Genomic DNA, 282,560 nt, shown 5'->3' with positions numbered 1-282,560 from the left:
AAACCACAATCTCTATGTAGTTCCAAAACATTTCACTTCTCAAAACAAAACAAAACCCTGTACCCATTTTTCCCTTCCTGCAACCCCTGGCAACCACCTACTTGGATTCTGTTTCTGTGGATTTACCTATTCTGAACATTGCATGAAATGAAAACAAATAGTAAGTATTTTTTTTTTTTTTAAGATTTTATTTATTTACTTGAGAGAGTGAGAGAAAGCACAAGCTAGGAGAGGGACAGATGGGGAGGGAGAAGCAGGGAGCCAGATGTAGGGCTCCATCCCAGGAGCCCGAGATCATGACCTGAGTGGAAGACAGACAGTTAACTGACTGAGCCACCCAGGGGCCCAACGCGTGTTCTTTTACTTAACATGTTTTCAAAAAGTTTGTCCATGTTTTAGCAGTTGTCAATATTTCATTCCTTTCGAGGCGCCCGGCTGGCTCAGTCAATGGAGCGCAGGGCTCCTAATCTCAGAATCGAGAGCTCGAGCCTCACACCTGGAGGTAGAATTTACTTTAAAAAAATTAAAAACATATTTAATTCCTTTTCCTGACTCAATAATACCTTATCACTTATATATGCCACAAGTTAGTAATCCGTTCATCCACTGATGGGTACTTGGTTTGTTTCCATCTTTTGACTGTTATGAGTAGTGCTGCTATGAACACAGTACGTATGTACAAATATTTATTTGAGTGCTTGTTTTAAATTCTCTTGTGTAAATAGCTAGTAATAGAACTGCTGGGTCATGTGGTAATTCTGTTTAACTTTCTGAAGAACTGATAAATTGTTTTTCCACAGTGGTTGCACCATTTTACATTTGTACCAGAAAAGTATAAGAATTCTGATTTCTCCACATTCTCACCAACACTTGTTACTTTCTGTTTTTTTTTCTAAGATTTTATTTATTTATTTGACAGAGAGAGAAAAATCACACGTAGGCAGAGAGGCAGGCAGAGAGAGAGAAGAGGACACAGGCTCCCCGCTGAACAGAGAGCCTAATGTGGGGCTCGATCCGAGGACCCTGAGATCATGACCTGAGCCAAAGGCAGCGGCTTAACCCACTGAGCCACCCAGGCGCCCCTACTTCCTGTTTTTTAAATTATCTTCATCCTAATGGGTGTGTAGTGCTATCTCATTACGCTTTGGATTTGCATTTTCCTAATGACTAATGATGTTGAACATCTTTTCACGTCATTATTGGCAATTTGTCTTCTTGTCTTTTTTGGAGAAATAGCTATTCACATCCCTTGATGCATACATATTTTTAATGTCTCTAGAATCATATTTGACTTAATTTTTTTTTAAAGATTTTATTTATTTATTTGTCAGAGAGAGAGGGAGAGAGAGCAAGCACAGGCAGACAGAATGGCAGGCAGAGGCAGAGGGAGAAGCAGGCTCCCTGATGAGCAAGGAGCCCGATGTGGGACTGGATCCCAGGACGCTGGGACCATGACCTGAGCTGAAGGCAGCTGCTCAACCAACTGAGCCACCCAGGCGTCCCTTGACTTAATTTTTTAAAGTAAGGCACAAAGAGGGTGCCTGGCTAGATCAGTCAGTGAAGATGCTACTCCTGATCTCTCAGGCTTGTGAGTTCTAGCCCCAGTCTGGGTGTAGGGGTTACTTAAAAGATAAAATCTTTAAAATAAAATGAAATAAATAAGACATGCCCTAGGTGTGTGAAGGTGGGTGTCTTTATCATAATCACCTGTGACCAAGAAAGAATAACCAGCCCCTATGAAGGAAGTAAGCCACTGAAGGTGTTATCAATAGAGATATTAAAAGGATTTAAGTTCCCTGGTTAGCTTTCTGTAAAAAGACCATCCCTAAAGGCCCTTATTGGCAACCCTGTCAGGACCCCTCTCACTTCTGACAGCTTTTTTAATATCCTTGCTTAATAAACTTTTACCACTTCACTCAAAAAAATAAAAAAATCTTTAAAATAAAATAAAATAAGGCATGAAGTTTAAGCCAAAGTGAGGTTTTTTGGTATATGGATATAGAATTGTTCCAATATTATTGGTTGAAAAGATTATCCTTCCTCCATTGCACCAATGTCAAAAATCAAACCTCCAGGGCGCCTGGGTGGCTCAGTGGGTTAAGCCGCTGCCTTCGGCTCAGGTCATGATCTCAGGGTCCTGGGATCGAGGCCTGCATCAGGCTCTCTGCTCAGCAGGGAGCCTGCTTCCCTCTCTCTCTCTGCCTGCCTCTCCATCTACTTGTGATCTCTCTCTGTCAAATAAATAAATAAAAATCTTTAAAAAAAAAATCAAACCTCCATATTTCATTGGTCTGCATATCTAAACATTCACAAATAGCACATTGTCTGGATTACTTTAGCTTTAAAATGGGTTGGGTTCTGTTTCATTCCTTCTTTTCAAGATTGTGTTAGGTATTTGCCTTTTCTTATCAACTTCATTTATTTTACTATTTTTTTAAAGATTGTATTTTTAAGTAATCTCCACACCCAGTGTGGGGCTGAAACTCAAGATCAACAAGAGTCTTGTGCTCTGTCAGTTGAGTTAGTCAAGCACCCCTCTCCATTTATTTAGATCTTCCTTTATGACTTTCATCTGAGTACCATAGTTTTCTTATGTGTATGTTATTAGGTTTATAACTAAGAATTTCATCTTTTGGTATCATAAATGATACTAATTTTTTTTTTGATACTAATTTTTTTTTAAATTTTGGTTTCCACTTGTATATTGTTAGCATATAAAAAGAAATATGTTTTGTTTTTGTGTGTTGGCCTTGTATCCTGTGACCCTGCTAAATTCACCTGTTGGTTTAAGGAGTGTTTTTTGTGGAGACCTTGGGATTTTCTATGCAGACAATTATGTTATCTGATACTAGGAACAGTTTTTATCTCTTCCTTTCCGATATCTGTGCCCTTTATTTCTTTTCCCTTGCTACCAAGATTAGATTATGAGCCATTTTTACTCACAACATTTCTGACACCAAATGTGTGAGTTTTTTCCACACCTGCAATTGCTCTGACCAACTGGGTATCCTACAATTTAATTCAATTTTTTAAAAGGTTTTATTTATTTATTTATTTATTTATTTAAGAGAGCTAGCACACACAAGGGGGGCAGCAGTTCACAGAGGGAAGGGGGAGGGAGAGGGAGAGAATCCCAAGCACATTCCCCTCTGAGCACGGAACACAGAGCCAGATGTGGGCCTTGATCTCAATACCCCAAGATCATGACCTGAGCCAAAACCTAGAGCCAGACGGCTGACTAAGCCACCAGGTGCCTCTAATTCCATTCTGACACTAAGTACCCAGAGTTAGCACAGATTACACAGATTAAGGGCTCAGTCCCACAAAATTCACCCTCCCCCTGATCCTAGATTCCAGTCCCAAGTCCAAGTTGTCACCTGCCCTTCTGATAAACCAGCTTGTCAGTTTGGATAATTTAGGAGAATGGCTCACAAGATTCACGAAAACACTTTACTCACTATTGTCAAATTATTATTAAGGATACAACTCAGGCATGCCTGGGTGGCTTAGCTCATTGGGCATCTGCCTTTGGCTCAGGTCTTCATCCCGGAGTCCTGAGATTGTTGAGCCCCATGTCAGACTCCCTGCTCAGTGGGGAGTCTGCTTCTCCCTCTGCCCCTCAACCTGCTCTCATGCTTGCTCTCACTCTCTGCCTCTCAAATAAATAAATAAAATATTTTAAAAACAAAACAACAACAACAAAGGATACAACTCAGAAACAGCCAACAGAAGAGATGCCTGAGGCAAGGTGTGGTGGAAGGTTCTCAGAGCTTCCATGCCTTCTCTGGCATGCCACCTTCCTGGCACCTCAATGTTTTCAGCAACCTAGAAGCTCTCTGAATTCTGTCATTTTGGAGGTTAATGGGGGTTTCATCATGTAGGCATGGTTGATTAGATCATTGGCAGTTTGTGATTGACTTAACCCCTAGCCCCTTTCCCTTACCCAAAGGTTGGGGGGTGGGGACGGGGGTAGGGCCAAAAGTTCCAATCCCCTAATCACTCCTTTGTCTTTCTGGTGAACAGCACCCATCCTGAAGCTAACTAGGGGCCTGCTAAGAATCACCTCATTAGAGGGGCTCCTGGGCGGCTTAGTTGGTTAAGCATCTGACTTTGATCTCAGATCTGATCTTGATCTCAGGGTTGTGAATTCAAGCCCCACACTGGTCTCCATTTTAGGTGTGGAACTTATTTATTCATTTATTCATTTCTTTATTTTTAAAGATTTTATTTGCTTATTTGACAGAGAGAGAGTGTGTATGTGGGCACAAACAGGTGGAGCAGCAGAGGGAGAAGGAGAAGCAGGCTCTCCACTATGCAGAGAGCCCCATGTGGGGTAGGGCTTGATCCCAGGACCCTGGGATCATGACCTGAGCTGAAGGCAGTTTCCTAACGACTGAGCCACACAGGCGTCCCTGTGTGGAGCCAATTAAAAAAAAAAAAAAAAGCCTCCTTAGAACAAAGATACTCTCATTTCTCCCACCAGGAAATTTCCTGAGATTTAGGAGTTCTGTGATTTAAGAGCTCTGTCTCTGAATGGGGGTCAAAGACCAAATATGTATCACAGGTTACAGAACAGCTCTGACTTCCATCCTGGGGCTCCCTCTGGTATTTTCACTTGCTTCCTCTAGGGAAAGCCAGTTGCCATATTATGAGCTGCCCTGTGGAAAGGTCCACATGGCAAAGAGCTATGGTACGTCGCTAGCCAACAGCCAGTGAAGAACTGAGACCCTCAGAACAACAGCCCGGATACAGCCACTTGCGAGAGGTCAGAAGCAGACCCTTCAGCTGCAGTCAAGTCCTGTGAGTCCTCAAGTCTTTCTGTCCCAAGAGAAGCAGAGGCATGAGGGGGATGGGTGGGGTGGGCAGGGCAGAGGGGGCTTGCTGAGAAATGGTGATGTCAGAGGTGGGCCCCCAAGAAGGAGCTGAAGCTTTCACCAGCAGGGAGGGGTGGCCTTCAAACTCAGCAAGGCAAGAAGGCTGGGACTGGGTCCTAGACTGTCGTGCCCCATGATGAGTGGTCAGCATCTCTGGGCTAAAGGACTGGCGTGGTGCTGTCGGAGGATCAGGTGGTTCCAGTGAGGCTTCAGGGGCAGAACAGTCCTGCAGCCCTGCGGGGACAGGGAGAGATTCACCGACACTGGGAAATCAGGGAGCCAGGTGTAGCTGGCCAATCCACAGGCCCTGATGATCGTCAGGGCAGAATTCACAGGCAGAGGTGGACAAAGGTGCACAGGACCTGCGGGGCCAAGGGACTGGCAGCGTCCTGGACCAATAGCTTGGAGTAGGATCTATAGAACTAGCATAAACTCTGAAATCTAGACCCGGGGGAGAAGGAGCCAGAAGTGGATAGGGAGAGTCAGGAGCAGTGGCTGAGATGGGAGCCGTCGAACCCATAACTAACCTACCTTTCATGGGCAGTTGAGATGAATTTCCTTTCCTTTCCTTCCCTTCCCTTCCCTTCCCTTCCCTTTCCTTTCTTCTTCTTCCTTCCTTCCTCCCTCCCTCCTTCCTTTCCTCCTCCCTTCTTTCCTTCCTCCCTCCCTCTCTTTCTCTTTCTTTCTTTCTTTTTCTTCCTTCCTTCCTTTCTTTCTTTCTTTCAAGATTTCATTTTAAGTAATTTTTCCACCCAACATGGGGCTTGACCTTACAACCCTGAGATCAAGAATTGCATATTCTACTAGCTAAGCCAGCCAGGTGCCCCATGAATTTTCCATTTTTATTTAACAATTATTTTTTTAGGACTTTTTATGTATCAATAAGCACTTTCTACTCATTTCTACTCACCTCTTCACTCATTTGATCTTTAAACAACCCTGAGGGAGGAGAGGTCATTAATCCCATTTTACATGTGAAGATTCTAAAGCTCAGAGAGATTAAGTATCTTGGCCAAGGTTCCCCAAGACAGGGATCCAAATTCTGTCTGTCGGCCTCTGGGGTACTTGCCTTGATCATCAGGAGAGAAAATAATGATCTTCCAAATTGGAAATAGCTATTGTTTTCCGTGATTTTGAAAGTAACTAAAGAGACATAAAAGTATCTGAGCAGCTTAAAAGGCTATAAACAGAAATGGAAAATTAACCCATGTTAAGAATAGAGATATAGGGGCGTCTGGGTGGCTCAGTCATTAAATATCTGCCTTTGGCTCAGGTCCTGATCCCAGAGTCCTGGGATTGAGCCCCGCATCAGACTCCTTGCTCAGCAAGAAGCCTGCTTCTCCCTCTCCCACTCCCCGTGCTTGTGTTCCCTCTCTCGATGTGTCTCTCTTTGTCAAATAAATAAATAAAATCTGAAAAAAAAATAGAGATATAGACATAGAGTCTACATCTAGTATTTTTTAAAGATTTTAAATATTTATTTTATTTTATATTTATTTTAGAGAGAGATAGAGAATATGAGTAGGGGAAGAGGTAGAGGGAGAAGGAGAAAGAGAATCTCAAGCAGACTCTCCGCTGAATGTAGCGCCTATTGGAGGGCTTGATCTCACAGCCCTGAGATCATGGCCTGAGCTGAAACCAAGAGTTGGATGCTTAACCGACTGAGCCACCCAGCTGCCCCTACATCTAGTTTTTAACACTACAGATCATAACCAGCTCTTTGTAGATTAAATTCGCAAATCATAATGCTGAGAGCCAGGCCCACTGTGTCACAAGCCCAGGAAGTAGGGGGAAAAGAGGGTTTGGACCAGGAGGAGAAAGAGTTCACAGGGGTTCTGAGTAGCTTGTGGGGCTCCAGAAGGGAAGGCAGTGACGGGCATATGCCGGGCTCTGAGGAGCCCCACAGGAAGAGGCATTGGCACTTCTGAATATTCCAGTCCAGCTGCTGGGCCCTTAGGAGTGGAGCCTCTCCTTTGGCCATAGGCAACAACTGGCCCTAAGCTGGCAGGAAGCAGAGGACATCCAGCCCAGGGGGAATCTGACTGCCTGTCCTCCCTGCTCCCAGCCTACTGCCTGGGTCTGGGGTTGGCAGGGAACAACTTACTTGCCTGGATCCCCACCCAGCTTCCCTTAATGAGCCCCATAGGAGCTCCAGCTGTCAATCACCCTGCTCCCAGCAGGACTTTGTATTAGGACAAGGTTATGGACAAAGATGCCAGGGACAGCAGCAGCAGGTCTGGCCGGGAGGGCGATGACTTTGGGGATGAGGATCCTGGGCTTTAACGAGAGCTAGGGCCCTGGGAAATCAGAATTTTTTTTCCCTGACACTTCCAAGATGGCCAAGACTGCTTTCCTCCTCAGGGTCCCTACAGAGTGTGAGGTTTCTGGGGGGAGAGCACCCAGCTTGCTGCTGAAGGAGGTAGTGTTCTCGCGGGATGAGCAGAGAGAACCTACAGGAGGCATGAAGCTGCAGATGGAGAAGCTGGGGGAAAGCCAGAACAGAGCTGGGTCTCAGGAGCCACCGGAGACCTCACAGCCCGCCCTCCATCAGCCCTTCTCAGGGAACCTGCTGCCACAGGTCTGGAGGGCCTTTTGAATGCTCTTGGTTTCAGGAAGGGAATTAAGGTCTGCAATCCGTTCAGTGGGGGAGACATGAATACTTGTAGAGCCTTTTTATTTTATTTTTTTTTAAAGATTTTATTTATTTATTTGACAGAGAGAAATCACAAGTAGGCAGAGAGGCAGGCAGCGGAGAGAGAGGAGGAAGCAGGCTCCCTGCTGAGCAGAAAGCCCGATGTGGGGCTCGAACCCAGGACCTGGGATCATGACCTGAGCCGAAGGCAGCGGCCCAACCCACTGAGCCACCCAGGCGCCCCTTGTAGGGCCTTTTTAGAAGCTGCGGACCACAGTCCATGTTTGGACCCCCCAAATTCCTGTCCCTATCCCATGCAAAATACATTTGCTCTTTCCTGAGGTCCCCCAGAGTCTCCTTCCATCACAGCTCAAAGTCCAGAATTTCCTCACCAAAGTCAGGTCCAGGTGCGGATGAAGCTTGTCAGGTGTAGTTCCGGTTCTCAAATGTGGTTCTGCTCTGTGAATTTGTGAAATGAAAGAGAAAAGACATTTGCCCCCCACCTCCCCCACATGCACAGGTGGACAGACCGGATAAGTGCTATAGACATCCCTGTTCAAAAACCAAAAAAAAAAAAAAAAAAAAGAGAGAGAGAGAGAAAGAGGCAATGGGAATCATTGGTCCACAGAAGTCCTGAAATCCAGCTTGCTTGACATGCAAGTTTCTTGATTAGGTTTCAAGGCCTGGAAATAATTCTGCATGACTTTTGGCTTTGCCTTTTGGGCTCCTGGTTCTGCTTCTGAGCCCATCCTCCCTTAACCAGGAGAGGTAATCCATATTTGCACCTGAATAGTTTTCTCAGCCTGCTTCCCCCAATAAAATTTTAGAGATCTGATAGCCTTTCTTCATTCTGTACATCTCTCTTTTTCAGTCCGAGCTGGCAGTGTTTCTCCTTATATAGTTTTGTCAAGAACTTTGTGGGTCTTCCGAGAATCTCACTCGGAATCACTCCATTCCACCAAAGTCATTTCCACAGATCTCCAAGATAAGGCTTTCTCTACCTTGGGCTCCTGCTGGGGGCAGCGCTCTTAAACGTTCTAGAGCCCATGGTTTGGTTGGAGAGGGTCTATGAGGGACATCCTTAATCTACTGAAAGGTCTTTTCATGTGACTGAAAACTACTCTGATTGCTTGATTTTTCTGAGGTCTTAACAAACCGTTGTATTATCATACCCTTGCCTTTAATGGCCAGGCTGTGTTTCTTTGTTTCCATAGTGCTCAGAAATAATTTCTTTTTTTTTTAACCATTATTTATTTATTTATATTTATTTTACATGTATATATATATTTTTAATTTAACATATAATGAATTATTTGTTTCAGGGGTACAAGTCTATGAGTCGTCAGCCTTACACAATTCACAGGACTCACCATAGCACATACCTTCCCCAATGTCCATCACCCAGCCACCCCATCCCTCCCACCCCTCCTCCCTTCCGGCAACCCTCAGTTTGTTCCTGACATTTAGAGTCTCTTATAGTTTGTCTCCCACTCTGCTTTCATCATTTCATTTTCTCCTCTCTTCCCCTATGATCCTCTGTCTCTTTTCTCAAATTCCTCATATCAGTGAGGTCATATGATACTTGTCTTTCTCTGATTGACTTATTTTGCTTAGCATAATATCCTCTAGTTCCATCCATGTCATTGCAAATGGCAAGATTTGGGGGGTTTTGATGGGTGCATAATATTCCATTGCATATACACACCACATCTTCTTTATCCATTCATCTGTTGATGGACATCTAGGCTGTTTCCATAGTGTGGCTATTGTGGACATTGCTGCTATAAACATTGAGTGCACGTGTCCCTTCGGATCACTACATTTGTATTGTTAGAGTAAATACCCAGTAGTATGATTGATGGGTCATAAGGTAGCTCTATTTTCAACTTTTTGAGGAACCTCCATACTGTTTTCCAGAGTGGCTGCACCAGCTTTTATTCCCACCAACAGTGTAGGATGGTTCCCCTTTCTCCTCATCCTTGCCAACATCTGTCATTTCCTGACTGGTTATTAGCCATTCTGACTGGTGTGAGGTGGTATCTCACTGTGGTTTGACTTGTATTTCCCTGATGCTGAGTGATGTTGAGCACTTTTCATCTGCCTGTTGGCCATTTGGATGTCTTCTTCACAGAAATGTCTGTTCATGTCTTTTGCCCATTTCTTGATTGGATTATTTGTTCTTTAGGTATTGCGTTTGAGAAGTTCTTTATAGATTTTGGATACTAGCCCTTTATCTGATACGTCATTTGCAAATATCTTTTCCCATTCTCTCGATTGTCTTTTGGTTTTGTTGACTGTTTCCTTTGCTGTACAAAAGCTTTTGATCTTGATGAAGTCCCAATAGTTCATGTTTGCCCTGGCTTCCCTTGCCTTTGGCGGCATTTCTAGGAAGAAGTTGCTGCAGATGAGGTCAAAGAGGCTGTTGCCTGTGTTCTCCTCAAGGATTTTGTTGGATTCCTGTCTCACATTGAGATATTTTCATCCATTTTCAGTCTATTTTTGTGTGTGGTGTAAGGAAATGGTTCAGTTTCATTCTTCTACATGTGGCTATCCAATTTTCCCAACACCATTTGTTGAAGACACTGTCTTTATTCCATTGGACATTTTTTTCCTGCTTTCAGAAGTCATTTCTTAACATTAGCATGGTTTGCCATCTACAGAGACTGAAAACTTTCAAAACCATCAACTCCTGGCTCCTCTGTTTTTAACAGTCTTTCCTTCAAGTAATCTCTCTCCTCTTGGGTTTTACTGTAAGCAGCAAGAAACTAGGAGGCACTGTCAATGCTTTGCTTAGAAATTCTCCTCGTCTAGACCTCCAAGTTCATCAGGTACATATTTTGCCTTCCCTGTAGTTGCAGAAGATAGTGTCATGAAGCTTTCTGTCATTACGTAACAACTCTACCCCACTTCCTCTAGTTCTTCTTTTTTTTTTTTAAAGATTTTATTTATTTATTTGACAGAGAGAGATCACAGGTAGACGGAGAGGCAGAGAGAGAGAGAGAGAGAGGGAAGCAGGTTCCCCGCTGAGCAGAGAGCCCAATGCGGGACTCGATCCCAGGACCCTGAGATCATGACCTGAGCCGAAGGCAGCGGCTTAACCCACTGAGCCACCCAGGCGCCCCTCTAGTTCTTCTTATTTAAAAAAGATTTTACTTATTCATCTGAAAGAAGGAGAGAGAGCATGATTGGGGTCAAGGGCAGAGGGAAAGGGACAAGCAGACTCCCTGCTGATCACAGAGCTCAAGTCAGCAGTCAACGCGGGGCTTGATCCCAGGACCCCAAGACTATGACCTAAGCTGAAGTAAGACACTTTTTTTTTTAAAAGATTTTATTTATTTGACAGAGAGACACAGCAAAAGAGGGAACACATTCAGGGGGAGTAGAAGAGGGAGAAGCAGGCTTTCTGCCAAGCAGGAAGCCCGATGTGGCCCGATCTCAGGAACCTGGGATCATGACCTTAGCATATGGCAGATGCTTAACAACTGAGCCACCCAGGTGCCCCACTTCCTCCAGTTTCTAATAATATTTTCCTCTTTTCCTTTTGAAACTTCACTGGCAGTCTCTTCAAAGTCCAGATTTCTCCTAACAGCCTGCTCAAAGCAAGTTAGGCTTTTTCTAACGTGCTCCTCAAAACCTTTCCAGACTTTGCTCACCACTGATTCCAAAGCCTCCCCATACCTTTAAGTATTAATTATGGCCCCCCATTTCCAGATACCCAGAATCTGTATTAATTATTTATTGCTGCATAACAAATTACCTCAAAACATAGTGGCTTAAAACAAGATTTATTACTTTCTGTTTTGGTGGGTCAGGAACTCAGGCATAGTTTTGTTGATCCCCTGGCTCAGGGCCTATTGCATGGGGCTATGGTCTCATCTGAAGGTTTGACAAAGGAAAGATCCACTTCCGAGTTTATTCAAGTAGCTGTCAGTGGGATTCAGTTCCTCATTGGTTGTTGGACTGAGAACCTCGGTTCATCTCCAGCTGTTGGCTGGCAGTCACCCCCAGTTCCTTGTCACGTGGGTCTCTCCATAAGAGAACTCACAACATAACACCTCACATCATCAGAGCAGGCCAAGATGGGCAAGAGAGAGAGTGAATTCGAGCAAGACGGAAGTTACATTCTTTTGTAACCTAAGCTGGGAAGTGACATTCTATCACTTTTGCTGTATTCTATTTATTTTTTGTTTTGTTTTTTTTTTTAGGAGGGGAGGGGAGAGAGAGAGAGAATCCCAAGCAGGCTCCATGCTGAGGTGAGTCTCGATCTCTCAACCCTGAGATTATGACCTGAGCCAAAATCAAGAGTCAGATGCTTAACCAACTGAGCCACCCAGGTGCCCCACTGTAGTCTAATTGTTAGAATCAAGTGATGGGTTTAGCCCATGGTCAGTGGGAGGTTAACACACAGGACATGAATACCAGGAGATGGGGATCATTGGGAGCCATGTCAGAAACTGCCGACTACACATTCTTGAAATTCTCTTCTGTGGATTTGTTAAGCACCATACCTGCTAAGTTCTCCATGTTTCAGCCTTCAGAGATGTTGCTGGACCTCAGCAAAACTTTTCTCTGACTGGGCTTAATCTCATTTCTACTGGGACTCTGGGATTCACTCCATTAGAAGTATTTAAGGGGTAGCAATCTGGCTAGATGACGATGCAAGACTTATGAAAAGATACAAGAATAATATAGTGAATAACCATATACTCATTGCCCAGCTTACGAAATAAAACAATATCTAAAAAAAAAAAAAAAAAAGAAAGGGGAACTTGGGTGGTTCAGTCATTAAGCATCCTCCTTCGGCTCAGGTCATGATCCCAGAGTCCTGGGTTTGAGCCCCACATCAGGATCCCTGCTCAGTGGGGAGTCTGCTTCTCCCTCTCCCACTGCCCCTGCTTGTGTTCCCTCTCTTGCTGTCTCTCTCTCTCTCTCTCTATCTTTGTCAAATAAATAAATAAAATATTAAAAAAAAAGAAAGAAAATAATATTAATTGTGTTGAAGCCCCTGGGTCCACCTTAGGCCCACTTATATCCCTATTCTACTCTTTAGAGGCAACTGCTGTTCTGGGTTTGGTGTTGATTGCTATTATGCATTTCTTAAACATATGTATATATGATATTTAAAAATAAAAATCCTTAACTGATATCCACTTACTAAGTCATATTTACTATTATTTTGCATGTTTCAATCACTATGCAAACATAATCATGTTATATGTATTTTTCGGCAACTTGCTTTTTTGGCTCACAATATGTTTGAGAGATTTATCTATATTAATACATGAGGCTCTGGTTGATTCCTTTCCATTGCTGCATGGTATTCCATTGCATAATTGTACCACGATGTATGCTTTGAAAGAACAGTTAGCCTGTTTCCAATGAGTTCTCTCATAAACAATGCATGATGAATATTCTTGTATGTGACTATCAGGACTTCTGTGGCAGAGTTTCTCTAGAATATGTACCAGGAACAGAATGAAGAAGATGTGCGTCTTCAATATTCCTGGATAATAACAACTAGCTCCTCAAAGTGGTTTGTCCCAGTGTATGTTCCAGCCAACCATGCGTAAGGGTTTAATCTGCTCGTGCCCTCAATGTTTGAGGTGTTGGGCATTGAAGGGTTTGCCATTCTGTGAAATGGCATGTGATGTGAAATGAAATCTCATTCTGTTGCCAGAATGCATCATGAACTAGAGAGTCTTAAAGGACCTCCCACAAAAACCATTATATGTGTTGTTTTGCTGAGTTTGCCAGAAATAAGAATATCTTCAAAGGGGAAGAGTCCTATGAAGTAGAGTTGCTTGGACAGTAAATGCTTACAGAAGCCCCGACATTGGGAGATTGAGTCTTGGTCCAGCAGCAAAGGGTGGGGATAGGGAGCTAAGCCTGAGACTCTGGTGGGGAGGGGTGCAAAGGGGGCTGAGGTAGCCACAAGCGACTGGCTCAGTAGCAGCCAGCAGAAAGAAATGCAAATCTCTTTGGAGGAAACCATATCCAATATAAAGTCTTGGGATTTCCCCAGATTAAGATAAACCAAACGCGGGCTAATGATCTGTTATCACCATAAAAACACAAATATGAGAAAGTGACAAGGATCTGTCAATAACAAGGCAGTTTTTCAAGTAAACTAAGTAGAATGTTTAGAAATTAAAAATACAATTGTTGAAACAAAACATCAACAGACAGACCAAGCTCTCTCATGAACGGAGACATAAAAATCCTTAACAAATATTAGCAAATAGAATTTAGCAATATATAAAATTATATCCCATGAGCAAGTAGAGTTGCAGGGATGCAAGGCTGGTTCAATATTCAAAAATCAAACACTGGTATCCACCATATCCACAGACTAAAGAAGAAACATCATGTGGGCATATCAATTGAGGCAGGAAATGTATTTAACAAAATTCAATGCCTGTTCAGAAAACTAGAATAAGGAGGAGATGAATCTCTAGAGAACTATGCTAGTGAAAAAACATTGATTCAAAAAGATTACATGCTGTGTGATGTTATTTATATGATCTTAAAATGACACAGTTATAGACATGGGGGACAGTGATTAGGGATTAGTTGATTGCCAGGGGCTAAGGAGGGGGTAGAGTTGAGAGGGGAGTGGGTAGGAGTTTAATAGGGCCACCAAGGGATCCTTGTGTGATGGAAATGTTCTATATCTTGACTGTATGGATGCCAATATCCTGGTTATGATACTGAAATCCAGGTGTTTTTATTTAATTTTTTTATTTTTTCAAGATGTTATTTATTTATTTGACAGACAGGGATTACAAGTAGGCAGAGAGGCAGGCAGAGAGAGAGAGGAGGAAACAGCCTCCCCACTTGAGCAGAGAGCCTGATGCGGGGCTCCATCCCAGGACCCTGAGATTGTGACCTGAGCCGAAGGCAGAGGCTTTAACCCACTGAGCCACCCAGGCGCCCCCAGGTTTTTTTTTAATTAAAGTATAATTGATACACAGTGTTACATTAGTTTCAAGTGTACAACATAATAACCGAACAACTCCAGAGAAGTTTATACCTTATGCAACGTTCACCACACGTGTGACTACCGTCTGACACCATGCAATGCTATTACAACACCAATGACTACATTCTCTGTGCTCCACCTTTCATCCTCATGACTTAATTCATTCCTGTACTCTTGACACCCCTTCCCCCATTTTGCCCATCCCCCGTCCCTTTCCCCTCTGGCAACCAGCAGTTTGTTTTCTTATTTTTTTTTTTTTAAGATTTTTATTTATTTATTTATTTGACACAGAGAGAGCACAAGTAGGCAGAGAGGCAGGCAGAGAGAGAGGAAGGGAAGCAGGCTCCCTGCTGAGCAGAGAGCCTGATGCGGGTCTCCATCCCAGGACCCCGGGATCATGACCTGAGCCGAAGGCAGAGGCTTAACCCACTGAGCCACCCAGGCACCCCAGTTTGTTCTCTTATTAATGGTCATGTTTCAGGGGGTGCCTGGGTGGCTCAGTGGATTAAAGCCTCTGCCTTCGGCTCAGGTCATGACCCCAGGGTCCTGGGATCGAGCCCTTCATCAGGCTCTCTGCTCCGCGCCTGCTCCCCGCACCCCACTGCCTGCCTCTCTGCCTACTTGTGGTCTCTGTCAAGTAAATAAATAAAGTCTTTTTTTAAAAAACGGTCATGTTTCTGGGGGCCCTGGGGTGGCTCAGTTAGTTAGGCATCCTACTCTTGATTTTGGCTCAGGTCATGATCTCAGGGTTGTGAAATGAAGCCTCGTATAAGTGCTGTGCTGGGAGTGGAACCTGCTTAAGATTCTCTCTCTCCCTCTCCCTCTGCCCTGCCCCCTAAAACAATGGTGTTTCTGGATTTGTTTGTTCACTTTGTTTGTTTCAGATTCCACATATAAGTGAAATCATGGTATTTTTCTTTGACTTATTTCACTTAGCATAATTACCCTCTAGGTACATTCATGTTGTTGATACTATACTGTAGTTTTGCAAGACATTATCATTGGGGGAACTGGGTAAAGAGGACATGGGACCATTTCTTAAAACTGCATGGGAGTCTGCAATTGTCTCAAAATAAAAAGTGAAAAGAAAAATAAACTTAACCCTTAACAAAAGGGTTAAACAGGTTACACAAAAATGAAGAGAAAAATGATCCAGGACGAAAAGAGAGAGAGACACAGGAGGTGGAAAATACAGACAGTTACAAAACGAGAAAGATGGAATGGGAAGGTCCAGCATACGCCTGTCAGAACTCCAGGAGGAGAGACTAGAGAGTTAGGAAGGGAGGTATCTCTGAAGAATGGTTGAGAAAGTTCTGGCACTGAGGACAGACCAGAGACACAGCTGCAGGAAATAAGACAAAAAGAAGGCAACACCTAGACACAGTGCAGGGAGACTGCAGAAATCCTAAGATAGAGCTTATCTAAGACGATCTTTTTTTTTTTTTTTTAAAGATTTTATTTATTTACTTGACAGACAGAGACCACAAGTAGGCAGAGAGGCAGGCAGAGAGAGAGAGGAGGGAGCAGTCTCCCTGCTGAGCAGAGAGACCGATGCGGGGGTCGATCCCAGGACCCTGGGATCATGACCTGAGCCAAAGGCAGAGGCTTAACCCACTGAGCCACCCAGGTGCCCCTAAGACGATCTTTTTAAAGACCACAGAAAATAGTTTGCCTACAAAGAAACTACAATTAGACAGGCAGTAGATTTCTCAAAGCAATTTTGGAACCCAGAAGATGATCTAATATCTTTTCCTTAACAATATAAGTGTTTGCCACTTTCTTTTCTTTTTTTAAAATAGGGGTTTTTTTGTTTTGTTTTCTGTTTTGTTTTGTTTTACTTTTTTTTTTTTAAAGATTTTATTTATTTGACAGAGAGATCACAAGTAGGCAGAGAGGCCCGTAGAGAGAGAGGGGGAAGCAGGCTCCCCACTGAGCAGAGAGTCTGATGCGGGGCTTAATCCCAGGACCCTGGGACCATAACCTGAGCCAAAGGCAGAGGCTTTAACCCACTGAGCCACACAGGCATCCCCTAAAATAGGTTTTAATTTTAGAACAGTTTGAGGTTCACAGCAAAGTCGAACAGAAAGTACAGAGTTTCCAGATACCCCCACATGCCCCTGAGTGGTCCGTTTATTATAAGTAATGAGCCTACATTGATTGACACATCATTATTACCCAAAGTTCATAGTGTACATTAGGGGGTCACTCTTTTTTTTTTTTTAAGATTTTATTTATTTATTTGACAGAGAGAGATAGACAGTGAGAGAGGGAACACAAGCAGGGGGAAATGGGAGAGGGAGAAGCAGGCTTCCCACAGAGCAGGGAGCACCACGCGGGGCTCGACGATCCCAGGACCCTGAGATCATGATCTGAGCTGAAGGCAGATGCTTAATGACTGAGCCACCCAGGCATCCCAGGGTTCACTCTTGATGGTGAACATTCTATTCGTTTTGACAAATGTACAATGACATGTATCCATCATTGTAGTGTACAGAGTAGTTTCACTGCCCTGAAAATCCTCTGCTCTACTGTTCATCTCTCCCTCCCCCAACCCCCAGCAACCACTGATTTCTTTGTTGTCTTGATAGCTTTGCCTTTTTCAGAATGTCAGATAGCTGGAATCACACAGTATACGGCCTTTTCAGATTGGCTTCTTTCACTTAGGAATAAACGTTTCAGTTTCCACTATGTCTTTTCATGGGTTGATAACTCATTTCTTTTTAGCGCTGAATAATATTCTACTGTCCAGACGGACCACGGTTTGTTTATCCATTCACTTACTGAAGGGCATCATTTTTGTTTCCCAGTTTGGACAATTATGAATAAAGCTGTTATATACATCCTTATCCAGGTTCTTGTGGGGACACAAGTTTTGAATTCATTTGGGTAAATGCCAAGGAATTCAATTGCTGGATTGATATCTTTCTGTAAGCAGCTTTATTGAAATATAATTCACATGCCGTATGAGTCACCCATTTAAAGTACACAATTCAACGTTGCTAATACAGTTATGGAGTTGTGCAACTATCAGAACAATTTTAGAACATTTTTGTTCCCCCCAAAAGGAACCCCATATCCAGTAGCTGTCACTCCCCATTCTCCCCTTTCCTCCCTCAGTCCCGAGTAATTACAAATCTGCTTCCTGTCTCTGTGGCTTTTCCTCTTCTGATTATTTCATATAAATGGAATCATACTAGAATGTGGTCCTCGAGTCTGACTTCTTCCAGTTAGACTGTTTTCAGGGTTTATCCGTGTTGCAGTAGGGATCAATACTTCACTCCTCACTTTCTTTGCTTCTGCTTTCTTTTCTGCTGAATGACATTCCATTGTATGGCTATACCACATTTTGTTTATCTGTTCAAAGTTTGATGAACATTTACGTTGTTTCCACTTTTTGGCTGTTTCTAATAATGGTACTATGAACATTCACATACAAGTTTTCATATGGACATGTTTTATTTTCTCCTGAATATATATCTAGGAGTGGAATTGCTGGCCCGTATAACTCTATGTTGAAATTTTTAAAATTTATTTTTTATTTTATTTATTTATTTGATAGAGTGAGAGCACAGCAGGAGGGAGAGGGAGAAACAGGCTCCTCACTGAGCAGGGAACCTGATCTCGGGACCTTGGGATCATGACCTGAGCCAAAGGCAGATGCTTAACCAACTGAGTCACCCAGGTGTCCTGGTATTTTGTTTTTATTAATGGTATTTTATTTTATTTTATTTGTGTTTCTGATTTCTAGTGAGAAACTTTTCATAGATTTGTGAGTTATTCAGGACTCCTGTTTATATATTTTGCAAATATTCCTTTTGGATTCGTCATCCTCCTTCCCCTTATTGATGATTAAGAAAGAGTTCCTTACAGAGTCTCCCTATAATCTTTTATTAGCATATGTGCTGTAAATATCTCCTTCCTTTCTGATATTCAACCAAAGATGCTATTGGGTCAAACGTTTTTTAAAAAAATTTTTGTTTATTGGGGCGCCTGGATAGCTCAGTGGGTTAAGCCACTGTCTTCAGTTCAGGTCATGATCTCAGGGTCCTGGGATCAAGTCCCGCATCAGGCTTTCTGCTCAGCAGGGAGCCTGCTTCCTCCTCTCTCTCTCTGCCTGACTCCCTGCCTACTTGTGATCTCTCTCTGTCAAATAAATGGATTTTTTTTAAAAAAATTTATTTATTTATTTGATAGAGAGACAGCGAGAGAGGGAACACAAGCAGGGGGAGTGGGAGAGGGAGAAGGAGGCTTCCCACAGGGCAGAGAGGCTGATGAGGGGCTCAATTCCAAGACCCTGGGATCATGACCTGAGCCGAAGGCAGATGCTCAACAGCTGAGCCACCCAGGTACCCAAACATTTTTCTTTTTTAAGTCATCTCTGCACCCAACCTGGGGCTCAAACTCACAACCCGAAGATCAAGAGTCACATGTTCTACTGAGTCAATCAGGTGACCCAAGTCAGACATTTTTGGAATTACCTTTGGAGGTTATGGATTTTTTTTAAGTTTTTATTTATTTATTAGAGAGAGAGAGCGAGTACCAGCACAAGCAGGGGAAGCAGCGGACAGAGGGAGAAGCAGTGTCCCTGCTGAGCAAGGAACCAAAGGTGGGACTCAATCTCAGGACCTTGAGATCATGACCTGAGCTGAAGGCAGATGCTTTCCCAGCTGAGCCACCCAGGCGTCCCTAACATGCATTACCCTGCTATCTAACATTACTTTTTGTGTTTGTCTCATTCTTTCTCTCTTTTTAAATTTATTTTTTAAGTTTTTTTTTTTTAATTTATTGATTTGACAGAGAGATCACAAGTAGACAGAGAGGCAGGCAGAGAGAGAGAGAGGGAAGCAGGCTCCCCGCCGAGCAGAGAGCCCGATGCGGGACTCGATCCCAGGACCCTGAGATCATGACCTGAGCCGAAGGCAGCGACTTAACCCACTGAGCCACCCAGGCGCCCCTGGTTGTTTTTTTTTTAAGTGATCTTTACACCGGATGTGGGGCTCGAACTCAGGACCCTGAAGTCAAGAGTCACATGCTTCTCCAACTGAGCCAGCCAGGAAACCCTGCTCATTCCTCCTCATTTGTTTTATTTTCTCTGACTCTCTGGCCAAGGTTTCCCCTACAGCTCCCTACAATGCCTCTTAATAAGATTTTCCATAGGTTCACAAGCATCCTGTTCATTGTTTTTCCGGAGACCTCCATCCTACATTCCTCTGGCCTTTGTCCCTTTGCTCCGGTCTTAACTGGTTGGTTTCTAGGTGTGATGCACGGTAGCTTTCTGGGAAAGGACACATTTCTTTGTGTGTTTATTTGCAGGTCAATTTTTTTTTACTTTGAAAGTCTGAAAATGTCTTTATGTATATTTAATAGCTAGTGTACTAGGCTAGGCCAAGATTTTGGGTTAAAAAGCACGGTCACTGAGAATTTTATTTTTCAATGTTATCATTTCTTTAAAATTAAATACCATCTTATTCTAGTTTAATAAACATAGTATCCTATCTCTCTGAGAGTATTACAATTTTTTTGAGGTTTTCTCTTGTTCAGCCGTCTTGAATGGAAGTCTGCCCCTCCCCATTAAGATTAAATTTTAAATAGGCATATTCTGTTGGCTATTTAGCCTCAGGTCACCACAGTGGACACACTGAAATGATGCTCATACTTTAGTCCCCTGCGGAGTTTCTGGAAACTGCACATAGTCTCTCACACCCAGCACATCTGGGTCTGGAATGCAGCCCTCCAAGGTGTTCTCACCTGAGTGTCTCGCTCTGGAAGGAGTCCTGCCTCGGGGTGTCTCAGGCATTGTCAGACTATAATTCGGACACCATCTCGGACTTGGAAGTCACGCATCTGGGCCTCGGTTTCCTAGTCTTCAAAGCATCGGCCTTCTCTACCCCATGTTCCGTGCACTCACAGAGATGGTGTCTGAGGAAATCTCTGTGAACCACTCAAGCCTCTCACGACATGGGGAGGACGACGAGGACGATCTGTCTGTGTTACCAGGCTGAGGTCTGTGTGATAGCCCACCGTGGACCACGTGATGCTACTTGGCTTCCAGCCTCCGCTTCCCCGACATTGAAATGCAGAGTCTGCCCATCAGAATCACCCAGCCGAGGGCAGTGTCCACCGCTGGGGACTCTAATAGTCTCGAGTGGGGCTCAGGCATCCGTTTGTTTCAAGACGCTTCCTGAATGAGTCTCCCGTGGAGCCCAGGCGGAACCACAGGCTAGGTGATCTGGAAGGCCTCTGTCAAGTCTAAAAATAATCCCAGGCCCACTGGCGATTGCCAGGCCAGAAACACAGATGGTGGTACGGATGGGCTGGGGCTAACCCAGCCGTTTTTGGCTCCCTCATCCCTGCTCAGCTCCGGCAGGACCCTCTCTCGGGCCAGCCAGACCCTCGATCTGCCGTGGCTGGAGCAGCTCAAGCTGCAAGGGGTCACAGCTGTGCCCCTGGCAGACGGCCCCGAGACGCTGATCCCCGAAGCCTGCGGAGACTTGGGACAGGCAGCTGCGGGGGGGCGGGGGTCCGCTGTCTGGGGGGGCCGGCGCAGCACTGAAACAGTTTGCAAACCTTGGGGAGTGAGGCCTTGCAGCTGGGAGGAGCTGCATTTTTTAAAAAAGAGGTTTTGAAAAAGTTTTTTGAATGCATTAAAGGAACATGTGATCAATATAAAAAAACTTGAAAAATACAGGCAAGGGGGGCACCTGGGTGGCTCAGTGCGTTAAGCCTCTGCCATCAGTTCAGGTTGTGATCCCAGGGTCCTGGGATCGAGCCCCGCGTCGGGCTCTCTGCCCCACAGGGAGCCTGCCTCCACCTCTCTCTCTCTGCCTGCCTCTCTGCCTACTTGTGATCTCTGTCAAGTAAATGGATAAAACCTTGAAAAAAAAATACAGGCAAGGGAAGAAAAAGAAATCACACAAAATACTACCACCCAGCTATAAACTCTGTTAACATTTTGGAATACCTCCAAATGTCCGTACTTGCCGTGACCCTGACAGGGATGTGCTGAGTGTTTACTCCAGGGCAGGCAAAAGCTGAGCCATGGGTGGGTTGCCTCAGGAGATCTCCACAGGACACTAGGGAGGGAATGCTCCCGTGACTCCATTCCTCCAGAGGCAGAAACAGACAAGAAACCTGCCCAGGGTCACTTCTGGAAGATTCTAGACTTCAAGCCCAAATCTGTCTATCCCCAACACTCTACCATTCACTTCTACCAACTGCCAAAGTTGATATGACACACATATCTCCTTCAAAAGAGAGAGCTCAGTGTCCTTTTTCCCTTTCATATCTCCTGAGCTTTCCCCAACATCATTAAAATGCTTCTTTATATTCAGTAATAATCAAAGACGAGCAAATCAAAGCAAGACACCATTTTTCACATAGCATATTGACAACATTTAAAAATGTTACACACATGCGTGTGAGGAGTTCTTAAATGTTCAAATGCCTTGATCCAGTAATCCCATTCCTGGAAACATATCCTACGGTAATAAAGAGGTAGGGAAGGTTTATTTACAAAATCATCCATTGTAGCATTACTTAGAGCTGTGGAAAATGCTATGGAAGGGACACCTGGGTGGCTGTTGTTTAAGCATCTGCCTTCGGCTCCGGTCATGATCTCAGAGTTGCAGGATGGAGTCCCATATCCAGGTCCTTGCTCAGCAGGGAGCCCACTTCTCCCTCTGCCTGCCACCCCCTCTGCTTGCGCCTCTCTTTGTCTGATAAATGAATAAATAAAACCTTTTTTATAACACATAGGCTTCAGAAAATGATGCCAGCACTAAAAATCATAGTATAAAGTATACTTCATGGCACATGAACAAAGCAGGGTATGATCCTGATTTGACAAGTTTGCAAAATAAATCCGTATAAATTAAAAAATTTCAGTCTTCTTGTTACCCAGTAATATATAAAGGGGGGACAGAGTGTCTCCAAATGTGTAAGGTATGTTTAGGATGGACTGAATTTGAATATGGCTATAGGGGGCGTCTGGCTAGCTTAGTCGGTAGATCTTGGGGTTGTGAGTTCAAGCCCATGTTTGGCATGAGCTTACATTAAACTATATTGATGTGTGTGTGTGTGTGTGTGTGTGTGTGTGTGTGTGTTTATGGCATACTCACAATTCCCTTTGTGGGTGTGTGGCCTGAGAGACTGTGCAGAGATCAGCAGGTAAGCAAGTTCAAGGAGACACCCGTGTGAGGGCCAGAAGGGACCTGCCCCAGTAAGATCCTGAGTCGGGGCAAAAAAACTGGTTTCAGGTGCGCCTGGGTGGCTCAGTGGGTTAAAGCCCTTATCTTCGGCTCAGGTCATGGTCTCAGGGTCCTGGGATCAAGCCCCACATCGGGCTCTCTGCTCAGCGGGGAGCCGGCTTCCCTTCCTCTCTCTGCCTGCCTCTCTGCCTATTTGTGATCTCTGTTTGTCAAATTAAAACAAAAACAAAAACAAAACAAAACAGGGGCGCCTGGGTGGCTCAGTAGTTAAAGCCTCTGCCTTCAGCTCAGGTCGTGATCTCAGGGTCCTGGGATCGAGTCCCGCATCGGGCTCTCTGCTCAGCGGGGAGCCTGCCTCCTCCTCCTCGCTCTCTCTGCCTGCCTCTCTGCCTACTCGTGATTGTCTGTCAAATTAAAAAAAAAAAAACTAGTTTCAGAAATGTGCCCAAAACCACAGTGCCAGGGGCGCCTGGGTGGCTCAGTGGGTTAAGCCGCTGCCTTCAGCTCAGGTCAGGATCTCAGGGTCCTGGGATCGAGCCCCGCATCGGGCTCTCTGCTTGGCGGGGAGCCTGCTTCCTCCTCTCTCTCTGCCTGCCTCTCTGCCTGCTTGTGATCTCTGTCTGTCAAATCAATAAATACATAAAATCTTAAAAAAAAAAAAAAAAAAAACCACAGTGCCAAGGACAGAGCGTCCAAGCTGCTGGAGCCAATTTGCTTCTCCCACAGGTAGTGGAAGCCTGTGTTTGTTTGTTTGTTTTAAAAGATTTTATTTATTTATTTGACAGAGATCACAAGTAGGCAGAGAGGCAGTGGAGGGGGGCGGCCCAAGCCTGTGTTTTTTGGATGATGGTTAAGGACACTCCTGAGCAATGGTGGAGAGGCCAGGACTTGCAAATATGAACAGGAACAGCCTAGAAGAACAGTCCAGTGTTACCAGTCATATTTCTGAGTGGTGGGATTAACCAACAATTTTTATACTCTTTGTATTTCTGTATTTCTTAAATTTTAAAAAAGACTCTATTTGTTTGAGAAAGAGAGAGTGAGAGAGAGAGAGAGAAAGCACATGGAGGGGGAGAAAAGCGGCAAAAGGAAAGGAAGAAGCAGACTCCCCGCTGAGCAGGGAGCCCGATTTAGGGGCTCAATCCCAGAACCCCGGGATCATGACCCAAGCTGAAGGCAGATGTTTAACCGACTGAGCCACCCAGGCACCCCTATATTTCCTAAAATTTTTTAGACTGAATATATTACTTTAAAATTTTTGTATTAAGGAAAACTCAAATATAGCAAACGTAAGAGTCTAGTAAAATGAACCTTTATGTATCCACCACTCAGTTCCAACTTTTCTCAACATTCTTCCAATCTTATTTCATCTATCCATACTCCAGCTTTGTTTTTTTTTTTCTGGAGTGTCTTAAAGGAAATTCCAGTTGTCCCACCTTAGGCCAGTGGAAGCCTCTTCGGGTTGTTCCTTGTGTCCTTTTCATATGACTCCATTTGTCTTCTACAGCTTTTGTGTTTTTTGACACAATATGACGTCCCTGCTTATGATAGATTTTTGCCCTCCTGTGGTCATCAATTCCTTTCATTGCTGTATGATTGCCCCTTTGCAATGTGACTGCATCTTCTCCCATCAAGCTGGGACTTCTTTTTTGGATGATGAAAATGTTCTAAAATCGACTATGGTGGTAATCGCCCTTGTTTGTGAATGTGCTAAGGGCCACTGAGTTGAACACATGCAATGGGTGAACTGTGTGGTATGTAAATTTCATCTCAATAAAGCTGTTTAAAATTTTTGTGTAGGGGGGCGCCTGGGTGGCTCAGTGGGTTAAAACCTCTGCCTTCTGCTCGGGTCATGATCTCAGGGTCCTGGGATCGAGCCCCGCATCGGGCTCTCTGCTCGGCAGGGAGCTTGCTTCCTCCTCTCTCTCTGCCTGCCTCTCTGCCTCCTTGTGACCTCTGTCTGTCAAATAAATAAATAAATATTTAAAAAAAAATTTTTATGTAGGGACCCCCGGCTGGCTCAGTTGGTAGTGTATGGGACTCTTGATCTCTTAGTTATAAGTTTGAGCCTCAGGCTGGGTGTCTGTAGAGATTCCTTAAAAACATGTGTGTGCTCTTGGGGCACCTGGGTGCCTCACTTGGTTAAGCATCTGACCATTGATTTTGGCTCAAGTCACAATCTCAGGGGATCTCAGGGTTGTGGGATAGAGCCCCTTATCCAGCTCCCCACTCGGCAGGGAGTCTCCTTCTCCCTCTGCATGTGTACTTTCTCTTTCAAATAAATAAATACATCTTTTTAAAAAAACCAAATTATGTAAAAAAATAAAATCTTTTAAAAAGTAAAAATAAAAATTTTGTATAAAGAAATCAGATAAATATTAAGCTAACTACTTTTTTTTTTTTTACTTTTTTCAAGGAAGTTTGTCAAAAAATTTTCAATGGGGAAAAGACACACATACCATTTATCACACTTCACTAACATCTTCTATAGTAGAAATTTGTGATAAGACTTTAGATCTTCTAGGATAATGTATTCAAGTAAGAATCTCTTTTAAAGGAAAGAATAAGTTGTCTTTACTTACAGTAGTGACTTGCATTGGAATTAACATCCTTTGTGGATTGGAGGAACCACATACAAAAAAGTGTGTTAATCAGTTAGGCAAAATGCATACTTCACCGGAAAAAAATATTCTTTACTCAAAAGAACATCGATGATTATTATTGGATTATTATGTCTACATTTTCCTAATCATGCTAATGTACAATGAGTTGTATGTACAATTTTTTATGTGGGGATTCCCTAAGACTTTAAAATCATTCCAAGAGGTGCCTGGCTGGCTCAGTCAGTAGAGCATGTGACTCTCGGTCTCAGGGTTGTGAGTTCAAGCTCCATATTGTGCACAGAGCTTCCTTAAAAAAAAAAAAAAAATTCCAAGAGTTCCTCTGGAGCAAAAAGATTGGAAAAGACTGCACTGTAGGTGACCATTTATGCTTTCATATTTTTCCTTATGAAAATATCAGCAAATATATTTGTATATTCATATTTCTATACTTTCTTACCCAAAGGATAGCATATTAGGCACTATTCTATATCTTGCTTTTTTTCCATTTAGCAGTATATCTTGGAATCACTCCACAGAGGTAGACAGTATCTGACGCATCTTTTGTTTCCATACAAAATACCACAGACTGGATAGCTTATGCAACAAAACTTAATTTTCTTCCAGTTCTGGAGGCTGGAAGTCCAAGATTAAGATGCCAGCATGGTTAATTTCTGGTGAGAGCTCTCTCTCTCTAGCAGGCAGGTGATCTCCTGCTCGCTGTGTCCTTACATGGCAGGGAAAGAGAATTAGCTCTCTGGTGTCTCTTCTTATAAGGACACTAGTGCTGGGGCACCTAGGTGGCTCAGTCAGTTAAGCGTCTGCTTTCAGCTCAGGTAAGGATCCCAGAGTCCTGGGATCAAGCCCCACATCAGGCTCTCTGCTCTGCGGGGAGCATGCTTCTCCCTTTCCCTCTGACACTTCCCCTGCTTGTGCTCTCTCTCTCAAATAAATAAATAAGGACACTAGTACTATTATAAGGGTCCTACCCTCATGATCTCATTTAAACCTACCTGCCAAAGGTCCCATCTCCAAAAATGATTACACTGGGAGTTAAGGCTTCAAGAGGTGAATTTTTTTTTTAAAGATTTTATTTATTTATTTGTTAGAGAGAGAGAGAGAGAGCATGAGCACAGGCAGACAGAGTGGTAGGCAGAGGCAGAGGGAGAAGCAGGCCCCCCGCTGAGCAAGGAGCCCAATGTGGGACTCGATCCTAGGACGCCGGGATCATGACCCGAGCCGAAGGTAGCTGCTCAACCAACTGAGCCACCCAGGCGTCCCAAGAGGTGAATTTTGAAGGGACACAATTCAGTCCACAGAAATGCAGAATCTCATTGCTTTTTATATCTATACAGTACTTGATTGCATGAATATAACACTCAACCAGTTCCCTACTGATAGACTTTTGCATTGTTTGCAGTTTTTTTTATTAAATAGGGTTAGAAAATGCTCCTTGTCTGCATGTTGGATCATAGTTTTACCTGTGAATCTTCGGTATGGATTCCTAGAAGTAGGATTGCTAAATCGAAGGGTAAATGCATATTTAATTTTGCTAGATTTTGCCAAATTGCCTTCCATAAAGATTGTATCATTTTGCATTCCATGAGAAACATATAAGAGAGCCCAGCTCCCCACATCTCACCATCAGAGTATGTTGTCAAACTTTTGGATTTTTGCCAATCTGATAGGGAAGAAACGTTATCTCAGGGTAATTTTAATATGCAGTTCCTTTATTATAAAAAAGATTGAGCATCTTTGCCATTTGCATTTCTTTTTCTATGTTCATATATTTATCTCATTTTAAAAATCAGGAGCACTTCATATCATATATTAGAAGCATTAGCCCTTTGTGATATAAATTGTAAATACTATTCTCAGTTTGTCAATTTCTCTTTTTGAAAATTTATGTTCTCTCCCTCTCTCTCCTGCAAAATCATATTTATATCTATGTAGTAAAGTTTCTCATCTTTTTTGTGTTCCTTCTGATTTGTAAAATTATTAACGTTTCCTCACTCCCAGGTTATAAAGGAATGCATTCTGGTTTCTTTCTAGTATTTATACATTTTCGTTTTTCACATTTCGGTCTCCTACTCATGTATCGTTTATTTTCCAGTACATGAGAAGAATGAATCTCATGTTATCTTTTTCCATATGGGTACACAGTTGTCTCAACACCACTTATTTAAAAGTTTGTCTTTTCCCCCACTGATTTGAGATATATCCTTTCTTGTATGCCAAATTTCCTTTTACACTTAGGTCTATTTCTGGATTTTCTATTCAATTCCATTGGTCGGTCTGTCTGTTCATGTGTCACTTCTATACTGTTTTAATTATAGAGACTTTAATGTTCTAATGTCTTGGAGGCTAGCCTCTCCATGTTTCTCTTCCTTAAAGAAGTGTACTAGCTTTATAATATAAATACATTATATAATAAACTTGTTCAACTCTATAAAACAAGCAAAACCCAATGGTAATTACCACTGAAGTCATGATTAATGTATTACAGAAGTTAGGGAGAACTGACATCTTTATGATAATAACTCTTTCTATTCAAGAGGATGGTACATCTTTCCATTTGTTTAAGCCCACTTTTGTGGCTTTAATGTGTTTTTTGTAGTTTACACTAATACAGCTTTGCACATTTCCTTTAAGTCTACACCAGATCATTTAGTTTCTTTTTGCTTTTTTTTTTTTAAGATTTTATTTATTTATTTGACAGACAGAGATCACAATTAGACAGAGAGGCAGGCAGAGAGAGAGGAAGGGAAGCAGGCTCCCTGCTGAGCAGAGAGCCTGATGCAGAGCTTGATCCCAGGACCCTGGGATCATGACCAGAGCCAAAGGCAGAGACTAATCCACTGAGCCACCCAGGTGCCCCATGCTTTTTTTTTTTTTTTTTAATATTTTTTATTTATTTGTTTGAGAGAGGGAGAGAAGAGCATTTGAGAACACAAGTTGGAGGGGAGGGGCAGAAGGAGAGAGAGAAGCAGACTCCCTGCTGAGCAGAATTGGGATGGGATGCTGGCTGGATCCCAGGACCCTGACAACATGACCTGAGCAAAAGGCAGACGCTTAACCGACTGAGCCACGCTATCACCCCTTTCTGCTTTTATTTTTAAAGATTTTTTTATAAAAAGTGGCACCTGGGTGGCTCGGTGGGCTAAGTGTCTGACTTCAGCTCAGGTGATGAGCTCACTGTCCAGGGACCCCCACGCTAGGCTTGGTGCTGGGCAGAGAGGTCTGTCCCTTTCTCTCTCCCTCTGTCCCTCCCCTGGCTTATGCTCTCTCTCTCAAACAGATAAATAAATTTAAAAATAAAGATTAAAAAAATTTTTAAAGTAAACTCTCTGTCCAGTGTGGGGCTCAAACTTACCACCCAGAGATCAAGAGTCTCATGTTCTGGGGCACCTGGGTGGCTCAGTGGGTTAAAGCCTCTACCTTCGGCTCAGGTCGTGATCCCAGGGTCCTGGGATCGAGCCCCACATCGGGCTCTCTGCTCGGCGGGGAGCCTGCTTCCTCCTCTCTCTCTCTCTGCCTGCCTCTCTGCCTACTTGTGATCTCTGTAAAATAAGTAAATAAAATCTTAAAAAAAAAAAAGAGTCTCTTGTTCTACTGACTGAGCCAGCCAGATGCCCCTTTGCTATTTTTAAAAGGATCTTCTCTTTCATTATATTTTTAGTTGCTTACTGTTTATATATATAAAGGTTATTGATTTCTACACGTTAATTTTATATCATGTTACTTTACTAAATTTTCCTATCCTTGTGATTATTATCCTTTCAACCCCTTTGGATGTTCCAGCTGAATAATTATATTATCTAAAAACAGAGATAAATTTTTCTTTGTTCTTTGTGTGTATGTGTGCTGGTGTTTTCTGCAAAACGCGTTATTGTTTCCATTTGGTCCATGGCTTGGGCAGGATGACAGGGGGTTGAAAAGCCACCTGGTAGCTGCAGGGAGAGGCTCAGGCAGAAGCTGGGACACGAAAGGGTTACCAGAGGGGCCCCTCAAAGGCTGCTGGGCTCTGCAGACTCTTAGTCTTACTTGAGAGATGAGACTTTTAAAGAGATCCTCGCCCAGCCTAGCGTCTGGCCGACCTGTGGAGGTGAGAGAGGTGGTCGCCATCTTCCTGATGAGTTTCACCTCCTCATCTAGGAAGTTGTTCTCCAGGAAGTGAAGCTCTGAGTGGGCAGAAGCCGGGGCTGGCAGACGCCAAAGGGCCTGGTTCAGCTTTCCCTCCCAGGGTATGGTGTTTTCTGTGTGTCCAGGGCTTTGCCTCACTCGTCTTGAGTTGGCTTCTGCATGTCTGAAAGAGGGCCACCCCCTCCAGACACACGTAAAGCTCAAAAGAGGAGCCCAGGAGAGACAGGTGGAGGCCAGCTGATGAAGATGAACCTAGTGGTTGACAGCAGCCTCCATGTTGGTGGAATAATTCTGAATTATGCGAATTATTCTGATTAACTCATATTTGGGAGCTCAGGTGTTGGCAGTAAGTGTAGCTACACACACAAAAAAATGGTGTTAGCTGGTCTGGAAGGAAGGGGATGGATGAAGAAATGGTCCTGCCGCTAGGAAAGGAAAAGATATTGAAGTGTTCCAAGGCAGGAAGAAGGGGATTCCCGGAATATGTTCCATCCAAACAGTGTTGGAGCAAAAGACAGATGTGCCGACTGCCAGGTAAGACTGCTAAATAGAGAACCTTTTCTCTCTTCTTTTTCCATTATTATATTTCTTGTCTAAAATGCTTTTTCTTATGTATGTGTTGGCTAATACTTCAAAATCCTGTTAAATCATAGGTGAAGTAATAGCACTATTCCTAACCTCAGTTTTTTGTTTTGTTTTGTTTTGTTTTGTTTTGTTTTTGGGACACAGAGAGAGGGTGATAGCGAGAGAGAGAACACAAGCAGGGGGAGTGGGAGAGGGAGAAGCAGGCTTCCCACTGGGCAGGGAGCCCGATACAGGGCTCAATCCCAGGACCCCAGGATCATGACCTGAGCAGGAGGCAGGCACTTGACGACTGAGCCACGCAGGTGCCCCAATATTTCTATATTAAGTAAGATAAGGTGCCAACTGTTGGGCAGCTAAATAGGTAAAATTAGGTTTGAATTATGCCAAGTGCCTTTTTTATATTATATTGTGGGTCTTCCTAAAAGCAGACAAAAGATTGTGTGCAGATAATTTTGGGGGGAAGGCAATCCCAGGGAGCAAGAGTGAGGAATAAGAAAGAGAAACAGGGGAGTGCTCGAGTGGCTCAGTCGTTAAGGATCTGCCTTCTGCTCAGGTCATGATTCCAGCATCGAGGGATGGAGTCCTCAATCGGGCTCCCTGCTCAGTGTGGAGTCTGCTTCTCCCTCTCCTTCTGCAGCTCCTCCTCCTATCTCCTCCCCTCAAATAAATAAATAAAATCTTAAAAAGAAAGAAAGAAAGAAAGAAAGAAAGAAAGAAAGAAAGAAAGAAGAAATAGGGAGGGGGACCTGGCTGACTCAGTCAGTAGAGCATGCAACTCTTGATCTCAGAGGTGTAGTTCAAGTCCCACACGGGGTAAAGAGCTTACAGAAAGGAAGGTGGGGAAGGAAGGAAGGAAAAGAAAGAAAAGAAAGAGGGAAAGCCAATACAAGGATGTATTGATGAACTGACCATCAATGATAGGTAACTAGTCCTTCCCTCCGTGGGACCATCTGAGAAGTCTTATGAACTGTGCCCCAGAACCATTTGCCAGGTAAGGAAAGAGAGAAGCTTTTAATCGTGGGCTATTAGCCCTCACTGATGAAGGTATCTTCCTTCCACTTAAGGGCTGCCCATGTTTAAATGTTGAGAAGCTGGGGTGCCTGGGTGGTTCAGTCAGTTAAGCTTCCCACTATTTTTTTTTTTTAATTTTACTTATTTGAGAGAGAGAGCATGAGTAGGGCAGAGAGGAGCAGAGAGAGAGTAGAAGCAGGCTCCCCACTAAGCAGGGAGCCTGATGCAGGACTGGATCCCGGGTCCCTGGGATGGATGCAGAAGGATGGAGAAGGATCCCAGGTCCCTGGGATCATGACTTGAGCCCAAGCCAGACACTCAGCCAACTGTGTCACCCAGGTGTCCGAGGCTCTGACTCTTTTTTTTTTTTTTTAAGATTTTATTTATTTGACAGACAGAGATCACGGGTAGGCAGAGAGGCAGGCAGAGAGAGTGGAGGAAGCAGGCTCCCCGCTGAGCAGAGAGCCTGATGTGGGGCTTGATCCCAGGACCCTGAGATCATGACCTGAGCTGAAGTCAGAGGCTTTAACCCACTGAGCCACCCAGGCGCCCCGAGCCTCTGACTCTTGATTTCGGCTCCAGTCATGGTCTCCAGGTCATGGGATGGAGTCCCGAGTCAGGCTCTGTGCTCAGCTGGGAGCCTGCTTAAGATTTTTTTCTCTCCCTCTGCCCCTCCCCCTGCTCTCTCTCTCTATCTAAGATAAATAAGTCTTTTTTTAAAACCAATATAAATGTGGAGAAGCATATCATGGCACCAAGTCACAGAAGCCCTGGAGCAAACAATAATATTTATTATCTCACAATTTCTCTGGGTCAGGAGTGCAGGAGTAAACAGCCAAGTGGTCGTGGTTCAGTATCCCTCTCGTGGTTGTAATCAAGGTGTCTATAGGTTCTACAGTCATTTGAAGGCTTAATTGGGGCTGGAAGATTCACTTTCAAGATGACTCATTCACAGTGCTATTGGCTGGAAGCCCCAGTTCCTCATCAAATGGGCCTCTCCATTGGTTGCTTGAGTGTTCTCACAACATGGCCGCTAACTTCCCTGAGAACAGGTGACCTATAAGGGGAGACACATTAGGCTCTACCTCCTGAAGCAAGGAATATGAAGGACAAATTTTATTTTATTTATTTATTTTTTAAGATTTTGTTTTTTAAGGGGCACCTGGGTGGCTCAGTAGGTTAAAGCCTCTGCCTTCAGCTCAGGTCATGATCCCAGGGTCCTGGGATTGAGCCCCGCATCAGGCTCTCTGCTCAGTGGGGAGCCTGCTTCCTCCTCTCTCTCTTCGTGCTTCTCTGCCTACTTGTGATCTCTGTCTGTCAAATAAATAAATAAATAAAATATTTTTTAAAAAAAAGATTTTGTTTTTTAAGAAGGCACCTGTGTGGCTCAGTCCATTAAGAGTCTGTTGTCTTTGGCTCAGGTCATGATCCCACAGTCCTGGGATGGAGTCCCACATCGGGCTCCTTATTCAGTAGGGAGCCTGCTTCTTCCTCTCTCTCTGCCTGCTGCTCCCCCTGCTTGTGGGCTCACTGTCAAATAAGTAAATAAAATAAAAAAGAAAAGATTTGATTTTTGAGTAATCTCTACACCTAATGTGGAGCTCAAACTTACAACCTCGAGATCAAGAGTTGCATACTCTGCTGAATTTGTGGACATCTTTTAAATTCAGCACACCATCATAACATAGTCCCAATAGATCTGGATTATCTAAACAGCTGGAAAAAGATCACCTTGTCCACTGTGACAACATATCATGTTAATTGGACCATGAGAGGAAGAAATGGCAAGTCTATTGACCAGGCTTTCCAAAGACAGGGGATTAAATCATTGGGAGATCCTGGGGCCTCCCACATTAGTATGATGTTTAGGGATTCCCTGCTAAGGAAGCACAAAACTTTGGTGGCCTCTCTGCGTTTTGAAGACAGAATGTGTCATACTGGGGAGAACTGCTCTGACCTATTTATTGGATCCCATGGAAGACTGACATCAAGTAGGGCTCAGGGCAAGAAAAGTCTCTCTACCTGATTCACATGACATCACAAGCAGCCCTGCCCCTTGGATCATATAATCCAGGAGACTGTGTGACAGTAGAGGTTTCTATGGTGAAAAAAGACCTGTGAGGAGTGTATGGAGAGTCCAAGTCCTGGAATGCTCCCCGGCTACAATAGAGATGGAGCACATGACGATGAGACATCAAGGGACCACGTGGCCAGAAGTGCCTATCAGGAGCTGGTCTCTGTCAGACCTACTAAGTCATAAGGTTGAGTGAGCCCAGCAACAATCCATTAATAATTGTAAATAGTATATATCACATGGGGCCAGAGGCCAAAGTCAGCTACCCCAGCAAGCAGACCACAGTGTCATCCTTCACTGATGACTGACAACTGTTCCTGAGATTATAAGCTGACAGAAGCACAAGGTTAAGGTTAATTCTTGGGTGAATTGCCTTGATATGTGGGTGTAAGCCAAAGTGGACTGCTGATAGGGTGCTGTCTCACTCAGGAGTGACCCTGAAAAATATCTGGGGGAGACCCTTCCCATGGTGAGAACTTTGGGTGACACATCTAGTCATCAATTCATGTGCAAAGAGAAGTGACCGAAGGTAAAAATGTACACAGAGTCGAGGGCAGGATCAAATGGCTTGCCTTGATCATGGTCCTGAAAAGAAATTGGGGACAAGGTCTTGGAAAGAAGTGAGTAGCTCAGTAGTCTGCAAACTTTTTTTTTTTTTTTAAAGATCTTATTTATTTACTTGACAGACAGAGATCACAAGTAGGCAGAGAGACAGGCAGAGAGAGAGGGGAAGCAGGCTCCCCACCGAGCAAGAGAGCCTGATGCGGGGCTCGATCCCAGGACCCCGAGATCATGACCCAAGCAGAAGGCAGAGGCTTTAATCCACTGAGCCACCCAGGCGCCCCAGTCTGCAAACTTTTTTGTCAAGAATCAGAGCAACTGTTTTAGACTTGCAGGCCATATCATTGCTGTTGTGAATAGTCAGCTCAGCTGCTGTGCAAAAACAGCCATCAACAACTATACGTAATAAATGACCATGACTTTGTTCTCGTAAAACTTAATTTGCAAACAGACACTGTGGGGATTTGGTCTGTGGGCTTTAAGTTTGCCAGCGCCTCCTATGGATGGACCCAAGAAAGTGGGTAAAAGTGTGAATATTTTTGCATTGCATTTCATAGACCACAAAAGAGCATCTACCCACAGAAGAGCCACCAGACAACCAAACTGACAAGTGACTCAGGCAGGTTGATATCAGCCAACCTGTGTCATCATCCCCCCCAGTGCTGACACCGTGGGCTCAGGAACGGAATGGCCATTGTGGCACGTTTGGAGACTAGGAATGGGCGCCAGGGCAGGAGTGCCCGCCCATCAGGTCTGCTCTAGCTGCTACTGCTGTGCAGTACCCAGCCCACCAGCGACAGAGGCCCATGCTGGGGCCCGGATAGAGGGCCATTCCTCAAGGAAGCCAGACAACCACTTGGTGCCAAGCTGAGTACTGAGCCTCTCTGAAAGGACTCTTGCTTGCTCTTGGCTGGAAGTAATACACGTTGTAGATATAGTCTTGCTGGCTTTTCTGCCTGCGGCACCTTGGGGGTCAGGACTTATGCAATGATCTATGGGTAGGGAATTAATTCTGCATAACAAGAAACCCGATTTACCGAAAGGAAGATGTGGCAGTGACCACCTGATAAGGAGACCTACTGATCCTATCACATACCAGTTCACTCAAAAGCTTCTGGACTAATAAAGTGATGGAAGAGTCTTTTGAAGGTTTAGCTGAGGAACTAATTTAGAGATGATAGTAAGAATGCGACGCCGTCCTCCCACCATCCTCCCAGATGCAATATACACCTTAAGTCAATGACCATTATATGGTATAGTGTCCAAAGAGAGAGACTACATGAGTTAGGAAGCCAAGGAATAGAAGTAGGAGTGGCTCCACTTCCATCATTTCCACTGACCAACCTGGGAAATTTGAGCCTCCTATCCCCACAATTTTAAGTTCTGGAGCTCCTGGTTCCCAGAGTAGAAGGCTTCCTCTACAGTTCAGAGTAAGTTCCCTAAAGCTACTGCCCAGGCACTTTGGGTTTCTTGTGACAAGAGACTAGCAAGAAAGGAAAGAAAGAACCCTATTGTCATGGGTAATTAATTGACTGTGATCATCAGGAGATAGGATTGCTGTTACTCAATCCAGGTAGGAAAGAATGCATTTTGCACCCAAGTGATTCACTGAAAAATCTCTTGCTACACCCTGCTCAATATTTAGGGTAAAATGACAAAGGGAGCAGCTGCAGTGTAAGAAAAGTGTGGTGACTGTGGGCTCAGACTGCTCCAGTGCTGAGGGTCTGGGCCATCCATCAGAGAAGCCGCCTAGATGGAAGGTGAGAGAAATCTGGAACTCTCCACCAGAATGTGTGTCGGGGCGGGACACTGCAACGTGAACTAAGCTGAAGTAGTGAGTGCTGAGTTTATCCTGCTAGCCTTTCTCACAAAAGTTTTCCCAGGAAATGAGATCATTCAGAACCCTCAAGCTGTTCCCAGATGAAGTGAACAGACTATAGAAAGGAAGCAGATCCAAATGGTGCAAGGGACAGACTGTCGTGGCTGTTGTGGTGTGCCACAGAGAATTCCCCTTTAGGACTGAGATCCTTATTTCCTCAGCCACCAGGACTGTTGGCGGCCAATGGCTCACCGCTGAATCTTTCCCTAGAAACTGTTCTGGGCAGAGGAGAGTTGGCTTGCCCAAGAGTATGCCCCCCCCAACCCCCGCCTCTGGTGGCAGCCCATATTCAAGGACTAGTCAGTCTGGCCCCTTGCCTCCATTTGGGGCAAATCCAAAGGACCATTCCAGCTCTAGAGCTCTCTGTGGGATTGACTGAGTCCTTCGTTGCAACTGCTTTGCAGTTCAACTCTTCCATCGAACTTAACCTTGCCTCGCTCCCTCATTTGCAGGTGTTGGTCCTGAGATGATTCCCCAATAAACCTGCACACAAATCTCATCAGATTCTGTGTCTGCTCTTCTAGCTCTCATTTTCCCACTCTTCCCTTACAGCTGTGATACAGGGCATATGACCTAGACTTTGACAAACAGACACATTCACCTTGGACTTTGAATCAGGGGTTAATAATGCTAAGAAGTGGGCCCCTGGGCAGCTCAGTCAATTCAACGTCAGCCTTTGGCTCAGGTCATGATCCCAGGGTCCTGGGATGGAGCCCTGCATTGGGCTCCCTGCTCAGTGGAGAGCCTGCTTCTCCCTCTCCCTCTGGTGCTCCCCCTGCTTGTGCTCTCTCTCTCTCTCTCTGCCTAATAAATACATAAATAAAATATTAAAGAATAATAATAATAATGCAAAGAAGCAGAGTCATGGCACGTACTTTTTGGTGCATTGGTAGCTGTGACTTGGCGGCGCACCCAGGGGGAACAGGGAAGGAGGGCAGCAGCACCAATCAGTGCATGAGACCGGCAATGTGCGAGCTGGAAACTGGTGTACAGTGCCAGACATGGCAAGTGGGTCTTGCCCACATCAATTCTGCAACATGCGTTTGCGTCCTTTTATATTTCACTGTGTTTTCAGCATTTTATGAATTGTCTGTTTTCTATAACAAGGCACAAATTTTTTCAATATATATATTTTATGAACCTAATACACGTATACACACACGTGCACATACACACATGCAAAATGTAGCAGGTAAAAAGTTCCCTATTAGCTTATCTCCAGAAAATAGCACTGTTTACTGCTTGGTAGGTATTGCTTCAGATTTTTTATGGGACCAATATTCTTTCCATGATTTGGAAAACTGATAATAAATACTATTTAAGGGGCGCCTGGGTGGCTCAGTGGGTTAAGCCGCTGCCTTCGGCTCAGGTCATGATCTCAGGGTCCTGGGATCGAGTCCCGCGTCAGGCTCTCTGCTCAGCAAGAAGCCTGCTTCCCTCTCTCTCTCTCTCTCTCTGCCTGCCTCTCCATCTACTTGTGATCTCTCTCTGTCAAATAAATAAATAAAATCTTAAAAAAAAATAAAAAAAAAAATAAATACTATTTAAAAACCCAAAAGTTGGGGCACCTGGCTGGCTTAGTCAGTAGAGCATGTGGTCCTTGATCTCAGGGTCATGAGTTCAAGCCCCATGTTGGGTATGGAGCCCTCTTTAAAAATATAAATAAAAGAAAAACCCAAAAGATGACAAGAATTGGAACTGGAAAGTTTGTGCCAGAATTTGGCTAATCATAGGGCTCTGGCAGGAAAAATTAACTCTCTTTACCAAAACCAGATATGCCCCACTTCAAGATACTGGAATACTTTTTCCTTTTTTTAAACGATTTTATTTTGGGGGTGCCTGGGTGGCACAGTCAATTAACCATCTGACTCTTGATTTCAGTTCAGATTGTGATCTTGGGGTGGTGATATCAAGTCCCACATTGGGTTCCATGCTCAGCATGGAGTCTGCTTGAGACACTCTCTCCTTTCCCTCTGCCCCTTCCTGCTGCTCTCTCTCAAAAATAAATAAATCTTAAAAAAAGAGAGAGAGAGAAAGAAAGAGAAAAAAAGAGAAAAAGAGAAAAAAGAAAGAAAGAGAAAGAAAGAAAGAAAGAAGGAAAGAAAGGGAAAGATCTTAAGTAATCTCTACACCAGGAAGGGACTGAAACTCACAACCCTGAGATCAAGTGTAGCTTGCTCTGCCCACAGCCAGGTGCCCCAATACTGGAATACTTTTGAAGCTATATTAGAGTAATGTACTAGAGTGCTACCTCCTCTTTCAAAACCAAAGAGAAAAAGAGAACAAAGCATATGTAATTTTGCTGGGAACAGTAACACAAAATGATCAGAAGTTGGAAAGTCTGTAGTAAACTGAGAAAGGAAAGTGAACTTGTTAGAGGAAAACACAGAAACATAAAATTTATGCTGGTAAATTGTCATCTCCCCCATCCCTCATCTTTCATATTTCCCCAATTGGAAATGAGGCCCAAAGTGTCCTTGACAGCTGATTTGGCTGTATAATGAGGAGGAGATAGAACAACCCATGGCTCTGTTTCCCTGTTTCATAGATGAGGAAACCAAAGCTTCAGGATGTGAACTTGACCTTTCCAGAGTCCCATTGTAATGATCAGAACCCTAATGCAAACCAAAATACTCACGACTTTGGCTTTTGCATGTTTCTTCATCTTGGGAACAGCAGAGAAGATGGGTTTCTTGCACAACTTTATTTATTACATCCAAAGAATGCTTAATAATCATTTATTGGGATGATTCAGTGGGATTTTTACACATGGGAAAATTCTTAGAACTCATGGAATGAGTAGGCTGTGTCCTCTTGCTCAAATCGTAACTCTCCCATAAAATGATTTAATTCCATATTTACAAAAGACTAAATGACAGAGCTGAGAAAATTCATTATAAACCACAGCAGATCCATCATGAACACCCTATAGCAACGTGAACAACGCTTCAAACACATACTTTTTTTTTTTTTAAGATTTTATTTATTTATTAGAGAGAGAGAGAGCACACACAAGCAGGCAGAGTGGGAGAGAGAAGCAGGCTCCCTGCCGAGCAAGGAGCTTGATGTGGGACTTGACCCCAGGACCCTGGGATCATGACCTGAGCAGAAGGCCATGGCTTAACCGACTGAGCCACACAGGCATCCCTCAAACACATACTTCTGTATTAAGCTGGTGCTACATGCCAGGCAACTTTTGGACCACCTGCAAGGAAAAATCATTCCTTCAAAAATAGTAAACCAAAAAATACAATCCGGGGAAAAGTGTCTTCAGGTAATGAATGGTTTGTAAAAAGAATCCAAAAACAGAAAGTAAATATTTTCTGCCAAGTACTTGCTGGTCAATAATGTAATGAGTACTACAGGCTATAACCACCTCGTTCTTTCCACAAGCTTTGTGAATTTGTCTGAGTGATATACATGGCACTTGAAACACTTCATCTCTGCTTTGTACAGTAGAGAGTAGTGGTGTGAAGCCATGAGAACACCACGTATGATGTTTGCCACGAGTACTAAATTCTGACACTGTAGCTTAAAGCAGCCATAGGCAATACGGGACTTAGCATGACTATGCTCCATTAAAACTTTATTTATCAACACTGAGATTTGAATTTGGTATAATTTTCATGTCACAAACTGTTACCCTTCTTTGATTTATTTGGGGAACCATTTAAAAAAATGTAAGAAATATTGTTAGTTCACAGGCCCTATGGGAACAGGGAAGAGGCTCAAGTTTGCCTACTCTAGACAGTCGCTTCTTGTTTGCCCTCTTTGCCCAATGTTGCCAATCATCAAATGCTCTGAGGGGATCACCTAGGAGTCAGTATAAACCTCAGTGAACTTCCCTTCTCTTTGGTATCTTGACTTCTTAAGTCTGGGCCGATTTGATGCACTCTGATGCCTTCAAATCAGCTGGGTTTTGTTGTCATTTTATTTTAGTATTTTACCCAGCATTTATAGTGGTTCTTGATGGAAAAGTCAATCTGACATTAATATTCCATTAGAATGGGGAGCAGAAGTCTATATACATTTTATTTATTTATTTATTTATTTATTTATTTATTTATTTATTTATTTATTATTTTTTAATAGGCTCCATGCTCAGCATGGAGTCCAACTCCGGGCTTGAACTCAGGACCCTGAGATCAAGATTTGGGACACTTAACCCACTGAGCCACCCAGGCCCCCCGGAAGTCTAGATACATTAATTTTAATCTGCTACTTTCACTATCATGGGCCTCTTTCCACACGGACAAACATATTTTTACAATGTCATAGCGGTCCATCCAATGAATGCATCATGATTTTATTTAACAATTCCCTATCTGGAGACAATGAGATTGTTTCCAGCTTTTCACTGTGATGAACACACTTGTACAGGTTTACTTGTATGCCTGGATACTTTCTTGGTATAAAATCCTAAAAGTGTATAGGTGAGTCAAAGGTGTATACATTTCGAGGTTTTTCATAGCTATTGCCAAATTTTCTTTCAGAAATGTTACACATAGCCATGCCCAGCAGCTCTATGTTTCCCAACAGGGGGACCAGTGCTGGGTGTAATTGTTTCTGCCTTTGCCAATCTGATAGGTGAAAAATGGCACCTCTGTGCTGTTTTCAGTTTGCATTTCTTCCAGGGCAGTAGGTGTGGCTGGCAGATAATGGCTTCCTCCCAAAGATATGTCCCTGTACTAATCCCTGGAACCTGTGGATGTTACCTTATAAGGAAAAGGGGTCTTTGCAGATATGATTAAGTTAAGGAAGTTGAGTGGGGGAAATTATCCAAGATTATCTTGGTGGGCCCTAAATGACATCACAAGTGTCCTTCCTTCTAAGAAGGAAGCAGAGAGAGAGATGGGACAGGCAGAGAAGGAGGCCGTGTGACCACAGAGGCAGAAATCAGAGTGACTAGATCTCATAGAAGGCAGGCAGCCGCCAGAAGCTAGAAAAGGCAAGGAATATATTCTCCCTACAGCCTCAGGAGGGAATTTGCCCTGCCAACACATTGATTTTGATTTCGTGAAACTCATTTTGGACTTCCGGTCTCCTCATCAGTGAGCAAATGCCTTTCCAGTGTTTTAAGCCACCAAGTTTGGGATAATTTGTTACAGTAACCATGGGAAACTAACACAACAGGATTTTCATATGTCTATGGGCCACATGAAAACATCTCTTTTAGAAACTTATAAAAATGAAGTATCACCCAATAATATGAACAGTATAATTCTGTTTATGTGGAGGTAAATCTGAACTTTGTATATGTGTTTACACATGCCTGGGAAAATGTGTGGAAGGATACACCCAACCACTAACAGTGTCTCACTGGAGTGAGGTGTGCCAAGTGGGAAGGACTTTTACCTTTTACCCAAGATGCTATTCCAGGGACGCCTGGGTGGCTCAGTCCATTAAGTGGCTGCCTTTGGCTCAGGTCATGATCTCAGGGTCCTGGGATGGAGCCTTGCATCGGGCTCCCTGCTCAGCAGAGAGCCTGCTTCTCCCTCTCCCTCTGCCTGCTGCTCTGCCTGCTTGTGCTCTCTTTCTACAACTCTGTCAGATAAATAAATAAAATCTTTATATATATAAAGATGCTATTCCAGATCCATGGATATTGTTTGAAAAAGGTTTGAGGCTGTATTCATGTATTAATTGTGTGAAAAAGAGATAAGGCATCTTTGGTTGTGATAAACAGTAAAATATGTAGAAAGCATAACAAAACGGGCTCTCTCCTCTCACCTCTCCCCTTTCTCAGATGTATTTATTGATAACTTGGTGTGTATCTTCACAGACTCTTCTATGCAGAAACAAATATATATATTTAATTTTTGGGGGGGAGGGGAGGGAGAAGCAGGCTTCCTGCTGAGCAGAGAGCCCAGATGGGAGGCTTGATCCCAGGACCCTGGAATCATAACCCGCGCCAAAGGCAGACGCTAAACGACTGAGCCACCCAGGCACCCCTATGTATTTAATTTTTAAGAAACAAAATGAAAATGAAAGACTGAGGGCCGTGTATACTTTCATTTAATGTTTCTCTAAAGTCATTCTAGGATCGATATGTGCCAGGGCCTTATTCTGTTGAGCTGGTTGCTGCACAGACCCTCACTGTGACACCCAGAACCCTTCTTCCCAACCTCCCTGCAGCTTTGAACTTCCTCGCATCTGCGACTTTGTTCGTGTGTGGGGGAATCGCTGTAGAAAACTCCCTGCCACTTGCGATGAAAATAGTTTTTAGGTATTCCCATTCTGCCTTTCAGTCGCTTTTAAGATGGATGCTCTCGCCAACACTTCCCCAGTGTGGATGGCACGAGATTCACTTTTTTAAACTTTCCCGAACTGGCTGGAGAGGGATGCTATCTTAAAGTAATTCTAAGAGGCATTTCTTTCAGCACGAGGATGTTGGGTTATTTTTTATAGGCTCTTTGGCTTCCGAGGCAGCCCTGTGGACGGCTTCAGAGGTCACAGGCACACAATTTTCCTTCGCAACGAACCCAATCCGAATCCTTTCTGAAACGAGGACGGTGCATTATTCGTTGACGGACCTGGTCTGGAACTCTGCGGCTAAGGCGATCTTTGGGATTTCAGCGGCGGCTGACTTTGGGCACCTAAATGAGGTAAAAAGCCTGGGCTAGGGAGGGGGCGCGTTGGAACCCCGCAGGAAGGAGGAGCGGAAGGGCGCCCGCGATATTCCAGGGTGCCATAAATTTGCACGATCCTCTGTCCTACGCATCCGGCGAGGGCAAGCCGACTGGCGGGATCCGTGCTCCGAACTCCAGGCTGCGAGTGTCCGCGGCCGGTCTGTGTGTCCGAAGCTTGCCCGCAGGGGGCAGTGCCGCCCGCCAGCGCGCCGCTGCGGTGGGAGGGGGTGTGGAAGCGGTGCGGAGTTCTGGGGGTTCTTTGGAAGAAAGTTAGGGGATGCCTAGTGGTGGGGGCGGTGGGCTGGAGGGTGCAGGCGGGCCGCCGGGCGAGGCACAGGGGAGGAGGCCAGGGCGGGGAAGGGGAAGGAGGGCGAGGACGGTACGCGCGGCGGGGAGGCGCAGCCCCCGGAAGGTGTGAGTGAGCGGTGTGCGAGTGTGAATGCAAGTGAGTGTGTGCGCGCCGGAGCTCTCCGGGTTTCGCGAGGCGCGCGGGTGTCAGCTTGCAGCCGGGGCTCCTCCCTCCGGCCCCCCTGCCCAGGCCGGCGATCCCTCCTTCCTCCGCCGCTCGCCCCTCCCCGGCGGGCCAGGCGCTGGGACGCCCCGGCGGAGCAGGCGGCGGCGGCGGCGGCGAGGAGTTGGGGAGCGCTGGGCTGGGCGCTGCCTGAGGGGCCCGAGCCGAGCCGCCCCCGCCCCGGCCCCGCCGCGCCGGCCCGCTTCCCGCGGGGCCACGCCCTGTCAAACTTTGTTGCTGCGGCCGCCGCGGCGGCGAGCCGAGCGGGCCGGCGAGCGGGAGGGAGAGGGAGGGGCGGGCGCCGGGCCGGGCCGGGCCGGGCGCGGGCGGCGAGGGGCTCGGAGAGCGGCGGCCCCGGCCCGCGCGGCCCCACCATGCCCCAGCTCGGCGGCGGCGGGGGCGGCGGGGGCGGCGGCGGCGGCGGCGGCGGCGGCTCGGGCGCCGGGGCGGCCGGCGGAGGGGACGACCTCGGGGCGAACGACGAGCTGATCCCCTTCCAAGACGAGGGGGGCGAGGAGCAGGAGCCGAGCAGCGACAGTGCCTCTGCGCAGCGGGACTTGGACGAGGTCAAGTCGTCCCTGGTCAACGAGTCGGAAAACCAGAGCAGCAGCTCGGACTCGGAGGTAAGGAGGCTCCCGCGGCCGACCCCGGGGGACCCCGGCCCCGCTCCCGCTCACCCGCCCTCGCCTTTGTGTCTCCTCCTCAGGCGGAGAGGCGCCCGCAGCCCGCCCGGGACGCCTTCCAGAAGCCGCGGGACTATTTCGCCGAAGGTACGTGTGGGTCGCCGCAGCCCCCAGTCCCGGGCCCCGTTGCGCCCAGCGCCGCAGCTCAGGCCGCCCACGGTTCCTCCGGCCCCGCGGCCGTGCCCCTTCTTTCCGCCCCCAGCGGCCACAGCCGTCCTGGAGCGCGGTCCCCGCCCCGGGTCCCCTGCCGCCTCACCGTCCCGGAGTCCAGGGCCTCACCCCCGCCTCGGTCTTGTCCACAGTGAGGAGGCCCCAGGACGGCGCGTTCTTTAAGGGCCCCCCGTACCCTGGGTACCCGTTCCTGATGATCCCGGACTTGAGCAGTCCGTACCTCTCCAATGGACCCTTGTCTCCCGGAGGAGCGCGCACGGTGAGTGCCTGTCCGGCCGCGCCGGGGCGGGTGGGAGGCCGGGACCGCGGGATGCGCCCCGCGGCTCGGCGATGGGGTGGGGGATGGGGCCGGCCCGGGAGGATCCCAGGCAGAACATGTTTGCGGAGTTGAACTATTCTGTGGCGGCCGAGCGGTAGGCTGCGCTGGGCAGTGTCTGGATGAAAGTAAAGTTCCAATACATTTTCCCCTTCTGTTGGGGAGAGGCTTTGGGGTCCACTCCAGGGGGTCTTCCCTGGCCTCCAAAATTTCGTTGCTGGCGGTAAAGGAAAACTTGGATTTGTGCCGGCTTTTTTTAGCGCAGGGGGCGGGGGGGCCTCGCTTTCCTTCCTGGAAATCCGTCAGCTTTCCCTGGCGGTTGGGCAGTGGGCCGGGGGAGCTGGGTTGGCGACGTTGCCCCCGACTTCAGTTTCACTGAGCGGCTGCGAGTTGGTTCCTAAGAAACCCAGGATTCGCGGCGGATTATTCACACCCCAGCCCCCCACCCCCAGCCGTGGAGCAGGGGCCTCAACTGTTCTGTGGAGCTTGGGATTTTAAACTCGCCTAGATGATTTGGAGGGTGACCCGAGGCATTCTTCAAGTTGAGGAACTTGGCTTTTTCCCTCTTTGTTGCCGGCTTTTCTCATTTAAAGCGAGCGCTGCGACACTTTAAACCTGTTAATGGGCGCGCATTGTGTGCTGCGCGCTGGCATTTAGAGCCGTGATTAAGCAAATTGACCGGGCCCCAGACGACGTGCAAATGAGGGAGGATTCCATCGCCCCCTCACTGGCCCTAAACTCGCGCCCCCCGCGTCGCGAGGGGCTCAGCGCTGGGCTGGCAAGGCCTTTGTGTCCCCTGAGCCGCCAACTCACCCCACCCCGGGGCCGACTGCCCAGGTGCTAGGTCCGATGGCGGATATTCGGTGAGCGCCTACCTCCTGTGACTGTGTGCCAGGCTCCTGCGCGCTGTCCCTTGGGCGCCACGCGCGCCATGGTGGTTCTCTTTGCTTACCAGTGCCCGCCAGTTACTTCTTGATTCGGGGGCGGGAGGTGTTGGCGCCTCAGGAGCAGGTCCGACAAACTCACTTTTCGTTTAAGCTGTCCTTAAATAGTGATCACAACTAAAGGGCCGTTTGAGAAATGCCTGGTGGGAAATGGGCGCTGCTTGCTGGCGTGGTACAGAGTCGGTAGAGAGCGGAGGCACCGTGGTGGGCTCGGTGGAGGCGCTCTCCTGGCCGGAAGGTTGTGGGAGTGGTGGTGGGGGGCTCTGACCTGGGGAGAGGGGCGTGGGACCACACACCTTCACCTTTCAAGCCGGGAAGCCCCCGCAGCTTTGTCCCTGCTTTGGAGCACCCCAGGAAGTCCTGAATCTAAGCTGGATATGGGCATCTGACTGGTGCCTTTTCTCATTCATATTGAAAGTGGGTAAAGTAAAAGTTGAGCAAAACAAGCTGCATTGACTTTGTAGGTTTCCATTGATTCCTTTCTCTGTGAGCAGGTGTAGCTCGTTTCTGCAAGCTTTGAAAGCTCACTTTCGCTCGGGTCCCTGTCACTTTGTGAGAGATGCTCGCAAAGTCCCATTTTTACATTTACCATTAGATGTCTGGAAAGTAGAGTCTGGGAGGCATTAAGGTCCATGAGTCAGCACTGATCCAGGTCCTGGTGCAGATAAAGTCACAAGAAATGTCCCAAATATGACCAATCATTTCCCTGGAGCAGGCTATTCCCTTCCACCCACCTGATTCTCTTTAGGGTGTTTTCATTCTTCCTCTTTGAACGGTGGCCCTGACAACTCCGTCTTCCTCTGTTGCTCCCCACCCCCACCCCGAGAGCCCCAGGGGGATGGTTTTTCTGTTTGTGTCCATTCCCTTCTTTCTGTCAGCATCTTCTACTGTCCTTTCTTCCTTCTTCCACCTTACATGTTCTTTTGCCTAAGAACTTTCACAGACTGATTCTCGCTGGTACCGGGGATTCCTGATGACTAAATTCAAGCCTGCTGGGGAATTTTGGAGCCCTCCTTGGAGAAGCCAGCCTTTCTCTGCCTGTCTCTGACTGTCCCTGCTCTTTCCTGCAGCTGTTCCCTGCCCAGGCCCATGTCACTGTCTTCCTTTTAAGCCTCCAGGGACGCTCACATCTCTTGCTGTCAACCTTTCCTAAGGAACTTAGGGTGCGCTGTCCCATTCCCATACATAGATCTGTCCCCCTGATGAACTGTCCCGACAGAACTAAGTTCAGTTTCTCTGTAGTTCCTGTGCCCCTTCTGTGCCCATAATTGTGTTAGGCCCGTCTGGTTATGAAGTTCGTTGGGAATGTTTCCTGCCATTAGATGAGCTCCAGAACCTGCTCCTTTTGACCCTCTCCTTGAACATCATGGGCTTTTAGGAAAGCAAGTGAGGAAACACTTAAGTACTTGATTGTCTGGATGGTAAGGTTGTGATGATGCTTTTCCTGTGGGTGATTATATTATAATTAAAGGGATTCTCGAAGTGGGCAAACTGTAGGTGCAGACAAAGTGACCCTCGGTTGGGGTCCAGACCTGGTAAAATGAATGCAGATAGAGAGGGGATAGGGGAGGGGTGGGGCAGGGCAGGGGTGCCTGGAATATATGATCTGCTCTCTCTTGGCATCCCAGGTCTTTTTGTTGTTGTTGTTTTACTACTACATTTCACGACCTTGGGCGTTGGCCTTCTAAAGCCTATGAGTAGTATAAAATTAGGTGACTTCAGTTCTCTGCTGCTCTCCCACTTTCTGGAAAAATCAAGCCACAAGCAAAAGTTGGGATTGGCTGGGATGTTCTCAGGGTGTTAATTGACCCTAGGAATTGCAAGCAGCAGGGCTGCAACACCCTCATCCCCTGGCGTAATTCCTGCCGGGCTGACTGGGGGGCGGGGGTGGGGGGGGAGGCAGCTGGCCTGTCCTGCAATTTGGGCATCTCTTCCCCATGCCTTACCTTTGCCCTGCACTCTGGCTTGCCTGGGAGGCTGGGAAGTGGCCTCTTCCTGAGGCTCTTTAGAGAAGAGGTCCCCTTAGTCTGGGGTGTGTGCCAAGCCTCCCGCCCACGATTCATTCTCCTCTGGAGCCCTGGGGACCCCGTGGCCTGTGAAGAGATGGAATAAGAGCCACAAACCGCCTTTCGCTCCTTCTGAGCGAAAAGGCTTCACGAGTTTACTAAACCACGTTGGTGTCGTTGACGGGTTTTTCGTTAGGAAAACGTAAGCCAACACGGGAGAAAGTGGATGTCGAAAATAGTGTTAGGACTAGTAAGGGCCCAGACGAAAATGCTGAATGTGGTTCGGTGACTTAGCTTGGAGCTGGTAGAGAGGCGGTGGACTGCGGCGTGAGTGCTGATTACAGTTTGGAAAAGAACAGTTGCCAAGGGAGTCTCTAGTTTTGGGGTCCAGTTTCTACATTTAAGAGCTACTATCATGTAGCTCAAGTGTCGTCCGTGGGCACCTTCCTCACTAGCTCCACTCAGGTTTCTGTAGGAAACAGTTCTGTTCTCCAGATGTGTGCCTGCTTTCAGTCCTTCATATCCCACCGCTGCCCATGGCCAGCATCCTGGATGTGCCACCAACGAACCCCAGCAGACATCTTTGTGTATAGAGGGAGAAGTGGTCTGTCTTTAGGAATTGTATGTAGGAGTGAATAAGTAAATCCTTTTCTTTTGGAAGATCAGTATATAAACATGCTGCTTTTGGTAAAATTCTTTAAAGTCATCTCATCTAAATATAACTTCTGTCTCCTTCCCCCTCCCCCAAATATAACTCAGTGTTTAATGAGAGTTTTTTACATGGAATGAGCTTTTGCAGGGGCCCTGCCTGGGTTGCTGCAGTTTTGGCCTTGAATTTCTAGGGTGATGGGATGACAACGGGTAACAGTCTGTGGAGGGAGCTTGAACGCTGTCTTTTTCCTTTGGGTAGGTGGGTGGATCTGGTGGGGAATGCCTGACTTGCTTTACTTTTGGGAAGTTATAGGTTGGACTATACTCATTGATCTCACTTATTGGGATTCTGGAGGAGAAAGTAGGCTAGGATACAAACAGAAATCTAACCTTGAACAGAGTGTTCCTGCCTTTACAGTGATGTGCAGTTTTACCCCAAAAATTGTGACCTGAAAAATAATTTAAATGGTTAAGTCATTGGAAGCTGCAATTAATCCAGATCTGTACGGTACAGCTTCCTACTTGCGTTCCAGTTTAAAGTCAACTTTACATGCCAAATGGGGAACTTTAGATCGGCACCTTCAAGATTAACTCGGAACTCCTCAAGTTCATCTGATATTTACTGAGGACCTGTCATGGACAGCAGGAAATAGGATAAGTAGGCCCAGCTTTGCCCTACAGGGCTTAAAAATTGAGCAGTATGAACATAGACCACTCTATGGTGTTGAGAGTCCACAAAATCCAGAGAAGAATTTTCAGAGGAAAGAGAATAGAAAAGTTGTTTTGGGCTAGCATGATCAAGGAACACAGGGAGAGGAAGTTGTTTTGAACTAGTCCCTGAGGTGCCTGGCTGTCGCGGTTGGTGGAGCATGTGACTCTTGATCCCAAGGTTGTGAGTTCAAGTCCCACACTGGGTGTAGAGATTACTTAAAAGTAAAATCTAGGGGCTGCCTGGGTGGCTCAGTGGGTTAAGCCTCTGCCTTCGGCTCAGGTCATGATCTCAGGGTCCTGGGATTGAGTCCCGCATCGGGCTCTCTGCTAGGCAGGGAGCCTGCTTCCTTCTCCCTCTCTCTCTCTATCTCTGCTTGCCTCTCTGCCTACTTGTGATCTCTCTCTGTCAAATAAATAAAATCTTTAAAAAAATAAAATAAAATCTAGAAACAACAAACAAACCACCCCTCCCCCACCAAAACCTAGACTAGTCCTTGAAACTCAGTCATTCTTTAAGTCAAAGTGATACTTGTTAATTATAAAAAATTGAAACAAACAGTACACTCGTCTTCCACCCCAATTAGGAGGTAGAAGCCAGCACTGGGAGAGGAAAGGCCAAAAGTTCAGGGCTGTTTGGGGTAATACAAGTTATTCCATTTGCCTGGAAAGAATGAGGGGCAGGGGAAGCCTTGAATGTCAGTGAAAGAATCGGTCTTAGTCGAAAGCAGCAGGGAGCCATTTAAAAAGTTCCGCTGGGAAGTGATGTGACTGGTTTGTGTGCTTAGATCATAGTGATTGGAGGGAGAGGACCCGGAAGGAGTATGAGGGTTAGGAGACTCCTAGGAATCGGGGCAGAGGTGAAAAGTGTCCAAGAGTATCTGAATGGAGAGGAATGGATAGGAAGGGAGAGACTGGAATGGTTGCTTGAATTTCTGCAGAAAGGGGTAGGAAGTGGAGGCAGAAGGTGGCTGATGTCACAGTTAACTCTCTAAGCCTCCGTGACCTGGAGGAATGCCTTCTTCTCAGTGGGGCCCTGATGTGCCATCTTTGCCTGCCGCATGCTGGACAGATGCTCACACTGGCCATTTTGGCAGTAACAGAGCTCACACAGGCTGTAAGGGGCTTTCGTCTGGAGGAAGTGCTGAGTTTCATCGGACATGCATGGGGTCTGAGGGGATGATGAGTGGATAGTTGATATCGCAGCAACTAGGTGACGCAAGAAGGGACAGGATGCTCAGAGCAGAGAACGAAGTCGCTGAGGCAGCATGGAAAGGAGTCTCACCAAGGTAAGAGGCATACCTAGATCCTGTGACATCCTAGAAGCTGGTGCTCCATGTCAGATGCCATGAAGAAAAGACGAGAAGATGGCGGCGTGAAGAGGAGCTTTGGGAATGTAGCAATTAGGAAGTTATTGGTGCCCAGTGAGAGAAGTAATCCAGGCAAGTGGGGGTGATAAAGATAGGGAGAGATATTGGCTCAGCACTTCCCAGCTGCGTGCCTGGGTGCTATGCTGTGGATTGGTCCCAGGGAGTGTCCCATCCCTCCTGTAGCCAGAACCACAGCCCAGATCGGCAGGCAGCCTCCCCTCCTGCCCCCTGTGTACCTTACACGTTTTCTGTCTACCGTAACTCGGAAGATGTTGAAAACCAGAGTCCGGACAACCTGTTGAAGTTTGGAAAGAGGAGCCGGGGCTGTGGAGAAGAGTCTGTCTGGGACGCTGGAGCGGGAGCTTGTTTGTAGGGCCGTAGCGTGGGATGGAAGATGAATAGGGGAGAAGACGGGAGGAAGAAGGGATGGGACTAGAAATGGGAAGAAGTCCGTCTTGTTTCAGTGATAGATGTTCTCCTGATTGTGCAGATGAAGGTGTGGAAGGAAGCGGGGTGGGGGTGTTGGCAGAAGGTGAGGGGCAGTGTATCGGGTGGCTGGATAGTTTTGGTATTCTCAAACCAAGGGCCAGTCGGCTAGGGTGAGGGTCCTGGATGTTTTGGCAGTACAAGCCCTTCCTCTGCATCCCATGAGAAAACCCAAACCCTTTGGGAACCTTTTCGCTCCGTGTTAAATAATGAAAGGTTGTTGATTGAGAGCTAGGACACACCTGGGACATGTTTCCTCGTTTTAATGTCTGCAGCTGGCTGATTTTGAAGGAGGGTAAAGATGGGAATCAAAACACAACTCATTTGCTGTCAGAGGCAGTTACTGGGATGTGATAAATAATTGGGATGGAAAAGGACTGTCCTGCTTAAAAGCATGTAGAAAACTGTCCAAATGAGCTAATCTGATAATGTATTTTTGGAGGTTTTTATATGTCCCATGCTTTATTATCTTCTCTCAGACTGGATTGGATTTCAGGGACAATGAAATAAATTGCAGTTTCCAAAACCTTGGCATTTCGGGAATAAAGGGAACACAAGGGAAATAAAGGGGGCTCGCCCATTCCTCTCTACCTTATGGGCGGCTCAGTGAGCAACGCTGGGGTGCTGGAGATTTTCTTTATTAGACTCATAAGGTTTTAGAGACATTCTGAGTTACCTCCATTGACAGATACCTTTAAGGTTCTAAAATAAATTTTGGAATCCTAAATATTTTTGTTATGTATATAGCCTGCAGATCTTCATGGGAAAATGAACAATTAGTTTAGAAATACATTTCAGAGTTTGAGAGTAAACCATAAGAATGTTTTCCTAAACATGGCCCTTTTCAGAAGCTTTTGTGGAAGTGGTAAGGGGTGATAACTAGTTACCTGGAGTCCTCAGGACGGGAAATAAATTCACACTCATACTCCCAGACTGTGCTATAGCATTTTAGAAATCTCAGTGGGGAGTTGGCTTCCAGAATCTCTGCCTCTGCCCCTCCCCCCATGCACATGCTCTCTCTCGTGTGCTCTCTCTCTCAAATAAACAAATCTTTTTTTTGTTTGTTTTTTATTTTTAAAAGATTTTTATTTATTTATTTGACAGAGATCACAAGAAGGCAGAGAGGCAGGCATAGAGAGGGAGAGGGAAGCAGGCTCTCCGCTGAGCAGAGAGCCCGATGTGGGGCTCTATCCCAGGACCCCGGGATCATGACCTGAGCTGAAGGCAGAGGCTTTAACCCACTGAGCCACCCAGGCACCCCTCAAATAAACAAATCTTAAAAAAAAAAGAAGAAAAGATACCTGTTTCATTCAAGAGGAACAAGGCCCCAAGTTTTCACCATAGTTGTAGAAAGTAACCATAAAATAAATAGAAACAAAAAATTCCCGAAAGAAGAAACTACAAATAACAACCACATATGTGAAACTAATGTTTAGCCTCCTAGGTAGTCAAAACATGCTAATAAAGAAAAAAAAATGCTAATAAAGAAAAGGATCTATTTTTTCCCCCTACCAAATTACCAGAGATTTTGCCTTAATATGACTTTTAACTGCTGGCACATGTATGGTAAAGTGGGTACTCTCGTTTGCTGTTCCTGAAGGGTGTTAATAACCCCCCAAGGGCGCCTGGGTGGCTCAGTCTTTGGGTGTCTGCCTTTGGCTCAGGTCATGATCCCAGGGTCCTGGGATCGAGCCCCGCATCGGACTCCCTGCTTGGCGGGAAGCCTGCTTTTCCCACTCCTCCTGCTTCTGTTCCTTCTCTTGTGTGTCTCTCAGTCAAATAAATAAATAAGATCTTAAAAAAACAAACAAACAAAAAAACTCCACCCCATTTGGAAAGCACCTGGCAGTAGCTCTTAAAACCTTAATATTTCTTATAGCTTCTAATCTGCTAGGAAGTAGGTACTTGTTATTCCCATTTTGCTGCTGTGGAGGCAGACTAGTAGGGGTCAAGTATCTTGTTCAGGGTCACACCAGTGGTAATTGATGGTGCAAAGATTTCAACTTGGTTGTGAGTTTAAAGTCTAGGTCTTCCCAGTCTACCCTTGTGACTGCTCATGTGCCTGATGTAACTAAGTCCTCCTCCCATGGTGAGGACAGCTGACCTTTGTTTCTCAGTTCAGAAATCCTGATGGGAGTTATCAGTTGTGGTGGGGGGTGCGTAGATTTGTCCTGACTTAACAAATTGGACCTGGGAACACACCTTCCCAAATAAACAGCTGTCGAAGTGAGCGGCTGGGGTTTAAGTTGTTCTAGGAGGACTGTACTCTGGAGGACTTAAATAACCTCTTGTGGGTGGCCCCCAGAAGTTCACCACCGCATGTTACCCTCTTTGGAGAAAAAAGTGGTTGTCTACTAACATTAGAACTTTTTTGAACTTGGGGACAGTTTTTCCTTGTTGAAATGGGTGAGGCCTGGGGGGAATACACAAGTGCGACTCCGGTGTAGAAGAAGGTGGGAGGAGTCAACTTGCTTGCTACCCTTGCAATTTGTATTACAACATCGTTTGGTTAATAAACCAAGCTCTGGTGAACCAGGCATGCAAATATTATTCCCTTATTGTTTATTTTATAAAATATCGGATAAATTCGTTGCCTTTTTAAAGGTCTCTATGTTAAAAACCAGCTGCGGTCATTTATAACTATTTCAGTAAATTGACTATTAAATAAATACCAAACATTTACACAGAGAAATATTTTAAGAATTGCAGAGATTTGGGGCGCCTGGGTGGCTCAGTGGGTTAAAGCCTCTGCCTTCAGCTTGGGTCATGATCCCAGGTTCCTGGGATTGAGCCCCACATCCACCTCTCTGCTCAGCAGGAAGCCTGCTTCCCTCCCTCTCTCTCTCGGCTTGCCTCTGCCTACTTGTGATCTCTGTCAAATAAATAAATAAAATCTTAAAAAAAAAAAAAGAATTGCAGAGAATGTATTAGTCTCCTCTCTACTCCCCTTTCTGTGTGTGTGGGGGGACAGTGTGGGTGTAAGATGATTTGAAATTAGGATTCAGGTCATTTGGTGCTTTTTCTTTCACTTCCCAGATTATCCTTCAAGTGGTCTCTTTCTGAAAACAATAACATGGTGGAAAGATTAACAGGAGGGCCTTCTGAGTATGGTTGATAGAAGCTGGGGAGACACTTGGGGGTCCTAGCTAAGCCCTTCTGGAGATCTGGGTATTACAAGACACTAAATCTTAGATAAATGTCTTATACCTCATACAGTGAATGGGGCCATTATTTGTAGGAACATCTGTCAAAAAACATGCAGAAAACAAAAAAAAAAAAATAAGTGAGAGATAGTAAAACTATGATTAAAAGGATAGCTGGACCTAGGGACATCTGGCTGGCTCAGTTAGTGGAGCATTTGACTCAGGGTCTTGAGTTCAAGTCCCATGTTGGGCTTAGAGCTTTATTTATTTATTTGTTTAAGAGGCAGACAGAGCACAAGCAGGGGAGGGGCAGAGGGAGAAGGAGAAGCAGACTCTCCACTGAGCAGGGAACCTGTTGTGGGGCTTGATCCCAGGACCCCAGGATCATGACCTGAACTGAAGGCAGAGGCTTAACCAGCTGAGCCAGCCAGGCATCCCTGGAGCTTACTTTAAAAAAAAAAAAAAAAAAAAAAGATCTAACAATGAGGAAGAAAAACAAAAGAAGTAGGAATAAGTGGTATGAAAAGCTGATCAGTTTACAAGTCCAGATTTGTTGGCAGTAGTGATTTCTGGTGTTTGGGACTATATTTTTCTCCATAGATTTCAAAAAGGCTAAATTGGGGTTGCTAAGGTCAGATGGATGTAGGTCACCTACCTGCTAGGGGTGGTCCTCCCTGAGATTCTTCTGCAAGAACCTTGCCTGGGTACTCTTGGAGCCCTCCTAGATAGAAGGGAACATTCAGCCCACCCCACCCGTGAGCAGCAGAAGCTCAGGGAGATTGTGAGCTTGCCTGGGAGCCAGCAGTTACGAAGGATGGAAACAGGACTAGGGCTCGGTTCCATCATCGGGCTTTATTACTCTCTCCACTACTTGGGGGTTTACAGTGAGCCTCGTAGTGCCACAAAGGAAGTATGCCTCAAAATACTTCTTTATTTTATTAAACCGTAACCCCTGATGCATGATAAGTGACTCCCAGACATTTGTCGAATGTTGACAGCATGAATATTTAAACATCAGCATTTTAAAAAATAGCCTGTAGGCACCTGCAGTGTTCTTGGGGGACTGTGTGGTACTGTTTACAACTCTTACCACATTGAATGCCTGCACGTCTGGTCTCATAATCTGTCTTATCCCGGAGGAAGCTGAGACAGAGCGTAAGTGAGGGGCCCTCTGTTCCCTTTCTGGAAAGTGTTGGAGCCATCATTCCAGCTACAGTGCTAGCCTGCCCCTCTACTGAGCATTGACCACCAAATTAATGTGAAAATGCCCTTTGGAACAAGGGACAAAGAAATGATGTGTACAAGTTAAAGAGGAGTGAGGAGTAACATGTCTGTATTTATTCATTTTGGTGGCATTTCCAGCCCTTTCCCTCAGAGGCACTTTTAATCCTTGCTTCTGCCTGGGACAGTCACAGCTTCGGTGGCTGGTCTCTTTATAGTTTCAGAGATAGTGTTCATTGTTGTCTCTTTCTTTGCTTTTCTCTGCTCTGTGGCTCCATATACTCTGTTCCCTCCAATTTCCCTTGTGTTTTTCTTCTCACATCTTGAGGTGGTGAACTTGTTTCTTTAGATACCACGATATAAAATATTGTCAGGTGCATCTGTTGACTCGGTCTGTTGCCTGCTTCCTACTCCCGGCCAAGTCCGACTTGCTTGTGTACGTGTGAATATTCTTCTCTTTTCTTTGTTTTGAGATTTTATTTTCAAGCAGTCTCTACATCCAACCTGGGGCTTGAACCCAGAAAGGAGTCACGTGCTCCACCAACTGAGTCAGCCAGGTCCCCCAGAATATTACTTACTTTCTTTTTTTAAGATTTTATTTGTTTATTTATTGAGGGGGAGAGAGCACAAGTGGGCGGAAGGGCAGAGTGAGAAACAGACTCCCCAATGAGCAGGGAGCTGCGGAGGTGGGGCTGGATCCCAGGACCATCTGAGCCGAAGGCAGATGCTTAACCAGATGCTTAACCGACTGAGCCACCCAGGAGCCCTGAATATTATTTTCTGTGTAAATTGGATATAGTATTTGCTTATCAATTATATTATCTATTTACCTATTTTCTAGGAGGGTCCCAGAGTAGGTAGGTAGAATATTAGAGTAGGAGTGTTAAAGATATGTGACATGAAAACACTTTTACAACATAATCTTTTCTGTGATAAAATGCTTGTCAGGGAGGGAGACTCTGGTGTTGAATTCTGGAGTGGGAAATGGGTCATGATGGCAAGGCTCTCACAAGGAGAGTTAACACAGGGAGGGGCTAGGATGGTGAGAACAACTGGAGTTTGGGAGAGCCCCCCTTAAAAGTGGTTGTGTTTGCTTGGTATTGAAGGAGGAGAGAGGAGTTGGGCATGGTGAGAGTATCCCAAGGCCTGAGGGATAGAGGAGCAGACCCTGCCATCGGGCCACTCCTTTCCCTTGGGGAGGGAGTATGGCTAAAGGGGTCTGGGACTTGAGTTTGGCCACAGTTGACGTACCCTGGTCTGGCTCTGTGCTCCCGTATCCTAGGGTGCTCTTTGGCAAAATGGGGATAATGGTGTATTTGAAGGTTACTGAATTAACATTTTGGCTGTGAATAGATTGCATTTCAAAACCAGGATTTGGGACGCCTGGGTGGCTCATTTGGTTGGGCAACTGTCTTTGGCTCAGGTCATGATCCCAGGGTCCTGGGATGGAGTCCCGCATTGGGCTCTGCTCAGCAGGCAGCCTGCTTCTCCCTCTGCCTTTGTCTGCCACTCCCCTGCTTGTGCTCTCTCTCTCTCTGACAAATAAAGAAATAAAACTTAGAAAAATAAGCCAGGATTTGCGCAAGACTAAAACTAAATGCATCATAGAATGAATCTCTGGGATATAAGAAGAAATGAGTAATGTCATACAGATAATTTGTAGTATTATTACAACTTTATTAAGATGTTTGGTGACCAAAAATTTTAACCAATATCTTTTTTTTTAAGATTTTATTTATTTATTTGACAGATCACAAGTAGGCAGAGAGGCAGGCAGAGAGAGAGGAGGGGATGCAGGTTCCCCGCTGAGCAGAGAGCCTAATGTGGAGCTCGATTCCAGGACCCTGAGATCATGATCCAAGCCAAAGGCAGAGGCTTAACCCACTGAGCCACCCAGATGCCCCTTAACCAATATCTTAATAAGTGGATGTTTTCCTACAGTATTTTAAAATATCTTTGTAAGAAATAATTAAATGGTATAGTCACAGGGGGACCAGAAATGCTTCAACAAAAGTAATTAGCACATCATTTTTCAGTTCTTAGTGCAGATTATGAATTTATATGGTTATCAATTAACCTTTGGAAAGAGTTACATATCACTATAACAGAATTGCCAGTTTGTGTGAATTCTTAAATAGCTCTCAACAGAATGACATATATACTGTTAGTTCATGTTAGTTTTAACTTTTTAAGATAATTTCAGATATAGAGAAAGTACAAAATAGTACAAAGAATTCCCACATGTTTTCCTCTAGATTTCCCCAAATGTTATTATTTCCTATATTCTTTTTATCTTTCTGTTTTTCTGTAACTTTATTTCTGAGCCATTTGAAATATGTGCTCCCTTACATACAGTGCTCCCTTACTCCTAGATAGTTTCACAGGTATGTTCTAACATCAGAGACAATCACCTCAATGTGGTTATCAAATCAGGACATTAACATAGGCCTATTGTCTCATCTGAAGACCTTATCAGATGTTGCTACTTCTCTTTAAACTGTCTTTTGTAGCAGAAGAAAACATTTAAAAGAATTTGGGGGGCACCTGGCTGGCTTAATCCAAGGAGCATTTGACTCTTGATCTCAGGGTTGTGAATTCAAGCCCTACATGGGTTGTAGATATTACTTAAAAATAAAATCTTAAAAAAAAAAAAAAAAACATGGGGGGAGGTGTCCAGGATGAGCCAAGTCATGTGTTACACTTGGTTGTGTCTGTTTAGCCTCCTTCAGTCTAGAACAGCTCTTTTGTCTTGTGTCTCTTGAATTCCTCACTTTTGAAGACTCCAACTCATTTATTTTGTAGAGGAACTTTGAATTCTGCTTTTTTCCCCAGATGTTTCGTCATGAATAGATTCAGGTTCTATGTTGCTACCGGGTTCTCTGCTTCTCACCAGGCACCATCTATCCCCCCCCCCCCCCCCCCCCCCCCCCCCCCGCCGCTACAGTTGATGTTAATCTTGATCACTTGGTAAAAATGGTGTCTGCCAGGTTCCTCCGAACCTATTTTTCCTCTTTGTAATTAGTAAGTGTCTTGTGGGAAGATACTTTGTGACTACATAAATAACCTGTTTCTCATCAAACTTTCATCCATTGTTTAGTATCCACTGACGTTTCTTACCAGAAACAGTTATTACTCTGCAGTGGCCAAATTGATGGTCACATTTTGAAGAGTTTGACATTGTAGTGCAAGGATTATAATTTCACAGTTTTGTAAGTGCCTAGATGGTTTCTGCGATGCTCAACCACATCTTTGTGAATACTAAGTAAGAAGAAGAACAAGATCTTTTTGGTCCGTGGGGGATGAAAAAAATGAGTATTGGGTTGTTGTTGTTGTTGTTGTTTATGACAGTTTCCTCTTTTCATGGTTTTCTTCATCTTTATTATGCTTGGATCATAGGTGATTTATCAAGAAAGTGTGGTACGTGATTTTGAAATCTTATGAAATATTGAGGTAGCAAACTTGGCATTCTGCTCTGCACTCTTCAAAGAATGTAAAGAACTTCCTACTTAAGTTTTTAGGTTTTTATCTGATGACTCCTGTGGAGTTTTTCACAGTCTGGATTTTGTTAAATGTAACCCTATGATGTCCTGTAACATGTTTTTCTGTCCCTTGTAGTTCCTGACAATTGTTAGCTGGATTTAGATTTCTTTTCTTTTTCTTTCTTTCTTTCTTTCTTTCTTTCTTTCTTTCTTTCTTTCTTTCTTTCTTTTTAATTTGAAAATCTATTTGGCTTTATTTATTTATTTATTTTTAAGATTTTATTTATTTGAGAGAGAACATTAGCAGGGGGAACAGCAGGGAGAGAGAGAAGCAGACTCCCTGCTGAGCAGGGACCCTGATGTGGGACTTGATCCCGGGGACTCTGAGATCATGACCTGAGCCCAAGGCAGATGCTTAACTGACTGAGCCAGGGGCCCCTCTGTTTGGCTTTATTAAGTGACTTAAGATTCAGGCAACATCCCATCTAGCAGGTTGGGGGAGATCCCTGAATTTAGATTCATGATCAAGCTTCAGGGTTCTCTCTCTCTCTTTCTCTCTCCTTTTTAATTTATTTTTCAAAGTCTCTTTCATAGATGGTGTCCTTATTTTATGAAACACTTAAGGTCTGGTTGTCTGTGAAATTCATAGCTACTGATGGCCATCACTTCATTAGCAGTTTCAAAATGGTGGTAGTCTATCTGTGTCATTCCTGCTTCATCTATCAGCTACATTTTTTTAAAAGATTCATTGATTTATTTTAGAAAGAGCATGAGTGTACAAGAGTGGAGAGAGGGGCGGAGGGGGAGGGAGACAATCCTCAAGCAGATTCCGCACTGAGTGCAGAGCCCAATGTGGGGCTGAGTGCTAGAGCTTGAGGCCCTGAGATGATGACCTGAGCTGAAATTCAGAGTCAGATGCTTAACTGACAGAGCTACCCAGATGGCCCTCATCTATGCTACTTTAAAAAGAAAAAAAAAATATATATATATATTATATATTAATATATATATAAATATATATATATATATTATATATATATATATATATATTTGACAGAGTGAGAGATCACAAGCAGTGGGGAGGGGTAGAGGGAGAAGCAGATTCCCCCCAACCCCCTGCTCCCCAGCAGGGAGCCCGATGTGGGACCCGATCTTAGGACCCTGGGATCATGACCTGAGCATAAGGCAGGCACCCAAGGGACTGAGCCACCCAGGTGTCCTAGTATTTTCTAATTGATACTCCCAGTTGTTCCATCTTTAGCTAGTGGAAGCCTCTTCCCATTGGCTCCTGAGTCCTTTGGACACGATCCCAGTGGTCTTTGATGGTTCCCTGCTTCCTGTTATGGGAGGACATTCCAGGCTCATCTTGTACTTTCCCCCTTCCCAGATCAGCTATTTCTAGAAGGAGCTCTGATTCCTTTTAGTGAAAAATGTTAGAGACCATAGTCTGAATGCTGAGGATACATATATAGTTTCTAAGGGTTACTCTATTTAATGTTATGAGCACACCACGCATTTCTATAGAGTTTAGAAGTAGAATATAGTATGCCTATTGTAATTTAAAAACATTGATAAACACTTGCTCAAAAAATATGTACTGTTCTTTTTAATGTACTCTTAATATTAGTAATGCAGGTAATTAGTCCTATTTAAGAATTGTGTTTGTACATTGTAATTGTTTTCTGTATGAGATTAATGTTTCATGCTTATATTGTATTCTTCCAATAAAAAATAACATACTTCTGCCAACTGATAACATTTCAAGAAGTAAAGCTCGTAAGGAGATTTCCCCTAAACTTTACATGCAGAATGGTTCCCTGGGGACATCTGGGTGGCTCAGTTGCTTAAGCGTCTACCTTTGGCTCAGGTCATGATCCCAGGGTTTTGGGATCGAGCCCCTCATCAGGTTCCTTGCTCAGTGGGGAACTCCCTGCCTGCTGCTCCCCCTGCTTGTGCTCACTCGCGCTTTCGCTCTCTGTCTCTGACAAATAAATCTTTAAAGAAAAAGAATCCTTCCCTATTTTTGAAGGGGCATGTTCAGATAATGATGATGAATTCAAACAAACTTCATTTCCTTATTTCTCACATTGTTACATTAATTAAACATGTTGGTCATCCCTGTGGCTACATGATCATTAACCAAGCAGAAATTCAGGCCTTCTGAAGGTTGAAGCTGAAGCCGAAGAACAGATTTCCATTGGCTGTTGAGACCAAGGCCGTATTTTGTTATATTCCTAGGACCTACCTCATAGTTGCAAAGATGAAATAAGGTTGTATGCAAGCATGGAGAACATTGTCTAGGACCTACAGTAAGGGCTTTGTTAAGGCAAACTCATTATCAGCATTAGCAGTCCTGGGTTTTCAGGACCTCCCAGCCTTTGTAAAATTTAGTCTTTATACTGAACCATTCTCTGGGCACTTACTGATAATCAGTTTTGGATTGCAAGGACCCTGGCTGTCATCTGTCCCTTTTGATCACTGTCACCCCTAGCACAGTATTTTATACACAAAATCTGCACATGTGTTTTTGTTATTTATTTACATTTCCTTCTTTATGCATCTTATATAATAGACAGCAAAATCTGTCTTCCTTCTGGGCATTGTAGGCTAACAAGGGGAGTCATTGTTCACTTCTGGTATCTTTTAGGGTTTAATCTTTGATAACTTGATCATTGGTGGTTGATCTTTTTTTTAACTTTTTTTTTTTTTTTTACAGGTTTTTCTTTCTCTCTTTTTTTGAAGAATTTATTTGGGAGAGAGTTCATGAGAGAGAGAGTGCGAGCACACAAGCAGGGGGCAGGGGGAGAGGGAGATGGAGACACCTTGCTGAGCAGGGAGCCTGATGTGGGGCTCGATCCCAGGACCCTAATATCATGACTGAGCCAGAGGCAGATATTTAACCGACTAAGCCACCAGGTGCCCCTTTGGATGGTTTTCTCAGTTCATCCCAGTATTGAGGCTGTGCAGACATCTTTTTTTGGTGGGGGAGGGGCAAAGGGAGAGGGAAGAGAGAAAAGTCTTAAGCAGGTTCCACGCCTAGCTCCAAGGCTAATACTGGCCTCTATTTCACAATCCTGATCTCATGACCTGAGTTGAGATCGAGTCAGACACTTAACCAAGTGAGCCACCCAGGCGCCCCTAGTCTGTACATACATCTTTCCCAAAATGAAGCAGATGTCTGTGCTGGAGGTAGACCTTTGATTCTGGCCCACTGGTTTGTAGTTGTGGGTTTTCCCTCATCTGTGATACTGGGAGTATGTCAGCAGTAGTGGAAGCCATATGTTTTTATAGGTCTGTGCCAAGGAAAATACTTGAGGATTACATTAGCAACCCCAAGGTATTTTGGCTGTTCTGAGAAGACGCATAGTTTTCCAGTAATACGAACAAGAGCTTTTGTTTCATACGGAAGGTTCTTGTAAGCTACAAGAACAATAATGCCTCTCTCAGCATTTCCCAGAGTAACATCCTTGGGATGTTATTGGGTGGGACAGGACTTCAGGGGCCGATAACACGCCAGTGTGTACCAGGAATCTCTTACAGGGGAGGGCGTTTTGCAGGATTCCTCCGGCCCTGTGTTTGGAATACTACCCCCCCCACCCCAAAACCTGCCCCCCCCCCCGCCCCCCACCCCCACGCCCAGCTTACCTCTCTCTTCCCACTCTCCGCCTCCCAGCCTCAGATGTGGTTCCTCGTTCCCTGTATGTGAACTCCCTTTACTGTTGGGAAAGAGGTGGCCTGGTCTCTGGATACCTGTCCCTGGAGCCTCAACTTACTGAAGTCAGGGAGTGGGGCACTTTTGCTCTCTATTGTCTTTATAGCACCGGGCATCCAAAAGGCCCTCAATAAGTATTTGTTGGAAGAATGAAGGAACCACAGAATGTTTTCTTTCTAAGTGGCATCTCATAGCCCTGGTGTTCCCCAAAACTCTTTGGGAACAGTGGTTGGGTCTGGGCTACCATTCTACTACTTGTCAGAGTGACTAGGACTCTGTAGCTCTTCCTAGTTCTACGTAATTTCCTCCATGCTTCCAGCTAGCAGGGAACTGTCCGTGTAGTTAATAACTTGTCTCCGTGGCACATAAGTAATTGCTCAGGATTAGAGCCTTGGTTTCCTGAGGCCTGTCTTAAGGCCCGTTCCCCCAGTGCTAGGGACTTACATAGGGACTAGTGTTGCAGAATATTAGGGGAGGGAGAAATCAGATGCCCCTTACACTAATTCATGCAAGGTCCAGCTTGGTTTTCAAGTTCACGTTGGCTTATACGTGGTCCTGGGTGGAGATTATGATCTTGGGCAAATTAAAAAACAAATGTTAAATAAGTCATAATAAGGTAGAAAGGGAGTTCAGGATTCTCGTTTTTAAGCGCTTTGGGGGTAAACAGACCTCTCCTTAAGGCAGACATTCACTCCCCTCCTCCACTTAACCTCTGTCTTCCGTCTTTATGACTGCTGTTCATTTTTACATAGATTAGCAAGTGGGTATGTGTGTACACATGGTCTTGTGTCCATGGATACACAAGCCTTGGCTACCAAGCCCCTAGCTCTTCTGAATGGGGAAAATAGAAGTTTCCTCAAATTCGCTAACACATTAAGTCCAAGGCAAGCTACCCTCTTCCTTAAGAATAACCCACAGCTGCCCGCTACCCCGAGGCGGCCTCCGTTTCCTCAGGGATCTCTCAAGGTGAGTGTGCAGAGATGCAGCACACAGAACCCCCTGTGTTCTTCTCCCGCAGGCCAAGTTGTTGAGCACACTCTTGACTAGGCCTGGGGAGCTTGGCCTGGCAAGTTTTCGCACTAAATGGGACCCTGTATGTGCAGGCCAAAGTAAGTCTGCAGGCGGTTTTTATGAGCACAGTAACTGTTTCATAGACGGAAAGACGCTTCAGAATACTGCGTGTGTTTGTGGTCTCCGTCCCTGCAAAGTTGCCTCGAGCCCATGGCAAGGACTGTACCTGGAGTGGTGGTTTTCCTCTGTTCTCACCCTGCTTACCTCTTCCCTCTCAAAGTGGGCAGCCTGTTATTCCGTGTGCATGTGTGTGCACGTGCGTGTACGTGTAGGTGACTCGTTCTCAGCTGGTGCCATTTTGCCCCCCAGGGGACATTTGGCAAGGTCTGGAGACATTTTCCGTTGTTCCAACTGGGGGGAGAACTATTACCGTCTAGCAGGTAGAGGCTGGAGATGCTGCTAAACACGGCAAAACGTAGAGGAAGGATGGTTCCTCACAACAGAAGATTCAGTTGCTCCAATGTCTGTTGTGCGGCAGTGGAGAAACCCCGGTGTGCAGACACATGTTGTGTACACCCGTGAAATAAACTGTGTGGGTGTGTCGGTGTGTGTGTTTTAAGAAGGGACCTTGGAGAGGCAGTTTGAATTTTTTTTTTTAAAGATTTTATTTATTTATTTGACAGATCACAAGTAGGCAGAGAGGCAGGCAGAGAGAGAGGGAAGCAGGCTCCCTGCTGAGCAGAGAGCCCAATGCGGGACTCGATTCCAGGACCCTGAGATCATGACCTGAGCTGAAGGCAGAGGCTTAACCCACTGAGCCACCCAGGTGCCCCGCAGTTTGGATTTTAGTGATGGTAGAAAGACACCGAGCCCAGAGGGGTGGAGAGAGCTGCTCCTTTCATGGAGCTAGCGAGAAACAGCAGGACTGGTCCTGAGTCCCTCGTCTGTCTGAATAGCGCTTTGTGCAGTGATGACCATCTTATTCTTTGAGTGTTCTCTGTGTCCCAGAGAAGTATCGCATACATTCACTCATTCAGTCCTCCAAAGGACCCGGTGGGTACTGTGGTTTTTTCCGGCTTCATTCTAGAGGGAACCAGACTTGTCTGAGGCCACCTAGGCATTCCAGGGGCAGGGACTGGCAGAGAACCTAGATTTGTCCCTCTGCTGTGAAGTGGCACCACCTCCCTCCCGCTGGGCCACATGGAGAGCTTGCGTGAGCTTGAGGGATGTGGCCTGAGCCGTGAAGACTGGGTGACCCGGGGAGTTCCTTCTAGGAGTTGCATTTTAAAGCTGCTGTTCGGGAAGGGTTGGCGGTGCCAGAGCTTTGTCTCTAAGAAAGCCTGAGCTATAGAACCCACAGGCCGAGGAGGCCTCTGGCTGGAGAGCAGGAATGCCGCCCGGAGTGGGGCGGGGGAGGGCAGGATGGGAGAGATCCTGACCGGTTTTCCCACCTTCCCCTCCTTTCTCCCTGCGTCCCTGCTCAGGGGAGGTCCTGGGGTTAGTGGGCCGCGAGGGGCAGTTAGTGGTGATTCCTCATCATTTGTGTAGACAAGGAGCCTGGCTTTGGAAATGTCTCTTAGGATGAGAGGGACTGGGGGACTCTTGTCAGAGTGCTGCATGGAAGACCAAGAGGAAAGCAGACATTTTGTGGGGAGGAAGGAAGGTACGGAGCCAGACTCCTAGGGAGGTCAGCGTCAGCTACTCCCCAGTATCCGTGAGGTACCAGCTGTGGCTGCGCAGCCATGTAACGCACTCGGACAGAAGATGGGGAGGGAGATGGGGCAGCGGCTGGGAGCAGCCACCCAGGAACTGACCAGCGGACAGACTTCCTTCTCCTTTGTCCCTTCTGCCATGGGTGCTCTAGACCTAGGCCACTGCTCCCTTCTGTGCTCTGGGTTTGGTGTCCGGAAGACCATCCAAGCGGAAACCTGGCCAGAGCTCCAAGATCCAAACTTGCCCATGGGCTGTTTTCGCACTTCATAGAGGTATTTTGTTGTGAGGAGGTGCGAGCCTGTTTAAAAATAATTTCCGACCAAATCTTTTGCTGAGAGAGGTTTGGGGGCGGAGAGAAAACCCACCTTGGAGGCCTTAAGAAAATCACTGTGTTTTAAGTTGCCAAAAGTATTGTTGCTGGGGCCAGAATAGTTCTCAGGGGACCATAGTTTTCCTATCTCCTTTTAGGGGGAAAAAAAAATTCCAGGGCTTTCTCTTACTGCTGTATCTTTCCTCTGCATGTGGTGCTTTAATAAAATGTTGCTGTGCCTCTCTCTGTAAGTGGATAATTGAGCAGAATCGCATGCTAATTTATCTCTCAGCCAGCCCTGCGGTGAGGCCTGGTTCTTTGGAGGTGGTCCAAAACCAGACAGCCGCAGCTCACCTGCTGAAGGGCCCCCGGCACCAAGGTAGGCCCAAACCCCCGGCCCGCCGCACTGTCAGGAGGGTGTGCTCCGTCCCAACAAAGCTCTCTGTTGCTGGAGAACCGCGCCTTTAAATCTGACTGCATTTCCATCCCTGCTACAGACCGTCTTCCCTCAGGCCAGTTTCTGTCTCGGCCTTGGCTCTGAGGATGTAGGAGCACAATCGGGCTTTGTGGCAGGAGGCTTCACGGAGCTGGGGAAAGTGGGATTCGGCCTTGTATAAATAAAGAACAGCAAGGAGCTTCAGGAAGAGGGGATTCCTGGAATGAGAGAGACTGGCGCTCAAGACAGGAAACTCTTCCTGGGGTTTCTGCAGCCTCTGCAGCTTCTCCGAGACTTGTCCTGCCTGTGGCTTCTGGGCAGCCCAGGAGCCTGGTGTCTTCCTCCTGGAGCTGCCCGGACTCCCTAAGTCCCTTGGACCACCCGCTGACCTCCAGGAACCTGGCTTGTGCCCCTTTTGTCGTCCAAAGATGTGCTTGGGCCTCTGTGAGGCTCAGCTGTGTGCTTGGTGTCGGGTTGGCCGTCGGCTGGCCCGTCTTTCTCAGGAACCAGCTGGGCAGACAGATGCCTGCCCTGCTTGGCTTTTCTTCACTCTTTGCATTTTGGTCAGTGATGTCCTCTCCAGAAGGAGCCCTGGAGACAAGGAGGGCATACCTGGCTGCCTGTGCTCTGGGACACCTGGTACCATAGGAAGGGAGGCTTAAGCATTCCTTCTGTTTGCCATAGCACTGCGTGAATTCTACCTGGTTTCTTTTTTTTCCTTTTAGTTAAAGAGAGAAGAATTTTTTTCTTTTTTTTTTTTTAGTAGTTGCTACACCCAATGTGGGGCTGGAACCCACAAACCCAAGATCAAGAGTTTCACATTCTTCTGACTGAGGCAGCCAGGAACCCCTGTCTGGCTGGTTTGAGTGTAGGCCTTTTGACATCAGAGATGGGAGGAGCCCGGAAGAAATTAAAGCTCATATTTAGGCCTTCTTGGCCCAAGGCCTTGATAAAGGGGATGCTTAAGGAGAAGGGTGACATCTGGTCTCCCCTGTTGAGGCGGGTCTGGTCTTAGAGCGTCCTGCTGGCCGTGTGGCCTCAACAGCCTCCTGCCATGCCCCACCAGTGTCCTTCTGCCCCTCACCAGGTCCTTCCTGGCTCAGTTTCTCCATCTGCTGCTTAGGGGCCCAGTTTCCTCCCAAAGTGTCTCTCCTCCCTGGTAGGCTCAGCTCGCTCCTCTTCCCATGTGCTTGGACTGACGGTCACTTGGTTCTTCGAGTATCAGAGCCCACTGCCCGCAGAGAGTTTTCCGGAACGTGTACACATGCCCAGCTGGAGCCTTGGGACACTGTCACATGAGGGACGAAGGGCGTCAGCTGTGTGTCCTATCTTCCGCCAACTCTTTCCTACCTCTGCCGAAACTTTGTGTTTTGTTTTCTTTTCAAATGGAAAAAAAATAATATACAGGAAGAGTGACTCTCTGGTATATAGTTGTATGAATTTTGTTTAAAGATTTTATTTATGTGTTTGAGAGGGAGGGAGAGAGCGCGTGCGCACACAGGATGTGTGGGCGCAGGGAGGGGCAGAGGGAGAGGAAGAGAGAATCCCAAGCAGAGTTCCCAGTGAGCATGGGCACGGAGCCCAGCTCACTTGATCTCCTGACTCTGAGATCATGACTGGAGCCGAGATCGAGAGTCAGACACTTACAGACTGAGCCACCCAGGTGCCCACCGTCTTATGCATTGTAACATACATAGACTAATGCAGCCGCCACTACAGCTGCAAACCACTGAAAACTACTCATCCCTTTGGCCCTGGCAACCCCTGTCTGTCTCTACCATTCTTCTCCAGGATGCGTTCGCCATGTTATGGGCATCTTACCAGGAATTTCACTGGTTCCTGCTGGTGTAAGAAAAACATGAAAATCAAGTCCACTCTGGAAAGCCTCTCATCTTTCTCTGCCCTTTATTCTGAACTCTGCCACCTGCCAGCGCTCCTTCAGTGGGGACAAGCCAGCGTTAACCCAGCCTTCCTCCTTCTTACCTGCCTCAGCCGTGTCTACCACATGACATTTTTTATCTGTTCCATCCCTGTTTTCTGGCTTATGGTGAAAACACTTCTCTTAGTCCGGGGCTTCAAAACTATGTGTGATAAGAAGACAGAGATGAATTCTAAGTGTAAAGGAATGCTGTCAATAATAATAACCCTAAGCTAGAGACTGCCCAAGAAAGAAAGAGGAGTTTGGAAAAACATGCACAGGAAACTCTAAACAGTGGATTTGAGCCCGCTTTTTATTTTTGAAGTCTTGGTACATGTTAAGAAAGTTAAGAGTTAATTTTGTTCCGGAAGGTCATTTGCAAACATCAAGAACCCACAGCTCATTGCTGTTGAATCAGTGTAGGACAGGGGTGGTTGTCGAGGACTGTCTGGCCTCTCCTTGCTGGTGTGGGAGAATTAGGATGACATGTGATCCATCAGCACCCAGACAAGAGTGCCCCTGCTGGGCGTGCTTTGGGGAATGTGCCCTTGTCCTTCTAGCAAAGGCTTTTACCATCCACTTTGCTCAGAAAAAATCTGCTTCCCCAGCCTGCCTGTCCCCCTGAGCACTGTAACAGCTTCACCCCATGAGAGACTTTTCCCGTTAAATCAAGTGTTGACTTCAGACTGTCCGGGATACGTTGTAGATGCCCAACATCCTGGTAAATTTTCAGATTCTTAGATAGTTGGGAGGCTTCCATGAACTCTGGGTATTTTTTAGCATACATAAAGTCTGTGGAATGGGATTTGGGTGTTTGGTTTCTGGTGCCAGAACTTAAAGTGATTGGCCCTTGTGGGAGGGGCACAGATGTGGGTCTCCTGGTGGGAAGAAGCTGAGCTGTTAGCTAGGGGAGGTGCCCCTCGGTGGGGAGGGGGCTCTCCCCTGAGCTCCAGGCCCTGAGGCTGGGGGTCTCACCCTTCCTGCCTCCTGACAGCAGATGGTTCCCATCAGAGGAAGGGATTGACATCTGTGTGCAGAGGATGGCCACCTGTGGTGGTGGTCTTAGGTCTGGGGAGCCAGGTTAGCAAGTGAAGCATGTGGGTCATAATAGGAAGTCCCTGTTTGTGCTTTTGAGCATATTGTGTCCCTGTGCAAGGGTGAGAACTATTTTCCCCACCGTGGGCTGAGGGTTGTCGGCTCTTCAGCCAGGTTGGTGTCAAGGCCCTGGCCTGAGAGTAGGAGTCGGAGCTGGAAGGGAGCTGGGCCTGGCTGTATCCTTATAGAAACTCAAGCTCCAGATGGCTGGGCTGAGCCTGGGTTGGGACCCAGGGGCTGAGGGTCTCAGGAGGCAGGCCCTACGAGGCAAGCCAGTGGTGGGCCACAGGCCTGGCGGACTGCCCTCAGAAACAGAAGTTTGAAGATCACAGCTATGAGATGCCCCTGAAGGTTGAGAATTCCTGGCCCATCAGAATTCCCTGGAGGCCACCTCCCCACCAATTTTTTTTTTTTTTTTTTGAAATGCCTGACCCCTGTGCCCAGAATCTCTCAGTCATGGGACCCCGGCACTTATATGTACTACCTTTAAATGTTGGTGGGTGGCTGGGTTGAGACCCTCCTGCCTTGGGCAGTGGTGGCATCTGCAGGCTGCTCTGTGGCTACAGATGGAACCCAGTCCCAAGAGGAAGGTGGGAGAGGTTGGAGGAAAGTCAGGCACTGCCGTACCTCAACCGGGCCACCCCTTGTTACATACCAGATCCCCAAACCAGTGCTTGTCATGTGTGCTTGGTCTCTGCCGAGGTATGGTCTCCTCTGTTTCTAGCCAGACAAAATCATTTCAGTCCATGGATCAAGCCATCCCGTGCCCTTTTGTTCTCACAGAAGACATTTCTGGTTTCTTCTTTAACATGATCTCTGAGGGCACTTTCTGTTGCCATGGGGGTGGCTTGTCCCCCCACTCCACCCCTGTATGTCCCTCAGTTGTGGTACTCTTCACTTTAATAGCTGTCAGCTTGTTTCTGGATCATTTTCTGAGTTCCTGGCACGTAGGAACTTACTAACCAAATCTTATTAAATTGATGTTTTAATGAAAGGCATTTTTAACTCCCTTCCCTCTCTGTCACCATCCCCCCTGTTTATCAGGATTACTCCTCCGCTCAGACCCCAATAAAGGCCGCCACAGACCGGACCTGTAAGAAACCAGACCCGAGGCCAGCCCCAGCACGCTCCTGAGAACCACTAAGATAAACACAAAATGCACTCTCGCCGAATTCTGAGAAGGAAAGGCCCTCAAAGGTCACAGGGTCCAGTGGCTCTCAACCCTGGCTGCACATTAGAATCATCTGGGGAGCTTTTAAAAAATGTTCCTGCCCAGCCCCCGCCCCTGAGATTTTGATTCAGTTGGTCTGGGGTGGGGCTCAAGCTTGCGTGGAATTTTCTTAAAGCTCCCCAGGGGCTTCTAATATGCAGCCAAGTTTGTAAACCACTGCCCTAGGCCAAAACTCCTCACAGAATATTTCAATGAAAGGATTACAAAGATCCCTGCCTGCTGAGGGGATGGCCTCCCAGTAAGTCTGGGGCGTGTGGGAGAGTCCCCATCAGTGCGTTCCTGGGTTCCCCAAGCCCCTTCCGTCCTCCAGTCTTACCCTCCGAAAGACTTGGCCTTGGACCATCCCTCTTGCCCAGGGACCAGAAGCAGACTCTGAACAGAATCTAATTTTACACCGATGAGTGGCACCAGAAGGAGACGGGCTCCGAATTAAGATCTCTTTTCCCGGTCCGTACATTTGACTTCATATATTTCACATGTTGTATTAATTTGTGAGGGCTGCCGTGACAAAACTCCACACACTGGGTGACTGGCTCAGCAGAAACATACTCCCTCCCAGTTCTGGAGCCTTGGGAGTCTGAAATCAAGGTGTCTGCAGGGTCGTTTCCCTCCGGGGGCCATGAGGGGAGGTTGTGCTCCGGCCTCTCTCCTTGGCTCTCAGAGGGCCGTCTCCTCTCTGTGTCCCTTCACGTTGTCTTCCCTGTGGGTGTGTCTGTCCAGATTTCTCCCTTTTATGAGGACCTATTTATAAGTCCTATTGGATTGGGGCCTACCCTACTGACTTCATTTTAACTTGATTCCCTCAATGAAGACCCATCTAAGGTTACATTCTGAGGTAACCGTGGGGGGTGGAGGGGGGAGTGAGGACTTCGGCATAGCCCTTTGGACTCCTATGCAATTCAGCCCTATTAATCATCCAAGTTTTCTCCCTTAACTACAGCTTTTAACGGGCAGAGCTGCGCACTTTCTTTCTACCGTCATGCTCAGAGCGCAGAGCCCGGGGGTCAGCATTCAGCCCTAACTTGCTGACAGACTGACGTCTGTTTTCCTGGTTCTGGGTACACTTGGAGGGTGATGGCTTACGGTCAGGCTTCCCGCAGGTGGGTAGGATTCCTCTAATTTCCTCACTGCAGCAGGAGCGGCTGAGGGCCTGAAAGGAGAGGTGACCGTGAGGGGTGGGCCTCGCCTGCCCCAGATAAAGGCCGCAGTCAGGTGCTGGTGGTCCCCCACAGCTCGAATGGATGCATTTGGACTCTGGAGGAGAGGCCCCTGTGGGGCGATGGTGGTTCTTTGGAAGGTATAGACATTAATCACTGGTAACCACGTTAGGGAGTAGCGACCAGGGTGCTTCCCATGGAAGTTATACATCAGCTACTTACTCTAGAGGTTGTTCTTCGCACGATTCTACCCTGGACAGAGTTTAGGGAGGCTCCAAACACTTGGCTGGAGAAAAAGCGCACACTTCTTTCTCACATATTGAAAACTTGCATTTCCTTCAATTATGAATGGAGACAATCAACCATAGTGACATTAGCAGCATCTGTGACTACCACCAGTAGGAACTGTAGAGATTTTTTTTTTTCCCAATCTGTTAGAGTCCTTGTCGTCATCTCTAAGTATCATTAGCCTTATCACTACTTCAGAATTAAGATGGTTAGGAGACTCACGGCTAGGTCATATTTAATATGGTAATTAAATATTACCATACAGAAATTTTAAAATATTTTGATAACTGCAATTTGCTCTAATTGGCTGCCTTTGGAATGCTATGTATTTAATTGGTGCATTTAATGCCGTTCTGGGGAAGGTTTGCAGGCTTCCTCAGGCTGCCAAGGGCGCGGGGTGGGTTGGGGTTTGTATCTGTGGCATTAAAGAGGTTAAGAAGCCTTGGTTTGTGTTTGTAATAACCCCTTCATGTCCCCAGTGGGTGGGTAAATCCTATCAGTGAAGATAATTCTAGATTGCAGTCTTAACAATCAGTGGTTTAGTTGATATTTGTATCCTTTATTTTTGGCTCCTTGGGGCTAAGCCTGTGTGTGTGTGTGTGTGTGTGTACGTGTGCATGTGCGCATGTATGTGTGTGCCTGTGCACTGACGTGGACTTGGATATTTCTTCTTTTCAGAGACGACAGCGTTAGGGAAACATTTTAGAACCAACCCAGCTTTAAATATGGCCTCCAGTGCTGTTGGGTCCTGCTTGGGAAGGCTGTTCTGTCTCTGCCAGTCTCCTTTGGGGCTGAAAGGGACTTTTGGCAAAATAACATACTCCTTGCAGAGCCCAGTGCACTGGGACGTGTTCTTCTTGGTCACTGTGGAACTGTGCAAGCCTCACACCAGTGCCTGAGCTGCCCGTGCTGGACATGAAAGCTGGGCTCAGTTCCAGGTGGCCTGGGAAAATGTTGAGGGTGCCAGCTCCCAGGTCCTGGTGAGTGTGAAAATGAGTTGATTGTAGATGACTAGATTTAGGGTTTTTTTGGGCGGGGTTTTGTTTTTTACTTTCCTTTTGAAATAATTAGAATCATGGATAGTTGTAAAAATAATACATAAGAGTTGTGGGATCCCTCCCCCCAAGGTTCCGCCAGTGGAGGCATCGCCTGTAGCTCAAGCTCAAGATCCAAACCAGGTCATGGACAATGGTATGTTACTGTTACCGCTAACTGGTTCACAGGCTGTAATCAGTTCTCGCTGTTTTTCTCACGCCTTCACTTACGTGTGTGTTTGTACAGTTCCGTGCTGTTTTATCCCATGCATGGGTTTGTGTAAACACCACCACAATCACATTACAAAACCCATAGTATAGTGAGTTATTACCAGTTTTGTTAATCAAAGTACTGTCCACCCGCCTTGAGGCTGGAGATAGTGATTTCATGCGTCCACGGGCCTGGGTAGCATTTGGACCCTGTGCCAGGTGTGTCTGCCATCTCCAAGGTCTGATCTAGACCTGGACCCCACACAGCAGGAGTCTTGGGTGGCGGTGGTGCTCGTGATCCGTAGGCATGGCATTCTGGGCCCAGGTTTGGGATCAGGGTGTTTCTCTGAGATGGAGAGTGGGTGTAAAGCAAGAGAGTGCCAGGGAGCGAGGGCAATGTCCGACTCTTGGGGATCCAGAGCCTCACAGGGATGAGAGGACAGTTAGGGAATAAGGAGGTGCCCTGGCCAGGCCTGGGCAGACATGGTGGGGGATGTAAGGAAAGGTCATACTCTGGTAGGCCTGGAGGTGCCTGGTGGCCCTGCTCGTCCTTCCCTGCATCCCTGAGTGGATTGCACTGCTGGGCCGGCTTCCAGATGCAAGATAGGCCTCATGACTTCTGTGTTTTTGTCTATATGTGACACGTGAACAAGACAAAGCCTGTGGTGGTATTCTCCGTTCGTCTGTGTGCTGAGGTGCTCTCTCTGACTGGGGGAGGGCAGGGCCCTGTGTGATAGTTTTGGTCCACCCCGGGCCCCCATCGTCACGCGCCAGATGGCTTATGGCTGGGTCCTTGGGCTCTTCCGCAGTGGACTGGGGTCTGTAACTTCAGGCTCTCTGATGGGTAGTTGTTAGGGTGGAATGCAGTCAGGATGTTTTAGGGAATGGCTTGGTTTTACTGGAACCTGAGATAATTAAACTGACTTTGAGATAATTGTGCAAGATGAGAATAGAGAAAAAGGAACAATATTTTCTTGTAATTAAAAGTTGAGGTAGGAGGGGCGCCTGGGTGGCTCAGTGGGTTAAGCCACTGCCTTCGGCTCAGGTCATGATCCCAGGTCCTGGGTTCAAGCCCCGCATCGGGCTTTCTGCTCGGCAGGGAGCCTGCTTCCTCCTCTCTCTCTGCCTGCCTCTCTGCCTACTTGTGATTTCTCTCTGTCAAATAAATAAATAAAATTTTCAAAAAAAAAAAAAAAGTTGAGGTAGGGGCACCTGGATGGCTCAGTCGGTGAAGCGTCTGCGTTCGGCTCAAGTCGTTATCCCAGGGTCCTGAGATCGAGCCCCGCATCCCACATTGGGCTCCTTGCTCAGTGGGGAGCCCACTTCTCCCGCTCCCTCTGCCTGCTGCTCCCCATGCCTGTGCACTCTCCCTGAGCTCGCCCTCTTTCTCTCTGACAGATAAATAAATAAAATCTTAAAAAAAAAACCAAACCCAAAACCAAGTTGAGGTAGCTGAAACCTTTCTGCACACTTGAGTCTAGAGCATGGCAAGGTCGATTTGAAAGGTAAGCATCTTGGAGGGAGGAAGATGAGATCTCAAGGACCAACTGTTGGCTAACTCTTGCAGAGGGTTCCCGCAGCCCGGCTTGCGGAGATGCTCCGACCGCCTTCCCTGCAGTGTGGAGACAGAGCTGCCTCTCCCCTCTCCCGTGCCATCTTAGGGTTGGGGTGGGGACTCTGAGTTTCCTAGGTAGGCCTCATTTTCAGAAGCATCAAGCCTGGCTTTTTCAACGAAGAGAGCAGTCTCTGCCTGGAGGGTTATGCCAGCTTGGGCAGGAGGGGGCATGTCCTATATTTTCATTGGAAGACAGTTGAGCAGTACAGAAAACAGATACAGAATTTGAAGGAGCAAATGACCCTGCTCATGATGCAGAGTACCACATCACGGGGCACCCCCTACTGCCATAATATAAGCCAGAATTTCCAGTTATATTCCGTAGCGCCTTCATGGTCAGTTTTTGCCCCTGCCTTGCTGCGGCTAGTCAAAGACTTCCCTTATTGTGAAAGGGAGAGTTCTCTCTGATTCCTAACCTCTCTGCTAACTCGAGCAGGTTCTCTCTCCTACAAATCTTGGTACTGAACATCTCAAGACAGAAAAACAGACCCCAGGAAGCTCACCCCGAGTGGAGTTCTGATCATTGGTTTTTCCCACCTGTGCAGGAAGGCCTCACGGTAGTAGGTGTGAAAGGATTCTCTTCTCTCCCCTGTAGTCACTCCCAGCCTGGAGTCTCAGCAGGAGGATGGGCAGAAAGCCTGTGGACAGAATACCCTTGGATTTTCCTGCCTAGGAACATCTTAGGAAAATGCACTCGTTGAAATTTTTTATTTGCACCTGCCAAAAAAAATAGTAAGGCAGTGGGTTTTCACACTTTGGGGAAGGATTGTGTCAGAATGATGTGGGGGTTGGGTGGGGGGAATTCTTCTTGAAAATGCAGATTCCTGGACTTCATCCTTGGATGTTCTGATCCAGACAGGCCAGGACTGGGGATCTCTAAGGATTCCTAGGGGCGATTCTGAGAGCAAGGAGGCTTGCAAATCTTGGGGTGTGTGCTCTCAATGCACTGGGCCCAACAGTGGATTTACGTGAAGTTCTGCCCCTGTCAGGAACCTTCAGAGCTTCTGTTGTGGGTAAATGTTGGGAGGGCCAGGCCTCTCCATATGGTCTGAGGAAACAGTCATTCTTGTAATTCAGAAATTGTTGATGAACAGCAGTTCCACATGTGATAGGACTGATAGAAAGACCTATGTCATGGGACTGATCGGGACCATGGGGGAGCTCTCCTGTCTGCTGGCTTTGCAGTGTTGGCCAAGCCATTTGGCCTTTCCAAGTTTCCATCTTGTCATCTGTAGGATTATCGTAAAGCATGGTGGGGACGCATGTCGAGCGTCTCTGGTACTGAGTAGCTGCTGTTTTGATCCTTTTGAAATAACCTTCCCCAGCTCCCTTCACCCCTACTTCTGCTAGAACACCCTTGTTACTGCTTGAGTCCTCGTGGAGACTAGTTTCTCAGTCTTCCTTGCTCTTGCATCTTCTGGACCATCCAGTGAGGTGGGCAATGCTATCCCTCAAGGCCTGTTTGAAACGTCTCCTTGATGTTGCCTCTGGAAGGCAGATTTTAGTCACATGCCCACCGTGAGGCCTGCCTGGTACTTCCACCTCAAGTTGCGTTCTGCTGTCTGTCCGGCTAAGCACACCCCCGGCAGGACTCTGACAGGTTCCAGGTGGTGATGTTCTGGTAGTGAAGCCACGTTCAGATAATTATGAGACCGCCCTCACATACTTTGTTCCACCCACGCTCCTCATTCCCGAACCCGCTTGGCACTTTCTTGTCTCAGGGCCTCTGTTCTGTGTTCCCTTCACTGAGAACATTGTTCGCCCTGTGTGGCTCTGGTTTAATAGTTGCCCCTTCAGTTCCCTGACCACCTCTTGCAGACTGCAGTGCCCCTCCCCCAACCTCCTCCTCTTCCTCCCCTGCCTTATCTTACTCCATAACACTTACCACCCATGGGCCTTGTTCACCCTGAACAGTGCCAGGTACATAGTAGGTGCCCAAAAAACAATTTTTAGTAGGTGGCAGCAGGATTTAAAAAAGATTCAAATGCGCCTACTTTTCTCACACAAACCTTGTTTCCAGAGAAAAATTAAACTCATCACATCAATTGCCCTTTCTTTCTTTCTTTCTTTTTTTTTTTTTAAAGATTTTATTTATTTATTTGAGAGAGTGCGTGAAAGAGAGAAGAGTGAGTGGGAATGGGGGGGCAGGTAGGGCGAAGGCAGTGCGGGGCTCAATCCCAAGACCCTGGGAACATGACCTGAGCCAAAGGCAGACGCTTAACCAACTGAGTCACCCAGGCGCCCTGTCAATCGCCCTTTCAAAAGGAGAATGAAGATAATGAGGGAATCTTCTTGGCACCTTTTCCTGCTCAGTCTCAGCAGAGGGGGCCTCACCCAGGTGCCTGATTGAAATGATCTGTTCTGAGCACTGACATAAGTACCAGCCTGCACTTGCACAGGTGAGGAGCAGGGGGCTGAGGGGTCCTGCCAGCACTCAGGTGTTGGCTGACAGCCTGACAGTGAGCTCCAGAGGCAGGAGGCCGAGACCAAAAAGGGGCATCATACAGGGATACTGAGAAGCACTTTGGGGAGGGCATAGTCTTTTTATTATAGCACGAGGTTCCCGTTGATTGATCATTGAAACAATGACCTTGAATTACTAATAAAGATTAAGTTGAATCAACTATGCCTAATAGGAAGATAGGGGATTAGCACATGTATTCAGAAAGACTCCCATCCAGCCGGTTTTTAAAATAACAGCTTTATTGAGATTTAAATCCCATACCATAAAATTCATCCCTACAGAGCTAGGCGACCATCACCACTAAGTGTAGGACATTTTCATCACCCTTCCTCTTTCCCCCACCGCCCCAGCCCTTGGCAACCTCTAATCTGCTTTCTTTGTGTTCTGACATTTCATGTAAGTGGGATAATTCGATAGGCAGTCATCGTGCCGGCCTGCTTTCACTTAGCATACGCCTTCGAGGTTCATCTGTGTAGTTATAGGTCAGTGTTTCATTCCTTTTTATGGCCGAATAGTAGTCCATGGTACGGCTAGGCTTCATCTTGCTTATCCATCCATCCCTCGATGAACATTTGAGTTCTTCTAGTGTTTGGCTACCATCGAGCCATGGTGAAATGTAATGAAAGGCTTGAAGAGGATGGAGCTTCCTGGCTTCTGACACCGGGGTATTGTTGCCCGGATGGGTATGAGATCTGCCATGGTGCACACGTCTCATCTAGCTGGTTGTTGTCGACTCCGGAAGTGGACCTTCCCCACTTCCGGTGGCCTTTCAGAGCCAGTGTGCCATGCATGTGATTACTGGAGTGTTCCTCTCCTCTGGCCCATCAGCCACATCTGAACTCTATAGCCTCCCCAATGTCTCTCCATCCTCCACTCTTGCCCTGCTGGTCTCTCTCTCCACAGCCTCCTGTTGGGCACCCCTGGCTTCCCCCAGCTTCCGTGTGTTCTCCCTTGCTCTGGGGCACAGGATTCTGCCTCAGTGACTTCAGGTCCCTGTCCCGATCCCAGTTGTCCTCCTCAGGAAACTTAGATCAGGCCAGCTCCTCGGGCCTTTTCGACATTACCTTAAACTGTTAGCTATGTTTAGCTGGGTGTTTTCTCGTTTCTACGGGAGACTGTCTTCTCCTTTGATGTTGTTGTCTTACCTTTGGGCCTCACCTGAGCCATAACTGCAGCATGGCACAGACATCAGGGGACCCCCTGGGCTCGCCCAGAGCAGCTCGCAGCAGGCGCTCTGTGAATGCTGCCTGGTGTGGTGTCTGGGAGTCACGAGCCCTTTGCCGTGTAACTGGAGAGGTGGGAGGTATGAATGGAGGCACCTGCCCAGCTATATAATGGTCTCTGGAGCAGGGATCAGGTTTAAATCACTTCGAATCCTGCTTTAACCTCTCATTGTTAATTCCTGACGGTGCGCGGCTGAACTAGCGGGAAACTAACCTGAATTTTGGTCAAAACTTGAACTATGGTTTTTCTTTCTGATCACGTGTATCTGAAGGGACCTTTGCTGACTCTCTCCCGTTCCCGTTGTTAGCTAGCTATCAATCTCAGACTGGATTAAGGATTTGCAGTTGGGATTGGCCGGCGGGGTCGGGGGGTGGTGGTGGGGGGTGCTGCCTCAAGATAATGAAATCAGGAACAATGAGGTGGGGCCCCATTCTTAACTGGACTTGCCATTCTCTGTTTTCCCAGTGGATCAGGTAATCTGACATTAGCAGGTAACTCGGTTGAGTTTTTCCACTGCTTCTCAGTGGTCTGTATTCATTGTCTGCTGAGATAACAGTAAGCAGAGAATGAAGAAAATTAAAATAGGAAGCTGGGAAGGCCAGGAAGATAATCTGTAAGCCTGGTAAACAAAAGTTGACTGTAACACAAGCCAGGATGTGACCAGGTGCTTCTGACCACCTCTGCGCCAGCCCCCACATTTTCCTACCTGTTGGCCTGTCTCCCTGCCTCACTGTTATCAGACATGTTTAGGTCAGTCTTCTTTTTTCTTTCTTTCTTCGTTGGCTGTTGTTCCTGAAGAAAAAGGACCAGATGGATCTCTTAGAATCAGAGTTAGAGACCGGAAGGTACAGTGTCACCTTCCTTCCGATAGAAAATTCAGTAGCTTTTGTAGGAAGCCATCGCTTCCTCTTGGCTGTGGTAAGAGGTGCTGTCACCTTTCCCTCTTAAAACAAGGGTGTGAAATGGTGTGAAATGTGTCAGGCTTTTTAGGGTGAGTGAAAACGCTGGAGGCAGCCAGCCTCGGAGGCGCTGGAGGTAGGGTCTCCCCGATTGCCTCAGGTGTATCCTACCTCTCTGGGGCTGAAAAGTACCAAGTGGATGGGAAGCTGTGGGGTAGCGGTCTGGGTTTTGAGATCTAGGTCCGAGGCTCCCATCCTCTCTTGACCATGTGCTTACCTGCCTCGCAGCAGTGGGAAGAAGTGATACCTGGAAGCGCCTGAGCCCACCTGTTCCTGCAGATGGATGATGGCTCAGCACCTCCCCCTCCCACATCTGCGTGGTCAGGGGACGTGGGGGTGGGCAGTTTCTTTCCATTATGGACAGCTCTACTTGTGGGAGGATTTCCTCCTTCCATTCACCTATTTTCTTCTCCATTTCCCACCCCGCCAGCGTCGGGTCGGTCTCACATCCTCCATATCCTTGGCTGTCAGGCTTTCCTGTCTTAGGATAACTTGTCCTTATGTGGGCTGTGGCCTTCTTAACCTTTATACATGCTGGCAAAAATAGTGGCTTTCTGCAAGTTACATGTTCCAAAGGAAGAACAGTGGGGTCCTGGAAACCTGATACGTTTACCATGTATTTTTTTTTAAATGTGAAATTCCAAAGTCAATATCCACCACATTTTATAAAAAGGAAAAATGATGATAATCCTGTCACCTAACAAACCTGTCCTCATTTGAGCGTTCCCTTTATCTCTGTCCTGACGAGTCCATATTAATGCTTATACTCAGAGTATCTACACAAGAATTTCGGTGGTTTATCCATTCACTGTGCAACAGTTTCACCCGCAGTCGTAGGCACAGCACAATGAAGAATGAAGAACACTAACATCTTGGGGTCACAGTCAGCATTGGGACGACGGCACGTCATTCTGTGGAACAGATAGAGAATCACTTATTAACTGGTGACACGAACTAGTTCTGACTGGACAGATCAATGATGTTACGGCCCCCTGCCCCTGAGAGAAAGCAGGGCACCTTTGGGGGAGGGAAGAAATCCGCGGGAGGTAGCGCCCCATTCTGGTGTCCCAGGAACATCTCCATGTGTAGGACAATGAGCTCTTTAGAGTGGAAAGGAATACATTTTTAAATTGTTTTAATCTTTCCGAAGAAAAAAGAAAACAGTACTCTTTTTACATACTTTTCAGAATTTCCTGTGTTTCGTATTAGCTGGTTACTGTTTTGGCTTCCTTTCGTGGTAGTAAACATAGTTTGTTTTGTTTAGCAATTTCCTTCCCCCTCAAATACCATCACTGATCAATCCTGCCTTTGCCTGAGTCATAAATTCACAGTTCTCTTTCCTTCCACCTCTCACCCCTCCATTTACTCCATTTTTTTGAGCTCCTGCTATGCACTACAGATTCCAGAAGGGGCTGGGGGGAGGGGGTTGTAGGAAGGCAGTGGGTGCTGGAATCCCAGCATCCAGATGCTTCCACCCACCCTCTCTGAGGGCTCACGCTCTTGAGGCCAGGAATGCTGACATTTAATGAGCACTTACTAGATAGTTACTTGTCCGTTTTATATATAGGGAAATCGAGGTCTCATTGAGTCTCTAGGATCAGAGAGTGCTGTGGCCTCAGGTAAAGGTCTGGTTTAGCTGTGGTTGTCACCTCTCCAGTTTGAACTTTGAGAAGCATAGAAACAGTCAGGACTGCATTTTAAAACATGACTGTGTTAGGTGTTTCAAGTGAGGGGTCACACACAGCCTCAGGCAGTCCTGGTGGGGTGTAGAACTCCTGACTGCAGCCTGTTGTGGGTGAGTGGAGTTCAGGTGGAAGAGACAGTCAAGAAGAGGGTGCAGAGGAGAAGAAAGGGGCTATTAACCCAAGATGGGGAAAAGTGGCCCCCAGTGGTGGGGGGGCCTTTCAGAGTCCCCTGCTGGGAAAAGTACGGGTCCTGGAAGATTGAGCTGATGTCTGACATTTTGGGTTTGCATTCGCTCCAAAGCCTCCTCTGTTCTGCAGACATTGTCTTCTTTTGCTGCATAACAGTAGTCGCCTATTACTGTTAAAATCAATAGAGCCACTTACCTTGAACTCAACCTGATGTTGACCTTTCCAGTGAAATTGGGAACACCTGGAGTTTGTTTCCTCCCAGTTGGGCATGGAACAGTTTCTGGTTTCCCGTGGAATGAAACAGGGTCTAAATATTGGAGTAATGGTTCTCAAATGCCTCCAAATCACCTGCGGGCCTCGTCACACATGGCCGGGCACTGCCCCCAGAGTGTGTGCTTCTGTAGGTCTGGAGCTGGGCCTTGCGAGGCTGCATTTCTAACTAGTTCTCCCGTGATGATGGTGTTGCTGGTCCGGGACCGCACTTTGAGAACCACTCTACCAGAGCATCTCTCAGATCTGGGTCTTTGTTCCCCTCTTCGCCCCACAAAACCCACACCGTGAGTGTGGTAGAGAGCCGTAGTCTAAAAGAGGATTTATTTGGTTTTCGGCACAGAGTAGTCAAGAGATTTGGGCTAAGTCCCAGAGCTAAACTGTCCCCTGGCCCTGTTCCCCCCTCCCTCACCTGCCACGCCTTGCAGGAGTTAGGACAGGGCTGAGTGAGCTGCCTATGATGTGGCGAGGGCCTGGGGGCACTGCTGCTTTCCTCCTTTCAGCATGTGGAATTTGACAAGCTAAGCATTTTCCACAGTAAGTGCATAAAAAAGATTTCTTACCCTTTTTCGAAAGAAAGAAATACAACCTTTCTCTTGAGTCATGACTATTGTTAGATGCGGAATGAGAAAAAAAAAAAAACAGTTAATGTTCTTTTCTTCTAAACAAATTCTCTGACTCTCTTTAGCTGCAGAAGACCCCCGGAGTTCATTTTTAATGGTTTCAGGGATGGCGGGGAGGGGGGGGAGTCTGATTCTCCTGCTCAGGACGCAGCTCAGCTACATACTGGCCACAGCTTCAAACCCAAGCGACTGGCCAGGTGGGACAGAGGGACACCCGCTGGAGAGGTCAAGGAGACCAGCCCTCTCTGGGGCAGGGGAGGGGAGATGTGGGCTGGGAATCCGATGTTGGGTCTCGCAGCTTTCGAGCCTCAAGGTGCTCTTTTTGGTTAACTTTGGACCAGCATGGGGTTAGCCAGGGAGGCTGTGGTGTGTTGTGTCTGCCTGCGGGACCTGTGGCCACCTCAGCCTCCTGTGGCAGACCTAGCGTGTTACCATCCCCCTCAAGTGCACCTTGTAATCCCCATCCTGGCGAATCCTCGGTTCTTCACGCTGCGGTCCCACTTGGCCCTGGTACCAGTGACTCCCCACCCTCTGGAGGTCACTGTTTCTGTTCCTGCCTCTGCCACCGCCTTGGGTTGCTCTTTTTTCTCACTGAGGCTATTACAGTGGTTCCCAGCCGGTTTCTAGTCTATCCCCTTCCCAGTCCATCCTTCTACCATTGCCTTATAGCCATGCTAGCACCTCCTGGGCCCCGGCTGCTCCCCAAAACGCCTGACAGTTTCCCATGGCCCAGGATAAAAATTTCGCTTTCTTGGCTTCTGAGCTTTTACATCTGGGCCCATCGTGTCTGGCTGGGGTGCGAGCGGGGATGCTGGTGAGGGCCTGGACAGTCATGACAGCTTCTGAAAGAAGAGCATTTGGCAAGCTGATGACTTGCCAAAGGGCAGGCTGCGGTGAGAGGATTTGCTGTTCTGGCCCCAAGTAGGGAGGGGAAGAGGATATTGGCAAAGTGGGGGAAAAGGCCGTGTCATAGGCAGTGGGACAAAGCCATGGAGAAGAGCCCAGACATAAGGGGCCTGGCTAAGAAAGGCCCCATTCCGTGCAGTCGGCTCTCCCAGGGGACAGCTAAAGAGGCCTGGGGAGCTTCTAACGTCTGGTTTTGGTGGTGCTTGTTTGGGGCCCCATGGAACATTCTGGGATGCTAACCCTTTAGAAGGGCAGGCCCAGGCTGCTGATAGCCAGGTCCATAAGAGGAGGGCCAGAAGGAGTCGGTGCTTGAAAAACTTTGTTGAAGACAGTAGATGGGCTTTTGAGTTTCATTTTGAGTAAGTAGAAAGTCAGTGTTCCTGATGCTTGGGATCCATGGTATCTTTTTTTTTTTTTTTTTAAAGTTAACTCTGGGCTTTTCAGGTTTTATTTTTTAACTTTTTTTAAGTCTTTTTTTTTTTTTTTTAAAGTAATCTTTACACCCAATGTAGGGCTTAAACTCATGACCCTGAGATCAAGAGCCTCATGCTCTTCTGATGAGCCAGTCAGGCGCCCCCATAATGTTATTTTGATAGAAAAAATAGGAGCTTCCCAAAGCCTATCTCACCTCTGTTAAGGTGGGAAATGGAAAACAACAGAGGGGCATATGGTCCGTGTCTAGGAGGACTGTTGGAGGGGCTGCTGGAATGTTCTCTTGCCCCATCAGAACACCAGGGCAAACACTGGGTCAGTGCTGTGACTCAGACGTTAAGAGGGAGCTGGAGCTAGGGGAGCTCACCCTGGGTGTGGTGAGGGGCAGGTATCTGAGTCTTATCAGAGAAGGTACTTTGCTGAGCTCTGGAGGGAAAGAGGAGAGGGGAGGGGACAGGAGCTGTGCTTCAAACAGCTGAAGGGTGTCCCAGGCTGCAAATTCAGCTCTCTAGAAGGTCAGATCTGTCCAAAGTTGGGATAATAACCCAGCATCAATCATAATAGCTTATTTTTTTATGGGACACTTTACAGTTTGATAGGCCCTCCTTCTCTGGAGGGAATTCAGGTCCAGGGAGGGGTGTTGTTAAAGGCATGTAGGCCCTCTTGAGAGTTTGGTGGGTCCAGATCGGTGTTCCCCAAATGTGTATCAGAATTACGCTTTCAAAATCTCTGAAAATGGTTTGTTCTTCACTGGACCCAGAAAACGCTGCAAAAATCATGCCAATCAAGAGGTTCAGATCTGCGTGTTCACTTTAAGAACACGAGTGAAGCTGCCCAGGCCATCCAGGACATGCATATCCAAAAAGCCACCAAGTATCTGAAAGGTGTCACTTTGCAGAAGCAGTGCGTACCTACCATTCCATCAGGGCAATGGTGGAGTTGGGAGGTGTGCCCAGGCCAGAGTGGGGCTGGATCCAGGGTTGACAGCCCAAGAAGAGTGCTGAATTTTTACTGCACATGCTTGAAGATGCAGAGACTGATGCAGAACTTAAGGGTTTAAAGGTCGATGCCCTCTCTGGTCATTGCACACAGCCAGGTGAGCAAAGCCCCCAAGATGGGATGTAGAATTTGCAGGGCTCATGGGCGGATTCACACATACCTGAGCTCTCCTCCCTTCCATGTTGAGATGATCTTTACCAAAAAAGAGCACATTGTTCGTAAACCAGAAGTGGAGGTTGGATAGAAGAAAAAGATCTCCCAGAAGAAACTGAAGAAACAAAAACTTAGACCTAGTAGCAGTAAGTTCTGCACAAAAATATGCAAACCAAAGTGAAAATAGGCTAAAAAAAAAAAATCAGTCTTGGGGCGCCTGGGTGGTTCAGTGGGTTAAAACCTCTGCCTTCAGCTCGGGTCATGATCCCAGGGTCCTGGGATCGAGCCCTGTCCTGGGATCCTCCTGGGATGGAGCCCCGAATCTGGCTCTGCTCAGCAGGGAGCCTGTTTCCCTTCCTCTCTCTCTGCCTGCCTCTCTGCCTACTTGTGATCTCTGTCAAATAAATAAATAAAATCTTTAAAAAAAATCAGTCTCTTGGGGCTCGCGAAGACCTGCTGAATCAGCATCTTGTGGGGGGGCAGGAATCTGTATGGGGTTCAGGCAGCTGCTCTGCCCAACATCCCTGGGAGAATGTCCATCCTACATGGCAGAGACCCCTGCCTGTCATGTTCAGTCTTGGACCCCTAGTGTCTGCCACACAGTAGGGGCTTGACAAATGTTTGCTGAATCCGTGTGCTATTTGCCAATGTAATTACGTTGATCTCTCCTAATGCCGTCCTTGTTGTCTGCAGTGTGGCCCTTCCAGACTCCTTCCTGCTCTTTAAACACACGGCATGTCTTCACTCTGCCCAGGCTTTGCTCGCACCACTTCCTCAGCCTGGATCACTCTCAGCCTGGATCACTCCCCTGCCTCTTCCCCTGTGAAGTCCCATGTTGCTGTTGCCTGCTGACAGCGTGGCGGGTTCTGTGCTGTGGTTGTCGCTCATCCCCCAGCCAGCCCATTACATGCGCTGCCCCCACTTTAACAGTTCCTCCCCAGCTTTTACCCCTGTGTCCCCACTAAGGAGAGAGGGTTCTATGAGTTTCTCTCAGAGTGTAGCATTCTTTTTTTTTTTAAACAATTATTTATTTATTTTAAAGATTTTATTTACTTGCGAGAGAGAGAGCGAGCGAGCAAGCGAGCGAGTGCACATGCGCCCAAGCAGGGGGATGGGCAGAGGGAGAAGCAGACTCCCTGCTGAGCAAGGAGCCTGATGTGGGGCTCGATCCCAGGATCCTGAGACCATGACCTGAGCCGAAATCACTAGGATGCTTAACCGACTGAGCCCCTCCCAGGCGCCCCCTGTAACATTCTTGATAGCATCTAGGTGCCCTCCCTGGTGCTTATCAGGGAAAATATTTTTAAGCTCAAAAATCTATATATATGAATATATGTGTATACACACATGTACATACTTTTTTTAAAACATAGGGATCTTCAGAATTGAATGTGTGTGTGTGTGTGTGTGTGTGTGTGTGTGTGTTTTAATTGATAGAGAGAGACACAGAGAGAGAGGGGGAACACAAGCAGGGGGAGTGGGAGAGGGAGAAGCAGGCTTCCGGCTGAGCAGGGAGCCTGATGCGGGGCTCAATCCTAGGACCCTGGGATCATGACCTGAGCTGAAGGCTTAATGACTGAGCCATCAAGGTGCCCCGAGATGAAAGTGTTTAATTGAGTTTAATGTTTAGTTAAATGGTCTCTGTGTGTAGTCATCATTGTCCCCTTAGTAGTCACTTAGCTCCCAGGTGAGGGATTTAGAAGGCTTGAGCTCCATCTTGCATCATAATCCTGAAGGTTTTTGGATGCTCTTCTATGAAGGATATGGGTTCTGCAGGGTTCTGTGGTTGTTAGCACCCCTTTGCCTTTATCTTCTGAATCCCAGAGGGTCTCTGCTCCTTGCCTTTCACATTCTTCAGAGATTAGTGACCTCCTGAAGGGAGGCCTCAGGAAATAATAAGCATAGGAAGCGCTGTCCTCTGGAGTGTGCCCTCCACACCAGGCGCTGTTCCAAGTGTCTGTTCATTCCCTCACGTCATCTTTATAACAGCCCTGGGAGCTTAGTACCTATCGGCCCTGTCCGCTGTGTCTCCCGGGTAGGGAGACTGAGGTGCTCTGAGGTTCTGTGATTTCTTTAATGCCACGTGGCCAGCAAAGAACAGGTGGCTGGACGGCCTCCTCCCTTGCGGGTCTGAAGCGCATGCCTCCCTGGCCTCGCCCTGAGGCCCACCTTGTTCAGGGCTCACTACAGATGTTCACCTTCTGCTGGTGTGCCGGATAGCTGCTACTGGACTGGGGTAGTCAGCTGCTTCTCCTGAGAAGAGAGAAAGAGAAACCTGGGAGAGTCACGTTTCTTAAATTTCTGAGGCTGCTCTGGGGTCCTGCCTGGCTTGGGATTCTTCTAGGGGGTTGGGGAAGAGACTTCGAAAAGAGGGACGTGTGGTGAGCAGGGGGCACCTGTGAGAGGGCTGGGGCACCTGGTGAGCAGACCTGCCAAACAGGAGTGGCCAGCACGCTTCGGGGGCGGGGGAAGCATGGAGGGAATGCATCCCTCGTCCAGTTCGGTGTGTGGCCAGAAATGAAGTGTAAGTCAGTCAGACACGTCCTTTACAAGTGTCAAGGAAAAGGGTCTGCTTTGGAAGGCTGAAGGAGATCTAGGAGGCTGTCCGATGACTGTGTGCTTCTGTACTGAGCCCGGCCAGCTTGTTGGGCAACGCAGCCCAGGAAACAAACAGCCCAGGGGAACAAAGAATATGTGATAAGGGAGAGAATTGAGCACAGCCAGAGAAGTGAGAAAATCCAGAATGCAGGGAGCCAAGGAGAAGCATTCTCTTTTGTGATGGAATAATCAGAGCAGAGCCAGAGGCTGCCTGGAGGAGAGGGAAGGGGACTCGGCTTGGAGGAGAAAGTCTGAGGCCAACATGTACTCCCAGCAAGAAAAAAACTGGTCTGCATCCTTTTTTTTTTTTTTTAAAGATTTTATTTATTTATTTCACAGAGAGAGATCACAAGTAGGCAGTGAGGCAGGCAGAGAGAGAGGAGGAAATAGGCTCCCTGCTGAGCAGAGAGCCCGATGCAGGGCTCGATCCTAGGACCCTGAGATCATGACCTGAGCTGAAGGCAGAGGCTTTAACCCACTGAGTCACCCAGGTGCACGCCCGCCCCCCCCACTTTTTTTTTTAAATTTAAATTCAACTTAGTTAACCTGTAGTGTATTATTAGTTTCAGGGGTCAAATATAGTGATTCATTGGTTGCATAGAACACCCAGTGCTCATTACATCAGGTGCCCTCCTTAGTGCCTATCACCCAGTTCCCTTCCCCTCCCACCCACTGGTCTGCATCTTAAATCTAGGTTTATTGGTCCTGTGATTATGTGTATGGTATCATCAGGGGATGCACCTGGGGGCTGCTGGTTTCCCCAGTACCTAACTCCGTGAGCACCAAGCAGTGAGTGTAATGAGTGCCCTTTGTCTGGTGCCCAGACTGGGGAGTGGCTAAAGGAAAGGCAGTGTAGCCCCTACCCTCAAAAACTGTCATTTAATGGGGAGACACACTCTGTGTAACACAATTAAACCTCTTTGGATGGGCCCAGGGGATGGCTGAGGCCATACCGAGAGTGTCAGATACAGAATGCCTAAGGACGCAGGAGAACAGAGCTGTCTGTGGCCTTGTGGAGGAGGCAGGATGTGAAGCAGACCTTGAGGAGTAGGTGGCATTTCATTTGGAGAGGAAAGGCAACAACGGTCACAAGGAGAGACAGGGCCCTCAGAACTGAACTTGAATGTTGCAGGTGGAAAGGTGGACATCCAAGTCTCTCGGGCCAGCCCTGGAGCTGCTGGAGCTGCCAGCACAGGCTCCCTGATCCTGGCTGCCTGTGAATCGGGGCCCAGACTCAGGGTGTGCTGGCCTGGGGTGCCAGGCAGCCTGTGGCAGGCAGGAGGGCTGGACGGGGCGGGGGCGGGGGCAGGAATGTGTTAACACCAGCAGCTGGCTGCTATCTGATCCTGGCCCTGCCGTGACTTCCGCTTCCCCCATTGTTAACATACCAACCCGCCTGGGAACGAATGAATGAGTGGGTAGAAAGGGTCCCTGTGCAGGCTGTCAACAGCCGGGATAAAGTAACCCCAGCTCCATGCTCTCCAGAGAGCTTGTCCGGCCAGCTTTTGACATTGGGAAACCCCAGGTGGGAAATGGCCCTCAGGTGTAGAAGCCCGCTGATCCTTGTTGGGACAGAATATCTCTTTTACAAAATGACCCCTCAGATGGCTTAGCCAGCGCAAGTTAATTTCTGTCTCCAGTGCAAGCCTGTAGCACTGCACTTCCTTCTGGAACCTAACCTTTCCATCTAAAAGTTCTGTCACCTTTCAGAGCATTGGTTCCCAACTTTGAGTGTGCATCAGTCACTATAGTAAGATTCCTCGGGCCCATTCCCGCAGAGCCTGCATTTCTAACAAGTTCCAGCTGCTGCTGCTGCTGGTCCAGGGACCGCACGTGCAAAACCACCATTCTAGGGCTTCTCCGCTCTCCACTGAAGCCAGTCAGGGCAGGAGAGATGAGAGAGAGAAGTCAGTCACAGTTCTCCCACTTAACTCCAAGGACGTCTGAGAAATGTCTTTTCCTGGGCCCAGGAGGAAAATAAAATGGCATTGTCTTAGCCACAGTTCAGAAGCATCCTGGGGGCACCTGGGTGGCTCAGTGGGTTAAGCGTCTGACTTCAGCTCAGGTTGTGATCTCAGGGTCCTGGGATCGAGCCCCAAGTCAGGCTCCCTGCTCAGTGGGGAGTCTGCTTGTCTCTCTGCCCACTCACCCCACTTGTGCTCTGTCTCTCTCCCCCTCTCTCTCTCTCAAATAAATAAATAAAAAAAAACATTTTTAAAAAGCATCCTGATTGCACTTGATCCCTGCTTGAAATACTAGATTTCAAAAACCATTTCAAGTATGTCGGGAAAATAAAAATTTGCATTTACTCGTGGCACAGGTGCCTTTCAAGAAGGCCTGATGCAGTGGAGGTCATCATTGAATTTCCAGCTTGTCTCCCCATGTTAGTGTAAACCTGAGTCACTTGAGTCTTAGGTCCCTTGATGGATGGTCCATGGTATCCGTAGTCCAACTTTTATGTCTTATATATAGGGAAAAACGCTGCAAACAGTAGTCAAGTAATTATTGTGCACAGTAGACTTTGTTTTGGATGTTCCTAGTTCCTTCTTGGTGTCTGTCTTCATGTCTGTTGCCTGCTGACTCAAACTTGTACTTGCCTAGGGCAGGAGGTGGCTGAATGTTAGCCATGGTGAATAGGCATGTTGTTCGGTCCAGACCTGTTTTGGGGTAAAATCAGTGGGTGAATTGATGGGTAGTTGTTACATGCGTTCCTGTGCTTAGCGCCCCAGAGGATGCGAGAGGACACCCCTCCAGGCCATTTTCAGTGAACCTACTTAGTTCTCGAGGCCAAAGCAATCCAAATAAAAGACGAAAGGGCTCAGCGGGGATGGCAAGTGTGTTGGCCGGTGTTGAAGGAGAGAGGCCAGCTCAAGGTAGAGAATGGCCCTAATGAGTCTGTGCTGCCCAGCCAGTTCTGGGGCTTCAGGCTTAGTTGTGGGAGCTGCAGTTTTAGCAAGGCTTAGACAAACAGATGATAGCGAGACAGAGGCTCAGGGCTGGAGAAGGCAGAAGGTGATGGGCTATGTTGGCTGCCATGATGTTGTAAAGTCGTGAGAAGGGTTAGGATATAGTGAGTAGTTCTGGGGGGGGTGGACGAGGGGAAGATGAGACCAGAGTAGGAGCTAGACAGTGAGGTGGGTCTTTGACTCAAGGGTAGAAGTAGAGCTTTTGAACCGCCGTGGCAGTCCAGGAGTATGCAGCCCTGCTGCATGGCACAACACCAGGACTGTTCACGTGGAGTGTGGCAGGTTCCATCTTAAGGCCAGGTATTTGAGAGAGAAATTCATTTAAAAGAAAAATGAAGTGTCTGTGTAGGCTCGAAATCTGGAGGGATCTTTCTGTGGAGCGTCTCTGACAGCTGTAAATGCCAGGCAGGACCCGGGTGGCTAGAAGGTGCACCGGGTTTCACAACAGGTACACAGTCAGATCAGTATGTTGTATACCTTAAACTTACCCAGTGTAATATGTCAGTTATATCTCAATAAATCTGGAAAAAAAAAGGGGAAGGCATTCTAGTCAGCAAAGGGGCCCTGAGGGTAAGGCACCAAAAAAAGGCCTGAGGAATGGCCTGAGCTACCTTGACAGTCAGGAAGAGGGGCTAGACCAGGCCTGTTAGAGGTAAAGTTATGGAAAGTAGAGTCTGGCTAAGGATTGTGGGATATCTCAGGGGGAAGGTGGCCGGAAGGTGATTTTAGAAGTTTAGTGACGAGTGCCTGGATTGGGTGTTGGAGGGGAATGAAGGGACAATATACACATTTAAGAGCCAGCTTGCAGGAAAAAGGTCTTCTAGTCTTTGGTGGTTCTGGCATCTTCATGATGGTGATTGCAAAGAGGCTTACTCACAACTCCAGCCCTCAGAGTGTGACAGTCGGAGGCTGGCTTCCTTACCTGGAGAGCCCAGTGGAGGATGACATCATCCATCCACCCTTTCCTAGCCCACCTTTGCCAGGTGTAAGCCCAAGGCTGTGGCACTGAATCCTCTTCCCGTGGATGCCTCTGTGTGTGGACTGAGAGGGTGGCCCCGCTGATGTCCCCTCTCTTGGTATGGAGGCCGGGGCAAGGCAGACTCTCAGTGACTATGTTTCCCTCAATTTGAGTCCCCAGCCCTATGCTGCTCTGCCTGGGCCTGCTCATGTCAGGAAGTGGGCCTTTGCCGGGTGACTTGGCCCAAGAGCTCCTGTTCTTGCCAGGTGTGAGGTCTCTCACACGAGCCCTTGTGATCCTCACAACAAGGGGAAGACTCTAGCATCTCAGAGAGATCAAGGGTCTGCCCCAGGATGTCATAGCAAAGTTGAGTGACAGGGTCTGCCTGCCTGTATCTCAGTTCTCTGGCTACACATCAGGAGCTTATTCCAGCACTCAGAAACTTTCTTAGTCTTGGGTGAAGAATTTCCCTTTCCTCAAGTATGTGATTGCCTAGGCAGGGACTTAGGAACGCCTGGGAAATCAGCTTTGGGTGCGTGTGCGCTAGGGACAAGGAGTGAGGTCGTATTAAGCAGCCCGCACTGAGGACCTACTCTGCCAGGCCTGTGGATCGACTCAGGAATCCACACACGGCGTTTTACAGATGAGGCCGCTGAGGCACTGGAAGGCCAGGCGCGTTGCCCAGTCCTGGGCAGGAGTCAGGTGTTACAGCCCTCACACTTAACCTTGGGGCAGCTCTGGCACCTCACAGAAGCTCGCTTCGCTTGGAGTGGCCTTTGGTCCTGAGAGCGTTGTCCAGTCTGTGCTCACGAGTTTTCTCAGGAAGCTGCCTTCAGTGAGAGAATGACTGTGTCCAAGCCTGAGGTGCCACACTGCACTACGACTGTGGCAGCTCAAGGCCTGTGGTAGCTTTTTGTGGCTAGCTGGTAGAGAGTAACATGGTCAGAACTGAGAGGGCCCTTATTGCCTGTTTGGCTCACGTTGGTAAAGGCTCAGCCTCCCAGTGTGTTTGTTTGCACTGCTGCCTCATTTTAACTTGAGCGTCATATTCTCTGAGCAGCCTGGCTAGGAGATAAGGGTTGACTTCCCAGTCAGGAGAGAATACCTGGAGAATGTTTTCAGGGCCCCTTCAAAGTGACATGGAAGAGCTGAGAGCTTGTGGCAACCTGCTGTGACTCCTCCTTGCCCTAGGGGGCGCTGTGGAGACTTGATGCTGCCTCTCTGAACACTCTTCCTGCATGGACAGGGAAAAACAAGAAATGGTAGCCTGAGACCTCATGGGACCACACTTCCTGGATTTAAAATTTTCATTTCTGTTGTTTCTGTGACTCTTAGACTTCAGATTATATGACACAAATTCATGGTTTAATAAATACGATTACATGACCATATGGCATCCATCGTGCCTTCTGAACTAGCATAGGGGAAAATTTTGTTTCTACAGTTGTAGGGTTAAAAGCTCTTTGTTTTTGATTCTTTTGAAGTTGGTGGTATGTCCAATGTATCTGTAACTAGGATACTCTAAGAACAAGTCCCCCGAAAGGCATTTGCCTGAGTGATTCCATAAAATATCCACATAAAAGAAATAATAAACCCAGGAAGGAAGATGCTAGATAGATAATAAATACATCTTCCATACTGTTGCCCTGTTTAGAATAGAAATGATTTGTTTTGAGCCAGATCTGTACTCTACTGAGGAAACATCAACAACTCCCTATTCTCTTACCCCTGTGTACACACTCTCCTTCACATATAAGTTGGTACACACCCGGTATGAATGTCTGCTCATGTTGGATGAATTTAGTTTGGTGAAAACTTATCACCAGCCTCACTACCACCAATGATTGTGAACTAGATAGAGATTTTGGAAGAACTGACCTTGGCATTATCAAGTAGGTGGAATTTGTCAGAAGGTCATCTTTTTCCTCTGACTCCTTTCTAACCTCCTCTTTTCTCCCAAGTATATAGTGCATGTTTTTGTTTTATTTCTTTTTAGATCCTCCTCTTAGCTGTGAGCTGGAGAGTTCTTGAAATTTGATTCACCTCAGGATTTAAAGCTCATATCTTATCTCTCCCCAAGGAATTTTCTGGATGAGTCCCTAAGCCAAAGGTATGACTGTCTAATAGTGGAATTTCAGTCATCTGGGACACACCAAAGAAGTTGTGTTAAGAGGCTCTTCCTGGTGTTCTGCGAACTACAGAACTCGTTATCTCCATGTGTCCTGTATTTTTTTCCCCCCTAAAAGTTTTACAGTTTCATATTTTTACATCTAAGTCTGTGATCCATTTTGAGTTACCCTATATATAAAGGATGAAATTGAAGTTGAGGTCGATGTTATTTGATTTCTAGTTGCTCCAGCACTGTTCGTTGAAAAGGCTGTACATTCCCCATTGAATTCATTGCACTGTTGCCCCAAATCACCCGGGCATATTAGTGTGGGGCTGATTGTGTGTTCTGTGTTCTGTTTCATTGATGTACATGTTTATCCCTCTACCACTACCACAGGGCCACAATTATTGTAGCTATATAGTAATCCTTCACATTGGTGAAAAAGTTTCCTTTATTCTTTTTCAAAATTACTTAGACTCTTTTCGGACCTTTCTCTTATGTTCACAAAGAAACTTATACGCCAGTGTTCATAACGTCATTACTCAAAATCGCCACAAACTGGAAACTACCAAGATGTCCTTCAATGATGAATGGTTCAAGGAACTGTGGTGCATTTACACCAGGGAACACTACTCAGCAGTGGAAGGGAGCGAATGACTAGTACATGCAACAGTGTGGATGGACCTTCGTGAAAAGATGCCATGTAAAACAGTCACCCTCCAAACCCTACATACTACGCTGTTCACTTACCAAACATTCTTGAAACAGTACAGTCAGAGGTGGGAACAGGTCAGTGTTGTCAGGAGTTAGAGATGAGGTAGGTGATTGGCGGCCTCCCCTTGAAGGGGTAGCACGAGGGAGTCTTGTAGGCATAGGACAGACAGTTCGATGACTTGATTGTGGTTCGATGACTTGATTGACAGTTCGATGATTGATTATACAAAGGTACACATGTGATCAAGTTGCATGCATTCTCCTCCCTCCACCCCCACCTCTGCCAACAAGTGCTTGTAAAACTGGTAAAATCTTGGGGCACCTGGGTGGCTTGGTTAAGTGACTTTGGCTCAGGTTATGATCTCGGGGTACTGGGGTTGGGCTTAGCGGGAAGTCTGCTTGTCCCTCTGCCCCTCCCTCTGCTCATGCTCTCTCTCACTCTCTAATAAATAAATAAAATCTAAAAAAACAAAACAAAACAAAAAAAACCCCAACCTGGTAAAATCAGAATAAGCTCTGTGGATTGGGCCAGTGTCACTACGCTGGTTGTGATGGTTGTACTGTATAGTTCTGTGTGTGGGGTGTTCACACTGGGGGCGTCTGGATGAAGAGTACGTGGGACCACCCTATTCCTTTCTTTTCCCGTCAGTGTATAATTACTTCAAACTAAAAAGTTAAAAAGAACTCAGAAAACAATGTTATGGTCTGTTTATGTTGCATCGATAATGGCAAACCTATAAAAGTACAGACTTGTTGCCTCTGTGGAGGGAGGGCAAGGGGCTTCTTCTGGTTCTATAACATTTTATTTCCTAAAAAAAAAAAAAAAATAAAAAAACAAAACCCAAGGAAAACAGTGACTGTGAAAAAATGTTACCATTTGTGATTTTGGGTTGATGGGTTTATTGGTTTTTATGTTGTTCTTTGTCCTTTTTATATATTTGAAGTATTCCGTTATTTTAAAAAATGTAACAAATGTAAGAAAACCAATAATTGTGCCAGGGTGCATACCTGTCTCCATGTTATCTTGATCTGTTCACAGAATTTATCTGAACATTTACTACTTCCTCAGTAAAACTGCTACTCACTCACAGACTTCTTACTTCTCTCCATGAATTACTAACTCTGGGTCGGGAAGCCCAAGAATGTAATCCATCTTTTTTACTGTGACAAGCTAATTTAATTTTAATTGCGCTTTATAGTATTGCATTATGAGGAGGAACTATCTTTAATTATCTTTTGGGGGATTGTTTCTAAAGTAATATGATCTGGGGAGCTGAGACTCATCCCTTCCAAGAGTAGCCACCTGCCTGTGAGCATAAAATATTTGTGCGCAACAGTGTAAATAAATTTTTCTGCTCTTCTGACCGGCTGAGCCTGCCCTCCCCTTGAAGCGATTAAAAGAATTCCAGGTGGGTGGTTCTCCCCTTCCTGGTCCTGTTTAAAAATACAAATGTCAGTTCAGAGATCCTCCCCCCCACCCCCCCGCCCCACCCCAGCCGCCAGAAAACTCCCAAGTGGTACAAGAATGGGACCAGGTTTTTCTAATCCTCATTGAACTAGTGGCTGCGCCCTTTCGAGATCATTTTTCTTGGTGACGTGTTAAACAATCTCAGGTCAGCCGGAGTCCTTAAAGGTCACCGTGGGTGTCAGGAATGCAGCCCTGAGCTAGCGTAGCGCTAGGCACACGGAGGCACCCTTTAGCTCCTCTGGCCCAGAGCCCCATCTTGCTATTTAAAAAAAAAAAAAAAAAAAGGTATTCTGTTTATTTGTTGTTTGTTGGCTTCTCATTTCTACCTCTACCCCCTCAGCTTTCTCCATGCATTGCCATCGTGTGCTGCTGTTACCCACTTGGAGGTGGTGGGGGGGGTACTGTGTGGTTGGCGCCTAGAGATGCCATTGAAAATGTAGAGAAGTCTTCACACTGCTCTTTGTGGAGTGGTGGCCTCCCTTCCCGTGGGCAAACCCCGGGGCTGGAACCCTCCCGGCTGCCCAGTGGCTTTTGTGTGTGTGCAGCTTTCAGCTCCTGTCCATCAGTCTGAATGGGCCCATTCAAGGGCATTCATGCGCCTCGGAGACCCCGGCCGCCTGGACACAATCAGCTGAGAAGGGCGCTGTGGGCCCTGCACATGAGAATGCGCCCGCTCGGCCTGCCTCCAGAAGCCCCGATTGTTCAGCGGAGCCCGGGGCCCAGGAGTGAGCCCAGAGGGGTGACGCTGGACAGCCATTTGGGGCTCATTCATTCTGTGCGCTTGGGGGCTCGTGAAGGGAGGGGTGGGAATACCTTGCAGGGAGGGAGGAATGTGCAAGCATGGACCTGCTGGAGCTTGTCTTTGGCTCTGACCTTCAGCTTTATCTTTGTGGATCACCCACCTGATCTCTGCTTAGAATGGAGACCTTGCCTTTTCTGTCTCCGTAGTCCTGCATCCCCTAGGCTCTCAGTAAGTGCTTGTTGAATGGGTGAACCAGGTTGATGCTCCTTTTATTTAGGCCGAGGGTGCACAGATGTAGATGCGCTTTACTGTTCTTTGAAGAGGCTCTAGTGTCCTCTGTCCCTGGGGTATGGGCAACCTTCTGAAAGAACTGGGATCGCCTCATGTTTGCAGGGACAGTAGAATTGAGACCCTGAAGGGACAAAAGAACATTTTCAAGGCAGCAAGTGGCCACAGAGGATCTCGTGGGCTGTCTTGGGAATCCGCAAGACCAACCAGAGGCCAGTTGCAGGAAGGGGCAGTACCTTGGGCTGGCTTGGAACCAGTTGGTGGTGGATGCAGATTTGGGGGCATGGACTTAATCGGCTCCCTGTGGCTTGTGCCATTTGGCAGCCAGCACCCTGGAAACCCCTGGCTCTCAGCTCTGGCTTGTGTCTTCACTGTGTTCGGGCACCCTAGGACCACACTGAGAGCAGTGGGGAGTGAAAGACACAGACTAGAATGCCAAGAGGACCTGGCGTTCCCCAGCTTTGCAGAGTTGCATTTGGTGATCACAGCAGGAATAGTGGTATTAGCTGAAGAAATAGAATCTTCCATTCACTGGGAACTAACTGGATTAAGTGCTTTCTATGTAATACTTCGTTTGGCTTATGCTTTAAGCTGTTTTTACATACACACACACGTAAAACATATGCATCGTAAGAACTTTAAACACTTCGAGGTAGGAAAGATTATTATTCCCATTTACAGATGGAATAGCTGAGGCTCAGATATAATTAAGTGGCCTCCTAAGGCTTGTGGCTGAGATTCGTGGAGATAAGGGCTCAGGCTCTTTTGTGCTAAGGTGAGGGCGGCTGCAAGCATTACTCTGGGGGCAGAGAACCAAGTGATTGTCATAATTTCTACCTCAGTAGCAACTAAGTGTACAAGCGGGCGAAGGGGCTGAGGAAGAGGGGAAGCAGACTCCCTGCTGAGCGTGGAGCCCAATGCAGGGCTGGATCTGCAGACTCTGAGATCATGACCTGAGCAAAACCAAGAGTCAAGAGTCAGACATTTAGCCGACTGAACTGCTCTAAGTGCCTGGCAGTAGAAACTAAGTTTTAAGAGAAAAGCAGAAGGGGAAACACACACCTTTATTGGGACCATGGTGTTAAAAAATAGGAATCTTAAGCAGACTTTCAGAGCCTCACAATTCAGCTGGGGAAATGAAACAACATAGACGCTTTGCAAACTGCCCTCAGACAGAGGGGTGGTGGCATCTGTGCTGAGGACAGCAGGGGAAGAGGTTTCCCCCACCACCTGGGGAGGTGGTCACCATCCCACTGGGACAGATGCGTGGCCTTCATGGTGTTGATTTGCTCCATGGCTCATGGAAGGATGGGGATCCACTTAATGTGTTGTCGGCTTCTAACATCAGACCCCTCTGCCTCTCTCGAAAGCACTGGCACAATGTAAAGACTTCGAGACAAATGTCCTGTCCTAGCTCAGATTGGGCCAAGTCACGGGACTGGCTGTGAAATGGCGTGGCCCGCGCAGAGGCGTACGCAACACACGAAGCAGAGTGTGTGCTTGGTCCCCTTCTGGGGCGTGCATCAGAAGTTGATCTCTGCCCTGGGTATGACCAACTTCCTACAAAGGGACACGGCTCCCTATTCAGCTGCAGAGAGCAAAGCTATACAGACTTCAACTATACAGACAAGAATTCAACTCCAGACCGCAAAGAGAAAGCATGTTGTAGCATGGAACTTGGCGTAGTTTTGTTTTTACTGTGGTTCCAGAATCCCTTTCTCCTCTGCCTTGGGGACCTGGTGCTGCATGCGTGGACCAGTGTTCTTGTGGCCACAGGGCTATGTGGGTCCTGTGCCCAGTGGCCGCTGCAGCCTCGGGGGTCTCTCTTCAGAGACTCTGCCACCCTCACAGCTGGGGGACTATTTCAGCCTTGAGAACATGGGTCAGACAGCCAGTGACAAGGTGTGTTTTCTGCCAGCCTCACTTATAATTCTGGAAACATTGGAAAGACCTTGAGCAAATGACTCAACGGCTCCAGACTTGGCTGTTTCAACTATAAAATGGGGATAACCGTAGACATGGCGGGGGAGAGGAGCTTCGCAGAGATGACACAAGTAAGACCCGCAGACCTAGTAAGGACTAGTGAAATGAGTTTCAGTTTTTTCAGTTGAATGGACTGTGTTTAGGTCTGGGAGGAGCTGAGGGTTATTATAGGGACCCTACTGGCTGACCGCTTTCAATATATCAAGCAGTCGGGCTAAGATTTGGCTTCTCTGCCCTTTTATCCTCATGGGTGATGGGGGATGGAGCCCAGAGAGGACAGTGACTTGTCCAGTCTGGATGGACATGTCTGGAAACTGGGAAGTTCATTCCTAGCCGTGTTCAGCCTGGACTGAATCCCAAACCATGAGTTTGTTCTTTTTTCCCCTCTCTGTCTCTAAAGGACGTCATTTGGACAGTTGGCAACAGTTGAATAAAGTCTGTAGATTGGATGATAGTATTGTGTCAATGTGAACTTCCTGATTAGGCCAATAACCTGGTAATGTAAGAGAATGTCTTTTTTTAGGAGATGTATACTGAAGTATTTAGAGGTAAAAGGTATCATGTGTGCAGCTTAGTCTCAAATGTTCAGAGAATAAACTATATGGAGCGAGAGAGGACAGGTTAAATGTTAACATTTGGGGTGTTTAAGTAGATGGAACCCATTTTACTCTTGCTACTTTCCAGTAGGACTGAAATTATTTAAAACAAACAACCTCTCCTCCCCACAAAAAAACCTCATCTGCGGGCACCTGGCTGGCTCAGTTGGTAGAGCATGTGACTCCTATCTCAGGGTCGTGAGTTCAAGTCCCAGATTGGGCATGGAGTCTATGTCAAACCAACCAACCAACCAACCAACCAATCAAAAGACCCTCATCTGGTTAGGGCCATTTGAAATAATAGCAGGAGGATGTCAGAGTCATTGGAAAGCAGACCTGTGATCAAGGTGGTGTTTCTAGCAACTTCTGCCCACTTGTGAGGTCATGGGGGGAGGTCCATGTGAAAGAGTGGAGTGTGGGCGGCTCTCAGGAGTGGAGTGAGATAGACCATCTGAGTGAAGAAGGGAGGAGAAGGTGGGTAAACTGAGAAGAGGCCTGAGAAACAGGAAGGAGTACTCTGGCAATGGTGTGGGCAGACAACGGGAGAACCCGGGGGCTGCCTGCAGACTCGGCTCTAACTTGGGCCTTGGAGAGTAAAACTGTAGGAGAACCAGGCCGGGTTCTGATGGGCAGGACAGTGACCGGGTGGGTCAGAAGATCCTAGGAGGAGGGTGTATGGGACCCCAGGGTGCCTTAAGACCGGTCAAACTTGAAGAGTAGGGTGCAGAATGTGGGCTCCCAGGTGCCCTTGAACCCAGGGCAAAGAACCTGTGTGATTTACACAGCTAGCATCTGCTGGGGCCACATCACGGTGGATACCTTGGGAGTGCACTGTGTCGGGGGAGCCAGGAGGAAACCCCTGGCAGGAGATCTGGGGCCGAATCCTCCTTAGGCCCTTGGGGGTGGCAGCAGGAGGCTCCTGCTGGCAGTGGAGTCTCTGTTGCGACGCCTTCTGTGTTCAAGCACCCTAGTTCAAGTTTAGTCACTCCACTTTATCTGAAAGGGGCCAGCAGCCTCCTCCAGCCCCACCCCTCAGTCCCATCCCAGAGTAACAGGTGTGGACAGCGCCCTATGGTCCCTCTTCAGATCTCTGCAGTTTCATGTTTACAGAAGGGCTGGGCTTGTGGGCTCTGGAGCCAGACTTCCTGGGTTCACGAACAACCTCCACTGCCTACAAACATTGTAACTTTGGGCACTTGACCTACCATCATCAAAGCCTGCATTCCCTCATCTGTAAAATGAGATTGATTAATCCTACAGACCTAATGGGGGTCTTATGGACACTGAATTGGCACATGAAAAGTAATTAGAACAGGGCCTGGCATGCAGTAACTGCTCAAGAAATGGTAGCTGTCCTTATTTATTGATATATAAGGACCTATTTTTATTGTTGTTTTTGTTAAAAAATAAGTCCTATTCTGTTTTCATCAGTAGGGTTCTTAGTTGCAAACAATAGCTCTCAACTGGCTAAGAGCCACGGAGAAGGCATTTCTTGAAAGGACATCAGGGTGGTTCCCAGACTTGCTGAGGAAGCCGTAGGCTCAGTCTGTGGAGACCAGGCAGCAGCCCAGACCATAGCTGCCACCACCGTTATGCCACAAAACCAGACCGATGCCCTGCTGCAGTTAATGTTGCTAACATTTGTGGCCCCCAGCAGGAGAGGTGGACCCTGTCTCCCACCAGGACTTGAAAGGGGCAAGGATTCCTAGATATGGGGAGGAGTTCAGAAGCCAGGGGCCCAGTGTCTCCCTGAATAGTCTGTTATTTGCCCGAGTTGTTGTCTGCAGAGATACACTGGCCCAGTCTTTTTCATGGTTGCGTAATATTCCCAAGAGGATCTTGACTTACACGCACTTGGTGATGAACTTGTAGGTTGTTTATGTTTCTTGCCCTGTTGCTTCTTGTCTCACCGAACACAGTTGTACATGTATCTTGACAGCAAAGTGGTTTTTCTGTTGGGTGGATTCTAAGAGATGGAAGAGTATACATGTATTCTTTTCATTATTGTTCAAGGTGATATTTCTTATATTCTGTGGACATTGAAAGACATTTTTAATATAAGTAATTGCTACTTTAAGGAGTTTTTTAAAAATCATGATAAAATACACATAACATACTATTTTACTATCTTAACCTTTCCTGTGTGTATAGTTTGGTTATATACCTTCACACCATGGGCAGCTGTCTGTGTCCACCCTCTGTCTCCAGGACTTTTTTCATCTTTCCACACTGAAATTTTGTCCCCACTGAACAGCTCCCTCTTCCTCCTTCCCCTGGCAACTCCCTTGCTACTTTGTGTTGTTATGAATTTGACGGGCAAGCAGTGGTTAGAGTTTTCTCCCCCAAGTCATCCACACCGGAGTGATTGCGGGAGGGCTGAGGGATGATTTCAATTGGGAACTGGAACATCTTTGAAGCGGGGCGGGGGGGGGGGTGTTGGAGGGGAATAAGGAGTGGAGACACCGCTGTAGGCGACCACTCAGGGTTTTTTTGAGCATCTGCCACGTGCCCGGTGCCCTGCCCTGGTCTGTGTAGTCCTTCCTTCCTGCGGCAGCTGGTGCCTCACCGTCACCACGAGAACTCTGACAACTTGGGATGCCGGGGCCAGGCCCGGAGTGGGCCCCACTCATTGGGACTTTATAAGCCTCCAGGTGATTGTAGTGTGCCGGCCAGGTGAGGAACCCCTGCCCTGGAGGCCACATGCCCTTAGTTGCCACCTCCCATGTGGTTTAGGGATTAGGATCATTCCTCATTTCAGGTCTGAGAAAGTGTGACTCAGCCGGTGTCCCACCTCCTGGCCCAGACCCCTACTGCAGAGATTTCACGGCTGCCCCTGTGGATGAAGAGGGGAAGCAGCAGGCACCCCCCCCCCCACACACACACACATACACCAACATACACACAAAGGCCGCTTCTCTGTCTTCCTCGGTCCCCTCGTGCCTCCTGGTCTCATCCACCTACTTTCAGATTACTTGAATACCACTTCTCTCATCTCCCTGCTGGGGGTTTGCTCTGCCTAGAATGTTGTTACCTTCACTCCTCAAGATAATTTCCACTCATCTGCCCCACTCTAAATTAGGCCCTCTGTTCTTTCTCCTTCATACTTCTGGAAACGCTATGCAATGATAATTGGTCTGTTTTGATTCCCCAGTGATTGGCGTGCAGTAATTTAGAGATGCATGAATGGGAAGAAGGCAGTAAGGAGCAGGAGCACACACAGTTGGGAAAGTCTGGAGAACTCCCTGCTCCCACAGATGGGCCTTAAGAACAGACATGAAAGTGGCCTGTCTTTTCAGAGGCTGGAGCCTCTGGGGGGCTTGGAGCAGCTAGCTGTGATCTTGCTCAGAGTTAAGGTCACCTTCTGGAAGTGGGATGACAGGCAGTGGGGCTAGGATTGTGACTCACGGGCCCCTTCATGTCGGAGTCCCCCGGAGAGCCTGACCCCCAGTGCTGCTGGGCCCAGCCCAGACTTGGATTGAACTGGTGCCAGCCATGGCTGGCAGGTGGGAAGATGAGGCTGTAGCTGACTGACCTGGGCTGGAAGGTCAGAGGGGATGGAGCTGGGATGCCTTAGCGGGAGCTGGATACAGGGTCTGGGTTGAATCTGCTGTGGCTTGTGCAGCTGGGCACCCTCAGCCAGACCACAGAGCCCTCCCTGGACGGGGAGCAGGTGACGTCAGAGCCTCTGCTATGGGTCAGTGCTTTGGGAGTTTCTTGAATGTTGGACTTGATTTTTTTTTTAATATTCATTTCACTATGTAAAAATGTGCAACCAAAATAAAATATGTCTGATTAAATACCCCACCTTTCAACATACTGGAGACCAATTTTGCACTGCGTGGAGCCGCCACGGTGGCTCACACTGGGGCAGCTAAGTCCCCTCTCCGCTTCCATCTAGGCTGGAATTCTTACAATAAGGTCAGTATTGATTAGGAAGCTTGTAGCCACACCCCTGGCTTGTTAAATATTCAGGCATGCGTAGTCTGCTCTCCTGCCATCACGCAGAACCATCATGCAGACCTGCGCCGGTGCTCTTGGCAGGCCTGGCTTGGGGTGTCTTCCTAGCTTCGTGGCCAGTTTAGTAATGTGTGACTTGTCCCTTTGTGGAAGTGTCTTGTGATGGGTGGTTCCATTGCAGGGTTTGAATGGTTTGGTTTCTGTGTGATAAAGAGACAAGCAGTTGTGTGGTGTGGTCATGTGGGAAGGGCAGTGTTGCCTAGTGGTTCAGGGTGTGGAGACTGAGCGTGACTCCCAGCTCGACCACATGCTACATGTGTGGCCTTGGGCAAGTCACCTCACCTCTCTGTGCCTCCTTTTCTTCATTTATTAAATGATAATAGCATTATGAGTTTACATAAGTACAGGTAACATGCTTAGAAAAGTCTAGCAAGTAACTATTACTGTCTAAGAATTTTCCATTGTTGTTTCTAGTGTTGCTGTCATTGTAATGATTGCAATTTGAAACAAAATTGTGTTTGTGCATTCTCAGAGGGTATTGCCTCCAAGGGGACCACAAAAAAAAAATCTAGCTATGACAATGGTGCATGGCCCTCCATAGGGTCACTGTACTTGAAGAGAGACACAGTGTATCTATGGTATTAAGATTTCATCAAGTGGGGAGAGCACAAGTAGGCAGAAAAGTCTATCAAATTGCTCCTTAAGGGGGGCAATAATGAAAGAAAGGCCGAGAAACCCTGATTTAATGAAAGACTATCCTGCGATCAAAAGGCAGTCTCCTGAGGGGGCACCTGGGTGGCTCAGTGGGTTAAGCCACTGCCTTTGGTTCAGGTAATGATCTCGGGGTCCTGGGATCGAGACCTGCATCAGGCTCTCTGCTCAGTGGGGAACCTGCTTCCTTCTGCTTCTCTGCCTACTTGTGATCTCTCTCTTTCTCTGTCAAATAAATAAATAATATCTTTAAAAACAAAAACAAAAGGCAGTCTCCTGAAAGCCTGTTAGCATTTGCTACCACTTCCTATGGAAATCAAGATTTCCCCCAGTCCTCTGCAATTAAAAACAAAATTCAGAAATACATCACAATACGAAATGGCTGTTATAAGACAGCTCTCGGCTACAGCTGGGGAATTCAGGGTGCTGCAAAACACCTTTGTTCTTCTCATTGATTTACCCGATTTTTAGGTCAAGGATTTGCATGCTCATAACAGAAAAGGTCCCCCTGCCCAGGGTGTGGCCAGCCTCCTGGGTGTGCTGGGTGGCCAGCACTGTGTCTCCAGCAGGTTTGGTGGCAGGTATGGGCTCTGGAGAGGCAGCTGCCTGCGTGAGCACTGGACAGGGTAGCAGAGGTGGAGAGTGGTGTGCGGGGGTCCTGAAGGGTTGTGAGGAGGTTGATGGCACTCCTCAGCAAAGGTTCAGGCCTCCCCACGTTCCGCGTGACAAAAGACAAAGACCCTCTTGATGGGCACAAAGGCGGTGGAGGGACCGAAGCCCCCAGATGGGGTACAAGCTTGAAAACCAAAGCAAGTTGATCAACAACCTTAGGTTATAGTCACGTGGCCTCTCCATTACTCCTGAATTTCCCGTTTGGGGTTTTATTAGCTTGTAGTCAAAGGCGACATTGTGAAGAAACCCAGATTAGAATTCCGCTTATAAAACAGCTGAGAGAGGGAGAGAGGGATGGAGAAGCCAGGGAATTGCCCTAAAAGTCGTTGAGAGGTTACTCCAGAGAATCAGAACCCAAACAAGCCGTCTCTGTGTGTTTCTGTGTTCCGTGCAAATGTGAGCAGGGAAGGGGCTGTGAGTGGGACCCCGGGAAGAGGTGGACGTAGCTCCCTCCTTTCTGGTCTCGAGCCTGGAGAGTCCTCTGATCTGGGAAGAATTTCCCACGGCCAGTGGCTAGGTGGAGGCCCGGACAGCCTCCACAAACATACTAATGAACAACACGCACTGGCCATGACTTTGCCAATTGGAAACAGCTTTGGGGCCCCGACATGAACGGGGAGCCTAATGCAGACCTGACGTGAGTTTCACCGCTTATGGGAAAATAATGAATATCAGATAAGCATGTTCCACATAAGTGAGCGCTTTGGGGTAGCTTACCTAAGACAAGGAGGTGGAATAAACCTCTTCTTCCCAGCCCTGGAAGGAGAACAGGTTTGTTTGGGGGAGGCTGGGTGGGGCGCAGGAGAGGGGTGGTTCCATTTTATCAGATCGGAAGGTGAAGACCTTGTGCCTGAGAGTTTGCAGGGTTCCCTGGCTGAGGCTGCAGCCGGCCTTCGTGTCCCTGACACCCGTGGCCAGTGGCTGTTCCTGCTGGTTCAAGTTGGAGTCCTAGGTTCCCAAGGACGAAATCGTAATCTGATCCCCACCCCCACTCACTCTGGTGACCTCAGTGTGCATCTTAGCCATTTTGTACTCCAGATTCTTGGTCTATAAAATGGCAACATGCTGATCTTTTTGCTTATCCCCGCCCCCCCCCTTTTTTTTTTAATGTGGAAGAGACCATAAAATGAAATTCTAGTTCTAACAGCCAGAGATGGCGAGCCATCTAAAATTTTGTCCGTCTCATGTTTATGAGAAAGGATAAAATAACAGATATCTAAACCAACACCAGGGACTCTTTTCAAAGCTCAAATTCTAGGGCAGCAGTTCTCAGTTCTGGCCGCACGTTAGCATCAACTGTGTTTTTTTGAAAGTTCTCCTGGGGTGATTCTGATGGGCAGCCGGGGCTGGGAATCGTCGTTCGGGGTATGCCAGTTGGATGTAACGATTTCAGGCCTTATTCCCAGAAATACGGGGCCAGAGTGTTTTTCCTTTTCTCGCTTTCTGTCACGGCTTAAAAATACATCCGATTTATTTATTTAATTGAGATCTAATTCACATCCTATAAACTTCACGCCTTTATGAACGCGAACCCAGGGTTTGAGTACACTCGCAGAATGACGCAGCCGTCACCGTCACCTCACCCCAGAATACTTTTATCACCCCCAGAAGAAACTCATCTCTGCTAGCATGCCCTCTCTCTTACCTTCTTCCTCCAACCCCAGTGACTGCTAATCTACTTTTTGTCTCTGTGGAGTTCTGGACATTTTGTATAAGCGGAGTCCCAGAAACGTGTGCCCTTTTGTGATCGGCTTCTTTCACTTAGCACTATTTTTCCAAGGTTTCTTCGTGTTACAGGGATAATCAGGATTAAATAATTTTCTGTGGCTGAGTAATAGTCCATCGCATGGATGTACATCTTATCTACTCATCTGTCTCCCATCCAAGTACTAACCAGGCCCGACCCTGCTTAGCTTCCGAGATCAGACGAGATCGGGCGCGTTCAGGGTGGTATGGCCGTAGACTCTACTCATCTGTCGATGAACATTGACGGTGTTCCCACTTTTTTACTCTTATGAATGGTCTTGTTCTGAGCATCTGTGCACAAGTTTTTGTATGAAAATAGACTCATATTTCCAGTTCTCGTGGGCCTGATGAGTGGAATTGCTGGGTCGGACGGGAAGGCTGTGTTTAAACATTTGAGGAATTGGCGCTCTTTTTTCCGGAGTCATTCACCATGTTGCTGCTAGCAGCGTGTGAAGGGGGCGTGACTGTCACTCGTGCCTCCAGCGGGAGGCAGGAGGTAAGGCGTGTATTAAAGTCTTTGTTTTCCTGCCACGGAGGTACCACCACTCTCTTGGACCGACTGCCCACTAAAGGTGGAGTATTTCACGTCTTGAGATGCCGGATTCGTGAGCAGATCGATGTTATGCACATGCCCTCTGGGGGAATTGATAGGTCCCAGAAGCCTTGGAGGACAGCAGGCAGGAGTGCCTGGCCACTTCTGTCCTTTCTTCTGGTTTGTTCATATAAGGTTTTCTACGTGATTTTCTTCACTCGTGTGCATTTTTAAAACTGGATATTATGTAAAAATTAAATCACTACCTCAGTTGGATCCTGGGGATTGAGAAGCCATTGATACAGACTGTCATCTAGTGGGCTGCTTTCTTCAGAGTTCTGTTGCTAAGAACTGACCTGCAGTTCTTTTCTTGGCGTGATGTCTGTCTGTCATTCACGGCTGACCTTTTATTATTGACAAAGATAGACTGTTCCAAATTGATGGTACAGCTGCTTAGGGACATCACCTCTCACTTGTTGGGCTCTGTATCCTGCCTGGAAGGGCTCTAGGCAGTGGCCTCGGGGGAATATGAGGTTACGTGGCCCCAGGGCGGTCTCTGACTGGTCTGTTGGGATGCCATCCACCTTGGGGGGGAGTTAGTGGCTGTTCCTCTACCCACCCAACACTGATCTTGCCACCTTGGTGGCCCTTTTATCCCTGAGACCTTTTTGTGTTTGTTTTTGCCCAGAGAGGCTCTGCAGTCCTCCATGGCCCTGTGGACTGGGTGCCCTCAGAATGTGTCAGTGGGTTAATGGTTTTGTGCCAAGTTCAGATTCTGATAGAAGATGGTTAAGGTAATAATGCAAAAAGCTCTATGAACAATCTTGGTTTTGCCTGCGTTTGGGGAACAAGACAATACTCCCCTCTTACTGATTAACCCAATTATGAACTGCCAAGTCCTGGGCTTCTGGAGGGGTCACTCTTGATCAGTTATTATTGCACTTAATTTTCTGGAAAAAGTCAGTTCCAGAGCCTGTAATCCTTCAGCTAGCATCTGGCAGATTCTGGGTTGAGAGCGGGATCTACGCAAAACCAGGCTATCAAAATCTTGGCTAACTGAGGCCCTTTCATCTCATTAAACTTGTTTTAAAGGATCTTTTATGGGCTGGAAACTGTTCTTGGTGCTGGGAATCTAGAGATAATGCCTCCCTTTAAGGAGCTTACAGTTCAGTAAGAAGGCCCTCATTTATTGTACTCAATTTTATGCGTGTATTATAATTTTAGCAGGAAAAAATAAACCCAGGACACAAAGTTTGATAAGATATTTTGTTCTAGTGGAAAAGAAAATAGGCTTTTAAAGATTTGCCTTTAAGGGGTGCCTGGGTGGAGCCTCTGCCTTCAGCTCAGGTCATGATCTCGGGGTCCCGGGATCGAGCCCTGCATTGGGCTCTCTGCTTGGCAGGGAGCCTGCTTCCCTCCATCTCTCTGCCTGCCTCTCTGCCTACTTGTGATCTCTCTGTCTCTGTCAAATAAATAAATAAAATCTTAAAAAAAAAAAAAAAGATTTGCCTTTAAGACAATGTCCATAAATCCAGTCTCCTGACTGTGAACAATTACTCCACTCTATGGTCAGAAATGCCATTTGGAATGACAATGTGAAGGAGCTCCATGGTATTCTGTCACCAAAAATGTTTAAGTTACCTTGATTCCTCATACTGAGGTTTCTCAGATACTTAAGAAGCATCCTCATTGATGCAGTACCAAAGGGGGATTTCAACCCATATTTTAAAATTAATTTAGTACTCGTTTATAACTGGTATGGGAAGAAACATTTGTTTGTTCCTTGCTTCTATAAATCTTGCAAGCAGAGTTGATGCATGATCCTCACTATGATTTAGGTCTAGAATGTACCACCTGCCAGGCTCACAGCACCTTGGTGAGGAGGACAGGTGTGGTCTGACTCCTTGTCTTCTGTGTCATTTTCTTCCTTATTCACAGCCATCAAGCTCTTCCCACCTTGGACCTTCCCTTGTGCTTCCCATTCACCCCATTCTTCATGTGGATAACCCCCTCCAAGCCTCCACGTCACTGTCTCTGGAAGACTTCCCTGGTCCCCTCATCTTAAAGAGCGCTTACCTCTTCCTGTTCTCATAGCTCCTGCCTTTTCTCCTCAGGCATTTGTCTCATATTCACACACATCTGCCAGGTATCTGTCTCTCCAGGAACAAACACCATGTCTAGTCTCGACTCCTGTTCACAGAACATTCGTCATGGCATCTCGATCATGGTTGGCATTTACTAAATGGGTAGATACCCAGGTAAACGGGCAGACTGTTGGACAGGTTAGCAGGTGGGTGGGTTCCTTGCTTGAACAGCTACTTGAGCACAGTGACATGGCAGACAATTTCAAGGGACTGGGCATGTAGCAATGAATCAGATGTCACTTCTCCAGTTGCTTACCTTCTGGATGGGGGGAGAGACAGTGAACAAACACACAGTGTATCGGGTGGTGATAAAGAAAATAAAGCAGAGTGAGGCCCAGAGAGAGTAAAGGTCAGGATGCCTTACACACAGGTGTCAGGAAAGGTCTCACGGAGGTGAGGTTGGAGCAGAGACCTGAAGGAAGTGAGGGAGTGAGCCATATCTAATTCATCGTGGAAAAGCTAAATTCCTACCATTCCTTGTTTTCAGAGTGATTTCTAGGTATGTGTTTATCTTGTCACATAAGCAGTGTTAGTTTTTGCCACGAGTCTGGAGCTGAATACCCCAGTCCACTGGAGGCGGAGCCTCTGGAATGGTAGGAGCTGCCTTTTTACAGAAGAGACAGTTCCAGAAAGCGGTGGTGGTGGGGGGGTGGTGGCAATGTTTGTGGTCCACATTTTTTTTTAAGATTTTATTTATTTATTTGATAGAGATTCCAACTAGTCAGAGAGGTAGGCAGGGAGAGAGAGGAGGAAGCAGGCTCCCTGCTGAGCAGAGAGCCCAGTGTGGGGCTTGATCCCTGAACCCTGGGATCATGACCTGAGCCAAAGGCAGAGGCTTTAACCCACTGAGCCACCCAGGCACCCCTGTGGTCCACATTTTTTATCTTCAGTTCGTTTTTTATTATCTTGAAGAAGTGATAGATCACAAAATTCTGATCCCCCCCCTTAGGAGTCAATATGAAATTAATAAGAGCAGGGTGACTTTTCAGAATATTCTGGGCTTTGCAGGTCATTGATATCTTTCTCCTCCACATCTTTTATAGAATTTTACAGCCATCATTGAGTAACAGGGACAAATATTTCTCTTAATCTAAAAAGCGCCCCCATTAAAACACAGTGTCTAGTTATGCGAGTTTTCTTCAGGTGAGACAAGTGAATATGTATGCATCTAGTGGGAAAGCAGGTGAGCCATGCAGGAAGGGCCTGGATTGTGAATAAGGCCGTAAATCCCTGGACAGCAGCCCAAGGAGGAAGGCAGTTTGAGACTCTAATGTCAGGCCCACAGGGGGATGGAAACCCAGGTGGCATATTTACCTTCCTTTGCTTGAGGCTGTGGACTGGGTTACACAGGAGGCTACTGGCACTTGTCCTGCGTGAGTGCCTGAATGAGACCAGAGGGCTCAGTTGGATACTCTGTAACCCTTTCCATCTCCCATTGTTTGGGGGTGGGGTGGCCATGCCAGGGGTTGTAAAGGCCTGCTTTTCTTCCTTTGATCTGCCCATTGCCTGTGCTCCTAGGAGGATCTGCTCAAATATCTGAAGGGGCCTCTTGGGTCAGAGGAGGGAGTGGGGAACTATGGTAAGAACACTCAGAGGCATCAAACCCTCAGAACCATCAGGACAGTGATTCTCAAAGTATAGTCTCCGGACCTCGGCTTCAGAGTCATCCTCGGTGCTTGCTGAAATCCACATTCCTGGGTCACCCCGGGGCACCCCATTGACACCCAGGGCTGACTTGAGGAGGAGGCCCAGGTAATGGGGAGCAACCCCTTTGCCTAGAAACCTGCTACAGATACTGTAACTTCGGATTATAAAATGACTTCCTCCCTCAAAATGGCCTGTATGCACGTTCCCAAGGAGAGCAGTTGAGCAGACAGGGAGCTCAGTCAGAATGTTAATGAATGAGGAAACTGTCCACCTTCTTTGCAAGGATCTGTATTTGAGATATAGGTGTCTCTTAGTAAGCCAAGGCAGCATTTGAATCTCCGTAGACTTAAAATCCTGGAGAAGGAGGGGATCTGGAAGGGCCTGTCCTAGGTTTTGCCCATGGGGACAGGACATGATCTTCACAGGTCATGATGATGCACCAGTAAGTTTTGAGCCCCAGCCCTGTATCAGGCCTCCTGGGGGGCACTCCCCATGATCTGACCACTACTGGTTCATTATAATGACCTCAGCTCTGCCTCTTCCTTGCCTCCTGGTTCTCCTTTCCTGCCTGCGCCTTCCCCATACATGCTGTGTGTCCCCATTGCTATTCCAGCTTCTCCTGGGAACTGTCTGCCCTGCTGGCGAGGCCTTGGGCCTAGCACAGCTGTAGTCCCTCTCTGGCACCCTAATATTTCTCCTGACAGCAGGGATCTCTAGCACTGCCTCAGGGTCATTGCCAGGTTGACAAGATAGACTAGAAGTGCAAAGGGCTAGGAAGGGAGAGAGCAGGGTTGCATTGGTACAGTAGCCAAGACAATAAAGCTTGGAAAAAAACTACTGTTTACCTGGAAAACCCTAGAGGATCAAGTGAAAACCCACCATAAACAATGAGACATAGTCAACGCAGGAACAGTTTTCAGTAAGCCATCGAAGGAAGCATCTGATGACCGTGTGGAGGGCTGGGTTCACCCGGGCCGTTCCCAACCCCTTGTTCTTGTCTAGTAGGACTTCTCCCTTTCCTGGAGGATGATAAGGGAGCACCAGGTTGGGGTTTTAAACAATAATCCCGGGGCTCCTGGGTGGCTCAGTGGGTTAAAGGTTAAAGCCTCTGCCTTCGGCTCAGGTCATGATCCCAGGGTCCTGGGATCAAGCCCCACATCGGGCTTTCTGCTCAGCGGGGAGCCTGCTTCCCCCTCTCTCTCTCTGCCTTCCTCTGCCTACCTGTGATCTCTGTCTGTCAAATAAATAAAAATCTTAAAAAAAAAAACTTATTAAACAATAATCCCACTTCTGGAGTGCTTGCCTTGTGCCAGACCTGGTTCTAAGCATGTTTTCGACTAATATAATCCTCACACCAGCCCTGGGAGGCAGGGACTACTAGTGAGTACCAGGCTCATCTTCCTCATTTTTAAGTAGGGAAACCGAAGTGTGGAGAAGCCAGGAGACTGTCCTGAGGGAGGCACGGCTCAGGAATGGTGGAGTCTAGGATTCTGCACGAGGCTTCACCCGCACAGGACGGCCTCCTGCCACACAGCGTGATGGGTTTACTCCCGGACACAGCTCTGCTCCTTTACTTTGAGGACAACCCTCACACGTGAGAAGGGATTTGGTAAACATTGTCGGATAAGCTTGTACTTCTAGTGCAGTGTTCAGGCTTCAAGACAGCCAACAAGAGAGCTCGGAGAATTCAGTCAGCCAAGGATCCAAGTACTTTATTATTTTCTGAGAGCCTTTGAAACATAAACAGTCCCCTCATTAATTAATGAGGAATTGATTTTCCTGCCTGGAACCACTGAGAGAGCAGATCAACAGTTATTTCCATTCTGTTCCACGAGCTGTGACTTTAGGTCAGAGACTAAACCCCTCTGAACGTCCCCATCTTCATTCATTTAAAAAGAAGAGGCTAGATCACTATAACCAGACTCAACAGGTCCTTGTGAGGATTAAACTAGCTTGTACGTGGAAGGACCTGGCACATAGTAGGGTTAGGGTCTCTGTGAAGGTAAGTCTCTCCCCTGTTCTACCAGGATGACATGAGGCTGTGAAGGGTTTCACAAAACATGATGACTCATAAGACCCACTCCCTGCCCTCCATTAGCTTCTCATTTAGGTAGGAAGGGCTGTCTGAAACCACAAACATTTAAACCCTAATTCCAGGACTGGAAGGAAAGCCCTCACCTAACAGTGCCTGCTCAGATGCCTGAGGCTCTGTTGAGAGCGGGCGTGATCTGTCCCTGCTGTCCCAGTCTCCTTTCACATGTGGCTTGGGGCTGGAACAGTGATTTCACAAAATTAAAAAATATCATGTAAAAATCTAGCACCTCTTAAGAAAAAAAAGAGGTATAGAGGTTTTCTGAGGTGTACCAATGCTGGGCTTAAGCTCCTGGTGATAACACTCTGCAGCGTCCCCTCTGATGGGCTGGGCTCAAACCCTGGCCGTGTCCCTCAGCAGTGGGCATGACCTTGAGCCAGTCACCTGGCCTCTCTGTACCTCTGGGCAGTGCCGGTGCCTCCCGCATAGTCTTGCTGTGAGGATTCAATGGTTAGTCCATATGAAAGGCCCAGGCGCAGGGCCCCCTGCTAGGACACACGCGATAATTATTATCGCAGCTGCTGTTGCTATCATGACTGCATTCCTCCTGGCCCTGGGATGCCTTCCCGTGTTTGACCTGTGGTTCTGAGGAAGGCTCATTGGAGCCTGGGGTCTGGACGGTGTTTTCTAAGGATCTGTATATTGAAGAGCCTGAACTGGAAGAGGGAGAAGAGAAGACGGGGCCGAGGGACCTACAGGAGTAGATGTAGGGAGGTGGGAGAGTGGAAGTACTTTTTGCAGACGCATGTGGTCTTCTTGTTACCGTTGAGCGTTTTCTCATACGTTTCCATGTGAGCTGCAGATAGGCTTGGGCCTGGGTGCAGGTCAGTATCTTCAGCCCCTGAGGAAGGTTATGCTCATTCACAGACTGGGCGTGCCCAGTCCTCGGCTGAGCAGGCTGTGGTCAGGGTCACTGTGGGGTCCAGACAGAGTCGTGGGAAGGGTCAGAAGACCCTCCTGTGTCAGTTATAGGCTTAGGATGTCGACCAGCCTTTAGAAAACTGCCTCCCCCGCTCCCCCCGTAGACTAGAACAAGACAGAACTTCTGCCCCAGCAGAAGAGACTGTATTTAAATGGAGGAGTCTTGGGCGCCTGGGTGGCTCAGTAGGTTAAGCCGCTGCCTTCGGCTCAGGTCATGATCTCAGGGTCCTGGGATCGAGTCCCACATCGGGCTCTCTGCTCAGCAAGAAGCCTGCTTCCCTCTCTCTCTGCCTGCCTCTCCGTCTGCTTGTGATCTCTCTCTGTCAAATAAATTAAAAAAAAAAATAATAATAATAAATGGAGGAGTCTTGGCAGTTGGTGGTAATAGGGGGGTACACAGGCTTAGACAGGGGAAATGGGTTGACCCAAGGGGAGCCCAGAAGATGAAGAGGAGAACAAAGAGGAGGAAGGAGAAATCTCCAGTTGTCCTGTGTGCCAGGGACAAGGGAGGACTTTTAGGGGCTGGATGTGGGGAATGGACTCCAGCTCTCTTTGGGACCCAAGCAGCTGCGATAGGAGACTGCTTTGGGCTTCAACATGCTGAATTTGGGAGTGGCCTTTGTCTCCGTCAGTTTCCAGTTCTGAAATTGTCCAATAGTCCACCTCACAGACCATCAAGTCCCCACAGTATCCCCGCAAATCAAGACTATGCCGTGATTCTCCTGTTTCTCCATCCAGATGACACCTACAAAAATATCCTCTGTGAAATCCCGGGCCCCAATGTTTTATTTGGAAGGTAGGGTCACTGTATGTACATGTCAGCCGTACATACTTGGACGAGAGTATGAATTCCTAAGGGTCTGCCACTTCCGGCTGATCATATTAGATCCTTTGCAAGTGTCCTGTGTCGTAATACGCCAGCAGATTTAGAATTTTAAACAGTCATGGAAACAAACAGGTGCTCAGTGCAGCTAAAAATAACTACTCTGGGAAGTGAAATTGGGGCCATGCCAAGGAGTTGAGGTGAGCAGCGCTGTGCTTCAGGAGGTGCTCAAGGCTGTGGGGAGAAAGCCAAGAAAAGAAAAGCCCGTTCTCTCCTAGCCCTCAGGGGTGTCTGCCTTTCTCAGAATCTCTCTCTGTGGCTGTATCCTCCGAACGGAAACTTCATGAATCCACCCCCCTACCCCCCAAATCTAGCTTTTTTGCCTAGATTTCCCAGGGAAGGCCCGTTGCAGTAAGGGCTTCTCCTGTGTGGGGTTGATGACTGGGTGGCCTCCTCTCGCCCTCGTGGAGTGCTTCCCGCTCCAAGGGTCTCCTAGGGTGGTGGGCAGCGCTCAGGTGACTGGGGAGCGAGCGCTTTGCCTCAGCCGCCCGACCCTGGAGAGCCCTTGGAGCCCAGGCATTCCAGACCATTTAATCCTTCCTCTCCCGGGAAGGGCCTCAGCCACATCCTCATGGCCTACTGCCCTTCCTGAGGAGTGAAAGGTGGTGGCTGTCAGCGCATAAAGGATAGAGGGTGACAAGTGGGGTAAACACAGCTTGTTATTACCAGATTCAGTTACTGACCGTGCTTGAAGCTCAGTGGCCAGGGGCTTGTCCAGCCCTCGAGGACATGGCGTCTTAGGCAGCAACGGGGTTTTGGGAAGAGGAGTTTCCAGTATCGTGGGAGGGTCTCACAAAGCTGATGGAGCGGACAGAGTAGTGATGTTACCGTAGGTTTTCATTGTCGGGAATTTTGCCCTGGGAACCTTGCTTTGACCCCCAGGATCGCCAAAACTGCACAAAAGACCTGTTTTTACACCAAAGACGCAAAGTGTGATTTCTGCTGGTTCAGAAAAAGCAAAATTCCATATGGTGATAAAGTTTAGGACAGCAGCTACTGTGGGGGCAGAGGAGTGATGACTGGGAAGGGGACATGTGAGAACCTTGGAAAATGGATCCTGGAAGGTTCCCTATCTTCATCCGGTGGTGGTTACATGGGTTGGTACATATAGAAAAATACATTGGCCTGTGTATTTAAGATGTGTGCACGTGATGTATATCTCAGTAAATAAGTAAGGAAATGAAGAACGTGTGCATCAGAAGGAGGGCTACGAGGAGAAGCACCTTGGCGACATTTGAATAGTCCGGCTTTTACCGAACTTGGAGTTTGCTGTTTCATGGCCCCAGGTCCTAAAAAAATCTGCCGTGGGTCAGCCACGAAATTGAAAGCCCCAGCCATCTATGGAGAAATACAATAACAACAAGTTTCTTTCCAAGTTTGACCGTCAAAAGAGGGTAATTTGGAAACTGCCAGCCCTGCATCCTGAATCGGTCTCTCCATCGTTCCACGGTTTAATGAGGTTATTTAGGGCACCACGGTCAAGCTGACCCAGCCTTAACTCGCTGCTCTGCCACTCAGGAGCCCTGGGAACCTTCTAAAAAACTGTTCTCCTCTCGAAGGCTATGTGTCTTCATCCACGGACTGCGGGCTCTTCAGCGAGGAAGTGGCTGTAAAGTACTCAGTTCAGTGCTTAGTACCTCGCAGGTGATCGGTGAGTGTTATTGCTGCCAGCGCCCCCGCTGCGGATTGCCACTGTCGCCCATGTCACGGAGTGTGCCCCGTGCACCTTGGCAGCCTCTCGGTCATCCCGCCCCACATGACCCGACTTTTGCTGCTGGTGGGCCTGCTCCGGGATGCAGAGGCCCCCTCGGGCTTGGCAAGGAGCATTGGCTGGAGCGTCTGCTGGTTCTCAGAGCAGGAGCGTGGTCGAGTTGGATGGCAGTGTACCCACGTTGCAGCAGCTGTGGCGAACATCTGGCTCTGATTATCTGCCTGGGAATGGCTGGGGGTGGGAGCTCCATGATTTATAGATGGCTCCTCTGGCTGTAAATCCCATCTCTAATTGTGACTTCTCTGTCCCTAATTGTTTGCAGAGAAGAGAGGAGCTCAATGGCTTACAATCCCTGGCAGGGCCGGAGGCTGCTGGGGGGTGCGGTTTGTTGCTAGGACACCACCGTCTTTGTTTTGGTCCCTGCTCAGCAGTGTTTTTAAGGCCCTGTATACATTTCTCTGTATTGTTAATGTAATTTGTTCAGGCAGTGAACAGCCAAGTTCAGCCGAAGGAATCTGATACTCATAACAGAAACACCAGAGGCCAGGTTTTTGTGGTCAAATTAGGGTTTTGAGGCCTAGGAAGAGAATGAAATGTTTGAGCTGGGCCAGGGGGACAATCTCCCTTTCTCCTCTGTGCGGACGCTGGCCTGGGTTCAGCTGCCTCTCAGAGCTTGGCTTGGGGCACCCGATCCTCCACATTCAGGGCTGTTAGGTGGAGAGCAGGGCCGCCCTCCTCCAAGAAAAGGAATGCAGATTTTATTCAAAAGGGATGAAAGGAAGCTTACAGACTGTGGGCAAGTTTGGGCCCTCTCTGTCCAGCCTTCTCCTCGTCCTGTTCCAGACACCTTTTATCTACTCCCACTCCCGCCCCTGAATTACTGGACTGGTGCGGAAATAATAGCGGGGATCTGATGGGAAGGTATGTGACTGTGTGAAATGGAATTGCCCATTTCCGTTGCCCGTGAAGACCCGACACCCCTCTTGCCATCCTGGGAACTGCACATGCCACCATACTCGGCGTTTTCCCAAATGATGGATTCCAAACAACTTTCAGTGAGTGGTTAGCGATGTTAACTCAGTTCATCCTACCCTCTCCATTTTGCCTCAAAACAAAACAAAACAAAACAAAACAAACATCACCAGTCCACATTTTCCATGCTTTCTTTTGCTTCTAGAATGCGTACACGCTGTGAAATTAATCAGGCCAACATTACCAACCCCCTTCCTCCCTGCCGGCCTGCCTTGGAAGAATGCCTGGTGTGCACGCATCCGTCCATCCATTTAACAATTACTGAACACCTTCTGTGGTTACCAAGTAGAATATGATAGGGTCCTGGCCCTGGGGAGCTTAACATGCAGGGGAACCAACAGGAAAACCAGTCTTTACAGTCCATGTGACAAGTGGCTGGCAAAACAGAGCGGAACCTTACCTGGAGGACCTGAAAAAGGAGTACTCAAGCCTGGAGGCGTGAGGGGAGGACCTGGTGAGGAGATGTTCCAGCCAGGCCTTGCAAGAGATCACCCAGCACTAGCTGTTGGAGTAGCCTGGGGCCCACTAGCCTTCTTTCCGTCTGCCCAGTGTCTGGAAGCCCCCTGGGGAGGGGAGAAAGAGATATCATCTTCTTCATGACCCTTTTGTCCCTAGACTGCTGGTGATTGACCAGGAGTTTTCAGAGGCTAACCATCCTCCTTCAGAAGGTGAATTGCTGGATCACCTGGATGGCTTAGTCGGTTAAGTGTCTGCATTTGGCTCAGGTCTTGAACCCAGGGTCCTGGGATGGAGTCCCCCACATTGGGCACCCTTCTCCACGGGAGTCTGCTTCTCCCTCTGCCTCCCTCTCTCTCTCATGAATAAATAAATAAAATCTTAAAAAAAAAAAAAAGACGAGTTACACGTGTGTTGAGCATGACACATGGGTAGGCCCCTCCTGCCTTTACTGTGTCTAGACACTAACTTCTTCAACATAGAACATGCTTCTTTCTGCATTATGGGCCTTTTTACTCAGCGTAAGTGTTCATAAATGACTTCACCAAATCAACCGATGAACTTAGTATTCTTGATGATTATGAAATCCGTGAGATTGAAAGAAGAAACCAGGCAAATTATACTGACTTTCACCTGAAAAACCTAACCTGCTGTGTTAGCCAGATATTTAATCTCCATGTAACTAATTGTTCACAGGAGAGGAAAGTTAAGGTGTTCTACACTCTTCATCTCCAAGATCCTCCTTTAAAGTGAATGAGTCTGGAGGACGGAAGCCACTTTCTGTTCACCTATGATGTTGTGACTCATGTCAGAGCTTCCTCGCCTCTTGGCCTTGTGTCCCATCTTGTTCCAGGGAGTGCCATGCTCTGAAGCCATGGGGACTGCAGTGTTCCACCCTTACCTGTCTGTGCCAGTGTGCTCACCACAGATTCTCGGGGTTCCATGGGCATCTTTTCTTCATAGAAGTTTCTTGACACCCCTGCCCACCATTGACTTAGAAATTCCTTGCCCATGATTGACTTCTGTACCTTTTTCCCCAAATTAAATTAGCACCAGTTTATATTAAAGCTGTTGTTTTCTTGTTTGTCTCCTCCATTAAATAATGAATTCCTTGGGATCGGAAATAGTATTCTTCTCTCCCATGCCTATGTTCATTGTATATTTGTGGGGTGCAATTTTCATGTATATGTCTTTTATCCCTTAAGAAGTTGCCCCTGGAATGCCAGTTAAGTGTCTGCCTTCTGCTCAGGTCACGATCTCGGGTCCGGGGATCCAGTTCCGCATCGGTCTCCCTTCTCAGTGAGGGGTAAGCTATTCCCTCTGACCCTCCTAGAGAGAGCTCATGCTCTCTCTCTCTCTCTCAAATAAATAAAATCTTAAAAAGAAAGAAAGAAATCTGGTTTTCCAGACAAATGGTCCCTTGTCAAAATGCTAAAATTTATACTTTAACCATTTTGGTGAAAGTATTCTAAAATGTATCCTACACTTTTCTAACTTCTTGAAGAACGAAGAGAGACTCTTTTCTGTTGCATTTTGTTTTGTTTTTGATGACTCAGGATCTGCTTTATGAACCCGTTTTGTGGAGGGCTGAAGTGAAATGAATTTTTCATGGGCTTTTTATGGTATTGTAAAACCATTAAATGTTTGAGTTGAAAAAACAAGAACTTGAAGCTGTCTAGTTTCTAGTCTTTTACAGACAAGGAAAATGAGTGGGAGCCAGCAGCCAGGTCTTATTTCCTAGCGGGGTTTGTTTCCCATCACGACACACCTCTGCCCGCCTCTACTTCTACTTTCTGCCCCTCCCCATCCTGAGTAATTGAAATGAGGTGGATTTGTGTTATCTGCAGCCGACCGCCTCAGGCTGCGAGGCTGCACACCTTTGTGTTGAGGGGAGGCAATGAGATCTCTAACCTCTGCCCTCCTTTCCATTGAGGGGAGGCAATGAGATCTCTAACCTCTGCCCTCCTTTCCATTGAGGGGAGGCAATGAGATCTCTAACCTCTGCTTTTTGCTAATTCCCAGAGTGGGAGTTTGCGATCCTCATCTAAATATTACACTTCTAGTGGATTAAACATATATTGTATAACCAAGAATTAAGAAGTGTTTAGTTTCACTGAAAAACTGGTCATAGTGTCCTTTACCTAGGGTTGACGGACTTGATTTAGGAACAGAGTACTTTACTTTGTTCTTGGACAACCTGATAATTTGCAGCTGACCATCTAGGCAAAGGGAAAAACTGGAGTAATAATACAGAAGGGTATGTTGTAATGGAGGGTGTATAAGATGTTCAGAAAAGGTTAAATGTGTTTTTTGCTTTCTGTTTAAAAAAAAGAGGCAGGGGCGCCTGGGTGGCTCAGTGGGTTAAGCCGCTGCCTTCGGCTCAGGTCATGATCTCGGGGTCCTGGGATCGAGTCCCGCATCAGGCTCTCTGCTCAGCAGGGAGCCTGCTTTGCTTCCCTTCTTCTCTCTCTGCCTGCCTCTCTGCCTACTTGTGATCTCTCTCTGTCAAATAAATAAATAAAATCTTAAAAAAAAAAAAGAGGCAGGATCAGGGAAAGGCAAATTAAAACCATAATGGGATGGCAAATATTAAAATATGAGAATACAGGTGTCTGTGAGGATATATGTTAATAAGTAATGCTTCAATTATTACATAAATAGTTTGAGGAATGATTTGGCAATACGTAATAAAATTGAAGATACACATATCTTATGACCCAGTAGAGCTCTCCCATGTGGCCCGAGACATGAACAAGAATAGCCATTGTTCATTGTATGTAGTAACATAAACTAGAACATAGTAGTCATTGATACATAACATAAGTAGAAGAGGAAACACAGCCATATAGTAGAATGAAGAGAATTAACCAGACCTATGTGTACTAGCATGAACAGATTCTAAAAGTCTATTGTTGGGGTGCCTGGGTGGCTCAGTGGCTTAAGCCTCTGCCTTCGGCCCGGGTCGTGATCTCAGGGTCCTGGGATCGAGTTCTGCATCGGGCTCTCTGCTTGGCAGGGAGCCTGCTTCCCCCTCTCTCTCTGCCTGCCTCCCTGCCTACTTGTGATCTCTCTCTCTCTCTCTCTCAAATAAATAAATTAAAAAAAATAATAAATAAAAAATAAAAGTCTATTGTTAATTGGAAAAAAAGCAAGTTGCTAAAGCATCCGTAAATTGTGGTGCCATTTATATGAATGTTTAAAACTCCCAAGAGAATGATAATCATATTGTGGTTATGTAGGAGAGTGGCCTGGTGCTTAGGAGATCCATGCTGATGCATATTGGAGGATAAGGTGTCATGATGTCTACAAATTACTTTCATGTGGCTCAGCAAAATAAAAGTGTGTGTACACATATCTAGGGAAGAGAGGCAAACCCAAGGCAAATTTGGGAACGTGCTACTGATGGTAAATCTGGTTGAAGAAAGGAAGAAAAGATGGGTTTTTATTGTATTTCTACAACCTCCCTGTAAATGTGGAGTTTTAAAAAATAAATCATTGGAGAAAACATCCAAATTGAGCCTGTAAATTGTAGATAAAGCACATGTAATAAAAGTATTAAAACAACGCAGAGGCATGCTAACCGGCATGTTTGGACAGTAGTTGCTTCTGGGAAAATGGATGGCTGAGTTTGGGGACTTAAGCTCTATTAATATCTTCCCTCCCTCCCTTTCTTTCTTTTTTTCTTTCTTTCTAAATCAGGTGAGAGTTCTAAGATCAATATGGGAAAATGTGACACTGTTTAATATGGGTTATGGGTATGTTAGTGTTACTTGTTTGTTTCTTTGCATGAGATATAGTTTTATTTGTAGATAGATAGTTCCATAACTAAAAATATTTTTAATAGTTCTGTAACTAAAAATAATATTTTTTAGAACTATAAAGAGGTAGATAAATAAGTTGGCTTCATTTTTAAATTAAAAAGTTATTGTTAGGTAACTGGTATCAAAATCCTCATACCAGACAAGGGCACCAAAAGAAAAGAAAATTACAGGCCAGTATTCCTGATGCACATAGATGTAAAAATCCTCAAGAAAATGTCAGCAAAGCAAATTCAACAATACATTAAAAGAATCACACACTGTGGATCAAGTGGGATTTATTCCAGGAATGCAAGGGTGGTTCAACATTTGCAAATCAGTCAGTACCATACACTACATTACCAAAAAAAAAGATAAAAAGCATTTAACAAAATTCAATATCCATTTATGATTTTGAAAAGCCTTTCGGGGTATAGGGGAACATACCTCAACATAATAAAGGCCATAGATGACAAGCCCACACCTAACATTATACTGAATGGTGAAAAGCTGAAAGCATTTCCTCTGAGATCAGGAGCAAGACAAGGATGTCCACTCTCATCACCTTTATTCAACATAGTTTTGGAAGTTCTAGCCAGAGCATTTAGGCAAGACTAAAGAAATAAAAGGAACCTAAATTGGAACGGGAGAAATAAGAGTGTCATATTTGCATATGATATTATATATAGAAAACCCTAAAAATTCCATAAAAAACTATTAGAACTAATAAACAATTCAGTAAAATCAACATATGAAAGTATATTTGCATTTCTATACACCAATAATCAACTGTCAGAAAGAAAAAAAATTTTAGTTTCATATACAGTCGCATCAAAAAGAATAAAATACCTAAGAATAAATTTAACCAAGTGGGTGAAAGGACCTGTATCTTGAAAAGTACAAGACATGAATGAAAGAAATTGAAGAAGACACAAATAAATGGAAACATATTCTGTGCTCATGGATTGTAAGAATGAGTATTTTTAAAATGTGCATACTACCCAAAGTAATCTACACATTCAGGGCAATTTCTATGAAGATTCCAATGGCATTTTAAAAGATTTTATTTATTTATTTATTTGACAGGCAGAGATCACAAGTAGGCAGGGAGGCAGGCAGAGAGAGAGAGAGGGGAAGCAGGCTCCCCACTGAGCAGAGAGCTCGATCCCAGGACCCTGAGATCATGAACAGAGCCGAAGGCAGAGGCTTTAGCCCACCGAGCCACCCAGGTGCCCCTCTTTTTTTTTTCTTTTTTTTAAGATTTTATTTATTTCCAGTGGCATTTTAGAAATAGATCAAATAATCCCTAAATTTGCGTGGAAGCACAATAAACAACAAATAGCCAAAGCAATATTGAGAAAGAGCAAAGAGAAAGTTCTGGAGGCATCCTGCTCCCTGATTTCAAACAATATTACAAAACTATAATAATTGGGGTCATTGAGCGTCTGCCTTTTGCTCAGATCATAATCCCAGGGTCCTACGACTGATCCCCACATAGGGCTTCCTGCTCAGCAGGAAGCCAGCTTCTCCATCTCCCACTACCTCTGCTTGTATTCCCTCTCTTGCTGTGTCTTTCAAATAAATAAATAAAATCTTTAAACAGACAAACAAAAAATTATAATAACTGACAGTATGGTGTGGCATAGAAATAGCAACAGATCAGTGGAACAAAGTAAAGAGCCCACAAATAAACCATGTATATATGGTCACCTTATGAAAAAGGATCCAAGAATTTTTTTTTTTTTTTTTTTTTTTTTTTTTGAGAGATCACAAGTAGACAGAAAGGCAGGCAGAGAGAGAGAGAGAGAGGGAAGCAGGCTCCCTGCTGAGCAGAGAGCCAGATGCGGGACTCGATCCCAGGACCCTCGAGATCATGACCTGAGCCGAAGGCAGCGGCTTAACCCACTGAGCCACCCAGGCGCCCCAAAAAGGATCCAAGAATTTACAGTAGGGAAAGGGCAGTCTCTTCGATAAATGATATTCAGAAAAGTGGACAGCCACATCCAAAAGAATGAAACTGGACCACTATCTTATACCATACCCAGAAATTAACTCAAAGTGGATCAAAGACTTGAATGTAAAACCTGAAACCAGAAAGTTTCTGAAAGAATACATAGACTGTAAGCTCTTTGACACAGGTCTTGGTGATGACTTTTTGAATCTGACACCAAAAGCAAAAATAGTCAATAAATAAAATACTACTAAAAAATTTCTATACTTCAGAGGAAACCAACAAAATGAAAAGGCAACTTTCTAAATGGGAGACAATACTTGCAAATTGTCTATCTGATAATTCCTATGACTCAATAGCCCCCCCCAAAAAAATCCAAATTAAAAATGGGGCAGATATGAATAACTATTTGAATAGATACTTCTCTGAATAAATATTTCTCTGTGATAGACACCTCTCCGGTGCATTCTGGGGTTTACTGGTTCCCAGAGTCAGATGGGAGGGAACAAGACTGCAGGGAGACCAGTCGGCTTTTAGACGTGGCCCCGATGGGAAACAGACTAACACCCAAATTAGTGTCAAAAGAGCAGGGCACATTTAGGCTTCTTTGCAACCTGGATCTAAGCCTGTCTGAGAGCATGGAGTTCCTGGAACAGTAAACACTAAAGTCAGACTTCTGCAGTGGTTTGGGCTTCTCTGATTTGCACTAAGTCCAGCTTCTCTGGTAGAGTTGGCAAAGAGTAGGCAGGATATCACACCTCCGACTAAAAGCTGGGCAGGCTTAAGTCCCAAGGACAGAGCCAGACTGGAAATCAGCAGACCTAGGCAGAACCCAGTTATACAAATACAATTATTTGTCTATCCCTAGTGGTTGTAAAATAAAGACCAAAAGAAGTGCCAAGAAGCAAAAATCTCACCCTGTTTTCATCAGCGGTGTTATTGGGTGTTGGTATTGTTATTCTGAGTCTGTTGTGTCCTGTATGTATTGAGTAAGGAGTAAATGAGTAATGATGCTGTAGTTACTGAGAGTAAGAATTTTCAGTATGTAGGAAAGGAGGCTAAGAAAAGATCTGAGTCCTGAATGCAAATTGGAAGGACCAATATAAACTTGGATGCTTAGGGGCGCCTGGGTGGTTCAGTCCTTAAGCGTCTGTCTTCGGCTCGGGTCCTGATCCCAGGGTCCTAGGATTGAGCCCTGCTTCAGGCTCCCTGCTCAGCGGGAAGCCTGCTTCTCCCTCACCCACTCCCCCTGCTTGGGTTCCCTTCTCTTGCTGTCTCTGTCAAATAAATCTTTAAAATAAATAAAAATAAATAAAAAATATATTTCCCAACTCTGTCCACTGAAAAGGCCTAGAACAGTCATCTCAGGAGCAGTTGACAACTCTAGTGCTCAGATTCTGTTCACTTATTATCATTTCCTCCTTAAAACAGGGCCCCTAGGAGAAAGAGATGATTTGTTGCACAAAGTGAACCCAGAACATAGTGTCAGGTAAGAAAGTAGAAAGCTGTCAAAGACCTGGAGAGACTCGGGTATCCTGGTCCACCATTAGGGGTCAGGTATTAGGACTACTAGGTCAAAAAGACCCAGAAGCCAACCTGAAGAAGTCAAAGATGACATAATTAGAGCTTCAGTAACAACATTATTATTTAAACCCTTAAGTTCACAATGACTCTCAAAAAAAAAGAAAAACAAAACCCAAACCAAATGAACAGCAACATTGATCTCTTTTGGAGGACAACAGGGAGCTAAGTCATTATTTAAAAACTGATAAATATGGGGAAAGGATGAGACATCTGTGTTGCCTGTGTTATGTACCCCGTGTTGCTGGACCACCAAATAGTAACCAGGAAAGTTTTTCTTTACAGAAGTTTCCCAGCTAATAAATCAAGAAGAAATAGTCCCGTTTCTTCTCCTCTAAATAAACTAAACTAAACTAACAGTCCTCCTGAGTCTGATCAAGCTTCTCAGTCTGATTATCCGTTGTTAAGAAATACATGGTTCCGAGAAACATGTTAAATGACAACATGAGGATATGAGTAGCAAAGTCCAGACTGTAGAAAACACCTCAGAACCAAGAACGTGGTTTCTTCTACAGATACAGAGAGAAAGAGGGAAAGTGAGAGACCCCCCACACACACACCTCCACCAAGGACTAAGGTCTAAAAAAGATTAAAAGCTAAAAAAAGAGCTATCCTTAAACTCTCATGGTGCATGGACCACATTTGGATTCTGACTGAAATAAACTGTAGGGGAAAAAATAATTTATAGGACCATCAGAACAGTCTAAAAGCATAGCTAGATACTTCATAATATTAAAGAATTATTGATAAATCTTTAAAACATGATAATCATCTTAGAGGAATTTTAAAATTTTCTGTCTTCTAGAGATACACATGTACCAATGAAATGGTATCCTGTAGTTTGGGGTTCAGAGTGGGGTCTGCAGGAAGTGGATGGGGGGTAGATGACCCGAGGTTGGCCATGAGCTAGTCATGGAACACCAGTGATGGTTTAACCAGCTTCACTGAATTCTTCCACTTTTGCATATGTTTGAACATTACCAAAATAAAAAGTTTTAAATATTTCATTTGTTTTCACCTGGAAGCATCCAAGATAGGATTGAAGAGCTTGCTGGAGAGTTGAGTGTCTGAGTAGGACCCCTCAGGACCTCCCAATGGGGAGGGAGGGCAGGGAAGGGCCAGAGGGGAGGGCCGGGTCAGGAGAGCTGCAGGAGGGTCTCCAAGAAGCAGATGTGAGGGTGTGGGCTTATTCCTAAGTGGATGTAGGTGTGCTGAGCATAGTAAGGAGGGAGAAGGAAGCCAAGCCCAGGGGGTGACCATTGCCATAGAGATAAGGCAGACTGCAGTTTAACCCTGCACGGCCTGTGCTTTCTAATATTTTGCAACTAACATAGCTTTGAGTCCTCAAAGCAACCCCCTATGACGTGTGTGCTGGTCTATCTCTGTTTGACACTTGATGCTACCGGAGCACAGATCAATTACTCTCTGAAGGTTGCTTGTTTGTTAGGTGGCAAGGGCAGGATTTGAAGCCAGCCAGACCCGGAGTCTGGGTTCTTAACCTCTCTGCTCCGCTGCCTTTCTTCATGTCAGCGCCACTTCCAGACTTCAGGGGAAATCTAAAACTCTAAGAGGTTGTCTTCCCATAAACTACCAGAGCCATTGGTCACCTGGACCCCACTTCTGGGTCTCTTGGACCATTCAAATGTCAGAAAACGTGGGGAAGAAGAGGATTGGTAGAATGATACCAGCTTGTATTTTTACTAAGTAAAGATATTAATAGAAAAAACTACCCTCTACTATCGCCATAATTTCATTTTGAGAAGAACATCTTAATAACAGTAATCAAAGGAGAGAGAAAATGAATTCACCCAACATTACAGGTCAGTCCTTTACATTGTGTAAACTTAGCTTTAGGGAAAACTCCCCCCCCCCCCTTAGTCTTTACTGCTACCATTTTGATAGGTGCCACTGGTGTTCGCCACAGCTTTCAATGCCACTGGGCCTTATTTCCTATCCTCATTATAAGGTTTTGGGTTCTTGGAATTTGTCTTCATTGGGAAGTTTCTCAGCAAATAGATATTTGATTGGCTTAGAATCAGTCAAACAATTTGGTGGTGTTTGGATATTTATTTTTTAATCCATAATCATTGAGCAGCTCCTAGGTGTTGGGGAATGTCGTAGGGACTGAGATATAAAACAAGATCGGGTCCCCAGCCGGGAGGGACTGCATTTCAAGTGAGGGATAGTAGTTAGTGTCCAGTTATGGGTGAGGACCTGGGAAGGTGCCTAGGCAGGTGTGGAACATAGCCTGGCCCCTAGGAAGGAAGGGGAAGAGGGAGTCTGGGCTCCCTTCAAGGTATGGAACTTGATGTGGGGTCCCCAAGGAATTCCTCATGGTTTGAATTAGAGGAAGCAAGGGGGGATGTTGTAATAAGGTCTGCTGAGGTAACAGTTCTTAGAAATTAGGGCCTTTTGTTTTGAAGAAAACTGAGGAGCTCTTGAAAAAGTGTAATACAATCCCAATTTGGTAGAAGAAAGAAAGGAACAGAAAGATGTAAACATCTGCATGCATGTATGTTTATGTGGGACTGTACATTATTGAAAGGAAAGGTAAGAATTACCCCAGACCCGGGAGAAGCAAAATCAGAGAGACTATTACCTTGTGTTCATTGACCTATTGGAAGAGAGAAAGGGAGGGAGAGGCATATGTATTAAAGAAAACTTGGGGGTAGAGGGAAGTTTTCATTTTTTCTTTTTTAAAAAGATTTATTTATTTATTTTAGAAAGAGAGAGAGTGGGGGGAGATGGGCAGAGGGAAAGAGAGTGAGTCACAAGCAGACTCTACACTGAGCCCAGAGCCCTCCTTTGTGCTCGATCCCATAATCCTGCGATCACGACCTGAGCCAAAACCAAGAGTTGGACATTTAACTGACTCTGCCACCCAGGCACACCCCCCCCCCTTTAAAAAGTCACTTAATAATCCCATCACCCCAATGTAACCACTCAAATATATTGTTCCAGTTTCTGGCCAACCTTTCCTGTGGTATGTAAGTTTTGTACTTTTCAAACATCAGTGTTTTCATCCTGAGGTGTAATTTGGAGTTTTGCTTTTTTCACGTAAATTCTACCCTAAGTGTTACCCTCAATCGACACACTTAACCATTCCCCTATTTTTAGAAATTTTGTTTTTTTCTGGTATTTTGCTCTCACAAACAATAGTGCAGTATCTATTATGCACAAAGCTTTTTCTGAGTTTAGGATTATTACCCTAGAGTAGGTTTCCAGACATAAGCTCTAAGTAAAAAGCTAGGAACATTTTAAAAACTCTTAATTGCCAAATTTCCTTGCAGTGGGCTGAACCAGTTTACACGGAGGGCTACCGTAGAGTCCCCATTTCTTCCACACCCCATTTTACGGTACTCTTGTTTGTGGGGCAGAGTCGATAGGGTTATGAGTCCTTAAAAAAAAAAAAAAAAAAAGGAATAGCTTCAAGTTTTCACCATTTTTCCTTGGCCCTCCACCGGTGTACAGTTGGCCTGATTGTGTTGCCAGAGGAAAAGCCTGAGGGGATGGGTGGGGATATAGCCTTTTAATTAGCTGTTAGTTTGTGGTAAAGGAACAAATGTTTTAAGCTTTCCAAAACATAGTCTAAGCTTGGATATATCCCTTGATTTTTGAAATGTTGGTTCCCTCAGGATTAATGCTCTCTTCAGGGGGGGGGGGACATATAAATGTTCCCAGAAACATTATAGGGTACGTTGAAAATACTTTGAAACTCTGCAGGAATCTTGTTGATGGCAGGGGTTGCTAAGTTAGCTCTAAGGAACAGCTCTTGCCGATAACTGATGGTCAGCGCCCTGGGGAAGTCAAGTCTGTTAGGATGCCCTGGGCCCCAGGGTTGCGGCCCTGGCCCAGCCACAGAAGAGCATCTCTTCTCGGCTGGAGGATGCTTCCTCCCAGCAGCCTTGTTTATTTTTTCTTTGAGTTGGAAGTGGGTTTTTCCATTCCTAAATTGCTCTCGGAGACCTGAGAATCCCTTCACATCTGAGAATAATTAATCACTGGCTGAGATCACAGGGCTATCTGGTCCAACAATTTGTTGTCTGGCCTCTCCCTGGACACCTGCAGTGATGGGGGCAGCCAGAGCAAATTGAATTCCTCCTCGTTCACGTGAAGAGTGCCTTTCACTCTTCAGAAGACAGCCTTCTCCTGTTGTCTTCTCGTCACACTGAATATCTCTAGACAATGTAGTTTCAAATGTCCTCAGCCTGCTGCTCCAATCTGGACCTCCTGGGAGGAGGTGTATCCAAGAGCAGAACCCCGTTCCCTGGGCACCGCTGGAGGATGTCAGCCGTTGAAGGAGCTTCCTGTGTCCATCCCCGGTGGAGCAGAGTTGACCCCCTACCCCCAGTGTTAGAGTCACATGTAGCTGTCAGTTCAGTCCTGTCCCACTTCCACTCCCTCGGTGGTGGGATGTCTGTGGTTGTAGCCCTTCATCTCTCTGAACTCTTTGTCTTCATGGGTTTGCCCCATTCTCCCAGAATAGTGTAGGGGTTATGTGTGCAGACTCTCAGGTCAGAAGAGGTTCAGACCGTGCCCTGAGCCAGTTAGTTAGCTTCGCTGTGCCTGTTCCCTCGTGGGTACAGTGGTACTCCGACAGCCCCCCTGTGGTGGTGCTTGTGAGGGTTAAAGTGAGTTACTAGTAGCCTTATACTTAGAACAGCGCCTGGGCATTGAAAGACAATGAAAAAGTTAGCTAGGTTAACTATCATCTGTCACTGTCGCCTGTTGAGATTCTTGCGTGTCCTCATTGTGTTCTCTCCAGAGCCAGCCAGGGAGCCTCCGAGAGCAGCAGCCGATGTGGCCCAGGCGCCTGGGCTGAGCAGCTCAGAGCTGGAGAATTGAGGCTCCCGCGCCATTCCTTCTGGCCTGCCCTCTTTTGTTTTGAGGCTTATTTTGTTTTTGTTTTTTGTTTGATGGGTTGGTTTTGTAAGTGTTATTTTTAAATCTCAGAATGCTTCATAATACTGAACTTAAGCAAATGATATGTATAAATCTTCCATGTAATCTAAGCCATTTCTCTTGAATCACATTTTCTCCTCTGAGCTGCCTTCACATGTTCATTACTCAGTCAGTACTGACCACGTACCTCCTATGGGCGCCATATTGCTCCGGACACGGGCCACAGGAGTGATCTGAGCGTCCTGGTGAATCTCTCATTCCAGGGAATATTGGGTAGACATCTGTATGTCTCTGCCTCCAGGTTTGGATGGCCTCTGTGAGGTTGCATTCACCCTTAGCATGAAGACCTTGAATTTGCTGTTCAACATGGGGGCATGAACCCACTTGACCATAATTGCTGTCTTTTCAGCCTTCTTTCCACTGTTTTCTCTCCTACTCGTTAAGGAACATCTCCACTGTTTTTTCCTCTGTTTTCATACTCAGAAAGAACAACATCTCAGAAAATACAAATATTGATGTTCCCCTCCCAGTTGTGGGTGTCATTAGAACAGTTGTTATCCACGCAGTGCTTCAGTTCTTGAATTTTTCATCTTTATCTCAACCTGGTTAGAAATCACAGCAACAGAGATTTAAAAGAGTGGGCTGCACTTAGAGCTTGGCACGTATAATTTAGGGGAATGAAGCAGATTAAGTATTTTATCCTGGCCTGCAGTGTCAGCACACTGTTTTCTTGCCTGTCATCTAAAGGACTAAATTTAGACACCCCTTCCCCCTTTTTTTACATACCATAAAATTCACTTTTTGTGGAACACATTTCTGTAGGTTTTAACAAATTGTACCAGCACACTCATGATCTAGAACAAGTCCACCCCACCCCCTGAGTCCCCTGTGACATCCCCATTCAGTCAATACCTTCCCTATAGTTAGTCTCAAACTCTGGCAACCACTGATCGGGTTTCTGGGTCTATAGTTTTGCCTTTTCCAGAATGACATGTAAGTGGATTCATACAGTGCGTAGCCTTTTGAAATTGGCTTCATTCACATAGTAAAATGTATTTGAGGGGCACCCGGATGGTTCAGTCAGTTAAGCATCCAACTTTTGACTTCATCTTAGGGTCGTGAGATCAAGCCCCACTCTGTGCTCAGCAGGGAGTCTGCTCGAGACACTCTCTGTCTCCCCCTCCCCGCTCCACCCTCCACCTCCCTTACACACACACACACACACACAGTCTCAAATAAATAGATAAAGATTTTATCTTATCTATTTGACACACAGAGAGAGACAGCGAGAGAGGGAACACAAGCAGGGGAAGTGGGAGAGGGAGAAGCAGGCTTCCCACTGAGCAGGGAGCCTGATGGGGGGCTCAATCCCAGGACCCTGGGATCAGGAAGGACCTGAGCTGAAGGCAGACGCTTAAGGACTGAGCCACCCAGGCGCCTCAGATAAAATCTCTTTGAAAAATATAGTAAAATGTATCTGAGATTCATTCCTGTTGCTGCTCACATCAGTAGCTCCCGGTCATTACCCATTAGTAATTCCATCGTACAGATGAGCCAGTGTCTGCAGATCCGTTCACCTGTTGAAGGACATTGGGATTCTTTCCAGTTTGGGGTGGTTATGTATAAACATTCATGTAACGTTTTCCTGTGAGAGAATAAACTTTTAATAAGACTTTTTGTTTCTCTATTGATTTTTACTTTTTACCTCTCATGTTCTGCCCTGATTTTAAAGGCTGCAGGAATTTGGGTAGGATGTCTGATCAATTACAGATGGCAATGCAACTTTGGAAGGAATGTTCTCCTTCCTTCAAAAAGAGATCTCAAGTATTCCCAAACAAATGCCAAAGACTCTCCCATCTCTAAGAAGTTCTGGTTTTAAACCACATTCGCCATCCTCTGGGATTTATTTTATGCCTGAAATAGATGGTCTGCTTAAATTTTCCTTCTTTGTTTTTGGGTTGATATCTTTTTAAGTCACAAAGGCACCACAGTGCTCAGCAAATGATACAAATGCCAGAAGTCCAAGAATCTCAGAATGAGGGTTTATCCTCTCGACTTTGGACATGTGGGAAGAGGGGTGAGGTGAGCGGGTGTGTGGACAACAGCATTATTCTAGTATGAGGGAGGAGTGTTGGGAATGGGATGAGACCTCGGGATTTAACTTGTTTCTGAGGGGCATTCCCAAATCCTGCTTTGGAATAATTCCCCAACTGCCATTTAATCAGCTCCATTAAACCCTGCCCTATCTAGTACTCTGTGCTCCAGACACCGCTCTCCTGGGCTCTCAGTAATAGCTCAATTGTGTGTAAGTGACTGTGAAGAGGCTCTGTGTGCTGGATGAATAGCCCCCGTCTCCATGGAAACCGGTGCTGGCTGAGGGGCTGACCTTTGACCCACTTGTTGCCACCATACTGTTAACCACTGGTGTCTCTTGGGTGGAAAAAGAAAGCAAGGAAATGGCTGTCAAAGTTATTTTTATTTTCCTTTAGTTTAAGCCTGGATCCACACTAAGTAGGAATAACACACCAATATTAGTCCAAAGTGCTTGGATGTTATGACTTTAATTTGCTTATAGATTCTGCCTGTCCTCCCCAACTCCCCCCCCACTCTTTTTTCCTTATCCTACAGTGTAGAGCTTAGCCATGTGTGGCGGGATCGGTTTATCTTCACTCTCTGGAGATGCCCAGGAATATAGTTCCTACGAGGCAGTTTGGAAAATGGGCCGGACCCTATACTGGGAGTCACTGTGGTCTGGGGCGTGGGCACATTTCCTCAACTGTACCATGGAACTAATGCCTCATGTGCAACCATGACCCTTGAGTTGCTCAGCTGAGAAGATGTGTTCAGCCTCTCAACTGTAAGGCTTTTCTCTAGCCAAGACGCTAGGATCTTAAGGACAAGGGTAAATCATGCACCTTTTTGGTGATGATAAAAACAAGAACTTGGGGGCACCTGGGTGGCTCAGTGGGTTAAAGCCTCTGCCTTTGGCTCAGGTCATGATCTCAGGGTCCTAGGATCGAGCTCCACATCGGGCTCTCTGCTCAGCGGCGAGCCTGCTTCCTCCTCTCTCCCTCTCTGCCTGCCTCTCTGCCTACTCGTGATCTCTGTCTGTCAAATAAATAAATAAAATCTTTAAAAAAAAACAAAAACAAAAAAAACCCCACAAGAACTCGTCCACACAACAACCTGACACGTTAGGCCAAAATGACTTTAGCAACCCCGAAGTGATTTGTCAGCTCAGGCCAGTCTGTGTCAACAACTGTTTAGTCCCTGTGACCCTCACTGCATGTAAGACTTTTTCTGGGCTCCACACTTGGCTCCGAGCTGACTTGAGTCGTTGCGGTTATCCGGGACCCCATGAAGACCTCACAGACAGAATCGGGTCTGTCACCCTCAGGTTTCCTTGCAGAGGGACCTCTGATGCAGGTCAGACCCCGAGGGCTCCTCTCCTTGGTGTGTGTGTGTGGTTGGATGCCTCGGGCTGGGATGATGTAAACATCTTGCTATCCCTGGAGCCCAGAGTCTAAGAGTGAGAGTTTTTTTTTTTTTTTTTTTTAAGATTTTATTTATTTGACAGAGATCACAAGTAAGTAGAGAGAGAGAGAGGAGGAAGCAGGTTCTCCACTGAGCAGAGAGCCCGACGTGGGACTTGATCCCAGGACCCTGAGATCATAACCTGAGCTGAAGGCAGAGGCTTAACCACTGAGCCACCCAGGTGCCCTAAAAGTGAGAGTTTTAACAGGAAGTGTGTCAAGAGACAGGCAGTGGTAGGCCCGGCCCCATTAGACAAGTCAGGTACTCTCTTGTGAAGACACTTTTTCATTCCATAAGTGGAAAAGGAAAGGGACCCTCAGAATTCCTGTACTGGGAGCTTATACCAGGGGCCATTGGTGGTATATATCTATCCCCGGGTCATGATGTCATCGGTGGGGGTCAATGGGAAGCATATGAGGCAACAAGATCCCTAGTCTGAGTTTCCTTGAAGAAAGTTAACATGCAGAGTGACAGTTCCTCCGTTAGAGGACAGAAGCCTCTAAGGCTCCATGACTTTCCAGGAATTCTAGAGCAAGGGGGTTGGAAGGAGAAGAGGGACTGCAGGGGACAGCCTCAGTGACTGTGACTTCCTTGTCCTTTACTCCTTAATGCTGTCCACCAGCATGGGGGCATCAGAGCATCAGCTTCATCCTCTGTGTCATTCTTCAGACCTCAAGTCACTGTCTTGAGTTCTTTATAAGAACTCTGCTCTTGTACAACCCACATTAGCTGGGGAAGCTGCCCTTGTGAGCTTAGCCATAGGCTCCTAAGTGGTGCTTTTTGTGTCTGGTTGTTTCTCCCATCTTGCCTGGAGTGTGGTTCTTGCCTGGAGGAGGTAATTATTTGGGGGAAATTCTTAGGATCGAGAGGCCTAGAATACTTTCAGGGTCTTTATTTCTAGTTCTCAGGTATTATTAGAACTGGATAGCTTGTCTGGTGGGAATTTTATTTTTCTTGAAACTTTTGCATAGTTGGTCAAGCTTGGACTCTACCATCCCCAAATCAAGGACGCCCGTCCCTGGTTCCTGTTTGAGCCTGGTTCACCTGGAGCTCTGCCGGATGGCCACCTCTCAGTTCCTCACGTCACAGGGTTTACCTGCCACGGGGCAGCTGCTCTGCCTCAGGCTGCAGCAAGGCTACACGGAGCCTGTGTCTGCGCCCACGAGATGGTTGGCTGTAAGGAAGCCCTTCCACACACTTTGCCATCCCCAGAAAGTACCATTATCGGCGTATGGACTATTTACAGGAGGTTGGGTTGGGTTAGCATTCTCATTGCCCCAAGTTGTAGGGAGCCGGAAATACACATACATTAACCCTGAGCTGGGGTTGGGGTGGGGGGAATGAAAGTCCCTTCATTCTGCAGCTGTGTAAACAGTCCAGGGGGAGACAGCCTGCAGCTAAGGATAATGGGGGAGGAGGAGGGGTGCTGTATGCGGGGGCTGCCCAATCATGGGGCCTCCGTGGGGGCCCTCCAGGACTCTGAGGAGGGTGGGGGAGGGGCGGGGCACAAGCGAGAGGCATAGAGGGTGTCATAGGCTCCCAGAGATTTCAACATGCAGAGGGCACGTTGTCATAAAGTAGGGGTGATGCCAAGTGAGGAGCGGTGGGAACGGCCTGGGGCCTACCTGACTGAAGGAAAGTGGGATGAGAAGAAGGTGATGCCAGAAGGCTGGGAGGGGAGGTGGCATTCCAGTTGAGAGCTGCTTCCCCCTGGACAGGCTGTGCAACCCCTGTGGTCAGCATGAGGAGAGGCTGTCCTTGACTCAGGGGTAGAGACTGAATTGTCCAAGAGGGGCCCTAGTTACCAAGCCACTGAGCAGGTGGGGAGGAAAGGCCATCGCGCCAAGGACTCCGGCCCCCTGCTCTTTGTGTCCCATGAGGGCTAGTGGAAGAGGGTACACAGAGAACCTGCGGTGGGAGGAGGGCTAGGGAGCTGGGCTGCGACTTCCAGGTGATGAGGGAAGGGCCAGAACAAACCAGCTAGAAACGATGACACTGGAGGGAGGGGAGCTGCCTCTGAGCCAGACCCCGAGTTAACCCCAGCCCTCACCAGGCCCTGTGTGCACTGGACTCATCCATTTCCTCCTGAAATGCAGTAACCTTGGCAGCCCCCGTACGGGGGCTTCTATGCAGCCCCTCTGTGAGCTGCGCTGCATACACGCTGTTTTCCCCGGTCACCATGCACTACTGGGGCCATCAGTTGGGTTCTTCTCTCTCTTCATTTAGTCTCATCTAATTGCCTTCTGGGGGCCGGCCACTGTCCTCGGATCTGAGGCCGGGCAGAAAACCAGATGGTCCAGGGGCTCCTGCCATGGACGTCACTCTCTACTGGGGGGAGACAGTGAACAAATCAGACAGCCCCAGACAGTAATGACGTGCTAGGCAGATGACTGCGAGGTGGCGTGCTAGTTGCCCAGGGCAACTCTAGGTGGGCAAGACTCAGTGGCTGTTGAGCGGGAGGTGGGGTGACAGGGAACCAGGCTGGAAGGAGATTGGAGTGAGGGGTGTCGCTGGCTCAGGGAGCAGCTATAAAGGCCAGGCTGTGGGGATGGGAATAGGGGATGGAGTCAGAAAGGAGGGTAGAACCCTTGGAGAGTTTGCATGTTATTCTAAGTGCAGAGGAATTGATGGGAGGATTTTTGTAGGGGGCATAACTTCATCTGATAAATTTTAAAATAATTCTCTACTGTGTGGGAAAAGGGTTGGAAGGAAGGACAGGACTTGGGTCCAGAGGGGTACCTATTGGAGGTGGTGCACCCTGCCTCCATCACTGACCCAGCCTCCAGGTGAGGACCCCAGCCACTCCTGTGCAAGCTGCCATCCAGGCAGGCTGTGGGGGCCCAGCCCTCCCTGGGGTCCTTGAACCTTCTCCCCCCTGCTGCCATGAGAACTGGAGCCGTGCTTGGCCTAGGTATACATCTGACAGGTGGTAGTCTTCCCTTCATTCCTGGGCACAGTGCAGGACCATTTCTCATTTGTATGCAATGCTCTCGCCCAATTCCTTAAGCCCTGAGAAACTCTGTGCCCCCCAAATGCAGTAGGAGCAGTGGATTTAGCCCAGGTCTGTTCTGCCCTCTGGATGACTTCGCATCAATCCCTGTAGAGCATTGCTGTCCAACAAAAATATAATGTGAGCCATAGAGCTCATTTGAACTTTTCTAGGAGCCACCTTATAAAAGAAATAAAAAGACACTAGCAAATTATTTTTAATAATGTATTTTATTTAACCCAGTTTACCTACGATACTATAGTTTCAACATATAATCAATATAAAACTATTACCGAGGCCTTCACTTTCTTTTTCCTCACGTTTTTGATGTATGTTTAACATGTCCAACAGGTCATTTTATTTTATTTTACTTTTAAAAGATTTTCCTTTTTTTTGGGAGAGAGAGCACAAGCGAAGTAGAGGCAGAGGGAGAAGCAAACTCCCCACTAAGCAGGGAGACTGACAGGGGTCCTGGGATCAAGCCCCCCCGAGATCATGACCTGAGCCAAAGGCAGGCACTTAACTGACTGAGCCCCTCAGGTGCTCCTAGCACATCATTTTTAAAGGCTCCAAGCCACATGTGTCTACACAGGACAGCTCTAAGAGCCTGCCCTTCCTCATGGGCAGAACGGAGGGGATAATGTCCCATGACCTCCTTCCTTCTGGAATACAAACAAGAGGGAGTCTGAGGCGACAGTGGAGATGGAGGATATTTTAAACTTTGGGCTGTCATTCCTGAAGGTGTGAATGGGAAAACCTGAGGAGTCTAAGGACCCACGTGGGAATTTCCCTCCTGGTTCCAACAGTTGCCATGTTACGAATGAGAGAGATAACTGAGAAACACAGATCGACAATTAAAACCATATGGCCTAAAATGGTGCGTATGGTTATGGACTAAATTATGCAGGGGCAGGATTTCGTGTCTCGCTGAAATTTGAAAAAGTAATCTTGCAGCAAAAAAAAAAACAGAGAGGGAAATGTATTTTTCCCCCTAAACCATGGTAACAGTAAAAATGCATGATGCTTTTTGTTAAGTTGTATTTTAGTAGAAATAATTAAGGTCTGTGGCTTTTGTTTTGTTTTTTAAGGAAATGGAGAAGAGGAAGGAAGCTGGAGGCTTAAATTCGTTATGCTAGCTTTGGATTCTGCAAAATCAGGAAATCAGAAAGTACAAGTTCTCAGAGCAGTGACATTTAACTCCATTGGGAAGGGCACGCCCAAGGTCACCCTTTTAAAGGGTTTGTCTTCCTCTTCAACATTTTTATACAGCATGTCTTCTGGAGCTCAGCATTTTTCAGTGTGGGAACAGAAGTTGGAACACTATAGGGTTTTCTGGTTGGGCTCTGTGAGAGCCCAGTCTTCGGTGCCTTCTCTGTGATAGTAACCAATAGGAGTTTGTTGACCGACTCTCAGAATGTGACTTGAGGAGCAGGTCCAGAGGATGGGGTGCATTTTTAAGCAGTCCTCGTTCCCGTGAGATAATTCAGGCCCTAGGTATAGTTTTAATTTACTGGCTCTCTTTAGAGACTTTCAAATAGAAATTAAAAACAGGCACTGTTTATTTTTAGTATCTAAGTAAAGTCTCTATTAGGCCTTTCTTTGTGCTTTAGGACCTGGACAACTGCCGTGGTCTAGGGGTTGCTCGTTTCTATTTCTCTGCAAATATTCCTTTCATGTTTCTTTTTGCTTTCATTCTTTTTTATGGCAAGGGGCATTTTTGAATAATGCCAAGTCTAAAAACATGGAGCTTTAAGAAGCTGATGAGGACTTACTGTATCTGGATCATTTCAGATCCAACCAAGCATTTATCTCCACGACCCGAGCAGGAGGAAGACTCAGATGTCACCCAGCCGGCCTCTCCCATCTCTGATATTTATGCTCCCATAATTCTAATGTGGTACCGTGAGACCGGAATCCTACGGCTGCCAACTTCCCCGGGGCGTTTCTGCTAGCCCTGGGCTGCCCACTGCCCACTGCCCACATGGGACCCATGTCAGATCAAGCCCCAGCCTGGTAAAATGCCAGCATCCAACCAAATCCACACGTGTCCACTGGCAGACACATGGCACTCAAGAATTTCTCCTCTTCTTTTCTGTGGGTACCTCAGGTAATGCTGAGAATGGTCCTACCTTGCGTTTCAGTCTGTCAGCTTCACTTCTCATCCAAACCAGACCATGGCCATATCACAATATGAGGACAAAACTGTCTCTCTAGAACCTCAGAAGCTGTCCTCTGTTGGCTCCGAGTCCACTCTTACTCTAGGGGGCAGTCACTGAGGTTTGTCTCCACCTTCTCCGCCTCGAATGGGCTCACCGTGGCCATTTGCGGTAACCATGAAGTCTAGCCCTTGTTCCCACACTCGTACTACTTGAGATATTTTCCCTGTGAGCCTCTTGCTTACAGGACCCCTTCTACGCAGCCTTCTCCTTTTCCATGCAGGATGTTTGCTTCCTTCCATTTCTTCTATTTGCACATCTCTAGTTTTCTGTCTTCTTCAGAAGGCTCCCCTGATACTCTCTCTCCCTTCTTTCCTGTCTTCCTTATTTTGCCTCAGCCTTCCCTGGTATGCTGCGGCATTTTTTTTTTTAAACTCTTGAATGAAGGGCATGTTTTTTCCCTCTAGCCTCTCCAGTGGAGCCTCCTACACGTGTAGTCTTACCAGACCTTGAGGAATAACAGACCTTGTCGACCTTACAGACCTTGTAGTCTTACGAGACCAAGAGGAACTTGAACTGGCTTTCTACTTGAACCTGGTGTATCTTGGTTAACATGTGCAAGACTGGTGTGCATTCAGCAGCTGTCTACCCTCAGAGTGTTTTCAGCATTTATTAATAACCCGCTGGCACGGTGTTTCAAAGGACTAGTTCGATAATGTGTGATGGGTACTCTGGCCTCATTAAGGGTTTAGTTTCCTGTGCTGTCTTCCTGTGTTTTCGGGAGAGGGAGTACTGGGGTGTCTCTAGCTATCACCCAGAAGGAGCAGCAGAAAATTTGGCTATTTAAGCTTATTACCAGGAATGGTGAAGCTGAAGGAAGGCTTTCAGTCACTCAGATGGGGCTTTACCTTTGTTGAGTCCCGAAAGGGCCATTTTGTACCTTACCTGTGGGAGGCATGATGAGACATCATGCCTACCTGGGTACTTTGTTGAGGAGAAGGGATTGTGGAACATGCCCTGTGACTATCCAGGGGCATCTCTCAGGGGCTCCAGTTTCTTGAACTAAATGGAGAGAGAACCTATTTTCTCTTGTGAAACCACCGTCTGCATCTGAACAGCCCTAGGAGGCGCTGGAAGGTCAGCAAGGAAAGAAAGGAGGGTGCGAGGTGCCTGTGCTGTGAGGTGGAGAGAGAGAGGCTACCTTGCCAAAGAGGCAGGCCCCATGTCTAGGGGTCTAAGAGGAGAGCAGTCTTGCTCAGCGTGAAAGGTGAGGCCAGGTTCGGGTCATGCACTCATTTGTAGGTAGTACTGAGTCATCATCGTGTGCTCTGTGCTGTCTGAGGAGCCACATATGCATGTTAGAACACAAGACACAGGGTGCCTGTTCTGGGGGACGAGTGCAGGCTAGCAAGGTTGGCCTTCAGAGCCAGAGCCTGCCACACGGTGGACAGCACCCTCCGGAGGCGTGAGAGTACGGAGGGTTCAGGATCCAGCCCCAAGGAGAGAACCAACGAGCAAGGCGAATCGGAAGTCCCCAGCACACCAGTGAGCGTTCCAGGGGAAGCCCCCCCCGTTCATTTGTCCCGTTTATTCCATTTAACAAATATTACTGAAGTCCTCACTGGGGGATGATTGGTTCAGTAAAGACTGACAAGTGCCACCTGTCTAGAAATCTGGCGGAAGAACGTTTCGGGCAGAGGGAACGGCAAGTGTGAAGGGCCTCAGGCAGGATCACCATTGCCGTGTTTGAGGAAGAGCCAGGGAACCAGTGTGACTGGAGCAGCGTGGGCAGGGGTCGGGGCGGGGAGCACCGAAGGAGGCAGAGCCAGGAAGGGAACAGAAGGCCATTCAGGAGACCGAGTAGAACACGGTGAGGACTTGGATCATTTACTCTGAGTGAGATGCCGAATGTTAGAGGTTTTGAGCAGAGAGGTGACAGGATCTCATCTCCGTTTTCAACAGAGCTCTCAGGCTGCTGTGATGAAAGTAGACTGAGTTGGGGGGAAGGGGGGCAAAGGTGTAGAAACTCAGACTAGTCAGGGGTCCATGTAGTTTAAGTGGTGGCAGTAGAAGTGGGAGTGGGAAAAATTGGCTGAATCTGGATCCATTTTGAAGGGGAAGTGGCAGGATTTTCTTGATGGGATGAAAGAGGAAGAAAAAAGTCAAGAATATCTCGTGAGGGGACACCTGGGTGGCTCAGTCCATTAAGTGTCTGCCTTCAGCTTGGGTCATGATCTTGGGGTCCTGGGATTGAGCCCCATATCGGGCTCCCTGCTCAGCAAGGAGTTGTCGTTCTCTGCCCCTCCCCCTGCTTGTGATCTCTTTCTCTCAAACAAATAAATAAAATCCTAAAAAAAAAAAGTATCTCCTGAAGCAAGAGGAAGTTTATTTTTTTTAAAGATTTTATTTATTTGAGGGGATCGGGGTGGGGGGTGAAGCAGGATTGGGGGTGAGAGCCAGAGGGAGAGGGAGAAGCAGAGTCCCCACCTAGCAAGGAGCCTGATGCAGAGCTCCAGTCGCAGGACCTCCATGATTATGACCTGAGCCGAAGCCAGATGCCCAAAAAACCAACTGAAGGCCATCCAGGTGCCCCTCCTGAGCAAGAGGAAGGAGGAAATGCCATAACCAAAATGGGGAAGACTTTGACAAGTAGATCTGGGGTAAAATAACCAGGAGCTCTGCTTAGGGCGTGTTGCATTTAAAGTTTTTTTTTTTTTGCGATCTAGTGGCGAAGGTGATGGGTAGTAGGTAATTGAGTCTGGATTTCAGGGAAGAGGTCTGGGTCAGAGCGAGAGTCTTTAAGGTCATTAGCATGTTGATGGCACCTAAAGCTGAGACTGGAGGAGATCCTGGGGGTTGAGGGCGAGAAAAAAAGGATGGGGGGCTGAGTCCTGGGCACTGCAGCATTCACGCACTGGAGAGCAGAGCAGAAACTGGGGAAGGAGATGGAGAAGGAGCAGCCAGAGTGGTAGGAGGACCTGGGGGTTCAGAGACCCTGGAGCCAAGAAAGAGAGTGTATTTTGGAAAAGGGAGAGATCACCTGAGTCAGGTACTGCTGAAGAGCCAAGTCCGGTGAGAGTTCCAACAAATGGAGGTCATTTCCATCCTCTAGAGCTGTCTATGGCTGTGGAGTTCCCCAGCTACTCTACAGGGTAGTAGGACAGATTTTGGAGCAGGGAATCAAGGCAGATACTGGGCAAAGGAGGCTTCTCCAAGATTCCAGGCATGCCGGGCCACTGAGCAGCCTCAGGAGAGTCCTTGGAATCTGCACTGCAGGTTCCCATGGTCATCAGGGCTGAGGCTGCCTAGGGCACAGGACTGGCTCAGGAGCATGTGGTCCAGGGGATTCCTCCTTAGAGTGGAAAGCAGTAGGCAGGCCTCAGTCACCATTCCCTCTGCCCTCTTAGGTGGGGCAGGAGGGTGAAGAGGCTTGCACTGGCTGCAGGGCAAACACGGAGTCCTGGTTTGGCAACTAGGAGCCATGTGGTGCATCCTCGAGCTCTGAGATCTCAGGCCCAGGGCCTCCGCTGTCCATATACTGAAGGTGGCTTGTCAGATGGAACCCGTTAGCGGATGGCCGTGCCCCTCGTGGTTATCAAGTGACTGGCCAGCTGTCCTTCCCAACAGACAGTCTGCCTCTAAATGGCAGCCAGGTGTTCCTTTGGGCTCATGGCTTAGGGCGAAACCATCCACATCCAGTGCGGGCTCAATGCAGTGGTGTTGTTTATGGCTGCCACTCATGGTGGAGGCTGGCTTGGTTCTGGTCTCCAGATGTAACAGAACCATCTAGAGAGCTTAAATCATGCACTGGAAGAAAATTGATGGACATCTCAACCCAAGTGAATGGGGTGGGGTTTCCACCTTCAGGTTACTCATAAGCTTAAAGGGATCTTAAGCTGCTCTCACAGGAAACTCAATTAGATCAGAATGGATTTAATTGCTTAATAAATTCTAAGTGTGTTAAAACTTAAAAGGCAAGCTTCTTTGGGAGCCATAGAGGGGAAAGTATGAGGAGGGTTGTCACATGCTTTTTGGGACCGTGAAGAAGGAAGCTCACCCCCTAACACACCCAGCCTCTTGGCCACGGATGACCCAGATTATATCCTATACGCTTGGGTTATTGGCTGATTGACGTAGCTGGGGACTAACATCCATTATCTCATTGGAGCCTCAGAATAGTTTTAAGAATTAAGTGAAGCTGGTATAATCACGCCTGTTTAATAGGCGATGAGCTGAGGCTTATCGAGGTGACAGAATGGCCCCTGGCAGGACTGGGCTGTCAACCAAGGTCTTCTGATTCCCACATCTGTCCGATGCCTGGTGGGGGAGGGGATAAGGAAGTGGCCCCCTTGACACGTGTATTCACGGTTATTGCCACTGGCATTTATTCATAACAGATGGCCCAGGGATTCAGCAGAATTGCAGTTCTGAGGACTCCCGAGCATTTAACTCTCAAGACATTCTTTAATACCGTGAAATCATGCCAGCTAGTCGTTACCTGATAGGCGCACCCCCAAGAAGGGTTTGATGTGCATTGGCTTGATTGATGAGGATGACTGGCAGCCTCCCTTCCCGCTTGGTCACCTGTAGAACCCGAGTGGCTCTCATCACCATCAGTCCTGGTTCCCCACCATTCTCTGTAAAGCGTGAATGCCAACAGCTTTCAGTCAGGGTCTGTGCCCTGTGAGTGTGGGAGGATTTTGTAGCTGTTTCCTTCATCACTGAAACAATTAACTGATTACGCTGTTACCAAGTTCCGTTTGTTCGTCCTTACCAGGTTTGCAGCCCTACAGGGGGCTCCTTCTGTCTTTACGCAGATGTTTGAGTGAGGACCCATGCTGGGCCTTTCACCGGACACCATGTTCCTAGAGAAAGGGATAAAAGGGAACACAACTTCCCAGGATCTTGTTTCCCCCTAAAATGGCCAAATTCCTACAATATCTGTTGTTATTATAGCACATTACATATATTCTGATATAAGTAGTATATTACCACAGTATAGAGACATGACCACTGTTATTAACACTCTCTCCCTCCTACACACATTCATTCCTATACATCCTATTTCAGAAGATTTATCTTTTTATCTTTTTAATTTTTTAATTTGTCAGAGAGAGAGAGAGAGCACAAGCAGGTAAAGGGGCAGGCAGAGGGAGAAGCAGGCTCCCTGCTAAGCAAGGAGCCCGATGGGATGCGGGACTCTGTCCCAGGACCCTGGGATCATGACCTGAGCAGAAGGCAGATGCTTAACTGACTGAGCCACCTAGGCCACCTAGGCGTCGCTATCTTTTTTTTTTTTTTTTTTTAAGATTTTATTTATTTATTTGACAGAGATCACAAGTAGGCAGAGAGGCAGGCAGAGAGGGAGGAGGAAGCAGGCTCCCTGCTGAGTGGAGAGCCTGATGTGGGGCTCTATCCCAGGACTCTGGGATCATGACCTGAGCCGAAGGCAGAGGCTTTAACCCACTGAGCCACCCAGGCACCCCTTTCGCTATCTTTTTATCTTTTTATTCCTTTTTTAAAGATTTATTTGTTTACTAGAGAGAGCACATGCGGGGGAAGGGGCAAAGGGAGTAGGAGAAAGAAACTCAGGCAGACTCTGCTATCAGCAAAGAGCCTGATGCGGGGCTTGATCTCATGACCCTGAGATCATGACCTGAGCCGCAATCAAGAGTAAGACGCTTAACCTACTGAGCCACCCAAGGGTCCCCAGAAGATATATCTTAAAAGCTGATGTACTCTGTGCTTTATTTAAGACTGATAACATGTTTGGGAGACCAGAAAGCAACAGCTGAGCTCCAACATAGACCTTAAATTCCACTGCCTTATTAGAAGAAATCTCTTCCAGTGATGAGACCTTTTATGTTTTCCTGTGCCAACATGGATATTTTGAGAAACTTTACATCAGATCTCTTCAGAGACTTTGTATTTAACTTGCATAACTTACAAAATGGACTTTTTTCAAATTCACCGTTTCAGGATTCACAGGGGAAAATAAATAAATAAATAAGTAAGTAAGTAAGTAAGTAATCAATCCAGTCTCCTCTTCAAGCAGCTAAATTTAAGTTTAAGCCAAAATCGCGAGGGTTTGAAAATAGGCTTTAAATTTAGAGCAAGACCGTGGTGAGGTTGTGCATGTGTCCTATGGCTCTGTGGAATTAAGCATTAATGTTGCAGCTGGATTCTATTCCTTTGTGAACATGCAAATTAACATCTTCAGTGGCTCCCTCCGCCTGCATACTTCTATACCCGTCTCCAAATGTGTTATTTGTTATTAAAATCACCATATTTATGTGTGGGGGTTTGCGGTGACTTCCCCAGATGCGCTGACCCTAATTGTAACCATACAGGTTATTCAAACATACTTGGTTATTTAAAACAGAAGAGAATCTAGGCCAGTGCGCACTGTTAGTGGAGTGAAGTGGAAGTGGAAGGACGCCTTGTGGCCCATTGCGTTCAGTTCTGCTAGGCCCTAACCGTGTGTCTTTCTCTGATTAAGCGAATGGGTAACTGACCTGGATCTTTCCAGGCGACTTACTTTTAAACCAGGAATCACGATGTAGTTACAGATCTTTAGGCTTTAGTAATATTTGTGTTTTGTGAACAGAAGATCTTGGGAGCCTGCTAATGGGCACCCAGTGATATGGAGGACAGGTGTTCCCCAAATGTGACTTTGGGGGATTTTGTGGGATCTAATAACAGACAGTCGCCTGCTTATCTAGACTGTGGCTTGTCCAACTTGCAGGTGCATGGGAGGGACCTGAGGAGCTTACGAAAAGCAGACTCTGATTCCGTAGGGCAGGACAGGGCCTGAGAGTCTGCATTTCTAACACACTCCCGGTGATGCCGACGCCCCCAGTCCGGGGAGCACACTTTGAGCAGCAAGGCTCCAGTTCCAGTTTCTGAACTAGAGAGGGTCAGGTCCCCCAAAGACTGTATCCATTGGTCCCAGGCTTTCCTAGCCTCCCTCTCCAGCTCACACACATTTTACATTTGCAGAAGAGAAAATGGCCAACATCTGACATTTGTTTAACCAATTTTGATTGTTCTGGGGCCCTTTGGGAGTTGAGGGAAGACGAGCATCTCCGCCAACCCCCTATCCCCACCCCCAAAACCATCAAGATTGTTAGCATTGCGCTTCTATTTTTCCAAAAATGTGCATGATCTTGGCGGATCCACCCACTTTGGCCTTATGATAACAGAGGCCACTCAGCCAGCAGTGAGTGATTGGCCCAGAATAAACTCACCCAGGGTGGCAGTCAGTTCTTACTGCCCTGTTTAGACCTGGCCTGAGGATTGACATTTCCTTTTACTGTCTCAAGTGAGAACTATCCTGGGCTTCTTCCAGCAACCCGTGTCTCCTCCCAGACTCTGCAAGCCTGTGGGCGCTCCATAAATATTTGTTGACTGACTTGACTCATTCCCTGGGCAAAAAAAAAAAAAAAAAGAGGAAGTAGGGAGAAGGGGAGTGGACTTGGTTTTCTGCCTCTCCGAAGTATTGTAAGGAAAGGCCTGGCCTAATGTCTGATTGTTTGCAGGATATGGCTCTTTTCACCCTGTGAAGGAGCATTAAGAAATTAAAATTTTGTTACTCCTTAACTGCAGTTTCTTTCTTGGGATGCCGAAGACAGAAAGCTGTTCCCTCCAGAATTCCCAACTGGGACTCCAGTGGGAGAACCGGCTGCTGCGCTAGCATGACTGCTAGGAAAATGGGGTCCCTCTCTGTCCCCTGGTGGTGTGGGCCCAGGGTCTTGTGCAGTCACCCTTGCAAGGGTGAACAGAGGCCTTCGGGGTGTTTGGTCTGGCGCCCCCCAGGTTCTTGATGGTGGAAGGGTTGGGTCTTTCCCTGGTCGTTCTGTGGTGAGAATCTAAGCATGCATTGTTCTCTCATAATTGCATTCTGTGCCTCCTTCCTTTTTTCCCCTCCAGAAGTGGAAGGGGTTTCCCTGGCCTGACCAAGTGTGCCAGGGGAAGGGAGTTCGTTACCAGGAGCCTTCGGTAAGCAAAGACCCTTCTTGGCAAGCTGGCCTGAACAGCCACTCCACGGTGTCCCCTGGGGTCTCTCTAACCCTCCTCAGAGCTCACATCATTTTTGTCACTTCCAAGAACCCTTCCTGGAACCGAGCCTGCATGAAAGGATTTGCTCCTGAGTCTGAGCTCTGGTGGAGCATTTTCTGGAGTGTTTTGCACGTGGGCCTCTGGCCAGGCCCTTTTATGGGACAGTGGGAAACTCACAGAGTGGGGAAGAGCCCGCAGTTTCCTCATCTGTGAAAAGGAGATGATAATTGTTCTTCACCTGCGCTATTGGTTATGAGGTTACGTGAACTTGCATACATAAAGGCAGGGCAGAGCCAGACAGAGAAAATGTCACTATGTTTTCCTGTGGTGATGTGTAGAGTTGGCTGTTCTCCGTGGCGTAAATACTCCTGCCACGACCACTTTCTAGCTACGGAGGCAGCGCTGGCGCCGCGTCAGGACGACACTAATGAACCGGTACCAGCTGGCCCCACCGCACACTGTAGGGAGGCATCTGGGAGAGCCAGGAGCCCGACAGCTCCCGCCACCCCTGGACTTCTTACCGCACCTCACATAGGAGCTGGTAATTCGGCCTTTTTAAAAAAAGAGCTCAGTGATAAGATCTTGAACATAGACTAGTTCAAAAGCAGGATTTTTAATAAGCCTGGATAACTTTGGATTACACCGTTTCCTACAGGCCCCCAAGTTGTGCTCTCCAGTCCAAGGGAAGTCCCAAAGGCAGGGAATTAGGCACATCTGGGGGACAGATAAAGAACCTTTGAGAGAGTTTTCGGAAAAAGGAAAGGAGTAACTAGCGTCTCTGGAGGATGCTTGGTGTTCAGACTGAGTGCTGGAAAAGCGGTAAAGAGAGAATTAACAGCCTGAGGCCGCCAGTAGGGGGAAGAGCTCAAGCTGCCCACCAGCAGGACTGAAACAGATGTTGGGTAGCGTCAAGGTCCTACTTTGTGTTTAGGAGGTTTGTGTGGTTTGTTTGGTTTGGGGTTTAGGTCTAATTTTACAATTTAGGAGTGGAAAGAAAAATTAAGCAATTATCATGCTGCCTGAATAATGTTTTGGAATAACCAAGAATAGGTCAGTGTACCAAGTGGGTAGGTCATTGCCCCCCTTAATGACCCATATCCGGGCAGTATTATTGTCTAGAGTGATAACCAGTACCGTTCTCAATACACACAAAGAGAAGGCTTGTAGAAAGAAATAAAAAGCCTCTGAGTTTTATTATGCTCCGTGTGTAGTGTAAACAGTGGGTACTTAATACATAATTGTCTCAATAAAGGGTTTTTCCAGCAACTGTACTCAGAGAGGGGCAGAACGTGCCTAGGGTCACACTGCTGCTGGGGCGAGTTGACCAGACCCGTGTCTCTGACTCCAGCCTCAGCAGCCCACCAGGGGCTAGCCAGACCGGAAGGCTGAGGAGGAGAGGATCAGACGGCAGGTATATGTTAGGTCCTCATCCCTCTCTTCTAGGATCACTCTCGTGAGTCTCTGCTTCCTGATTGCTCCCTGTGACTGACACCTGTTTCAGAAAATGTCACAGTAAGGGGCTGTGTGGTGCTTGTGCCTTGAACCAGCTGAATGATTCTCATTCTGGTTCGGATCGCAGTTGAGAGCCTCAGGCAGCTTCACTGTTGGAGATGGTGCCTACGTGTTAGGAGGGGAGAAGGGAGGGAAAAACAGGAAGGCTGAAGGAGCCAGGTAGAACAGAAAGGTTGGAAGGACTCCATAATCACCCCAGGAGCACAGGAAACCCCGGCTTGGTCCCCCCACCATGACACACACAGGTCCCCCCCACGCCTCTGTTTCCCCGTGGTTCTCACCCAAGAAACGCTCGTTCCTCCTGTCAAGGCCGTAGCCATGGGCCTGAGTTAGCAGCTGTGGGGACGGGCCCCTGTGCAGGGTCAGAACTTACAGATAATTCGTGTAGGCTGTTGTGGGCAGTTAATACCTTCTTATAACAAGCAGATGGCTCTCCAGGCAGACAGCACAAAATGAGTGTGTGCTCCCAGTCTGTTTCCCACTGCATCCTGAACTGAGCCTCAGTGTGATCCCTTGGCACAGCCCCTCCAAAAGAGGGGCTCCATGCCAAGCACTGCTCTTTGCTGGGAGTTTGGGGGATCCCTGGTTTCAGGGAGGGACAGGCTGAACGGAACCAAGAGGAAGGAGAAAAAGTCCATGAAAGAGTGTTGTGCATAATGCAGAGGAGTTCGAAAAACATCTATACATAACCCATATCATCTGAGCAGCCCTGCCCGGACCCAGGCCCCTCTAGTGCTCAGCTCCATCGGGAGGCTTTCCCCAGAGTGAGTCCCAACCTTCTAGGATTGAAGAGATAACAGCTCAAGGGAACAGTGCTTTCTTATTTTAGAACCTCAGAAAAACTTGATCTCGGGGCGCCTGGGTGGCTCAGTGGATTAAGCCTCTGTCTTTAGCTCAGGTCATGATCCCAGGGTCCTGGGATCGAGCCCCACATCGGGCTCTCTGCTCAGCAGGGAGCCTGCTTCCTCTCTCTGCCTGCCTCTCTGCCTACTTGTGAGCTCTCTCTGTCAAATAAATAAATAAAATCTTTTTAAAAAAATCTAAAAAAAAAAAAAGGAAGAAGAACTTGATCTCCATCACATAACTATAGGAAATGAAGTCTGGGGAAACAGCACAGCACTTTTTCACAAGGCCTAAAATTAGACCTACGCCACCCCCAAAAGAGGTCATTACTGTCCAAGTAGAGCCTGTCATGGCTTGGAAGAGGTGGCCCCTGACCTCATGACCCATTTCCTTAAAAATAAGGTAGGACGTATGGACGGTGTGACAAGACTGGTGAACAGCACAGTCTGAGCTTGCATCATACTGAGTGTGAACGTGAGGGATCATGTTTCTGGAGAAGAATCCGAAGGCCCCCCAAACCACAGAGTTTTGTGATTACTCATTGTGTGGCAGACATATCATGTAGTGTTTCATTAAAAAAAAAAAAATAGAGTATTGGTGGTCATTTTCATGAAGAGCTTGGCACCAGGTCAGAACTGCAATTCCTGTCTTACCGTTGTTCCTAAGGACAGAAACAGAGCCTACTCAACGACAGGTGGGAGACCTGGCCTGGCCTGGCCTGGCCTGCTGCGGGAACCACTGAGTTGTTGGGTCCCTCCTTTGTCCTGTGTCAGCTGGTTGACGTGGAAAATCAGTGCACAGAGCAACCAGGTTCCCCCGGATTACAAGCATTGGGTTGAGTATTGCAGGAGAGTCAAAGATACACAAGACTGTGAGCTTGTGTGGGAGCTTTCTCTCTGCCAGGTTGATACCAGCAAACAAAACTAGTGGCTGAGCCGACCCTCAGGCAGAAAAAGGTCAGTGTCTTAAGAGAAGACAGATGCTTTTGGAGCCTCAAAAAAGGAGTGTTAGACCATCTCTGCTACCTTAGGAAAGGTCCTCTTTTCATTACCATTGTAAGATCGTACTTGCTAAGTATTAGCTCAGTTAAACCTAAGTGATACTAATGTCTCTTTAACAAGTAGGGACCAAGACTCAGAAAGGGTAACTATTTTTTTTTTAAACTTTTTTTTTAAGGAGGTTCCACGCCCAACATAGGGCTCGAATTCACTGCCCTGAGATGACACTTGCATGCACTACTGACTGAGCCAGCCAAGCGCCCCAAAAGAGTAACTTTAGAACAATTAACCCCATGAATAAGGGGTGTGGTCAGGATTCAGTCCTAGCTCCACCAGACCCCTCTATGGTCTATGACCTTGCAGAGGTTAGGGGCAAGGAGTGGCAGCAGGAACCCTTGGGTCTTTGGGACCATTAGACTTTGAAGTAGACCCAATGAAGGGCTCACGGGCATGCAGCTCGTGGAAGGGCAGAAAGCCCTGCTGAGCACAGGGAGGCCAGGTGAGTGTTTGATCTGAGGTTGCTCCTGTATCCTCTCATGGGGGATAATCGTTTATAGACCCGCTGCCACTGCAAACTGTAAGCCCTGCTCAGATCCCCCCTGTAGCGATGACCTGGACGTGATTCCCTTAGCAGGGTATGGGGCGCCTGGAAACAGGGCTGCCTGGAAACAGTTAACTCAGCAGCATAAGTGAGGGAGTCTTCTGGATGGTAAGACCTTTCTGGAGGAGCACAGGTTGGTCGCACCTGAACTTCACCAGGAATTCAAGCCAGGCGAGGCACCCTGAGCCAGGGCCCATGTGTGTCCGTTGCAGGGGAGAGGTGGTGTCTGTCTCCTGCATCTGGAGAGCTTGAACATAGAGCACAGTCCTTTAAAGCATCCCTGTTGCAGTTCCTTTTTTTTTTTTTTTTTTTAAAGATTTATTTGCTTGAGAGAGAGAGAGAGAGCAGGAGGAGGGCCAGAGGGAGAGGGAGACTCCCTGCTGAGTGTGAAGCCCTGTAGAGGGCTGGGCTCCATCCCACAACCCGAGATCGTGACCCGAGCCGAAACCAAGAGTCAGACAGTTAACCAGCTGAGCCACCTGGGCGCCCCAGCCACAGCCTCTACCCCCCACCCTGCTTTGCAGTTCTTGTCGGCAATTAATTTGTACTATCTGTGAGGAAAAGGTTTGCCCCGTAAACCTCAGCACCTCACCCCACACTAATGAGTTTTGCTTGTGTAAACCATAGTAATTGTGGTTGTTGCTTTTTTAATTGTCCTCAAGTTTCTTGGATGTTAATGGCCTCAGGGCTGGAACTCTGGTTTCTGTTTCCACTGGAGGCTCTCCCCCCACCCCTACCTCCATAGCCTCAGCAGTTTGCCCCCCACACCCCCTGTTGGGTGTAATAGGATGGTAAACAGAACGAGGGTCAGAGAAATAGTCCAAAGGGGCTTACTGGCCTAGACCAGGAGGCCGGACGTGTGGGGAAAACAGGAGCAGAAGCCAGAAAGTTTTCTCATGGGCACCCAGAACTTCCAGGTCAGGAGAAGAGGGACTGAGAGGAAGAAGAGGGATTGTTACAGGCACTCGTATCAATACAAGGACGGACTCTGACCTTGAGAGAAGGGTTGACACTGAAGTCAGACCGTTTAGTACAAGAGTCTTGAGACCATTCAGCCTCCTGATGAACCTGTGCCCAAAGGTGGTCCTTGACCAGCCACCCCTGCGTCACCCCGGAGCTTGGTAGAAATGCAGCATCAAAGGCCTCAGCCCAGGCCTCTTGGCCCAGAATCTGCATTTCAGCAAGATCCGGGTTGATGCCTGGGAACTTTAGCTTTGAGAGGCTCTGCTTTGGGATAGAGTTGGCATTGGAATCACCACAGGAGTGTTGTTTTTTGTTTTTTTTTTTTTTAAATACTCCTGCCTGGCCTTTATCCTACAGCCCAGCTGGAGCCGAGAAGCCAGAACTCCAGAACGTTTCCCCGCCTGATGCTCTGGTTGTCTTCCCTTCCCCTCCCTTCTGAGTGCTGCTGCCTCTCCTGGCAGCACACCTGCACATGGGAGGGTAAGAAAATGGCATTGACATGGACTTTGGTCAGATCTTGCAAGACAGAGAACAGGCAGCTTTCCCAGGAAGCCTCGGGGTGCAGGGCCGGTCATCTGTGTCCTGCTGTGTCCCCTGAGAGCTCAGTGTTGCCTGGAGAAGGGAGAAAACCTAACTCCGGGGGTGGGGGCTTGGGTCTGCCAGGCCTGCCCAAGGGCTCCCCATCCCAGCACCTTAGCCCCTGGTCCCTGCAGACCTGCAGTCAGTCACCACAGGGCCGGAACATCCAGATTAGACCTGGTAGGGGTCATTTCCCTGTTCCTTAGGCCCTTGTTAGGGAAGCACACCCGGCCCTCAGAGTCCTGGAGCCCCTGCCCTTGTGGCCAGTGGTTCCAGCTCAGCAGTGATTGACCGGGCCTGGCGCCTGCAGCCTTTGTCTGAGTCCCTTGCATCCCTCCCTGGAGACCATTGTCTGGGTTGGTGGGTGTTAATCCACAGCCCCTGAGCCGCTGCCTGGCAAATGGGAGGTTAATGTGCAAACAGCAGGGAGCATTGTCAGCAAGTGAAGCTGGACAGCAAGTAGGAGGGAAATAGTTAAATCCTATTCATGGTCCAGGAGAGGAGGGAGGGGTGGGCTCCGGAGCAGGCCCGGGCCTCACGCTAGCTAATCTTGCTGGAATGTAACCAGTTTGGGCAGTTCTGGCTTTGGTGTGCCCCCGCCTCCTGGAGCTAGGCGTCCCCACAGCCCCTTCACCTTGTGTAGGCCCAGCAGCCCAGGCACCCAAAGGTCACTCTAAGGGGTCAGAATTAGACAGCTTAGATTCGGAGGACAGGTAGAACTGTCTGTGGCAGGGGAAGCTATAGGCTCTCTATCCATAGCAGGAATTGTATGGGGATGGGCAGAAGACAGTGTTTGAGGAGAAAGACCCCAAACCTGTTTGGTCAGGCTTCTTCCCTGCCCGAAGGCCTGGGAATGCTGAGGGAGAAGCCCCCGCTTCCGGACACGCCAAATTATAACAGTGGGGCCTTGTATGTGTGTAGGGGTCGCTAGTAGAGGGGGTCAGAAGGGGGGTCAGCTCACATGTCCTGTGTTAATGCTTTACAAAGAGAATGTGTTCATGTGTTACTTCTTCGATTTACAATCAGTTTTTAAAACATTCTCTGTCTTGGAGTGCCCGGCTATGAGACTCAGTGGATAGAGTATGGGACTCCTGATCTCTCTGGTCATGAGTTCAAGCCCCACGTTGGGTGTGGACTTAAAGAAAAGGTCCCTATCTTGGTCTGGATGGTAGTTACATAATACGTTCGTGTTAAAAATTCACTGAGCTGTATACAAGATTTGTGTACTTCCTTATATAAATTTTATACTTCTGTTTAAAGGATTTTTTTTTTAATTGAAGTTTTAAAAAGAGAGACAAAAAATTCTCCTTCTGAAGACACCTATGGGCATCTCTGATTGCCCAGGGCAGTGTGGGTGTCCAAGCTCCTACCCAACTGTTTGGAAACAGAATGAAGTTGAATTCAGCCAGATTCTGGGGCTTCCCCTCTGTAGCCCCACCACTTTGCTCTTGGGATTTGGAGAGAACACCAAAGGCAGCAGTTTTAGGAAACAAATCCCAGGGCCCTGTTTGGAGTGAGGTCACCTTCCCAGCCACACATGCCCTGGCTACCTGCCCAGCCCAAGTGGCTTCCCTGTCCCCGTTGCCCCTGCCCCCACCACCCTGCCCCTGGAGCCTGTGCCCGTGCACAGTGGGGATGGTTGGGCATGAAGGCAGGCAGGCAGGACCCTGGACTCCTCCTCGGCTGCTGTCCACCAACACATCACCCTACACCGTTGGCAGGATTTGACACAATGAATTGCCTGGTTCTTTCTGCCTGATTCCATGATTGAAGATCAGGAAATGATTTCCCTCTGACTATTTTTCAGCCTTGAGACTCAGTATAACATTCAAATCCTGCCTCTGCCCCTCCTCGCTGTGTGGTCTTGGTGAAACTAAGGCCTCTCTAATCTCAGTTTCCTCACACGTGAAATGGGAATAATAACAATACTGAACTCCTAGGCTTAAAGTGAGGATTAAGTGAAAATGAATCTAATGTTGTATTCACATCTGGGATAAAGGTTAGCCTCCAACCGCATCGTAATGAAAACCACACGACACTATGCCTCACGATCCTGGGAACCCAATCCCTCCCTGTCTACAGTGTCACCCATAGACCTGAGCTAGAGGGGCCTCTGCAGCAGACCCCCACTTCACTAAGTGGGGTTCCCGATACCCCGGTCCCTATACCTACCTATCAAATTAGATCAGCCACGGGGCCCGGGAGGCAAGAAGTGGGCTTTTGAGACCCCTCAGGGCCATCGTCCTGGGTGTGTGGACTGAGCCCCTGATGTGCACACTGGGGGGGCACACGGTACAAGAGAGAGCTGGGGACTGGGGGGAGAGGAGAGGGTGCCAGGTCAGGCTCTTGCACAGGCGCCATATTCTGGTCCAGAACTCAGAACTCTAGGACTCCTGAATTTGAGACTAGGGGCTCAAATATACTGGGAAGGCGGATCTGACAAGGTCGAAGGTAGAGTGTATTCAACGTCTTGTTAGCTTAAGCTGTAACTTTTAAATTTGACAGGAGGTCGGCTTTCATCTGTACTCCTGTCCTGGGCCCCACAGATAGGAGGGGTGGGTCTCCCCATGTACCCCTCCTTCCCCAGAGGCTGACAACCATTGACATCGGAGACTCCCTCCGTAGTAGTCATTAGAAAAACATTGCCCTGGAACCTTCAGTTCAGAACTTTTGCTTATTTATGAATAACATTAGTACTAGAATAGAGCCCTGCTCTGTGTAAATTGTCCAGGTGGCAGCTTGGACTCCCTGTTCTTCAAAGGTCTGGGTCAGATCCCACCTCTTAGCCTTCACTCCCCACTCACACCCTCCATGGCATTTGTCACTTGGGGCACAAGTCCCATCTTACCTGCTGGGCTACGGCTGCCTCCCAAGCCACATTGGCTTTCTGTCCCTCACATCACCTCCCACAGGGTTGGAGCGGGCTAGATGCACAGCGAGTATTTGTGGAATGAAGGGTGAGCTCACTGCAGGCTAATTAGTGTCCTGGGGGCCTGTGTTGATTTTCCTAAACTGCTGTGTCAGTAAGGGCCACCCCCCCCACCCCCACCCCCGCCATGTAAACCTTTTCAGACGCTAAAGAAAATCAGGCAGCCAGCCTTTAACAAGCCCAGTAAACCCTGCACTCACTTTTATTATCTTTGGGGTGGGTTTGCATCTGTAGAAAATCTTAGTGTTTGCTGCTGCTGCGAGGCGAATTTTTTGCATTCATGTCTTCTTTCAGTGGTTTGGCCCTATGAAGCAGAGGGCCAGCCTGAAGGGAAATTGTGAAAGAATCTGAGTTTGTCTTTGGTGGTAGAAATGAAACAGCTTCTCTAGGCCTTGCCCTCACACTTCAGCCCAGTTTACTACTGAAAATCAGCGTCTCAGGGGGTAAAGAGAGCCGTGGGATAATGGAGACCAAAAATTTGTGAGATTTGGCCATTTTGTTTTCTTTTTTCCTCGGAGAATAATCTTTTGGAAAAAAAAAACTTGGATGGAGACCCTTAGAACCACACAGTTTTTTTACGATGAACTCAAGCTTCAAGCCATGGCTCGATCCCCCCCCCCCCCTTTTTTTTTTTTTGAACAATGGAGGAGCAATGCATGGGGAGAGAGAGCTGAGAAATAGGGGCATGCTGAACAGGGGCCGGGAGTGGGAGCTCCGGCAGGGCCACCAGCCACAGTCAGGGGAGCGCGAGGGAGGGGCTCACAGAGGGACAGCGAGCCCGGGGCAGACCTCTCAGGCCTCCCCAAACCGCCTCTCTTGTGTCTCGCATTTCCTGGACGGCTCATTGCTGCACCTGGGACAGAGACATCCCCGGAGGTCGGACCGTGCGGACTCGCCCCCCTTCATTAAGGCAGATCATGCTGCACGTGTTCTAATGGCATCCGCAAGAAGAAATGAGGATAATGGCTAATGGCCATCCAGTGCCGACAAGGAACCAGCACCTCAGGTGCATTTCCCTGATTTATCCTCAGTAGCTCCGTGGGCCGAAGGCACTGTTCTCACCCCCATCTTATAGGCAGGGAGGCTGGAATTGAAACTCAAGAAGAGAGAGTGTTGTTTCTGATTCATCATTTAAAGAAACCAGGAGTGAGGGGGTTGGCACCTGGGGGACGCAGTCAGTTAAACATTCTGACTCTTGATCTTGGCTCAGGTCATGATCTCGGGGTCGTGAGATCGAGCCTCATGTCGGGCTCCATGCTCAGCCCAGAGTCTGCCCGAGATTCTCTCCCTCTCCCTCGGCCCCTCCTCCAGCTTACACACACTCTATCTAAAATAAATAAGTAAAATCTTTAAAAAAAAAAAAAAAAAAAAGATGGGGCAACCTGGTTGGCTCAGTTGCTTAAGCATCTGCCTTCGGCTCAGGTCATGATCCTGAAGTCCCAGGATCAAGTCCTGCATCGGGCTCCTGGATCCACAGGGAGTCTGCTTTTCTCTCTGACCTTCTTTCTTTTCATGCTCTCTCTCACTCTCTCTCTCTCAAACAAATAAACAAAATCTTAAAAAAAAAAGGAAAAGAAAGAAAGAAACCTTGTCTGTGAAGTTCAGACAAGGGCCTGGCCATTTGTTAACACCTGTTTGAGAGATGTTTCAATGGTCATTTATCACATGGGTGTGGGATACTGTGCTGGGGTCTGTTCTATGGATACAGAAGTAAAAATCATCACCTGTCTTTCTTGCCTTCGGGAAGTTCAGGGTCACCTCAACCCTTGCAGGGTAGAACGGCTCCATCCAAATAGCAGAGTGTCATCTCTGGGGCATAGCAGTAATTCTGCCGGGATTTGGGGGTTTTATTCTAATCGCCGCACATTTGCCCTCAGTGATCACATCTACTGGGACAGGCTACACATAGGTCTGCTGAGATCCTTCTTGCCAACAACCTTTCTGCCATTTCTGATCAGTATCTTTGTGGTCTACAGTTGCTTTGTAGTAGTTGAACATATACTCAGGAGTAGTATTATGGTTTCCAACCACTTACAGAATTATTTCTGGGGTGTGTGTATGTGTGTGTTCCAAAGCCAAAGCTTATAAAATTTACTTCTGATAATATCAGTAGAATTATTTAAGCCCCTAAAACCCACCGTTAAAGTTAACTGTAATACCAGAAGGCCCTCAGGCGAAACCTCTGGCTTCCCCAGGCCTGTGGCCACTCAATGCAGGCATTAAAGAAAAGAGCACTTCGGGGGGTTTGCAGTGATGGAGCACGTGAGCTTGGGCCACAGAAGCCGCCTGCTGAAGGGTGTGCCATTGACACTGGATACGAGAGGACACTGCGCATTGGGGGATGGCTGACTCCGCCAGGACCCCTGTGTCTGGACAGAGAGCGTAAGGACCGGAAGACAGGCTTTAGCTGTAACCAAAAGCCAGCCTAAGTGATCAGGGTGAGTAGAAGTAGCTGTGGTCCAAGCCAAGAAGACTGCACTATGGGCTCGGGGCTTCCTCTCCTGAGCAACTCTGTCAGTTCCCTCGGGCCTCTGACAAGCCCGAGGAGCGAGGGACAAAGCAGTCAGCCGGGTCAGGGGCCATGGCTAGGAGGACTCTGTGTGCCTCAGGTAACCAGTAGGGAAGTAGACACTTCCCTCAAGGACTTGTTAAAGGTCTGGGTTCAGTGTGTCCCAGAAAGACTTGTCCCCCATGATGTTGCCAAAAGGGAAAGAGAGCAAAGTGCAGAAGGGTGAGCTGTGAATATATACGGGAGATGTGTGGCCGCCGCAGGGTTTCCTAGGACCCTTGAAAGCAGAGAGCAGGAATGTGGAGATGGTGCTGAGGTTGCCCCTGAGAAGGCCTGTGGCATGGCCCCTGTGGGTACCACGTGAGGACTGAGGGAGCCTTACTCCTGAGGCAGGGGGTGGGGAGGGACCTAGTCGTCGGATAGTGCTGTGCCCTCTCCTCACTCTGGATCTCCAGAAATAACAGGCTACTGGAGGGGTCTCAGCGTCTGTCTGTCTGTCTCTCTATGGACACTGTGATGGCTCACATCCTTCAGATGCACCTGGGGAAAGCAGAGGTTCCTTAGGACCGCCTTGCCAGCACTTGGGCTGCTGGCCAAAGGTACCCAGGATGGTGAGCCATCCTCTGGCAAACCATGGCAACTTTTTGCCAAAATCTCAGGGGCATGAACAGGGAGAACCTCAGAGAATCGAGTAATGTGGGCAACTAGAACATGGCAGGAGGAGGGTGTTGTTGGAGGCTGGGGCCATCATGGCCAGAGGGCATTTGTTCTGCAACATCTGGAGGCCACCAGAGCTTTTGGTGAAACAGTCTGTAGCATGAAAGATAGGCTGGCCTGAGGAAGGGGTGAGGCAGGGGGTCAATTAGGAGTCTCTGCAGAGGCCTAGGGCAGCAGTGAGGAGCACAGAGGAGAAGAAGGTTTTGAGAGATGAGTTAGAATGACGGGACTTGGTCTTCCGTTGGATGTGAGGGTGAGGGAAAGAGAGAAGAACCCAAAACTATCCCCAGGTTTGTACCATAGTCAGGGTGGCCATATTTGTGGCCTACGTTGGTTGTCTGGCGTATTAGTCAGTGTTCTCCAGAGAAACAGAACCAGTGAGGGGTGTACGTGATGCATGCATTCATGGGCAGTTATAGAGGCTTGTAAGTCCCAAGATGGGCAGGGTGAGCCGACAGACGAGAGGCCCAGGAGCGCCAATGGTTTAAGTCCAGTCTGAGGCCCAAGACCTGGGAATCAGGTGAGCCAGTGCTTTTTGTTCTGTTCAGGCCTTCAACTGATTGGATAGGACCCACCTAACTGAGGGGAGGCACTCTGCTCTCCTCAGTCTACCAATTCAAATGTTAATCTTATCCCAAGACACCCAGAATAACGTTAAGCAAATATCTGGGAACCCAGTGTCCCCGTCAAGTTGACACTTAAAATTAACTTTCCCATCCCACGTAATTGTTAAAAATGTTCCCCTTTACTTCAAAAGAACACTCGTTTGTAAGATATTAGGAAACTGGATCAGTGCTGGGTTTTGATGAGTGTGGGACTGAGCTGCCTGGGGCAAGGTGTAGAGGAGGCAACTGGAAATGAGGGGTGAGGGGCTCAGGAAAAAGGTTGGGGGCAACCACAGAGTTGAAAGTGATCACCATGTGGCTGCTGACCAGCCCACAGGGGTGGGTCTGAGGACAGTGAGGACTGAGAACACCAGCCTTTGAAGGGTTTAGGCCAAGATTCTAGAAAGTGGTAGGGGGTGAGTGTGAAAACTAGCAGAAAGCTGGAGGTAGGGGAGGTAGTCTCAGATCATGGCTTGTTAGGGAAGAGACCTGAGAAATGACACTGGACTTGGTAGTTAAGAGGCCAGCAAAAACCTTAACAAGAACAGTGTCAGCATTATGGAAGCCGGATTACACTGGGCCAAGGTGTCAGGAGGCGTGGAAGGGGCAAACGTGGGTGTCTTTGTTTTTTATAAAAAGACTGTAAGGGAGAAGCAGCAGCAGCAGCACAGGGGCCCACCCAGCTGTGGGCCCCGGCCACCTGTACTGGCTTTCCTTATTTGGGAGGACAAATGGAAATTGAGGAGGAAGAAATTAATGACCCATTCAAACCATGACTCTGAGTTTAATTCAGCATGTGTTTGAGTGACTCTGAGTATTCCTGACCCCGAGAAATGGTTGAGTAGTGTGGGGATACTTAAGAATGCAACAGAGAAAATCAAAGTGGATCAAATAGAGAAAAAAGCATTCATATGAGCCACACTTAACCTCGTCTGGCTCAGTATGCATCATGGATCTTGGGATAGGGAGAGGTCATTGTCACCCAGTTCAGTGTTTGCTTTGCAGAGCCTGTGTGTAGGAACCAGGGCCTCAGGAAGGAAGGGGCAGAGATGTGGACTCTTGGGGCCCTCAGCCACAGGCCCTGAATGATGCCTGACCAGCTCCCAGCCCTGCTCCCCAAACAGCTGCAAGAAAGTCAAATTCTGTAAGCAGCTTTGTACACCGGCTGTACCTCGAGTTGGTGTGCTACTGGGTTACTTGGGAGATGACATGAGATTCGAGAAATGTTTTGAGGGCTTCTGTTTGCTAAAATGTACCCCCTTCCAAACCCCACTAACCTAGCCTTGAATATTTGAAATTCCATAAAGACTAAGTCCTTGATTTGGTTGGATCTCCCTTGATTTGGTTGGATCTCCCAATCCAGAAATGAGGCATGTAATGTGCTGTCGCCCTCCAGAATGTTGAAGGAACACAGCAAGTTGCCCAGTAACATCAGCAGGAATCATGGCTGCAAGCACATCCCATCTAACCCCTCGAGCAAGGGCCGTTCTCTGGTTTTAGATTCTCCATATTCACTAGAAACTTCCACGTTGAGCCTTACCCAGATAATTGTTCCTCTATAATAAAGATAGTATTCCGGGCAAGGATGTAGGCAGGGCTGAGACCAGGGTACCCAGCATCCAGTAGCACTAAAAAGCACTGAGTGGGTAGGCGGGTAGATGCTTGCTCTGGGGGCTAAGGAGATTGTACAAGGGGCAGGACACCAACCCACGGAGGCCATCTTTGGAAGAGAAGCCCAAACAATGTGTAGAGCTGCAGATGGGGGGTGGGGGAGTGAGGGGTTGTTAGCATCTGGAGAAAAGCCCACAACAGCATCACCTGGAGAGCTTTTTTAAAAAATGGGATGCTTCAGCACTACCCAAGAACTATCAGACCATAATGGGGACCAGGGGCGGGAATCTGTTTTCTAAAGCTCCTTCAGGCAGCTCTCCAGCACCCTGGACAATCTGTACAGCCCTTCCCTTCTGAGCAGAATGGCACTCACGTCTTCCCTCTTTGGGGCTCCCTTCTGTGTGCAGGGAAGGGAAAGAGGAGAGGCCCAAAGTGCAGGGCCTGCAGACCGGACCCTTCCTCAGCCGCGGGAGGGTGTCTGCAGCTGGCGGTCGCCGCACCCCCGACCCAGCGCATCTTGCCCAGGGCTTGGTCGAGATTCCTAAGTGGCTGAGATCACCCTTTTTCAGGCCCTAATGGGGATGGCTAGAAAGAATTGTCAGGGGCAGGCTACCATTCAAGGGAAAATAGCACTTAGAAGTTTAGAACTGTGACACTAGAGATTGAGTATAGCTTCTACAGTTGGGTTTTCTTTTTCTGACTGGTTTTATCTGTCTTTAGGATTTCTGTGCGAAAAGTGATTTTTTTTGCATGTATTTGTTCTTACATTTGAGGAGCAATGCATGCTTCGTCAAAAGAGGGAAATAAAAGGAACCCATAATTTTGTCACCCAGAGATCAGTTCACCTTTTAGTGTATATCCTTCCAGATCTTTCTTTAGCAGGTACATAAAGATACATGGTTTTAAAAGGTGGGATTGTACACGTTTTGTATCCTGCTCTTCCACTTAGCAGTATATAGTAAACAATTCTCCCTGTCTGTAAATACTGGCCTACTTCATAAATTCAGATAACATCATTGCAACACAGTGTACTTCATATCTTTCGGCTGTGATAAACAGGCTTCGATGAACTTTCTCACAGCTACATTTTGCTCACATCCTTAATTATTTCCTTAAGATACATTCCTACGGGTGGTAGGCCTTTGGAAGGCTTGATACATGCCTCCAAATTGCACAAGAAAGGTTTACTAATTTACCCTCCCACCAGCGAGGTTTGAAAATTGCCTGTGGTAATTAAAAAAGAGAAAAGCCTTTGCCAATCTGACAGACTAGAAGTATTTAACTCCTTAGTGAGTTAGTTCATCACTTCTTTATCTCAAATGCTGCACACAACCGGAAGTAGAACCCAGAGATTTTCCTTGACTGCTTGGGTAAGTGCCTGGCCCCGAAGGATCTTTTCTGTTGGACTCACTAGGTTTTCCAAGGCCTTTGCCTGATGCCAGGTATCTGTATCCAGAGCCTTTGTTCCTTCCCCCTGCTCATTGGCCTTGCCGGCTTCCGGTGTGTGCATGCAAACCACCAGGGGGCAGTGTGGAGCTGCGTCTGCCCTTGGCACAGGGAAATCTGGACTTAGTCGACTTAGACAATCACTCCTTTGTTGGGTGTTAAACATGACTCCTGCTGCTTGGCATTCATAATGTTGATTTGCTTAGAGTAATAGTTTATCCCCTTCCAATTATTTTTATATGTTCCCCTGCAGTTGATAGGTTGGTTGCAAAAAATAACCTGATCAATACAAGCCCCCAAACCTGGTTATTCTTTTTTTTTTTTTTTTAAGATTTTATTTATTTATTTGAAAGAGAGAAATCACAAGTAAGCAGAGAGGCAGGCAGAGAGAGAGGAGGAAGCAGGCTCCCTGCCGAGCAGAAAGCCCGATGTGGGGCTCGAACCCAGGACCTGGGATCATGACCTGAGCCGAAGGCAGCGGCTTAACCCACTGAGCCACCCAGGCGCCCCAAACCTGGTTATTCTAACCTCAACTCTGCCAGTGGCTGGAGTGCCCTTATCTGACAAGTGTCACGATGGGCTACAAGCGTGGTGTAGTTGTTGTTGTTGTTGTTGTTGTTGTTGTTTCTCTTTCTCTTCCGACAAGAGTATAAATGAAGGGATTACTAACAGTGTGGCTTTGGGGAGGAGACAGGACTTGGGCAGGTTACGGAAACTCTTGCTACCTCAGTCTCTCCATCTGTTCAATGGGGAAAATAGCATCAACATATAAGGTTGAGAAGGCCAAATGATATAATACATGGTAATACCTTGGGACGGTGCCTGGCACCAGCTAACTCATTGGCAAATATTATCTTTAGAGCAATCTGCTTACTCTTCTCTGCAGACCATGGCTCTTGCGCCTTGTATCTGCTTACCTGAAATGTTCCCGGCCTCAGATACATGATTTCAGCAATATCATATCCCAGAGCAGCCCTGAGCAACACAGTCCCACTGTCATGTCCCCCACTACAGAAGACCTAAGAAATACCAGGTTCTGTATTGTAATCAACATATACACTATAGGGGAAAATACAAAAACAGTTGGAAGCAGATATGATAACCATGAATGTTTGATTTCATCAGTCCTACTGTATTAAGTAAACAGTCTTTATGGGCCAACAGACTAGAATGAATGGACAGCCACTCACTCTATCCATTGTGTTCCTAAAAGGTTACGATTATCATTGCTCTCACTGCTCTCACCGGAGGCCAGCAAATTAGGGGCTCTGGCAACAACCCCAGGAGCGTGGCCAGTGATGACCTTTGGCTTCTGAATCCATTCCCCACCCCCCACCCCCACCCCCAGGAACTGGCTGAGAAGCAACACTCGGAGAGAGAAGCCCTCACATCCCTCATTAAGTCTAACACTCAGTGCACTAGTTACCCAGTGTTTCTCACAAGGGATGTGCTGTGCCTCGGGCTTTGAGGATCCAAGACACAAATAAGTTTTGTTTCCCATGGAAGGAGGAGGAGGTGACGCAGGATCCGTGAGTCTGGCTATGGGCCGGGAGGTCAGCGGGGCAACATGGTGTGTGCGTGACCAGGACGCAGGACTGAGCCAGGGCAGGGAGTGGATAAAAAGCCACTGCCAAGGTCAGGGGTGTTAGAAACGGGAAAAAATACACTGTGGACAGGACTTAATGACTCCTCTTCTTCCTAGCCAGCGGACAGTGAGGGAGAAGGTAAAGGGACAGATTTCTTAGGTCTTCACTTGGGAGGGCGCTGGAGGGTAGTGGGTCTGGGCGAGAAGCACTTGGGAGAAAGACTGTGGTATGTCTTGGGACATGTTGACTTCTGGGTTTGGGCACACAACCTCTTCTGGTTCCTGGGGATATCTCCACCCATGGTTTGCGGTAGCCTCTGGATAGCCATAAACACGTGATTCTACAACCGTGTTTCCCTACCAAGCCCTATATCCCCATCATCTTGGCCCCATAGCACCTATGTTATTCACCTAATTTGACTTGACTCACTTTTCCCCCCACTTTTAAAAAAATGGAGCTTCACTAAAAACAACAGTATCCAAGAAATCGGTTTTCCTTTTTTTTTCACATTTACATTGCGTATCTATTTTGATGCCCGTTAAAATGAAGAGTTTAAATACTAAGAAATGGTTGTTGCTCAACAAACTTGAAATGGAAACTGGGAATGATGTGCCAACACCCTCTCAGGAAGGGAGAAGGAGGAGCCATGCGAGTTTGGTGCTGGGACGAGGGATTCATGGTGCGCCCGCAGTAAATGTTCACTTCCCAGCCCTTCCACTATCCTATCCTAATTTTGGCGCCCTCACTTCAGTACCAGTGCAGAATCATTTGGTGGTGGCCTGTGGGTGACTGACCCACCTGTGCCCACACATGGCACGCCCACCCAGTTGGGATGCAGGAACCTATCCTTTCGGTTCCCTAATCAGGAATGACCGCCCTGTGTCCAGAACGCTGGTGTGGCCTATTCTTAGCATCCTCCCTAGCCTGTTGGGGTCAGAGAGCTCCCCCAGAACTGCCCACCAATGGAGGGACCTCCTCAGACATTTCCCACTTCCTGGTGCCCAGGAGTTGTTGACTTTGGCCAGCTCTGGCTGCAGGACTGATGGAGAAGGGTTCTGGAGGGAGGCCCTTGTCGCTCTGGGCGCTGGGAGGCTACTCCAGGCCGCCTGGCTGTTCTTTTGTGCTGTGTGTTTTACTGGCCCATGATAAGCACTTCCTGTTCCCCATTGATTATACACAGATCCTGCTTCCTTTCTCCTCAATACCTGGGATGCTTTCCAGCTTCTCCTCCCACAGGGGAAAATCCATGAACTTTAGAATTCCCAGGCCTGCTTTTTGGTCAATGGGCTTCATGCAAGTCATTATTCTTTTTGCTGTCCAGTCACATTCTCTGTGGCTCCTTCACCTCTGTCGGGAGACTTAGTTCCTCACGGTGCCAGCCTAGAGACAAATATTGCCGAGACCTGGTCCTCCTACCCTCCCTTCTTACTAGCCAGAATATCTCTATCTGCCTTCGGGCGTAAATCAGACAGAATAAATAGACTGCACCTCCCAGATCAGTTTTGATCAACTGTTAGTGGCCGCCTGGTGTATGGCAGTGAGGATTCTGAGCTCTTCACCTAAATAGGGAAGAACGCCACGATCTGCTATCAGTGTCCCCCATGGGCACAAGAGGGGGTGTGGCAGCCTTCACGCTCTATATCTGCTACCCCAAGACTCCAAGGTAAGACTGAAGCTTCTTGAAGACTGAAAGCATGCTCGTGTACCCTTTGAGTCCTGCCATAACAGTCCGATCTCTGCATCCTGTTCCCAGTTGTACATCGCTAGTTCGTGGCCATGGGAAACTCTAAATCCAGAAGCTTCCAGCAGACTTGTTTCCCCCTTTTAATTTATTTTTATTTTATTTTTTTTACATTTATTTATCTGGAGAGGTTGAGAGAGGGAGAGACCATGAGACAGGGGGAGAGGCAGAAGAAGAAGCAGGCTCCCCTCTGAGCAGGGAGCCCAGTGCGGGGCTTGAACCAGGAACCCTGAGATCATGACCTGAGCAGAAGGCAGACGCTCAACCAACTGAGCCGGCCAGGTGCCCCTTGTTTTCCCCATTTTTAAAACGAGGTTGATAATACCTGCCTTATCTTTATTTAGGGGTCATTAGATGAAATGAGCTAATTAATATAAAATGCTTTAAGAAGTAAAATGACTACAGAAGTATCTTGCCTGTTTGACCCAGCTCTGCTGCCACCTCCTGCAAGAAGTTTTCCAGTTTTTCCATGGGAATCCTGCCCACCATAACCCCTGTCTTCTGGGAGCCTGTCATTTGCTGGCTTACTTACATTCTCGTTATTTAAGGGCTTAGAAGAATCTTCCCTGGGGCTTGTCATGCACAGAAACCATTACCTTGTGTAGAAGGAGCCCGGGTCACATTCATGGAGTGCTCTGTGCAGAGCCTTGGCGGCTTCTCGATCCCCTTTGTCACCAGGAAGTTCTGGAAGATTGGGAAGTTACCTGCTACCTTTAAATAGCTTAGTTTTATAGTTTAGAATGATATTTCTAGGGGCAAGAGACGGATGGACTAGTGGAGCTGGGGAGGGAGACAGAATCAGCTGTGACACCAGGGGAGAAGGATCTGGGATGCCTTAATCTCTTTCTAGCACCCTGTTCTTTGATATAGGTGCTGACGTTCTGTTAGTCGGAGCAACAGAACGCGCACCACCCTCCCCTTCAGCCTGGCTTGCTACCACCTACCGCTTCCAAGATACAGTCTGGAACAGAACTGAACCAGAGCCGGGAGACCAGAAGCAGACCCGAGTCTGCTGCCATAGCCCAGCCAGGAAATAAGGAAAGCCTGAATTCCTAAAATCTAGAAAGAGGCTTAGGATCCTTGGACCTTGTTGGCCAACAGGAGGTGGGGGAAGCCAAGATGTGAAGGCAAATTTTGAGGTTTCCAGTTGGGAAAACTGAAGGCCGAGGTTAGGGAAAGGAAATTAAGAGAGGATTCGTTTTAATAGCTTTGCTTACTACTCTTGCTATGATTCAGTTTATGGTCATTGTCAAAATTTCAAAGGAAGAAGAAAAACACAAAGAAGACAATAAGGAAATTGCCTGAACTGCTCAAACCCAGTGATGACATTTTGGTGACTGTCCTTCTAAGTTTCTGTCGTGGGCTCTTCTCCCTAAACAGTTTGTCTGAGACATTTACTCAGGTCAATACAGGTAAATCAGCCAGAGGGTACCTGGAGGCAGAAACCACAGGAGACAAGGGAGGGGAGGGCTTCCATGTGGGAGTGTGTTTCCCCGAGCTGCCAGATAAGCTGGGACCTGAAGGAGATGTGCCAGGTTCGGTAACTAGAAAGCTGCCTCTCTTTCTCGCGTCCTCAGTGTCCTTGCAGTGACAGAGACAGTCAAGTGACTGGAACAGAAGCCAGACCACTGAGTGCTTAGGTGTGGATGGGAAGGGGGTGAGGAGGGGAGCAACAGAAGGACTGGAAGGGAAGGAGGGAGATGAGAGAGTGGGGCCGTGCCCCAGTTCTCTGCCTACCCAGCCCCAGCAGCAGTGACTTCCCGGGCTCTCCTCCTTCTCCTCCTCCTCCTCCTTCTCCTCTCTCTCCTCCTCCCTCCTTCCCCTGCTTCTCCTGTTTCTCCTCTTCCCCCTCCTTCTCTTCCCCCTCCCCTTCCACATGCATCTACCTCACAGGCTGTGCCTGCAGCTCCTGTCAGATCTGCTCTTCTTCCCTCTGAGTGAAGGTGAGGAGCAGTAGAGGTCGCACGGTGCTTTGTAACTCATGCGGAGCCACGGAGAGCCCTCTACCACGCAGCTCCCCAAGGCTGCCATGGCGCCTGCAGATGCCATACCCATTCCCTGCCTTTCCCTGTTGCTCCCTCACCCCACCCCCCAGAGGTGGTAAGCCCACTTCCTCCTGGCCACACACATCTTTTGTCTATCCTTCAGATCATTACCTATATGTGTGACAATTTCCAGCCTCACTTAGTAAGAGAAATGCACGTTGGAAGTAGAAGGAGCTGCTGCTTTTCACCTGTCAGTTTAGCAAAGATCGGTATGTTTGATCACATTGTGTGCAATGCTGGAAGCTCTCTCATATGTTCCTGGTAGCGGTGTAGACTGAGAAATTTGATAATACATCTCAAAACCTTAATGTACGTACCTTTGACCTAGCAGTTCCGCTCCCAGCTGGGAAAGTATCTTAACAGCTGTGTTCCTGCGTGAGCATAATGAGCGTTCGGGGACATTGACTGCAGCGAAGATTGGGAAGCACTTACACATCTGTGCGTAGGGACTGTTCATAGAATATGGCATTTCTGTGTGATGGACACCATGGAGCCGTTCCCCAGAATGACTCAGCTCTGCTTTGTTGCTGGGTGATCGAGATGGGGGCACAGACGTGCAGGCTGGAGAATAGGGCACAAAGCTGCACAGGGCAGAGGCTCCTCTGGCCAAGTCTAAGCCCACAGTGGGGGCCAGGACAGATGATCTTACCCGAAGGGAGGGTGGTGCTGCCTGTATAGGCAGACAGGGCCATGATGAGGCCCAAGGCAGAAGGGAGAGGGGGAGGGAGCCGGCAGAGTTCAGCTGCGGGGAAGGAGGGCCAGACGTCTAAGGCCATTTCCTACCAAGAAACTGCTCTGCCCTGTACGGTGTGTTTATCATCGTATATGCCAGGTAGTGAGCACGGAAACCACCCGGGCCCAAGATCACAGACAATGTGAGAGGCTGCCTAGATGGACAAGACTTGTAGTTCTAGATTTCAGAAATTAGGACCCAAATGCAGTTTGACTTCTTTTGAATGCCCAGTGCTCTGGGTGCAGAGTTTCCCTGCTCCTTTTAAAAGGAGCAGACAGGGGCGCCTGGGTGGCTCAGTCAGTTAAGCATCTGCCTTTGGCTCAGGTCATGATCTCAGGGTCCTGGGATCGGGCCCCTCATCGGGCTCTCTGCTCAGTGGGGAGCCTGCTTCTCCATCTGCCTCTCTGTCTACTTGTGATCTCTCTCTCTCCCTCTGTGTCGAATAAATAAATAAAATAAAATACAAATAAATAAAATAAATAAGAGGAGCAGGCAGCTGCCAGAGGAATCTGCCTGGCCAGAGCATCCGATGCTGCATCAAGACCTCGGGTCTGCTTCAGCCCAGAACCCCATGTATCAGTCTTCCAGGCATCCGAGGCCAGAGCCAGCTGCCACCAGCCTGTCCTTAGCCTCTCTTCCCAGCCCTGCCAGTGGGGACTCACCCTGTTAGCCTGAAATTAGCCCTGGTGGGAGTGTTTGCTCTGCGGACACCAGCAAAGGCTACAAAGCGGGGTCTGGTGTTTGCTCAGAGAGCCGCTCACCACACATTGACTAGCTCACCCCTGAGCAGGGTCTCTCTGCACGAGCACCCGGAGACCAGCGAGTGGTCAGACCCTGGGAATTGGCTGTCCTCTGGCCCTGGGTAAAGTGTTAGTGAGAGGCTCGTTGAGCAACAGTGACTTTCAATCTTAATGACCACACACGTATTTCCTAAGAGCTCTCCATGGGCTCAGCCCTTTGCTTGGTCCTTTCCCATGTGGCTGCTGCATGCAGTAACAGAATTCTGCTGGGGGGTTGGTGCTTTGATCCCCACGTTACGGGTGGGAAACCAGAGGTTCTGAAAGGGGAGGTAGCCTCCCAGTGTCCACCGCTTGTGAACAGGGACCCGCAAAGCCTCCTGAGTCTGTTTATTGAGTTACCCCCATGCGTCTTCTCTCCCAGGAACCCATGGTGGTTTAGGCTGACATTTCACGTTTTTCTTCCATGGGAGGCCATCTGGTCCAGGTCCCTGCCTTCAGCCACTGAAGCAAAATACCCCCATATTTTAAAAATTTTTTATTAACACATAATGTATGATTTGCTTCAGGGGTACAGGTCTGTGAATCATCAGTCTTACACAATTCACAGCACCCATCATAGCACATACCCTCCCCAGTGTCCATCACCCAGCCGCCCTATCCCTACCCCCCCACTCCCCAGCAACGCTCAGTTTGTTTCCTGAGATCTAGAGTCTCTTATGGCTTGTCTCCCTCCCCGGTCCCATCTTGTTTCATTTTTTTCCCCTCCCTGCCCCCCACAACCTCCCACCCTACCTCTCAAATTTGTCATATCAGAGAGATCATGTGATATTGTCTTTCTCTGATTGACCTAAAATACCCCCATTTTAAAGGTGAAATGGTCAGACGCCTGGGTGGCTCAGTGGGTTAAAGCCTCTGCCATTGGCTCAGGTCATGATCTCAGGGTGCTGGGATCAAGCCCCACATCGGGCTCTCTGCTCAGCGGCGAGCCTGCTTCCTCCTCTCTCTCTGCCTGCCTCTCTGCCTGCTTGTGATCTCTGTCAAATAAGTAAATAAAATCTTTAAAAAAAAAAAAAAAGGTGAAGTGGTCGAGGGGCACCTGGGTGGCTCAGTCTGTGGGGGCATCCAACTCTTGGTTTTAACTCAGGTCATGGGATCGAGCCTTGTGTCGGGTTCCAGGGAGTGGACTGGAGGATTCTCTCCCTCTGCCCTCTGTGCTGTCTCTTTCTCTCTTTCTCTCTCTCAAAAAATAAATAAGTCTTAAATAAAGGTGACATGATCAAGTTCCAGAGACATTAGAACAAGCCTGGAATCCTGGTCTCCCGCTTCTCACACTGTATCCTTCTACCACTGGAAACTGGCCTCTGTGAGGGGAGCCAATTTAAAAAAAAAAAACAAAAACAAAAACCAACAACAAAAAAACAACCTTTGGTCAGGTCTGGTATGCGGAATTGCCAAATTCTCCTAGTTGGAAAAGGAAGAGAATAGTTTAAGGCCATCCAGGAAAGAAGGGAGTTATTTGAGGGAATGGGCAGGGAATAGGTGTTTATGGGAACCCATAACCAACCCACTCTTATTTTTTAGTTTACTCTTCTGTCATGAAATATTTTTAGAGCCCCTTCACTGCCAGTGCACAGGAGGGGCTCCAGAAATACTTGCTGACCCAAATGCTGTGACAGGTGCTTCAGAGAAAAAAGTTGCTTTGTTGGTTTAAAACACTGCAGAAATGTGGTTCTAAATAACTTTTCCAAGGAAAATTATGTGTCTTACTACATGAAAAAGTAGCTTGTTTGAAGATATTTTGGATTTATTTCTAACAACCTATTAGCAAAACCTTAAGAAGGAACCCCGCCTTCTACACTTGAGCGAAACAGAGAGGGTGACTGTTGGGGATATCGTGTCAGCCAGAAAACGAAGCAAATGGAGAAGCTACTCCTCTTTAGAGGAAAAAAAAAGGTGGGGGGTATGAAAGTACACTTTGCTTTTTATCCTTCTGCTCTTGGAACTATGTTTAATCCATCATGTTTGGAAACCGGTTCTAAATGCTTTCACTTTATCTTCAGTGATTTCCTGAAACGAAACATTTGTTCTTAGTTGGGAGAGCGTTTCTGTCTCCGCACTAATGAGCCCATTGCTCAATGTTGGTAGACTTTCACCAAATTTAGATCAACTTATGTCCATTTTGACAGAAGATAGAGGATCTTAAACAGGCCTCCAGGCGCTGGCAGGGTTGGGTGTCACAGCCTCCAAGCTGCATTTCCAAATTCTTGGCAACAGTAGGCTAATTAACGTGGGAGCCCCGTTATGTGCGTTCCACATCTCTAAAGGATTCAGAAGGAGACTGGGCAACCCAGTGCTACAGGCACGGAACCTAGGTTTAGGAGGTCGATAAGGGCTTAAGCTGAAGATGGGACAAGGTCTGCATGCATCATGAATGCTGGCTTCTGGGCAAGAAACTGGGGATGTGAACGTGACTCTTGAGGAGCTTATGGTCCAAAAGATAGAATTTGCAAATGGATAACAACAACACAGCATGAAGAATGTCATGGGAACACCAAGCACAGCTGAGGCACAGAGGTGAGAGTGCTTTACCAGTGCTCTATGTGGGGAGCTGGGAAGGTGACCTTGGGACAGGGTTTTGAAGAAGGGTTTAGAGTTCCCTTCGAGTAAAGGATCTGCTGGGGAGCAGCCGAGCAGATGGCAGAGAGTTTAGTAGGAACCTGAGCGCAGTTAGTGTTGGGGGGTGGGGAGCCATGAGGGTTGAAGCTGGAAGAGGATAGGTTGGCCCCGGATTGCTGGGGAATCTAGGGGCTCTATCCCTTGACCCCACCAGCCAACCAGGAAAGGATTTTAAGCAAAGAAGAGATCTGTTGAATTAGTTGGGTTTTGTTTCAGTGTTTTGTTCCATGCCCAAAGTGGGACACAGGATCACGACCCTGCGATGAAGGATCACGGGCTCCACTGACTGAGCCAGCCAGGCGCCCCCTGATGAGTTCGTTTTTAGAAGCTAAACTCTTACAGAACTTGGGGAGCCATTGCAGTAGTCCTGGTGAGGAATGATTATATCCCCAACGGTGGCAGAATGGAGAGTAAGAGAAACTGATTGTTGGTTCGCGTTTTTTATTTATAATATGACTCTTGTTAAAATAACAAGATAATAATGTTAAAATAACGCGCTTTGCACTATGTCCTTGTCACTGTGTGGTGGACAGCTGTGTGTCTGCCTGTGGGCTTGGCTTTCTAGCCTGTTTTCCTAGGTGGCCACACACACCGTACAGTTTCCTAAGAGAGAGGTCTGCAAAAGTCCTCTTCTCTATTCAAGGGGGCCTGGCTTTGGGTCCCAGCGGGTCTGTTTATCACTGGAGAGGCAGGAAAGACTGGCCTTCTAAACTGGGAGGCCGCTGCTGTGGGAGCACAAAAACCGTGAGAGGGGAAAGCTGGAGGGGAGGCCCTTCTTTCTGCCACAGGCCTGTCGCGATCATCAAGAAGTGAACGGAATTCTGTGGGTTGGGGTGTTCTCACCTGGGAAACCTTTGGTGATGACCAGTGTCCTTGCTTCCAACTGTAGTGCATGCACGCCTTCTGGGAGCCCTACTGTTGATTCTGTAACATGAAGCCTTGCTTCCTTTCTAGCCCGGGCCCTGCCTAAAGGGTTTTCTGTGAGAACGTGTGAATGGGGAGAATGTGGGCGTTACCCAGAGTCCTGTAGAGTCCTGTCTGCACCACAGCAAGCTTGGGACGGGGCAGATTGGGGGGGTGGAGGGATCGCTGCCTTCTGGGAGGTAGAGGGTTAATCTCCGTAGCTCATTGGCAGTTCTGCCTCTGTCCAGGGCATGCTGGGATTTCCTCCCAGCTGTTTTACATCATGAAGATTTGTATGTGGGGGAAATTCCAGGGCACAGCTGCAATTAATCTGCTGCACAGTCTTCAAGCTAAGCAGGGATCCTGTAGGACCAATCTCTGCCTCCCTGCAGGAAAGGGGGTTCTGGCTGTCCCGGGAGAGCGCCCTCCAGAGGGACCCTTCCCTCGGCCCTAGTGGAATGGAAATAGCCTGCGCGCCCAGAAGCAGCACTGAGGAGGAGGCAAGAAGCAGAAAGGGACCCAGAGCATAAAGATAAAAAGAGGTGCAGCCCCCTTTACAAATGATGAAGCCAAAATAACACGGCCCACAATGCTGGATGGAGATAGCACAAAAAAGAAAACTTCTGCTCACTCTTAGGCATGCAGAAGTAAAAATCTTAAGACACCCGTGGTTAGCATTCCACAATGCAGTGCAAGAATGAACAAGCCACCGTGACCGAATAGGGTTTACCTGGGAATGCAGGGTGCTTTTGTGTAAGAAGAATCTGTCCTCGTGTATCCGTACCACAACTGAGGCAAAGAAGAGAAACCACACGACCGTTTTTTGTAGATCGGAGACAATTTGACAACTGTTGGAGTGAAAACAAAATAAAACCAGGAACAGAACCGTCCTTCCTTCATAAGGTAAAGACAAGTTCTAAGCCATAGCCTCAGTCTACTTAACCGTGAACCGAAACAGCACCATTTACCCAAGTGTTTTCCGTGGGACCTCAGTCCCCGGAAAGAATTTCCCAGATTCAGTAAGAGCAGGCAGCCTCCTCTCTGTTCTGTCTCAGTCATGACATACAGTAGTGTATCAAGCAGCATGTGTAACTCGAAGGTGGTACTACTCACCATTTGGGGCTGGTTTTTTTTCTTTCTGAGGATCCCAAGAGAGTACTTATCCCGCAGACAGCACCCCATGGGTGACAAGCATTGCTGTTGCTTAGCCATGGCTTGCCTCCATGCAACCCAGGTTCCATGTTTTGAACTCTAGAGAGCATCCACCGTGGGGAGGGTGCCGGACCAGCTTCATCGTTTGAGCAGCATACCCTAGTCAGGAGCCGGGTGAGGTGAGCGGGTGGACCCGAGGCTGGGCTTGGAGAAACGAGCATCTTCGATTTGCACACATGCCCTGACCATGCAGAGAATCTAGGCTCGGCCACACCTGTCTCAGGCCCTGAGGACATGTTCCCACCAATCGCTGGCCCTGGGGTCATGGGAGGGCTGGCTTCGGGTGAGAAGCTCCAGGCAGGGAGAGTTTTACTGCCACGAAACACCGGGTGAGGCCTGACCAGCCTCACCTCTGCATCACAGGGGGGCTGCTGGCCCCTTCCGCCCAGAGACATGGTTCTGGGAAGCTCAGCTGTCCCTTCTGAGTGCTCCTTCTTCAGAATTGCAGTCCAGAGGTGATTGATAGCAAAGCAACTTCTTAGGGGGACTCTGATGTCTTTTTATAGGTCTTCCCCCCACCCCCACCGCCCTCTGTCACTTGTTGCAAAATCTTAAAGAGTGAGCACCTGGATGGCTCAGTGGGTTAAGCCTCTGCCTTCGACTCAGGTCATGATCTCAGGGTCCTGGGATCGAGACCCGCATTGGACTCTCTTCTCAGTGGAGAGCCTGCTTTCCCCTTTCCCTCTGCCTGCCTCTCTGCCTACTTGTGATCTCTCTTTCTCTCTGTTAAGTAAATAAATAAGAAATACCTTTATAAACAAACAAACCTAACCAGGTCTTTAAAAAAAAAATCTTAAAAAGGCAGAAAAGGTTAGAATAGGGGAAGGGACACTCCTCCATTTCCCTATCCCCAGACTGAATTCTTGTGCACCTGTAACACCTACACCCCACCACACTCCCCCGCCCCAGATGGCTAGAGCAGGAAGGGCTGGGCCGGATGTCCACTATTCCTAGAACCGCTCTCCCTACCTGTCTGCCCCATCTCTGGGGGCCAGGCTCCGGTGGTGGATAAGGCCAAAGATCTTCCCCTACTTTGAAGCCTCCAGGTCTCAGTTAAAGCCATTGAGTGAGAGGGAACCTTGCAGAGCCAAGAGGACCGTGTGGTCTCTTCCACCCACCGGAATTCCAGGCAGTGGGTAGGTAAGACGCCAAGCCTGTGATGGGCAGCCAAAACCAGGAGCTCTTACTAAAAGCCCTTGCTCTGAGCGTGTGTCTCTATGTACGCTTGTGCCTCGAGAGCCCCGGTTTGAAGGCAGACCCTCATGCAGCTCATAGTGTATTAGGTCCTAGCTCTTCAGCCACTCGAGCAGGGAACCCCCCTGAGGGACGGTTCTGCCGCCCTAGAGGCCAAAGAAGCTGCCGCACATCCTGCCATGCACAGGACCACTCCCACCGATCTGCCCCCAGTGCCTGTAACGTCGTGTTTGAGAAACCTGCACTCATCTCCCACAGCCTGCTCTGCTTCCCAGCCCAAAAGGTCAGGGGATCGTGTTCTCTCCTAAACGAGGATTCGGGCGGATTGCTGTTTGATCTAAGCCAACGAGAAGAGTGTGCAGCCCATGTCTTTAGGACTCCAGCTAGGAAACCAGATGCTGGTAGAGCTGGTGGGTTTGGGAAACTTCTCCTTAGCATGTGACACTTGCGATTGCAGTTCACCTTCAGAAAATAAACAGAAATGCTCCGGTTGTGACTGCTACGGGAACATCCCCACAGGAGAACACTGATATGTAAACATTCATTCAGCTTTGAGGTGGCCAGCCCTGTGGGAGACAGATAGGGACAGATGGGGTAGGGGTGGTATTTCAAGAAGGTGATGTTATGGAAAGTGTTAGGACTTGTGTTGCAGTGAACAGTGTGGGGTTTGAAGTCGGGGAGCTCAGCGGCCACTCCCCTCATAAAGCTGGGCTGGTCACTCACCCTGTGTTTACTTCCATTAGTGCCTCTGAAAATTTGGGACAGTCACCTCTACTTATAACAGCAGGGTTGTTGTGAAGATGAAACCGGTTTATGTGTGTGAGAATGCTTTGGGGGGCACCTGGGTGGCTCAGTCGGTCAAGCATCTGCCTTTGGCTCAGGTCATGATCTCAGGGTCTTGGGATCGAGCCCTGCGTCGGGCTTCTCGCTCAGCAGGGATCCTTCTTCTCCCTCTCCCTGTGCTCCTCAGCACCCCCCACCCCTCCCCCGCATGGGTACACGTGTGCTCTCGCTCTCAAATAAAATCTAAGAAAGAAAGGGAGAGAGATGGAGGGAGGGAGGGAGGAAGGACGGAAAGAAAGAAAGAAAATGCTTTGGAAACTGCCCACATGGCACAAATGTTATTCACTGAGGAAATGAGTTTTAACTAATGATTCCAGTATCTGTCCAGTCCTTTTGATTTGCCAGAGGCATTGAAATCCCAGTTAGTTCATCTAGAAAGTGGAGGTTCTGGGTAGGGAAAGAGATGGGTGTGGGTGGGAAGGGTCAGCAGAACACAGGGACAGAATGATTTTCAATATGGCAGTGGGGAAGAAGGAAGGGGCAGGTACCAGAGGGCCCGGAGTAGAGACTGGCCTTATTTTTAGGGCCCCTAAACTCCCCCCTTTTGTTCCTACTTCCCAAGCCTCCCACAGCCAGGCCTGCTTGGCCCATTCACCTGCTGTCTGTGCTGCCCACTGGCCCTCTGTAGATGTGTCCTAGGGTTATTATCCTTACCCATGGATGCTGTTTTGAAAGCCCAGACCCTGCCCTCTCAGTCCATGTTTGTGGGTGATGATGAGCAGAGGGGCACACCCATCCTACTTTCTCAGTCTTGGGCACATAGCTCAAGGCCACATCATGATTTCTTTTTCCCTGGAATTGAATGACCAGAGCAAGGAATTAAAACTCAGAGACCTATTTCTGTCTCTCTGTGAAACTTCCTTTGGCCACCATTTCTTACTGGAGGTGTAGCTTTCAAAGTAACCTCAAGAATTCTCTGAAGAGGCTGTGTAGCTGGTCCACTGCCCAGAAGCACCATATCAGTGTTGACACTAAGACAACATGTGTGCTTTTGCCCCCAGCGAAGACTAGTGGTTTGCTTATGGAAATGATAGCTGCCGTTCATCAAACATCTCCCACGTGTTCTGTACTTGACATTGTCCCTAAGCCTTCTAACAACCAGTAAAATTCTGGACCTAGCCTTGCCTTACAGATGAAGAAATCGAGACTCGGAGTTGTCAAGACTCTTGTCCAGGGTTGCACAACCTACACTGGCAGAGTGAGGCCCTCAACCCATGAGCATTAGAATCTGGACCCCAGGGCCCCTCCCCTCCTCCCCGCTCATCCTTTTCCAGGCCCTCCCCCAAAACTGCCAGGCCAGGGTTGAAGAGAGGCTTTTTGTTTAAAGAAAGTGTGTGTGTGTGTGTGTGTGTGTGTGTAGAGGGTTTACTGTTGGGTTTGGATTAGTACAGGGTAAGGTACTGGACAGTCTTTTCAGGGTCAGAAAACGCTAGAGCTAGATGTTAAATCAACATCATTGAGTCTGGACGGTTATTACCCATGACCCTTCAAGTGTCCAGCAGATGGTTTTTTTATTCCTTCACTCCCAGAATCTTCTGGAGGCCGTGTCTTAGGGAGTCTTGTGTGTGATGCTATAAGCCATGGGGATGAAGGGGGCAGGATCATCTGGGAGCCCTTGGTCCCTTGATGAGCCCTGCTTGTCCCATGAGTAGAGCAAGCAGAACCTGACCCTCAGCCATGGATCTTTGGACACTTTGGTTGGTGGTAACTGTAAGCGCGTGCTGTCCCTGGAGATGATCGTTTGGACGCAGACCAGCCAGGAGCTTGTGGCAGTGCAGTGAACCAACAAGAGCCTCCCTGTTCACTTGGGGGTGCTAGTGAGACCCCATCTCACCAGCTACCTTGTGTTTTCTGTGCCCTGTGCAGTACCTGCAGATGAAATGGCCCCTCCTCGATGTCCCCTCCAGCGCCACGGTCAAGGACACCAGGTCACCATCCCCAGCACACTTGGTAAGTCTGTTTCCCCTTTGAGCACTGGAGGGATTCTGTCCCTCACCTCAGCCCATGGCATTGGGTCCCTTCTGCCGTCCCAAAGCGGATGGGGTTTGGTAGCTTCAAGTGTGTGTGCCTTGGGGGAAGGGCTGAGCTGTCGGGGGTGGAATGGCGTCACCTGTGTGCCCCTCCACGCCTTGCACCTCAGCACATGAGCACATACCTCCCGGGATGGTGTGTGGTTAGCAATGGCGGCCCGACCCTGCCCGGATGCCCTGGTCCTTCCTGCCGCCCCCTCCACCTGGGCAGTGGTGCCATCCTTCCACCCTACTGGAGCTCCTGCTGCCCTGCCACTTGTCCTTACAGCTGCAGGCAGCGACAGTCCAAGAGGCTTTTTTGTACAGGATGTTATAGGAGAGAATTAAGTAAAACACATGCAAACGAAAACCCCAACAGGGCCACTGAGGCCTTTGTGCCAAGCCCTGTGGCAGCTCGGGCCCCAGGGGAAGAAGATCATCGGGATGGACCTGGGAGAAGGGAGCAGTGGGGTCCAAGCAGGTCTCGCCTCACCAGGGCTGGCAGGGGACTGACTTACAGAAGAGATGGACCTGGGACATTGTATTCCAAGACTTCTCTTGGGAGTTTGAGGATCCCTGGCCTTAAGACCCACACAGCCTTGCAAGCTAACTGGTGTTACGCACTATACAGTGAGCCGCAGGGTCTTAGAGGGTGCAGCTAGAAGGAAACCCACTGGCATGACCTACACATTTTACAGACAAGGAGACCTGGGAAAAGACCTGGTCTTATTTAAAACATTGTTATGGGGCACCTGGGTGGCTCAGTTGGTTAAGCGTCTGCCTTCAGCTCAGGTCCTGATCTCAGGGTTCTGGGATCCAGTCCTGTGTCAAGCTCCCCGCTTAGTGGGGAGTCTGCTTTTCCCTCTGCTGCTCCCTCTGCCTGTGCTACCTTGCTCTCTCTCTGGCAAAAAAATAAATCTTTTTAAAAATATAAATAAAATAAAACATTGTTATGGAAAATTTCACCTGTTTCCTTTATCCATACTCCCCCCTTCTACTACACTGGGTTGTTTTAAAGTAAATTGCAGGCGTATCATTTCATCTCATTCAGGACATTTTAATACCCTGACAGCCCTTTTTCATTAAAAGCTTAAAATCTGGTTGAGGAGAAAGAAGATACATGGAGCCCATATGATTTGCAGTAATCGTCAGAGCAGCTCACAGAGGCAGAGACCTTGGAGGTTTATAAAGGATGTCTTATGTGGTTCTCAGGTGATGGTCACTGCTGTCCACTGGGGAGGTGAGTGGGGAGAGGTGTTTCCCATCCTCTCCAGGAGAGACCAGTGACTGTAGGGAACAGTGCATTCCAGCCAGCCATCCAGTGTGGGCTGCCCCGAGAGGCTCTGTGGCCGCCTACCAAGGCTGAACAGCCCCAGGAATAGGCCAGGGGGGTGTCTCTGGTCCCCCAGAGACCCATTTGGGATGGCCAAGTGCAAGGTCCCGATGCCCCCTAGCGGTCAGTCATGGTAGAGTACATGGCGTCCCACGTCCACCCTGCCACAGACCTGGCCAGTCCCCTCCCAGCACAGCTCTCTCTCTCTCTCTCTCTAACAATTTCAAACCTTTGCTCACTCCTCCACCCATCCTGCGGCCTCCCCCAGCCCACTCCAGTGGACCCTACCATGCAGGACCCTCCCTCCTTTTCTCCACTCCCCCCATACTGTCTCTGTGCATATTGTCTAAAATCTCCATCTACTTTTCAAGGAAGTGAGTTCCTTTTCATATTAGCACGGGTACCCGTTGAGCTTCCCACCCTTTCTGTTGCCCAAAGCCCTCCATCTCTGAAAAATAAAATAAAAAACCTGTGTCCCGCCCTCTTCCTGTTGCGAGCATTTTCATACTTCACTGGCAGTGTTCACTCCCGCAAGAGCCAGACCCCCACCTCCATCACCACCCACTTCGTTCTGCCGGTCCCCTGAAGCCTGGCTCAGCTCAGCCACTGGCATCGGTCAGTGTCTACAGCCCTCTGCTTCCTGGACTCCTCCTCTCCCCTCTCCAGGAGACTGGACCCAGAGATTTTAAAAGTTCTTTGCCCTCTCTAAGCCTCCATTCTCTTTCTAGACTCTTTTCCTTAAATAAATTAAGGTACCCGTTCTCACTTATGATCTCCTGTGTGAGTGACATAAAGATACACGAAATCCCTAAACTCTCAACAGGGGTCTATGCCTGTAGCTGCGGCAGCCAAGCAAATATATCCATGGACATATGGATGGATTATACAATATATACAACCATGGATGGACGGATTTGTCCATTGCAGATATGTGCTCTGCGGACACTAATTCAATGCGGGGTGCAGCAGGGCTCCTCACTTTGTCAGAGTGGAGAAGCGTGAACAGTTGACGCACTACAGTGTAGGTAACAAAATGGCTCATTTTCTAGCAAGTTGTATATTATCACACTGTGTATTCTAAAATAGAAAAACAGAGGGGTGCCCGGCTGGCTTAGTCAGTGGAGTATATGACTCCTGATCTTGGGGTTGTAAGTTCGAGCCCCAAGAGATTCTTTAAAATCTTCAAAACAAAACAGAGGGGCACTTGGATGGCTCAGGTAGTGATCCCATCGGCCTCCCTGCTCAGCAGGGAGTCTGCCTCTCCCTCTCCCTCTCCCTCTGCTCCTCCCCCTGCTTATGTGCACGTTCTCTATCTCTCTCTCAATAAATAAAATCTTTTTTTTTTAATTTTATTTATTTATTTGAGAGAGAGACACAGCAAGAGAGGGAACACAAGCAGGGGGAGGGGGAGAGGGGGAAGCAGGCTCCCCGCTGAGCAGAGAGCCTGATTCGGGACTCTGGGATCATGACCTGAGCCAAAGGCAGACGCTTAATGAACCACCCAGGCACCCCTCAATAAATAAAATCTTAAGAAGAAAAGAAAAGCAGAAACAGGCCTCGAAAGCTTTAAGAAACATTTATGGGGGGAGACCTTAACGTTAACTTGCAATGCTACAGATTGGGAGAAGACCTCCATTCTCGGTTTTCCCGCCAGAGCATCTCATTCCGATTCTGAGATACACGTGTGTGTAGGAGCAAAGCCTGACACACCTGGGGAGCGCCGTCTCTGTGTTGGAGGATGTTAACTCCATGGGTTTGAATCCCAGCTCTGCCTTTTCCTATTGGTGCAGCTCTAGCCAAGTTACTGCTTTTTGCATTGCTTTGGTTTCCTTGTCTGTAAAATGGGAACCAGAAGAGGTCTTGACCTCAAGAGTGGTGTGCAAATGAGCCAATGCCTTGTGAGGATTTTAGAATTGCGCCTGCCATGGGGTGAGCCCTCCATGACCATGAGCTCCCTGCTGTTGCCTGTCACCACTGCTACTCGTTTGAAGATGAGAGCGATTAAAATACTGTTTAATTCGCTGACTGAGAGGTGGTGAGGGCCTGCATTAGGGGCCAGTTCAAGTGGACAGGTCGCGAAGATAATAGATGAGGAGTCCGTAGATTCTCATCATCTGCTCTGCCAAGGATATGATTTACTAGGTCTGGGGTACAGTTGGTATCTTTGTTTTTTTAAGCTCCCCAGGAGATTCTAAGGGGCAGACAGAATGGAGAATCATTGCACGAATTGTAAATCAGAGGCAAACGGGGAGAAGGAGCTCGAGATGATTCCAGTTCACTACGTGCTCGCTTCTTGAGGCTGGAGCTGGGAGCTGGGCTTGGAGGTGTTCAGAGGTCTGGACACTGGCATTTTTATTAGAAAACTGAAAACACTCAATTAGGAGGTTTCATTTAGAAGCACAAGCAAAATATTTTAAGATGAGGTTTGCCCTGGGAGAAGGGCAAGCAAAGGAAACAGCCTGCATACTTGGCAGAGATGGAGTGAGTCATGTCAGAGCTACCTGTCAAGGAAATGTGTATAAACAAGCCGTAACTGGGCCAGGTAGGGATGGAGTTAAGTGTTCTTACAACTTGGATTTTATGCTTTAAAAACAAGCTCTAAAAAACGGAATGGCTCTGATATTTTATATGTAGCAACTTGTAATATCTGTCACTATAATCTCCTTACATCTAGACTGATATCAGATCCCTCACTGGGGCCCCCATGTGCCTGGCCCCCGTCTTTCCCTCCTCTCTCCTTGGAGCACTGTGCGCTGTACATGAAACCAGTATATGTGCTTCTAGAACATAACTGACTTGAAGACAGGAATCCCCTCTGCTCTGCTCACGTTCGTTTACCCCACCCCGTTAGAAGGCCTAACACAGAGAAGGTGCTTGGGGAACCTCTGTGAATTAAGGGAAAAATGACCCCTCAGGGGAAAGGTGTTAGCCCTTGTAAGCCCCTCTCTCCCTCTTGCTCCAGTCCCTCTCCTCCTATAGGGCTTTTTTTAAAACTAAGCCTTTTTCGAAACCATGAAGGTAGGGCTTGTGCTATGGAGAACACTTGGGAAGACACCAAAGTGCACAGAAAAGGACCTCTAATCCCACAGCCTGCACACGCTTTGTGATACCTGCTCCTGTAAGGTGCTCTCTAGGAAGTGAGCAGAACACTTCCTTTAAAGAGTAAACACCCCGTTTTGCTGTTGAACATCGGGCCACTCTCCGAAGCAACTTGCCAAGCCTCATGTCCTCCCAGAGGGCCACCTTGCTGCTCAGCTTTTCGGCTCTGCTGAGCATGCTGCCTCTCGATTTCAAACATATATTGAGGTTTCCCTTTTAAAATAGTGCCTCATCTCTCCATCTTCTCCACAGCACACCTGCTGTGGGCCCAAGCACTTCAAAACTCCTTCCACAGCCCGCCGCTGCCCTGTCTGCCTCCAGTACTGATTTTGGTTCTTACTGCCCAGTGTTAACTTTTTATTTTGACATAATTTTTCAACTTGCAGAATTACAAGAATAATACAAGGAACCTCCCATATGCTCTTTATCCAGATTCAGAAATTTTGCCCTATGCTTCCCTCCGCCCCTGTATATATATTTGTGTATAAACACATTACATATATGTATGGGGCTTTTTAAAATAATTTGAGAGTCATTTGGAGACATTATACCCCTTTACCCCTGAGTACTTTGGCTATATTTCCTAACAATGAAATTTCCTAACAATGACCACAGTACAGTTATCAAAATCAAGAAATGAACATTTCATAATTCTCTCTAATATATATTCAGAATTTTGGCAAATGTCCCTAAGAGTGTCCTTATGGCCATGTGCTTCTTCCTGGCCAGAGCTCAAGCCAGGATCACACACGACATTTACTTGCCATGTCCCTTGTCTTCTTTGCTGTAGCAGAGTTCCTCAGCCATTGTCTTTCCTGACCTTGACATTTTTTGAGACGCACCGAGCAGCTGTTTTACAGACTGTTCCTCTGCTTGGGTTTGTTTGTTTCCTCGTGGTTGGACTCCGATCATGTGTTTTTGGCAAGAACACTACTGCACTGAGGCCGTGTCCTTCCGAGAGCCTCACACTGGGAGGCAGGTCCATGGTGTCCATTTGTCCCCATTGCGAGGATGTCAGCTTCAGTCATTCAGTTAAGGTGGCGTCCGCCGTGTGTTTCCACCATGACGTTGCTCCTTGCTTGTACCTAATAAGCGCGGTCTCTGGGGAGAGGCTTTGAAGCCATATAGGTGTCCTGGTTTTCATCAAACCTTGATGATGACCTGCCTCCATCCCCTTGTGAGTTTCTGCTACTGAGAATTTAGCTTTGGGGAAATCTTCCTCCTCTCTTCCCGCTCATGAATCTTGCTGTAGAGCAGAATGGACATGGTGGCAAACCCAATCCATGGATTAATGACCCTCATGGAAAAGATGACAACAGATAGAGGACAGAAACCAAAACACCAGTCCACAAATAAGTGTTCCTGACAAAGAGACCAAGCCGATGGAAACGATAAAAGGCAATAAATAGAAGAAGTGAAACTCGGCTTTAAAAACAAACACTTGGGGACGCCTGGGTGGCTCAGTTGGTTAAGCAGATGCCTTCGGCTCAGGTCATGATCCCAGCATCCTGGGATCGAGTCCCGCATCAGGCTCCTTGCTCGGCAGGGAGCCTGCTTCTCCCTCTGCCTCTGCCTGCCATTCTGTCTGCCTGTGCTCGCTCTCTCTCCCTCTCTCTCTGACAAATAAATAAAATCTTTAAAAAACAAAAAAAAAAACACTTGAATTCATAGATTGGAAGAGCTCACCCGAATTCTAGAAAAGAAATGAAAATTGGCGTTCACCTATGCCCATCCCGAAGATTTGAATTGCGAGGGTTTAAGCGTTTTGTTTTGTTTTTTCCTACAAGCATTTATGTGGGAAGAAAAGGAAACATTTATCCCAAGAATTTTATACGCAGCCCTGTTTACAAGGACCTCAAAAATTCGGCACTGCTTAGAAGGACCTGAAATACATTCCAGTTCCTGAAACATTTCTCTCTCACCGGTTGCCTGGCTTTGTCTTTACGTCTTCTGTGTCTTCCTACTGATGAAGAGCTCAGAAAGCATTTAATACGGTAATAGAGACCCCTCTGTCCTCATTTTCTTCTCTCCGTTCCAGTCCACTGGCCTCCTTGGGGTTCCTCAGACATGCCAAGCACACTGCCCGTCTATCAGCCACACTCCCACAGCCACACTCTGGTGTTCCTTCTGCCAAAATGCTCCTCCCTCACCTGTCTGCAGGTCCCACCCCCCACTTCCCTCAGGTGTTTATTCAAAAGTCATGTTCTCCTCAAAACTTTCCCTGTTCAACCTGGGTCATAACCCCCACTGCCCTTGGCCCTGACTTAGTGTTTCTCCTTAGCATTTCTCAATATCTGTGTTTTATTTTTAGTTGTGCTTATTGTCCATCTCTCCAGTTAGAACATGGGTACCATGAGAATAGGAATTTGTGTCTAAATAGTTGGGTCTGGTGCATTCAGCAGACGCCTGGAGCTGTACCTGGCATAGCGCAGCTACAACAGAAATACTTGCTCCCAGCGCCCCCCTGCAGCCCCCCCCACCCCCACCCCGCCACAGGGAAACAAGAAAGGAATTTATTGGGTCGCTATTACTGTTGGGATTGGTGTTTTCTGTAGGGCCAGTCAGCAATTCATTTCATGTTATCAGAGACCCAGATTCTTTCCGTCTCTGCCCGATAGGCCTCCAGCCCTTGGGCTGCCCAACTCAGTGCCTGCTGTGTAGACAGTCTGCACAAACATTTATCCGATAAATAAAAGCGTGGATTTCCATTTCTCTTCAGCAGAGGAAAATTCTGTAGAGGAAGCCTACACTCAGACTTCCTTTCCTTAATGAGATAGAGTGGCAAAGAGCATATGTATTGTCTTTCAAGTAGTAGTTATTAGAGGTGTGTGTGTGTGTGTGTGTGTGTGTGTGTCCATACAGAGAGAGAAGTGAGGTCCCACCAATTCAAATTAGGTTCCTATATGGCCCTGGTTCTATTATATGTAAATCTTTCAATCTTATTTTCTGCACTACCAACTGGCCATCTCCCTCTGTAATATTTTACTAATTTTAAGGAAGACATGGGAGTAATTTAGAGACAGGTGTCCAGAATATAGGAGTCCAGAGACTGTGGCCAATGAGGGACACACAGAGAAGATCTCAGAGAACAAGTTATTTCTCTTCCCATACTTGATGAGCTCTCATTTGGTAGAGGAAATATTTATTTACGTGATATGCCGAGGTATAGGGATAGGAAAGAATCGTGGAAGTAACGTGAGGAAGGATCTCCTAGTACCTGCAGAGGGGTACATGCAAAGAAAGTTGTTCTCTGTCCAAGCTTGAGCAGTGAGTCCAGTTGGTTATCTCTGAAAAGCTGTGCAGACACAAGATGTTCCATTGGGGGCCAGGGTTGGGGGTAAAAACACTGTCCCTTGTGTCTTAATCTAAAGTCACCAGGATAAAGTTCGTCTTTGAGGTATGGAACATGAGGGTATCCGTGGCAGGCACTTCCCCTACTTGCTGGTGTTCAGCATAGGGCAGGTCACCTGAGCTCAGCTACTTGGATTTACACATGACTGACTTTTAACTAAAATATCCCATAAGGAAATATACAAGTAGCTTCAAAGATTCCTGCCATATCCTTAGATTGAAAATACTACTGCTTAAAAAGCTCAGACCCACCAGCCAGCCAACCAAACAGGGCAGAACCGATACTTTTTATCAATTAAGTTCTATGACCAAGAATGTTTTGGAGACCCCCTCCCCCCACCCCGGCCTAAGTCACCATCTGTCACAGACAGAATCAGAGTGACACTGAACATTGCAGCCGGGGCTGCAGTCCTTGGAACTGCCAGTCCTTGGAAATCCTCCTTCTCCGGCTGTTGAGTATTCTCAGCAGATAGCTCTGCTTTGGGAGAAACAGATCCCCTTCCTGCTCCCACAGAGAAGATCGCCTCCAGCAGTAAACAGACAAATGGATGTAGAAAGAACAGATTTCTTAAATGTATAAAATCAGATACAGTCAGTAGCCCAGAGGAGCGCTCAGTATCTTCCCTGGGCAGTCTGTTGGCGTATCTATGGCTGCTTTGTCAGTGGTCCCACAAGCTGAAGGCTCATCTTTGCCTGATCTACAAAACCTTACCCTTCTGCTCTCTGAAATCAGGGTCAGGAAGAGAAGAGAATAGTGCGTGACCAGTAGGAGCCAGGAGGCTCTGTGGAGGCTTCCAGCAAGTTCCTTAGAGGAGCAGCTGGAGGAGAGGGGCCGTGAGGAGAGATGACTTCTCCGTCCGTGTTGGAATTGTATGGTGCTAGCTTTTCTTTGACCTTGAATTTAAGTCCTGGATGGTAGAAGACGAGGCTTTGCTTCCTCGAGGACAAGGAATTTAAAGAAGAATTTTCACCTGGACCAACTCTAGTAACAGACTAAAACATTTGAGAAGCACTTGAATTGGAAAAAGGTTGGATCTGCATTGACTGCAGAAGGATTCAGGCCCGAGATGGCTCTGAAATGCTCTCCAGATAAATCTGGACTTGGTTGCAGTGCTGAGCGAACCCCATGCAGCACCCGTGCACGTTGTTCTGGGGTTTTCCGCTGAGAGGGGTAGAATGGTTCCCAACCTTCCTACCCTTGGCCTGCGTGTGCTGTAGACATCCTGCTCCTGAGGCCAGCTGAGGAGAGGAAAAAGCAGAAACTTTTACTGGAATGGTAGCCACCAAGGAGGGCCTACCCTGGGTCAGCTCCAAAGAAAGCAGATCTCAATTATCCATCCCAGAGGCTGCCTCTTCCCAGACTGACCTAGGAAGAGTTTACCCTCCTTTCTCTTTCTGTGAACCCACCACCTCCCAGTCCATTTTCTAGACAATGATGCCACCTAATGGGAACCAAGAATAACTCAGAGCATTTAAATGAGGATACATACACTTTTTCATATAACTCACATTTCCCTGCCTTGTACTTTGCTACCTATTCAGTGCTGTGTGCCAGCTTCTGATGAGGCCAGACTCAACAGCATGTGGGCAGTCAGGATCTCATAAAATTATGAAGTATTTTTAGGGAGCTATAGATACATATATTAAAGAATCACATTGTACACTTCAATTATATTACAATTTTAATTGTCAGTTATACTCAGTAAAGCTGAAAAATGGGGGCACCTGGGTGGCTCAGTCAGTTAAGCATCTGCCTTTGGCTTAGGTCATGATCTCAGGGTCCTGGGGTCGAACCCCATGTCGGGCTCTGCTCAGTAGGGTATCTGCTTCTCCCTCTCCCTCTGTGCTCTCTCTCTTGCTTTCTCTCAAGTAAATAAAAGATAAAAAATCTTAAAAAAAAAAAGCTGAGGGGCACCTGAGTGGCTCAGCTCAGGTCATGATCCCAGGGTCCTGGGATCGAGCCCCGAGTCTGGCTCCCTGCTCAGTGGGAAGCCTGCTTCTCCCTCTCCCACTCCCCCTTCTTGTGTGAGTGCTCTCTCTTTCTCTCTGTCAAATAAATAAATAAGATTTTTTTAAAAAAAATTTTTAATTTAAAAAGCTGAAAAATGTTAATTTAATAAAAGATGGCTGTAAATGATGTTACTGGATATAAGTAAAAAACCATATCTCCAAGAAGTAGAAATGAATGGAGATATACCAAAATGAGAGTAGGGGCTGGGTTAGGCTACTGTGATTGTGTTTTCTTTTCTCTCTCTAAGATTTTATTTATTTATTTTAGAGAGAGCACAAGCAAGGGCAAGAGCAGAGAGAGAAAGGAGGGGGGGGGAGAATCTCAAATAGACTCACACAGAGCATGGAGCCTGACGCGCAGCTCAGTCCCACCACCAGGAGATCATGACCTGAGCTAAAACCAAGAGTCGCTCACTTAACCAACTGAGCCACCAAAGTGCCCCTGATTGTGTTTTCTAAATGCTTTATAATAGTTTGTATTTCTTTCTTTTGTATCCATCATAAGTATACTTTTAAACATAGACAATAATTAAAGCTGTAAAATACAGAAATAGAAACAAGAAAAACAAAGTCACCCGTAGTTCCCCCCTTCAGACATACCTACTGTTTACATTTTGGTGTGCTTCTAGTCTTTTTTTTTAAACATAGAGTTTTATGTGTTTTTTTAAAACTGTAATCATTCTGGGGGCTTCTGGGTGGCTCAGTCGGTTAAGGATCTGACTCTTGATTTCGACTTAGGTCATGATCTCAGGGTCGTGAGATTGAGCCCCACATTGGGCTTCTGCACTCACCAGAGCCTGCTCCTCCCTCTCCCTCTGCTCCTCCCTCTCCCTCTGTTCCTCTCCCAATTCACTCACTCTCTTTCTCACACAAATATGTAAAATCTTTTAAAAAAAATTGTGATCATTCTGTGTAATTCTTTTATCATTTATTATCACTTTAGTAATAATTCTGTTGCTTTTATGATACTAAAAATCATCCTTTAGACAAAGCTGTTTCCAGGAAACTGAAATGCATCATTTTAGATACATTAGGTTCCAAGAAATCTGACCTTAAAATAATGTTTATACTCTTACTTGCACTATATGTTCATGTACATGGAGACACCTTCAAAAGCCAGTAAGAATAGAGGTGAAAAAATAAAAAGAAAATAATTGAAGAGTTTGTAGACAATGTCAAAGGAGCCCACTGTGGTTGGGCGGTGATAGGAAGTTCTTCCAAGCCATTCCCGCAGCCCCTGGTCATGTGCCGGCGCCACCTAGTGGTTATGGTTGTGAACAGTCTGAAATCTCTGCCTCCCATCCACGGGTCTGGGAGCTGGACTCCTGGTTGGGGACCTTGTCCAGTACCCTGCCTCTTGTCTGTGCTTAGCCTACTGGAAATAGAGCAAGAATACCATCAGCATGGGTGCATAGATGTACAGATTGGATTTCTCATTATGAGTACCAAATGGGCACCGTGACAAAGAAAAAAGGGCTCTAAGAATCTATGAAACGAAAAATTCAAATGGGAAGATAGCAGTTTAGAATTCTAGCCCTTGGACTGCCTCCAAGTCATTATCCATCTTGCAGATATCTTTAGAGCAAATCTCTTCTCCACTTGTAACTCATTTACCTTATGCAAAGGAAAAAAAATTGTATGTCAGCTCTTTCTGACAGATATGTTTTGATTGGGCTCTTGGGCACACATAGATAGTACCAGAGAAAACACTCTGGTTTGTTAGACCCGTAAAGGGCTATACGAATCCAGTTCGCCATTAATTAGCTGTATGACCTGGGTTAGGCCACTTAATCTTTCTGAGCTCAGTTTGCTCATCCCTCAAATGGGAATAATCATGACTTCTTCGCTAAGTTATAATGAGATGTATTGCCTAGCGCTATGCTTGTAGTGGGGTATTCAGTAAACTGTAGCTCTTTTGGGGCACCTGGGTGGCTTAGTTAAATGGTTGCCTTCTGCTCAAGTCATGTTCTCAGGGTCCTGGAATTGAGTCCCTTGCTGGGCTCCCTGCTCAACCAGGAGTCAACTTCTCCCTCTCCCTCTGCCCGTCCCCCCTGCCTGTGCATTAATTCTCCCTCTCTCTCATATAGGTAAAATCGTTTTTAAAAAATTGTAGTTCTTTTTATAATAAAACTCCTTATTGTTGGGGCGCCTGAGTGGCTCAGTTGTTAAGTGTCTGCCTTTGGCTCGGGTCATGGTCCCAGGGTCCTGGGATCGAGCCCTGCATCGGGCTCCCTGCTCAATGGGAAGCCTGCCTCTCCATCTCCCACTCCCCCTGCTTGTGTTCCCTCTCTTGCTGTGTCTCTGTCTGATAAGTAAATAAAATTTTAAGAAAAAGAACTCCTTATTGTTAAGTCAGATGATATTAGAACAATTTAATCCGGGGCGCCTGGGTGGCTCAGTGGGTTAAAGCCTCTGCCTTCGGCTCGGGTCATGATCCCAGGGTCCTGGGATCGAGCCCCACGTCGGGCTCTCTGCTCGGCAGGGAGCCTGCTTCCCTTCCTCTCTCTCTGCCTACTTGTGATCTCTGTCTGTCAAATAAATAAATAAAATCTTTAAAAAAAAAAATTTAATCCAGTTCACCAGTGCTAGGACACACAGGTTTTTCCCACTTTAATATCTGAAATCATGATGTGTCAGTGGCATGCCAGTGTTTTTTTCCTTCTTACCAGTTCTATAAAACAATGGTCCTTCTTACATTTGCTGGTGTTTAAAGGAAGTGTGGTAATTAGGTAAGCAGTGTTTGAAGAACTACAGAGAGACCTGTTCTAAGTGCTCTTGGATTGTGTCTGTAAAGCTGAACATGACAGCTGGTTCCATGAGGTCTGATGAGGACAATTCCCCACTGGTCTGTTCCCAGTCTCAAACCTGAACTTGTGAGCTACTATTTCTGTGAAATCTGTTTGGAAAGGATGTGTTGGACCTTTTAAACCACACGGAGATTACACAGAGCACAGTTGATAACTCAGTGCCCTGGGGCATTTAACACCACACAGCACACACGAAGTGTTTGTTATTTTGAAGAGGGGATGTTGGGGGGCGGGTGTCACCCTCCTCTAATTCTGTTGGTTCTTTCGGTGCTGTGTAGACTGCTCTTTTCTCTCCAGGGCTGTCCGTGGGCTAGATGGTCTGTTGCGTGGAAAATACCTGGCATGTATTGAACACAGTAAATAATAGCAGATTGGGCTCTCTGTCTCCCTGGCAACTGTGCCTAGTCTTTTTCTCTCTGTCTTTCAGTCTAATAAAGTTCCTGTTGTTCAGCCCCCACATCACATGCACCCGTTGACGCCCCTCATCACCTACAGCAACGACCACTTCCCCCCCGGCTCCCCTCCCACGCACCTCTCCCCAGAGATCGACCCAAAGACAGGTGAGTCACCCAGTGCTCAGGCTGGCCCCCATGCAGGGCTCCAGTGGGGCAGGCTTGTCTTCACGGCCCTGGAATCAGGCAGCCCTGGGTCCAGGTCACGTGACTAACTCCCAGGAGCCCATAACCTTACCCCCTAACGTTAGCCTTTTCGGATTTTTCATCTGTGTTTCCTGTGTCCCTTTCATACCGTAGAGGCATTGTGAGGATAAAAGGGAATCCCATGAGGCCATGCACAGGCCTGGCTCCACAGTGAGAATCTCTTAATACTTTGGGGGTGCCATGAGCTGGAAGTGGGGGTAAATCTTCTCTGTTGACCTTGAAGTCTAGCCCAGCTGTGGGCTGTGCCTCCCTTAACCAAGACCTTTGCCTTATACTAAACATTTTCAAAACGCAACCAGTCGAGCCTGACTTCTGAGTATAGCAAAAAGTGCTGAGGTTGAGCTGGCTTTTACTTATTTATTTTTGAACTTGTTCACCAGAACTGTCCAGCCCAGGGAGCCATAGCCTCATCAAATCACCAGAGTGGGTATGGCTCAAAGCATTTTTGGAGCCCCTCTTTAGAGAAATCACAGTTACTGTAAGTTATAGATAATGAGGACAAATGTGGAGAAGACATCCAAAGTTTACTTCTCTGTGAATGGGGCAGGTTTTCTAGAGGAAGACTATTTGGCAGATGACTCTGGGGGATATCTTGGGTCTCTCAGTCCAGGATTTCCAGTCCCTTTCTTGGATAACTCCTATGTGAACACCTGGAAATTATGACTGATGACAAAGGTGGGATCCACGTAGCCAGAGAGAAGCTGTGTTAGTCCTACCTTCCCTGGATATGTCCTTGACCCCAGCAGAGTTGGGAGGTGACAGGGCCAAGATACTGAAAGAAAGGCCTTCTAAGCTCCAGCATGCCTGGGGACATGAGGCAAGGGACTTCCGGTTTGGTGTTACTTCCGGGTGCTGTGGTAGGGCCAGGGAACAGACTGACATGTATTTCCTTGAAGCAGGAATCCCCCGGCCCCCTCACCCATCTGAGCTGTCTCCATATTACCCACTGTCTCCCGGAGCTGTTGGACAAATCCCCCATCCCCTCGGCTGGCTCGTCCCGCAGTAAGGAAACTCACCACCTTCCTTACCCTCCTTCTTTCCTTGTGCTGTGCTCTGCCTCCTATACCTGTAATGGGCTCTGCGGGTAGGGGGGTCTGTATGCAGCACCCCCACGCCTCACATTGGGGTCCTCTCCCCAAAGCCCATGGCTCTTACTCTTACTTCCTCCTTCTTGCCCTTTATCATCCTTCCTTCCCAGCCCCCGGCCTTCCCTGTCCGCAACAGTCCCACTGTAGCAAATATGCTGACCAGATTTCCTCACTCCTGGCCCTGACAGGCAAGGACAGCCCATGTACTCCCTGCCTCCTGGTGGTTTCCGGCACCCCTACCCTGCCCTCGCCATGAACGCCTCAATGTCCAGGTGAGTCCTGGGACTGGGGCTGGCAGCGTGGACTGGCCTTGCAGGGAATGGTCCTCTATGAGGGTCCTTGCCATTTCTGACCATTAAAACTTGTTCTTGGCCCTTAACTAGGAGGCACAGGCTCACTTTTCCTCCCCACCCCTCTTTGCTAAGGCTCTTCCTCATGCCCCGTGGTCGGAATGGAGACCACAGACTGGCTCACTCTTTCCCCATCTCTCTGAGGGAAGAATTTCAAAGCCCTTAGCCTCCTGCCATGTCCCTCCACACGCTAGGCTTTGTGGCACTGATGCCAGAGACTGGGAGAAGATTCATTATTCCTGAAATGGGAACAGGAAAGGGGGCTTCTGTCTCAGGGGCCAGATCTACGTGACAGGGGCACCTCTGTGACAAGGAAGTGCAACCCACAGGCTACGCCCTTCTCCCCGCCCCTTGCACCCTGGCCTCTGGCCTATTACACCTTCTTTTGTGTTTTTCATGCTACCTGCTTCCAGCATTAGATAGAGGAACCCTGTGCATCTGTGGGGGAAGGAGAGGTTTATTGGGTGTTCGCCAAACCTGGTTCTGTCAGGGTCCACGAATGGGCTCCCGTTGCTCGAAGGCCTGCCACAGCCGAGGTATTACCCAGCTGCGCCGTAAGGGCAGGCAGCCTCCATGTCCTCTGCCGGGTGACAAGCGTTCACCCTGAGCCCCTCTGTTGTTCCTTGTTTCCCACCTGGTACACAGCCTGGTTTCCAGTCGGTTCTCTCCTCACATGGTGGCTCCGGCCCATCCCGGTCTGCCCACCTCAGGGATTCCCCACCCCGCCATCGTCTCCCCCATCGTCAAGCAGGAGCCGGCGCCCCCCAGCCTCAGCCCGGCGGTGAGCGCGTGAGTATCAGGAGGCCTGGTTGCCGGGGTGGTCAGTCTCTGAGCAGCAAATGCCCTTTGCTTTTCTCTCCTGGTGGTGTTTAACGGGCAGCCAGCAGCCTCCCTCTGCCATATCCTCTTCTCTCTTGGCAGTTGCTCCCTTGACTCTGTGTTCCCATCCTCTCAGAGACACATCTTTCTTTGCTCCCAGTCAGGAAAGCTTGACAGGATTTAGAGGCAGAAGGAGAACCTGAGAACGCTTCTGGCGTCCTTCCCCCTCTCTCACATACAGGGAAGTGGGAGCCCCGAAGGGAGGATTTTCTCTGGGCCACATGGCCACCAGTGGCAGGGCTGAGACTGTCACCACGACCCCAGCTTCGTCCGCTGAGCTGTAAAGCCAGCGGGAAGGCCCACGTCAGCACCCCCTGGTGCAGTAGACCCCCCTCTTGCTTCTGCCCAAAGTGCCCTGCCCCCTTTCCTCTATCACCTGCGGCCTCCTCACCACCACCCTCTGCTCCTTCCTCAGGGAACTGGCCCCTCAGAGATATGGCCTGAGGTCATTCCGAGGTTGGGGACCCCTTGTGGAGGGTGCTCATCCCCCCCCTCCAGCCCTCCAGGGCAGGCAGCCCTGAGCGTCAGTGAAAGGCAGGGATGGCGGGCTGGGGGGTCCTGACACATGCTGACCGATAGCTCTGTGACTTCCCAGGAAATCACCAGTCACGGTGAAAAAGGAGGAAGAAAAGAAACCCCACGTGAAAAAGCCTCTGAATGCCTTCATGTTGTATATGAAGGAGATGAGGGCCAAGGTGGTGGCTGAGTGCACCCTGAAGGAAAGTGCGGCCATCAACCAGATCCTGGGAAGAAAGGTAAGGTCCTCTCTCGCCCCAGGCTGCACTGCGTCCCCTGCACTCTTCCCTCCCTGTCACTTCTGACCCTCTCTCCGCAGTGGCACAACCTGTCCCGGGAAGAACAGGCCAAGTACTATGAACTGGCACGGAAGGAGCGGCAGCTTCACTCCCAGCTCTACCCGACCTGGTCAGCCCGGGACAACTACGTAAGTGCCCCTTGGCCCTGGAGAGCGGTGTCCGCGACTGCACGTGGGCAACAGGAAGAGACTCTGTTTGTAGAGGCCTCTTAAGGCCAGGGAGGAGGCCGTATGTCTCTAGAAATAAGGAAGGCATTTTCATTCTCAGGAGATCGGCAAGGACATGGCTTTGGCATCCTAAGGACTGATGTAAATTTGTACAAAGTGCTCTCATTTGAAGCGGACTCAGCCTTTGAGTCCGTAATTTAGGACGCATTGCGAGCTGTGTTCGGGCTCTGGTGGTGGGGGTGTTGCTGGCCAAGGGCTCTGAACCTCAGCTGGCATTTCTAATAATTCTTTGAAACTAGACTGGATTTTGTATGTCTGTTCTCATTTGCTTTTTATTTCTGGCAAGAGGCTTCTGAGCTGTCTTAGATTTTCAGTGGGGACTGACTCTCCTCAGAAAAGATCAAGAACCACACTGTTCCAGGGAGGGAAATGGAAAAATAAACCCCAGGGCACTGAAGGGATGAGGCCTTCCAAGAAGTCCAGGACATTGGGCTGGAGGGAAGGATAGAGTAGGGGAAAGGAGGACACCTTCCAGGATGGCTCATTCTGCCTCCTCGGAGGCGTCAGTGGCTGTGTGACCTGAGCGGCTCCCCTCTGCCCCCAGCTGCCTCACCCGGGGAGGGTCAAGAGCAGTATGGGCCATGTCCTATCTCCCCCACTATCTGGGCGTCCCCCTAAAAAGTCGGTTATTCTGCCCCTTGGTTACCCTTTCTTTGGATGTAACTTTCAGGGTAAGAAAAAGAAGAGGAAGAGAGAAAAGCAGCTGTCACAGACACAGTCCCAGCAGCAAGTCCAAGAGGCTGAGGGTGAGTCGTTGGAAGGCACAGCCTCTTCGAACCACCGTCACAGTGGCACCTGCCGCACCTCGTTCCGGGGTCTCTGTGGGGTTCGGCAACAGCGCTGTGTCATCACAGCTGCCATTCTCAGGGCCTCTGCCTCATGGGGGCCTCTTGCATACGCAGGGGGATGTTACTATTACTCCCTTTTTAGAGATGAGCCAGTCATTCTGCTTGTTAAATGGCGGAGACAGGATTTGATGCCAGCACTTTCCCACTTCAGAACCTCTGTGCCTTTCACATCCAAAAGTGCTGAGATTTAGGCAGGGAAGGGAATGATATGATCGCCTGGGTTATGTCCCCTCCTATCAGATACTGAATAGGCATTTTGGCACTGCCCCTTCTGGACGCTCTAGGAGTCCTGCAGTGCGGTTTCCGCATCTTGAAAGCCTGGATTTCGGGTCCCCCCCTCCCTCCCAGTAGGCGATCTTGCGTTCGGCCTCACCCGCGGTACTAGCCGCTCAGTCTTCCTTGTGGTTTGTCCCTGTAGGTGCTCTGGCCTCCAAAAGCAAGAAGCCATGTGTCCAGTACCTGCCCCCTGAGAAGTCCTGTGACAGCCCCGCCTCCTCCCACGGCAGCATGCTGGACTCCCCGGCCACCCCCTCCGCAGCCTTGGCGTCCCCGGCTGCCCCTGCAGCGACCCACTCGGAGCAAGCCCAGCCCCTTTCTCTCACCACCAAGCCGGAAAGCCGGGCCCAGCTGGCTTTACACTCGGCTGCCTTCCTGTCAGCCAAGGCGACAGCCACCTCTTCTGGCCAGATGGGCAGCCAGCCCCCGCTCCTGTCCCGGCCCCTCCCCCTCGGGTCCCTGCCCACAGCTCTGCTGACTTCTCCCCCGTCCTTCCCGGCCGCGCTCCATGCCCACCAGGCCCTTCCAGTCCTCCAGGCCCAGCCTCTTTCCTTGGTCACCAAGTCTGCCCACTGAGCTGCCCCCTGACCCATGCAGGCTGTCAAGTGACTCGTCGAGTAGTAATGATTCAGAAGAAAGGAGAAAAAAAAAAAAAGGAAACTTTATTGGTCAATATTTGACCACTCTGGACTGTTCTGTAAAGTGACTGGTAACAGCAGCACTTTACGTTTTGTAGATGTAACCAGTAGCTGACCTTAAGGCTTTTTTAAAAAACAAAACAAAACTATAAAAAAAAATCTTTAAAAGAAAGAGAACTGAAAAGTAGTGTGTTATTCTTCCTGTATGTGCAGTGGTGGATGGACCTGGGCAGAAGACCCCCTTTCTCTCTACACCTCTTTCCCTTTCTGCCCTGCTCCTCTTCTCGGACCTCCCACGTGCCCTCCGCCCCTTCCCAGTCCGCATGTCGGCCACAGCCGGACTTCTGCCTGTTACCTCTTCATCTAGATCCCGTTCCTGGACATTCCCTTTGACCTCGCCAAGTTTTTCTGCTTTGCTCAACTGTATCATCTTCGTCCTCTGCCCAGTGTAAGACTGTTACCACGCGAGAAGCCACCTTTGCCTGATTTTTGTCTCCACCAGCGTCCCCTTTCCCTCAGTGGGCCCTAACGCAACAGCCTCCAGCTTTTGGTGGGCAAACAGGTCCTCTGAAATGGTTCTTGCCCACGTTGAAAGGGATTCAAGGTGCCTGCCACTTCCTCGGTGAAGAAGTCTCTGTGCCACCCCCTCACCAGTCAAGACCTCCCCTCACAGTCCCAGAGTGGCAGATGGGACCTGGCCCCAAGGCCTGGCTCTTGTCCCCTGGGTCAGTGCTAGCACAATCTGCCAAAGGTCTAAACGCCCTCCCCCCTCCCCCTTTCACCTCACATGCTTCTTCTGTGTGTATTTCTTTTTGTTTTTATGGGGTTTTTTGGAGCAATTTAAACTTCCAGTTGTTTATTTTCACAAAAGAAAATAAAATTGCAGTTGCAAGACCTTTTCTGAGTGTTTCAGTCCTTTTGCTGAATCAAGCCCCCATCTTCAGAGCAAGTCCTATGCTAGCTCTTAGCAGGGGGTTGGAAGGGAGAATACGAAAACATGCCTGACCAAAAAATCCAACCCAACTTCCAGCCTCAAATGTCCCGAGACCAGTCAGTATCAGTGACTGAGATCCAAAGAGAGAGCGATCTTTATTTCTCTTTGTCTTCTTATGATTGCCATGATGTAAGGGGTGTCCTTTTGGTTGTTTTGCATGATACCTAGCACTGAAATTCCTTTTATAACAGCTTTATTGAGCTATGATTCCCATAACATGCAATTTACCCGTTGAAAGTGTACAATTCGACGGAGTTGTGTATCCATCATCACAGTCAATTTTACTGTTTTCATCACCTCGAAAAGGAACCCCAGCCCCTTTAAAATTCACCCCCATTTTTTCCCCTTTTACCCCGTAGTCCCAGGCAACCACTAATCTATTATCTGTCTCTGGATTTGCCTATCCTGGACACATCATTTAAATGGGATCATATAGAGGCTGCCTGGCTGGCTCAGTGGGAAGAGCATGTGACTCCCAATCTCTGGTGAGTCCAAGCCCCATGCTGGGTGATCACTTAAATAAAACCTTAATAAATAAATAAAACCTTAAAAAATAATAATAAATGGGATGATACAACATATGGTACTTGAGTGTGTGTGTGTTTGTGTGTGGGTTTTTTTGCTTTTAGTAGGCTCCCCGCACAACGTGGGGCTTGAACTCATTACTCTGAGATCGGTAGTCATATGCTTTACTGACTGAGCCAGCCACGTGCCTTACATACGGTCCTTTCTCACTGACTTCTTCCAGCTTACTATTTTCAAGGTTCTCTATGGTACAGCACGTGTCAGTACTTCATTTTCTTTCTTTCTTTATTTATTTTTAGAGAAGGACAGGAAGGCGGGGTCGTGCAGAGGAAGACGGAGAGAGAATCTTCAGCAGGTTCCACACCCAGGGCAGAGCCCCATGCAGAGCTCCATCTCACAACCCTAAGATCATGACCTGAGCCAAAACCAAGGGTCAGATACTCAACCCACTGAGCCACCCAGGCACCCCTCCTTTATTTTATTTTATTTTTTTAAAAGATTTTATTTTATTTATTTGACAGAGAGAGATCACAAGTAGAGAGAGAGGCAGGCGGAGAGAGAGGAGGGAGCAGGCTCCCTGCTGAGCAGAGAGCCCGATGCGGGACTCGATCCCAGGACCCTGAGATCATGACCTGAGCCGAAGGCAGCGGCTTAACCCACTGAGCCACCCAGGCGCCCCTCCTTTATTTTTGATGGTAAAATATATGTAACATAAATTTGCCATTTTAACTCTTTGTAAATGTACAAGTCAGTGGCTCTCATTCCATTCACAATGTATCACACAACCACACCTTCCAAAACTTCATCTCCCTGAACAGAATCTATAGGACTATTGGGTCATCGGCCCCCTCAGCCCCACTCCCCCTGCCCCTGGTGGGGCTCATCCACTTGCTCATTCCATGAATTTGCCTATTCCAAATAGTTTGTGTAAGTGGAATCCAAATCATCTGCCCTTTGTGCCTGCCTTAGCTCACTGTTCTCCAGGGCTGTCCGTGTTCTAGCATGGATTAGCATTTCATGCTTTTTTTTTTTTTTTTAAACAGACTTTTTTTTTTTTAAAGATTTTATTTATTTATTTGACAGAGAGAAATCACAAGTAAGCAGAAAGGCAGGCAGAGAGAGAGGAGGAAGCAGGCTCCCTGCTGAGCAGAAAGCCGGATGTGGGGCTCAAACCCAGGACCTGGGATCATGACCTGAGCCGAAGGCAGCGGCTTAACCCACTGAGCCACCCAGGTGCCCCTCATGCTTTTTTTTTTTTTTTAAGCTTGATAAGGAACACTGCATGGCTCCGTGGGTTAAGCATCTGCTTTTGGCTCAGGTTGTGATCCCAGAGTCCTGGGATCCAGTCCCACACCCAGCTCCTTGTTCAGCCAGGAGCCGGCTTCTCCCTCTGCTTGCCGCTCCCCCTGCTTGTACACTCGCTCTCTTTCTGGCATGTAAATAAATAAATAAAATCTTAAAAAAAAACCCGATATAATACTTCTGTCTTCCCTTGCCTTTTAATGAGTACTTGCCAGATTTTTTTTACCCTACTCAGACATAGCTTTTTTTATTATGGTAAAATGTATATAATATAAAATTCACCATTTTAACTTTTTAAATGGGCAATCTAGTGGTATTAAATACATTCATATCATGCAACCATAACCACTGTCAATTTCCAGAATGATTTCATCATCCCAACACAAACTACCTGTTTAACATTAACACCCCAGACCCCCTTCCCCACAGACCTTAGGAACCTCTGATCACTTTCTATTTATGAATTTTCCTATTCTGGGTACCTCATATAACTGGAATCTGGCTTATTTCACTTAGCATAATGCTTTCAGAGTTCATTACATGCAGCATGTGTCAGAATTTCATTACCTTTTATAACTAAATGATCCATTGTATATATAAACCACATTTTGTTTATCCATTCATCTTTCGATGAGTAAGTGGGTTGTTTCTACCTTTGGCTATTGTGAATAATACTGCCTTGAGTATCACATGTAAGTATAATGTTTGAGTCCTTGTGCTCAATTCTTTGGGATATACACCTGGGAGTGGAAATGCTGGGTCATATGATAATTCTGTGTTTTAACTTTCTGAGGAATTAGCAAACTGTTTTGCATAGCGACTGCACCATTTTATATTTCAACCAGCAACGTGTGAGGGTCCAATTTCTCCACATCCTCCCCAACACGTGTTTTTCTGTTTTGTCCATTGTTTATTATAGCTGTGCTGGTAGGTGTGAAGCGGGATCTCAGTGTGATTTTGATTTGTATTTACCTAATGCCAGTGAAGTTGAGCATTTCTTCGTATGCTTATTAGACAGCTGTCCCAGAGTATTCTATTTGTTGAAAAGACTCTTCTTTCCCCCAGTGAACTGTCTTAGGACCCATGTTGAAAATCAGCTGACCATCAGTGTAGAGGCTTATTCTGGACTTCGAATTTGATTCAGTTCATCTATATGTCTTTAAGCCAGTACCACACTGTCCTAATTACTGTAACTTGTCATAAATTTTAAAGTTGGGAAGTATGGGGGCACCCAGCCTGCTCAGTCAGTAGAACAGGTGACTCTTGATCTCAGGGTTGAGAGTTCAAGACCCACACGGAGGATAGAGCTTATTTTAAAAAAGAAAAAAAAAGTTAAGAAAAATAAAACTTGACAAGGGTGTGTCCTCCAATTTTGCTCTTTTCCAAGCCTGTTTTGGCTATCCTAGGTCTCTTACATTTCCATATAAACTTAAGAATTGGCTTGCCAATTTCTGTAAAGAAGTCAGCTGAGATCCTAATAGGGAGTGTGTTGGTAGATCAATTTGGGGGGCATACCCATCTTAACAAAATTAAGTTTTCCAACCCATGAATATGGGATGTCTTTCCATTTATGTAGGTCTTTAGTTTCTTTCAAAAATGTGTTATGGTTTCCAGAGATTAAGTTTTGGACTTCCTTTTTTTCTTTTTTTTTTAAATCTTACTTATTTGACAGAGAAAGAGCCAGAGAGCACAAGCAGAGGGAATGGTAGAGGGAGAAGGATAAGTAGGCTCCCCACTGAGCAGGGCCCCTGGGATCATGACCTGAACCAAAGGCAGACACTCAACCATCTGAGCCACCCAGGTGCCCCTGCACTTCTTTTTTTTAATTTTTTAAACACTATTTTACTTCCCCCCCCTCTCTCTTTTTTTTTTTTAAATGTAAACTCTATGCCCAATATGGGGCTTGAACTCACAATCCCGAGATCAAGAGCTGCATTCCCTACTGACTGAGCCAGCCAGGTGCCACTACCTCTTTCGTTCTTTTTGATAGTAAATGGAATTGTTTCTTAAACAATTTCCATTTTTAGGTTGTGTATTGAAATGTATAGAAATACAATTGAGGGGGCGCCTGGGTGGCTCAGTGGGTTAAAATGCCTCTGTCTTTGGCTCGGGTCATGATCCCAGGGTCCTGGGACCAAAGCCCCACATAGGGCTCTCTGCTCAGCAGGGAGCCTGCTTCCTCCTCTCTCTCTGCCTGCCTCTCTGCCTGTGATCTCTCTCTGTCAAATAAATAAATGAAATCTTAAAAAATAAAATACAATAGATTTTTGTATATTGGTCTCACATCTTATAAACTTGCTGAACTTGTGTCTTGTTAAGTAGGCTCATGTCCAACATGGGGCTTGAACTCACGAACCTGAGATCAAGAGTTGCATGCTCTGCCAGCTAAGCCAGTCACGTGCCCCACTGCTGAACTTGTTTTAATAAATTTTTATAAAATCCTCAGGATTTTCATATGCAAGATCACACCATTTGTAAATACAGTTTTACTTCTTCCTTTCCAGTCTGCATACTTTCTATTTCATTTTCTTGCCAAATTGTCCTGGCTATGTCCAGTACAGAGTGGAAGTGGTAAGAGTAGACATCACTGTTCCTTATCTTAGAGGGTAATTTCAAGTCCTTTACCACTAAGTATAATGTTAGTTGTGAGATTTTTGTATGATGCCCTCTTTCAGGTTGAGAAAGCTCCCTTCTTTTCCTAGTTTAAGTGTTTTTATCATGCAGGGGTACAAGGAAAATTTAAGATTTACTAAAAATCCCTGATACCACTCCCTTAAACCAAAATGGGTGTGAGTTAGGGGTTAGTGATGCATCTGCCTTCTCTAATCCTATTCCAGTTAGAAGATCTGCCTAAAGAAGAACCACACAATGAACTAGGTGCCACAATTGATTTGTGATGCCGAACATCAGCTAGACCTTCCGTGCCACTCATTGGTTATTATGATTGGCCTTTGTCAGCTCCTCTCCAAAGCCCCTCAACAACTATACATCACCATTCTCAAATCCCCAACTCAATCCCCACCTTCCCACTCTTGAAGACTGCCCTGCCTCTTAGAATATCAAGAAAATTGAGGCCAGCTGAAATGTTCCATTTTGATCCCCCACATCCCCACCTAAATTTCCACTCACCCTCTAATCATTTTTAACTGCCTTTCCATGGGTCTCAAAGTCAACCTGTGGTTCAATCCAAAGTCAACAGCTCTGCTGCTCCCTAGACCCAACCCTTCATCTCTGGCCTTGTTCATCTCTGTACCTTGTAATCTTGGTCACTTTGTCTAATGAGCTCTTCCCCTCAGTCAACAAAAAAGTTCAATCCTCTTACATAACTTGAAACCCTCTGTTTCACATGCAAACTTCCAGAAAAGGGTAGTTACTATTTACCTTCCATTCACTATTTAACCCATTGCAAACAGGTTTTGCCCTCAACACTACTGAAATATCTAACTCCTTATCTTACTTCACCTCTGTGCTGTATTTTATTCTGTTGATTTCACTTTCCTCATAGAAACACTCAGTTCTATGACAATTGAAAGCCCTCAAAGGATGTTGAGTAAAGAAACAGTGAAAAACAAGACCATAGTGTACCAGAAGACAAGTGACATGACTAGTTGTAGCACTAAAACTACAAAGAGGACCTGTAAGGTAAAGAATTTTATGTATGGTTCTGTAACTTGCTTTATTTTCAGTTAATAATCTATCATATGCACATAGACACCCATAAAAAAGGGGAAAATCAACAAAATAATCATGACAATAGCTCTGGACTACAAGATATTTTTATTTTCTTACCTTGGCTTATCTTTATATAAAAATTTTTATATAATGAACATATGATAACTTTGGGGAGTCTTAATTATATGCTAGATACTAGGTTAAATACTTCATATGAAATATCTAATTCTCAATACTTTTATTCCCATTTCATAATGATGAAATTAATACTTAACACAGGTGAATTGTCCAAGGTCACGTAAACCATTTCCCTTTAACCTCACCTGGGAAATACCTACACTCTCTGGTCCTCAACTCGAAGGTCCCTGTGTCAATAGAGCTCACAGTTTCTGCACCTTGTTTTCTTGGCATTTCTTAGAATGTGCACTCACACACAAACATACATTCACACACACTACAATTGTATAAATATTTGGTTAATATTTGTGTTCCCCACTAGATTGCATACTCCATTAAGTGAGGACCTATTGTGCTCGGTTAGGCAGCACATATACTAAAATTGGAATGATACAGAGAATTGAGGACCTATCATTTTTAAAACCAATCTACAAAGCATCTAACCTGGCCAATGATTACAAAAGATCTCAAGCAGCAATTAACGTATAAACTAACAGTACTTCAAACAGTGGGATACAAAACTATTTACCCAATGATACCAATTTGGAGGAAAATGAATATGCATATAAAAACAGAACAAAAAGTACACCCATTAAGACAGAGGGAAAAATAAGTATTCTTACTTGTTTAAAAACAAAACACTAGATGCGGCGGGCACTTGGGTGTTAAGTGTCTGCCTTCAGCGTGGGTCATGATCCCAGAGTCCTGGGATCCATCCCCAGGTTGGGCTCCCTGCTCAGCCCAGAGTCTGCTTGTCCCTCTCCCTCCGCCCTGCTGGTGCTCTCTGTGTGTGCCTCTGTCTCAAATAAATAAGTGAAATCTTAAAAGAAAGAAAGAAAAAAAAAAGCCTAGAAAATAAATAAAACGCTACATAGAAACACAATACACTAAGTGGTAATCTGTAGCATGGCAAGGATCAAGAATTTTGATGTATACCTTTTTTTTTTAATTTCATTTTGATTTCTGAACCACTAGAATGTATTACCAAATCAAAAATATTAGAATGTTTGCAAGGCAGAAAATACATTAAAACCTTGTGATTATCCCGTAAGAGTGGGATAAAGATTTTTCCTATTTCTATAAATACGTTCACTAAATCTTCTACAGTGAACATGAATAACTTTCATGACAAGAAAAAGGACATACTCTTTAGAAAAGATCTTTGGGGACCTCGGAGGGCAGTCCCCGTGGGAATGGGATGGCTCCCGCTACAAAGGTGACGGGATGAGTTTGTTTCCAGATGGGAGAGACCTGGGCGCAAAACGTTTGTAAGCTACGAGCAAAGAACCGAGAGAAAGGGAGAAGTTAAAAACGTGAGCTTTTTAACGTGGAGCCGAGGCGCCGGGTCCCAGCAACGTCAGTCCCGTGGGACCATCTGCCGGCCAGGGAGCTCTGGCTCTGCTAAGATTGTCTCGGAAGTACAAGGGGAAAAAAAGGAAAAGGGGAGTGACGTTTGCGGCGGCGGCTAGGCAGCGAAGAAATCTGGAGAAGAGAGAGACTGCATTATCTCTGCACGGACGAATACAGCCAATACGGAAAAGAAAGAGCGGAAACACCGACCAGTCCGGCCCTCCCCTACCTCTCCACTTCCCCTCACCGCGGTTGCGGCGGAAAGACGCACGCAGGAAGGGGCGGAGCTAAGAATACTAAGACTGCGCGGACCGATCTCGCGAGAGCAGTAGAGGGCGGAAGCACAGCCTGTGCAGGATGCGGTTCCTGGTTGTGTTGGTCCTGCTGAGCGTCGCAGCGGCGGGTAAGACCCCCCCCCGGTACCCCCAGTAATCCAACTGCCACCCCCAGCCCCCCACCGTCACCGTGGGTCTTCCCTGCCATAGACACCCCTCCGCTTGCCATCACCCGCCTGCCCGTTTGGTTGTTGCCTCAGTCTTTTCTAGCTCTGAAACCAACTGGTTTCTTTATTTCAGTTTCCTTACAACTAGAAAAGTCCGACAAGTTAAAGCCACAGGCCACGGGCGAGGGCCCTGACAAGGAGGAGCTCCAGCCGGAGGCCGCGGGAGACGACTCTAACAAGAAGAAGCCCGAGTTGCAGGCCACAGGAGACGACCCTAACAAGAAGCCCCAGACGCAGTCCACGGGACACGACCCTAACAAGGAGAAGCCCGAGCCTCAGTCCACGGGAAACGACTCTGACAAGGAAAAGCCCGAGCCTCAGTCCACAGGAGAGGACCCTAACAAGAAGCTCCAGACGCAGTCCACAGGAGAGGACCCTAACAAGGAAAAGCCCGAGCCTCAGTCCACAGGAGAGGACCCTAACAAGAAGCTCCAGACACAGTCCACAGGAGAGGACCCTAACAAGGAAAAGCCCGAGCCTCAGTCCACAGGAGACGACCCTAACAAGAAGCCCCAGACGCAGTCCACAGGAGAGAACCCTAACAAAGAAAAGCCCGAGCCTCAGTCCACAGGAGACAACCCTAACAAGAAGCCCCAGACGCAGTCCACAGGAGAGGACCCTAACAAGGAAAAGCCCGAGCCTCAGTCCACAGGAGACGACCCTAACAAGAAGCCCCAGACGCAGTCCACAGGAGAGGACCCTAACAAGGAAAAGCCTGAGCCTCAGTCCACAGGAGACGACCCTAACAAGAAGCCCCAGACGCAGTCCACAGGAGAGGACCCTAACAAAGAAAAGCCCGAGCCTCAGTCCACAGGAGAGGACCCTAACAAGAAGCCCCAGACGCAGTCCACAGGAGAGGACCCTAACAAAGAAAAGCCCGAGCCTCAGTCCACAGGAGACGACCCTAACAAGAAGCCCCAGACGCAGTCCACAGGAGAGGACCCTAACAAGAAGCCCCAGACGCAGTCCACAGGAGAGGACCCTAACAAAGAAAAGCCCGAGCCTCAGTCCACAGGAGAGGACCCTAACAAGAAGCCCCAGACGCAGTCCACAGGAGAGGACCCTCACAAGGAGAAGCCGCAGACACAGTCCACAGGAGGTGGCCCTAAAGAGGAGAAGCCTGAGCCACAGTCCAAAGGAGACAGCCCTGACAGGGAGAAGCCTGAGCCACAGTCCAAAGGAGACAGCCCTGATAAGCTGGTCTCTAACCCATCCTCTGCTAACAAGGAGCCTACCAAGCTTGACCTAAACATACCAGCTGGCAAAGATACCTCTCTGCATGCTTTTAGAAGTGAATCTGGGGAGAGAGAATTACTAGACTCTGACTCCACTTCTCCACAGCAGGAGAAAGATGGCAAGTCTTCAGAGCTTACAGATGTGGAGGCCAAGAAGGCTGAGGAAGGGGATACAGAATCTGAGAATTCACCACCCAAAGGAGAGAAAGAAACGCCTGGCCTTGCCTCCAGTGAGAACCATGAAGGGACACTTTTAGATTCCATGAGTAGGGAGAATGATGACCTTTTTAAGGACAGTCTTGGAAGTGCTAGTGCAGAGAGCAGCCACTTCTTTGCCTATCTGGTGACTGCAGCCATTCTTGTTGCTGTGCTCTACATTGCCTATCACAACAAACGGAAGGTAGGTCAAGAATTGCCTTAAGAAGAGGAATGGGATTTCCTCCATCCTGAATTCTTGGTGTGTGCGCCAATATCTATCACTCATCAGCCTGTGAGCACTGGGGGTTTTAAGACAAACTGCAGTTTTTCCTCAGATTCTGCTAGGGCTTTTACTCTCATTTTATAGATCATCTTCCTTCATGTCAGATTCCTTTGAGTACCTTCTGCTGCTGTCCTAGGTGCCAAGTGAGGACCTTATGATCTGACCTTAATTGGGGTCTCCTCCCGTAATCATAAACTTAGATCATTTACTGCCTCAGAGATCCTGAGTACCTGACAGTCTGTAAGTAGAGTACTTACTTTCCTGTTTCCACTCTGAAGATGGTGCATCATTTCTGGTTTCCTTTCCCGAGCTTTTATCTTCCATCTGCAGTGGCAGAAAGAGTGGTTACCTAGTCTTTGACAGCCACAGCAGAGAGCCCGGGACTATCTTCTACAATCAGTTGAGTTTCTGATTAGAAGAATGGCCGGAAATTGCATGGTTACACTCGTCTTCTGCTGTGATAGCAGGGTTTGGTGTGGAGTCATATCTGTTGCTTAGCCACCACTCTGTTGACGAAATGACGGCATTTCCCATTGAGCCCTAAGAACTCCGTAGTTTCTACAGCCTGGTTGAAATTGGAGAGTTCAGTTCATGATGTCAGTTTGCCTGTGGCTGTGAGGAATGAGGAAAGACGTTTAATAAGTATGGTGTGTTTCTTAGGCTACATCCAAATGCTCATCACACAGAAACCTCAGATGTGAAAATGGTAAGGTTAAAATGAAACAAGGAGAAAAAGTACATTTGCAGATAAGAAATAATTATTGCTTGTGGGGAAAAAAGGAATGTCTTATCCTAGAGCTGTCTGGGGCAGAGTTCGCAGATCTTTGTGCTTTTGAGTAAATCATACAGACTCCCACAAGCTAAAGCCCAGAACAGTCTTCCTTCATCTGTCATTTCCTGTTTGGCAGTGTAATAGATTCTGATGTAACTGGAGGCCCTGTCCTCCTGAAAACTTATAATTTAAAGAGGCCTCTTTGTGGTTGTACTGCTCTTTCACTGTCAGGGTCATTAACAAATGTACTACCAGGTGGTGACCTCTGATTTTAGAGACTGAAATATGCCATTGTAGAGTCACCTGTTAATTTCTTTTTCCTTTCCCCAGATTATTGCTTTTGTCCTGGAAGGAAAAAGATCTAAAGTCACTCGGCGCCCAAAGGCCAGTGATTACCAGCGTTTGGACCAGAAGGTAAGGAAGGGAGCCAGGCGTGTGGGAGGCATATGCAGCCTCAGATAGGCCCAGCAGTGCACTTGCGTTTGACATGGAGGCAGCAGCTGATTGGGGTGCTGCCGCCATTGCCCGTCCCTTTGCAGACCACAGAGCAGAGACATCCATTATATACATGTCTGCAACATGAGAGCTAGATGTGTTTTACATCAGCTCCCTCCCTCTTATGTTCTACATCAGCTCCCTCCCTCGACAGATGAGGAAAGTCAGGCCCAGAAACATGATTTTTGCCCCCAAAGTTCTTACTGCAAGTTTGTGGCAAAATTAAGTAAGACCTGATGGCAAATCTGTAGACACCTGTCGTGTGCTTTTTGCACTGAATCAGCACTTTGCAGATTTTAAGCACCTTGGGAATTGTGATGAAAAAGCAAAATCTGAATCCTTACCTATTGGGTGGAAGCTATGTTTCTACATTTCTAGGAGTTTCTAGGTGATGCCAAATGCTGGGGAACCATGCATTAGGTAGCAAAGCATTAGACTACACTCCCTGAATACAAATGAGTCCAGAAACATAAAGGCCTGCAACTCCCCAGATCAGCCCTACTAAGCACTGTGGACTAGGTTTCCTGAGTGTGGCCATCCCAGGCCTGTCAGAAAACAGGCTTCCTTCCGCCCCACAATGCAGGAGCTGAGCAATACTCTCCCCAGAGGCAGCCTGTCTGAGTGGGAGCAGGATACTTCCACTGCCTTTTGCTGCCAGCACTCACCCTTCCTTTCCCCTTTTGTGTAGGGACAGTCAGGACATTGGTAAAAAGTGGTTGGTGGCCTGACTTCCTAAAGGGAACACAGTTCACATGTATAGGTCATACCAGCACCAGAATAAGCCACTCAGCTCAGAACACCTTTTTTAACTAGCCTAGTAGGTCAGCTTCACAATTTAGCCCTGGCCTAGTACTGTTCCAGATAATTGACTTTAAGAATTTATTTCTTTCCTTTTTTTCTAATTAAAAAAAAATGCACATATAAACAATTCAGAACAACACAGAATGGCACAAAGCAGAAGCCAGGATTCCCATATTCCTTCCACCAAATGTGCATCTCTGGTGTATGTTTGATTTCAAACTGACTTCTAAGATTTTATTTATTTGAGAGAGCATGAGCAGGGGGGGACAGAGGGAGAGGGAGAAGCAAGCTTCCCACTGAGCGGGGAGTCTGATGCTGGACTTAGTCCCAGGGCCCTGGGATCATGACCTGAGCCAAAGGCAGATGTTTGACTGACTGAGCCACCCAGGTTCCCCAATAAGATCTTTTTCCCCCTAAAATCATAGTGAGGTATATTCCCTCTGGAAAGAGATTAATGTTACCAATGAATTGTGTTGCTCTTGTTTCAGATTTGATTTTTCCATTCTTGAGAACTTTGTCCTCCCTGCTGATTTGTTTTTAAATGGAGAGAAATGAAGAAAAAAGTACTGTGACCTAAGAGACACCCCCTCCTCTAGGATTTGGTGGCAGGTCTGGGCTGGCAGAGGCAAGGGGATTGCTTTGAGTTTTGCACCTGCACTTTGGTGACCTTGTACTCCTGTGTCCCCATTATCTCTGCTCGTGTCTTCCATCCTTTCCTCCTCTGAGTGTGAGTAGAGGGAGCATGTGGGAAGCCAACTGTGACCAAAGGGAGCTCAGCCCCAGCAGGCTACTGCTGCCAACTGCCTTCCCTTGGGTCTTGGCCATTTAGTAGTTATCCCTTGAAAATAGCATTGTGTCCACGACTATCTTTGTAGACCTAGGAAAACTCTGCAGGATGAGATGCTCTTCTACCAAGGCCTCTTACTTGGGGGGTTTGTGCCCTTTACAAAAGATGAAGAGGTGAATGCTGACTGGCAAAGGGGGACTTTAACACATAACTCTCTTGAGAGGCTCCAGCAGCAAACCAAAACAGCTTTTAAAAAGTGCTTTATTGCCTGTTAAGTCCAACCTGTCTAGAGTAAGTTCTTCACATTTTTCCAATATTTTCATATTAAGACAAAGTCAACTTCCATTTGGTTATACTGACTAAACTTGGGGATTCTGGAAGTAAGGCTGTAAAGCCATGGTTCCCGTTATAGATTTTTAAAAATACAGTTATGATTATTGAAATGCTTTGTTCTTCTATACTCAAAATTGTAACAAACTTTTTAAAATAGGGTAAGCTCGGGCTTTGTATAAGAAGATGTGCAGGAGGGTTTCGGTTTTGATCTGCATTATTTCAAAGGGCTTTTATGAAAGGTTTCCCATAAACTCTGCTTTGCCTTTGTTGCCTAAACTAGACAAAACAGACCTGTAATCAGAAACTAACTGTACTCTCTTTTACCTTAATCTAGTTAATGGTTCTCTGATCAATACAAAATGCCAAGGGTAATTAGTAAAATTTCTCCTTCCAGCCCATGTTAGACATTACTAAAATTTTAAGAAATTCAGGGGTAACTGAGGTAGTGTCTTGGATCCTGCTGTGGTTTGAAGTTTTCCTTAAATCTGCTCTAGTTGTGCTACCCTATAATAGCCTAGAGAGAGTTGTTTCTGCAGAGAAAAAATGGAAATCGAATAGCTGATCTCAGGGAAATACAAAGAATGTGGAAAGTGATGGCAGTGGGATGAATTCTGTGCTGTTGAGGAAGCCGGTCTGCAGAAGGGACCAGCCTGTTGTCACATTATCTTGCACCTTGCTTAAAACAGAGCATGGCTTTGACTTGAGATTTATGGAGATAAGGAAGGAGTGAATGTTCTTGCATCATTCTCTCTGCCTGTGCACCAACCTTAAAATGCTTTCCTCTCTCTAGGGAATCTTCTGTCAGGTTCTCCTAGCAGTCCATAAAACCATGGTTCCCCCTGTCTACCTCTTGTGGCTTAGAGAAGCAAGCTTTTATGACTCTGATGTTCAGGACTGTGTAGATCTGCATACTCTCTAGGCCAAAGGCTCCTCCGGGCAGGCCCATGTAGGCTTCTGTGCCTTTTTGTTCTTGCTGTGTCCTCCATTCCCTGGCTTCCCCTGGCTGTTCTTTGCTTAGGGTGCACTCCCTTCTATTCTTCTGCTTGTCTCCCCCAACTCTTCCTTCAGGGCCCAGCTCAGGTTTTCCCACACACCTTCCTCACTGCCCCCACTACAGAGGATTGGCTCTTTCCATTCTACTCTAAGAACTCTTAATAATGCCAGTCACAAATTTTGCAACTCCAACAAAAAAGGGCAGACATTATCTGATGTCTCTATCTGCTCTCTTCCCCCCAAAACTAAGCTGCTTGCAGGAGTGCTTGTGGCACCATTTACATATCTGCCTATAGGATAGTGACGTTCCCTGGTATTTCAGTTCAGTGTCTCCTTTCTTTGTTTAGGACATATGAATGTAACTTAAGTAAGGTCTCACCCAGCTCTTCCTGGCTACTGGTTGCTGTCCCTTTTTGATGGATTTTGCTTGTAAGGAGGAGAACAGAAAGGTTGGTTTCAGGAACCAAGAGGATTGGCACCAAGTGGATGCAAAATAAGTATTCTGTGGAGTCCACATAGTTCCATTTTTTGAGCATCCAAGAAGTATTGTTTCTTGTGCTAAAAGAGTACGATTGAATTTAAGTTTCACTTTAGAAATTACACTGAAGGAACTCTCTCACCCCGGTGGAAAACTTGTTTCCTCAGGAGTTGTCCTTTGGAAGATGAACTCTTGGAAGCATGTTTTTCTAGGGATGATGTGGAGGAGGATGAACTGGCTAAGGCAGGTCTTTCAAGCCGGTGAGGGGAGGGGAGGCACATGGAGCCTTGAGAGGCACCCCTATCCAGACAGCTACATGCTTGCTTTCCTGCCCCAGCTTTTGGTTGCAGGGTGATTTCTATGAGGAGAAATCTATGTTTTAGTCATGGATGTCAATAGATGGGTTTGTTTTCCTGCTACAGATTACGAAGTGGAATTAAAGAATCCACTTCTGGACTCGGGGGGAGTGAAGGCCCGTCTATGTAGAAAGGCTGTAACAACTCGGAAAGACTGGACAACTAGCTATATAAATGCTGACATTTCTTTTCCCGTGATGGCTTTTAATGAAACATTTGGTGATAGAATTATAAACCTCTTTAATTCCCCTGATGGTGATTCTCATTTTTTTTCCTCTACTTCATGTCATTTAAATCAAAAAAAGGAAGCCTGCTCCTTGTTTTACAGGGTAACTTGATATATAATGCTGTTATGTATATGTGATGAAAGCTAGCACGCTTTGCACATGTTCTGAATCATTTGAACAGGGAGGAGAGTATTTTAGACACCAGACACCAGACCCTTTAGTTCTGCCAGCTGTTTTCTGAAAACTCTTGCTGGGAAGGTTGTCTTTGACACTGCCTTGCTTAAGAAAGAATCCTGGGAAGAGATTTTTCAGGTTTCATTTAACTGTTCATCCAGAGAAAGACTGAATCTTAGCTAGTCCCACAAGTAAACGTGTGAATTTCCTAAATGTCCCTGTTGAGAAACTCCTCTGTAACGGTGTTAGATCTGAGCTGTGTAGTTTCAAGCTGCCAAAAAGCCAGCCTCCTCACACTCGTAGATACTCCTTTAGTTCAGAATTTTCTCATGTTAAATAAATGACTGAAGTTGTTCCCCTTTTTTGTTTACCTGATTAGTACAGTGCCACTGTTTTTGCAATGTTTTATATTTTCAGCTTTAACTTAACTATATAATTACTTTTATTTTTTTAAAAGCTTATTTGGTCTAATGATAAGTATTTTTCAGTACATAATGTTTTACTGAGCTCCTCTGAATGCCATTTCAATGTAGCTTTGTATCATTGCAGAAACCAAAATAAACTTCAAATATTAAAGCTACAAAATCATTACATTTATTAAAATGGTAATAACATTGACAGAAATAAGGCTAATATAAGTGAAAGGTAATTTCTTTTTTAAAGCCTTGTTAACCTTCCTATCTAATCCCCATGTGTATACCAATAAACAGGAACACCATTCCAGGCCTTTGCACACATTCTGTAGCTTTCCACATTCTGATCCTGACTGATTTCCAGCCGCACTGCTCCTACCAGGCAGTCCATGTTCTGGGTCTAGAAGATAGCTGGCTAATGTGTCTTACAGTTACCTCTGTGACTGTCCTCTGCTATACCCTTGGCGGGAATGCTCTTTCAGCCTGCTTCAACCCTGGTGAAGTCATCTTTCCAGTCCTGTGCCCCCACTGCTAATGTTACCCTTTGCTGTGGATTTTTGGAACATAAACTTTGAGGCTCAGGTACTGAGCTCCATAAACATATCTTGGTGCAGACCCAATGAAGACCCAGTGTCACCTTGGAAGTAAGACGAACCTAGGACCTGTTGTGTATGAATTGGATATGCTAACATATACCTTGCTGGCGAATGTCTTTACCCCCACACCCACACCAAGCCCATCATAGGCATTTCCTCGACCCTCTGAAAGAGCCATTGGAACCAACAAAAATGGGGTCTGGGGGTCTCTGAACCTATGGAACTACAACCAAAACCATGCCTAGGTTTGGACAAAAGCCTCTTTAGTCACCCTTTACCCTTAGTTGTGTGGAGCTCCTGCAGCGCAGTGTGGAGAATGGGAGAGGAGAAGCCTCGGGACAGCTGGCCCAAGCTGCTTCAGCTGGCCCATGCTTTTTTTTTTTTTTTTTAAGATTTATTTATTTGACAGACAGAGATCACAAGTAGGCAGAGAGTCAGGCAGAGAGAGAGAGGAGGAAGCAGGCTCCCCGCCGAGCAGAGAGCCCGATGCGGGGCTCGATCCCAGGACTCTGGGATCATGACCTGAGCCGAAGGCAGAGGCTTTAACCCACTGAGCCACCCAGGCGCCCCATGGCCCATGCTTTTTTTTTTTTTTTTAAAGATTTTATTTATTTATTTGACAGAGAGAAATCACAAGTAAGCAGAGAGGCAGGCAGAGAGAGAGGAGGAAGCAGGCTCCCTGCTGAGCAGTAAGCCCAATGTGGGGCTCGAACCCAGGACCTGGGATCATGACCTGAGCCGAAGGCAGCGGCTTAACCCACTGAGCCACTCAGGCGCCCCATGGCCCATGCTTTTGAAGGTTCTCTCCACCTGACCAAAAGAATATTTGACTCTTGACAGCTTGGAGCTGGGAGGTATGGGAGTGTGGTATGCAAAGCACCGTTTGACAAGATGAGCTCTGCAAGGCACTGGCCCACCCACACCAGGTCTTTCAGCAGGGACAACATGTTAGAGGTAGGAGAGCTCATCATCGGCCAGCTGGAAGAGCCACAGCTTGAGAACTGTGATCTAAGGACTGTGACCTGTGTGTCAGACCTCTAGTCAGAAATCAAAACAAATTAGAGTGCTTTATGTGAGGAAGGAACAGGACAGAAGGACATCATGGCTAATCAAGGGCTTAGCCATAGCGCTGATGGGACTCCTCAGACCCACTGCTTACTGAACTAATGCTGCTTCTTCTGTGCGTGGATCCTTGAGTGAAGCTTCTTAAGGTCTAAGTATAAGTTCCGCTTCAGGACGGCACTGCAGCACAGCAGAGCCCCTTGCAAGGCCCCCATCAACCCACAAGTGAAGATATCCTGGCCTAGGGGACAAGAGCAGAGACCCATGAGCACCTTCCCACAAGGGGGATGGGGAGCAAGGGCTCTCATGGTCATCCCTCCCAGCTAGGCCACCCCAGGTCCACAGCCTGCTGGGGCAGCCCATCCCCGTGTGGAAGGCTGTAGGGGACAGTAGGACCTAAGGACAGAACAGAGTACTTGGGGTGACAGGGACGCCCAGGGTCTCAGGCCCTGGAGAAATGGGGCAGTCCACGTACCTGTCAGGTAGAGGTTGGGAATGGGGGTTTGGGCCCTCATGGAAGCTATCACATGAGGACGTAGGCGGTCCAGGTCATGGTCTGCCCCGTAGCAGGCACCTCGGGGAGCAGCCAGATAGAACTGGTAGGTCAGTGGGGACCCTCCAGCCACACTGTCCACCTGAGGAGACAAAAAAGGCAGCCAAGAGGTGGGAGCAGGGCCTAATAAGGTCCTCCCCTCCTCCCTTTTCTGCTCTCCCTGACGGAGCTGTCTGTTCGCGTGGGTTCCCTTCCCTTCCCCAAGCTTGGCTGTGTCCGGGTTTTACTGCCCTCCCCAAAAGAAAAAGCAGAATTGTCACCAATTTGTTGCCACGAGCACACAGTCTACCGTCCTACCTTCCCCTCTAGCTGTGGGAACAGCCTCATGACAACTGACAGGGAGGCTTCGACAAAGGAGTTTTTGAGGGTCTCGTAGTCGCTGCTCCGCTGTCCCTTTGCTTCCTCCCGCCATTCTTCAAACCACTCATAGCAGGTGGGCATCAGCACGATCATTGTGGACCGGTCTGGGGACACAGACCCGGGCTTATTAACCCCAGGCCCCTTCCTTGTTCCAGCCCCCACCCCCACTCCCAGGACCCAAAGCCCCACCTGGGAACCGGTCCTCCCAAGTGGGGTCCTTGGCTGACGAGGAAGCAATGAAGAAGATGGGCACATGTGCTGCAGCCTTTTCCCTGGGCGCCGAGAGGTAGTGCTCCATTCTGCAGGGGAGGAGCGTGGCTGCCAATCCCCAGGCCTCGCTCACTGCCACTGCCCAGAGGGCACGTCACCCCCAAGGACACCCCTCCTCCCCAGGGATGAAGCGGAGTCTTAGTCCACATCCTGTTGCGGGTTCTCCCAGCATGAAGGGAGGAAGCAAGAGCCCTGTGGGCTGTGGGCCCCTGCCGACCCCCTCTCCCACCATGTGCACACACGCCTTACGCCTTGTCAAGGTCTGTGTCGAAGCAGACAAAGTAGTTGGTGGACTGTAGCCCTAAGTCCTCCTTGGTGCCTCGCAGGCTGATGAAAACAAAGAAGGTACCCAAGCCAGGCCGCACCATCTCCAGCTGCTGCTTCACACCTGCCAAAGTGTCAGGGCTGCGTGACCTGGGGCTGTAGTGGCCGCTTCCTGCCCTGACCTTGCAGATGCCTGCTGACTTTACCGGCGGCTGCCAGCCTAGCACCTGGGCCATTTTCACAGCTGTTACTTCAACACTGACTTGGCGGGGGTGGGGGTGGGGGGGGCTGCTCTTCCGTCTCCTGCCTGTAAAGAGCCCAACCCCAGGCTCCCACTCTTCTGCCTTCTCCCACCTCTGCTCGAAGCACCCCTAGAAGCCCGGGAGGCTCAGCTTCCCTAAGCTGGCCCAGGGTCGCAGGACAGTCTCAGGCTTACTGCCTCCAGCCTCCCCCTGATGGCTTTAAGTCATGAGTGGACTACTGGGCTCCACACTATACAGACCACACATATGCACAGCACTTTGTGACCAGCCTTGATTTCCATATAACATTTAACACAAGCCATCTAATGAATGACTATGCATAATTCCTCATGATCCGTTTTGGCAGTACGAGACCTCAGCGTGGTAAGCGATGCATGTGAACAAATGCGAACAGCATTACTGACACCTAATGTTTAGAATTCAGGTAGGGGAGGAGGGAAGAGCACCCTGGAGGAGGGTGACAGACTCTTCTGAGAATCATCTGATGTCCCCTGGACCTAAGCAGCTGGGCTTCCCCACCTCTTAACAAATGACCCCAGACCAATTTTCTGGAAGTGGCTCCCACAAAGTCTTATCCTTCGTTCCCATTCCCAGGACCATCACCTACCTGCCTGAAGGGTAACTCACCCACTGGCTGCTCTGCTTAATTTGTTGAACAAGTATTTGTTGAGGACCTAAAATGTGCCAGGTCCTCTCCTAGGCCTTGGGGACGCTACAGGGTATCAGATATGATGCCTGTCTACTGGAAAAGCGACTGTTCCTGAAAGAAGTTGGCTTTCCCCATAGAGGCCACAAAGAACTGAGTGCTCTGTGTAGGGTGCGCATAGAAAAACAGGCCACTTCTGAGCCTATGGCATGCTAACGATGGCAGCGGGACTGTAGGTGCACGCTGATGGGGGAAGGGGAGCGCGGGCTTCCAGAGCCACAAGAGGGCGCCTGGGGCTGCTCTGGAGCTGCAGGGGCACAGGTGACCCACATCCCAGCATCTAGGGCTGACCGCACTGCCAGCTCCCCCTCACCAGGTGCAGTGGGGGTGGTCATGGGGAAGACGGGGGGCCCAGGGAATGAGACCGTCTAGGTCTTCAGAGGCCCTTAAGATTAGCAACCACCTCCAGCCAGACCCTCCTTTACTTTTTCTCCAACTAGAAGGATGTGATCCAGGAACCACATACCTGGCAGGAAACGAGAGCCTAGAGTCCCAAATCAGGCACACAAGGATGACATCAAGGCTGTTTTTCCCAGGCCAGCTTCAGCTTCCCTACTGGTACTGTCAGACCAGTCTTCCCCACTCAAGACAACTTCCCCTCCAAACCATCCCCAGGAACCTCCTCAAGGCTCAGCAGTGGAATTAAGAAAAGTGCTCCCATTTACACAGGCTCCCTCTGCCTGACCGCCCCTCCTCCACACTTGACAGCAACTGGCACTGCCTGCCCCAGAGGCCACCCAGTTCTCGTCTCTGAGAGGGAGACAGACCCATGAGAATCCCCACCCCAGAGCAGCTGGAAACAAAGGAGTCCCAGCACCTGGGGTGTGCTGAGTTAGGCATCCTCACTGCCACTGCCTGAAATGTTCTCAGACTGGATTCATCTGAGGCTGCATTTAACTCCCCACCCAAGTGGGGCAATTTTTTTTTTTTTTTGCAGGTGGGCCTGGTGCCATTAGATAAGACACATAAAGTAGCAAATGTTGTAACTGTAACCAGACAGTGAAGGGAGAGCAACATGGCTACTGGGGGAGGAGGTGTGGAAGAGATGGGAGGGTACAGGGACCCATCAAAGGACAGGGCCAGGGTTCAGAGTTCCTGGGAGACAGCCAGGCAGCAAGTACCAAAGGCAAAGTCCGTCAGTCCACAGAGCCCTGCTCAGCTGCCCTGCCACTGGCCGGTCTGCCTCAGCCCACTCAGCCCATGTGGTGTGAGGGAAGGGAGGCCTTTGCTGGCACAGATGCTGGCTGAGGCCCAGCTAAGTGAGGCCAAGAGATGAGAAGGCTGGATTTTGGTCATACACATCTCATGCCTCAGAGACCATCACGGCTGCCACCTGTCCTCTCCCCTGGAAGGAAACCCAGGACATCACTTTTCTACTGAACCCACTGTGCTGCCCACCTTCCCTGGCTCCTCCAGAGCAGCCACAGGCCCACCCTCTGGAGGGGAGAGCTCCTTTCCACTGCTCTCTGGGCTCCCCCATGCGCCACTGAAGGCCATGGTTTCCACCCCAACCACATCTGGAGCGGTTCCTCACTCTCACCTCCCACCCCAGCCAGAGGCCTTTATCTAGAACTGTCTCTTACCCTTCTGTACTATAGATCCCCTCCCCGCCAACTGGCCTCCTGTCCTCAGATCATACCAGTAGCTTCTAGTTACGTGACATTCTAAAGTCCATTTCAAAATCATAACATCTCACTCAACTCTGGCTCAGCTACTCTGTTCCCTGTAGGCTGGCTGCTCTCCTGCCCCTTTACTTTTGTCTGGAAGCTCCACATTCCTTATTCCAGAGGGGGCCAAGAGCCAGTCAGACACACCAGTGTTCTCATCTCAACTTGGCTACTTTCACTTGGGTGGCCTCAGGAAGTCACTTCACCTCACTTCTCCACATCCTGTGTAAACATTAGGATGATGACATCTCTCTCCCAGGTGGCAATGAGGATCATGTGCAATGACAAAGGGAAAGCCTCTCACACAGACTTACCAAGGGAGGGTTCACCCATAGCTATGCCTACTGACCCCTCGCCCCTAAAATCAGGCTTCTCGATTTTTGGACACAGTCTATCAGAAGAGATGATCGCATTGAGTATTATTTCTGTCTGGGTCCCAGATTTCAAGTACAAGCCCAGAGCTCAAGGGAAAAAAGAAGAAAGCCAGAACGATACTCCTCCTGCAGCCTCAGCCCCAATAAGGAGCTGGTTCCTGAGAGAAGCAAAAAATATAACCTTGGATCCCAAATAAAACACACAACAGTTATAGCAAGACTTTCTTCTCCATGCCGGCCTTAGCTTCCCTTACTGATACTGTCAGACTCGGCTTTCCCATTCAAAATAAGTGAGAAATTAAGGAGAAAAGTAGGATTCATACCACAAACTTAGTGAAAACCCAAGAAATGTTCCTTTAGGATGCTACCCGCCATCACCAACTGTGAGAGAGATGATTTAAGATCTGGAGAAGCTAGAAATGGGCAATCTGGTATAGAGCCTTGAAAGAGGAGAGGGCAAAGTAGGTGAGGTTATAAGGGAGAGAGGGTAAATATGCCAAGAATGGAATGAGAGAGAAGGACCAAAGGCTCTTTGGGGGGTGACACAATACGAGGGAAGCTGCTTCCCGACCCCTTCACACAGAGGCCATGCTGGGAACAGATGCTGGAGACAGCATGCTCGTGCTCACCTGTTCTGCTCAAGGACGGTCACAGGGCAGTCAGGAGGAGCAAGAGCACCAGTCAGGCTGGGCAGGCTAGCCCCAGAGGGGTGCTGGTGGGAGCTCAGAAGAGCAACACAGCCCAATCTTTACCTGGCAGGCAGCGGGCGTTCTCAGGTAGCAGGTACTTATAGGTATTGAAGAGTCCTGCGTCGGAGATCACGATGGGGCAACAGATGTTCACCAGCACCTGACCCTTCTTCACAGTGACGCCTGCAGGCACAAGAGCTTGCCTGAGGTTCTGCGCACTCCAAGAAAGGTCCACATCTTGCACATATCTCTCCCAGCCTACATTGCATGTTCTCAGACCTGGGCATCCAGCCCACCCAGGTCTAGGTGGGCAGGCTCCGGGCCAAACTGCAAAGTGAGTACATCTTCGCCTAGCCCAAGTCACTCCTGCCCTTACTTCCCTGGCTCTCTCCCCTATGTAGGTGCCCTTTTCTTTAGCCAAACCCAACAACCTCCACACTGACCCCAACAAAGCTCATGGGCTAAAGTCCTTCCACTGGAATCCCAGGCCCTTCTTCACTGCTACCAGAGTTCTATCTCCAAAATACTCTGAAAACCTCTGGTGTCACCACAGCCTCTGTAAGATTAAAACTCCAAAGTCTTGTACTGGCCTTCCAAGGTCTGGGCCCTTCTATGTCTCCAGTCCCATCTCTGGCCGTACTCACTAACCTATTGGGGGCAACATATGAAGCAGCTGATATTCAACCATATGACCTATAAAAATGGCAGTTTCTGGGGCACCTGGGTGGCTTAGTTGGTTAAGCATCTGTTGGATCTTGATCTCAGGGTTGTGAGTTCGAACCCCACGTTGGGCTCCACTCTGGGCATGGAGCCTACTTTAAAAAAAAAAAAAAAGGCAGTTTCTTAGGGTTCAAGCTACTACTTCCAGATGTCTAAAAATAATCAGCTCTTTCATACATCTGTACTTTTGCACATGCTGTTCCCCTTGCCTGGAATAACATCCCAAAACCTCGGCCTAGGTTCTTCTCACCCTTTACGAGCTGGCTCAGCCACCACTCCCCTCCTTCCTCCATCCTTAGTATGTGTCTCTATCTGACACTTTAAATTATGTCTCAGCGATCTCCCCTATGAGGCTGGAAACTTCTTGAGTTATAGATTTTCTTTATAGCTATCTTACGTTTTTATCTCCATCTTTTATCACCTTGTACCTGAAAAATACAAGTAATATTCTGAACCGAATCTAATTAAACCCATCAACCCACCTTGCTTCATGAACCTCATTTGGCTGGAAGAAGAACTTGCTCTGGACATCAGAGAAAATCTCGCACAGCTGACAGCCCACCTCTTCTTTATCCTGGCAATTCCTGGTCTCTTCTACACATGCGTTCCCAGAGACTGCTCATGGCTTTTTTCCCTTGATGGGGGGTGGGGTGGGGGTGGGGTGTGTGTGTGTGTGTGTGTGTGTGTGTTTTGTTTTTTTTTTTTACTGGGCCATCCACTCCCCTACTCCTCCTTGCAAGATTCCTCTGGTCAGTTCACTGTCACATCAGCCCTATTCTCTCAGGCCTCTCTCTGTCTCCTTCCCTGATGCTTCTTCAGGCAGCCCCTAGTCAGGGATGGCCTGTTCGTTCTCTGAGTCCTTCCCTGCCATCATCCTCCCCTCACAGAATTCATCCACAGTGCAATTTTGACTCTCTGTGCAGGTAGCAGGAAAGACCTGAGCCAGGCTAACGAGATTCTTGGCTCCACCTGCCATTTACAGACTAAGGCTAGGGCATCTGGCTGGCCTCCACACTGCCCTTTGGAGTGCACACGTTACTTATTCATTCCGTCACTGAATAGACACCTGTTGAGCCTCCATTATGTGCTAAGATCTACAAAGATTACAGAGATACAGCCCCTATATTCAAGGAGGTTATGGATTACTAGATAACTATTTTACCTATTGAATAAATGATTAAATACTGTCCTTTGGGGGAACATCCAACCCTTTATTCTTCCTGCCTCCTTTTTTCACCTCCAGACTAATCCCTCTCCCCAAGCCCCTGCTCTGGGCAGTTTCAGCCTTGAACTCCCCGTGTGATCAGTTCTTCTCTACCTTGTGACCACAGTTTTGATTCTCTCAGGACCCCAGTCCTGTCCCACCCTAACCCAGGGACCAGGAAGCAGGATGCTGGGCTCTCACCACAGGCTTTCCCAGCTGAGTCTAGCAACACGCTCTGCACAGTGGCATGGGTCAGGACAGCACCCCCGGCCCGCTGAATCACAGGGATGGTGTGGAAAGCGATCTCACTGGTACCCCCTCGGGGATAAAAGGCTCCTTCTATGTAATGGTCAACCACCAGAGCATGCATGGAAAAGGCACTGTGGCTGGGGGTCACACCTACAGAAGCAAGGAAGACGGCAGCACCATTTAGAAAGGAACACAGATTCCTGTCAAAAATCACATAGCCTGAGTCAACCCATCCCAGGATCCAAACGATCCCCATGGCTAGGGCAGCCAGAGGGCCTGTTTCCATCCAAACAGAGGGCACCTGACAGATCCTGGGGCTGGTGGGAATGTCCTCCCTGCAAAGTGCCCTGTTGCCAAGACGAGGGAGGACATTGTCGGTTGGAAAGGAAAACCATCCAGGGCACAGATGATGGAATCTTTTACCAGGGAGTCCAGAAGGTAGGTGGCCAGACTTGTCATCTAGAAGCTCCAGAGGGCCTTGGGTATATACTGCTCAATCAGTTAGTCAAGCAGGCTCAGGAAGAAAGACTGAGAACCAAGAGGGCAGCACCTCCTCCTCCAGGAGCTGCCCAGGACCCAAGGCTAGTACCCACCGTAAGTGGGGAAGATATAGCTCAGCACCGCCCGGAGCTCCGGGGAGGCGGACAGCTGCCGCAGGACGTCAGCCAGGCTCTGGGTGGATGCACGAAGGAATGGAAAGAAACGGGTGAGCGGCCCACATTTGCTGATGAGCTGAGCTAAGCGCAAGGGGAGCATCTTCAACAAGACCGCATGGATGGCTCCACGGGACACCACCTGGGGGAAAACATGAGCCCTGAGAACAGGTCCCATATCTAGAACACTGTCAGGAAATCGCCATTCCAATAGCCAGCACCAGCGCCCAAGCAGGGCCCAGCACCACTTAGACCTGGCTGAACTTGGGTTTTTAAAATTCGTGAATTGTTCCCATTCCACATTCAGAAAAGACCTTCCCTGCTTTTCAGTTTTCTGACCAAATTTCTTTTGAAAACTCCCATCTAATCTCAGAGGAAGTAAAAAAGCCTGTGATCTGACCAAGTAGAAGCCAGCTTTGTCAAAAAGGAGACCAGGGTGCCCCCCAGAGGCCAGAGTGAGAGTGGCAGCCGCCAAGACCAGGGTCCAGAGACAAGACCCAGCTGGGCACTGAGGCCAACTAGGGATAGTGGCTGAGTTCAGGGCAGACTTGACTGTTTCTCCCTTCTTGCCAGGGAGTCGCTCCACTCATGAAGAAGGTCAGCCTTTTCAGGAATAAACAGGGGTCCTCAGCATGGCCATGTTACCTTCACCAGCTTTACATATTTGTCAATGGCAGCTTCTTCCTGGGGAAACTTCTCCTTGAGGCCCTGAATGTAAGCTTTCTCCCCACTGTACATGGGGAACTCCTTCCGGCCATTGGGCCCTTCTAGTACCATGATGTCAAAGGGAGAGGACAAGGCAGCCCAGTCCAGCTGCCCCTCCGTGATCTGGTCCAAGACCAAACGGCAAATCCCGTCCTCTTGCATGGACCCAACATAATGGATTCCTATTGGGAGACAGAAAAAAAAAGGTGTCATAGAGATAAGGGGACTGATCCCTGGAAAGGTGGATAAGAAAGCAAGGTGAAAGGGGTAGTCCTGCCTGGCTGAGTCCCCCGCCCAGAGGGTGCCACCAACCCTTTCCGTGGGGAGGAGTTGCAACAGAAACCACCAAATCTCTGCCCAGTTCCATACCCAATGGTTATGGCTATCAGGCAAAGTGGTGCCTCCAAAACAACAGAGAAGTCCAGGATCCTCCCACAATGGCTTCCCCCAGCCTCCTGAAGACAGAGCCATGCTCCCAGCCCCTTCCCACATAAACCTTACCTGTGTCAAACTCAACACCTTTCTGTCTGAAAGTATGACAGCAGCCTCCGGCCTTGCCGTGTTGTTCCAGCACCAGAACTCGCTTGCCAGCTTTGGCCAGAATCGCAGCTGCAGCCAGGCCCCCAAAGCCACTGCCAATCACCACTGCATCCAGATTCTCTGGCACTTGGCTGGCTGAGAAAGCTACCGCAGAGGGAAGAGTTGGAGGTTCTCAGGCAGGGGCAGCGGGAGAGTAAAGAGATGGAAACCAACGAAGACTCCTCTAGCTTATACAATGCAAGTGAACTCTAGGGAGTTCGGCATGGAGTGACTGACTGAAATAACTCCACCCGTTCACCTGGGAAATTCTCAGGGACCAGCCAGGCAGATTAAAGACCGCGATTTGGTTTGAGTTGAATTGATGTAATCAAAACCCATATGTACCTGGGGATTCTCCCTACTATCAAAGAAAGTAGGAATCAGTAAACCACAACACAAACAAAACCAGAAAGCTGACAGTAATACAGGCTGAGAAACTTCAGTGCAGATAGAGAGCTGGGAAAGAAAGAAAACGAGGAGATGGGGGACAGAGGAGAGTGTTGTGGGCAGGCTGCTGGCTCATGGAACTGTCCATTCACAAGTTGGTTATCTTTGGAAAATACAGGGTCTGTTGGCACCAGTGGAGCAGCGTGGTCCTATGATGATTAGTCACGATCCCGAAGCAGAGGCTTGAGCAGGACAGAGCTGAGAAATCATAGCACCACCCCCTTAATATTGGAGAAGTCTAGAGGCAGAGCTAAGGGGTCACACAAGATCTGTTCTTTAAAGATCACTCCTGAAGAACTGAGATTTGAAATTTTTCAGACTGCACAAGACCTTGGAAAACTTGGGCACCTGGATGGCTCAGTGGGTTAAGCTTCTGCCTTCAGCTCAGGTTATGATCTCAGGGTCCTGGGATCGAGCCCCACATAGAGCTCTCTGCTCAGCAGGGAGCCTGCTTCCTTCTCTCTCTCTCTCTCTCTGCCTACTTATGATCTCTCTTTGTCAAACAAATAAATAAAATCTTAGAAAAAAACAGAACTTGGAAAACTTTTCAAACATTTTTATAGAAACAAGCACATTTTATATCACAACACTGGTTATAAATAAGTATATAATATAAATACCTGAAACAGGAGTTTCACAATTCAACACTTCCCAGAACTATATATGATGACTCTGATAGTTTCTATTCTACCACATTTTGAAATCCAAACTGCGAAATCGAATTCATGACCCATTGATAGATGACAACCTGGTGTGAAAAAGTTATACTAGTCACCTCATTTTTAGATTAATCCAAGATTAGTGGAGTGACTTGCGAATGGTTATGCAGTAAATTAATGACAGAGTTCAAGCTAAAACCCTGATCTCAGAAGTTCAGACTAATAGCCTTTCCACTTAAAAGAGTATTGTGACCGCCTGTATCACAAGATGTGTCACACAGAATTCTAAAATTTACAAGTGGTAGGGACCTTGGAGATCAAAGAGGAGATCTTTTTTTTTTTTTTTTTTAAGGCAGAACTCCTTTAAAGCTTTTGAGGAACCCCAAAATATGTCCTAAAGATGAGAGTGGAGATACTCTGGTTGACCAAGGAGCAGCTCTGAGCTTGAGGCATCCTGTTGAGGTTCTCCCAAAGTTTTAGAACCAGAGTTCGACTATATAATTTGGGAGGAGGCATAACCAGTCAAATCACTTGATGGGCAAAAGACAATTTCCCACACAGGTTGTAAGAAACGTGCAGCTCCTCCACGCCTCTGAACCATGGAGGTAGTGTAAGTGAAAAAAGCTAAGGTCCTATAAACTAAATGGGGGAAAGGTCTCTTGTCTATCCTGCAGATCATGGACCTGTTCTTGGGTATACCATGACCTTGGGATGCTGAGACCGGACCTCGCCCATGGAGCTATTAAGGCCCAGGGCCTGCCAGGGCTAAGGCTCCCAGCGGTAGCAGATACTAAGGCGGGGCGCTTCCCCGTGCAAGGAAGCCCTCCTAACGCTTTACATTTGGGAAACTGAGGCCCAGGTAGACAGCGGCTTGCCCTGTCGGAATGGGAATGCAAGCCACCCAAGTGCAGCCCTGGAGCCTAGCGTCCCTTCCCGCTGACCTCGCTTGAGAACCTTCTTCCTGGCCTCCTTGTCGGTCACCAGCGGCGCGAGGGTACGCCTGACGTCCTCGGAGAAGGGGTTCAGGGAGCTGGAGCTGCCTGCGGACAGGAGCAGGTGCCCTTTGCGGAAGACCGCCAGCAGCAGCAGGGCCAGCAGCAGCAGCGAAAGCCACATGGCGCCGGCGGGGTCCGAGGACGGCGTCCGCAGCCTCCGCACCCAGCCTCTGCGTCCGGGACTCTGCCGCGCCTCTGTGTCCTTCTGGGCTGGGCGGGGAGACGGGGATTGGGAGGAGGCGGAGGCAGCCTCGACCACTGATAAGCCAGACCTTTCTGGCAGGGAGCTCTGAGTCCGGCGCAGACTGACCCTCCCCGCGGCTCGTAAGGGTCTCGCCTTGCCAAGCGTCCTTGGCAGCCGGGAGGTGGGGCGCTTGCGGTGGAGAGGCGGCGCGGGGACGCGGTGCGCACGCGCGGGAAGGCGGGGCCGGCAGCTAGACCCTGACGCGGCGGCGCTGGAGTTCTGGGCCGCGGTCCGCAAACCCCTGGCTCTAGAGAGCGAGCGTGGGGTGGAGATGGTCGCCCCGGGCCGAGACGAGGCTGGGAGCTGCAAGCCTGAGAGAGAATCCCGCCCGGGACCCAGGAGACCTGGGTTCTGGTCTGCGCTGTGCCGTGGGCTCGCCCAGTGACCCGAGGCAAGTTGCTTACCTGTTTTCCGCAACGGCTGGTGAGGAGGTTTCCGTCCGGAACCCACACAGCCCCAGTCTGGCGGGGTACCTTGGTAGAGTGAGATTCCCGCCGAGCTGCGCGCGTCACAGCCGGCGAGCACCCGGCCCTGTGTCCCCCAGGTGGCCAGTGGTTTTGCCGGGGGCCGCGGCATCCGCCTGGGATGGCGTTGCCTGCGGCGGGGGCCTGGCGGTGCCCCCAAGCCTCTACCTGACCCCATGGTACCTGCCCTCCGTGGGGCGGGGCGTGGGGGAGTGAGGGGCCGGGGAGCCGTCCAGGTACAAGCGTGATGAAAGGATCAGAGAAGGACTGTCAGACCTATTGGGCATTTGTATTTGAAATTAAAGATCCAGTGTCGCGATTAATTACCTGTTCAGAGAGTTGAAGCTCCAACAAGAAGTTACCTCTTAATGTAGCTCCTTGCCTAAAGTGGGTGTACCATACTTAGTTTGGAAAGGACCTGGGGCGCCTGGGCGGCTCAGTCGTTAAGCTTCTGCCTTCAGCTCAGGTCATGATCCTAGGGTTCTGGGATGGAGCCCCACATCAGGCTCCCTGCCCTGAGGGAAGCCTGCTTCTCCTTCTCCCACTCCCCCTGCTTGTGTTGCTCTCTTGCTGTGTCTCCCTCTGTCAAATAAGTAAATAAAATCTTAAAAAAAGAAAAAAAAAAAAAAGAAAAGGACCCATACTTATGGAAGACCATTTCTTTGGGCCCAGCTATAAAGAATTTGCCTACTGTTGGTGGGACTGACTTCATAACTTCCATTACTGGCTTATTTGATGGAGTTTTGCCCTTTTCTTCGCTGGTACAGATAGTAACTGTCCCTGTTGAAGTCCTCAGAGCTCCAGCTGGAACTGAGGCACTAGCAGGTGTGTACAGCTGCTCATGCTTCTGTGCTGCCTGATTCATGTCATACACAGAAACAAGAGGCTTCCTGAAATCACTAGTACCATCTCTGCCTGTCACCTTCCCAAGGTTGGCTGTGTGAGTGTTTTGTTATATGGTGTCATGGAGGTCAAGGGGGAGGGAAAGGAAAGGGGTGAGGGAAGGGAAAGATGCTGAGGGCCCAGAGGACACAGTGAGAGAGAGCTAGTTTCTCAGGTACCATGACCAGGGAGCACTGTCCTTCCCACTAAATTACAGTGACCCAAATGTCCAGCCCAATAGCCAGGAAGTATTCCCATTCTGGGTGCTAGGAATCAGTGCATTCTAGCGCCTGACAGATTCCAGTTTGTTACTGGCAGCCAATTCTTAGGGAATCCAGGTCATGTTCCCAAGGTCAGGAGCTGACCTCAAAAAAAGGCCACCCTCCTTCCCAAGTTCTCCAAGTCTGAAATGTGATCGTCAGTTCTTTATGGGCTGTCTGCTGACTTATGATCCAGATTGTTGTCGTAACAGGCATCCAGGTTGTACAATTCCTGCATGATAAATTACGGGCCTGCCTAGCCCTCTTCCCAAGGTGAGCTTGTGGGATGACTGTCTTCGAGTTGGCCAAACTGGCTAAACGGCTGCAACATGGGCGATACTGGTATTCACCGAGGAAGGCTAGGCAATGTGTTGCATTTTGATTTTCTATCACCGTAGGTATCAGGCCTAGTATTCTAAGCTCCCATACCCAACCTGTGTCTGAGACCTAAGCAAAGCCTGAGCACTTCAGCAAAGACCACTTACAGGATGCCACGCATTAGCTTCATCCCTTTGATAAGCTGTTCCCAGATCCCAATGACTTCATTGTCAGAACCAGACCTCACCACTTAACAGTGGTGCCTTCTGGACACTGAGAATCCAGCCCTCAGACTCTATAGCATCCCCTTCTTTCCATCCAGTGGCATGGAAAGTAAGAGGCATTTTTTTTAAAGATTCTATTTATTTATGCAACACACAGAGAGAGTGTGCACAAGCAGGGGGAGAGACAGGCAGAGAGAAGCAGGCTTCCTGCCGAGCAGGGACCCTGATGCAGGGCTTGATCCCAGGACCCTGGGATCATGACCTCAGCCAAAAGCAGATGCTTAGCTGACTGAGCCACCCACGCATCCCAAAAGTTAGGCATTTGACTAAAGCAGCTGATTTATTCAGAAAAAATCCACAGCTGCTTAAAGATCTTTATTTATTTTTAAGATTCATTTATTTGTTTTGACAGAGCATGTGAGCAGGGGGAGGGGCAGAGGAAGGGAGAGCAGCAGACTCCCCACTAAACACAGAGCCCTACTCTACTGGGGACATGATCTCACGAACCTGAGATCATGACCTGAGCTGAAATCAAGAGTGGGATGCTCAACCTCCTGGGCTACCAGCTGCTCCTGCTTGAATATTTTTAAAGTCAGGTTTTCAGGGCGCCTGGGCGGTGCAGTGGGTTAAAGCCTCTGCCTTCGGCTCGGGTTGTGATCCCAGGGTCCTGGGATCGAGCCCCACATCAGGTTCTCTGCTCAGCAGGGAGCCTGCTTCCCCCTCTCTCTCTGCCTGCCTCTTTGCCTGCTTGTGATCTCTGTCAAATAAATAAATAAAATCTTAAAAAAAAAAAAAGTCAGGTTTTCTTAACAGTGGCTTAACTGAATGATGAAACTAGTTTTATTTTGTAATTTTTTTTTTCTTCAGAGCTGAGACTTCAGAGACTCCAGAGACTTCTTTCAGTACTCACAGAAACCTCCTAGCCTTGGTGATGGCACATGGGGACTGTTTACTTGCTCTTAGTCTGAATGATTGCCAAGAAGGAAGGCAAAGGTAGAGCGGTCGGATCTCTGGCTCCCCCCATACTTCTAATCTCAGACCTTATTAAACTCCTTTTTGAGCCAAGGACAAAGCTCACTTGAACAAATGACTTTGAGTCATGAATGAAAACTCTTGCTCTTTCCACAGTGAGAAAGAATTAAGAGATGGACAGGTAAGCAAGCACTTCTATTTGAGAAAAAAGGTGTTCATTTGGGATATATTGTTATTAGTAATAACACCTGATATATCAAGAGAATGTAGAACTTTAGAAATGCTTTGGGAAAACCCTCATTAAAATGCTCTTTGTTCTGTTAGGAGGAGCTTCTGTTCATTCACCCCTGAGTCAATTGCCTTTGCTAGTAGCGTCTTTTCTTTTCTTTTTAAAAGAGTTTATTTATTTATTTGTGAGAGAGAAAGAGCATGTGTGCACAGGAGCAGGGAGGGGCAGATGGAGAGGGAGAAGCAGACTCGCCATTGAGCAGGGAGCCTGACCCGGGGCTTGATTCCAGGACCATGAAATCATGACCCAAGCCAGAGGCAGCTGCTTAACAGATTGAGCCACACAGGCTCCTCCCCACACCCTTATTTTTTTTTTAAGTTTATTCATTTAAGTAATCTCTACACCCAGTGTGGGGCTCGAACTCACAACCCCGAGATCAAGAGTCATATGCTTTCTTTGCTTGTAGCTTATTTTCTAAGTGGGTCATGGCATTTTGTTTCAGATTTGTTTGGGTGAGAGGAGAATGTCAACAGGGAATCCCCCCAAGCTATTTGTAATTTATCAATTTGGACTGTTTACCTTATTGACCCTTGTCAAACACATGCTTTGGCTTGATTATCCTCGGACTCTGAGTCCCGTGTGATATGTCTTTGTGTGAGCCTGGCAGCTAACCCTCCCTTCCTTACCTTTCTCCCTATCTGGTCCAGAAGTGGTCTTAATGGAGCTTGTGGGACAAAGCCTTTCCTTTGGGAGTCTAGGGAGGTTTTCTTCCCCGTACTAAAGTGAACTGTTCTCCCAGAGAGAAGTCTTTGGCCACTGGAGGGGACTGAATTGGAGACGGAAAGGAAGGATGGAATGAACCCTGAGCACACGGGCCTCTGCAAGGAGTTGTTCAGGATAGTGAATCATCAGAATTTTTGAGGACACATTTGTGCCCAGTACTGTGCTAATGGGTGTCGGAAATAGGAAAAAGAAGTGTAAAAGAACGTTCTTTCACTCAAAGCCGCAGGGCCTGATTTAAAGATAGGCTGTGTTGGCGGAAGTGAGAACTCTAGGGCTGTTTTGATTGACTGTGCAGTTTCAGCACACTCACAAAAAAGAAGTGGAGTCACGGGACTTATTATGTACAGATTCCGGAAATGTGGCAGGGGTGAGTGTGTGGAGGGGGCATTGAGCCAAGGTAGGGACAGTCCTCAGTCCCAGGTCATGAGCAAGAAGATAGGGAGTAGGGGAGCAAGGACCCCTATTACTTACAGGGGGAAGGTCACTGGCTTTTCTCAGGCTCAACACTAAGTGGTTATTTTAAAAAGTGCCCGAGGAAAAGCAAGGCAGGAACTCATAGCCGGAATCCTAAACTCGAGCGCTTATCTAAATGTCTGGGTTCTGGCTGTGAGCAGGGTTGTCATACTCCAAACATGTAGGAAGCAAATCTGAATAGCCGTTTTCTTGTCACTTAGGCCTGTTGCAGAGGAACGTGTGCTCCCTGGGGAAGGGGAGAGACCCTTGTAGCCCCAGGGGCGGGGGGAGGGGAGGCAGGCCACCTTGAGGAGGTAGAACTGATCTTGAAGGGACGGGAGGACACAGAAAAGGTGGCAGTAGGGGTGTCTTCTGGAGGGAAACCACATGACCCAAGGGGTGGCGGTGAGAAGAGCTGCAGCAAGTGTGCTCACCGGACTGAAGTGGGAAATACTCATGAGGAGGCGTCAGGAGGCCAGCGACAGAGGCGTCTGCTCAGCTGTTCTATGTTCGGGCATCCATTCTTGTGTCCCGGTCACAAAGAAATCACAGCTCTGTTTAAGGAGTAGTAGTTGGCAAAAATGTGTAAGAGGGATTAGAGTAACAGGGGCCTTGGGATTCTGGGGCCTTGACATAGCACTGATTTTTTTTGTTAAGTTATTTTCTTTTCATTTTTTTCCTTTTATTTTTTAAGATTTATTTATTTATTTGTCAGAAAGAGAGAGAAAGTGAGAGCACGAGCAGTGGGAGCAGCAGAGGGAGAAGCAGGCTCCCCGCTGAGCCGGGAACTCGATGGAGGACACTGTACCAGGACCCTGGAATCATGAACTGAGCCGAAGGCAGATACTCAACCCACTGAGTCACCCAGGCGCCCCTCCTCTTATTTATTCTAGAGAAAATAATACATTCACAATGTTTAGAATCCAAAAAGTAGGGAGCATGTACTCTAGGGAAAAACTGCTTTCTCCTCTTGTCCCCCAGCTACCCAGTTTTCTTCTGGAGGCAAAATCATGCTTCCTTGGGTTTAAGTCTGGAAATAGTCTTGGCAGAGACAAGCAAATATAGTTGTGTGTTTTCTAAAAATATAAATGGTAACACAGTGTATATACTCTGCCCTTTGCTTGTTGCACTTAATATATCATGTGGATTCTTCCATGTTGTCCATAAAACACTTTCTTATTCTTCTTTACGGCTAGATCGGAGCTCATTGAGTTGATATGCTTTTATTTGTGGAATTAGTCCATTAGTGGGCATTTGGGTTTTTCTAACTTTTTGCTATGACAAACAGTGCTACCACAAATGACACTGTAAGCATGTCCTTTTGCACACAGACGAGTGTATCTGTTGGATAAATTCCTAGGATGCAGTTATGGGCCCAAAATGGACAAAGCATGTACGATTTGTCAAGTATTGTCAAGCTGTGGAGGTGGGAACAATTTACACTTTGGTGTGTTAAAACACTTGGCTTTCTAGCCAACACAGTGTGTTTTCACACTTTTTGAAATTTGCTCATGTGATAAGTGACAAATATTATCTCAGACCAGTTTTATGTGACATGTCTCTTATTATGAGTAAGGGAGTAAGGTTGAGCATTTTGTGTTTGTTTCAGAGCAGTGCGAGTTTCCTCTTCTGTAAGCTGCCCATATCCATGCCCATTTTTCTACTGGGTTGGGTTTCTTTTCCTAACTGATTTATAGGATTTTTTTCAACACATTGGGAAAATTCGTTCTGTATTTGATAATCTGAGTTGCAGAAGTTGGTCAAGTGGTTTTGTTTTGTTTGTTTTTTTGAAGTTGGCCAAGTGGTTTTTTTTTTTTTAAGATTTTATTTATTTATTTGACAGAGAGAGATCACAAGTAGGCAGAGAGGCAGGCAGAGAGAGGGGGAAGCAGGCTCCCCACTGAGCAGAGAGCCCAATGCCAGGCTTGATCCCAGGACCCTGAGATCATGACCCGAACTGAAGGCAGAGGCTTTAACCCACTGAGCCACCCAGGCACCCTGGTCAGGTGGTTTTTTTAAGCTCTACTGGGCAAAGGTTTAGCTGAACAAAAAGGCCAAAAGTAAGGAAACTGCTTCACTAAACTCAGGATCCTGAGACCTTTCACAGAGCCAAGAAATCTGCTATAATATTAAGCCTTTTGTAGTTTTTCTTAAAACGAGGTTAAGCAGAAGTTTTCCCTTCCAGGATTCCTTACAGTTGAGTTCTCAGGAGTTGATCTGTCTTTGTGTGGTTGGTATTGGGAAAGGGTGTGACATTTAAGCTGTCAGCTTCAGAGGACTGATACGTTCCCAAGAAGCTGATCCTTCTTTGTCTTACAGGTTGAAAGTGTGTGTGCTGCGTATCCTTCACCATATGACAAGGACACCGGTGTTCTTCGGGCTCTCAGAGGAATTCCTGTATGTGTCACCCACACCCCAGGACTTCCCGCCCATACCAGCTTTTTTTGCATGCTGCTCTGTGGGGCCAGATACCAGGGACTCAGGACGGACGGCAGAGACCCCAATCACACTTGGGGGTGGAGTTGTGGGCCACAAACATGCAAAACAACCTCTAGCTAGTAAGATAATTGCTCCAGGGAAGCAGAATGTAAAGTGCAGTGGGAATACCAAAGGCACCTCACAGTCTCAATTGAGTTGTGTGAATTTTTATTTATTCTTTAAGGAGAGCGTATGCTTGTCTCCAGGTCACACAACTTGTACATCAGAGTTGGGAGTTTTCCATGTGTCTTTCTTTAAGATTGGCTTTAATCAAGCCATCCTTCTGACCTCCAGTTCCAAGGACATTCTGTACCACAGGTCGGGTACGTTTGTGTGCGTGGGAGGGTACGGACTCACTCTCACACCGAAGGTCATCTGCCCCTGCAGATCTCAGAGTTGAAGAACCATGGCATCCTCCGGGCCCTGACAGCAGAAGCCAACGGATGGCAGTCAGGTGGTAAGGTCCCCTTCAGGGCCCTTGGAGCCTGGGTGGGGCCCAAGTCAGAGCTCCCCATGGTCTGCTTTTCATCATTGGAATTTCTCTCACTACATGTCCTATAGAATTTGACAAATTATCATTCTTCAGGGAAAATTAGAATCAACACTGGATTAGAAGTCAAAAGATTCGAGTCCTGATTTAGCGCTGCAAGCAGCTTATTATGTGCCTTGGGCAAATCAGATGTCTGCCGTGAAGACATCAATGCCTTCTCTGTCCCCAGAGAGATATTGTAACAATGAAATGAGAGTGTATGTGAAGAGGCTTTGAAAAAGTATCTTATTTTATCTGCTTTACATGATTCTTTCATATACTCTATTTAAAGCTCATTTCACTTGCTGATTTATGACACAGAAAGGTCCACTCACTAGGTGAGAATAACCAGTTCTGGAGTCCCACATCTCTGGTTTAAGTCCTGCCTCTCTCGCCCACCAACTATAGGACCCTGAGCAAGTTTCTTAACCTTCTAACCTTTACGCACTTAGTTGATCTATAAAACAAATTGGTCAGAACCTGAGTGATGGGAATTGCATAAGGATTGCATGCTAAGGTGAAGTACGTAGTGCACAGACTGTAAATCTGTAGTGATACCCGTGCTATGTATTATTATCTTGAAGTTCTATAAACTGAAAATGTAATCTCTATGAATATGGGGCTTGTAGAAAAGTTATCTGGAGATCTATGAAGTTTCTTCTTAAATCTTTTTTTAATTAATTAATTTATTTATTTATTTGACAGAAAGAGACACAGCGAGAGAGGGAACACAAGCAGGGGGAGCGGGAGGGGGAGAAGCAGGCTTCGCGCCTAGCAGAGAGCCTGATGTGGCCCGATCTCAGGATCCTGGGATCATGACCTGAGCCGAAGATAGACACTTAACATCTGAGCCACCCAGGTGCCCCATATGAAGTTTCTTCTAATGAAATTTTATCTTTGCTGTGTAGTGACAAACCTAACATTTATTAGAGATTTTGCCTTAAATGCCAAAATATTTTATATTTCAGTACAAGTAGCATTTGTGTACCAGGTATTTTTTAAAGATTTTTTACTTATTTGAGAGAGAGAGCGTGTGCACGAGCAAGCATGGTGAACGGGCACGGGGAGGAGAGTCTCTAGCAGACTCTAAGATAAGCACTTGCTGAGCACATGGAAAACTCGATCTCACAACCCTGAGAGCACGACCTGCGCTGAAATCAGACTCGAGGCCCCCCTGTCCCACATATTTTTAGTCGTATTAAACATCAGTCTTCGAGGCATCTGGGTGGCTCAGTCGTTAAGCATCTGCCATTCGGCTTGGGTCATGATCCTAGAGTCCTGGGATCAGGCCCCCGTGTCGGACTCCCTGCTCAGAGGGGAGCCTGCTTTTCCCTCTCTCCCTCTGCCACTCCCCCTGCTTTGTTTTCTCACTGTCAAACGGATAAATAAAATCTTTAAAAAAAAAAAATGCAGTTTTCTTCCAGATTGCTCTCAGCTCATTTAAATTGATAGGCTTATGAGGCACCTGGCTGACTCGGTGGAGCATACAACTCTTGATCTTGGGTTGGGAGTTCGAGCACCATGTTGGAGATTACTTCAGAAAAATAAATCTTTAAAATGGGCATCTGGGTGGCTTGGTCAGTTAATCACCTGCCTTTGGCTCAGGTCAGGATCTCAGGGTTCTGGGATTGAGCCCTGTGCCAGGTTCCCGGCTCCACGGGGAGTCTGCTTCTCTCTCTGCATCTCTCCCTACCACCCCTTGAGGTCTTCCTCTCTCTGTCTCTCTCAAATAAATAAATAAAATCTTTAAAAATAAAAAAATAAATGGGGCTCCTGGATGGCACAGTGGGTTGAGCATTGGACTCTTGGTTTCCACTCAGGTTGTGATCTCAGGGTCATGAGATCTGGCCCACGTTGGGCTCTGTGCTCTGTACAGAGGTCTGCTTAAGACTGTCTTTCCCTCTTCCCCCAAAATAAATAAATGTTTAAAAATAAAATAAATAGGTAGGTAGGTAGGTAGATAGATGGAGAGCCTTGCTAACTCAGTGATACTGTTTCCTGTATGGATAAGTAGAAGAGAGCCCAAATCAAGAAGGCAATTGAAAAAGGAAGAAAAGTAGAGAACTGTGCTGATGTGAGCTGCATTCGCTATCCTGAAGATTCATGTTTTGCCTCCATTTGTTTCTGTTGGGGGAAATTAGTATTTATGTTAGGATCATCTTCAGATGAAGAAGAGTCTCCCTGGTTCCAAGAGGGAAGGGAAGAGGTGCTCTTGCTATGCCTTGGACATTTGTCTCCAGTTTTTAGACACTAGATTGCAACTCCTTGTTGAGACCTTGCACTTTCTGTCAACTAACCCACAGTTACAGCAGATTCCCTGGTGCTGGTGAGGTTTCTGCTCTGAGCTCACAGCCTTCTGCCAAGTTGTTTGTAGGTGAAAGGTTGAAGGGCATCTGGCTGGCTCAGTCAGTTAAGTGGCCAGCTCTTGATTTTGGCCCAGGTCATGATCTCAGGGTCATGAGATGGAGCCCCTCTTCGGGCTTTGCACTCAGTGGGGCGTCTGCTTGAAATTCCTCTCTCTCCCCCACTGCTTCTCCCCCTGCTCGGGCTTTCATTCTTTCTCTCTAATAAACAAGTAAATCTTTAATAAATAAAAGAGGGGCACTTGAGTGGCTCATTCGGTTAGACATCTGACTTCGGCTCAGGTTATAATCTCAGGGTCCTGGGATCAAGTCCTGCAAGGGACTCTGTGCTCAGCAGGGAGCCTGCTTCTCTCTCTCTCTCTCTCTCTCTCTCTCCCTCTCCCCCTCCCCCCACTCATGCTCTCTCTCTCTCTCTCTCTCTCTCAAATAAATAAAATCTTAAAAAAAAAAAAAGTTTGACCAAGTTGCTTGAAACAAAAGAGTCTGTGAAGCCAGGCACCAGCGAGGGTGGGGGTGACATAGCCCTCGTCAGTGCCCTCACCAGCAGTCCCTGCTGCTGCCCCTCTCTCTTTTTTTTTTTTTGTTTTTGTTTGTTTTCTTTAATTTGTTTTTGTTTTTTGTTCAGCTGCTTTCTCCCTCCTTTTCATCATCCAGGGTCCAGTATGCTGGAAGGAAATTTTATTTTCTGCATATACTTTGTATCCTGATGAAGTTACCTACCTTGGAAGCCCCGAGGCTCAGGGTCTCGGTCCACCCCAGGTTGGGGCTTGCATGACTGAATTCAGAAGTCCAGACCCATGTCACCCACTGCCACTAGCCCCTGCACTGCTGGACCTGAATCCAGGCTGGTGTCAGTGACACGAGCTAACATGTCCTGAGTACTGACCTTTGCGTCGTATACCCGCTCCCCGACCCCTGGAAGTTGAAGAGTTGCACCGTCCTCCAGCAGGTCCAGGAGTGATGGCTGGGGGTTAAGTACTTGTCCACAGAAGTGTAGCCGAGAAGCGCAGACAGGAAGTGCTTGCCAGCAGTCTGGCTCTGGAACTGCTCTCAGCAGCTTTCTCTGCCTCCATTTCTGTTAGTGTTTTAAGTTTCTGGGAGTATTTTATTTTATTTTCAAGTATACTTTGGAAACAGTTCATTGCCCTGTGATATCCTCCATCAAGACGGCATGGCCAAAAGGAGCTGCCCTCTCACTCTTACCACTGGGGCTGGAGGCTGAAGGGGTCATAATTTGGGGCCTTGGACTGAAGGGTTTCCATTTTCTCCATGTTGTATTGACTTCCTGTCTAGCAAATGGGGAAAGCCACAACAGGACACATGGCAGCAGTCTGGGTTAGAGTGACAGTTGGATTTTGGAGAAAGGGCTATGCGGTGACTACAGAGAACCTGTTTTGCTGCTTTTTCTCTCCTGCTTCCCCCCCCCCCCCCATTCCTGGTGCTTTTATTCATTCAGCAGACATTTGTTGAACTCCTGTCCTGTGTAGGGCACTGCCCTGGGTTCTGGAAAATGCTGTCCTCGTGTAGCGCCCCGTGTGGTGGGAGAGTCACCACACTGAGGAGCCTGGGTGTCAGGGGCTCGAAGAGGCTCACGGGCTCCCTCTGCAGACTTAATGGAGTCAGGCCAGGCGGCTGGCTGAGGGAGATGTCCGAGTTCACTGAGGGTTGAGGAGGAACAACAAACAGCACAAGGTTTGGGACCTGGGGTGCAGGTGCCTGGGGTGACTGCAGGGGGAGAGCCGTCTGAGCAAGGGCACTGAAGGTGGGAGGGGCTGAGGAAGTTGGGGAGTTCTGGATACCCTTAGCACACAGCTGTGGGTGGAAGAAATATCCAAATGGTGGGAGTATTTAGATGCTGTGCTGAAGAGTTTGGGTTTTATCTAGAGAGTCATGATGGAGAACCCTTGGAGGTTTTCAAGCAGGGGGTTGACATCAGATCTGCCTTTTCAAACGCTCACTCTGGCCCCTGTGTGGAGAGGGTATCTGAGGGCACTGGGACCCAATGGACAAGGCTGAGGCTGCAGCAGGGATCCAGACTTCCCCAGGTCTCAGAGAGTCTCCTTTTCTCTTGACTGCAGTTGTGAATGCGGAGGTGCTCAGAGCCCAAGAAGAATGGGAAGCTGTGGACAACATCCAGACAGAGTCAGGTAACCACAGGAATGGCGTTCCACTGCTAATAAAGGCCCCATCCACATGTGGCTAGCGTTTCTGTGGCCCTGGGGTTAGGACACAGAATTCCTGAGAGTTCCCATTTTAGCTCCCTGACTCAGGATACAGTACCTTTCTAATCCAAAGATCATGACATTCCACCTCTGGAGGAAATGGGAGTGAATGCCACGGGAAAAGGGCTGCCATCTACTCAGACCTGAGAGAAGACAGGGAGTACCTTGGTCAGGGTCGCTTCTGCAGGGTGATGAGGTTGGACAGAAGGATGGAGGCAGGCAGCCAGGGTCCTGGCCCAAGGGTGAGCGGGTTGTTCACTATACAAGGAGGTCTCTGGAGATAGGGACTAAAGCCATCTGCTGGAAGGCTTTGAGGGCTGGGTAAAAATTGTTTCACTTCGTGTTCTGACAGGTTTGGATGGAGCTGCAGGAGGGTAGAGCTCGGACCCATATCTAGCTCGAGCTATACTTGGGCTCCTAGAAAGTCGTTACGGTGGACTGTGTCAGTCATCCCCGACATTGCTAATGGATACGTTCATTCCCTGTGGACTGTACCAGAGGCTGGAGAGGGGGTCATTCATATACAGGGTGTGAGAAAGGGCAAAATGGAAGCGAGGAAAGTTCCCGAAACAGACCTTGGCATGCTCCTCCGTGGGTACCTACTCCGGGCGGTGACTTGCCTCCTCACAGATGAGTGGACTGGGACCCACTGCAAGGCAGATCTGTTCCTACTCACTGCAGAGGTCGGTCTAGCAAGCTCCTGAACAGCCTGGTCTAATAAGGGACCTGGCCCAGCAGAGAATGCCAGCCCCTTAACAGAAGATCGGTTTTAGCTGTAGTTATCTGATGTCTGCCCCTGAAAGCCAGTGTTTGGCTTAGAGGTGATGATCAGGAGGCCCCAGTGAACGTGCGCAGACAAAATGACTACCATTATAAATCTGAGTGTATCTTCCCTTTTGCCACAGGGAACCAGGCCAGTGTAGAGCAGCCTGGGCAGCTGATCTCCTTCAGTGAGGCTCTGCAGCATTTCCAGACTGTGGACCTCTCTTCCTTCAAGGTATGAAAGTAGGGAGTTTGGGGTCTCAGGCAAAGCATCTTCCCAGGAGCCAGGTTTCTATCCCACCAACCTAGGGCACTGGGCAAGCAAGATGGAAACTTCCAGCTGAGGACCCTACCTCACCTAAGAAATCTTGGAGCACAGAATCAGGGGTGGCCAAGGACCCTAGCTTCATGCAGGACCCCAGTGGCCTTTTTGGGACTGTGTGCCCAGAGCTCTTGTGGCCATGCTGTACACAGGTCTATGTAGCTGCTCCCTGCTCTTCCCTCTTAGGGATGGGGAGGTCTAGAATCAAATGTTAGATAGTACCTTAGGGAAGCAAGTCATGCCATCTAGGAAGCTGAGTAATTCATGACTATTGTAGGAAAATCTATCATTCCCTGAACGTATCAGGGAGCCAGAAGTTATTTGGGAATTTTAAAAATATGTGGGGTTGGAAAAAGAAACATTGAGGAAAATAAAAGCTGATGGGCTTTCTGGGGCATCTTGAGTGACTAAGAGTAGTTTTAGAAGACTGTGATTTCAGGGGCACCTGGGTGGGCTCAGTGGGTTAAAGCCTCTGCCTTCGGCTCAGGTCATGATCCCGGGGTCCTGGGATCGAGCCCCCCGTCGGGCTCTCTGCTCGGCGGGGAGCCTGCTTCCCTTCCTCTCTCTCTGCCTGCCTTTCTGCCTGATTGTGATCTCTGTCTGTCGGGTAAATAAAATCTTAAAAAAAAAAAAAAAAAAAGATTGTGATTTCAGGGGCACCTGGATGGCTCAGTTGGTTAAGTGTCTGCCTTCGGCTCAGGTCGTGATTCCAGAGTCCTGGGATCAAGCCCCGCGTGGGGCTCCTTGCTCAGCGGGGAGTCTGCTTCTCCCTCTCCTTCCTGCTCATGCTCTTTCTATCTCTGTTTCTCTCAAATAAATAAATAAAATGTTTTTAAAAAGAAGAAGATTCTGGTTTCAGATCTTCAACCTAAAACCTCAGAGTTTCAAGAGAGGCTGAAAAGTCAAGAATCATTGGTTCATGGGTTGCAGAGGGTCAGAAGCTACCAAAATCAGAATATTCTAAGGCCTGCGGCAGTGGCCCTTGAGCAATAAGTCAGCATGACCTGATTTAGGAAGTGCCCCTGTGGAATGGACAGAATGCTCCAGCAATCCCTCAGGTATCCAGCTCCAAAAGTCCCCACTAGACTCCCCTCCTCACTGGCTCCCTTGTCCTGGAAGTTGAGAGGACTGCTAGGCTGTGTAATTTATGCCCTTTGCAGAAAGAGATGGACCTATAGAAGGTAAAGCAGCCCTGCTGGGAAGCCTGGCCTGGCTTGGTCAGACCAAAGTGGGGTCCCCGTGCCAGCTATCTCTGGCTGTCAGTGGAATAGTAGCTCTAGACAAACCCAAAAGAACAAATGCAGACAATGGGCTAATAATGCCTATACTTGGGGACATTTCTTTTCTTTTATTTCTCTTTTCTTTAAGATTTTATTTATTTATTAGAGAGCAGGAGCAAGGTGAGGGGCAGAGGAAGAGGGAGAAGCAGGCTCCCCACTGAGTAGGGAGCCAGACACAGGGCTCCATCCCGGGATCCCAAGATCATGACCTGAGCCAAAGGCAGACACTTAACCAATGGAGTCACCAGGTGGCCCAGGGACATCTCTTTTCTACTAATAAAAATCCTGGGAGCCAGCAGAGCCTGTCTCTGGAGATGGAGCCTGTGCTTCATAGCTCTTACCCCGTTTCCCTGGCCCAGAGACTAGCCAGTTAGTTGAGGAAGCTACTTTCTTCTACAAGAACAGTCCCTGTACCGATCCTGATGGTAAGTTAGAACAGGTGAACCCAGCCCTTCGCTCATTGCCTGCAACTTCCTCCCCAGAAAAGAATCCAGCCAACTATTCGAAGGACGGGGCTCGCTGCCATCCGGCACTGCCTTTTTGGGCCTCCAAAACTCCACCAGGGCCTCCGAGAAGAAAGGGACTTGGTCCTGACCATTGCTCAGTGTGAGTGCACGGGTGCTGCCTCGAGTGGGGACTGCGTATGTGGTCAAGCAGAGAGCACTGTTTGTACACCTGTTGCTGAGGTCTTGCATGCACCATGTTGGCAGGGAGAGCGGGAGCTGTGCGGTGAAAACGTGGGAGAACACAGTCTCTTGGTACAGTCCAGCTCGATCTTATCTGAGCCGTCCTCTGAGAAATAGTCCTCTCCTGAGGGGCGGGCAGTCTGACAAAGACTGGGGGTGTGTTTTCGGGCAGGTGGCCTGGATAGTCAGGACCCAATGCATGGCCGAGTCCTCCAGACCATCTACAAGAAGCTGACTGGCTCCAAGTTTGACTGCGCCCTCCACGGAGACCACTGGGAAGATCTGGGCTTTCAGGGTAAGAGACAGGAATGGTTCATCTTTTTTTCCTTGACCCCTGAATCCAGAACTAGAGTGAGAGCCCAGATAGTCCCCTTCCTGTCATGCCAGCACCCTGAGGCAGGGTATCTGGGGGAAGAGGGTGCAGGAATGCAAAGGCCCCAGGTGAGCATGTTTACCACGCTTGAGAAATAGTAAGAAGTGTGGCTGAAGAGGAAAGGTCCCTTGTGATCTAACAGGCCATTGTCAGACATTTACTCTAAGAGAGATGGAAAGCATCAAAGTGTTGGATTTGCAATCTGGTTTCTTCTTTTTCCTCTTTCCTTTTACCACAGATGAAAATTTTGCTTTATACTATTTTATTTTTTGAGTGAAACAAATTGATTTCAGCTGTTTTTTGGATTATGCTACTCTTTTTTGAAAATCATATCAAGTTACATTTATATGGAATAGGAAAATGTTCTCATTTATTTTTTTTTTAATAAGGCTCCAGCTTGCCTTTCTTTTCTTTTCTTTTTTTTTTTTTTTTTAAGATTTTATTTATTTATTTGACAGAGATCACAAGTAGGCAGAAAGGCAGGCAGGGCTGGAGGGAAGCAGGCTCCCCGCTGAGCAGAGAGCACGATGTGATGCAGGGCTCAGTCCCAGGACCCTGGGATCATGACCTGAGCCAAAAGCAGAGGCTTTAACCCACTGAGCCACCCAGGTGCCCCAGAAAATGTCCTCACTTAAAAAGGAAATTTTATATACCCATAATTAATTAGTCTGTTGGTATATGTGCTGCCGAAGCGAGCACTAATTGGTCTGTTGGTATTGACACGTTAAAATCCCTCTCTCTTCCCTCATCTATAATACAATTATATTATTTCCCTCCATATGCAATGAGAATGATGTCAGTGTTACAATTTTTGTTTCAACCATCAAACAATTTAGAAAACTCAAGAGGAGGAGCTAAGTCTGCTGTATTTCCCCAGATGCTTACTCTTTCCACTGCTCTGTTTTTGTTTTTAGATATTCCAAGATTTCTTCTTTTATCATTTCCTTTCATTTTGAAGAACTTCCTTTAACCATTTTCTAAAGGAGGTCTGCTGGTGATAAATTCTCTTAGTTTCCCTTCCTCTGAGAGTTTCTTGATTGCCCCTTCACTCCTCAAGGATCGTTTCTCTGGACAAAGAATTCCAGGCTGACAATTCTTTTCTTGAAGCACTTGTACACTGTGCTTCTTGCTTCTGGCCTCCATGAGAAAGCTACTGTCATTTGAATTCTTTCTCCCTGAGAGGTAAGGAGTTGTTTCTCTCTGCTTTCAGGATCTTTTCAAGTTTGCAGGAGTTTATGTTGTGTCTTAGTGTGGATTTCTTTGGGCTTTTACCCTATTGGGTTTGCTCAGCTTCTTGAACCTATAGATTTATATCTTTTGCCAAATATGGTCCATTTTCAGCCATTATTACTTCAAGTACCTTTTTTCCTTAATTTCAGTGAAGTTCACATACAATGTTATATTAGTTTCAGGCAAACAATACAGTGATCCGACAATTCCATACAACACCTAGTACTCATCAAGATAAGTGTACTCTCAGCCCTTCACCTACTCACCCATCCCCTCACCCATCTCCACTCTGGTAACCATCTGTTCTCTACAGTTAAGAATCTATTCTTTTGTTTGCCTCTTTTTTTTTTCCTTTGTTCATTTGTTTTGTTTCTTAAATTCCACATGAATGAATACTTCAAGTACTTTTCTCAGCCCCATACTTTCTCTTCTCTTGTGGGACTCTGATGACACAGGTGCTAGTTCTTTTGTGCTGTACATTCCTTTGGATCTCTGTTCTGTAACTCACAGATCTCCAAGGCTCTGCTTATTTTGTTTTGTTTTGTTTTGCTTTGTTTCTCTCTGATGTTCATCAGACTGGATAATTTCAATTGTTCCACCTTCAATTTCACCGATTCTTTCCTCTGTTCTCTCTATTCTGCTGTTGAGCCCATCAAGTGAGTTTTTAATTTTAAAGATTTTTATTTATTTATTTATCTGACAGAGAGATCACAAGTAGGCAGAGAGGCAGGCAGAGAGAGAGGAAGGGAAGCAGGTTCCTTGCTGAGCAGAGAGCCCAGTGCGGGGCTCGATCCCAGGACCTGAGATCATGACCTGAGCCGAAGGCAGAGACTTTAACCCACTGAGCCACCCAGGCGCCCCTGAGTTTTTAATTTTAGTTATATTTTTTAGTTGTAAGGTTTTTTTTGTTTGGTTCTTTATACCTAATAATTCTTTACTGAGACTTTCTACTTTTTAAATTTTTTTCAAACTGTGTAATTATTTATTGAAGGCATTTTTGTGATGACTGCTATAGTAGTTTTCTATTGTTGCTGTAACAAATTACCACAAATTTAGTAGCTTGAAACTACATAAACTTATTAAAATTAATTAATTTATTTAAGTACTCTCTACACCCAGCATGGGGCTCAAGCTCACAACTCCGAGATCACGAGTCCCACGCTCTTCCTATGGAGCCAGCCAGCCCCTCACCACACAAACTTATTACCTTATAGCTCTGTAGCTCAGGAGTCCGAAACAGGTCTCACTGGGGTAAGATCGCTGTGGCTGCAGGGCTGCATTCCTTTCTGGAGACTTTAGGAAAGACTCTGTTTCCTGGCCTTTTCCACCTTCTAGAGGCCACCTCCACTCCTCCTTCTTCACAGCCAGGAACTTAGCATCTCCCTGAGCCTGGTTCTCTCCTCACATCTCTTTCCCTGATTCTGTGCTTCTGTCTCCTCTCACTTTTAAGGACTTTTCTGATTACAGTGGGACCACCCGGAGAATCCAGGATAATCTCCCTATCTGCTGATCTGCAACCTTAATTCTGCCTATGATCTTAGTTTCCCCTTGCCATGCAACAAAATATACTCCTGGGTTCTAGGCATTCGGGCAAGGATGTCTTTGGAGGGACCATTATTTTGCCTGTAACTGCTGCTTTAAAATCCTTGTCAGGTAATTCCAACAGCTGTGTTATCTCAGTGTTGCTATCTATTAAGTATCTTTCTCATTCAAATTAAGATTTTCCTAGTTCTTAATGTAACAAGTGATTTTTTTTATTGTATCCTGGATATTTGGGGTATTATATAATGACACTCTGGATCTGCTGTAAATCTTTTATTTTAGCAGGCTTCTTCTGACACTGAGCCAGTGGGGGAAGGAGGATGTCACTCGTTACTGCAGGGCAGGGGTAGAAATTTAGGTACCCCATTTGGGCTCTGCTGGTTCCACTGGCTAAGAGGGGCACAGGTGCTTCATTACATGACTCATTACAGGAGTCCTGTGTGGACTCCACTGACGACACAAAGGTATGGGGCTCAGTCTCAGCTCCCCAGTTTGCTGACACTACCCTAGTGAAGCTAAGGGGCACCTTGTTACAGTCAGGCAGGAGTGGGAGTCCAGGCTCCCCACTTGGCCTAACAAAGGTAGCCAAGCCCTTGAAGCTCAAGGGAGGTGGGACTTCATTTGGCATTGGGTCGCCCTTCAGTTCCTCCTCTCGGTTACAGGAGCGAATCCAGCTACAGACCTGAGAGGAGCAGGCTTCCTTGCCCTCCTACACCTGCTGTACCTGGTGATGGACTCCAAGACCTTGCTGATGGCCCAGGAGATTTTCCGCCTATCTCGTCACCATATCCAGGTGGGGCTTTGCTGGGCAGCTAGAGAAGAGGGCTGTGGAGCCATTGTTGGTACAGAATGCTCTTGAACAACCAGGAGAACCTCACAGGGGGGCTGTCTCTAGTTGCTCAGGGCTCTCAGGACAACTGACGCAAGCCAGGACCAGGTTTCCCCCACTAGCCTGACCTGTGCTAGAATCTGAGCTCCACACTCAGTGTGTGTCTCAGGCAAGTGCTTCCAACTCCTCAAAGCCTTGGTTTTTTTCATCTGTAGAATGGAAATCAGGGACACTTCAGCTGGACAATTAGAAAGATTAAATGAGATGTGTACCAGAGCACTAGGCACAGCTGTGATGTTAATGTGTCAACTCACTGTCATCCCTGAGGACATCCCTTGAGCAGCAGAAGGTTCTCTTAACTCTGAAGGAGGAGAGTCAGCTTATTTGTGCCCCAGAGGAGGAGATCTACCTATGAGGGGCAAGGGACACATGGTCTTACTGACAGACCAGATATGGCTTCTGTAGCCTTCGGTCTGTCCAAGCCTTCTCTGGGGTTGGGTTTAATGGTTTTCCCAGGTAGTAAAAGGTGATAGTCCCACCATTTTAGAAAACAAATCTGACCTGTTCCCTGCCATTCACCTATGCCACATTCATGGGACCTGGAATTCATCCAGTAAATAAACTTCTCTTCAGTCTTCCCTATGCTTGTTACTGTGCTTAGTGCTTGGGACACATCTGTGAACAAAGATCCTTCTAGTAGAGATGACAGGGCAGCGAGCCCAACACATAAATAAATGATAGAGTATGTTCAAAGGTGGCAAGCACTAAGGAGAAAAAACAAGTAGGTTAGGAAAATATGAGGAGTACTTTTTTAAAGATTTAATTTATTTATTTGAGAGAGAGCACAAGCAGGGGGAGCAGCAGACAGAGGGAGAGGGAGAGCAGGCTCCCTGCTGAACCGGGAGTGCCACACAGGACTGAATCCCAGGGTCCTGGGATCATGACCTGAGCCGAAGGTAGACGCTTAACTGACTAAGCCACCCAGGCGCCTCTGTGGGGAGTATTTTATAGGGTGCTCAGGCTAACTCTCACTAGAGGGTGGGAATTAAACTAGACCTTGAAGGAGGTGAAGGTGTTGGCCCAGTTGGTGTTTGGGGGAGAACATTCCACGCAGAGGGAGCACTAGAGCACAGTTCCTGAGGAAAGATCATGTTTGGCATGTGAAGGGGTAGCAGGGAAGCAGCTGGAACAGAAGGAGCCCAGTAGAGCAGTCGGAAGGGAGGTCCTACGGCGAACAGAGAACAGATGGCAGAGGGCCTGGTAGGCTGTGGTAAGGACTTTCGATTTTACTCCAAATAAAGTGAGGGTTTTCGCAGCCTGGAATACGTGATCCAATCTAACTTTTTAAATGTATCCTATCAGCTGCTAGGTTGAGAATAGTCTATAGTGAGGGCTTTTATAATCAAGTCAGAGATGATGGGTATTTTCAGAGGAGGTGGTGTGAAGTGGTCAGATTCTGGATGTATAATTTTTTTTTAAAGATTTTGTTCATTTATTTGACAAGAGAGAGATCACAAGTAGGCAGAGAGAGAGGGGAGGAAGCAGGCTCCCCGCTGAGCAGAGAGCCCAATGCGGGGCTCGATCCCAGGACCCCGAGATCATGACCTGAGCCGAAGGCAGAGGCTTAACCCACTGAGCCACCCAGGCACCCCCTGGATGTAGAATCTTGAGCTCACAGGCTTAAGAAAGTAGAGCCAAGGGGCGCCTGGGTGGGTTAAGCATCTGCCTTCAGCTTGGGTCATGATCTCGGGGTCCTGGGATCGAGCCCCGCATCGGGCTCTCTGCTCAGCGGGGAGCCTGCTTCTCCCTCTCTCTCTGCCTGCCTCTCTGCCTACTTGTGATCTCTCTCTCTCTGGCAAATAAATAAAATTAAAAAAAAAAAATAGAGCCAAGTGGGGTGCCTGGCTGGCTCACTTGGAAGAACATGTGACTCTTGATCTTGGGGTCGTGAATTCAAACCTACCTTGGGGGTAGAGTTTACTTAAGAAAGAAAGAAAGAAGGAAGGAAAGCAAGCAAGCATAGCCAGCGTATTTTTCTTATGCAATGAGAATCATGTCAGTGTTACAATTTTTGTTTCAACCATCAAACAATTTAGAAAACTCAAGAGGAGGAGCTAAGTCTGCTGTATTTCCCCAGATGCTTACTCTTTCCACTGCTCTGTTTTTGTTTTTTGATATTCCAAGATTTCTTCTTTTATCATTTCCTTTCATTTTGAAAAACTTCCTTTAACCATTTTCTAAAGGAGATCTGCTGGTGATAAATTCTCTTAGTTTCCCTTCCTCTGAGAGTTTCTTGATTGCCCCTTCACCCCTCGAGGATCGTTTCTCTGGACAGAGAATTTATTTATTTATTTGAGAGAGAGAGAGAGCATAAGCATGAATGGCGGGGAGGGACAGAGGAGGGAGAGAGCGAGAAGCAGACTCCCCACTGAGCACAAAGCCCTGTGTGGGGCTTGATCCCAGAACCCTGAGATCATGACCAGAGCTGAAGTCAGACACTTACCCAACTGAGCCACCCAGGCGCCCCCAGCCCCTCATTTTAGATGGAGGCCCAGAGAAGGGAAATGACTTGCCAAAGGTCCCACAACTAATCAGTATTTCCTATAGGGCATCTCTGACCTCAGTGTCTCCCTTCTTATGATTCATGAAGGCTCTCTTGTAAGAGCTTCCTGCAGAAATATGGAAATACGGAAGCCAGGATAGAGGGGTTTTGCCAACTCAGAATTCCTCAGTTGAATGAGGGGAGGGAGCAGGCCATTCAGATATCTGTGGGAGGAGCATCACAGACAGAGGGAGCAACAGGATGAGAGGGGAAATGCTGGGAACTTGATCGGCAGGGACGGACAGGGACCCAGACTGACCAGTTTGACCAATGTGTTTCTCATCCCTTCACCTGCTGGCCTCTGGGATTTACTGGGGATTTATGTTTACTTCTCTACAATATGCCTGTCGGACAGTAAGACGGAATTGCAGCTTAACCTAATAAAACAAGAGGGCTGGTGCAGGCTTCGGGAAGCTAGACGCTCATTCTATCTGTGGTATTATTATGGAGCTATGATTTGAGACAAATCACTTCACCTCTCTGGGCCTTAGTCTGGCCTAAAAAATTCCAAGGTCCCTTCCAGATTTATTGCATAATTCCTTGAACTATAAGCAATTCCAAGGTTTTAAAGTAAAACTTGACCTCAAGCCCTTATGAATCTTGAAAACACCGTTTTCCAGGAGGCATGGTGAGATCAGAGGAGCAGTTGGGGACACAGCCCTGCCCATAACCAGTCCTGTTCTCTCCTAAGGGAAGAACTCAAGTTCAAGGTACCTGCGGTTCATCCTGCTAGAAGGGAACTGACCAAAAATACAAGTGCTGGGCGGGAGGGGGGCAGGCTTCCACGGAATCCCGGCAGGGTGGGTGTGCTTAGCCTACGCTGCGCTGAGAAGCAGAGCGGTTACAACACAGAGACACAGGGCACATCAGGCTGCTTGCTCAGGGCAGGCGAGGAAATGGCTTATAATCGCACTTAGTCACAGACACACTCCCGTAGCCTTCTGTGCAGTTTCCACCCATCGTTTCATTCCACCAGCATGACTGGCCAATGAAGAGGTAGGGCAACAGTGATCCTTGAAAACTGTTTTCCAGCAAAGGAATGTGAGGGTCAGAGAGGTAAAGCAGCGAAGGGTAAAGCTGGGCCTGGGACCTGCCTCCTGACAGCAGGCCTAGCAGCAGGCTCCTTAGGGCAGCTGTGGTCAGCCAGCAATCCACTTGAGAGTCCCAGGCCCCTCCCCAGAACTACCGGGTTGAATCTCCAGGGGCGGGGCCATGTCAGCAGCCCCCACAAAAGATGACCTGGTCTTCCTCGCTTCAGGATTCCAAGGTGGTTAAGCCCCAGTGTGAGGGATGAGGAGAAGTGAAATCTTAAATGGAAACTCAAAACGGTCCAGGTCTGGTGTCCCCTGCTGTCCCTCAGTCAGTTCCCTAAACTCAGCCTCCTGGTGGTATTTCAGCTGCAGGCAACACTTTCCAGGGCCAACGGAACTGCTGGAGAAAAGGAGACAGATCTGAATCCCAGTTTTTCTCTGCTTTTTAATAAGTGGACTTGGTTAGAATGTTCCCAAGAGTGAGTGAACACGAGGTATAGATCCTCTGTTAATTATGTTGCTGCCATATTCTTGTTCTTGTTCCCTTATTAATTTTTAGACTGAGAAAAGGCAAAGGAGAGGGCAATCTTATACAAGGATGTGGTAGATAGGCGGTTCGTGAAGGTGTAAATGTGCTGCCGCTGACCTCAGCCGCTCACGTTGAGGCAAGGATGACGATCATGAACCGTTGTTAGCACCTCCTCAGACCAGCACCGTGCTTAGTGTTTTGCGCATGTGATCTAGATTACTTGTGACAGTAACTCTGGGAGTAGGTCCTGGGATAGATGGTAGAAACTGAACTGTAGGTGATAAAACCTATCTCGGGGAGTGTGATGTTAGTGACTTGACTCCATCCAGCATGGCACGTGTGGCAGAGTCCCCAGGACCACCCTCAGGGTCGAGGATGTGCTGGGAGGACTCACGGAACTTGGTCTGTAGTTGTACACACAGCTCTCATCTAGTCCAGCAAAAGCAAAACCAGCAGAGGGAAGGAGCGCATGGGACAAAACTGTAGGAAGTCGGGTGGGCTTCCTTCCGAGTCCTCTCCTGGTGGAGTCACACGGGACACACTTAATTCCTCCAGCATTGAATTGTGTGGCATGGGAAATGTTACCAGCCAGGGAGCTCACTATGGAGAGACTCAGTCCCCAAGGTTTTAAGGGGGGGCACTCGTGCATACACCATCTGTGTGGCACATACCCAAATGCCAGAATCACAGAGAAAAAGCAGATATTCATAAACCGCATTGTTTGCACAAACAGCTTAGGTGCATGAGTCATCCTGAGGGAATGGTGGGACCCCTTCCCAAATCCAGGTTCCCACCCCTGGCCAGCCAGGAGCCACCCCTGCAAGCAGGCCTTTCTAAGGACAGCGGTCTCAGGCCTGGTGCGTTAACTCTTCCTGCACGGCACTCAAAGGTACTTCCTTTTCAGTTTTAAGACATGGGAAAACTAAGTCTCACAGAGTTCAGGTGGCCTTTCTAAGGACGCAAAGCTAGTAGGTGGCCAGGCCAAGATCTGGAACCCAGATGTCACAGAAGACCCTGAGAAAATTCTTTGTGGAGCCAGAAGGCCCTCAACAGTTTAGTGCTGTCAGACAGAACTTTCTGCAATGAAGGGAATGTCCTATATCAGCGCTGTCTGAGACAGAAACTACTGAGCGCGCATGGCTATGGAACACTTGAAATAGGACTAATAGGACTGAAAACTTGAGTCTTTTTCAACTAAGGAGTTGAATGTTTAAGTTTGTTTAACTTTTTTTAAAGAGATTTTGTTTATTTATTTGAAAGAGAGAGCACAAGCAGGGTGGTGCGGGGAGGGGCAGAGGGAGAGGGAGAAGCAGACTCCCCACTAAACAAGGAGCTTGAGCCTGAGCCTGAGGCAAAGGCAGACACTTCACCGACTGAGCCACCCAGGTACCCCAATGTTAATTTTTAAATTAATTTTAAAAATTAAATTAAATTTAATCAGGGCATGATCCCAGGGTCCTGGGATTGAGCACCTCATTGGGCTCCCTGCTCAGCGGGAATCCTGCTTCTCTCTCTTCGACTCCCCTGCTTGTGTTCCCTCTCTCTCTGTCTCTCTCTCTTTCTCTCTCTGTCAAATAAATAAAATCTTTGAAAAAGATAATAAACTTAAATAGTTCTGTGTTGCTACTTACTATCATAGTGGACAGCACAGTTTTACATCATAATGTAATGGCTTTTTCTTCTCAGGGGAAGCAGATGGGATAGACTTTGGCTCTTGTTCTAAACTAATGAGTGCACTGTTCTGTGGGGCCCTCTCAGTGGGTGTCCTTGAGTATGTGCAACGGTGGAAACTAACATATAATATATGGAAATGTCCTGGGAAAAGCCCCTCTACATTTTCTTAGTTTTTTGTTATGAAAAAATGGGAAGGATGGGGCACCTGAGTGGCTTGCTGGGTTTAGCATCTGACCCTTGGTCTAGCTCAGGTCTTGATCTCAGGGTCACAAGTTCAAGCCCTGCATTGGGATCCACACAGGGTGTGGAGCCTACTTTAAAAAAATAAAAAAGAAAGGAGCATGCCCCTCCAAAAAATAAAGCATTAAAGTGGACCCCACAGGGAATTCTGAGGCCCTCCTGGGGAAGCAGCCCTGCTGAACCCCATGCTGCCCCCTCTCTGACCTGCACAGCTAGTTCTCAGGACTCTGTTACTGACAAATGGGTACTGACAAAAAGTCAGCAAGTCGGGCTGACTTTCTACCTGTGCTGTCTACTTTTGAATGAAGTGCTTATAAGCAGTCAAATAAAAAGACACCTAGAAAAGGGGAGAAGAGATTGTAGGAACCCGTACGGTTAGCTAACCGAGCCCCACCCCTCCTGTGTTCACCCTGACCCCAGGGGGTGGTGCGGTGCTTGGGCAGCACCATGGTGGGTCTGGTGAATGAAGGTCAAGGAAAGCCCATGGGTCAGGATGGCGAAGAGACTGGAGAGCTAGCATGGGGGTTATGCCTGCCGGGAGTGAATTATCCTCAGTTGGGATCCTGGTTGCAGCCCCTCAGGGAGATCACTTCAGGTCGATGAGTCCCAACCTCCTCATCTGGGAAATGGGATGATTAGTGCGAAAATCAAGTGTGGCATCAGCAATGTGAGCTGTCGCCTCTGGGCCGTAGCTGCCCCTGCTTACAGCGGGCCTTGCTGGGCTGTGGATAGTGGCTCCAGAAGGCAAGAGCCGGGGCTGCTGCTGACCCCTGCCCACTCCATTCCAGCAATTCCCCTTCTGTCTGATGTCCGTGAACATCACCCGCATCACAATCCAGGCCTTAAGGGAGGACAGCCTCTCCAGGTGAGTCCCCGCTGCTTGGTCCTGGCTGCTGGCTGGCTGACAACAGTGACCCAGCAGAGCCTGCTTCCCTCCCATCCCCACGCCATTCTCCCTGCTCTCTCTGGGGAGCCCGTGCCCATCTCCCAACCCTGCCCTGGGGTTGAAGGCTGTGTGGGGAATGGCTCGCTGGGGGAATGGGGCTGGCCGAGGCACCCAGCTGTCAGCCGTGGTCTGTCGGCTGCTGGGCACACCACCCCGCTTGTGCCGCAGGGAGTGTAACCGGCAGCAGAAGGTGGTCCCCGTGGTGAACAGCTTCTATGCCGCCACCTTCCTCCGCCTCGCACATGTCTGGAGGACGCAGCAGAAGACCATCGCTGACTCTGGCCTTGTCCTCAAAGGTGTGCTCTTTCTTCTTGGAGAGGCCTGAACTCCCTAGCATCCCTCTCCCCAGATTCAGGGACCCCAGGGTGGTGGCTAGCCTGGTTTGGACTGTGCTTCCCTTCCCCCCAGCACCCCCACTCACATCCTCTCAAGCTCCAGCTTCTCAAAGTCTCCATCAGCCCACCCTCTGGAGCCTGCTCGCTCTCCTTTCCCTGCCACCTGTCCTCCCTTTCTGGCCTCAGACCTAGGGTGGTCATGGTTTCTAATCAAAAGCTGGGCCCAACAGTTGGACTAACCATTCCAAGTTGAGACTGTCCTGGTCAAGGTAGAAGTCGTGGTTGCTGTGGCTTTTTCTGGTCTGTCATCCTCCCTCTCTGGTGACCCTCCATCTTAAAACACTCCTTCACCCTTCTCCCCGCGGGGTCTGGGATGAGAGCGCTGCCTAGAGCTGCTGGGCCCAGACTAGTGTGCGTCCAGAACCCCATCAAGCCTTTTGTTCTCCAATCCTCTGTTCCAGACTTGGAGGTGTTGGCCAAGAAGAGCCCCAGGCGGCTGCTCAAGACCCTGGAAATCTACCTGGCTGGAGTGTCAAAGGGACAGGCCTCATTGTTGGAAGCACCGAAATGCTATGGGCCACAAGCCCCTCACTCCAAGGATCTCACCTTCACAGGCGTGTGTGACCTGCCACCACATTCATCCGAAGGCACGTGGCTGATCTGACCAGCCCAAGGCTGACAGAGACACTTAAAGGCTGGGCCAGAGGGGCTTGGGAGGGTGCATGGGGCATTGTCCCAGGAGTACCCTGGCTGGGCCTGGTTGGGGAGGCTAAGGACTCTCACCCAGTGAGACTTTCAGGTTAGTTAGACCCATCCCACTCTCCACAGACCCACCTCCAGAGCAAGAATTTGCCGTAATTGGAGCTGAGTTAGTTGAGAATTGGTTTCCAGGTGAACAAGTGGATGGATCATGAGGTGGGAAGGCCCTGCGTGGATGTTCCCCGTATCCCGCTGAGAGATATTCCCACACAGAGGGGCCAGAATTCTGAGTCACTGGGCAGCAGGGCTCTCAGGCTGTGGGTGTCCACAACACAGGGACCTGCAGCTAGAATTTGAAGGGAGAAGGTAGCCATCGTAGCTGCCAATGCAGCAGCATGAACCAGGGCAAGAGGCCTTCTCTCCATCCTCTCCCAAGCTGGTAGCCGGGCCCCTGGGGGTTTCTGGTCTGGACTTATCCCACCCTCCCCTCTCCCTATCCCTTAGTTTATGTCACAGAACCAGCTTTCTGGTGGGTATCTCCATTGCTGCCCACCCTGCCCATCCCAGCTGTCTGCCAGCTGGGCAACCCCCTGCTGCACGCCCCCTGCCCCGTGGAGGTATGCACTTCCCATCAGGGGTGGTTTTCTGGCCTGGTTGAAGAAAGGAAGAGATTCACAAACCAGCAGTTTTTAACCCACTGAGCCACCCAGGTGCCCCACAAACCAGCAGTTTTTGAATAAAAGAATTGTTCTAGGTCAGGGGCCCCAAGTGTTTTCCTCTAAGACAAGCCTCCAAGACAAGCTTCGTACCTTGCTGTGGTCCTGTTCCAGGGCCTGGTAAGAGCCAGGGGCTCCAGGAGAGAAGGCTGCTCTGCCCTGGCCAGGCTCTCACTGAGGGCATGTGGTGTCCATCCTGCACTTAGAGGCCCAGACTCCTTGCATACTCTAGCTAGGGGGAAGGGTGGTCCTGGCTCTGGTTATGATTGCTGTGAGGCCCCCACATGTTTTTCCTACATTGGCTTCTGGGGAAGCTAGTAGCTCTGTTGCTCCATTGCTCCCGGTCAGGGTGTCCTAAGCTGGGGAGACCCCACTACACTGCTCTGTCCTCTGTACCCCTTCAAGTAGACCCATGGAAGATCACAGTCTCACCCCTACACACTTCTCCAAGTCCAACCCTCTGGAGCTGGGGTGCAGTGCTGAGGTGAGACAACACAGCCCCCCGGTACAGCAGAGAACTCCCCACCGTTGTTAGCAGGATGCCTCAAGGCCGGGGCTGGTAATGGACTGCAGTTTGCCTTGCACCATCCTGGCCCAACCTGAACTAATCCTTCGTCCCCTTTACTTCCCCCAATCTGGGTTCTTAGTGGGCCTGTAGGGGTGGCCAAGAGCATCCTGAGCTTGGTGGGGCAGGGGCGCAGAAAGGCTACGACCCAACCTCCACTTGAGAGTGTCCGTTCTGTAGCTCCTCCCCTGCAGATTCCTTCCACTTGCTCTGCAGAAGGCTAATTCTGCAGACCGGACAGACAACACCCAGTAGCCTGCAGCATGGCTGGGGACCAGTCCACATGGGCTTCTAGCTGGAGAGGCCAGTGGCCTCTGTGAGAGTCCTTTCTAACTAAGTCACTCCCCATGTAATGCCTCCGGAGTGCTCAGCTTCAGACCTTGGGACATTAGCAACAGCACAGTCCAGGGATTAAGTTGTGGTTCTCTTGGGGAAGGGGGAGGGGGGCCAAAACCCTTCGGAAGTAGATGCAAACATCTTAACCTGTGCATTTTTCTTAGGAAGGGCCTATCTAGGCCTTCCACGGGAGATGTAAAATGCTTCACGACCCTACAAAGGTCAGAACCACGGATCTGGTGCCCCTCCTTCTCGCTCTCCTTTGCGAATCATCCCTGGCACATGCTGTCTCCGTAGGCTGTCGGGTGGACTCCCACACAGCTCCCCAGAGAGAAGACGGGGGGATACGTAGAGGAGCTGAGCTGATTTCCCTGTGCTGCTTTGCACGAAATCAAGACGAACTTGGTTGGAATTTGTTGGGGATGGAAGAATCAGCCGATCAGAGCTCAGAAGCCACATAACCCTTGGGGCCCAGGGGTGGGAGTGGGTCAGGACAGCCGCAGCTCAGCCTACCTCCTGAACTCCAGTTCAGACTTACCCAGCCTTGCTCCTGCCCCCGGACTGAGCACTCTGGGCCACTCCGTTCTCCCATTTGGCTCTCTAGCCTGGTTTTCCAGCCACCACCCCATGATACGAAAGAATGGCCTAGACAAGGAAAAGTAACTTGGCCAGGACGACCCAGAAGCAGGGTAACCCACAAACCAGACTCCGTGAGTCTCCACACTAGCCTGGGGTTTCCCTGGCCCTCCAGTGGCCCTGTTCCCATCGGCCTAATGTGATGCGATGCGCCCCCGAGGTGACAAGCCAGACTTGTGTGCAGCGGCAATAAGCTATCCTCCTGGTCAGCAAGCATGTCGTCCAGGTGCCGCCTCACAGTGGGTTCTCAGGGCAGCTGAGGAAATCGCAGCTCAAACAGAACTGCGTCCCCAGCCTCGTCCCAGCTGGGGACGTGTGACGGAACTGAACCCCAGTGGCAAGCAGTGCCCAGATCCAGGGCTGTGCCTCCTCCCCACCGGGCTCCCCAAAGTCCCCACCAGCTATCTGGAGCTCCGGGCCCCACCGCTTCGAAAGTCTGCCCCAGCCCCTGAGTGGGACGACGGGGGATTGCTGGGCCCTCCTCTACTCCTGCCCCTGGATGAGCCCTGATGGCAAGCGGGGGAGTGAGGATTAGCTCAGGGCAGGCGGTGAGGGCAGAGGGTCAGGAAAGCACTCATCTCCTTTATTGAACAGCCTCGGGGCCACCTCTGCACTGACCAGGCAGCCAGAGGAGGAGAAAGCGGGCAGGAGGCGGGGGTCAGGGAGGCGCACACCCTCATTTCCAGTCCTTGAAGAATTGCTTGAAGATGGGGCTCTCACGGCCCTGGGGCAGAATCTCCACCTGCAGGAAGACCGGGAGAGAAGTCTAGCCCACGAGGTTCCACCAGGCAAGGCCAGAGTGGAGCCGTGGAGCAGGGTGCCGGCTGCCAGGCCCGAGTCCACATGGCCGCCCAGGCCACGGATGCTCCTGGCCAAGAAATAAGCCAAGAGATGGGACACAGCTGAGAAAACAGACGGCGTCAAGCACTTGGGTGCATAGTCCGAGAGATGCAGCTGTCATCTCTGAGCCTTATCAGCTCCCCTTGGAATGACTCATGGAGTCACCGTGCTGGGGCAACAGGGGCAGGACGAGCCGGAGAGCAGGGCCCAGAGGAGGCACACAGGCTGCCCACACCAGGCTCTCTGGGCTGCCAGAGGAGGGCTGCCCAACGTCCCCTCAGAAAACTCTGTGTACTTTTGGGACGCCTGGGTGTCTCAGTCAGCTGAGCATTTGACTCTTGGTTTCGGCTCAGGTCATTATCTCAGGGTCGTGAGATAGAGCCAGCACTGAGCAGAGTCCGCTGTTCTCCTTCCCTCTCCCCCTCTGCCCCTCCCCCATCATGCTCGTGTGCGAGCTCGCTCTCACTCAGATAAATAAATCTTTTAAAAAGGAAGAGAAAACACCATGTACTTTTAAATGTTGAAGGATTAAAAGGGCTTTCAACCTGGAGGGGCCCGTAGGGAGGCCTGACTGTTCCTGACTGTGCCCAAGGATTTCCAGCCCTTCTTGTCCGGTCTGCAGGTTAGGAGGCCACCGGAAGAGCCCCAGGAGGGGGAGGGGGGCACCAGGCTTCTCCTCACCTGAGTGTTGGGGGCATATCGCATGCGGGAGATGAAGTCCTCAGCCACTTGGAGAGCCGCCTGCCGCTCCTTCTCGTTAGCTTTTCGCCCTGGATCAATCAGAAGGGGAATTTTTTAAAAAGAGCAGGGACCCTCTCTAGCCTACATCCCATTTCCTCAAGGAAAGTGATGGGGGGAGCGGTCCATAGATAGCTGGCAGCTTCTCAAACAAATAGACCAGGAGGTGCTAAGATGCTGAGGAGTCTGGAGGTGTGAAGTCAGGCCTGGAGACTTCTCCTAATCTGGCAGCTCCAAATGGGATGGAAACTCTTCTTTCTGCCTGCTCTAATGGAAACCTTCTGCTCGGACCAGGGTCCCATGGATGCTCAGAGTTAGTGTTCCCCGTGGCATGAGACTCTAAGTCGAGAGCCCCATGCAGGACACCTTACCGCTGGAGTCTGTCAACTGTACTGTTGACAAGTATCAACAAGTATCAAGCCTTTTGTGTAAACCTAAATAGGACAAAAGGCTGTGATTTATTATTACCTCACTCCCATGATGCCAGAGCTTATAAAAAGCAAGACCATACAGTTATCCATCCCCTCCTGTGGTCAATCCTGTTAGTGTAAGATGTGCTCTAGGTAAGGCAAAATACTTCTCTTGCTAGCTCCCAATTTTCTTTTTGTTTGTTTTTCTTCTCTGGTTTCTCTTTCCAAAATGATTCGCTTCTTTGCTTGGGGTTAAATTCCCTTCCGTGGACATGTGGGAACCCCTCAAGCTCGGGACTGGTTCCATGGGAAAGGTACCTTGTGGCAAGCGGGGAAAGGCAGCCCCAGTGTCCAGTCTCCCACCATCCCCGCCCCAGCTCACATAAAGCAAGGAGAGCAGCTCCTTGCTGCTCTGGCCCTTCCCTGAGCCCAGAGTATTACTGGCCAGTAGCAGCTACCCTGGGACCGCCTAATCCCTGCCCATCTTCCTCCCCAGGTTAGGGCTGCGGGTTTCTCTGGGCTTTGGTTGCCCCCACAAATATTTATTGAGCAAATGCTATTTCGCCACAACACTGGAGATGATATTGTTCCTGCTCTCAGGAAGGTTATAATCTGGTCAGGGAGGTAAGACACACTCGAGAAAAGAGAAGCATGGAGAAAGAAGTTCCCAGGGTCAGTCGGAGACTCAGAGATTTGTTTCAACATTTTTGGAGTTAAACCAAGCGAACAAGCTTGTACACAACGGTGTTTCTATCTCCAGCCAATATAATTTCTTGGGAAAAACAAGTTCTACTAGTTCATTACCCAGGGCACCAAGTGAGAATTAATTTATCTAAAATTTCTGTCATACCCCAAGGCAGAATGGCAAGACTGGGGTCCCAGCAGCCCTGAAGGCCTAGGGGTGCTCTAGGACAGCAGTCCCCAAAGTGTGATCCTGGACCAGCAGCAAGGCCTGGGAACCAGTTAGATATGAAAATTCTTTGGTGGGGGGGGGTAGTGTCCAGCCATCCGTTCTAACAGGCCCTCTGGTGATTCTAAGGCTTGCTGATACTTCAGAACCCCTGCCTGGAATTTAGGGGTGGGAACAGCAAAGAGAAAAGGCTCAGCAGCTCCCTGGTGCTGTTTTTGAAAGCAATCAGGCAGGCTGAGCCCCACAGTGGGAAGCATGCCCAGGTCTGAGCAGCTGCAGGGGCCTCAGGCTAGAATGGAGAAGCCACGTGTACCTTTCCAGATGTAGATCTTGCCACAGAGCCCATTGTCCAGCACGAAGCAGTCATCAGACAGCAGCAGCTCAAGGGCAAAGGGACTGGAGTCGGCCACCTTGGTCAGGTTCATCTGTCCGGTGGCATCGGAGACCTGGGGGAGGATGGACAGTGCCAGATCCCACCCGCTGCCCCCAGCACACAGCCCTAACCTCCGCCCCTAGACCACAGTCCCCAAGGTCCCCACTCATGGCCCCAGCCCAAGGAGCGGAGAGGAGACTGGGCACACCAACCCTCATGTCAGCCTCAGTCACTGCGGCACCAAGGCCCTGCATCCATTTGGAAATTAAGTGGACTCCAAATTACAAATGAATGCAATGAACCCAAAAAAGTAAAGCTCAGCATTGGTTTCACACTTCCTTTTCCAAGAATAGGGGAGAAGTGAAGTGGTCTTTATCTCCTCAGAAGGGCTGGGCATCCATCCGTTTCCCATCCTCACCTCGCTCGGAGCCCCGGAGAAGCCACCCTGCTGCATGACCCAACCTTCCCCGGGCTTCCCCCTCTCCCTTCAGCACACCCTGCCCCGGCTCAGGGCAAGCCCAGAGTGCCCACCTTATACAGAGCTGCGGCCTGGGCGTTTGTCCGGTCAGCTGTGAGGTCTTCCTCGGGGTTGCCCTCCTTCAGAGCTGGCTTGGGGCCCAGGACCTAGAGGGGCCACAGCAGGCCAGGTTTCTAGGGACTCCTGGGCATCTGCCCCAGACCTTCCCAACCCATCATGCCTGAGGCTATCGCGTCTGGGGGAGGCAAACCGTGTCCTGCACGAGGGCACCCAGCAGAGGCGAGTGAGGACTGGGTCCAGCCCAGTCCACCTGCCAGGGCACTGGTCCATCCACCCAGAGGGGCGCTTTATTCTGAATTGCACAAAGCACCCTGTGAGAAGCCACAGCCCTAAGCAGTACCCCCAGACCACCCATCCCCACCCCCACCCTCCTCTCCTGACCACCCTCCTCCCCCCAGCTTCTCCCGGCCGCCCACCCCAACGTCCCCCAACCTGGATCATCTCGGCGGGCTCTTCCCCATCCGTGACAATCTCCACCTGGGCCTTGCCCTGCCGCTCACTGTCCCGGATGGCCAGGGCCAGGTCCCGCGCCTTGTTGCGCTCCAGGATGTTGGACTTGCCACCACACCAGGCGAAGATGTTCTGGGGGGAAGAGGGGAGGCTCAGCTGCCTGCATCCAGCCTGCATCCAGTCTGTTGTGTGCATGTGTGTGTGTGGCGGGGGCGGGGATGGGGGTCCTGAAGAACTGCCCCGGGGGGCAAGACCATCTAAGACAACACGACACTTTTTGCGAGAGTGTTTCTGTGGCCAGCCTGTGTCCCTCCTGCTTTCCTTTTCTCCACAAGGCTCACCCGCAAATACATAAAGTCTTGATCTTGTCTGTAATCTATCTCCCCTGACTAGAAAGTAAGCTTCACTAGGGCAGGAGTGTTTTGCTTTGCTTTGCTTTGCTTTGTTCACAGCCGTGTCCCCAGTACTCAAACAGAGACTGGCACATATCCAGACACATATTAAATATTGAATGAATGAATGAATGAATGAGTGAGGGAAGGGGTGAATGGCACCCTTGAGCCCTGTATCTCACACCACCACCCGCACCCTGCTGAGCTCGTCGCCTCCCTCCACTCACTACTGCTCACCCTCCTCACACACTGCCGGAGGCCAGCTTCCTGCCTGGAGCCTTCAGTACAAGGTGCAGTCCAGACTCCTCCAACAGTCTCAGGACCTGCGTCTCAGGCTCCGCAACAATTTTTGCTCCCACAGCTCCTGTCCCCACTCAGGGTCCCAGCCCAGCTAGTCCCCTCCCTGCCCTCAGCATGTGTTTCTGCATCTCTCCCCCTTCAGTGCCTCAGTCTCACCTCTCCTGTCCCTTCACCGGGGGAGGCAAGTCCCCCCTTCGAGAGGGTCTAGTCAGATGGCTCCTGCCTGGGACAGTGGCGTCAGTGCCCGCTAGAGGGAGCCCTCCCGGCCCCAAGCACCCTCAGCACAGGTCCTGCCTCTCCGAGTCCTCATTGCATCCCAGGGAGCATTACAGCAGGTGACAGGCCTGTGTGGGCTGCCTTCCCAGGGCAAGCCATCTGTGGTCCCTGGGCAGACTCCGAGTAGGCATCAGAGACTCACTGAGTGAATGGCTGAGCGGACAAATGAATGAGAGGTCTGGCCGGTGCGACCTCGGAGCTACAAAGGCTCCAAGAGGAGGAGACAGTGGGCTGCCGTGTTAGAGACCCTGGCTAGACGGCAGAGGAGGTCTGTCTTTCTGAATGTAAAATGTTTTCTAAAGGCTGGAGCGGCTTCTCTCCTGCTCCCTGGCACTCGTAAAAGCCGGGTGCCCACACGGCGCTCAGCCCCACCAGCCTGCTCACCTGGCCCAGGTCCAGGATGAAGCAGTCCCCGGTGTTGAAGCTGTCCCAGCTCAGTGCCCGCTCGGTGGCCCGGATGTTCTTCTTCCCTTTCACCTGGTACAGTTTCTTGATGGCAGCTGGAGTGGCCCCAGGGGAGGTCTTGTGAAATGCTGACTCCACTCCGCCCTCCTGCAGCCCAGACCAGCCAACCTTAGCGGGCTGATGGGAGGCCCCCAGCCTGCCACAGCCCCTGCCAGTGGGGGATGGGCGGAAAGTAGGGAGGACCCAGGCCTGAGGGCGCCTGGGCCTCCTGCAGGGTGAGAACTGGCTGGAAGGAGGAGTGGCTCGGAGAGAAGCCACAGGCTAACGGTGCCAGAAGGTGGGCTCTGACCTGGTACTTGAGGCCACGTGGGAAGTAGCTCATGAAGAGGTCGGACTCATTGCCCTGCACCTCTCGGTGCTGCACGGGCCGCTCCCCAAGCAGGGTGTTGAGATGCACGGCCAGCATAGCGCAGGCCCCCTGCTCGTCCCGGGAGGACTGCTGGCCTGCAGGGGCGGGGAGGGGCAGGCAAGGCCCATGAGACCCGTGCCAGCCCCAGCTCCCGCCGGGGCCACACCCCCAGCTCGGCCCGCAGCCTCCTTACCTATCCATAGGTGCAGGTGGGACAGCTCTTCCGGGCCATTGTGCAGCACAAGGTAGGAGTCCCCCGAGAAGAAGATGCCCTGGTTCTCACGTGCTACAGGCACTGGCTTCAGTTTCTCTACCCGCCATACATGCAGGCCAGGATCCTGCACTGAGGCTGGGAACGGAGAGCCGCTGCAGGAGGGAAGCGGGGGGTGGTGGTGGCCAGGCCCCAGAAGGAGTGGGCCCAAGCAGACACTGGGGAGGACCGGGGTGGGCGGGGGACTGTGGTGTGGGCATGAGGGAAGCTGTGAGGAGGGCAGCCCTTGAGGCAGAAGAAGCAGAGAAGGGAAAGGGGATGGGGCATATAGCCTACCTCTGGGGGAGGCGTGTGTACATGCTGTTTCCGATTCTAGAAAGACAGAAGAAGCATTATGATTACAAATGTTATGACAACCAGCCTTCACTTTGGTCTGGGGAGGCCTTTCCAGGTGTCAAATGCTATCATATTCATTAACAACTTCATCGCAAGAGCCCAAGAGATTACCCTGGCTCCATTCTGCAGGCAAAGACACTGAGGCTCAGAAAATCAAAGTCCAAAGCCACAAAGCTTGTGAGTGGCTAGTGAAAACTAGGTTTCTGACTCCTGGGCCAATATCTTTCTATTGCTGTGACCTCTCAGCCATACCTCTCCTCTGCTTCCAGACCCCTAACTCTGGTCCTTACACGAGACTGACTGACATACAGCTCTTTAAGCAATAACTGCTAATATTAGAAAAGTCAAAAATCAATAACTTAAGTTCCCACCATAAAAACGCCAGAGAAGGAAAAGCAAATTAAACCCAAAATAATCAGAAGAAACGAAATAATAAAAATAAGAGCAGAAATCAATAGAAATAAAAAAATATATATGGAGAGAAAATCAATGAAGCTGGGTTTTTTTTTTTTAAGATTTTATTTATTTATTTGACAGACAGAGATCACAAGTAAGCAGAGAGGCAGGCAGAGAGAGAGAGGGGAAGCAAGCTCCCTGCTGAGCAGAGAGCCTGATGTGGGGCTCGATCCCAGGACCCTGGCATCATGACCTGAGCCGAAGGCAGAGGCTTTAACCCACTGAGCCACCCAGGTGCCCCAAGAAGCTGGTTTTTGAAAAAAAAAAAAAAAATCAATAAAACTGATGAGCCTTTAGACAAACTGATTAAGAAAAAGAAAAGACACAAATTTCCAATTCAGAAATAAGAGAGATGATTCACTACAGATTCTACAAATATTAAAAGGACAAAGAGAACATTACAAAAACTTATGCCAATATATTCCAATATATGCCAATATATGAAATGGGAAAATTCCTTGAAGGATATAAATTATGAAAGTTCAATCAAGAAAAAATAGACTACCTGAATAGTTTTCATATCTATTAAAGGAACTGAATTTGTACTTAACCCTCTGCCTCTAATTCCAAGTCATGGTACATTCTTTTTTTTTTTTTCTTTTCATTCTTCCTTTCTTTCTTTGAAAGAGAGGGAAAGGGAGAAGCAGACTCCCTGCTGGGCAGGGAACCCCACCTGGAGTTCAATCCCAGGACCCTGGGATCATGATCTGAACTGAAATCAAGAGTTGGATGCTCAACTGAGCCACCCAAGCGACCCCCAAGACATGGTACATTCTACCAAAAATTTAAAGAAGACAAAGTACCGATTCTATTTTCCAGAAAATAGGAGAGAACTTTCCCAATTCATTCTATGCCACCAGCATTATCCTGATATAAAAAACAAGATAAATATATTATAGAAAAGAAAATTAGGATGTACCTGATTCTAGAAGGACCTTGAGGGACTGAGGAAATTTTTCCTCCCCCACACCTCAAATGTCATGTTATTCTATAGGTCAGTGAGAGCAATCTTTTTTGGACAAGTTACTCAAGAGGGAAATGGTAAAGGCAAATATTTCAAAAATATATATTATTTTTTTTAAAAAATCAGCAAATGCAATAGCTACAGCTTCACTCACCATCTGTTTCCTATGTTCCTATTACTACACAGATTTTTTTTCTTTCTTGGCTTAAAATGCACAGCCCACACTAGCCAGCACTGTAACACAATTCACGCTGTGCAGGTGAACAGCATCTGTTACTCAGGGTAAGGGCCTGGGGAATTTCAGGGTCAAGAGACAAACGGGCACCATGGGGAGCTTTTTGGGGCCTGGGGAAGCAGGAAGGGCGAAGAGCCATCCTTAGGGGATGGGCAAGGAGAGCAGAGGTTATTGGGTCTGAGCAGAAAACGGAGGGAAAACAGGAGCAGTGGTAATGGCTGTCAAAAACCGCGGGAATCATGACTTCTTTTCCATTCCTAACTCACAGCGGAGCTGAAGGCATTGTTTGGAATCACTCTTTCCCAAAGCAGGAGGCAGTGAGGGGAAATTTGGGGGAGGGAACCTTTAATGTTCCTCCATTCCACAAAAGGTCACATGCTTGCCCACATCCCTTGCCACAGGCCGCTCAGCCTGTGACTCAGGTCTAAAATGGTGGGGCGGCTCTCCCACGCCCCAGCCAGCAGGGAGAGATAGTGTGAACAAGAGGGCCAATTGTTAGCTTTACTATTTTCCTTTTCTGTCCTGACCGGGGAGCTCGGGCCATACCTCAGAAGCAGGCAGCTCCCCATCGGAACTGCGGGTCTCTGGGACCCACTTGGCCACCTGCTTCTTCATCATCCTCCCTGCCTGTTCAGATTAGCTTGGGATCTTATAAAAACACAGCTGCCCCAGCCCCAGGCCTGGAGATTTTGATCACAGAGGTGTGGAGTGGGGCCTGTGCATCTGCATTTTGAACATACGTTCCAGGTGATTCTCTGCTGCCCGTTAACTGGCCAGAAAGGCATCTCACAGCTGCCTGTACGTTAGAATCATCGAGCTCAAAAAAATATCCTAGTGTCCAGGCCACACACTAGAACAGTTAAAATCAAAGTTCTCGGGTGGAGCCGGGATGGAGGGCATGTGTGAGAAGTCCCAGGGAGACTCTAAAGTTCAGGTTCGGGGCGGGAACACCTGCCATCCCATCAGATCCCTGCCCCTTGATCTTCTGCTCTAGGGGCCATCAGACACCTCTCCCTTCCAGCGGCTCTGCCCAAGCCCACAGCAGCTTGAGCTTGCCCAGTGTGCACACCCACCCTCAAGTCCAGTGAAGACCCACCACCCTCCAGGCCCAGACCAAACCCCAGCTGTCCAATGAGCCTGCCAGGACGTTTGGCAGCCTCAGTCTTTTCCGGGAGCACTCCCAGCCCTCTCACTCAGGAGCAGATACTCCAGTCTCTACCTGCAGGTTGTCTATTAGGATGATCTGACAGCTTCACGTCTCAGCCACAGCCGCAGACTCGACTGACACTCCTGTGTTCCTCCAACAGCCCATGACAGGCTCCGTGCAATTCCATACAAAGTCTACACTGGGACCTTGGCACTGGGCAGAGTGATGGTGGGGGCACGCGAAATGAGAAAGAACAACCCATGTCTCATGGTCTACCTGGAGGAGGCAGAGCAGTCAGGAGCCATCACACCCAGTGGCGCCACGAACTTCCCCTAGGTGGGGAATGTCACAGAATCACAGATGTCAGCGTTAGAAGGGGCCTAAATACTTATCTAATCCTGTTCCGCATCTGCCTCCCAACACATGCCCATACGTACACAGTGCAGGAATCTCTTCTACAGCATCCCTCACCATCCTCCTCTTGCACACTTCTGCTGATGGGGAACTCACCACCTCACAGGACAGCCTCTTCCACAAATACCTCTCACCTTAAAACCTTTGCTTCTTCCCACTCTCGGAGTACTCTGAGTTATGGATCTGCCTACCTCCCCTACTAGGCTATAAAGGCCCTTTGGGCAGAGACAGTATTTTGCCTCTCTGAACATAGCTAGAACCTGAAGGGGAGCAAAATAGACCACCCCAAAATAAGCCTCTTTGGCATCTTGATTATTTTAAACCGGTTATTTTTAAGAAGCAGCAGACACAGGTAACATTCTGAAAACGAAGTAGAAGTTGTCCTTGGTAAGAGACATTTACACTTATAAGGGAAATCTCCCTTGGTAAGGGTGTCTCCCCACAGCATCAGGAAGGGAGCGGGTATGACTGTAGCAACTTATCAAAGGGGGAAGCAGCCACTTAAATCTTCATAACAATCTTTCCCTTGTTCATTATGCCTTTCCTGGTAACCTCCCGTAACTGACCCCCAACATCTTTTTTCTTTAACATAAGATAGTATTTAATGGTATTTCTAATGGCTTCAACCATTTCAGGGTGTTTTCCTGGGTCTCTCCCAAGTATACAGGGGTATACACGTGATTAAACTCTGTTTTTCTCCCGTTAATCTGTCTTGTATCAATTTACTAGTCCAGAATCTAGAAGGGAAGAAGGGAAAACTTTTCTGCCGCTACAAACCCCACCCTGTGCCAGGCACCCTGCGGGCGCTCAGAGCACATACAGGATACCTAGGACTTGTGGGGCTGTGATTCTGAGAGCAGCACAGCGGGAGCCCAAGAGAGCACGGGATTTCACAGGCTGGGACAGGTTGCAACAGCCCTAGAGCCAGAAAGCAGAAGCTGGGGAATCCAGTGAGACTGTCCTGAAGCCAGGAGTGGGGAGGGTGCACAAGGGCTTGGCCCTCCAACAGCCCTGACTTTGTTAGGATCCCGCCTTTGAGGACAGCCTGGGGGGCCTGGGGAGGAGGGTGCTGCTGTGATGCAGACCTTTAAGGCAATGCTTGACAACTGTCCGAACAGCTGTCCCTGCCTGCCCTCCTGTGCTCTCTCCGCCCTCCTCAGACACTGACTTTTGATCCGAACAGGTCCCTTCACCTCATGGTCCGTTTGCCTCTAGTTGTGAAATGAAACAGCCCTACCTCACTCCTCAAGAAAGGGTGGAGGGGCAAGCGTCAACACTAGAAATGACAGCAGGTCCCCCCAGCCTGGGACACGGGCATTCCCGGGGGGCAGGGGGGAGCTGGGTCCAGAGGCCTTGCCTGGGGACTCCCTAGCTAGTGCTCTTTCCCCTGACACCAAGTGGAGCTCCTACTCTTTCCCTCCTCCACCTTTCCCTCCCTCCTCCTCTCCTTCTTCTACCCCAGGCTCCGGAGCAGACCCTGGGCTGAGGTCTCATTATTGCAAAATAATGGGCTATGCGACAGTTTGAATTCAAATGCGCTGCCCTCTCCAGCAACCACTGCTGCCCACCCGTCTACAATCAGGCCAGTCCAGTCTCAGGGACCCGCATCCTCAAATCTGTCAGGATATCCGCACCTCCTCTCCGGCCAGGCAGGACACGCCTCACCCAGCAGTGGGTCCTCAGTATCCTGGGCACAACCCGCCCTCCTCCGGGGCAGCCGTGGGGCTCTAAATGTACCTGGAGCCTGGCACAAAGCTGCCAGGACAGCGGGCTGGGGGACACCGGTCCCGGACAAAGCGGCTTCCAGAAATGCGAGTCTCTGCTTCCAGACCCTGGTAGCCAGCCCTCCCCTGCCCGCGTTAGAGGGTCCCAGGCAGAAGTCCCAGGGGGCCGGCTTCTCCCTCACCCACCCCAGCCACTTTCACCTTTCCGCAGCGCTCCTTCCTGGCACTTCTGCTTTTCAGATTCTTCCTCCCAACCCCGCCCACCCAGTTTCTCACTTCCCGAGGTCCAGGGCCGGGCTGCCCCGCCCACCTGCCCCGCCTGGCTCCGCCCCCGCCCCCGTGGAGCTTGGTCCCCTCCCGCTGGGGGTGGGGGCGGGGGGGGACCGTGCTGAGGGGCCAGCCGGCCTCAATGAAGAAGGGCGAGCACTGGGGCCCAGCAGGGGATGCTGCCAGCTTGGCTTCTTGCTGGCACCCGGCGGGGCATGGGGTGCTAAAGTCCACTCCGGATGGAGGGGGGATTCCCCATAGTGGTCTCAGCCGGCTGCAGGCCAGGGTAGCCTCTGAGTCTGGGACCTGCGAGGAGGGCCCCAGGAGAGCTACCACACTCACCAGCCGCAGTCGGACCTCTCTGCCTGCCCCAGCCTCAGCTGGGTTAGTCATATTTCCTGGGTGGGGTCACTGCCTCTGCAGTGACTTTTTCCTCCTCTCCCAGACTTGTCTTTCTCCTTGCCCTGAATGCATACATTTGATTTTTTTTTTTTTTTTTTTAAAGCTAATGAGGGAGTGTCTGGGGTCTAGAAAACATTCTTTGCTGTGTCCTGCATTCAAAACGTCTCCCGAGTCTACCCTGGGTCATCTTCTCGTTCACCAGATGTTTGCTGACACACAGTCCTGGCACTGGGTGCTCTTAGGGACAGCAATAAAAGGAAGGGTGGTTTGGGGCACTTGGCTGGCTCAATGGGTAGAGCATGCGACTCATGATCTCGGGGCTGTGAGTTGGAGCCTCACATGGGCGCAGAGCCTACTTTAAAAAAAAAAAAAAAAAAAAAAAAGGAGTGGTTCTGTCTCAACCCTGGAGCCATCTTGCCTGCATCACATCACAGGACCCTGGAGCTAGTCTGGCCAGCTTGCTTGCTCACTTTCTAGAGGAGGATACTGAGGCCCTGTGAGCACAAGTGGCTTGCCCACGGTCCTGTGCGACCAGACGCAGGTCACACAGGAATGGGAGGCAGGGGCAGTGTAAGGGGGGAAGCCGCCATTTCTTTCTGAATCCATGCGGAGGGATGCAGAGTCTGCGTGAGATCCAGGAGAAAGTGGGCGCCCAGTTACTCAACCACACGTGTGGCTCTAGGGACTGGGGCCTGCTCTGGCCCAGCGCTGGTCAACAGGCTCGTTAAAGATAAGGCTCAGCCTTGAGAGGCAAAGGCCCCACCCAGGGGGCAGTGGTTTAGGCAGAACGAAGTCAAATCCACGTGTTAAAATTTCAAGACCAGAGCAAGATGGTAAATACTCTTTGGAGAATGCAGACTGGCTGACATCTGAGTGTCTTCATGGTCAAACTGCTGGTCTTTTTCATTTTTTTTTTTTAAAGCCCATGCAAGTTGGGTGACCTCCCCCATACCCCCCTTTTCTTTTTTAAGAAAGAGAGAGAGATTTATTTGAAAAAGAAAGTGAGATCACAAGTAGGCAGAGAGGCAGGCAGAGAGAGAGGAAGGGAAGCAGGCTCCCCGCTGAGCAGAGAGCCCGATGTGGGGCTTGATCCCAGGACCCTGAGATCATGATCAGAGCAAAAGGCAGAGGCTCAACCCACTGAGCCACCCAGGTGCCCCAAACTGCTGGTTTTAAATACAAGGTAATCTGAGCTGTAACACCCACAAGAGCCTCCTTGTCCCCACAAGAACCTGTGGCTGGGCAGATAACCTGGCAGAGTAGAAAGAGCTGAACAGTTTGACTACTTACTTGCTGTGTTCAATCTGGAGCCTCACCGTACCCAGTCTGTAAGTGGGCAGAAAGATAAAGGCAAAGATTAAATGAGATCATAAAATTAACAAATAGATGCTTAATAAACTTAGACTTATTTTTCTTCCCAACAAAGAGAATTTAGTAGGGAGACCCCAGTAGTTGTGCTGAGCACCTCAGGAAGTAATGCCCTGGCCCTCCCACCATGAGCTTGGTGTAGCTGGCAAGTGGTTGGGAGGTCACACCACACCTCACCACCTCTTGTCCCCGCCCCTTAGTCCCACCCTAGCAAGGTTTACAGATTCTGGTCTGCCCCCGGGGCATAACAGGTAGCTCTTCGGTTCTGTACTGACTCTGTGCATTATGGAGGACTCGGGATGAATGAGAGTCACTGTTCTCCACATTTGAGCCTCACTTGGCCAATGGTGGCCCCATCACCACAAACATGAAATGAGGTTTGCGAATTAAGGGCAAAACAAAAGAGCAGATCGCTCAGCCTGGGAATCCCAAGCCCCTTAGCGCTCCATGAGTGACAAAAACATCTGGTAACCAGACTCTAAACCGTGTGTGTGTGTGTGTGTGTGTGTGTGTGTGTGTGTGTGTGTTTGGTTTGTTTGGTTTTCTTCTAACCAGACTCACATTTTTCCTCTCCCTCCAGCCTGCCCCAGCGGGAATGCCCAGTTTGTCACAGATGGAATAAAATAAAGCATTTCTTTAGCAAGGATCCGCCCCCTCCCGCCTCTCCTTTCGGGAAGGCCCCTCTTTTCGGGAAGCGGGAAGACATGATAAAGCAAGTGTGTGTGCCCCAAGAGGAGACGGGGAGCGAGAGCCCGGAGGAGGCGCCCCGGGCCAGCAGAGTCCCTCCGACCCCTGTAGCGGAGCCTGGCTCCGAGGGTCAGATCCCAGAGCGCTGCTCGCCTGCCAGTGCCTCGCCGGTAGCTCGTGGCCGTGGCGGTGGCCTTCGCCGCCCCGCATGCCCGGGCGAGTCAGAGCCCGGAGGCCTGAACCGGCTGGGGGCGCTGCTGAGCCGTCCCTCAACCCTGTCCCTTGCCGGGAGCCAGGGATGCTCACGTGGAACTAGAATTGTAGCGGGTATTGGGGAGGCTAACAGCAGCCAGGCCGCGCGGGAAACTCCGCCAGGGATGGCAGCGTCCACAGCCCCAGTCGACTGATAGAGCCTTGGACTCGCTCAAGCTCTCACAGCTGCTGTCTGTCCCTTGAGTGCCTGCTGCGGACTCAGTTGCTTTACACACGATGTGGTTCTGTCCTCAGACCTACTACCCTCATCATTAGGCTTCATGGACAGAGGAGAGTCAGGGAGGCTCAGAGGGGGTGACTTGTCCAGGGTCACATTGCCAGTTCAGCCACGAACCAGGATTCTCGCCCAGGCTGGTCTGGCTTCAAAGCCTGGACTAGACCTGCAATACCTCCCACCCTTCTCTCCAGAGGAAGACAGGCCAGCCCGTGTTTGCACCAGCCAGCCGGACCCTCCAGGAAGTGAGTCAGCACAGGGGCCACACTTCCACCCTGGATCCCGAGTGGAGAGTCAGGAGCCGCCGGCAAATCCCAAAATATGTCAGCTGACAAAAAGCATTGCAATCAGGATATGGACCTGGCGTCCTGACCCGGGGGTAACAGGACATTGTTCTCCTTTCTTGGAAGCAGCTTTAAAACTTTGAACTAGGGGCGCTGGGGTGGCTCAGTGGCTGACTCTTGGTTTCTCCTCAGGTGGTTATTTCATGGGTCATAGAATTGAGCCCTAGGTTGGGCTCCGTGCTTAGAGGGGAGTCTGCTGGTGATTCTTTCCTTCTGCCCCTCCCCCGTCTTCTGCTTGCTAGCACAGGTGTTCGCTCTCTCAAATAAATAATAAATCTGAAAAACAGAAAACCCTAAGAACTTCCAACTAGCTTAAGGGCACCTGGAGAGTTCAGTCAGTAGAACTTGGGACTCTTGATGTCCTGGTCATGAGTTTGAGACCCATGTTGGGGGTAGAATTTATTTTAAAAATTAATAAATAAAATTAATTTAAAACAAATTTTTAGGGGTGTCTGGGGGTCTCAGTCGGTTAAGCGTCCACCTTTGGCTCAGGTCAGGTCCTGGGAGGGAGCTCCTACTCAGTGGGGAGTCTGACTTTTCCCCTCCTTCTGTCCCTCACCCCCTTGTGCTCTCTCTCTCAGATGAATAAATAAATAAGGATTTTGTTTTATATATCTGAGAGAGGGAGAGAGCACATGAGCAGGGGGAGGACAGAGGGAGAGGGAGAAAAAAAAATCCCAAGTGGACCCACACTGAGCATGCCGAGGACATGGGGCTCTATCCCAGGATTCAGAGATCATGACCTGAGCCGAAGGCAGACGCTTAACTGCTTAACCGACTGAGCCATTCAGGTGCCCCTATTTTTTAAAAAAGTATTCCAACCAGGGGTACCTGGGTGGCTCAGTGGGTTGGGCCTCTACCTTTGGCTTGAATCGTGATCCCAGGGTCCTGAGATCGAGCCCCACATCGGGCTTTCTGCTCGGCACGGAGCCTGCTTCCTCCTCTTTCTCTCTGCCTGCCTCTCTGCCTACCTGTGATCTCTGTCTGTCAAATAAATAAATAAAATCTTTAAAAAAATAATTCCAACCAGCTTGAATTTCACTGAGGCCTACTGATAGGGCTTGGAGGAAGGGAAGCAGTTCAAAGCTTGGTACTACCCCTTTCTATCAGAACCATGCTAGGCAATCACACTTCACTGAGCAGTGCTCAGAAACCACCCTCCCCCTGTCCACTGTCCTCTTGCCAACTGCTCACCCTGCACACTCAGTTGAAATATTGGTCCCCTGAAACGTGCAGCAATCCCTGTCCCCCTCCTCTGTAGTTCCCAGGTGCTCTGGGCATCAAGGCTACTAGGCCATCTGATCTACAGCCTGCATGGGAAAACTTTTCAACCACACCACACAAGGAAAGGTGGAATTGAACCCATGGGCAACCTAATTTGCCTCTGGCCCACTTCCCAACAGTTGCCCCCTGCCAACACCTGGATAGACATAGTCTTCCCAGAGCATTCTCATTTTCTACATTTTTAGGGAAAATATACAGCAAAATGCACAAAGCATACACATACTGAGTTTTGGCATATGCAAACACCCATGTAAACCTATATCCTACCAAGATATAAAACACTTCTGTCCCCCTGAAAAGTTCTCTTGCCATCACTTTTTATCATCTGCTACATGCGTGCCTCTCCTATCACACTGCTGGCTCCCTCAGCGCAGGAGCTACATCAGGTTATTCTTGTGAAATGAAGAGTCCAAGGGCAGGCCACACCAACATGAAGGTCATATTGAGTTAAAAAGCAATCAAAACCCAGCAGATTCAGGAAAAGCTCTTTAACCCCTTCCCTTCCCAAATGCCTAAAAGAATTTAGATTGAGGACCTGTTCCAGGAAGACAGCTATCACCATCAACAACATTATACTGTGAACTAGGTATGGTAGACTGGAAGGAACCTAGCCTGGGCCCATTTGATCAAAGTCCTCTCTGTCCCATTGTTTCTGAGTGGCCTAGAAAACATTTGTTGACCAAACATTTACTCTTTTTCATCCTCCTGTGAGTTGCATTCTTTCCCTTCAAAGTCCCAGAACACTACCCCCTTCTTAATTCAGAATGACAACTAGATCTCATTTTGCCTGACTGTCCCTGGAATTTCCATGTCTGAGTGGGTTCGCCGTATGTACGCTATTAAATTTTACTTTCTCCTGTTAATCTGTCTCACATCAATTTAATTCTTAGTCCAGCTGGAAGGACCTTGAAGAGAACAAGAAATACTTGCTCGCCACAGATGCCAGCACTCAGCAGAGCACCTAGCACCTAGTAAAAAAAATTTTTTTACTAGATTTCTACTCTGATTAGCAGATTAGAAAGCGAAATTCTCACATTCTAGTGTGTCACCCTGGGAAAGTCACTTAAAACTTTTGAGCCACAGGTTCCTCTCACCGTCATCCTACCTTGGGGTATTGTGGGCATCCAATGAGATGACCCTTGGGAAGCTCTTTGAAAAAAATAAAGATCTGGACACATGCAAGTTGCTATTACCATTATTATTAATAAATTACTTCTAGGACAAATATCTGGCTGAAAAAACACCAGGAGAGAAAGGCATCTGACATTGACTTCTGAATTTGGCTGCTTGGTCTCTGGCCAAGGTCTGGAGCCATCCAAGATGGCCAGCTCTCTGCTTCTGTGTCCATGGACCCAGGTTTATGAATTGGTTTCTAGGGCTAAGGATTTCTTGAAATTGGAAAGGAGTCTCCCTAATGGAGTTCCCAACCTGGCTTCTAACTACCTTGACGTATGATCCTCCCTGAGTCTATTTCCCATGTGTAAAATGCAGACACCAGCAAAGCAGTCCCTTCTGGGTCCTCTGACTCCAATCCAAAGGCACAGGTCAGGCTGAGCTGTCATATTTCCTCAGCCTGGGAAGCTGGCAGGGATCTGTTGTAACACTTAAAAATTCCAACATCAAATTCTCCAAAATATTCCTTTGAAGGCATTGACTCGGAATGCATCTAGCCTTTAAATTTGATCTGTAATGAATTTTTCTAGATCATTTCAACCAGCTCAGAGGAATGGCCAGGGGTGTGGACCGCCATATTTTCTGAATAAAGCTTTTGGGTGCTCAGAGACATTCTGGGCAGTGACATGGTGGAATTTCTTGGTGACCTCTGGGAAAGTGGGACTCTTCCAGTCCAGCAAGAATGGGGCAGGAGGAGCTCCAGTGGTGCACTGTGGTGACAAGAAGGGCACTGGGTGACAGGGGCAGGAGGAAGGGCTGGTTTATCCGCTCAAAGCCAGGGTCACACTGGGTCTTCAATACCACTGTAAGATCATGATAAAAGCTAACAATCTTGGGGTGCCTGGGTGGCTCAGTGGGTTAGGCCTCTGCCTTTGGCTCAGGTCGTGATCTCAGGGTCCTGGGATTGAGTCCCGCATCAGGCTCTCTGCTCAGTGGGGAGCCTGCTTCCCTCTCTCTCTCTCTGCCTACCTCTCTGCCTACTTGTGATCTCTCTCTCTCTGTCAAACAAATAAAATCTTTAAAAAAAAAAAAAGAGCTAACAATCTTGAGTGCTGGCACTATATGCCAGGTGTTGTCCTTTATATGACTTTTTCCTTTAATCCTCCCATTTATTCTCTAAGGTAGATGATTTTATTATCCCCATTTTGCAGATGAAGAAATGGAGGCCAAATGAGGTAAAACCAAACCAAAAAACTTGCTCCAAGATCCCTTTAGTGAGCGGCAGAGGGTGGATTAGGAGCCTGGTGGTGAGGCCATCCCAACCCTCAGAGCACACAGGCTCCTGAGGTGAAGCTGGGGGAGTCAGGGACCCCCTCCTCCCCACCGCCCTGTCCTTCCTCCTTCCCCAGGGCCCACCCTGCTCTCAGCATCAAATGTTAGTGCCATATGGGAGTCCTTTCACTTGTAACAAGCTACTTCTGTTCACCCTCCAGATACTTGGCTTTAAAGAAAAGAAGTTGTATTTTGCAATAATTGTAGACTCACAAGAAGTTGCAAAAAACAGTACAGAGTACTGCTACCTGCTACCTGCCTGGATGAAATTTTAAAACATTATGCTAAGTGAAAGAATCCCATCACAAAAGAACACATATCATATGATTCCATGAAATGTCCAGCACAGGCAAATCTGTAGAAATAAATAGATTAATGGTTGCCTAGGGCTGGAGGAGATAAGGAGGTGGGGTTTAGGGGGTGGCTGCTAATAGGGAGGAGTTTCCTTTTGGGGTGATGAAAATGTTCTGAAATTAGATCGTGGTGGTAGTTGCACAAGTCTGTGAATGTACTAAAAAACACTGAATTGTACAGTCAGTAAAGGAGTCAACAAACAAACACTCAAAGAGCTTTGTAACTTTTGAGCAGTAAGGCCATCCCTGACTCATTTGCACCTGACTTAAAAAATGTATTATAGACAGGGCCCATGTTTCTACCACCCAGCTTCTCCTGATGGAGAGATCTTACATGAGTGTACCTTCCCTTTTAAAGTGAGGGTCCTAAAGGCCCAGAGCCTTTTCTCCATGGTCTCAAGTTCAAATTCTGAGGATGGTAACTCCTTACCATGCCCTGGACTTTAGAGTTTAAAAAACAGTCCCATCCCCGGATGGTAACTAAATAATGATACTTCCCTAATATATGGAACTGTCACTATGTTGTACCTGAGACTAATATACTATTGTATTTCACCTATTCTCCAATAAAAAACAATAATAATAACCCACCCCAAAACCCTATTTATGTAATCCTCAAAGGAAACCTGTGGGCCAGGATTGTCCCATTTCTTGGTTTCCTCCTCAGGAGAAACTTCCTTCCTCCCTGATCTCCCTCTCTAGGGTTGCCAAATTTGGCAAATAAAATCTTATCTGTCAACCCTATGAGGTGGTCAGCTCTAATGTGCTCAGCCTGTCCTGGGCGAATCTGTTCATCATTTCAAGACAGCATTGATCACAGACTCTTAAGAACTGAAAGGGCAGGGGCACTTGGGTGGCTCAGTGGGTTGAGCCTCTGCCTTTTGCTCTGATCATGATCTCAGGGTCTTGGGATCAAGCCCTGCATCAGGCTCTCTGCTCAGCAGGAAGCCTGCTCCCCCCACCCCCCAGCCTCTCTGCCTACTTGTCAAAGAAATAAAATCTTAAAAAAAAAGGTGGGGGGGCGCCTGGGTGGCAAAGTGGTTGGGCGTCTGCCTTTGGCTCAGGTCATGATCCCAGCATCCTGGGATGAAGCCCCGCATCAGGCTCCCTGTGTGGTGGGGAAGGCTGCTTCTTCCTCTCCCACTCCCCCTGCTTCTGCTCTCTCTCCTGCTGTGTCTCTCTCTGTCAAATAAATAAAATCTTAAAAAAAAAAAAAAAAAAAAAAAAAAAAAAGAACTGAAAGGGCCCCGGACCCTCCCCTTGCCCAGAATGGCCCACAGGCCTGGGCTGGGCCTCCCAGGCCAAGTTCTCACTCTGGCCTTTCCTCTTCCACGTTTACACTGCAGCCTGGCTCCACCTGACACCAGGGCAGACCGCAGCCAGACCACGCAACTCTTCGTGCCTCAATTTGCCCACCTAGAGGCTGGTATTTCAGGTGCCGCTGAGGCAGTGGGCCGGCTGCAAAAAGGGACACCAGAAGCCCGACCGGAGCTGCCGGGTCTACTGTGCAGATGCAAGCCAAAGAGGAATAGGATGGCACTAGCTGGGCTCTGCTCCCGTGGGACACCCATCCAACCTACACAGGCTACTACAAGTCCCAGTAGGAGTGGGCCATGGGGCGGGGCCTCGGGAGCTGTGGCCTGCGACCTCACTGCCAACCCCAGGTCCAGAGGCCCTCGGGCATGAGGTCACGAGGACCGGGACGCCACAGTGGACCTCTGGACACACAGACACACCCACGCACAGGCCGTGCTAGCTCCGCCCCCAGGAACTACAAATCCCAGCAAGCAGTGGGTTGCGGGGCGGGGCCTCAGAGACCGGGACACTCGGGACCGGAAAAATGTAGCGAGAGGTGGGACCCCTCATCCCGGAATGGGGGCTGCCCTGTTACAGAGAAAAGGGTCTTCTCTCCCCGCCAGCCGGGCTCCCCGCCCCTGCACACACTGCTCGACTGCGGGGCCGCCGGTCCGAGCCCTCCGTTTCCGCGGACCAGAGCCCTGGCTCGCCTCCCACCCTACTCCGGCCTGGGCTGCTGGGGAAAGGGGATGGTGGTTTGGGGCTTGGCCCCTCCGCTGTGGAAAGATGCAGAGTACCTCCCTGACCTCTTCTCCTTAGCGTGGAGCGAAGGCCTCTTCCCAGGAGGGAGGGGCAGCCGGAACCCTGAGGCGGGACTAAGCTTGTTAGGGTCCTTGTATGGCCTGCAGGTCTCCTGGAGAAGCTCGAAGGCCTGTGTTCTCAGCCTCTGGGATATGTGTCCGGGCGTTCGGGCCACGGTGTCGGACAGCCATCAGCGTCTTGCGCCCAGGCATCAACTTTACATGACAGACCCTGATAAAGCTGAGAGGCTGCCAGGAAGTTAGAAGCTGGGCGTTCTCCTTCAGTATACTCTCTCAAAATGCTCTGCTCGCAGCTCAGGGTCAGCGCCAGACTCTTGTCCTAACTTCCAGATTACTCAGGGATCCTCTGAGGCGTTACAGAAGAGACTTACCCAATCCTTTAAATGCAAGTCAGGAACTCTGTCCAGTCTGCTCAGTGGGATGAGCTGTGGGGAGGCCCCACTTCATCCACCCTCCAGGACCAGGACGGTCTCTCTCCAGAGGCTTCTTCTCAGCTGATTTCTGGCTCCCAAGTGGGGATTCAGGTTACACCTGTATCGGGAGCAGTGACACCACAGTGGCCAGAATATATTGGACTTTATGTCTCCAACCCTATTTTCAGCTTATACACTTTCTAATCTGATCATGTACTGCTGTGTCCCTGATCATCAAAGTTGATAGGAAAATACCTGGTTTGTGAAGGTATAGTCATGACCCTGTGATACAGTGAGATTTTATTCTTCTGTACTTAGGTCGAGACCAGCTGTTTCCTAGAAATATTCCATTTATTTTTGGAACAATTAGAAACTTCAGAAATGATATTCAAAGTAAATCACCCCAATTCCCTTGGTAGCAGGAGTGGGGGTCATATTAACTAGTCAGGTGGTCTTTAAGCATACCCATTTCTGTCTGGGAAGTTCTCAAAGTCTTGGTTTTCCAAGTACTTTGGTTGAGACAATCAACCTTTTGTTGAATAGTCCTCTGTGCCAAGAGATGAGCGATAGATACCATAGAAACTTGGAGACAGCCTTGCCCCAGGCCCTGGACTCTCTAATAAAGGCCCGTTCTCTCTTGTAACAGGGAATTCTGCATTCCAGGGCTGAGCACTGGACTCTTGAACCAGTTAGAGCCTGTGTCACTTGGCCGGGATGTGCCAAAAGCTGTTTAATGCCTATCCCTGCTTCCTGAAGATCCAGCTGACAGGATGCAGGTAAAGTCACAGGGCAGTGTTAATTAGGTCATTACAGGGAATGTGGCTAAGGGTAAGGTGCACCAGAATTTGGGTTCTTTCCCCTTCAGGGCCATGGGAGCAATTCAGAACCATACATAGTCTATACTGGGAAGGACCTGCACCTGTGCTGGATTGATTGCGTTATCCTCGACACATGAATGTTTTAAATAAAAGTTTGTTAAAACCGTCATTTAAAATCATAAACAAAGGGGCACCTAGCTGGCTCAGTTAGTAGAGCATGTGACTCCTGATCTCGGGGGTTGTAGGTTCTCGCCCAGCAATGGGTGTAAAGATCACTAAAAAATAAAACCTTAAAAAAATCATAATCAGAAACTCGTTTTAATAACACCTTCCATCTTATTTGTGCATATTTTTAAAATCTTTCATTTGTATAGGCCTCACAAATTTTTGCCCATTTTCAAAGCAGGGTCCTTGCATCACTAGCAGGTGGTAAACCTTTGTCGGTGGTCCTGCAGGCCACGCCCCTTCCTGTCATCCTGGAGATGAGGACAGGCCGTCACGCTTCTCTTTACCACCAGGGGTCGCCCTTTCCCGTAGAAAGACTGCTGTGGTCCCGGCGGCTGACCGGGTCGGGATGGGCGGATGAGGACTGAGGACTTTAGTACTGGCGTATGATAGATGGATGGCCTTGGCCCAAGGCCCAGCATCCATCCCTGCTTGAGTCTCAATTTTTCCGTTGGTAAGGGCGAGGAGGGTGATCTCAGAGCCCTCCACGCCCATCAAAGGAAGGATGTGGAATGGTGACACATCCGTTAGCGGCAGTGCCTGGTCTCTCCGAAGCGGGAGGTAAAAGGCCTGGCCGGTTTTCCATAACCTCTCTTGGCTCACCAGTCCTAGGAGAAAGGAACTAGCAAGCAACGGGAATAGCAGATATCTGGCTCTCTGGCTTTGGGCTGAAGAGGGAAACCTAAGTCGGGCCATATTACATCCGTCCAGGGAGATGGGGGATTGGGGGAATGAGGGGTTGGAGCACAGGGGGAGGGGGATAGATGCGCCCACACACACATACACTCAGGAAGGTAAATAGAGGAAAGGACCCAGTAGGGTAAGGGCACAGTCAGGCACAGGTACCCAGAGAAGATTTCCGCGGTAATCCATCTGCATTCAGGGAAGGGAGTTGTTAGCAGGTAGGACACTGTGCTCAGTCTAGGCCTAGTGCCTGACGTCCAGTGGGCAGTAAAGGAACAAGCTATAGCCTTTCAGAAGAGAGACACCAGAGATGTTTGCAGAGACACAGGCTTTTTTTTTTTTTAATTCTTATTTATTTGTTGCCTTTCTTTGTAGAATGTAGGCTCCAGTGGGCACGGATTTTTTTCTGCCATTCTGTGCAGTATTTCCGGTGCCCAGGCCAATGCCTAGCATGTAGTAGGTGCTCACAGAAAGGGAGGCTTCAAGGGAGATTTGAATATGCAGCAACAACTATTTGTTAAGAACTGGCTCTGTGCCAGGCTTTGGGCTCGGCACTTGGAATTGGGCCCTGAACTGAACAGACACAGTCACTACCCATTGAGAGCGCTTACATCAAGTGAGAGTCCACAGTCTAGCTCTGAAGTAAAGCCCTAGATTTAATGATGGTGGGAGCCACAAGAGAGAGTGTGTTGTGGGGAGAAACAGTTGGCCCTGGTCTGGGACCTCTGCCGAGGGTCACAGAAGCTGTGGCCTGAAGGAGGAGGGAGGAGATGGGCCAGAGTGTTCTAGCAAAAGCATGGCAGGTGTGTAACCTCTAGAAAAGGAGCCTGCTTGGGGCACCTGGGTGGCTCAGTGGGTTAAAGCCTCTGCCTTCGGCTAGGGTCATGACCTCAGGGTCCTGGGATCCAGTCGCACATCCGGCTCTCTGCTCATCAGGGAGTCTGCTTCCCCCTTTCTCTCTGCCTGCCTCTCTGCCTACTTGTGATCTTTGTCTGTCAAATAAATAAAATTTAAAAAAAAAAAGATCTTTTTAGAAAAGGAGCCTGCTTGAGGCTAGAAAGGGATGAAGGAAGCCATGTAACATTGTAAATGTTTGCAACTACCCTGTCTCCCCGTCACCTTCCCCAGGCTTCCCGAATCCTGGGACATCTCCCCAGTTCTCTAAAACCAGGTGCTCCTTCTAGAATCTGGGCAGTGGCTAACGGATCAAGTTTAAAGGTAGCTAAAGCAGCTGTGGTGATCTGCATTATCAGGCCCAGGTGGAAGGGAGAGGGCTGGCATCTGGGGAAGGGGAATGTGCTTCCACCATCTATAAAGAGAGTCTTGTCACTTGCAGAGCTGAGTAAAGTCGCTGGAGGCTGGGGGGTGGGGGGCGTAAAATGTTTTTGAAGTATTACATACATAGAGAAGAGACCTTTTTCCTTTTTTACTGTGTTTTGCTGTACATGAAGAGTGCCCTCCCTTGGTTTTATTCTCTAAGGACTCAGTAGAGATCTAAATTTCTTCCAACTGAAATTTCCTTCAGTCAACAGGATGCAGAGGGACAACACCCCTCCTGTTGTCACGTCAGAGAGAAGACAAGTGTGAGTCCGTGGGGAAAGTGGAGAGGCTGGGGCAGGAAGAACAGATAGGGGCCTGACCTCCTTACAAGGCAACAAGAAGCATTTGGCTCTTTCATTCAAGGAGCCAAGGGGAGTCCCTCCCGGGTCTTAGGCAGAGTTGTGACGCGGCAAATTCTGCTATGAGCAAAGGCTCCGGAAGAGGGAAGGGCAGGGCGTGTGGGACAGAGGCGTGCCAGGAGTGGGCAGAAGCAGTGTGCTAGCAGCTCGTGCTCTTCGCCCTGGAGACCCAGAAAGCTGGCATCGACAGTCAGCCCCCACCCTAACCCTTGGGAAATCTGAGGGAAACTAGAAAAAAACACAGAGACCTACTATACACCAAGCTCGGTATCACTTTTAGGGAGTGAGAGGGCGGGTCCCTGACCTTTGCTTTAACCCAACCTCAGAGTTCCACTGGCCTCAGGCTCCACCTGCTCAGGAAGAAATATCTTGAGGACTCAGTCTCTATGACTCCTCATAGGACATTGTTTGCCACTTGCAGGACTCCCCTCCCCTGCCCTGTATGTTCAGGCCATCCCATGCCACGGTCTCACCTCTACCTGGTCTCACCTTTCCAGGAGACGCCCACATCTGGCCTCACTGTTTGGACTTCTGCAGTTTCAACTCTAGAGTTCTCAAGTGAAAGTAAGACAAGCCCACCCTAGCTAATTTAGGCTGAAAAATAAGTATTAAAAATATTCTGTAGCTCACAGAAGCTCTGGGAGGACCAGAGAAACTCCCAGGAATCATGTCCCAAAGGTCACGGCCTAGTTGGCCCCGTGGAGGCACCTCTGCATACAGATACCACTCTTTGCCAGCACCGCTAACCTGGGCCCTAGTAGTGGCACTAGCTTCTCAATCTCCGGACTCTGGAAATAGGACACAGCTGTCATCCCCTCCCCAGGCTGGGTTCCTCTTGGTGCCTGCTTTGGATACAAAGTCTGACATGGGGGCCTGTCGCTGGCCAAATGCTTGCACCACAGCTGCAAGGAAGGCTGGGAAGGCCTCAGAGGGCTCCTATGGCTGGATCTGGGATTTGGAAGATGGAGAATGCCCCCAATGCAGGACATGCTCCCCAATCAGAAGGAATAGGACACATCCCCTTCCATTCTCTGGGAGTCCAGTTACCCCCATCTCAGGGCTCCTGCCCTCATCCCTGAGACCTCAGGCCACAGCCTGCTTACCTTCCTCCTCCGGGTCCTCGGGAACCATGCCCTCCTCCTCACAGTGCTTCCCACTTGGCCACACCAAGGATCACACCACCTGCCCTGTCTGCTGGCAACAACCTCGTCAGACACCACACCACTGTCTCAGGGAAAGCTGGTACTTATTGTGCGGCTGCTGTGTGTTTCTTGGGCTCTCCCCTCATTTGACCCCCAGAAGCTCCCCCGCCAAGAGGACTGCCCACAGACATCTCCATTTACACAAGAGGAAACCGAAACGCAGAGATTGGACATCTCCTTGGGTGTGCCCTCTCCATCACTTGGAGGGGTCCCTTGAAATCAAGGTCTGTGTCACATTCTTTCTCTGCTGGGGACCCCTGTGTTCTGAATGAGCAAAAGTCCATATGGGATTCTAAAAATGTCCTAGAAGTCACATGTTCTCAGACTGTTTCCTGTAGAGCAGCATTTCCCAAAACTGATCATAAAATTGACCTAGGATGTTTGTTAAAAATAATATAAAGTCCTGGGGCACCTAGGTGGCTCAGTCAGTTAAGTGTCCCACTCTTGGTTTCAGGTCATGATCTCAAGGGTCATGAGATCAAGCCCTGCGTTGGGCTCCCCACTTAGCTCAGAGTCCACTTTTCTCCCTCTCCCTCTGTCCCTCCCCACTGCTTACACATGTGTCCTCTCTCTCTCTCAAGGAAATAAATCTTTAAAATAATAATGTAGAATCCCAATTCCCTCCTGGAGCAGCCAGTCCTTAAGATCTCAGGGAACGCTCTGCCTACCACTCCCCATGCTTAACGTGCGCGTGGGTGTGCGCATGCTCTCTCTCTCTCTCTCTCTCAAAAAAAAAAAAACAAAAACAAAAACAAAAAACTCAGGGAAGATCTGGGAACAAGGGCTTTTAACAAGCTCTCCAGGGATGCTTGTGATCATGCAAATAGGGGGGACACGGCCCTAGAGAGCTTTGGGTGGATTTAGACTACCCTGGGCCTGCAGATTACAGTCCGTTCCCATTGGAGATCAGCTCCTGAAGCCCAGCAAATGTGGAGAATCACTGAGTGCCGGGGAAGGGCCTTAAAACAGGCGCTCAGGGGCTACCAGACCATGGAGTCTTGCAACCAAAATGTGAGCTTCCAGCAATTCCACTTCTAGGAATTCATCCTGAGGGAAGAGCTAGGCTTCTGCGCTATCCTGTGCCAGGGGAGAAAGAGGTTGTCCAACAAATCAGTCTGTGTAATTAGTAAGAAGCACAGTCCACACCCCTCAGAAGGCCAGCCAGGGTGAGACAAAGCCATGAAGCAGGCTTCCTTCCATCCTCCCCCCTTCTCCCTGATCTGTCCTGGCCCATGCCCCCACCCAGATGGCATGATTCCATCCTCTGTTCCCCGGGGGACACTTTCACTCACTCAGGTCTTGGAATTTGCCTATGCAAAGCCCAGGAGGGAGGTGCTGGGGCAAGGGCAGTGCTGACTGGAAACCCACTTGGTTTGGGCTTCTAGAGTAGCAGCCTCCAGCTAACTTTGACCTGCTGACCCTGTCCCATAGGAAGTCCCTTTGGTAAGGGAGCTTGCCCCCTGCATTATGGTCCAAACGTGGAACAAAGGTCAAACGGGGAGTAGAGGTCGGGGAGGAGCCTCCTGCCCCTGACCCAGGCCTGGATTGTTTCTCTGTTCTTGTTTTCTCAGTGTTTTCCACTATACCACTTGGGTTCCCTGGTAAGCCACCCCAGTGATTTTTCATAGCTTCCGAAGGGCCCGTTGGCCCGCAGGTCCCAGAACTCATCTGGTCTTCCTCTCTGAAGGCTGTGGCCAGCTCCAACCAGGGGGTGTCCTCTCCAGGGTCCTAGCCATGTGGCTTCCCAAGACGTAAGCACCTGGCTTTCACTTCTCCTTTCTGCCAACAGCCAAGACATCACCAAAATAACAGACACAGGAAAGTCACGGTGCACTAGAAAGGTCTTAGTTCATGATCCTCCTCTGTGTTTCCTCAGTCCCTGGTTTTAACAAAGTCAGGCCCCAGGCCCTTCCCTCAACACTTCTCAGATGTTAAAGTAACAACACCTGGAGGTCATGAGCTCCTTCAGGCTTAAGGAAGGCATGTTTCCTGCTGTGTCTAATTCCATGACAGGAAAGGAGGGTAGGGACTCAACCCTAGATGAGATACAAGAGCACCTCCAGGTTGGTGCACAGACTCTGGGTTGGGCAAACCTGGGGTGGAACCCCACCTCCCATGCTTACTAGCTGTCTGACCTTGGGAAAGCCACTCAGTTCCTCAAAGCCTCTGAGCTCTGGACTGCATTTGCCCCTCTTCTATGCCTATGGTGAAGCCCTAACACCCCTGGGATTGGATTCGAAGACAGGCTCTTTAGGGAGATCATTAAGGTTAAATGAGGTCATAAAGGTGGAGGTCTGATTCCATGAGACTGGTGTCCCTCTAAGAAGGGATGAGAGATGTCTCTCTCCAGGCCTGCAGAGAGTCTAGGCCATGTGAGGACACAGAGAGGAGGAGACGGTCTGCAAGTGGGAAGAGACCTCTCCCCGGAAACGAATCCTGATGGCACATTGATCGTGAGCTTCTGGCCTCCAGAACAGTGAGAAAAGTCATTTCTGTTGTCGAAGGCACTGCATCTGTGGTATTCTGTGAGGAGTTCACTCTAATAAGCTCAGTTCCCTCATCTGAAACACAGGGATAAAACTAGCGTTTGCGTC

At 48.2% G+C, this 282,560-nt stretch overlaps 6 protein-coding genes across 14 annotated transcripts in view; 4 read left to right on the top strand and 2 right to left on the bottom strand.

Moving 5' to 3' along the window:
- Positions 1-42,556: 42,556 nt before the first annotated feature.
- On the top strand, positions 42,557-195,666 carry TCF7L1 (transcription factor 7 like 1). 2 transcript variants are annotated; one of them, XM_047744286.1, is made up of 12 exons: positions 42,557-43,308; positions 43,392-43,455; positions 43,671-43,798; positions 176,245-176,328; positions 189,415-189,547; positions 190,543-190,648; positions 190,923-191,006; positions 191,730-191,873; positions 192,559-192,718; positions 192,799-192,906; positions 193,676-193,751; positions 194,272-195,666. In XM_047744286.1, exons 1-12 carry the CDS (start codon positions 43,060-43,062, stop codon positions 194,703-194,705), a joined length of 1,770 nt encoding a protein of 589 aa, XP_047600242.1. In that variant the 5' UTR covers positions 42,557-43,059; the 3' UTR covers positions 194,706-195,666. The 2 variants fall into 2 exon arrangements, with proteins under 2 accessions (XP_047600242.1, XP_047600243.1); XM_047744287.1 differs by having other exon boundaries at positions 42,560-43,308; positions 190,546-190,648.
- A 7,396-nt stretch (positions 195,667-203,062) lies between these two features.
- On the top strand, positions 203,063-211,488 carry TGOLN2 (trans-golgi network protein 2). Of its 2 annotated transcripts, XM_047744289.1 has the most exons (5): positions 203,063-203,190; positions 203,363-204,427; positions 204,470-204,924; positions 206,108-206,191; positions 207,562-211,488. In XM_047744289.1, the coding sequence occupies exons 1-5, from the start codon at positions 203,145-203,147 to the stop codon at positions 207,565-207,567; spliced, it is 1,656 nt and encodes a 551-aa protein (XP_047600245.1). In that variant the 5' UTR covers positions 203,063-203,144; the 3' UTR covers positions 207,568-211,488. The 2 variants fall into 2 exon arrangements, with proteins under 2 accessions (XP_047600245.1, XP_047600244.1); XM_047744288.1 differs by having other exon boundaries at positions 203,363-204,924.
- Positions 211,489-212,503: 1,015 nt separating this feature from the next.
- On the bottom strand, positions 212,504-224,235 carry RETSAT (retinol saturase). The gene is made up of 11 exons (XM_047744285.1): positions 223,796-224,235; positions 221,671-221,853; positions 221,110-221,351; positions 220,405-220,606; positions 219,764-219,961; positions 217,702-217,821; positions 213,925-214,063; positions 213,595-213,704; positions 213,343-213,509; positions 212,968-213,127; positions 212,504-212,733 (listed from the first exon to the last, which is right to left on the bottom strand). The coding sequence occupies exons 1-11, from the start codon at positions 223,968-223,970 to the stop codon at positions 212,594-212,596; spliced, it is 1,836 nt and encodes a 611-aa protein (XP_047600241.1). The 5' UTR covers positions 223,971-224,235; the 3' UTR covers positions 212,504-212,593.
- A 9-nt stretch (positions 224,236-224,244) lies between these two features.
- ELMOD3 (ELMO domain containing 3) lies at positions 224,245-254,020 on the top strand. 4 transcript variants are annotated; one of them, XM_047744290.1, is made up of 15 exons: positions 224,245-224,484; positions 225,325-225,497; positions 227,109-227,234; positions 227,370-227,394; positions 230,998-231,075; positions 231,475-231,613; positions 236,127-236,195; positions 237,176-237,267; positions 239,117-239,240; positions 239,493-239,615; positions 243,128-243,258; positions 248,190-248,345; positions 250,159-250,235; positions 250,485-250,612; positions 251,113-252,108. In XM_047744290.1, the coding sequence occupies exons 2-15, from the start codon at positions 225,421-225,423 to the stop codon at positions 251,313-251,315; spliced, it is 1,548 nt and encodes a 515-aa protein (XP_047600246.1). In that variant the 5' UTR covers positions 224,245-224,484; positions 225,325-225,420; the 3' UTR covers positions 251,316-252,108. The 4 variants fall into 4 exon arrangements, 3 of the variants coding, with proteins under 3 accessions (XP_047600246.1, XP_047600247.1, XP_047600248.1); XM_047744291.1 differs by lacking the exon at positions 224,245-224,484 and adding an exon at positions 253,132-254,020 and having other exon boundaries at positions 225,329-225,497; positions 227,109-227,394; positions 231,544-231,613; positions 251,113-251,298; XR_007129917.1 differs by lacking the exons at positions 224,245-224,484; positions 248,190-248,345 and having other exon boundaries at positions 225,329-225,497; positions 227,109-227,394; positions 231,544-231,613; positions 251,113-252,035; positions 252,077-253,163.
- Positions 254,021-254,165: 145 nt separating this feature from the next.
- On the bottom strand, positions 254,166-265,515 carry CAPG (capping actin protein, gelsolin like). Of its 3 annotated transcripts, none has more exons than XM_047744299.1 (10): positions 265,393-265,515; positions 260,192-260,227; positions 259,838-260,010; positions 259,585-259,739; positions 259,215-259,382; positions 257,845-257,994; positions 257,406-257,498; positions 256,815-256,947; positions 255,125-255,213; positions 254,166-254,345 (listed from the first exon to the last, which is right to left on the bottom strand). In XM_047744299.1, exons 2-10 carry the CDS (start codon positions 260,212-260,214, stop codon positions 254,280-254,282), a joined length of 1,050 nt encoding a protein of 349 aa, XP_047600255.1. In that variant the 5' UTR covers positions 260,215-260,227; positions 265,393-265,515; the 3' UTR covers positions 254,166-254,279. The 3 variants fall into 3 exon arrangements, with proteins under 3 accessions (XP_047600255.1, XP_047600257.1, XP_047600256.1); XM_047744301.1 differs by having other exon boundaries at positions 265,379-265,420; XM_047744300.1 differs by lacking the exon at positions 265,393-265,515 and adding an exon at positions 265,205-265,372.
- A 9,154-nt stretch (positions 265,516-274,669) lies between these two features.
- LOC125108468 (uncharacterized) overlaps positions 274,670-282,560 on the top strand; it is a 7,952-nt gene continuing 61 nt past the window's right edge. The window contains exons 1-4 of one of the 2 annotated variants that reach the window (XR_007129918.1): positions 274,670-275,457; positions 276,005-276,134; positions 279,262-280,190; positions 281,538-282,560. The exon at positions 281,538-282,560 is cut by the window's right edge and continues 61 nt beyond it. Coding sequence is in view for 1 of the 2 variants with exons in the window: in XM_047744302.1 (XP_047600258.1) it covers positions 279,432-280,190; positions 280,849-281,004 (915 nt within the window). In the remaining variant the exon portion in view is untranslated. Of the gene's footprint in view, positions 275,458-276,004; positions 276,135-279,261; positions 280,191-280,848 lie in introns of both variants that reach the window. The other variant, XM_047744302.1, reaches the window with a different exon arrangement.

The sequence above is a fragment of the Lutra lutra genome, chromosome 9 (assembly GCF_902655055.1).
Source record: "Lutra lutra chromosome 9, mLutLut1.2, whole genome shotgun sequence".
NCBI lineage: Eukaryota > Metazoa > Chordata > Mammalia > Carnivora > Mustelidae > Lutra > Lutra lutra.
This window is presented reverse-complemented; position numbering and strand designations above follow the sequence as displayed.

What these genes read in the sequence shown, in the direction of transcription:
- TCF7L1 (XM_047744286.1), top strand. Translation starts at nt 43,060, where the DNA reads ATGCCCCAGCTCGGCGGCGGCGGGGGCGGCGGGGGCGGCGGCGGCGGC. An exon ending in GCAGCAGCTCGGACTCGGAG is followed by an intron (nt 43,309 to 43,391) that starts GTAAGGAGGCTC and finishes TCTCCTCCTCAG; the next exon opens with GCGGAGAGGCGCCCGCAGCC. An exon ending in AGAGATCGACCCAAAGACAG is followed by an intron (nt 189,548 to 190,542) that starts GTGAGTCACCCA and finishes ATTTCCTTGAAG; the next exon opens with CAGGAATCCCCCGGCCCCCT.
- TGOLN2 (XM_047744288.1), top strand. Translation starts at nt 203,145, where the DNA reads ATGCGGTTCCTGGTTGTGTTGGTCCTGCTGAGCGTCGCAGCGGCGG. An exon ending in GCTGAGCGTCGCAGCGGCGG is followed by an intron (nt 203,191 to 203,362) that starts GTAAGACCCCCC and finishes TCTTTATTTCAG; the next exon opens with TTTCCTTACAACTAGAAAAG. An exon ending in CCTATCACAACAAACGGAAG is followed by an intron (nt 204,925 to 206,107) that starts GTAGGTCAAGAA and finishes TCCTTTCCCCAG; the next exon opens with ATTATTGCTTTTGTCCTGGA.
- RETSAT (XM_047744285.1), bottom strand. Translation starts at nt 223,970, where the DNA reads ATGTGGCTTTCGCTGCTGCTGCTGGCCCTGCTGCTGCTGGCGGTCTTC. An exon ending in GAAGAAGGTTCTCAAGCGAG is followed by an intron (nt 221,854 to 223,795) that starts GTCAGCGGGAAG and finishes CCTCTGCGGTAG; the next exon opens with CTTTCTCAGCCAGCCAAGTG. An exon ending in AATATGTAAAGCTGGTGAAG is followed by an intron (nt 220,607 to 221,109) that starts GTAACATGGCCA and finishes GTTTTCCCCCAG; the next exon opens with GTGGTGTCCCGTGGAGCCAT.
- ELMOD3 (XM_047744290.1), top strand. Translation starts at nt 225,421, where the DNA reads ATGTCATACACAGAAACAAGAGGCTTCCTGAAATCACTAGTACCATCT. An exon ending in CAACATCCAGACAGAGTCAG is followed by an intron (nt 236,196 to 237,175) that starts GTAACCACAGGA and finishes CTTTTGCCACAG; the next exon opens with GGAACCAGGCCAGTGTAGAG. An exon ending in TGGACCTCTCTTCCTTCAAG is followed by an intron (nt 237,268 to 239,116) that starts GTATGAAAGTAG and finishes CTTCCTCCCCAG; the next exon opens with AAAAGAATCCAGCCAACTAT.
- CAPG (XM_047744299.1), bottom strand. Translation starts at nt 260,214, where the DNA reads ATGTACACACGCCTCCCCCAGAG. An exon ending in CCACCTGCACCTATGGATAG is followed by an intron (nt 259,740 to 259,837) that starts GTAAGGAGGCTG and finishes CCGCCCCTGCAG; the next exon opens with GCCAGCAGTCCTCCCGGGAC. An exon ending in CACGTGGCCTCAAGTACCAG is followed by an intron (nt 259,383 to 259,584) that starts GTCAGAGCCCAC and finishes TCTGGGCTGCAG; the next exon opens with GAGGGCGGAGTGGAGTCAGC.